This window comes from Plasmodium chabaudi (genome assembly GCF_900002335.3).
Source record: "Plasmodium chabaudi chabaudi strain AS genome assembly, chromosome: 6".
Classification (NCBI taxonomy): domain Eukaryota; phylum Apicomplexa; class Aconoidasida; order Haemosporida; family Plasmodiidae; genus Plasmodium; species Plasmodium chabaudi.
In genome coordinates, this window is record NC_030106.2 from 15,863 (window position 1) to 304,220 (window position 288,358).

At 23.9% G+C, this 288,358-nt stretch overlaps 75 protein-coding genes and 1 pseudogene across 75 annotated transcripts in view, besides 1 other annotated feature; 33 read left to right on the plus strand and 43 right to left on the minus strand.

Annotated features, from left to right (window-relative positions):
• Nucleotides 1-1,101, minus strand: part of PCHAS_0600600 (CIR protein) — a gene marked incomplete at both ends in the record, with an annotated part of 1,186 nt that extends 85 nt beyond the window's left edge. The window contains 2 exons of the mRNA XM_016797407.1: nt 105-950; nt 1,087-1,101. Coding sequence (XP_016653366.1) covers nt 105-950; nt 1,087-1,101 — 861 coding nt within the window. The remainder of the gene's footprint in view (nt 1-104; nt 951-1,086) is intronic.
• Nucleotides 1,102-3,700: 2,599 nt separating this feature from the next.
• Nucleotides 3,701-6,868, minus strand: PCHAS_0600700 (CIR protein; the record flags this gene model as incomplete). The annotated part of the gene is made up of 3 exons (XM_016797409.1): nt 3,701-4,009; nt 4,112-6,715; nt 6,854-6,868. The coding sequence occupies 3 exons, from the start codon at nt 6,866-6,868 to the stop codon at nt 3,701-3,703; spliced, it is 2,928 nt and encodes a 975-aa protein (XP_016653367.1).
• Nucleotides 6,869-9,236: 2,368 nt separating this feature from the next.
• PCHAS_0600800 (CIR protein) lies at nt 9,237-13,918 on the minus strand (the record flags this gene model as incomplete). The annotated part of the gene is made up of 3 exons (XM_016797410.1): nt 9,237-9,854; nt 9,959-13,765; nt 13,901-13,918. 3 exons carry the CDS (start codon nt 13,916-13,918, stop codon nt 9,237-9,239), a joined length of 4,443 nt encoding a protein of 1,480 aa, XP_016653368.1.
• A 2,641-nt stretch (nt 13,919-16,559) lies between these two features.
• PCHAS_0600900 (CIR protein) lies at nt 16,560-19,081 on the plus strand (the record flags this gene model as incomplete). Its single annotated transcript, XM_016797411.1, has 3 exons — nt 16,560-16,574; nt 16,711-18,471; nt 18,581-19,081. The coding sequence occupies 3 exons, from the start codon at nt 16,560-16,562 to the stop codon at nt 19,079-19,081; spliced, it is 2,277 nt and encodes a 758-aa protein (XP_016653369.1).
• A 763-nt stretch (nt 19,082-19,844) lies between these two features.
• PCHAS_0601000 (CIR protein) lies at nt 19,845-23,973 on the minus strand (the record flags this gene model as incomplete). Its single annotated transcript, XM_016797412.1, has 3 exons — nt 19,845-20,618; nt 20,833-23,823; nt 23,959-23,973. 3 exons carry the CDS (start codon nt 23,971-23,973, stop codon nt 19,845-19,847), a joined length of 3,780 nt encoding a protein of 1,259 aa, XP_016653370.1.
• A 2,621-nt stretch (nt 23,974-26,594) lies between these two features.
• Nucleotides 26,595-30,176, plus strand: PCHAS_0601100 (CIR protein; the record flags this gene model as incomplete). Its single annotated transcript, XM_016797413.1, has 3 exons — nt 26,595-26,609; nt 26,748-29,537; nt 29,640-30,176. The coding sequence occupies 3 exons, from the start codon at nt 26,595-26,597 to the stop codon at nt 30,174-30,176; spliced, it is 3,342 nt and encodes a 1,113-aa protein (XP_016653371.1).
• Nucleotides 30,177-30,869: 693 nt separating this feature from the next.
• PCHAS_0601200 (CIR protein) lies at nt 30,870-32,963 on the minus strand (the record flags this gene model as incomplete). Its single annotated transcript, XM_016797414.1, has 3 exons — nt 30,870-31,262; nt 31,367-32,836; nt 32,949-32,963. The coding sequence occupies 3 exons, from the start codon at nt 32,961-32,963 to the stop codon at nt 30,870-30,872; spliced, it is 1,878 nt and encodes a 625-aa protein (XP_016653372.1).
• Nucleotides 32,964-35,580: 2,617 nt separating this feature from the next.
• Nucleotides 35,581-37,881, plus strand: PCHAS_0601300 (CIR protein; the record flags this gene model as incomplete). Its single annotated transcript, XM_016797415.1, has 3 exons — nt 35,581-35,595; nt 35,728-37,503; nt 37,591-37,881. The coding sequence occupies 3 exons, from the start codon at nt 35,581-35,583 to the stop codon at nt 37,879-37,881; spliced, it is 2,082 nt and encodes a 693-aa protein (XP_016653373.1).
• Nucleotides 37,882-39,590: 1,709 nt separating this feature from the next.
• PCHAS_0601400 (CIR protein) lies at nt 39,591-40,781 on the minus strand (the record flags this gene model as incomplete). Its single annotated transcript, XM_016797416.1, has 3 exons — nt 39,591-39,674; nt 39,780-40,631; nt 40,767-40,781. 3 exons carry the CDS (start codon nt 40,779-40,781, stop codon nt 39,591-39,593), a joined length of 951 nt encoding a protein of 316 aa, XP_016653374.1.
• A 3,573-nt stretch (nt 40,782-44,354) lies between these two features.
• On the plus strand, nt 44,355-45,788 carry PCHAS_0601500 (fam-a protein; the record flags this gene model as incomplete). The annotated part of the gene is made up of 6 exons (XM_016797417.1): nt 44,355-44,485; nt 44,626-44,866; nt 44,961-45,030; nt 45,200-45,303; nt 45,397-45,627; nt 45,765-45,788. The coding sequence occupies 6 exons, from the start codon at nt 44,355-44,357 to the stop codon at nt 45,786-45,788; spliced, it is 801 nt and encodes a 266-aa protein (XP_016653375.1).
• A 1,115-nt stretch (nt 45,789-46,903) lies between these two features.
• Nucleotides 46,904-50,698, minus strand: PCHAS_0601600 (CIR protein; the record flags this gene model as incomplete). Its single annotated transcript, XM_016797418.1, has 3 exons — nt 46,904-47,323; nt 47,427-50,543; nt 50,684-50,698. 3 exons carry the CDS (start codon nt 50,696-50,698, stop codon nt 46,904-46,906), a joined length of 3,552 nt encoding a protein of 1,183 aa, XP_016653376.1.
• A 4,214-nt stretch (nt 50,699-54,912) lies between these two features.
• On the plus strand, nt 54,913-56,208 carry PCHAS_0601700 (lysophospholipase, putative; the record flags this gene model as incomplete). Its single annotated transcript, XM_740811.2, has 1 exon — nt 54,913-56,208. The coding sequence occupies one exon, from the start codon at nt 54,913-54,915 to the stop codon at nt 56,206-56,208; it is 1,296 nt and encodes a 431-aa protein (XP_745904.2).
• A 2,042-nt stretch (nt 56,209-58,250) lies between these two features.
• On the plus strand, nt 58,251-60,473 carry PCHAS_0601800 (fam-a protein; the record flags this gene model as incomplete). Its single annotated transcript, XM_016797420.1, has 6 exons — nt 58,251-58,343; nt 58,478-59,482; nt 59,578-59,647; nt 59,818-59,927; nt 60,020-60,250; nt 60,399-60,473. 6 exons carry the CDS (start codon nt 58,251-58,253, stop codon nt 60,471-60,473), a joined length of 1,584 nt encoding a protein of 527 aa, XP_016653377.1.
• An 836-nt stretch (nt 60,474-61,309) lies between these two features.
• On the minus strand, nt 61,310-62,222 carry PCHAS_0601900 (fam-b protein; the record flags this gene model as incomplete). The annotated part of the gene is made up of 2 exons (XM_016797421.1): nt 61,310-62,005; nt 62,154-62,222. 2 exons carry the CDS (start codon nt 62,220-62,222, stop codon nt 61,310-61,312), a joined length of 765 nt encoding a protein of 254 aa, XP_016653378.1.
• A 1,562-nt stretch (nt 62,223-63,784) lies between these two features.
• PCHAS_0602000 lies at nt 63,785-64,775 on the minus strand (annotated as a pseudogene).
• Nucleotides 63,785-64,775: a sequence feature (hypothetical protein, pseudogene).
• A 2,945-nt stretch (nt 64,776-67,720) lies between these two features.
• Nucleotides 67,721-69,268, plus strand: PCHAS_0602100 (fam-a protein; the record flags this gene model as incomplete). The annotated part of the gene is made up of 6 exons (XM_016797422.1): nt 67,721-67,821; nt 68,033-68,255; nt 68,355-68,424; nt 68,579-68,682; nt 68,778-69,011; nt 69,161-69,268. The coding sequence occupies 6 exons, from the start codon at nt 67,721-67,723 to the stop codon at nt 69,266-69,268; spliced, it is 840 nt and encodes a 279-aa protein (XP_016653379.1).
• A 1,796-nt stretch (nt 69,269-71,064) lies between these two features.
• Nucleotides 71,065-72,521, minus strand: PCHAS_0602200 (fam-a protein; the record flags this gene model as incomplete). The annotated part of the gene is made up of 6 exons (XM_016797423.1): nt 71,065-71,088; nt 71,229-71,459; nt 71,551-71,654; nt 71,826-71,895; nt 71,991-72,237; nt 72,391-72,521. 6 exons carry the CDS (start codon nt 72,519-72,521, stop codon nt 71,065-71,067), a joined length of 807 nt encoding a protein of 268 aa, XP_016653380.1.
• Nucleotides 72,522-75,913: 3,392 nt separating this feature from the next.
• On the plus strand, nt 75,914-77,515 carry PCHAS_0602300 (fam-a protein; the record flags this gene model as incomplete). Its single annotated transcript, XM_016797424.1, has 6 exons — nt 75,914-76,029; nt 76,224-76,476; nt 76,572-76,641; nt 76,797-76,906; nt 77,017-77,250; nt 77,408-77,515. The coding sequence occupies 6 exons, from the start codon at nt 75,914-75,916 to the stop codon at nt 77,513-77,515; spliced, it is 891 nt and encodes a 296-aa protein (XP_016653381.1).
• Nucleotides 77,516-78,525: 1,010 nt separating this feature from the next.
• PCHAS_0602400 (GPN-loop GTPase, putative) lies at nt 78,526-79,944 on the plus strand (the record flags this gene model as incomplete). Its single annotated transcript, XM_732942.2, has 1 exon — nt 78,526-79,944. One exon carries the CDS (start codon nt 78,526-78,528, stop codon nt 79,942-79,944), a length of 1,419 nt encoding a protein of 472 aa, XP_738035.2.
• A 1,621-nt stretch (nt 79,945-81,565) lies between these two features.
• On the minus strand, nt 81,566-82,570 carry PCHAS_0602500 (NIMA related kinase 3, putative; the record flags this gene model as incomplete). Its single annotated transcript, XM_016797425.1, has 1 exon — nt 81,566-82,570. One exon carries the CDS (start codon nt 82,568-82,570, stop codon nt 81,566-81,568), a length of 1,005 nt encoding a protein of 334 aa, XP_016653382.1.
• Nucleotides 82,571-83,721: 1,151 nt separating this feature from the next.
• Nucleotides 83,722-84,333, minus strand: PCHAS_0602600 (conserved Plasmodium protein, unknown function; the record flags this gene model as incomplete). The annotated part of the gene is made up of 1 exon (XM_016797426.1): nt 83,722-84,333. One exon carries the CDS (start codon nt 84,331-84,333, stop codon nt 83,722-83,724), a length of 612 nt encoding a protein of 203 aa, XP_016653383.1.
• Nucleotides 84,334-85,705: 1,372 nt separating this feature from the next.
• PCHAS_0602700 (cytochrome c oxidase assembly protein COX19, putative) lies at nt 85,706-86,341 on the minus strand (the record flags this gene model as incomplete). The annotated part of the gene is made up of 1 exon (XM_731782.2): nt 85,706-86,341. One exon carries the CDS (start codon nt 86,339-86,341, stop codon nt 85,706-85,708), a length of 636 nt encoding a protein of 211 aa, XP_736875.2.
• A 1,128-nt stretch (nt 86,342-87,469) lies between these two features.
• Nucleotides 87,470-88,358, minus strand: PCHAS_0602800 (conserved protein, unknown function; the record flags this gene model as incomplete). The annotated part of the gene is made up of 2 exons (XM_016797428.1): nt 87,470-88,057; nt 88,323-88,358. 2 exons carry the CDS (start codon nt 88,356-88,358, stop codon nt 87,470-87,472), a joined length of 624 nt encoding a protein of 207 aa, XP_016653384.1.
• Nucleotides 88,359-89,266: 908 nt separating this feature from the next.
• PCHAS_0602900 (ATP-dependent DNA/RNA helicase PSH2, putative) lies at nt 89,267-92,774 on the minus strand (the record flags this gene model as incomplete). The annotated part of the gene is made up of 7 exons (XM_016797429.1): nt 89,267-89,369; nt 89,520-89,728; nt 89,823-89,891; nt 90,026-90,225; nt 90,399-90,568; nt 90,673-90,893; nt 91,080-92,774. The coding sequence occupies 7 exons, from the start codon at nt 92,772-92,774 to the stop codon at nt 89,267-89,269; spliced, it is 2,667 nt and encodes an 888-aa protein (XP_016653385.1).
• Nucleotides 92,775-94,145: 1,371 nt separating this feature from the next.
• Nucleotides 94,146-95,117, minus strand: PCHAS_0603000 (mitochondrial phosphate carrier protein, putative; the record flags this gene model as incomplete). The annotated part of the gene is made up of 1 exon (XM_738390.2): nt 94,146-95,117. The coding sequence occupies one exon, from the start codon at nt 95,115-95,117 to the stop codon at nt 94,146-94,148; it is 972 nt and encodes a 323-aa protein (XP_743483.2).
• A 1,987-nt stretch (nt 95,118-97,104) lies between these two features.
• Nucleotides 97,105-118,053, plus strand: PCHAS_0603100 (dynein heavy chain, putative; the record flags this gene model as incomplete). Its single annotated transcript, XM_016797430.1, has 34 exons — nt 97,105-97,194; nt 97,314-97,401; nt 97,517-101,423; nt 101,587-101,872; nt 101,974-102,061; nt 102,217-102,446; nt 102,547-102,627; nt 102,777-103,052; nt 103,226-103,483; nt 103,576-103,882; nt 103,984-104,066; nt 104,179-104,336; nt 104,560-104,701; nt 104,801-105,021; nt 105,160-105,320; nt 105,443-105,514; nt 105,611-105,697; nt 105,805-105,898; nt 106,024-106,426; nt 106,569-106,773; nt 106,975-107,177; nt 107,336-108,307; nt 108,436-108,562; nt 108,763-108,959; nt 109,051-109,302; nt 109,425-109,612; nt 109,700-109,776; nt 109,960-110,033; nt 110,132-110,611; nt 110,769-114,084; nt 114,171-115,998; nt 116,079-116,271; nt 116,419-117,648; nt 117,796-118,053. The coding sequence occupies 34 exons, from the start codon at nt 97,105-97,107 to the stop codon at nt 118,051-118,053; spliced, it is 16,632 nt and encodes a 5,543-aa protein (XP_016653386.1).
• A 32-nt stretch (nt 118,054-118,085) lies between these two features.
• PCHAS_0603200 (peptidyl-prolyl cis-trans isomerase, putative) lies at nt 118,086-119,565 on the minus strand (the record flags this gene model as incomplete). The annotated part of the gene is made up of 8 exons (XM_016797431.1): nt 118,086-118,184; nt 118,309-118,378; nt 118,472-118,575; nt 118,658-118,752; nt 118,888-118,993; nt 119,175-119,251; nt 119,338-119,392; nt 119,491-119,565. 8 exons carry the CDS (start codon nt 119,563-119,565, stop codon nt 118,086-118,088), a joined length of 681 nt encoding a protein of 226 aa, XP_016653387.1.
• Nucleotides 119,566-120,468: 903 nt separating this feature from the next.
• PCHAS_0603300 (trimethylguanosine synthase, putative) lies at nt 120,469-123,288 on the minus strand (the record flags this gene model as incomplete). The annotated part of the gene is made up of 1 exon (XM_735427.2): nt 120,469-123,288. The coding sequence occupies one exon, from the start codon at nt 123,286-123,288 to the stop codon at nt 120,469-120,471; it is 2,820 nt and encodes a 939-aa protein (XP_740520.2).
• A 1,083-nt stretch (nt 123,289-124,371) lies between these two features.
• Nucleotides 124,372-130,345, minus strand: PCHAS_0603400 (conserved protein, unknown function; the record flags this gene model as incomplete). Its single annotated transcript, XM_016797432.1, has 6 exons — nt 124,372-124,440; nt 124,542-124,670; nt 124,767-124,865; nt 124,999-125,130; nt 125,231-125,353; nt 125,678-130,345. 6 exons carry the CDS (start codon nt 130,343-130,345, stop codon nt 124,372-124,374), a joined length of 5,220 nt encoding a protein of 1,739 aa, XP_016653388.1.
• Nucleotides 130,346-133,306: 2,961 nt separating this feature from the next.
• On the plus strand, nt 133,307-135,132 carry PCHAS_0603500 (conserved Plasmodium protein, unknown function; the record flags this gene model as incomplete). Its single annotated transcript, XM_016797433.1, has 5 exons — nt 133,307-134,281; nt 134,473-134,525; nt 134,635-134,690; nt 134,805-134,875; nt 135,034-135,132. The coding sequence occupies 5 exons, from the start codon at nt 133,307-133,309 to the stop codon at nt 135,130-135,132; spliced, it is 1,254 nt and encodes a 417-aa protein (XP_016653389.1).
• A 657-nt stretch (nt 135,133-135,789) lies between these two features.
• PCHAS_0603600 (DNA/RNA-binding protein, putative) lies at nt 135,790-136,271 on the plus strand (the record flags this gene model as incomplete). Its single annotated transcript, XM_016797434.1, has 3 exons — nt 135,790-135,882; nt 135,992-136,108; nt 136,209-136,271. The coding sequence occupies 3 exons, from the start codon at nt 135,790-135,792 to the stop codon at nt 136,269-136,271; spliced, it is 273 nt and encodes a 90-aa protein (XP_016653390.1).
• Nucleotides 136,272-137,528: 1,257 nt separating this feature from the next.
• Nucleotides 137,529-137,846, minus strand: PCHAS_0603700 (high mobility group protein B1, putative; the record flags this gene model as incomplete). Its single annotated transcript, XM_737791.2, has 1 exon — nt 137,529-137,846. The coding sequence occupies one exon, from the start codon at nt 137,844-137,846 to the stop codon at nt 137,529-137,531; it is 318 nt and encodes a 105-aa protein (XP_742884.2).
• Nucleotides 137,847-141,350: 3,504 nt separating this feature from the next.
• Nucleotides 141,351-144,434, plus strand: PCHAS_0603800 (origin recognition complex subunit 1, putative; the record flags this gene model as incomplete). Its single annotated transcript, XM_016797436.1, has 1 exon — nt 141,351-144,434. One exon carries the CDS (start codon nt 141,351-141,353, stop codon nt 144,432-144,434), a length of 3,084 nt encoding a protein of 1,027 aa, XP_016653391.1.
• A 276-nt stretch (nt 144,435-144,710) lies between these two features.
• Nucleotides 144,711-145,287, minus strand: PCHAS_0603900 (conserved Plasmodium protein, unknown function; the record flags this gene model as incomplete). The annotated part of the gene is made up of 2 exons (XM_016797437.1): nt 144,711-144,824; nt 144,973-145,287. The coding sequence occupies 2 exons, from the start codon at nt 145,285-145,287 to the stop codon at nt 144,711-144,713; spliced, it is 429 nt and encodes a 142-aa protein (XP_016653392.1).
• A 601-nt stretch (nt 145,288-145,888) lies between these two features.
• On the plus strand, nt 145,889-146,313 carry PCHAS_0604000 (signal recognition particle subunit SRP14, putative; the record flags this gene model as incomplete). Its single annotated transcript, XM_016797438.1, has 2 exons — nt 145,889-145,991; nt 146,105-146,313. 2 exons carry the CDS (start codon nt 145,889-145,891, stop codon nt 146,311-146,313), a joined length of 312 nt encoding a protein of 103 aa, XP_016653393.1.
• Nucleotides 146,314-146,737: 424 nt separating this feature from the next.
• PCHAS_0604100 (TBCC domain-containing protein, putative) lies at nt 146,738-149,206 on the minus strand (the record flags this gene model as incomplete). Its single annotated transcript, XM_016797439.1, has 1 exon — nt 146,738-149,206. The coding sequence occupies one exon, from the start codon at nt 149,204-149,206 to the stop codon at nt 146,738-146,740; it is 2,469 nt and encodes an 822-aa protein (XP_016653394.1).
• A 1,220-nt stretch (nt 149,207-150,426) lies between these two features.
• On the plus strand, nt 150,427-153,492 carry PCHAS_0604200 (major facilitator superfamily domain-containing protein, putative; the record flags this gene model as incomplete). Its single annotated transcript, XM_731156.2, has 1 exon — nt 150,427-153,492. One exon carries the CDS (start codon nt 150,427-150,429, stop codon nt 153,490-153,492), a length of 3,066 nt encoding a protein of 1,021 aa, XP_736249.2.
• Nucleotides 153,493-153,973: 481 nt separating this feature from the next.
• PCHAS_0604300 (threonylcarbamoyl-AMP synthase, putative) lies at nt 153,974-155,605 on the minus strand (the record flags this gene model as incomplete). The annotated part of the gene is made up of 1 exon (XM_737371.1): nt 153,974-155,605. The coding sequence occupies one exon, from the start codon at nt 155,603-155,605 to the stop codon at nt 153,974-153,976; it is 1,632 nt and encodes a 543-aa protein (XP_742464.1).
• Nucleotides 155,606-156,580: 975 nt separating this feature from the next.
• Nucleotides 156,581-157,311, plus strand: PCHAS_0604400 (cytochrome c1 heme lyase, putative; the record flags this gene model as incomplete). Its single annotated transcript, XM_740247.1, has 3 exons — nt 156,581-156,701; nt 156,800-157,049; nt 157,158-157,311. 3 exons carry the CDS (start codon nt 156,581-156,583, stop codon nt 157,309-157,311), a joined length of 525 nt encoding a protein of 174 aa, XP_745340.1.
• A 1,098-nt stretch (nt 157,312-158,409) lies between these two features.
• PCHAS_0604500 (nucleosome assembly protein, putative) lies at nt 158,410-160,105 on the minus strand (the record flags this gene model as incomplete). Its single annotated transcript, XM_016797440.1, has 3 exons — nt 158,410-159,365; nt 159,520-159,577; nt 160,082-160,105. The coding sequence occupies 3 exons, from the start codon at nt 160,103-160,105 to the stop codon at nt 158,410-158,412; spliced, it is 1,038 nt and encodes a 345-aa protein (XP_016653395.1).
• A 2,936-nt stretch (nt 160,106-163,041) lies between these two features.
• Nucleotides 163,042-164,290, plus strand: PCHAS_0604600 (ubiquitin-conjugating enzyme E2, putative; the record flags this gene model as incomplete). Its single annotated transcript, XM_740079.1, has 5 exons — nt 163,042-163,065; nt 163,473-163,576; nt 163,753-163,822; nt 163,919-164,066; nt 164,193-164,290. 5 exons carry the CDS (start codon nt 163,042-163,044, stop codon nt 164,288-164,290), a joined length of 444 nt encoding a protein of 147 aa, XP_745172.1.
• Nucleotides 164,291-165,475: 1,185 nt separating this feature from the next.
• Nucleotides 165,476-166,727, plus strand: PCHAS_0604700 (conserved Plasmodium protein, unknown function; the record flags this gene model as incomplete). Its single annotated transcript, XM_016797441.1, has 7 exons — nt 165,476-165,584; nt 165,774-165,870; nt 165,976-166,033; nt 166,169-166,233; nt 166,392-166,464; nt 166,568-166,631; nt 166,711-166,727. 7 exons carry the CDS (start codon nt 165,476-165,478, stop codon nt 166,725-166,727), a joined length of 483 nt encoding a protein of 160 aa, XP_016653396.1.
• Nucleotides 166,728-166,881: 154 nt separating this feature from the next.
• PCHAS_0604800 (conserved Plasmodium protein, unknown function) lies at nt 166,882-169,602 on the minus strand (the record flags this gene model as incomplete). The annotated part of the gene is made up of 1 exon (XM_740078.2): nt 166,882-169,602. The coding sequence occupies one exon, from the start codon at nt 169,600-169,602 to the stop codon at nt 166,882-166,884; it is 2,721 nt and encodes a 906-aa protein (XP_745171.2).
• A 930-nt stretch (nt 169,603-170,532) lies between these two features.
• PCHAS_0604900 (conserved Plasmodium protein, unknown function) lies at nt 170,533-172,092 on the plus strand (the record flags this gene model as incomplete). Its single annotated transcript, XM_016797443.1, has 1 exon — nt 170,533-172,092. One exon carries the CDS (start codon nt 170,533-170,535, stop codon nt 172,090-172,092), a length of 1,560 nt encoding a protein of 519 aa, XP_016653397.1.
• A 351-nt stretch (nt 172,093-172,443) lies between these two features.
• On the minus strand, nt 172,444-172,929 carry PCHAS_0605000 (eukaryotic translation initiation factor 5A, putative; the record flags this gene model as incomplete). Its single annotated transcript, XM_734873.1, has 1 exon — nt 172,444-172,929. One exon carries the CDS (start codon nt 172,927-172,929, stop codon nt 172,444-172,446), a length of 486 nt encoding a protein of 161 aa, XP_739966.1.
• A 1,385-nt stretch (nt 172,930-174,314) lies between these two features.
• On the minus strand, nt 174,315-176,694 carry PCHAS_0605100 (sexual stage-specific protein G37, putative; the record flags this gene model as incomplete). Its single annotated transcript, XM_016797444.1, has 13 exons — nt 174,315-174,367; nt 174,472-174,525; nt 174,602-174,673; nt 174,765-174,865; nt 174,968-175,097; nt 175,180-175,276; nt 175,427-175,503; nt 175,590-175,676; nt 175,770-175,814; nt 175,923-176,004; nt 176,165-176,208; nt 176,398-176,478; nt 176,565-176,694. The coding sequence occupies 13 exons, from the start codon at nt 176,692-176,694 to the stop codon at nt 174,315-174,317; spliced, it is 1,053 nt and encodes a 350-aa protein (XP_016653398.1).
• Nucleotides 176,695-177,254: 560 nt separating this feature from the next.
• Nucleotides 177,255-178,130, minus strand: PCHAS_0605200 (conserved protein, unknown function; the record flags this gene model as incomplete). Its single annotated transcript, XM_739593.2, has 1 exon — nt 177,255-178,130. The coding sequence occupies one exon, from the start codon at nt 178,128-178,130 to the stop codon at nt 177,255-177,257; it is 876 nt and encodes a 291-aa protein (XP_744686.2).
• A 1,304-nt stretch (nt 178,131-179,434) lies between these two features.
• On the plus strand, nt 179,435-180,505 carry PCHAS_0605300 (cytidine deaminase, putative; the record flags this gene model as incomplete). Its single annotated transcript, XM_734626.2, has 1 exon — nt 179,435-180,505. The coding sequence occupies one exon, from the start codon at nt 179,435-179,437 to the stop codon at nt 180,503-180,505; it is 1,071 nt and encodes a 356-aa protein (XP_739719.2).
• Nucleotides 180,506-181,175: 670 nt separating this feature from the next.
• PCHAS_0605400 (conserved protein, unknown function) lies at nt 181,176-182,029 on the plus strand (the record flags this gene model as incomplete). The annotated part of the gene is made up of 5 exons (XM_016797445.1): nt 181,176-181,276; nt 181,416-181,493; nt 181,625-181,678; nt 181,809-181,873; nt 181,965-182,029. 5 exons carry the CDS (start codon nt 181,176-181,178, stop codon nt 182,027-182,029), a joined length of 363 nt encoding a protein of 120 aa, XP_016653399.1.
• A 678-nt stretch (nt 182,030-182,707) lies between these two features.
• Nucleotides 182,708-183,456, plus strand: PCHAS_0605450 (conserved Plasmodium protein, unknown function; the record flags this gene model as incomplete). The annotated part of the gene is made up of 5 exons (XM_016797446.1): nt 182,708-182,741; nt 182,822-182,887; nt 183,011-183,042; nt 183,183-183,233; nt 183,319-183,456. 5 exons carry the CDS (start codon nt 182,708-182,710, stop codon nt 183,454-183,456), a joined length of 321 nt encoding a protein of 106 aa, XP_016653400.1.
• A 939-nt stretch (nt 183,457-184,395) lies between these two features.
• On the plus strand, nt 184,396-186,603 carry PCHAS_0605500 (conserved protein, unknown function; the record flags this gene model as incomplete). The annotated part of the gene is made up of 3 exons (XM_741022.1): nt 184,396-185,879; nt 185,992-186,168; nt 186,291-186,603. The coding sequence occupies 3 exons, from the start codon at nt 184,396-184,398 to the stop codon at nt 186,601-186,603; spliced, it is 1,974 nt and encodes a 657-aa protein (XP_746115.1).
• A 471-nt stretch (nt 186,604-187,074) lies between these two features.
• On the minus strand, nt 187,075-189,282 carry PCHAS_0605600 (O-phosphoseryl-tRNA(Sec) selenium transferase, putative; the record flags this gene model as incomplete). The annotated part of the gene is made up of 5 exons (XM_016797447.1): nt 187,075-188,539; nt 188,663-188,764; nt 188,848-188,934; nt 189,036-189,067; nt 189,205-189,282. The coding sequence occupies 5 exons, from the start codon at nt 189,280-189,282 to the stop codon at nt 187,075-187,077; spliced, it is 1,764 nt and encodes a 587-aa protein (XP_016653401.1).
• Nucleotides 189,283-190,176: 894 nt separating this feature from the next.
• Nucleotides 190,177-191,334, minus strand: PCHAS_0605700 (HAD domain ookinete protein, putative; the record flags this gene model as incomplete). The annotated part of the gene is made up of 1 exon (XM_733114.2): nt 190,177-191,334. The coding sequence occupies one exon, from the start codon at nt 191,332-191,334 to the stop codon at nt 190,177-190,179; it is 1,158 nt and encodes a 385-aa protein (XP_738207.2).
• A 2,399-nt stretch (nt 191,335-193,733) lies between these two features.
• Nucleotides 193,734-194,735, plus strand: PCHAS_0605800 (conserved Plasmodium protein, unknown function; the record flags this gene model as incomplete). The annotated part of the gene is made up of 1 exon (XM_016797450.1): nt 193,734-194,735. The coding sequence occupies one exon, from the start codon at nt 193,734-193,736 to the stop codon at nt 194,733-194,735; it is 1,002 nt and encodes a 333-aa protein (XP_016653402.1).
• Nucleotides 194,736-195,771: 1,036 nt separating this feature from the next.
• Nucleotides 195,772-198,510, minus strand: PCHAS_0605900 (kelch domain-containing protein, putative; the record flags this gene model as incomplete). Its single annotated transcript, XM_735185.2, has 1 exon — nt 195,772-198,510. The coding sequence occupies one exon, from the start codon at nt 198,508-198,510 to the stop codon at nt 195,772-195,774; it is 2,739 nt and encodes a 912-aa protein (XP_740278.2).
• Nucleotides 198,511-204,014: 5,504 nt separating this feature from the next.
• Nucleotides 204,015-207,475, plus strand: PCHAS_0606000 (zinc finger protein, putative; the record flags this gene model as incomplete). Its single annotated transcript, XM_016797451.1, has 2 exons — nt 204,015-207,331; nt 207,454-207,475. 2 exons carry the CDS (start codon nt 204,015-204,017, stop codon nt 207,473-207,475), a joined length of 3,339 nt encoding a protein of 1,112 aa, XP_016653403.1.
• Nucleotides 207,476-208,756: 1,281 nt separating this feature from the next.
• On the minus strand, nt 208,757-210,596 carry PCHAS_0606100 (tetratricopeptide repeat protein, putative; the record flags this gene model as incomplete). Its single annotated transcript, XM_016797452.1, has 8 exons — nt 208,757-208,879; nt 209,033-209,365; nt 209,457-209,615; nt 209,723-209,787; nt 209,943-210,067; nt 210,169-210,283; nt 210,402-210,461; nt 210,590-210,596. 8 exons carry the CDS (start codon nt 210,594-210,596, stop codon nt 208,757-208,759), a joined length of 987 nt encoding a protein of 328 aa, XP_016653404.1.
• Nucleotides 210,597-212,476: 1,880 nt separating this feature from the next.
• Nucleotides 212,477-213,466, plus strand: PCHAS_0606200 (targeted glyoxalase II, putative; the record flags this gene model as incomplete). Its single annotated transcript, XM_733816.2, has 1 exon — nt 212,477-213,466. The coding sequence occupies one exon, from the start codon at nt 212,477-212,479 to the stop codon at nt 213,464-213,466; it is 990 nt and encodes a 329-aa protein (XP_738909.2).
• A 1,560-nt stretch (nt 213,467-215,026) lies between these two features.
• Nucleotides 215,027-221,889, plus strand: PCHAS_0606300 (high mobility group protein B3, putative; the record flags this gene model as incomplete). Its single annotated transcript, XM_016797453.1, has 4 exons — nt 215,027-220,426; nt 220,516-220,669; nt 220,824-221,606; nt 221,732-221,889. 4 exons carry the CDS (start codon nt 215,027-215,029, stop codon nt 221,887-221,889), a joined length of 6,495 nt encoding a protein of 2,164 aa, XP_016653405.1.
• A 561-nt stretch (nt 221,890-222,450) lies between these two features.
• PCHAS_0606400 (conserved protein, unknown function) lies at nt 222,451-226,044 on the minus strand (the record flags this gene model as incomplete). The annotated part of the gene is made up of 1 exon (XM_734450.2): nt 222,451-226,044. The coding sequence occupies one exon, from the start codon at nt 226,042-226,044 to the stop codon at nt 222,451-222,453; it is 3,594 nt and encodes a 1,197-aa protein (XP_739543.2).
• A 1,689-nt stretch (nt 226,045-227,733) lies between these two features.
• On the minus strand, nt 227,734-228,642 carry PCHAS_0606500 (shewanella-like protein phosphatase 2, putative; the record flags this gene model as incomplete). Its single annotated transcript, XM_740419.1, has 1 exon — nt 227,734-228,642. One exon carries the CDS (start codon nt 228,640-228,642, stop codon nt 227,734-227,736), a length of 909 nt encoding a protein of 302 aa, XP_745512.1.
• Nucleotides 228,643-229,796: 1,154 nt separating this feature from the next.
• PCHAS_0606600 (eukaryotic translation initiation factor 3 subunit C, putative) lies at nt 229,797-232,897 on the minus strand (the record flags this gene model as incomplete). Its single annotated transcript, XM_740418.1, has 3 exons — nt 229,797-229,965; nt 230,081-232,596; nt 232,817-232,897. The coding sequence occupies 3 exons, from the start codon at nt 232,895-232,897 to the stop codon at nt 229,797-229,799; spliced, it is 2,766 nt and encodes a 921-aa protein (XP_745511.1).
• Nucleotides 232,898-234,368: 1,471 nt separating this feature from the next.
• Nucleotides 234,369-241,667, minus strand: PCHAS_0606700 (conserved Plasmodium protein, unknown function; the record flags this gene model as incomplete). The annotated part of the gene is made up of 1 exon (XM_016797455.1): nt 234,369-241,667. One exon carries the CDS (start codon nt 241,665-241,667, stop codon nt 234,369-234,371), a length of 7,299 nt encoding a protein of 2,432 aa, XP_016653406.1.
• A 1,515-nt stretch (nt 241,668-243,182) lies between these two features.
• Nucleotides 243,183-244,313, plus strand: PCHAS_0606800 (rhodanese like protein, putative; the record flags this gene model as incomplete). The annotated part of the gene is made up of 1 exon (XM_732196.2): nt 243,183-244,313. The coding sequence occupies one exon, from the start codon at nt 243,183-243,185 to the stop codon at nt 244,311-244,313; it is 1,131 nt and encodes a 376-aa protein (XP_737289.2).
• A 445-nt stretch (nt 244,314-244,758) lies between these two features.
• On the plus strand, nt 244,759-246,717 carry PCHAS_0606900 (Tat binding protein 1(TBP-1)-interacting protein, putative; the record flags this gene model as incomplete). The annotated part of the gene is made up of 1 exon (XM_732776.2): nt 244,759-246,717. The coding sequence occupies one exon, from the start codon at nt 244,759-244,761 to the stop codon at nt 246,715-246,717; it is 1,959 nt and encodes a 652-aa protein (XP_737869.2).
• A 421-nt stretch (nt 246,718-247,138) lies between these two features.
• PCHAS_0607000 (DNA-directed RNA polymerase III subunit RPC2, putative) lies at nt 247,139-251,338 on the minus strand (the record flags this gene model as incomplete). The annotated part of the gene is made up of 1 exon (XM_735452.2): nt 247,139-251,338. One exon carries the CDS (start codon nt 251,336-251,338, stop codon nt 247,139-247,141), a length of 4,200 nt encoding a protein of 1,399 aa, XP_740545.2.
• Nucleotides 251,339-252,718: 1,380 nt separating this feature from the next.
• PCHAS_0607100 (eukaryotic translation initiation factor 5, putative) lies at nt 252,719-254,248 on the minus strand (the record flags this gene model as incomplete). Its single annotated transcript, XM_736087.2, has 1 exon — nt 252,719-254,248. One exon carries the CDS (start codon nt 254,246-254,248, stop codon nt 252,719-252,721), a length of 1,530 nt encoding a protein of 509 aa, XP_741180.2.
• A 4,169-nt stretch (nt 254,249-258,417) lies between these two features.
• On the plus strand, nt 258,418-260,433 carry PCHAS_0607200 (conserved Plasmodium protein, unknown function; the record flags this gene model as incomplete). The annotated part of the gene is made up of 1 exon (XM_016797456.1): nt 258,418-260,433. One exon carries the CDS (start codon nt 258,418-258,420, stop codon nt 260,431-260,433), a length of 2,016 nt encoding a protein of 671 aa, XP_016653407.1.
• Nucleotides 260,434-261,302: 869 nt separating this feature from the next.
• Nucleotides 261,303-263,685, plus strand: PCHAS_0607300 (conserved Plasmodium protein, unknown function; the record flags this gene model as incomplete). Its single annotated transcript, XM_016797457.1, has 4 exons — nt 261,303-261,404; nt 261,501-261,563; nt 261,754-261,969; nt 262,111-263,685. 4 exons carry the CDS (start codon nt 261,303-261,305, stop codon nt 263,683-263,685), a joined length of 1,956 nt encoding a protein of 651 aa, XP_016653408.1.
• A 906-nt stretch (nt 263,686-264,591) lies between these two features.
• On the minus strand, nt 264,592-271,940 carry PCHAS_0607400 (conserved Plasmodium protein, unknown function; the record flags this gene model as incomplete). Its single annotated transcript, XM_016797458.1, has 3 exons — nt 264,592-270,825; nt 271,034-271,086; nt 271,307-271,940. 3 exons carry the CDS (start codon nt 271,938-271,940, stop codon nt 264,592-264,594), a joined length of 6,921 nt encoding a protein of 2,306 aa, XP_016653409.1.
• Nucleotides 271,941-274,424: 2,484 nt separating this feature from the next.
• PCHAS_0607500 (small subunit rRNA processing factor, putative) lies at nt 274,425-276,776 on the minus strand (the record flags this gene model as incomplete). The annotated part of the gene is made up of 1 exon (XM_016797459.1): nt 274,425-276,776. The coding sequence occupies one exon, from the start codon at nt 276,774-276,776 to the stop codon at nt 274,425-274,427; it is 2,352 nt and encodes a 783-aa protein (XP_016653410.1).
• A 2,346-nt stretch (nt 276,777-279,122) lies between these two features.
• PCHAS_0607600 (LIMP protein, putative) lies at nt 279,123-280,292 on the minus strand (the record flags this gene model as incomplete). The annotated part of the gene is made up of 6 exons (XM_016797460.1): nt 279,123-279,136; nt 279,458-279,482; nt 279,677-279,721; nt 279,824-279,875; nt 279,982-280,055; nt 280,170-280,292. The coding sequence occupies 6 exons, from the start codon at nt 280,290-280,292 to the stop codon at nt 279,123-279,125; spliced, it is 333 nt and encodes a 110-aa protein (XP_016653411.1).
• Nucleotides 280,293-281,544: 1,252 nt separating this feature from the next.
• Nucleotides 281,545-282,763, plus strand: PCHAS_0607700 (conserved Plasmodium protein, unknown function; the record flags this gene model as incomplete). The annotated part of the gene is made up of 2 exons (XM_016797462.1): nt 281,545-281,752; nt 281,844-282,763. 2 exons carry the CDS (start codon nt 281,545-281,547, stop codon nt 282,761-282,763), a joined length of 1,128 nt encoding a protein of 375 aa, XP_016653412.1.
• Nucleotides 282,764-283,948: 1,185 nt separating this feature from the next.
• Nucleotides 283,949-284,775, plus strand: PCHAS_0607800 (RNA-binding protein, putative; the record flags this gene model as incomplete). The annotated part of the gene is made up of 3 exons (XM_016797463.1): nt 283,949-284,011; nt 284,132-284,432; nt 284,597-284,775. 3 exons carry the CDS (start codon nt 283,949-283,951, stop codon nt 284,773-284,775), a joined length of 543 nt encoding a protein of 180 aa, XP_016653413.1.
• A 386-nt stretch (nt 284,776-285,161) lies between these two features.
• Nucleotides 285,162-286,790, minus strand: PCHAS_0607900 (tRNA delta(2)-isopentenylpyrophosphate transferase, putative; the record flags this gene model as incomplete). Its single annotated transcript, XM_733003.2, has 1 exon — nt 285,162-286,790. The coding sequence occupies one exon, from the start codon at nt 286,788-286,790 to the stop codon at nt 285,162-285,164; it is 1,629 nt and encodes a 542-aa protein (XP_738096.2).
• A 538-nt stretch (nt 286,791-287,328) lies between these two features.
• The window catches only part of PCHAS_0608000 (blood stage antigen 41-3 precursor, putative), a gene marked incomplete at both ends in the record, with an annotated part of 2,030 nt that continues 1,000 nt past the window's right edge, over nt 287,329-288,358 (minus strand). Inside the window, 5 exons of the mRNA XM_016797464.1 lie at nt 287,329-287,545; nt 287,643-287,737; nt 287,834-287,896; nt 287,995-288,102; nt 288,222-288,305. Of these exons, the coding sequence (XP_016653414.1) occupies nt 287,329-287,545; nt 287,643-287,737; nt 287,834-287,896; nt 287,995-288,102; nt 288,222-288,305 (567 nt within the window). The remainder of the gene's footprint in view (nt 287,546-287,642; nt 287,738-287,833; nt 287,897-287,994; nt 288,103-288,221; nt 288,306-288,358) is intronic.

A 288,358-nucleotide genomic window follows, 5' to 3' on the forward strand; every position in this document is an offset into this window, starting at 1 on the left:
TAACATAAAAATAAAAATATATAATTATTTGTCTTTTTATGCACTCAAAAAATATGTTGTAATGTATATTTTTTAAATTTATATTTTTGAATTGTAACACTTACCTTATATGAAATTCCTAAAATAATGGGTATTAAAATTAATGGGACTGCGATGTAGGGTATTTTATTTCCATTATTTATACTTGTGGGAATTACTGATGAACCTGGTAAACTATCTTCGGTGGGCGTAACAATTTCTGAACCACCACTCAAATGCTTCTGTGCAGCAAGCCATTCTTCATACCGTTTCTCTTGTTTAGAACACTCGCCATAACAATCGGATAATCCTTCTGTGAGCTCTAATTCTGGAATATTCTTATTATTTTCTCTAAGTTTGTCATAATCTTTTTTTAAATTTGACAATACACTACAATATGGATTACAAATCTCTCTCCAGGGTAATTGCATAAGACATGCGCGATACAATCCAGAACATTTTTTAGCACTATCTTGACATTTACTGGAGGTTGAAGAGTCTTTACAGTTAGTAATTGTTTCACATATTCCTTTAAGGAATCTATAAAGTCTGTTCAAATATTCAAAATGAATTTCCATCGTATCTTTTCTGTTTTCTATGGAATCACTATGTTCTCCAAACCAACCATTTTGTTTAAGTATGCCATACATAGTACCTCTTATAAGCTCTATATTCTTATTTTGGCTAATTTTATAACTAAACCATAAAATAGCGTATTGAGCAAGTTTATCACCATCTAACTCTTCCTCATCAATACTCTTAACATATTCTAGCAATCCCATAAAGCCAGAGCCAACTTTTAACTCATCACTAGCACATTCTCCCTTTCCACTGAGAGAACAAAAAGCTTTGAATATATCATCTTTAAACGTATAATCTTGAGATTCTGAATTAAAGACAACATTTTCATCAGCAAATTTAATTGCTTCACACTACGAATATATTTACGAATTAAAGAAAAGAATGTATTAATATAAATGTTATTAAAATGAAAATTAATATAACTTATAGGCGATTCAGCATATTAATCACATATGAAGACATATTATATTTAACAAATTTATATACCAATTCCTCAGTCATTATAATGGCATTTAATTATAAATATTAGGATTAATTTCCACTAGACTAATTTTATATAAAACCTATAAATATTACACCTAAACAAATATGTGTTACTTGTAAATATATATGTGATTAAGCATATACTTACTATTTTTAACAATCAAATTAATATAAAATAATAATAAATGTGATTAAAAGGGAACATTAATTTTCTTTATGTCTGTTTAGCTAAATTCCCATAATATGTAATATGTTCAAACATGCTAATCATATAATAGAAAAAATAAACAAATATATAATATTTTTGTCAATATTCATGTTAGTCTATTACACAATTTTTATAACCTTGTAATAGTTTAAATAAAGTATATCTCCTAATTATTATACGTTTTTACATAGAAAATAAAAATGTATTTTTTCGTTTTTTAAATAAAATAATTTAAAAAATTGTATTAGTATAAATATTTAAATAACCAAAAATTAATTGCTACCCGAATTGTTCAAAACATATTTGTGTCTCATCATTAGACACCCTTAATGCACTTATACAAGTTATTATTCCTCGTGGCATATTGATCTTTAATATTATTTCTAATAAATGAAAAGACAATTTTTTGTTTAAATTGTAATATTTAATAAATAAATGAATAAATAATTCAATATGATTTTTTCTAATTAAATGATATATTGGGTGCATTTATATTTAATCAATATATATATTATAAGCCCATTTTAAAATGTATAATGACCTTACTTATTTCCTAGCATTTCCTTATTATAAATATAATTAATCAATATTTTTGGGTGCATATATTATCTAATTTTTAAAATTAAAAAAACATAATATGAAAATTAGGTTAATCGACCTATTACAATTAAAATAGATCATGGAAATTGTTTAGTTCTGGGGTAATTGTTAGTATATGTATAATGCATATTATTATTTTCATTCTTATGATCCATTAATATATAAATGATCAAGAAATATATTTTAAATATTAAATTAAATAAATGTAATTTAAATATATTAATTTTTAATTTTATAATTGTGCTCATACCTTGTTTAGAGTAACGAATTAATTCGAGAAGCAATATGAGTTACCATTTTAAGTATACATTTATACTTATAACTCAAAATATATTTTGTATTGAATATTTTTTAATATTATATTAGTTAGTTTATAATGCAAAAATATTATTTTTAACGAATGTTATGAAATTGTTAATATTATATTGATTAGCAACTTTAAGATCATGACACCATAATAAAGTATACATAGCTAAAAATTGTAACATTTCATACGATCTTTTGCACGTACAATTATAATCTTATCATATATTTAAGAATATATATAATGAATTTATATCCATATAGCGTATCAAATAAGTATAATATATATGTTCGTGTTTAGTAGCATACTAATCCATTATTATTACTGCTGATATACCATTGTATGTTACAATGAGATAATTAATGACTCAAGAGGAATACTTTAAGCCAATTAATAATATTTCTTGTTTCATTGCTTTAAAGTATAACATTTTATATTATATATATTATTTCATAATAACAAAATATTTAAAATATAAATATATAAGCTTGTATATATGTAATAACCTAATATAAATATTGTTAGTTCAAATAAAATTAATTATTATTTGGATTTTCAATAAAATTAAAATTTAATTATATGAATTTTCACAATAAAATAACATTTTAATATTAGTTATTGGTATAATATTTTATTATATTATATCTATAAGCCTATAATAATAATGCTATTCCATCTATAATATTAGTTATAATTATTAAAGAACAATATGTGATATAAATTTTATTAACATACTTATATTTTGTTTTTTAACTATTTTAAATTTAATTTATTTATACCTCAAAACTATAAAACTTAAAAAATATTGTATATATAGTTCAATTTTTATGTATTACAAAAAATGTTAGATGCATAAAACATCTTTTATAGATATCGTTGCATTGTCGAATATCGATCGATATTCCATGCATCTATATTTTATGACTATTTATTATATATTGTAATATGTTTAATTAATCTTAAATCACATATTGACCTGAAGGTATATTATATTGTAGGCAATTATTCCAAATGAATATAATTACAATTATAGCTTCATATATAAGATTACTATATAGTTTGTCTGTAAATTCCAATTTAAATAAAAATAATAGTGACGCAAATAATAAGTTTTACTAAATAAAATGTTTCATAAAGTAAAGAAATATATTGCGTTATTAATGATTCAATATAACTCTGGGTTAGTAAGTTTATATAATAAATAATAAGGGCTCTTACATATAATTAATCAAAAATTAGCAATAAAATATAAAATGTGAAATTATAATATTTCCGCATTTAATATATATGAATGAATTAGATGGAAGTATTATAACTTATGGAAAATATGTTATAAGGCCCCTTACATATTTATCATTCTATAACCTTTCTTTTTCTTTTATAGACAAATAAAATTAACAAAAAAAATAAATTAATAAATGGCATAGGATCAGCTTGAATAAGTTTGTATATATTTAATAATGGTATTTTCTCATTAACTGAATTTAAAGTTATTTTTGTCTTTTTTATGGGCCTGAATTTATAACTGATTTTATATACTTTTTCTTATATTCTGAATTTATAGTTGCATGTGTCTTTCGTTTTTCATTCCATGGATTTATCACCTTTTTTATTGGATTGATATTATCATCTGAGTTTATAATTATTTTCGCTATTTTTTTATTATCGCCTGAATTTGCAATTATCTTCGATTTTTTTCCCCTATCAATTGATTTTATAAATGTTTTTTCCATTTTCCTTCCATCAACCAAATTTATAACTTTTTTCGTGATTTTTTTTTTCTTCGATTTTTTTCTCGATCCAAATGGTAAATACTAAAATAAAAGCATAAAAAATATAATATATTTCTTATATTCGTAATTATGCATTGGAGAACAAATTTAAAAATGATATACTTAATATTGCATATTATTTACCTTAAACATAAATGCTAAAAAAACGAATATTGAAATGCCTATAATACCAATACCTATTATGTTGAATTTTTTATTTGATCCTATACACCATATTGATGATTTTTCGTTAATTTTAACGTCAGCTACAGTTGTGCTTGATGATGCATCTGATGTAACTCCTTGCCCACTGGATGAAATGCTTATTGAACTTTCAGTAGTAGCTGATCTCTTTCTTCGAGATGATCGTTTTGTAATAGCATCTTGACTATTCAATGTGTTTTCTATTGACGAGATATCTGACTTACCCTTTTCACCTTCTGATGCATTTGCAGTTATTGGTTCTATTGAAATTGTTCTAGGTACTGAAGGTGATAATGCTATTGATGGTGATGTATCTGATGTAGATCCTAACCCATTTGTTGAAGTACTTATTGAACTTCCAGGATTGAGTGATCTCCTTGCTCGAGATAATTTTTTTGAAGCATCATTTTGTCCAGACAATGTGCTTTCTATTGATGACATAGCTGTCTCAGCCTTTCCACCTGCTGAAGATGGTAAATTTATTGATGGTTGCCGTTGTGGTTGTAGTTGTGGTTGTGGTACTGGTTTTGGAGATGCTGCTTGCGTGCCTGATGACGTAACTGGTGGAGTTTGCGATGATGGCGATTGTGATAATGGTAATGATGGTGTAATTGGTAATGGGAGTAATGATGGAATTGGTTGCAAATCTTGTGGTGATGGCGATGTATCTATCCCACTTCCTGAAATATTGGATCCAATACCTGAAGATCCTGATCTATCTCTTGAACTTCCTTGTTTATTATCTGTACCTTGATGCTGGTCGATTTTCTTATTGTTGTCTGCCTCATGATTTACTGGGATACCATTCAATTTTCCCTCCTTACTTTTTCCAGTGCCTGCATTATTGTTAGTGTCTCTTGTTCCATTTTTTGTACCTGATGGTGCATCATTCCCATTATTTTTCACGCTTTGTGCAGTGGTCAACCCATTCCTTTGATTTCCCGACCTTTTTTCTTGAATGGGTGCTTTGGATCCTGGTGGGGAATTATTCACATGGTCTGTTTTCTTTGGTGTATTATCTTTTGGTTTTCCCCCTGATTTTCCTGACTCACCACGTGAACCTCCTGTATCGATACTTGGAGTTCCTTTGCCACCATCCGCATTTCCTTTTTCACTTCCTGAACCCTTTTGTTCACTTTTAGAACCGCCTGACCCATTTTGATGACTTAATCCTCCTGTTTGAGGTTTTTGCAATGAAGTATCCTTTTTTTGGGGAGGTTGTGATGGTAGTTGTCGCTGTGGTTTTGGTAGTGCTGGTGGTGCCGATGGTTTCAGTCGTTTTTGTTCAGGTGTTTTCTGTAGTATTACTGGTTGGGCAGGTGTTGGTTTTGTAGATTCTGGCTTTGTAGGTGCTTGTTGTGCAGGCATTTTTATAGGTATGCTTCCAGACGCTTTTATAGGTGTTTGTTGTGCATTTCCTAGTTTTGTAGATGTTGATTGTGCAGGTTCTATTTTTGTAAGTGGTTGCGTTTTTTTAGGTGTTGATGGTGTTGTACTTGATCCAGGTCCTGTCAATGGTAAATTTTTTGATGATTCTGTGGATGGTGTCTGTGGTGCCGCTGGTGGTAGTGCTGTTTTGGGGGGCGGTTCTTGTTTTGGTGATTGTTGTTCTGATTCTGGCCGTTCATTCTGTTTTTGTGTGGCAGGGTTTGAGAATTCTGAAGGTTGTTGATTTCCTTCATTTCCTGATTTATTACTTCCTGAAGGGAATTGCTCTTTTGGGAGATCTTGTGATATATTTTGTTGCTGATGTTCTATATATTTAGAATGTAATTTAGCACATCCTGAAGTCATAAAATCATCTATTTCAAGAGATTCCTCCATAAATTCATCGTTCCAATCTGGTATTTTGAGCTCTGTGAAAGGAAGATTTAAATAAGTCAGCATAATTGTTAATGCCCCCATAAATTTGTTACTGACAATAGTATAAATAATATTATTTCTATAATCATCATATATTTTTTTAAAGTTCTTTAATAATTTAAAATATGGATAACATTCTTTAGTTTCATTATAAATACTTGTAAATGTATCTTGAAACTTGCTGACATTCGATTTAATTTTATCGCTTTCTGTGTATATATTGGGATCCGTAATTATATTACACATATCATTAAATAATATATACAATTCATTAATAAGCTCCAAATTAGCATACAGTAAATGCTTTTTTTTCTCTAATATGTAGTTTAAACCAGAAGGTAAAATCGATTTCGTTAAATGATTATTATAAAAATCAATTAAATTTGGTGAATTATAACTTCCTGTCTGAAATAATTTATAGCCTATCCATATTATAGCATATTCAATATATTGGTAATCATTATTTTCATGCTCCTGTGTTTCTATGGGAATTTTGTGCAATTCAGTAACTACATGGCAGTACAAAGCGTTAATTCCATCAAAATCAGTTTTACATGTATATGTGTCTGATTTATTACCATAAAGACAATCACGGATGTTTTCCCCAATTTCTTTATTTATTTTATCCAAATCAGGATTTCCACCCTTAAAAAAATTATCAGCATCTTTAAATATTTTACACTAAGAAAATTTTTATAAAATTTAACAAAAATATGTATTAATGAAAATTTTATTAAAATAAGGCTTAATAATAATATATAGAAAATATAATGTATGTAGCCGAAAGAAAATATTTATATTTAAAAATAATGTATTTACCACTTCCTTAGACATTGTAATTAAATTTTGTTTTTAATCTGTAGATTAAATGATATCATATCATTTTTATATACAATTTATATACTATACCCAAATAAGTTATACAATTACGTGTCTTTCTATATAAAATTGTCTGTAGTTAATCATATTATTATTAATTTTAAATTAGTATATAATGCAGTGGTGTATTGGGAATAACTTATATTATTTTTATGATAATTTAGATAAACCTTCAAATTTTTGATTTTTTGAAAACCTTTGATTATATACATATTACTATTCTATTAAAACTTGATATAACAACATTACACAAATCTATGTAATCTTGGAATAAAAATAAATGAAATTCATTTTTATATAATAATATATATCTTTTTATTTGTAGGGTTACACATGAGAATAAATATGTATTATATATGAGCTTTAATAAAGCGATTCAAAGCTTATATAACTGTAAATATATAAAAAATAATTTATTACTATAATTAATAAAAATGCATCTATACCTCATTATTCAATTTAATTTATTGTTATTTGTTATTGTTTTATAAGGGATATTACACCTTTTAGTAATAGTTCTAGTAAATATAGAGCATGTTTTTATTTAAATTATAATGTTTAAATGCTGACTTAGCATTATTTATTTTTCTAAATATATTATGCACTATTTGCACATCTTTTTAATTTATCCATATTAATTAAAAGAATTTTTTATAATGTGCAATAACTTTGTTTTTATCCTAATATTTCTTTTACACAAATGTATTTAATGAATAGTATCGAGTGATATTTTATGCATCTTTGATGAATTTTAAAAAATAAATAATCCATAATTAGATTGATAGGGGTAACTATAAACTTAAATAAAACACTGTGTATAAATTAAATTTAGAATAATATTTTGTATATATTATACTTTCCATTCTTGTTAACCATTAACAAATAAGAAAACCTATTATAATATATAAAACCAAGTAAATGAAAATTTTTTTCATACATTTTGCTTTAAACCAGTTACTTTCTTAATTCTATAGTTTATTCATATATTGGTTTAATAATAAATTCATTTGGAAAACAATATAGCATAACTTACCCTTTCTTTGTAAATTTCTGATCATAATCTAAGAAAATATTATAAATTGAATATTTTCTAACAAAATTATATTTATTAGTAATAGGAAAATGTACATTTTAAGTAAAATTATAGAATTATTAATATAACTATTAATAAAATTAATATATGTGGATTGGTAGTGTTATACTACTGTATGCTACAACGTTACAATTAATGTACTCAATATAAATACTTTAAATCAATTAACAAATTTCCTTGTTTCATTGTTTTAAATTATAATATTTTAGAACATATATTTGATTTCATAATAACAATATATTTAAAGTATAAATTTATAAGTTTGTATATGTATAATAACCTAATATAAATATTATTAGTTAAATAAAATTAATTATTATTTGCCATCTCGATCAAATTTATTTAATATTCAATTATATGAAGCTTTCATAATAAAACAACATTTCAATATTAGTTATTAATATAGTATTTTATTATATTATATGCATAGGCATATAATAACTATATTCTATTTATTATATTATTTATGATGATTAAAACAAAATATGATGTAAATTTTATTAATATACTCATATTTTATCTTTTAACTATTTTAAAATATAGTACATTTATACTGCAAACTATACGCTTTTGAAATGAATAGTGATCAATCTATTATTATGTCTTGTAACAAGTAAATTAAGCGTATTAATAAACTTCTATTAATACTAACTAACTTTAATACAAAAAGAGAATAGTAACTACAATTAAAATTAAAAAATATTATATATATAGTGTAATTTGTATTGCATTATTAAAAATGTTAGATGCATAAAACATCTTTTATAGATATCGTTGCATTGTCGAATATCGATCGATATTCCATGCATCTATATTTTATGACTATTTATTATATATTGTAATATGTTTAATTAATCTTAAAAACACATATCGACCTGAAGGTATATTATATTGTAGAAAATTATTCCAAATGAATCTAATTATATGTTATAGCATCATATATAAGATTACTATATAGTTTGGTTGGAACGTCATAATTTAAATCAAAATAATAGTGACAAAAATAATATATTTTACTAAATAAAATGTTTCATAAAGTAAAGAAACATATTGCGTTATTCATAATTCAATATAGCTATGGGCTAGAATGTCTTATATATAGATATCCAAAAATTAGCAATACAATATAAAATGTGAAGTTATAATATTCCGCATTTAATATATATGAATGAATTAGATGGAAGTATTATAACTTATGGAAAATATGTTATAAGGCCCCTTACATATTTATCATTCTATAGTGCTTCTTTTTCTTTTGTAGACAAAAAAAATTAACAAAAAAAACAAATTAATAAATGGCATAGGATCGGCCTTCATAAATTTGTATATATTTAATAATGATATTTTCTCATTAACTGAATTTGCAATTATTTTCGTCTTTTTTCTATCGCTTGAATTTATAACGGATTTTGTATGTTTTTTCGTATGTTCTGAATTTATAGTTATATGTGTCATTCGTTTTTCATCCCATGGATTTATCGCCTTTTTTATTGGCTTGATATTATCATCTGAATTTATAGTTATATGTGTCATTCGTTTTTCATCCCATGGATTTATCGCCTTTTTTATTGGCTTGATATTATCATCTGAATTTATAGTTATATATGTCTTTTGTTTTTCATCCCATGAATTTATCGCCATTTTTATTGGTTTGTTTGTATCATCGGAATTCATAATTATCTTCGCTATTTTTTTATTATCGCCTGAATTTATAATTATATTCGATTTTTTTTCCCTATCAATTGATTTTATAAATGTTTTTTCCATTTTCCTTCCATCAACCAAATTTATAACTTTTTTCGTGATTTTTTTTTTCTTCGATTTTTTTCTCGATCCAAATGGTAAATACTAAAATAAAAACGGGGAAAAATGTAATATATTTCTTATAGTCGTAATTATGCATTGGGGAAAATTTTTTTAAATGATATATTTAATAGTTGCATATTATTTACCTTAAACATAAATGCTAAAAAAACGAATATTGAAATGCCTATAATACCAATACCTATTATGTTGCATTTTTTATTTGATGATATACACCATATTGATGTTTTTTCGTCCACTTTAATGTCAGTTATATTTGTCCTTTGTAATGCATCTTGTGTTGGTGTAGGATTTGTTTGTGAAGTTATTAATTGTGTGCTTGATGGTGATGTATCTGATGTAACTCCTGGTTCAGCTGTTGGAGTAGTCGTTAAACTTACAGGAGCAGCTGATCTCTTTCCTCGAGATAATTTTTGTGAAGCATCATTTCGTTCAGGTAATGTGGTTTCTATTGATGACATATCTGATTCAGAATTTTCAGCTGTTGGCACAGTTGTAGTTATTGACGATGATGTATTTGTTTCAGGTGCTGAAAATGATAAAGTTATCGATGGTGTGCTTGATGATGTAACTGGTGATGGAAGTGATGATGGTGATTGTGATTGTGGTTGTGATAATGGTGATGATGATGTATCTATCCCACTTCCTGAACTATTGGATCCAATACCTGAACTTCCTTTATTGGTACGGCTACCTCCTGTTCCACCATTTGTATCTACTGATCCACTGCTTGAGCTTCCATGCTTATTAACTGCACCTTGATGTTGAACGAGTTTCTTATTTTCGTTTGCCTCATTATTTACTGTGACACCATTTGAAATTCCCCACCCACTTTTTTCAGTCCCTGCATTATATTTAATACCCCCTGCTCCATTATATATATCATTTGGTACACCATTCCCACTGTTTTGGATGCCTGGCGCAGTGATTGCCTCATTCCCTTGGCCTCTCGACTCCATTGTTTGACTTGATGCTTTGGATCCTGGTAGAGATTTATCCACATTGTCTGTTTTCTTTAGTGTATTATTTGTTGATTTTCCCCCTAAACTTCCTAGCCCACCACCAATATCCCCGTGCTTAGGAATTGGACTTTGAAGTTGATTGGGTATATCGCTTGAGGAATTTGTTTTACTTACAGTTTCTGCATTACCTTGGGTACTTCCTACTCCATTCTGTGGGCCTGATGATTTATCAGATTCATTTTTTGATTGAATTTCTTGATCTTTCGATTTCGATGTTTGATTTTTTATTTTTCCATTTGTCCCTTGTGATTGATGACTTAATGATGAACTACTCCCTGAATTTTCTTGTGTAATATCTTGCCTTGATAATTGACCTCCTGTATCTCTTGATCCAGTTGATAGAATAATTGTTAAATCTCTAGAATCTGTTGATCTCTTTCCTCGATATTTTTGTTTTGAATCATCATCTTGTATAGGCAATGTGCTTTTTATCGATGACATAGCTGCCACAGTTGTTGCACCTGTTGATACAGTTTCAGTTATTGATGATGTTGTAGTCGATGTTTTTATACTTGGCGATTCTTTTTTACCTGCTAATGATATTGCATTTGTTCCAGCTGACGTCGGTGATAAATCTTTTGATGTTTTTTTTGATGATTGCACTTGCTGTGGTGATGGTTCTGCTTGTTTTAAAGTTTCTAATAATGATGATTCTGTAAATTCTGATTGCTCAGATGGTGATTTTGTACGTGTCAAAAACGTTGTAGATATCGATGGTGTTTTGACTATATGCGATGTTGTATGTGTCGATGCTGTTGTAGATGCTGCCGATGATAAAATTTTTGATTTCGGTTGTACAGGTGTTTGATTTGTAGTTGTTGATGTTGGTGTATTCAATGATACTTTTATACCTTCTGATATTGTTTTACTTGATCCAGATACTGCCGATGGTACATCTTTTTGTGATTTTGCAGGCGCTGGTTTTACATTTGCTGTTTGTACAGGTACTGGTTTTGAATCTGTTGGCTGTGCAGGTGCAGGTTTTGCAGGTGGTGCTTTTTGTGTTGTTTTTGTTTCTTTTTCTGGATGTGGTGATGATCGTGCTGGTTTTTCAGATACTGATATTTTAGGTTCTGGTTTTGCATGTTGCTGCGTTGTTGTATTTGTTTTTGGTGTTTTACTTGCTTCATATTCTGTAGAAGATAAAGTTCCTGATGACTGTTGTGTCTGTTGTGCTTTCAATGACCCTGCTAACTCTGTAGATTTTAAATTTGTAGATCCTTGTTGTGGTTGTGGTTTTGCAGCTGCTGGTTTTGCAGCTGCTGTTTGTGGAGGTACCGGTTTTGCAGCTGCTGTTTGTGGAGGCACCGGCTTTGCAGCTGCTGTTTGTGGAGGCACCGGCTTTGCAGTTGCTGTTTGTGTAGATGCTGGTTTTGCGAGAGCTGGTTTTGCAGCTGCTGTTTGTGCAGGTACTGGTTGTGCAGGTGCTGGTTGTGCAGGTGCTGGTTTTACAGGTGGTGTTTGTGGAGATGCCACATTTGCAGCTATTTTCTGTTGTGCTTCTGGTTGTGTAGTTGGTGTTTTTGTTTCTTTTTGTGGATTTGATGATTCTGCTGATCGTGATAGTTTTAAAGATTCTGATTTTGTACCTGATGATGCTGTTGTGCTTGATGATGTTTGTGTATCTGTTGGCGATGTTGTAATTGTAGATGATGTTGTAGATGGTGATCGTCCAGTTGTTGGCTGTTGCTGTGTTTTCTGCCGTGTTTCTGGCTTTAGTTGTGATTTCGGTGGTGCTGCAGGTTTTGTAGCTTCTGGTTTTGTAGTTGCTGGCTTCCCAGGTGGTGGTTTTCCAGGTGGTGGTTTTCCAGGTGTTGCGGGTGTTGATTTTTTTCCTGGTTGAGCATTTGTATTATGTGTTATATTCTTGGAAGATTTTCCTTGAGTTACTGTGGCGGATTTGTTAGATTTTTCAGGGATTTGTAGTTCACTTCGTGAATCTTTTGATTCATCTCTTTTTTCAAGTTTCCTATCTTGTGATTTCACATTTCCAGGCTCTTTATTATTATCATCACCAGAGGTTAATAATTTCAAAAGACTACTTAATGCGTCATCATCCTGCTCTTCGTCGTCCTCTTCGTCTTCCTCTTCTTCTTCATAACCATTTCTTTTTTCTTTTTTTGGTGTTTTTCCTTTTCCTTCTTCTTTTTCTTTTTCTTCTTTAATAAGCTTTTGAGCATTTTTTATTAACTGTTCATGCACTTTCTTGCATTCTGGACTTTTGAGATTAAATTTCTTGGTTGTATTATCTATCTCTGGGAATCTTCTAAGAAGTTCAGGTGTATATCTACCGTGAATTTTATTTTGAATAGCATCTTCTCTATAGTCATCATATAATGTTTTTAAATGATCCAATAATTCAAGATATGGACTACAAGGATTAACAAATTTAGAAAGTTCTGTATATATAAGAAAGCATTGAGTGATTTGGGTTGTATGCTCATATATTTTTGTGTTTTTTCCTTGATCCATCCAAACTGTTTTACAAATTTCCTTAAATAAAAGATATAAAATATTCATAATCGTAATATTAGCATCCTTCAATTCCTTTGTATCATCTCTACTATTCAAAAAATCAAAATTCCCTATAGATTTATCTAAATTATTTTCATATGGCTGATTTAGATATTTATAATTATTTGTTGCTATTTCATGTAATTTATTACTGATCCACATAACAAAATATTGAATATAATAGTTATTATCATTATTTATATCTATATTATTGTCTGCTATAAAATTCATAAATAAATATCCTGCAACAGCGCTTATTCTTTCATAATCGGTATCACATCTTTTAGATTCACCCCTTTCAGGGCAATAATCATTAAACAGAATAGATAAACTGTCAAGTTCTTTCACATCACCAAATCCTTCTTCAAAAAGTTCATCAAGTCCATGAAATAGATTACACTAAGAAAACATTTTTAAAAAATTAATAAAATATTTATTAACGAAAAGGTTATTAAAATGAAATTAATGATAGTTAATAGCTCATATAGAACCTGGAATATAATAAAGTATTTTTATTTAAAAAAGTGTAGTTACCGCTTGGTTGTAGCTCATAATGGAGTTATGTTTTAATTTGTATATCAATTAACATCATATTATATTTTATGTAAAATATATGCACATGTCAAATATGTTATACAATTACTTAATTTATATGCATATTTAGCGTCGTAAATTAATAATGTTCTTATTATTTTTGTTATTTAAATAAATATAGAATAATAATGCAACATTATTACCAAATTAATATTACATTTTATTTTATCACAAGTATATAATTATCTTAAATTTTTATTTGTTTATAACAATTTTTGTCTTAGATGTAAAATACAATTTACACACAATCATTATTTTTATTAGTAACAGATATAAACCAGTTATATAATTTTTTATAACCTTGTAATAGTTTTAATCAAATACATCTCCTTATAATTATAAGTCTATCTATTTTTTAATAAAGAAATTCCAAAAAATATATATTGGAAATATATTGTCACTATAATTTTTAAAATATATGTGTATCCTATTATTGTATGTCGCTAACACATTATGTAATTTATTATTAGATAATATATTTTAATATTATATATAATAAATATAAAACAAAATGTTTATTGTTACTATGTTTAAAAACATATTATTATATCTTCTAAATAAATTATATATTTTTTATATTTAGATTTTAATTAACAATTTAAATTAGAAACACAATTTAGATGTGCAATAACTTTACTTATATGGATATATTCTCTACACCCGAACTCATTTTAATGAATAACTCGAGGTGCATAATTTGTGTATTTTATAATCTTAAAACAATATATGACATTTAATATAAATTAATAAAACCAATTATAAAAATAAATAATACATGTGTATAAATTGTTTTTATAGTAATGGTTGTATATATGAAATATATATTATCCTTTTCATTCATATTAACATTTATTATACAAATATAAAGAAAATATGGATTTAAATTATAAATTCGCCTTAAACTTAATTATTTTTTTAATTTTAACAATTGCTCTTGGTTTATTGGTAACGATTACTTCTTAGAATCAATATAACGTTATTTTATCATATCTTGCGCATATTCCTACTTATAACCTAAACATATGCTATATATTGCACAGTTTGTAATAATATTATATTTATTTCTATAATAAAATAAATGTATTATTAATTAAAACTATAGAATCATTAATAAAATTGGTATAATCTTGCTTGATAATGTTAATTCTAATAATACCATATTAAATTTACTTAAGTAAATGTTATAATAATCCATATGACCTTTTATACATACAATTATAATTTTTCACATGTTTAAGAATATAAATAATGGATTTATATCTATATATCGTATCAAATAAACATAATATATTTTTCATATTTAGCAACATACCAATGCATTATAGTTACTATTATTATTCTTGCTGATATACCATTGCATTCTACAATGAGATAATTAATGCCCTCAAGAGGAATACTTTAAAACAATTAGTAATTTTCCTTGATTCGTTGTTTTAATGTATAGCATTTTAGAACATATATATTATTTCGTAATAATTATATATTTAAAATGTAAATTTATAAGTTTGTATATAATAATAACCTAATATAAATATTATTAGTTCAAAGAAAATTAATGTTAATTTTAATTATATGATGTTTTCACAATAAAGCAATATTTTAATATTAGTTATTAGTAGAATATTTTACTTATATATATATATATATAGGTATAGGCATATGATAATAACCCTAATCCTATATACCTAATTTTTTTAATTATTATAAAAATTATTAGAACAAAATATGATATGAAATTTTATTAATATACTTATATTTTTTCTTTTAACTATTTTAAAATATAATTTATTTATACCTCAAAACTATAAAATTTAAAAATAAATAGTGATCAACCTAATATTATAGATGCATAGTAAATAAATTAATATATTTAGAACTAATTATATCTATAAAATATTAATAAATAATATTTATGTGTAGAGAAATGTTTGGATGTAAATAAAGTTATTGCACACTTTAAAATTGTTTTTTTAATATTGTAGATAAATAAAACGGTTTATCTATTATATATGACCTATCTAGAAAATGGAATAATCCAACGTATTTTATATGTATTCTAATTTAAATAAATAATTTCTTTTATATCTATTAAAAATTGTGTTAAAGGTTTCAATATGTAATATTGAATAGTAACTAAAATATATATATTAATGACATGTAAATGATGGGATAAAATGCCTTTTAATAATCCTACTAATATTATATTTATTAGTTCTCTGTATATTTACAGCATCTAATAATTAGAGTATCTTTATTAAAAAATACAATAAACTTCATATATGTGTGAAAAAATATAAATATAAGATATATACTTATTTAAATTGATAATATAATATTATTATTTCGTTTATTATTAACAATTATGGCATTTTGCATATATATTTATATATATAACTCAAAATACTTTAAACACATTTTAATTTAGTAATATTATTGCATTATTATTCTATATTAGTTTATATTTTAAAAATATAATATAAGTTTAATTGTATATAATAATTATATAGAGAAGACAAGCATATCACATATTATGGTGTATTATATATATAAACTAATATGATGTTCCTTAGTCTGCCGATTAAAACAATATACTCTTATAATGGACAAAAATGTGGTAAATATAATTTTTTTAATAAAAATGTTTCCCTTTATATTTCTGAATGTTATAATGCCTATAAATTATCATTATTTTCATTTTAATAATAATTTCTTTAATACATATTTTTGTTAAATTTTTAAAATTTTATTAGTGCAAATTATTTGTTGATGTTGATAAGCTTTTTACCAAGGGAAGTGTCGATGAAACACTATTTAATGACCCATATAAAAATTTTTGTCCTAAAGGAGGATGTAATACTAATTATGATAGACTTGGCGCCTTATGCGGTTATTTACTTGCAGAATTGCCAAAATTGAATAACAACCCCAAGGGGAGTGAAGATAATGCTAATCAGAATTACGAATTCATTTTTATGTGGCTAGCTGACAAATTTCTCAAGATAAGTCCTGACCGTTCCTTTAGTTTAAATGATTATTATGAGAAGGTTATAGTTAAACAAGGAGAAAATTTTAATTGTTGGGAAAAATTGGATAATAAAAAAGATTTTAAGGATAGTAATCTTTCTATTATGTCTTTATTTTATCAGCTATTTATGAATATATGTAGTGCACTTATGAAAAATGAAATATCCAACTTCGAACTAAAAAAATTTAAGGATATTGATTATGATTATTATCAAATATTTGATTTAATTAATACACAGGTTTCTAATTGTGATCCATATGTTCAATTATTGATTAATTTTAAAAAAACATATGATGAATATAAAGGCTTAGTTATTAATAAAATTCCAAAAAATGAACACGATAATATATATTCTTTAGCGTGTTCGCCAATAAATAATAATGATGACCAGCCAGAATTACTATTTGAAAGTAATGGGTGTAAACAATTGCACGAATTTTTTCAGCAAATTTTCCAAAAACATAAACCCAAAAAGCAACTGAGGCGATCAAAATATTCATCAAATGGTGAAGGAAAACATAAAGGATCTAAAAAAGACGCTCAGCAATCTACTAAAAAGGAAAACCAACCACTAGAATCTAAAGCATCTTATAGTTCACAAAAAAGTGATACACAAGCTCAAACAATCCCCAAATCATCACAAAAACTTCAAGAAGCGTCACCAAATAATAACCATGTTTCATCAAATGTGACAGGAGCACCAAAAGATATGGAAAATGTATCAGTAAATCATGTAAATAACCAAGAAATCGCAAAAACGAGATCAAGAAGGGGTCTATCATTACAACAAAATCACCAAACATCGAACCATAATGAATCATTATCTCAATTGTCCGAGAAAACTGTTGAAAACACCCCAGTAGAATCAAGTGATAAATTAGAAGATACTAGAAGTGAGCCAGCAAAAAGAATTAAACGGAATGTACCACAAGATAAACCACCGAATCAAGAAGGAAATCCTGAAAAAAAAACACCAAATTCCTCATCAGAACAATCACAAGATATACAAAAATCTTCAGACTCCAATAAAGAATTAAATATTAAGAAAGTTATAGATTGTTCTGTCGATTTTTTTCAAGCATGTAGTTCACTATTTAATGATACCGTTAATAAGATTGAAGGTCATATACACGATATGGTAATATCTAAGGTTGATGATATTATTGATAAAATTCCCAAATATCAACAAATTATACAAAAAGTATGTTCTTCAATTGGGCAAATTCAAATAGTAAATGACCACCAAAATGGATCTGAAAAATCACAAAACGAAAAAGTAGAACAACCAACAACACAAACCAATGAAGGAGCTGCAGGATGTTTGAATGATATGCCACCAATGCTAGTGGCTGAAACAGGGAATTATATAATGGGATTAAATGGAAATATAAACAAATTGCTGTCATTTAATTTTGAAGGATATAAAGTATCTATTATGGCGCTCATGGCTGTTTCAATACCTATTGCTTTAGTAATTATGTATAAGGTAAATAGTAAGACAATTACTAAATAAAATATTTAAAATATACATAAATGTTACATAATTTGTGATATATAAAAAGAATTAATTATATTTTTTACTATTTTTACATTAGTATTTATATTATGGATGGGGAAAAACCTCGAAGAAGAAAAAAATGGTAAAAAAAATTATAAATTCACATAATGGAAAAAGAAAGATAAAGAAAATTATAAATCCAATTGATGGGAAAAGGACATTGAAGACAGTTATAAATCCAATTGATGGAAAAAATATTTCAAATACAATTATAAGCCTAATTAATGTGAAAAGGACTTTAAAGACAGTTATAAGTTCAATTGATGAAAAAAATACTGAAAATGCAACTATAAGTCCAAACAGTGAAGAAACAAACGTAAAAACAACAATAGATTCAGATTGTGAAGAAAAAACAACGATATTGATTATAAATTCATACGATGAAAAAGATGTAACGATACAAAGTGTAAAATCGTCTTCTCCCAAAACAACATCATTAAAAGGATACAAACATATATTTGCAAATCCTGCTCCATTTATTAATTTATTTTTTTTGTTGATTTTTTTTGTTTATAAAAGAAAATACAATTTTTTATAGTAATAAATCCAATAATAAATATTAACTCATATTTTATATGGTCAAAATATATATTAATTTTTTATAATTTGATAATATATTTTTTTCTATATATAATAGTTAAATACTATTATGATATAAACATTCATATAAAAGTGATAAACACGCGTTACATGTTTTTATAATTTATTACTATCAACAAACAATGTTATTATTAAAATTTCAAATTATATATATACGTAAATAAGTGATAATATATCGATTTAGATAGTTTCTATAACTTAAAATGAGGCATAATCTTATTATGAATTAAATAGTTAATATATATAAAGGGAAGCATGCATTAAATATTATTTTAAAATATATTTATATATCATGGTTTGTTTAAGATTTAATTATATTGAATATATTATATTCTGTCTTTTATATTTTTTCAAACCTATATAAAAATATATAATTTAAATCGATATACATACGAACTTTACTAAATGCTATTTTTATCAAATAAAGAAACATATTGTGTTATTCATAATTCAATATAGCTATGGGCTAACAAGTCTTATATAGTATATAATAAGGGTTCTTATGTATAGCTAGCCCAAAATTAGCATTAAAATATAAAATGTGAGGTTATAATATTTCTACATTTAATATATATGAACGAATTAGATAGAAGTATTATAATATATGGAAAAATGTTATGCAACCCATTTCATATTTTATATTGTCTTTTAAATACGAATTCATATATTTTTAACACTAAAATTAAAGTTAATTAAATTTATCATTCTATAGTGTTTCTTTTTCTTTTATAGACAAAAAAAATCACCAAAAAAAACAAATTAATAAATGGCATAGGATCGGCTTTCATAAATTTGTATATATTTAATAATGATATTTTCTCATTAACTGAATTTACAATTATTTTTGTTTTTTTTCTATCGCCTGAATTTATAACGGATTTTGTATATTTTTTTGTATGTTCTGAATTTATAGTTATATCTGTCTTTTGTTTTTCATCCCATGGATTTATCGCCTCTTTTATTGGCTTGATATTATCATCTGAATTTATAGTTATATCTGTCTTTTGTTTTTCATCCCATGGATTTATCGCCTTTTTTATTGGCTTGATATTATCATCTGAATTTATAGTCATATGTGTCATTCGTTTTTCATCCCATGGATTTATCGCCTCTTTTATTGGCTTGATATTATCATCTGAATTTATAGTTATATCTGTCTTTTGTTTTTCATCCCATGGATTTATCGCCTCTTTTATTGGCTTGATATTATCATCTGAATTTATAGTTATATGTGTCTTTCGTTTTTCATCCCATGGATCTATCGACATTTTTATTGGTTTGTTTGTATCATCGGAATTTATAATTATCTTCGCTATTTTTTTATTATCGCCTGAATTTATAATTATATTCGATTTTTTTTCCCTATCAATTGATTTTATAAATGTTTTTTCCATTTTCCTTCCATCAACCAAATTTATAACTTTTTTCGTGATTTTTTTTTTCTTCGATTTTTTTCTCGATCCAAATGGTAAATACTAAAATAAAAGCATAAAAAATATAATATATTTCTTATGTTCATAATTATGCATTAGCGAAAAAATTATAAAATGATACATTTAATAGTTGCATATTATTTACCTTAAACATAAATGCTAAAAAAACGAATATTGAAATGCCTATAATACCAATACCTATTATGTTAGATTTTTTATTTGATCCTATACACCATATTGATGTTTTTTCTTTCACTTTAACGTCAGTTACAGTTGTGCTTGATGATGCATCTGATGTAACTCCTGGTTCAGATGTTGAATTAGTCATTAAACTTACAGGAGAAGTTGATCTCTTTCGTCGAGATAAACCTTTTGAATCATAATTTTGTCCAGGCAATGGACTTTCTATTGATGACACAGCCGTTTCAGCCTTTTTATCTGTTGATACATTTATAGTTATTGGTGATGCTTTAGTTGTTTCAGATGATGAAGATGATAAAGTTATTGATGGTAGTTGTTCTGGTTGTAGTAGTGGTTTTGGAGATGGTGTTTGTGTGCCTAATGATGTAACTGGTGGAGTTTGTGGTAACATAATTGGCTGCGAAGTTTGTGATGATGGTGATTGAGATGGCATAATTGCTGATGTAGTTTCTGGTGAAACTTTTTGTGATTGTTTAGATATATTTGTACCCACCCCTGAGCTATTTAATCCAACACCTGAACTTCCTGATATAATACCCTGATCTGCTAAAACACCATTTTGGGCTTCTCGTTTAGTTCGTAGGTTTTTCTGTTGACTGCCTGTGTCAACTGTTGGGTTTTTTAGATTATATACTTCAGCATTTGTATTATCTTGAGTGGTTTTTGCTTTATTATGTGCATCTGGTGATTCATGAGATCTAATGCTTTGCTCATTTGGTACATTTTTTGATTTATTTCTTTGATCATTCGATTCCAATGCTTGATTTATTGTTTTTTCTTTTGCGTCATGTGGTGGATGATTTAATGATGAACTATTCATTTGGTCTCCTGTATTTTTTTTTGAAAAATGCCCTGAATTTTCTGTCGTAGAGTGTTGGTTTGATAATTGATCTCTTATAGCTCCTGATCCATTTATTGGAATATTTATTAAGCCTTCAGAAACGCCTGATGTTGGTACTCGAGATATTTGATTTGAAGTATCATTTTGTTTAGGCAATATTCTTTTTATTGATGGAATAGTTGTCGTACTTGCTGATGGTGTTGTACTTGCTCCAGATACTGTTGATGGTGTTGTACTTGTTCCCGATACTGTTGATGGTGTTGTACTTGTTCCCGATACTGTTGATGGGGTTGTACTTGTTCCAGATACTGTTGATGGTAAATATTTTGGTGATTTTCTTGATGGTGGTGAAGGCAATGATTGTTCAGGTGGCGATTTTATATTTGGTGTGTATGCAGGTGCTTGATGTGCTTGGCGCGCTGGTACTAGTTTTACAGCTGCTGTTTGTGCAGATACTGGTTTTTCGGATGTTGCTTTTGATGACTGTGGTATTTTGGGTTCTTTTTGTGGCTGCGGTGGTGCTTCTGGTAATGCTAGTTTTATATTTTCTGGTTTTTTAGGTGCTGATGGCGTTATACTTGCTCCCGTTGTAGTAGTTGATAAAGCGTTTGGTGGTTGTTTTGTTGATCGTGGAGGTTCTGGTTTTGCAGATTTTGGTTGTGGCTGATGTTGGATTTGTTCTGCTTTCTGTTGTGTTGCGGGTTTTACAACTTCTTTTTGTGCAGGTAGTGGCTGTTTTGCAGGTGTTGATTGTCCAGACGGTGATTTTACATTTGTTGGTTGTAGTAGTGTTGGCTTTACAGATTCTGTTTGTGCAGGTAGTGGTGGTTTTTCAGGTGCTGATTGTTTAGATGGTGATTTTAAATTTGTTCGTTGTGTTGGTGTTGATTGTGATGGTATTGGCTGTGGTGACGTTGGCTGTGGTGGCGTTGGTTTTACAGCTCCTGTTTGTGCAGGTACTGGCTTTAGATCTACTTGTTTTGGTGGTACTGATGATTCTGGTTTTCCAGGTGGATTTCTAGGTGTTGATGGTATTGAAGCTTTTCCTGATTGAGTAGCTGTATCACGTGATGCACTTCCAGACGATTGTGTTTGAGTTACTGTGGTGGGTATATTATATTTTGCAGAATCTTGAGATATACTCTGTGGACCTATTGGTGCATTTTTTTTTTCAAGTTGCTCATCCTGTAATTTCACATTTCCAGATTCTTCATTATCATCATCATCACTATCATCATCAATATCCTCATCAACAGCGTCATCATCGTCATCTTCATCATCCTCACCACTATAATCATCATCTTCATCATCCTCACCACTATAATCATCATCTTCATCATCCTCACCACTATAATCATCATCTTCATCTTCCATATCTTGCGAATCTATTAATTTAAATTCTTTATGGGGATTTTTTTTTATAGCAGCCTTTAATTTTTTTATTTCATTTCTTATAATTCTGGGAGGTTTTTTTATGAAATTTTTATGCGTATGTTTGCATCCTCTACTTTTGAATTCAGGTGAAGAATTTAGTTTATCTATCGAGGGAAATTTCATAAGCTTATTAGCCATTTGTTTATCGTTTCGGTTTTCATTAATAACAGTTTCTGTAAAACCGTCATATATTGTTTTTAAATGTTCCAATAATTCATGATACGGGCCACACTGATTAACAAATTTAGAAAGTTCTTCATATATAATATAACTTTGAGCGGCCTTGTTTATGTATTCGTGTGATTGTGTATGTTTTGTTTGGTATGTCTTAACTGTTTCACAAATTTGTTTAAATAAAACATAAAACAGATTCATAATTGCAACATTAGCATCCTTCAATTCCTTTTTTTTATCTACAAGATTCCAAAAATTAAAATTCCCTATAGATTTACCTAAATGCTCCTTGTATGACTGATTTAAAGTTACAATATGATTTGTTGCTATTTTATATAACTTATTACTGATCCACATAATAAAATATTCAATATATTTATCATCACGGTTCCTTCCATTTATTTGGTAATCCTTATTATCTAACTCCATAAATAAATATCCCCCAATAGCGCTTATTCTTTCATAGTCAGTATCACAACTTTTATATCCACCTTTTACAGGGCAATAATCGTAGAATAAACTAGAGGTAGCGTTAAATTTTCCCTCATCAACAAATTTATCAGTAAAAAGTTCATCAACCTTATGAAATAATTTGCACTAAGAAAACATTTTTAAAAAATTAATAAAATATCTATTAACGAAAAAGTTATTATAATGAAGTTGATGATAATCAGTAGCTCATATAGAACCTGGAATATAATAAATTATTTTTATTTAAAAAAGTGCATTTACCGCTTCTATTTCCATTATAATTGAGATATTCTTTAACTTGTAAATCAATTAATATCATATTATGGTTTTTGTAAAACATGTATACGTGCCAAATAAGTTATACAATTACTTAAGTTACATGCACAATTAATATCGTAAATTAAGCATCTTCTTATTGTTTTTAATATTTAAGTAAATATAGAATAATAATGCAACATTATTACGAAATAAATGTTACATTTTATTTTATCACAAGTATCTTAATTAGCTTAAATTTTGATTCGTTTAAAACATTTTTTGTCTTAGATGTAAAATACAATTTACACACCAAATCACTTTTTTTAATAGTAACAGGTATAACCAATATAGAATTTTATAACCTTGTAATAGTTTAAATCAAATATATCTCCTTATAATAATAAGTCTATCGATTTTTTTTATAAAGAAATTCCAAAATATATATATTGGAAATATATTGTCATTATAATTTTTAAAATATATGTGTATCTCATTATTGTATGTCGCTAACACATTATGTAAGTATTATTATATAACATATTTTAATATTATATATAATAAATATAAAACAAAGTGTTTATTGCTATTATGTTTAAAAATGTGTCATTATTATATCTCCTAAATAAATTATATATTTTTTATATTTAGATTTTAATTTACAGTGTGAAATAGAAACACAATTTAGATGCACAATAAATTTACTTATATGCATATATTCTCTATACCCGAATCCATTTTAATGAATAGTTCGAGGTGCATAATTTGTGAATTTTATAATTTTAAAAAAACATGTGGCATCTAATATAAATTAATAAAACCAATTATAAAAACAAATAATGCATGCACCTAAATTGATTTTAGAGTAATAGCTGTATATATGAAATATATATTCTTTTCATTCATATTAACATTTAATATACACACATATAGAAAATGTGGATTTAAATTATAAATTCGCATTAAACTTAATTATTTTTTAAATTTTAACAATTTCTCTTGGTTTGTTGGTAATTATCACTTCTTAGAATCAATATAACGTTATTTTGTCATATCTTACACATGTTCCTACTTATAACTTAAACATATATTATATATTGCATAGTTTGTAATAATATTATATTTATTTCTATAATAAAATAAATGTATTATTAATTAAAACTATAGAATCATTAATAAAATTGATATAATCTTGCTTGATAATTTTAATTCTAATATTACCATATTAAATTTACTTAAGTAAATGTTATAATATGTCATATGATTTTTTATACATACGATTATAATCTTATCACATGTTTAAGAATATAGATAATGAATTTATACCCATATAGCGTATCAATAAACATAATACGTTTTTCGAATTTAGTAAATACTAATTCATTATGGTTACTATTATTATTCTTGCTGATATACCAGTGTATGCTACAATGAAGCAATTAATGCACTCAAGAAAAATACTTTAAAGCATTAGTAATTTTCCTTGATTCGTTGTTTTAATGTATAGCATTTTAGAACATATATATTATTTCGTAATAATTATATATTTAAAATGTAAATTTATAAGTTTGTATATAATAATAACCTAATATAAATATTATTAGTTCAAAGAAAATTAATGTTAATTTTAATTATATGAAGTTTTCACAATAAAGCATTATTTTAATATTAGTTACTGGTAAAATGCTTTACATTCTATATGTATAGGTATAGTCATATAATAATAACTATAGTTCTATCTATCATATTATTTATAATAATTAAAACAAAATATGATATGAAATTTTATTAATATACTCACAATTTATCTTTTAATTATTTTAAAATATAATTTATTTATACCTCAAAACTATAAAATTTAAAAATGAATAGTGATCAACCTAATATTATGCATGTATAGTAAATAAATTAATATATTTAGAACCAATTACTTCCATATAATATTAATAAATAAAATTTATGTGTAGAGAGATGTGTTGGATGTAAATAAAGTTATTGCACACTTTAAAATTGTTTTTTAATAATGTAGATAAACAAAACGGTGTATCCATTATATATGGTCTATCTATAAAATGGAATAATCTAACGTATTTTATATGTATTATAATTTAAATAAATAATTTCTTTTATATCTATTAAAAATAGTGTTAAAGGTTTCAATATTTAATATTGAATAGTAACTAAAATATATACATTAATGACATGTAAATGATGCGATAAAATACCTCTTAATAATACTATCAATATTAAATTTATTAGTTCTATATATATTTCAGTATGTAATAATTGGGACATCTATGTTAAAACACACAGTAAACCTGCTTCACATATCTGTGAAAAAATATAAATATAAGATATATACTTATTTAAATTGATAATATAATGTGACTATTCCATTTATTATTAATAATCTTGATATTTTCATATATGTATTATATATAACCCAAAATTCTTTAAATATATTTTAATTTAGTAATTTTATTGCATTATTATTCTATATTAGTTTATATTTTAAAAATATAAGTTTAAATGTATATAATAATTATATAGAGAAGACAAGTATATCACATATTATAGCGTATTATATATATAAACTAATATGATATTCCTTAGTCTGCTGATTAAAACAATACACTGCTAAAATGGACACAAAATTGGTAAATACAATTTTTTTAAATAAAAATGTTTCTCTTTATACTCCTGAATGTTATAATTCCTATAAATGATCATTAACTTCATTTTAATAATAATTTCTTTAATACACATTTTTATTAAATTTAAAAAAATTTTGTTAGTGCAATTTATTTATTAATGTTGATAAGCTTTTTACCAAGGGAAATGTCAACGAAACACTATTTAATACCTCTAACTTGTACAAAAAATATTGTCCTAATGGAAAATGTAATACTAATTATGATAGAATTGGCGCTTTATGCGAATATTTACTTGCTGAATTGCCAAAATTGAATAACAAACCAAATGGGAGTAAAGATAATGTTAATCAATATTATGAGTACGTTTTTATGTGGTTAGCTGACAAATTCCGTAAGGCAAATAATGAAGGTTTCTTCACTTTAGATGAGTATTATGAGGAGTTTTTAGTTAATCATAATGATAATTTTAATTATTGGTACGAATTGGATAATAAAATGCATTTGAAGGATAGCAATATTATTTTGATGGTTGAATTTTATTATTTATTCACTAATATATGTAACATGCTGTTGGAAAGTGAAAAATCCGAATTAGACCTAAACAAAATTAAGGTGTTTGATAATAATTGTTTTAGAAAGTATTATTTTATTAACTCGAAGGCTTTTAAATGTAATCCATATATTGAATTATTGACTAATTTAAAAAAAAAATATGATGAATATAAAAGCTTAATTATTAAGAAATTTCCCAAAAATGGAAATGCTAACAATTTTTTTTCAGATTTTCCTCCAATAAATAATAGTAATAATAATCATCCAGAACAACAATTTGAAAGTAAAGGGTGTGAACTATTACATGTAATATATCAGAGACCTGGGAGAAAGTATAAACCAAAAAAGAGACAGAAAATGCTAAAACCCCCACCAGATGATCTAAAAATTAAAAAGGATAAAGTAGAAAGTAATAAGGATAAATCAAATAAACCCACAAATAGTGCAGAAAAACATACAGAGCCTCAAAAGGATACGAAGCAATCTGCTAAAGAGAAAGACCAACCACCTGTTAAAAAGGAAATCCAACAACCTACAATAAAGGAAAACCAAACATCTACTAAAAAGGAAACCCAGGCATCTACTAAAGAGGTAACCCAAACACCTACTAAAGAGGTAACCCAAGCATCTACTAAAGAGGTAACCCAGGCATCAGAATCTAAAATATTAAGTATTCCACAAAAAGCTAAGGAACTAGTTCAAAAAGTATTAAAACCTTCACAAAATAGTCAAGAAGCGTCACCAAATAATACCCATGTTTCATTAGATGATAAAGGCACATCAAAAGACATGGGAATTGTATCAGAAAATATTGTAAATAAACAAGAAATCGAAAAAATAAGATCAAAAAGGGATTTACAATTATCAGATATTCCCTCAGCATCGCAACAGAATGAACCGTTACCTCCACCGCCAGAGTCAACTAATGAAAAAATACCAGTAAAATCTGAGAATATTGCAGTGGAATTTACGAATAAAACAATAGAACCTACGAATATAACAGCAGATTTAAGTGATAACTTACCAGATACTGAGAGTGGGTCAGCAAAAAGAACGAAACGGAGTGCATCACAAGACAATTCAGAGAATCAAAAAGAAACCACTAAATCAGAAAACACAGGTTCCTCATCAACACAATCAAAAGATACACAAGAATCGTCGGATTCCAATAAAGAATTAAATATTAAGAAAGTTATAGATTATTCTGTAGATTTTTTCCGAACATATAGTTCACTATTTAATGATACCGTTAATAAAATTGAAGAACATATACAAGAAATAGTGGTGTCTAAGATTAATGATATTATTGAAAAAATTCACAAATATCAACAAATTATACAAAAATTAGGTTCTACAATTGGCCAAATTCAAATATTAAATGATCACCAAAATGGATCTGAAAAATCACCAGATACCCAGAATGAAGTAGAAAATACCAAAGGTAATGAAAACACTGGAATAAATAATCTAAAAAAATCAACAGTTGGCACAAGTAATCAACAAAAAAGCCTAGGAACTAGACAAGGAACCCCAAATGGTGTTTCAGCAGACCAGCGTATTGAATCAGGAAGTCCAGACATTGGATTCAATAATCCAGGGGAGGTGGTAAATCCATCTAAGCAACCAGAAGCAGAATCACCAGCAACTAAATCATCAAACACATCAGTAACTTCGCCATCTCAATTACCATCACAATCAGTTACACCATCAAAAACACAAGCAACATCTCCAAAATCAGTACCACAACCACAACGGGAGCCATCAATAACTTTATCATCTACAGCATCTGGAGCTATTACAACAACATCAACGACTACAACTATGCCAACAGGTGAACCATCTGTGATAACTATTTCATCAATAGAAACCACATTGTCTGGACAAAATGGTGCTTCAAAAAAATTATCTCGAGCAAGGAGATCACTCAATCCTGGAAGTTCAATAAGTACTCCAGCAAATGGGTTAGGAGCTACATCAGATACATCACCATCAGCTACACCATCAATAACAATATCATCTTCAGTACCTGGAACAATTCCAATAGCACCAATAACTACAAATGTATCAACAGGTGAACAGGCTGAGACATCTATGTCATCAATAGAAAACATATTGCATAGTCAAGATGATATTACCAAACGATCATCTCGAAGAAAGAGATCAGCCGCTTCTGGAAGTTCAATAAGCATTTCATCCAGTGGGCAAGGAGTTACATCAGATGCATCATCCAGCATGGAGAAAGGAAGCATAACTGGAACCGAAGTTAAAATTAACGAAAAATCATCAATATGGTGTATAGGATCAAATAAAAAATGTAACATAATAGGTATTGGTATTATAGGCATTTCAATATTCGTTTTTTTAGCATTTATGTTTAAGGTAAATAATATGCAACTATTAAATATATCATTTTTTAATTTTTTCGCAAATGTGTAATTACGCTATAAAAAATATATTATATATTTTTTGCTTTTATTTTAGTATTTATCATTTGGATCGAGAAAAAAATCGAAGAAAAAAAAAATCACGAAAAAAGTTATAAATTTGGTTGATGGAAGGAAAATGGAAAAAACATTTATAAATTCAATTGATAGGGAAAAAAAGTCGAAGATAATTATAAATTCAGGTGATAATAAAAAAATAGCGAAGATAATTATGAATTCCGATGATACAAACAAACCAATAAAAATGGCGATAGATCCATGGGATGAAAAACGAAAGACCCATATAACTATAAATTCAGATGATAATATCAAGCCAATAAAAAAGGCGATAGATCCATGGGATGAAAAACAAATGACACATATAACTATAAATTCAGAACATACAAAAAAATATACAAAATCAGTTATAAATTCAAGCGATAGAAAAAAGACGAACATAATTGCAAATTCAGTTAATGAGAAAATATCATTATTAAATATATACAAATTTATGAAAGCCGATCCTATACCATTTATTAATTTGTTTTTTTTGTTAATTTTTTTTGTTTATAAAAGAAAATACAATTTTTTATAGTAATAAATCCAATAATAAATATTAACTCATATTTTATAAGACCAAAGTTTATATTAAATTTTTATAATACTTTTCGTCTGTAAATATTGATTCGATATATATACCATCTCTGTATGCTTAATCTGGAGATGATGTCTAAATATGCAACAACAAAGGGATATCGCCATTAATATGAAAAGGTTCGTATAACACAATAAGTTTCTTTATTTGATGAAAATAGTATTTAGTAAAGCTCATAATTTATATTGATATAAATCATCTATCTTTATATAAGTTTGAAAAAATATAAAAGACAGAATATAATATATTCAATATAATTAAATCTTAAATAAACCATGATATATAAATATATTTTAAAACACCATTTAATGTATGCTACCCTTTTTTATATATATATTGACTATTTAATACATAATAAAATGATGCCTCATTTAAGTTATAGAAGCTATCTAAATTGATATATTATCATTTATTTACGTAAATATATAATTTTGAATTTTAATAATAATATTGTTTGTTGATAGTGATAAATTATAAAACCGTGTAACATGTGTTTATAACTTTTATATGGATGTTTGTATCATAATAATATTTAACAACCATATATAGAAAAAATATACTATCAAACTATAAAAAATTATATTTAAACACCAAAAAATCTTAAACATATGCTAATATTTTTAATTATATTTACTATTCTATAGAATTTTTTTTTCTTTTAAAAATAAAAAGAATCAATAACATAAATAAATGAATAAAAGGCATAGGGCTTAGCCGCATTTGTTTGTATATATTGAATAATAGTGTTGTTTTTTCTTTATCGTTATAATTTATAATTCTTTTTCTTGTTTTTCCTTTATCGTTGGAATTTATAATTCTTTTTCTTGTTTTTTCTTTATCGTTGGAATTTATAATTCTTTTTGGTGTTTTTTTTTTATCATTGGAATTTATAATTGTTTGTATAGTTTTTTTATCATCAATGGAATGTATGTCTATCTTTTTTGTTTTTTTTCTATCAAGTAAATTTATAACTTTTTTCATTTTTTTTGTTTTCTTTGGTTTTTTTGTCCTCTTCCATGGAAAATACTAATATAAAAGTGATAAATATATATAATTTTTTGTTGCATTTGTATATGTGTAGTGGCGAACATATTTAAAAGGATATATATAATAATTGTTTTATTATTTACCTTATATATAAATACCAAAACAATAGGTATTGAAAGAGCTATAACTCCAATTTTTATCCTATTACATATAATCCTATTACAATATACTGATTTGGGTCCATGTAGTTTGCACATAATGCTGTCTGAGAAGTTCTCTGGGTGCTTGAATGGATCGTCAAATTTTAATGTATTAATTTGATGTGGCTGTGGTTGATTATCAGAATCATTTTGCTCAATATTTAAATCTGGCCATTCAAAATCTATAATTTTTGGTTTCACCATTGGATATGATAAATCATCTTCTGGAACATATAATTCATCGACGATGTTTGGGATGGAATTTTCTGAAACAAATAAGGCATCGACGATATTTTGGGGGTCATTTTCTAAATATGCATATTTGTCCTCAAAAAATGATAAATCAGCATCTATGTAAAAAAAATCGTCCTGCGCATCTGGGTATTCAGCCTCTGTATCTGGAAGTTCTATCCCATCAAAAACAATTTCGGCGTCAATCTCTATGTCTGGGACTTCTACTCCATCAAGAAAATCATGAGGTTTATAATTTGTGATTGTGAATTCATAATCTGGAACAGTGATTTCATAATCTGGAGTAGTAATTTCATAATATGGAACAGCGAATCCATCTAAAAGTATATTGTTTGTTGGGTCTTCTGTAGTTTCTTCGTTTTGTTGTGGTTCTAGGTCGTTTGTTGAATTTATATGCTCACTATTTGGCACATCATCCTGCGAATCTGATTCATCCAATTTGGATTCGATAATTTCTTTTATTTCTTCTATCTTTGGAATTTCGGGAAGCTCATTAGTTTGAGGTCCCATTACCTCAACATAATCCTTTTTAAAATCATTATAAACATGTTCCAACATATCATATAAAGCACGACAATGGCTATCTCTGGTATCATTACCGCCATAGTTACTATTTTTTTTTAATATATTTTCACCACAACTTTTAACAGATTCATAATAACCCGTGAAATCTAAGTCATCAATATCGTCAGCATCATTAGAAAATATTTTACACATTTGTTTAAATATTTTATAAATATCACTCATATGTTCAATATTAATATCGTTATTAAGCAAAAACATTTTGGGTTCAACATATTCTTCAATGTCATCGTACCATTCACCATTTATTATATAATTACTAAAAAAATCATTTAAACCAATGGATTGGCTATTTTTTTCATTTAATTGCTGCAATTTATAACTTATCCACATCAAACCATAATGTACATAGTTGCCTTTCTGATTTTCATGCTCCTCCTCAGATTCAACATTATTAAATAATTGCGTTAATAAATATCCAAACCCAGCGCCAATTTTATCATAGTCAGTATTACAAGTCCCATGTTGTCCATTATTTGTAGGGCAATAAGATTCGTATAATAAGCTTGCGCCATTCCCTAGATTTACTTCGTCATCACCATCTGGTAATTGCATATATAAATTACCAAATATTTCACACTAAAAATTAATTTTTAAAAATTTATAAAAAAAATATGTGTTAATGATAACTTTATCAAAATATAATTTATTAGTAATTTATAAGAAATTAAAAATAATAAAAAATATATACCACATGAGCGGACATAATGAAATTTTATTTGGTATCTGTAATATGTTATATTATTTTTAGTGTAAGACAAATATAATAAACCAGAGTAAGCGATACAAGCACTTTATCTCTATATGCAACTACTGTATTTAGTTAAATTAATATTTTTAATATTTAAATTAATACGTATAATAATACAATGTGACAAATGGAATTTTCTGTATATGGCTATTTAGCCAAATGATCTTAAACTGGAATTCGTTTGAAACATTTTTATTTTAATCTATGCAATTCAATTTATACATAAATTAGAAATTTTTAATAGTATCCGTTATAATTATATATTTATATACGAGAGATGTATGTATTTCCTATATTTTATTAATAAATAGCTTCGAAAATTTACACAATGCAGATATGTATTATTTAGGAATTATTATATCAGGTTTGTTAAACATAATTGTTTTATTATTTATATAATCTATTATTTTGTATAGAATATTACATCTTTTGATTGTATTTATAATAAATATAAAGCAAATTGTTAATTTAAATTATAATATTTACAAAATACGTTAAATTATTCCCTTTTATAAATGGGTTATATATAATTGATACTCCTTTTATTTATCTACATTGTTAAAAAACAATTTTAAAGTGTGCAATAACATTATTTACGTCCAAACATTTCTCTACACATAAATTTTATTTATTAATATTATATGGAAGCAATTGGTTCTAAATATATTAATTTATTTACTATGCATCTATAATATTAGGTTGATCACTATTCATTTTTAAATTTTATAGTTTTGAGGCATAAATAAATTATATTTTAAAATAATTAAAAGAAAGAATATGAGTATATTAATAAAATTTCATATCATATTTGTTATAATAATTTTTATAATAATTAAAAAAATTAGGTATATAGGATTAGGGTTATTATATGCCTACACCTATATATATATATATATAAGTAAAATATTCTACCAATAACTAATATTAAAATATTGCTTTATTGTGAAAACATCATATAATTAAAATTAACATTAATTTTCTTTGAGCTAATAATATTTATATTAGGTTATTATTATATACAAACTTATAAATTTACATTTTAAATATATAATTATTACGAAATAACATATATGTTCTAAAATGTTATACTTTAAAACAATGAAGCAAGGAAAGTTATTAATTGGTTTAAAGTATTCCTCTTGAGTCATTAGTTATCGCATTGCATCATACTGTGGTATATCAGTAACAATAATAACAGTAATCATAATGAATTATGTTATTAAATATGAACAAGTATATAATGTTTATTTGATACGCTATATGGATATAAATTCATTATATATATTCTTAAATATATGATAAGATTATAATTGTACGTACAAAAGATCGTATGAAATATTATAATTTTTAGTTAGGATTTTTTTAATGTACTAATATTAGAATGAACACTACCAAGAAATATAATATTAATAATTCCATAATCTTTGTTAAAAATAATGTTTTTACATTATAAACCAACTAGATGGTATTACAAAATATTCAATACATAATATATTTTAGTTTATAAGTATAAAAGTATATTTAAAATGGTAACTCATGTTGCTTCTCGAATTAATTCATTACTCTAAACAAAGTATGAACACAATTCTAAAATTTTAAATTAATATATTTAAATTATATTTATTTGATTTAATATTTAAAATATATTTCTTGATCATTTATATATTAAATGTATCATAAGGGTGAAAATATAATATACATTTTATATATACTAGCTATTATCCCAAAACTCATTTTATTTTCATGACCTATTTTAATTGGAATAGCTCGATTAACATAATTTGCATATTATGTTTTTTAATTTTAAAATTAGATAATATATGCACCCAAAACTATTGATTAATTCTATTTATATATAAGGAAATATTAGGAAATAAGCAAGGTCATTATACGTTTTAGAATGAGCTTATAATATATATATTGATTAAATATAAATGCACCCATTATATCATTTAATTAGAAAAAATAATATTGAATTATTTATTTATTAAATATTATAATTTAAACAAAAATATGTCTTTTCATTTATTCGAAATAATATTAAATACCAATATATCATGAGGAATAATAGCTTATATAAGCGCATTAAGGGTGTCTAATGATGATACACAAATTTTTTTTAAATTATAGTAACAATAGATTTCCAATATTTATATTTTGGAATTCCGTTATAAAAAATCGATAGACTTATAATTATAAGGAGATATATTTGATTTAAACGATTACAAGGTTATATAATTCTATAATTGGTTTATACCTGTTACTATTAAAAATATTGATTTTGTCTGCAAATTGTATTTTACATCTAAGACAAAAAATATTTTAAACAAATCAAAATTTAAGATAATTAAGACAATTTTGATAAATAATGTAATATTAATTTGGTAATAATGTTTCATTATTATTCTATATTTATTTAAATAACAAAAATAATAAGGATATGCTTAATTTACGATATTAATTATGCATATAAATTAAGTAATTGTATGACTTGTTTGGCACGTATATACATTTTACATAAAATATATAATGATGTTAATTAATATACAAATTAAAACATAACTCAATTGTAATGGGCATGAAATCGGTAAATATATTTTTTTAAATAAAAATAATTTATTATATTCCATGTTTTACATGACCTATTTATTATAATTAACTTCATTTTAGTAAATTGCTCGTTAATAAGCATTTTATTATTTTTAAAAAATGTTTTTAGTGTGAGACATTTCTTGACGTTGATAAACTTTTTATCAACTATAAAGCAAATGAGGAACAATTTAACACAAGTTCTGGATTATACTATCAGTATTGCCCTGTAAAAAATGGGCTTAGAACATGTGGCACTGATTATGAAAAACTGAGCGCTATTTTTGGATATGCACTTATGGAATTAGCAAAAAATCCTAAGATGGATCTATATAGTGAATATGACCCAAGTATTGCGTTTTTAGTTATGGGATGGTGTCATAGATTATATAAAATATCAAAAGGTCATAATTTACCCCTAAAACATTCACTTGAGAAATATTTAGGTAAATCTACAGGAAATATCAATTATCGGGGCATATTAAATAATAAAACGTATTTAATGAATTCTAGCATTGAGATTATGAATATGTTTTATCTTTTATTTCAGCAACTTTGTGAAATAATTAATACATATGAAACAAATAAATTACAACCATATCAATACATAAACAGTGCTGCTCAATTTTATATTATATATAATAAATTTTCTAATCTTGTTAATCAGTGCGGTCCGTATCTTCGGTTGTTGAATCATTTAAAAACAATATATGATGAGTTTATAAATGCTGTTATTAAATACAATAATCACGACCAATCCTTACGTAGTCGTCTTATAGGAATTTCATCGATAGATAAAACCAAGTTTGTTTCGGAATTCAATAGTACGGGATGCAAGCAAGTGAATCAAATGCTAGAAAAAAAAATATCCAGGCTTAAAAACGAGGCGCAAGAAGAACAAGATGAATTAAATGCTTTAATGGAATTATTAGTTTCTGATGATGCTGATAATGGTGGTGATGACGAAGATGCCGACGGGGTTGATGCTGTTGATGGTGGTGAAAAGGAAGGTGATACTATGAAATCTATAGATAATACAACACAAAATCATGGAACTGATCTAGGAAATTCATTGGATCAATCAAATGAATCACATGATGACCAAAATCAATCACAATGCGACACAAAAGATAATACAGATGATTTGAATGGCAAAAAAAAATCAGAACACAAACCAGAACAAACTTTAGAAAACAGCCAAAGTTCAGATAAATCACCAGAAAATCCATCAGATGAACAACTACCCAAAGAGACGACACAAGAAAACCAAGATACTACAAAAGAGAGCAAAGATTCTACACAAGAAATCTCATTGACGAAAAAAGAAAGTATAGTAGAGACTCTAAAATTCATTAAATCTCCAATTAGTTTGTTTAAACCGAATTTCTTATCTTTTTATAGCACTCTTGCTGATATTGGCAATAATTCCCATGAAAAAACATTACAAACTTTACAAAATACTTCTTCGAAACATTCTGAGCTTGCTAATAAATTTAATAATCCAATTAGTCAGCCAGATAAAGAAACCGTTACACCTCCATCAGGTGATAATAAATCTATGCCAAAAGATTCAGGAAGTGATCCACCTTCCTCTGATGATCCATCAGTAAATCACCCACCCCTGCTACCAAATTCACAGCCAGAACCAGAATACCATTCCAATGAAGATAAAGAAGAACCATCTAATGACGAAAAAACGGATGAACCATCAACAACTCCTCAAGAGCCACCAATCGATTTTATCAATACATCTTATCAAGTAACTAAACTAGATAATTCTGGAAACAATATAAATGGAATTATATCGGAAAATGTAAATTCAATGGATATACTTAAAAAACACAAATTAATTGCATTCTCAGTTATAGGTATTGCAATACCCATCACTTTAGCTATTATGTACAAGGTAAATAAAAAGACAGTTATGAGGTATGCATTTTTAAAATATTTCCTCACTATAAAATATTATATACTTTTACTATTTTTATATTAGTATTTATCACCTTGGCGGACAAAAAAATCGAAGAGAAAAACAAAAATGAAAAAGATTATAAATTTGGTTGAGATAAATAAAACGAAAAAGACAGTTATAAATTCAATTAATGGTAAACGACCAATGCAAATAATTATAAACTCATCTACTAAAAAAAAGCAGACTAAAAAGTTTATAACTTCCGTTTATGGGAAAAATTTTCCATTATTAAATATATATAACCTTATGCAGGCCGATCCTGTACCATTTATTAATTTATTTTTTTTGTTGATTTTTTTTGTTTATAAATGAACTCGGTATTCTATAGAGTTATAAATTTAATTAACTTATATTTGAAGTCAAATTTAAAATATATATAAATTTAAAGAATGCTAAATAGTAAATTTGTCATTGATATAATTAATTTTTATAAATGGGAACCAAGTTAAGGCTCTATTTCATGTTTTATAATAAAACATAAAATAAATTTTCTATATGATGGAATTCTCTATTATAACTGAATTATAACATTTTTTCCCTTTAATTATTATTTATAAGAGCCAAAATGTTCTATTGTTTAAGTACAAATGGTGTATTAACATTTGTTAAATGAATATGACAAAACAAACTGGTTCTTATTAAGTGCATTTCATTTGTTGGTTTTATATAATAATAAATTCGTAATTTATTACAAATTTTTGGTTTTATGTGTATTGTTCGTTGTGATTATACGGTGTATACTTAAAAAACTGAATGTGTTATATGGTTTTAATAGAAATAATATATTTCATGTTGTATATTTTGAGATATATTATATAAATAAAATGATTACATACCAATCTATGAAAAAAAAAAATTTACAAAAAAGTGGTAAATAAAATGTAGAATGTTATTAAATAATATTAATCATTTGAGAATAATAAAAACAAAAATGTATTTAGATGAAAATAATAATTTTTGTTAATTGTTTTTCATATGTTTGCATATATTGATTTACAATATATATGTACATAGTGTTTTATTGCTATAATTGATATAATTAATTTTCTTGTATCCCAAAATTATAAAAATGTAAGTTCATAAAGTATCAAACATGTTATTAAATGGGCTTTTAAATTATATTAAAGACCTACTTATATAAAAATATGCAAAAAATATATTTGAGTTAGATCTGTTGCATAAAGTTGTTTGATTATAATTAAAATAATGTATTATGTACGAAAATTGGATGCTACTTGAAAAAAATATAAATATAAAATTTTATAAATTGTATATATACATCTTCGGTCACAATGTTATTATATATTTATATGAAGATATATGCATATAAATTAGTGGAATATTTTATTTATATTTTAAATACTAAAAATAGTTTTGATATATTAAATATAATTGTTCAAATAAACAAAAAACAATCATGAACACATACACACAATTTTATTTGTTTCGAATAAATTGTTATTATTTATATTAAAATTTAAATAAATTCTTATATATACACTATAATGCGTTTTTGATATAAATATATACATTAAATGTAACCACAAATAAACATCGTTTAATAAAAAATTTCACATTTGTAATATCATTCGCATAAAATATTCATGTTGTATTTTAATCATATTTAAATTGAAAATATAAATCAAATATAGGTATTATATTTTACAAAATATTCTTCCTTTATGAGAATCGATAATATTAATATTCATTTTCTATTTATGTTATAATAGTCTTCATCTAGGAGTTTGAAATCGTGGAGTATGATATATATATTTTTTTATTTTTTATAATGTATTATTATATATATTTAAATTATTTTTTCTATTATAACCACATTTATTAAACTTTCATAGGAAAATAAATATTATTAAATTATAAAAAATTAAATAAAAATATAGCTTAAAGCCCTGCCATATAATCTTCTATATGTTTCTATATACTTAATGCTGTCATTTTTTCATCGACGCAATTTATAATTATTCCGATTGGTTCTTTTCGATGAATACATTTGGAACGCCATTTTAGGCTTTCTTTTGATCACTCAAATTTATAATTTTTTTCATGGCTTTTCTTTTCGTCTTTTTTCGCCATACGGGTGTTAAATACTAACATAAAAATAAACATATATAATTATTTGTCTTTTTATGCACTCAAAAAATATGTTGTAATGTATATTTTTTAAATTTATATTTTTGAATTGTAACACTTACCTTATATGAAATTCCTAAAATAATGGGTATTAAAATTAATGGGACTGCGATGTAGGGTAGTTTATTTCCATTATTTATACTTGTGGGGGCTATTGGTTGACCTGGTAAATTAGCTTTGGTGAGTATACCTATTTCTGAACCATCACTCGAATGATTCTGTGCACCAACCCTGGCTTGATACTGTTCCTCTTGTTTAAAACACTCGTGATTACAATCAGATAATCCTTGTGGCAGCTTCAATTCTGGAAGGTTATATTTTTCTTTAATTTTATCATAATCGTTTTTTAAATTTGTCAATACACTACAATATGGATTACAAATCTCTCTCCAGGGTAAATGCAGAATACATGCGCGATACAAGCCAGAACATTTTTCAGCACTCTCTTGACAGTCACTGGAGTGTGAAGAGTCTTTACATTTATTAATTGTTTCACATATTCCTTTAAGGAAATCATAAAGATGCTTCAAATATAAATAATGAATTCCCATAATTTCTTTTTTTGTTTCTATGGGTTCACTATGTTCTCCAAACCAATTATTTTGTTTAAGTATGTTATACATAGTATATTTTTCAATTTCTATAGTCGAATTTTGCGTAATTTTAGAATTAAACCATAAAATAGCGTATTGAGCAAGTTTATCACCCTCTGGATTTTCACCATCAATCTTCTTAAAATATTCTAGCAATGCCGTAAAAGCAGAGCCAACTTTTAACCCATCACTATCACATTGTCCTTTTCCTCCATTTTCACTGGCAGGACAATAAGCATCGAATATCTTATCCTTAAACGTATACTTTTGAGATTCTGAATCAAAGACAACATTTTCATCAGCAAATTTAATTCCATCACACTACGAATATATTTACGAATTAAAAAAAAGAATGTATTAATATAAATGCATTAAAATGAAAATTAATATAATTTATAGGCGATTCAGCATATTAATCACATGTGAAGGCATATTATATTTAACAAATTTATATACCAATTCCTCAGACATTATAATGGCATTTAATTATAAATATTGGGATTAATTGTCACTAGACTAATTTTATATAAAACGTATAAATATTACACCTAAACAAATATGTGTTACTTGTAAATATATATGTGATAAAAAGGGAATATTAAATTTCATTTATGTCTATTTAGCTAAATTTCATTATATGTAATATGTTCAAGCATGCTTAGTCATATAATATAATAAATAAACAAATATATAATATTTTTGTCAATATTCAGAATATTCCTATTACATAACTTTATAACCTTGTAATAGTTTAAATAAAGTATATCTCCTAATTATTATACGTTTTCACATAGAAAATAAAAATGTATTTTTTTGTTTTTATAATAAATTAATTTAAAAAAATTGTATTAGTATAAATATTTAAAGAACCAAAAATAAATTGCTACCCGAATTGTTCAAAAAATGTTTGTGTCTCATCATTAGACACCCATAATGCACTTATACAAGTTATTATTCCTCGTGACATATTGATCTTTAATATTATTTCCAATAAATGAAAAGACATTTTTTTGTTTAAATTATAATATTTAATAAACAGATCAATATTATGTTTTCTAATTAAATGATATAATGGGTGCATTTATATTTAATCAATATATATATTATAAGCTCATTTTAGAACGTACAATAACCTTACTTATTCCCTAGCATTTCCTTATATATAAATAGAATTAATCAATAGTTTTTGGTGCATATATTATTTAATTTTTAAAATTTAAAAAACATAATATGCAAATTAGGTTAATCGACCTATTACAATTAAAATAAATCATGGAAATTGATTAGTTTTGGGGTAATTGTTAGTATATATATAATGCATATTATTATTTTCATTCTTATGATCCATTAATATATAAATGATCAAGAAATATATTTTAAGCATTAAAAGAATAAATATAATTGTTTTCGTATAATTTAATTAAATATATTAATTTTTAAATTATATTCATATATTGTTTGGAATAATGAACTAATTCGAGAAGAAATATAATATGAGTTACTATTTTAAATATACATTTATACTTATAACCTAAAATATATTACATATTGAATATTTTATAATATCATATCGTTAGTTTATAATGTAAAAATATTATTTTTAACGAATATTATGAAATTGTTAATATTATATTGATTGATAACTTTAATATTATGGAACCATAATAAAGTATACTTAGCTAATAATTGTAATATTTCATTTGATCTTACATGAATACAATTTTAATCTTATCATACCTTAGGAATATATATAATGAATTTATACCCATACAGTGTATCAAATGAGCAGAGAAATATGTTCGTATTTAGTAGCATACTAATCCATTATTATTGCTATTATTATTATTCTTGCTGATATACCATTGTATGCTACAATGAGATAATTAATGCACTCAAGAGGAATACATCAAAACAATATATAAAGTTTCTGTATTCCATTGTTTTAAAGCATAATATTTAAAAATATATATTATATTCTGAAAATAATATATTTAAAATATAAATTTATAAGTTTGTATATATAATACCCTAACATAAATATTATTATTTCAAATTAATATTAAATTATATGAAGTTTCCACAATAAAACAATATTTGAGCATTTGTTATTAGTAAAGTATTTTATTGATTATATGGATAAGCAATATAATAATAACTCGAGTTCCATCAATCATATTATTTATAATAATTAAAACAAAATATTATATGAAATTTTATTAATATACCTATATTTTATCTTTAACTATTTTAAAATATAATTTATTTATGCCTCAAAATTATAAAACTTAAAATATTGTATATATATTTCAATTTTTATTGTATTATTAAAAATTGTAGATGCATAAAATCCCTTTTATAGATAACGTTGTATTGTCGAATCTCGATCGATATTTTGTGAATATATATTTTATGATTACCCATTATATATTGTAATATGCTTAATTAATATTAAAAATATGCCCATTAACCTGAAGGTTTATTATAATGTAGATATATATTCCAAATGAATCGAGTTATATATTATAACTTCATATATAAGATTATTATATTTTCGGTTACAAAATACAATTTAAATTAAAATAATAATGATACAAATAATAAGTTTTACTAAGTAATATGTTTCATGAATAAAGAAACATATTGTGGTATTCATGATTCGATATAGTTATGGGCTAGCAAGTCTTATATAATAAATAATAAGGGCTCTTATATACAGATAGCCAAATATTACCAATAAAATATGAAGTTATAATATTGCCACATTAAATATATACGAATGTATTTGGTGAAAATATTATACTTTACGGAAATATATGATATGCGACCTTTTTCATATTAATGGTTGTATCCCTTTTTTTGTTGCATATTTAGACATCATAGCTAGACAACCCACACGAGTGCGTCACATATATTTAATCAACATTTACAGACAAAATATTATCAATTATAAACAAATTACAATATACCCCGAACCCTAACTCAAAATGCAGATTCAGTGAGCGAAGCAATAACCCATAAGACATAACCCTGACCTATGATACATAACCTTGACCCACAATACATGAACACCTCGGTACCAAGAATATTATAATTAAAAACTAAATTAAATTTATGTATGCATATATATTTCTTGATTTTACAACAGTATGCTTCATTAATTTTATATTTTATTTATTTGTATTTTTTTAATTTTATATATACTATGTTTTACTATCAAAAAGAAATTTATAATTTGTATTAATTTATAAAAAAGCATGGGCATCAATATTATTACCAATAAATAATTTTTATAAAATTAACAATTTTGCTACAAAAATCTTAGTAAAATTTGTATTAAAAATGGCAAAAAATCACAGAATGTGCGATTCTCATAATATAAATTTAATCACACAATTGTTATGATGACGTAAAAAGTACTGTTATTATAGTAATATTAGTAGTATAAAATTAACTGGATTCTTAGATTAAATTAATTATTTTAATATTAAAAAATATAATAGACATGCTTTATATCAAAAACCATGCATTATCAAAGAAATTTTGTAAAACACATGGAAAAAAATAGAAAACATTTATTTTAATATAATTATTAATGTAAGTATATATGTATTCATACGCAATGGAATTTTTTATAAATTTTAAATTGATCTTAATCAATTATAAAAATATAAACCTAGCGTATTCATAATGTCGTATATTAAAAATATAATTTATATAATATAATTAAAGTTATTTATTTTTATGTATTGTAATATTAATGAAATTATGGAACCATAATATTTTCGATATCCGTTATTCATGAAAGCTTATGCTATTGACATCGTTTTGTGATTGAATTATTTAAATCAAAAATATATTAAACTTATAAACCTGACAAAAGCATACATTTTTTCGTTTAAATAATAATTTATATTTTTTTATGCTTTATTGGAGAAAATTATTTGTTTCAATTTTAATTATACTTGGGATATTTTTTGAGTTGTTAATTTTTAATTAAAAAAAATACTAATATCGTTTTTAATATTTTGCTTGTAATGTTCAAAAATGAATAAATTTTATATTCAAAATGCTTTTTTTCTTTTAAACATCTTCGTATATTTTAATAGTGAAATCCTTGCAACTGAGCCAGTTCCAGGAAATTATACACCACATGAATCAACATATCAGCATCCTACGTAAGAAAAAACAACAATATATATAATATACTATATATTTCATTATGAAAACATTAAATATAAGCCTGTGCAACAATATTATAATACAAATACAATACCTTTGTTTTTGTACGCATTAAAAATTTGTCCATTTTTATCAGTGATCATTCAGAAAAATTATTTGAAGAAAACAAGCACCTATTATGTACTGATCCCGAAGAAATAACAAATGCGGTCAATCTTATGAATGAAGCTCTAGTATATTTAGTATACTATGCTAAAAATGATAACGATTATGAATTATGTCAAACAACATATAGTTCTACGATTTCATATAAAAAAAAACATGAAGGCAATACAGATGTTTTAAAGGCTAATTTAAATTTTTATGATTCCAATAGGGTATCAATTAACGAACAATATTAATGTTATAAACCAAATAAAATCCAAAAATTATTATAATTTATATACATATATTTCTCTTTGTTTCCATTAGTATGGTGAAATGATAATCAAATTATGGGATCCAGATATCCCCAATTTGTTCAATAATGGTTCTGTTAAAAGTATACAAAACAAAAATAATTAGTCAAATTAACATATTATTGTTTCTTTTAGTCGAAATTTCGTTATTTATTATTACCATTGTTATATGATACTATTTATCGTTTTCCATGCCTTCAAATTCATAACATGTTATTTTACATAATGCAAAATTATTATTTTTTTTAAAAGTTTCCCGTGTGTACAATCCAAATTTAGTAATAGTGCAACAACGTTACGCAGAAGATTCTAGAGGCCATCAGAAGTATTTTTATGCTTTAGCCAAAAAAGCTCAAGTACGAAAAAATTTCCTATTCTGTTTTGTTATAAATAATATTTCTATATTATTATACGAAATTTATTCAAGTACACTTTTATTAATTTTGTAGATATCAGAAGACAAAGCAATAATTGTCATGACTTCAGCAGATATAAATGATCACAACCCTTCCAGGAAAAAATATAAAAACAAGATCATAAAAAATGCCAATTTATTTAAAACTGACATTGATTCTGAAGAGGATATTAGAAAAGGAAAATTAAAAAAAATATTTGTTAACATAGCTGGATACCTCATTGAAAAAAAAGCCGATAATCTTGATATCACCTATATCGAATCTGTAAGCGATATACAAATTTTAATAACATGATAATTCTTAACAATTGTTTAAATAAATGTACATATTTATAATATATACTATAATTTACAAAAATTTTAAACATTTTATATATTCATCCATTTATTTTTTTTTCTTAGATCGATGGGCATTCTTCCATTTAAGAAAAATGCATTGTTGGAAAAGCTTTAGATTATTTTTTCCTTCACGTATAAACATATATTTCATATATATTTTTCAGTACCATAATATTAGAGATTTATGTTAATAAACCATTCGTAATGTATGTTTTAAATTACCATCATAATTTGTTTTTTTGTTTTGAGAATTTTTTCTTTGTATTATTTGTTTATGTCTTTTAATATTCGGATGCATTTATATGCATTAATTTTGTGAATACTACAAACGTAAGTATTATAATTAATGAAAAATATTTCTTTATGGCAATATTTTCATATTATTGTGATAATTCATTTTTTATACTCAAAATTGATAAGTTGTTTTTTATTTTACTATTTCTGTGGCTTTAACGGTTCTTATAAACCAATAATTTTCATTAAAAATTCTATGATAAAACAATACTATTTTAAATTAAAGATGATTCACTAAACAATGATAATATAATACTCGTTAATATGGAATAATAAAAAGACATTTAATATAATTTTGTCTTTATCCTTTTCGTCGTTGATCCATTTTATTATAATATAAAACCGTATATCCCCAATTGTATCTTTACAAAAATATATAATACTGGTACCTTTATAATACACTATTTTATGCCATTGATTTATTATTCATTCAATAAACATATATTTATATATCTCTGTTAGAAAATACCATTATATCTTTATATAATTTTTTATTGAATATTTATAGAAAACAATTATATATAGCATATAATAGGGATATATAGGGTTATTTCTTATATTTTTTCAATAACAAATAATTCATTTTATAATAAAATTATTTTTTTAAAAAGGTTATATATATTATTAACTACTGTTATTAATAGAGTTTTTGAAAAAAAATAATAATCAGACATTAATAATCCTTGAAAACGACATCTTTATATAGATTACGAAAATAACAAATGATAATGTTATATTCAACTATTACATAAAAATACATATTTTATTTCATTGAACATAATCATTTATAATAATAAATGAATTTACTATTTATTGTTGTTTTATATTTATATGCACTTTTAAATATAGAGCAATGAATATCTGACTTTGGTTATTTTATAAAAAATATAAGACATTAATTAAATTTATCATTCTATAGTGTCTCGCTTTCTTTTATAGATAAAAAAAATCAACAAAAAAAATAAATTAATAAATGGCATAGGATCGGCCTGCATAAGTTTGTATATATTCAATAATGGTATTTTCACATTAACTGAATTTATAACTATTTCTGTCTTTTTTCCATCACCAAAATTTATAACTGATTTTGTATATTTTTTTTTATATTCTGAATTTATAGTTATATATGTTTTTCGTTTTCCATCACGTGAATTTATCACTGTTTTTATTGATTTTTTTTCATTAACCGAATTTATAATTATTTCTGTCTTTTTCCCATCACCTGAATTTATAAATCTCTTTTCCCTTTTCTTTCCACTAACCAAATTTATAACACTTTTCATGCTTTTTTCTTTCTTCAAATTTTTTGCCGATCCAAATGATAAATACTAAAGTAAAAACGGTAAAAAACATAACATATTTTTTATATTTGTAATTATTAAGTGACAAAAATTTTTAAAATGATATATTTAATAGTTGCGCATTCTTTACCTTATACGTAAATGCTAAAAAAATGAATATTGCAGCTCCTATAATACCAATACCTAGTATGTCACATTTTTTATTTGTTCCTATACACCATATTGATGGCTTTTCGTTAATTTTAACATCTGTTCCTGAAGGGTTATTTCCACTCCCTGTATTTGAAGGACTCATACCAGAATTTGGTAATGTACCTGTATTAATTGTTAGTGTTTGAATTCCCCCTTTTCCGGCGTTTGGATCAAGTTTCTGCAATGTGTTAGATCCGACGTTCTGAACAGTATCTTTGGAAACTTGCGTAGAGCTAGGTTGCTGTTGGGGAGGCGGCGTTTGTGGTGGATCTTGTATTGTATTAGACTGTGGTTGTGATGGTTGTGAAGTTACTGGTGGAGATGGTGGAGTTGTGGGCGGTGATGGAGATAGTGAAGGTGGTGGTGGATTTTGCTGTGATTGCTTAGATGTATCTGTTCCCCCCCTTGGACCATTGGATCCAGGTTGGTTATCATTTGATTGGGAAGAATTGCTGAATGGATTCAATTGATTAATTGTTTTATTAACAACACCACCAATATAATTAGTAGATGCAGTGTAAGTATCTGTAATATTGGTTATAGCGCTATCATAAGTATTTCTTGCCATTTTCATAGTGCTATCATAAGCATCTTTTATATTGTTCACAGTGCTATCATAAGCATGTTTTATATTTCCAACAGTGGTACTATATGCATCGTTGATTTGATTGGTGGCACTTATTAGCATATTCCTTGGAGTTTGATATATATCGGAAACACTAGGTAAATAACTTGTGGGAATTAAACTCATTCCCCAATTTCCTAGCCAACCTCTATTGGATTTTCCTGATACCTTTGTCCCACTACCTGGACTTCCTGTACCTCCTTGATTGCCTGTATTTCCTTGACCACTTAAACCTCCTTGACTGCCTGTACTTCCTTGACCACTTGAACCTCCTTGACTACCTGCACTTCCTTGACTGCTTGAACCTCCTTGACTGCTTGAACCTCCTTGACTGCTTGAACCTCCTTGATTACTTGGACTTCCTTGACCATCTGATCCAGTATTTATACCTCCTTTTCCACTATCTGGAGATCCTGATCCACCAGGTGATCCTCCTTGATCACTTTGTGCACCACCTGCTCCACCACCAGTACCTCCCTGCTTAGAGTTTGGATCTTGAAGTTGATTTACTGTGCTTCTTGAGGGATCTGATTTACTTCCAGTGGCTGCATTTCCTACTCCATTAAGTAGACCTTTTTGTGTACCAATTCCATCAGATGATGCGCCTGGTGTAGTTCCTTGATTTCCCGTCCCGGTTACTTGGGGAGTCGGTGAGGAGTCACCCACTTTGCTTGTTTTCGTTTGTGGGGTATCTTTTGATTTCCCACCTGAACCCCCTGGCACACTATTTGGATTTACTGAATCACCATTTTGATTCATTTGTTTGGCGCCGTGATTTGTCTGTTGACTAATGTCACCTTTTGGATTTTGGGGGTTGCTTACTATTCCATTTTGCATACCTGTTGATGCACCTGATGATACTTGTGTGTCTGGTGATAATGTTGCACCTGGTGATGACGTGACTGATGTTGTTGTGCCAGATGTTGTTGTGTCTGATGGTGATGTACCTGCTGGCGGTGTTGCATCTGATGATGATGGTTTACCTGGTGATAGTAGTGCTGCACCTGATGGTAGCGTACCCGATGGGAGGGTACCTAATTTTGGTGTATCTGTTGATGCTGGTGTACTTGCTCCAGATGATCCCGATGGTAATTTTTTTGGTGGGTGTACATGTGGTGGTTGTGCAGGTGGTGGTTGTGCAGGTGGTGGTTGTGCAGGTGGTGGTTGTACAGGTGGTGGTTGTTGTGGTTGTTGTGGTTGTTGTGGTTGTTGTGGTTGTTGTGGTTGTTGTGGTTGGTGTCCTTGTTTTGCTTGATGCGATTGTTGTACTTTTTTTTGTGATGCTCCTGATGGTGTAGGTACTGGTTGTGAATGTGGTGATGTTGGTTTTCCAGCTCCTGTTTGTGCAGGCCCTGGTTTTGCAGGTGGCAATCCAGGTTTTGGCGCTGGTGCTGCTGGTTTTGCAGGTGCTGGTTTTGCAGTTCCTGGTTTTGTAGCTACAGGTTTTGTAGCTGCTGGATTTGTACCTCCTGATTGCGGTGGTGATGGCACTCCCGCTTTTCCAGGCGTTGGAACTTTTCCTGATTGATCATTTGTTCCACGTGATGAATCTCCAGAAGGTTGCGTTTGAGTTCCTGTGATGGGTTTTTTAGAGTTCCCAGAGCCTTGCTGTTTACTCGGTGATCCTTTTGATGCAATTTGTTTTCCAAGTTCCTCATCCTGTGTTTTCACTTTTCCACATTCTTCATTATCAAAGCTAAGCACTTCACTATCCAATACAAAATATTTATCTTCATTTCCAAACGTTTTAAAAGGTTCAACACGCTTAGATAATAAACTTTTTGCTACTTTGTCAAGACTTTTATTATTAATAATTCTAGTCGATCTAAAATTTTCATACACTTTTTTTAAACTATCCAATAAATGTAGATATGGTTTACATCCGTTAACAGAATTATGAATGGTTTTATAATAGTTAACAGATTGGGATGAAGACTTTACAAGAGTATCTCTATCAGGATTTTTGACATTTTTATTGTATTCAGTAATTAGTTTACATATATAAGTAAGTAAGGTGTACATTGCGCTCATTTTCCAAATAGTAGCATCCTTATAAACTTTTTTATTATTTAAAACTCTCCAATAATTAAAATTCCCCATATAATTCTTTAAATGATTATTATAAGATTCTTCCAGAGTTGCTTTATAGTCGTTTTCTATCTTAAATAATTTATCGCTTAGCCACATCATAAAAAACTCAATATGCCGGTCTCCATTATGTCCTGTTCCACTTATATTCTTACCAGTTTTAGACAAATTTTGGTATAAATATGCTCCCACAGCGTTAATTCTTTCATAATTATTTTTACAAGGGCGAGGGCTTCTATTTTCATAAGGGCATCTATCTTGCAATGAACTGTTTTTATTAAATTTGTTCTCATCGACAACTCCATTGTTAAAATATTCATCAGCCTCGATAAGGTAACTACACTAAGAAAATATTTTTAAATTTTAAATAAAATAAATACTAATAAAAATATTGTTTAAATGGATTTTAATAGTGATTTGTAGATAGTGCGTCATTCAAATCATGTAAAGACATGTGTTTTGTTTAAAAAATATATACTTACTGCTTTATTAGCCATTGTAATGATATTTTATCTTTGATCTGTCGATATTCGGCATCATATTATTTTTATTTAAAATGTATTTACTGAACTAAACAAAATCTGCAATTAAGCACATTCTTGTTCTTTTGAATATTTAAATTAATATGTAATAATAATATAATATCATTACTAAAGGAATATTATGTTTACTTTTTATGGCAATTTATCTAAATCGCCTTATGTTTTAATTTATTTAAACATGCTTGATAATATATACATCTAATACCATTATTTTTATAAAATTTCGAATTATCCAATTATATATTTTTTGTAACCTTGCAATGGGTTTAAATAATCACATTTCCTTATAATTATAAGTTTAAACATAGAGAAAAACGATGTGTTCTCTCTCTTTTTTTAATAAAGCGATTTCGGAAAATATATTACTATAAATATATAAAGAATTAGAAATATATTGTCACTATAATTGTTAAAAATATATTTATATCTCATTATTGATATCATATATTGATATGAGTTATTATTCTTCATCTCATGCTGCATATTTTAATGTTATTTCTATTAAACATAAAACAAATTATCTATTAAAATTATAACATTTAAAAATAATTCAGCATTATTACTTTTTCTAAATAGATGATATATATTTTGTATTTATATTTTAATTAATAATATAAATGAGTACCTCATTTTAAATTTGCAATAACTTTGTATGCAAATATTTCTAATATACAAATAATTTTTATTAAATAATATTACACTGCATATATGTATATTTCTAAAATTAAAACCCAAAATGTGCAATCAAAGTTAATATAATTACAAATTAAAATAATATGATACCTAAATTCGTTTTAGAATAAGTTAATATATATGAAATGTATATTATCCTTTTCATTATTATTAACTATTTAATATATAAATATGACCTCCAATCTTAAGCTATAAAAACAAATTCAATAAAATTATTTGCCTATGATTTACTTAAATTTTATAGATTTACAATTTCAATATTAGCTCTTTACTTGTGGTAATAATAATTTTTTAGAAACAATATAAGTGGATTTACCATTCTAGTGCATATTTCTACTTAGAACCTAAACATATTATATATTACATATTTTATAATAAAAAATTTAGCTCAATATAGAAAACGATATTTTTATTCAAGTTATTAATATAATTAATACCATATGGGTTTGTAGTGTTCATACTACTGCATTAAAATTGCACTTAAGTATAAATTATAATAATTACTTTTTATCTTCTGCATCTGTTAATTTTTAATAGTATATATAATTAATATATATCAACGTATTCGAATCAAATTAATTTAATGATTTTGTCGTATTTAATACTTTATCTATTGTTATCATTGTCGATTTTTTATGCCATTGTATAGTACAACAGAATAATTAATACGCTTAATAAAAATACTTTAAACCAAATAGTAATTTTCCTTGTTTCATTGTTTTAAAGTATAACATTTTAGAACATATATATTATTTCTTAATGCCAATATATTTAAATTTTTTTAAAGCTTGTACATATATAATAACCTAATATAAATATTATTAGTTCAAATAAAATTTATTATTATTTGCTTTCTCGATCAAATTAATATTTAATTATATGAAGTTTCCAATATAAAAAAATATTTCAATATTAATTGTGGGAGAATATTTTACTATTTTATATTTATAGGTATATAACAATTCGAGCTCTATCTATCATATTTTTTATAATTAATAGAACCAAATATGATACAAAATTTTAATAATACTCTCTTATGAAATTATATTGACTTTTTAAAATATAATTTATTTGTACCTCAAAGCTATAAAGTTTAAAAATTAATAATGATTGATCTAATGATAGCCTTTATGGAAAATAAGTAAAAGCTTACAAAACTATTTCTACTGATATTAATTAATTTTAATACAAATGTAAAGGAAATACAAAAGGAAGTAGTAAATACAATTAAAACTTAAAAAATATTGTATATATAGTTCCATTTTTTATATATTATTAAAAATGTTAGAAGCATAATAATATTTTATAAACATTGCTATGTTGTCGATTCTTGATCTATATTCCTGGCATATATATTTTATGACTATCTATTATATATTGGTAATATGCTTAATTAACATTAGAAATGTATCCATTAACTTGAAGATGCATTATAATGTAGGGAACAGTTCCAATGAATCATCTTATAATTAATACCAAACCTCATATATAATGATATTATTACAGTTCTGTTGGCGTAATATAATTTAAATTAAAATAACGACACAAATAAAATTTTTCATCAAATAAAGAAATGTATTGTGTTATGGATAATTCAACATAGTCCATGATTAACACGTTTTATATAATAGACAATTATGGCATAAAATAATACGACTTCATATATAGCCAATATCTATATTAATATATGCAATATAGTCATTTTATTTTAATCATATCAAATCAATATTGACACCTAATTATACTTATTATAACATATGAAAAAATGTTATGCATCCTCTTTCGTATTAATGGCTATGCTCCATCAGGGTGGCGATATTTGGGCATAATATCGAGATTGATCATACAGGGGTGGCATATATATATAATAACCATTTATAGACCAATAAATGTGATTAAATTATAAACAGATTATAAAAATATGCCTCTAACCCAAAACATAGATTCCATAGAACAAAACTATAAGTCATAGTACAGAACCCTGACAAAAAATCCGAATTTCCCAAAATGCAGCGCTAAAGTGGAGCCCTAACTCAAAACAAAGCAAACCCCAAAATGTAAAGCATAGAAAAAAAATACACATTATGCGTTTTATTTATTATTTTGTGTCTAATTATCTTCATTCTTAATTAACACCATTCCTCAAACTTAATTTAATTTATTTTATATAATAATGCAAATATATTTTTAAGAAGTTTATTTTTTGGATATTCTATATAACGTACATTTTATGAACAAATATAACATAATGTTTTTTAGAGTTTATAATATATCTACAAATATTAAATAATAAAATGTATTAAGCACATTTTTTTTTTCGTGTCTTGATAATTTTAAATATTACGAACAATAACCTATGAAAATACTATCTCATATCCATTTTGAAAATACTTAAAAATATAGATTTAGTTTTTTTTGTTCTGCTATTTGTGACCATTTTTATTTTGTTAATGTATGCTAAATATAATAGCATATGTATTCACTCAATTATGATAGTAATCTAAATTATAAATACAAAATGAAAAAATTAACTTTTTAGATATCCTTGTAAAGTTTACGGTTAAAGTTATATCATAAATTTTAGCAATATGCTACTAATTGTAGACAATAGTTTTGAGGTAAATAAAATGCTTATTACTTTAAATAAAAAAATATGTAAACATTTTTATAGATTTTCATATCATGCATAATTAATGCCATATATCATTAGCAGTTTTAAAAGTATTACATCTATTAATAATATTTCTTTCTAGAGAATAATTATATTTTATACTTGCTATAATTAAAAAATTATATTAATAATATATATTTTTTTTTTATTGACACCAATTTAAATATACTTGTTATTATATCGAAGTAAAAATAAAAAAACATTTTTTGGTTGTCGTTTTTTTTCGGTGCTTTTATATATAAATATGCTATATACATTACATTTAATCATTAATATTTTTTAAGTAAAACCATTATGTAAATCATTATTTATTAATAAAAAAATAATATGTAGCAATTATATATTTTTTCTTATGCCATATTTTAATTCCCAAAATTAAGAAAATTAAATAAAACAAAAAATAAATTACCGAAAACAAACAATATATAATAATTTGGATTTATTTTATTATATCAATTGTAATTTCATCTGATTACATGAAATACTGGAAAAACTCCGAAAATAAAATAAAGAACTATAATTATACATTTTCCATTTCTTATAATTTATTTACGATTTGTTATATTATTATGACATACATGCATTTATATTAATATTATTTCACACTGATGCAATACGTATGTAGAGTTTGCATATATAAATTTGTATACAGCCACAATACGATTACTATGATATATTTTTTTGTGTTAATAATTTATATACATACATTTGGAAAATAAAATTTTAATTATATATATGCATATATTTTGTCTATAAAAAAAATATATATTTTTAATTGTATCATGGATTATTATATTCCATAATAATGGTGATGGAAGACGGTGAATTGAATAATGACAAATTAAGAAATACAAAATGCAATTTAGATGGTGATCCTAAGATTGGTTGGTTACGTAATAAAAATGGTTTACTTTTAAAAACATACGCGTGGATAGTTCAAAACCCTATAGGAAATGTATTGTTAATACATGGATTCAAAGTTCATACTCGATTAATTTTTATGAGAAAAAATTTAAAAATGTCAAATAACAATGAAGGATTAGTAATAGACAATAATAATCGCTATATTTATAAGGATAGTTGGATTGAAAAATTTAATCAAAATGGTTATTCAGTATACGCGTTAGATTTACAAGGGCATGGCGAATCACAATCATTTGGAAAAATAAGAGGCGATTTTAGTTGTTTTGATGATTTAGTTGATGATGTATTCCAATATATGAATCAAATTCAAGGTGAAACCCCAAGTGATAATAAAAAGGGTGATGAACCCCATAATATAGTAACAACTAAAAAAAAGAAGCTTCCTATGTATATTGTTGGGTATTCGATTGGAGGAAATATTGCTTTAAGAATATTAATGTTATTAGAGAAAGAAAAAGAAGACAGAACTAAGGCGCGAAATTCAAATAACTATAAAAATAGTAACACCAGGCTAAGCAATTCTACTAATATTAATGATATTGACAATGGTATGTATGATATGAATAATTCAAATAATTATGGTTTCGATAAATCATGTTCTAGTATCTCTGCTGCGACAAATGCTATTGCTAGTGATAATCATGAAGAATGTTATGATAGTTTCGATAAATTCAATATTAAAGGCTGCGTATCTTTGTCTGGTATGATAAGAATAAAATCAGTATTGGATCCTGGAAATATATCATTTAAGTATTTTTATTTGCCTTTAGCAGACTTCCTGGCTTATGTCTTACCTAATCCACGAATTTTGTCAGAATCACGTTATAAAAAGCCCGGACATTTTGCTAATATGTGTAAACATTATATATTTCGAAATATTAATGGAAAAAAATATAAAACTATGTCTGAATTTATAAAAGCAACGGTAAAAATGGATCGTAATATTAATTATATACCAAAAGATATTCCTTTATTATTTGTGCATTCAAAAGATGATAGTATTTGTTCTTATGAATGGACAGTTTCGTTTTATAATAAATTAAATGTTAATGATAAGGAATTACATGTTGTTGATGGTATGAATCATGATACAACGATAAAACCAGGAAATGAAGAAATTTTAAAAAAAATTATTGATTGGATTTGTAATTTAAGAACGAATGATGAAAACAAATAAGACGATGAAATATAAAATCCGCTTTAATAATGCTTATATTAATTATTGTTTTGTATTTTTATAAACACAAATGTAACTTTTTCGATTAATTTTTTAAGTCAAAACAAAAAAAGATAATAATAAATATATTATGTCCTTTTACGTTATATATATGTTCTTTTTTGTTTCAAATTGTTTTTTTAAATTAAATTTGTATATAGTGTTTTTTGTTGCAATTTGAAGGTATGTATATAATGTTAATTTGTGAATTAATATGAATTAAAATTAATTATGTAATAGCTTTTAATTAACTTTTATGCTCTTATAATTAATAAAATGGCAATTAAAATAATTTACATTTATTATTTTCTGTTTCTTTATATGTAAGACAATTTTAAAGGCAAAAACGAAGAATCAAATTTAGTATTAGAATATCGTTTTTAAAATAAAATACTGTTGAAGCAATTTAAATTGAACAAGTATTATTACGTAAATTTCTGGAAAGACATTCTCTAGATGTGTATACATGTTTTTTATATAGTAGCATTGGTTAGTGGATATACGTGTTTCATAAGGAAAATAGACAACCGATTTCTTATATTAATAATATTACTATTTTGCATATGTAATATAGGTTAATTTATAGCGTATTTATATTAACTTGCTCGTGTAAAAGCTATACCATTTACTGTGCTTGATATAAATATATTTTGTAAAATTATCAATAATAGAACAAAAATAAAAATAAGTTATAAGACAGAATCTACATTAAAATGCCAAACGATATATTTTATAAATATACATGTAAAATATAAACAATCAGTGCTATTTATAATAAATAAATTCATGAAATTGCATATTAATATTACAGAGTTCAGGGTTATATTAAATTACATTTATTATAATATTTTCATTTTATGACTATTTTTATTTAACAAAACCTCTTATTTGTACGCCACATTTTTTAGCTTAAATTATAGCTTCCTCGATAAAACTGTAATAAATATTTTATATATAGAGTTATCAAATTATAATCGGATTCATTTTGCGTAATTTGCATACTCTATAATATGGGCGAATTAATATCCATATTTTATAATATTATGAAATAAATTATATATATTTTAATATACAATTATAAAATGCAAATACCCCAATATAAATCAAGATTCGACAAATCGACGTTATTTGTAACACAATAACGATTTATGAAAGCATTTTTTATAATGTCTAAAAAAATATATATTAATAAAAAAGTATATTATAAGAAATTATTTCATTTCCATAAAAAATTCACTTTTTTTTTATTTCATTATTTTATGATGTTGTTAAAATTTTAATTTATATTAATAGAAATATTTTTGCATACTTTTATTTATTTGTCATAAAAATATAATATTAAATTATCATTCATCAATTAATAATATTTATGGTTGATATATATTATATTTTAAAACAGTTAAAATGACCAATTATGATATATATAATTTAATATAACCCTAAGCCTTCCATGTAAAAAAAGGCATAAAAAATTTATATAGCGATATTTTTTTTCTTAAAATATAATAAAAACCGTTTTTTATATTTTCATCTACTTTTTAAGTAATTAAATTAATTTATATAAAGTAATAAAAATATAACAATTTTTTTAATTATAAAAAACATTTATAACACTATAATTAAGATTTAACAGAATTAATCTTGTTCAAATATTAAACATAAAATTAAATATTATTTTTATGTAATATAATATATTTGTTCTTTACTTTTTTTTGTGTTTTGTAATATAAATTTGTAATCTTTTTTTATCGTTTTTTAATTCCCTCAAAATGTTTGTTTAAATCTATATATATGCTATATTGTAATATCAATATTAACTTCAAGTTACTAAAATATATATTGTTTTTGTATTTTCTTGCTAATATATATATATATATATATATATAAGCCATTGCGTTTGAAGTGAATATCTATATAATAGAATCTTGTAATCTTATATTTCAGTTGGAAATAATGCAAAATAAGCTTTACCTATATATAACTGCAAATAACCACTACTGACGATGAAGGCAATACCATTAGGGCTAATTTCCTCAATAATATTTAGTATAGTTTTAGCAAAAAACAGTTCGGAATCAGAGTCCACCACGGGTTGCGTAATATAATAAATAAGCACAATAATGCATCATATTATATATGTCCATATTAATTGTTTTAATTTTGTATATAAATATAATAATAAATTAACATAAAAATATTTGATATATTTTTAATTTTGTTATTTTTTTAGTTTCCATTATATAGAAAAAAAACAAAGAAAAACGATAAAATAGATGAACCAGTTGAAGATACGGGTTATGACCCTGATATTCCAGATCTCCAATTTATAGATGAATACTATCCAACGGTAATGGAAATTTGCAAAATACCCAAACCTATAGTAGGTGAACTCTTTACTTCAGAAGACGATGATATTACCGTTGATGAAGTGACCGGATTTTCAAGAAGAAAATATGATCCTCTGAGGATAGGACGCTATTTTAGACCATATGAAGAAGCGTTTGAATATAGAAATAGTTATATTGTGATACCTTTTAGGGACATTCATCATTACAATGAAATGGCCGCATGTGGTAGAGCTTTATTCCACCCGGCACCACCTAAGATACCTGAAAAACTGGAATTACCTGAAAAACAGGAATTACCTGAAAAACAGGAATTACCTGAAAAACTGGAATTACCTGAAAAACAGGAATTACCTGAAAAACTGGAATTACCTGAAAAACAGGAATTACCTGAAAAACAGGAATTACCTGAAAAACTGGAATTACCTGAAAAACAGGAATTACCTGAAAAACAGGAATTACCTGAAAAACAGGAATTACCTGAAAAACAGGAATTACCTGAAAAACAGGAAATACCAGAATTACCTAAGATACCTGAAAAACAAAAATTGCCAGTAGAACAAAAGTTAAGTGCAATATATGGAGAAGCCTCAAATACGCTATATAAAGATACAAAAGAATTAGATGAAGTTGCATCACATAGCGAAGATGGAGAAAATGAAGAAATATCTGAACAGAACAATCACCTATTGTGTACCAATCCAGGAGAAGCAATAGAAGCGGAAAAACTTATGAACGAAGCTATAATACATTTAGAGCATCATGCTGCAGATAAAGATGGTTATGAATTCTGTAAAGAATATGATTTTTACAGTATGGTTTTATATCAAAAAAAACATGAGGGTCATATAGTTCAAAAACTGAGATTAAAATATTATAATTTCAATAAGGTATCAATTAACGAATAATTTTAAATTTATAAGACAAATTAAAATTAAAAAATAATTATAATTTATATGTATATATCTTTCTTTGTTTCCATTAGTATAATGATACAATAAACGACGTGTGGTATCCTGGTCGTGGCAATTCTTGCAATGATCGCTTTGTTAAAAGTATACAAAACATAAATAATTAGTCAAATTAACATATTATCGTTACTATTTATTCGACATATCGTGATTTATTATTGCCATTGTTATATAATACTATTTATTGTTTCCCATATCTTCAAATTCATGATATTCTAATTTCATCTATGCCATTTTATAATATTGATTTTTAGGAAAAATTGCCCGTATGTACAATCCAAATTTAGTAGTAATACACCAACGTTACAAAGATTCGGCTTTTGGTAGCTGGAAATATTTTTATGCTTTAGCTGCAAAGATCGAAGTAAGGAATTATTTTTTTTTTCGTCCCCCCCCAAATCATATTTTTCATGTATTTACAATAATTTATACAATATATTTTTATTAATTTTGCAGATATCAGAAAAAAAAACTATAATTGTCATGACTTCAGCAAATATAAATGATCATAACCCTTCTGGTAAAGAATATAAAAACGCAATAATAGAAAGCGCAAATTCATTCAAAATTGACATTGATTCTGAAGATGATATTCGACGTGGAAAATTAAAAAAAACGTTTGTTAACATAGCTGGATACATAATTGAAAAAAAATTAGGATATGTTGATGTCACCTATGTCGAATCTGTAAGCAATATACAAATTTTAATAACTTATTTCAACAACTTTAAAAAAATATTGTTTTAAATAAATGCACATGTTTATAATATATACTATAATGTGCAAAAATTTTAAACATTTTATATATTTATCCATTTATGTTTTTTTTTCTTAGATTGATGGACATTCTCCCACTCACCTAAAACGTGTTATTATGAAGGGTTTATCTTGTTTTTTCCCTATTAATTAAAAATATATTTATATATATTTTTCAGTGCCATAATATTGGAAGATTCATGTTAATAAAATGTTTTATTTTCATGAATGTCATTTATTTAAATTGCCATCATAGTGTGTTTTTTTGTTTTAAGAATGTTTTCTTTGTATATAAATTGTTTGTCTTTTAATATTAGGGTGTATCTATATGCATTATTTTTGTGAATACTATAAACATAAATGTTATTATTTATGAGAATATGTTATATAATCCATTTCATATTAGCTTATGCCTTTTTTTAGTTGCACATTTGATTTTTTGAATTTCATCACGTGATTAAACATATGAGGACGCTCATATAATTAATCAACATTTATATACAAATAAATATGATCAAATTATAAACAAATTAATAAAAATATGCCTCTATCCCAAAACATATATTTCATAGAACAAAACTATAACTTATAGTACACAATCCTGACACAAAATATGGATTCCCCAAAATGCAACTCTAAATCTGAGCCCCAACCCTCAATATAGCTTATAATTATATTAATAAATGTGTTTAAATTAAGTTTATTTAAAATCATTATAAATATTAACTAAAAATTAGTAGATTAAAAATTCATTAATATATAACATGTATGCATGGAAATAAGAACAAATTAGTTTTCGGCAAATACTAAACATAGAAAGTTCATTATATATTAAATTAAAAAATATATAATAATAAAACAAACAATAAATCAAATTTAATTATTCTATAAAATGTAAAAATTGTAACTTTTGTGCTACAAAATATTAAATATATTATTTTTAATTATTTAAACAAATATAATAACAAAGAGCGATTATCTTGATATTTTTTATATTTTTCGTCTCAAATTAATGGTATCCCAATATTTCTTAGCTTTGTAAAGCCCATGCGGCATACATACTGCTATTAAGCACACTCCTCCTGATATGCATAGCCCCAAAAAAACTGCGGTCAATGACATTACCTTCTTAAATGTGTGTGCTTTTCCTTTTTTTAAATTTATATCATTTATAAATTCCTTATAATTAGCTCTTGATGTAATTTGATTATAATAATTGTCAAATTCATCATCGTTAATCTCCAAAATATTTTCATAATTTTCCAATTGTTTAAAATTTTCATGCTCTAATACAGAATTATTTTCATCTTTTTTTATTATTCTTATATCATGTATCGGTTGTATTGCTAATTCACTATTCCTTTTATTATCAATCTCTTTTTCGAATTTTTCGAATTTTTTTTGCATTTCATAAATTATTTTTATCGTTCTCTTATCTACAGGATTTAAATTGGATAATTTTTTTTCTTCTTTATGCTTCCTTATAAGTGAACTTATAGCATTTCGAAGATTTGCTATTTCATCATCATCATTGCAGTCATTAAATTGATTTGAAAAATTCGAATTTGATTCATAAAAATTATTTAAATCAAACTGGTTGTCTGCATCTTCTAATATTCTATTATTTCTATAATTTATTACATTCCTTTCACGGTCTATGCTTCTCTCATTTACATAGTATAATTCCTACAAAGAAATGAAATATTTATTAATATATATAATTAATTTTAATTGGTTCTTTAACTTAAATGTATTAACAATACATGAAACAATAATTAAGGTTAATGTAAAACAAATATATACGAAAACTATAATAAAATAATGTGCAACTTACATTTTTGGTATATTCAAATGAACAAACAATAATTGAAAAAAGAACAAATTTTAAAATGCTAGCTTTCATTTCTAACTTTATTTATTAAATAAATGAAATAATGATGATAGCTTCATATTTATTAGTTTTTTGTTCTAAAATTTATAATAAATAAATACATCATAAAATATGTGGAATTTATTTCATTTATTAATTTTTTGCATTTTTAACAAAATTAATTATGTAACTGTTGTAAATAAATTTCGTTATTTCCATTAAAAGTATTTATGATATAAATATTACATCTTTTTCAAATCAATATTAATTTTTCTCTAAAAGATACAAATTTTTAATATTTTAATTATAAAAATATACATGTATATAATAATTTTTCCATAAAAAATATTTTTTGAAAATTGGTATACAAATAATCTTTTAATATAATTTATAATATATTGGTATATTTAATGATACGGTTCTAATATTTTATAAACTTATATTTTATATTATTTTTTACATACGAAAAAATTAATAAATACTAATTAAAATGATAAAATATTAAATACATATATTTTTTATATGAATAAATTAACAAATCATCGTTGTTATTTATATCTGAATACATTCATATTTTTACATTTATCAAATGTTTAATATTATTTAATAACATTTTATATTTTATTCTTCTTCGTTTTTTAAAATATATGACCTCCGTAGGTAGACATGTAATAATTTTGCTTATAAATATATTTCAAAATATACAACATCAAATATATGATTTCTATTAAAATAGTATAAAATATACATTTTTTCAAATGCAATTCAAACGAATAATCAAATTACATATTCAATCACAAAAATAATACATATAGATCCAATATATTGAAAGAGATACTAATTTTATTATATGAAACAAAAAAATGAAGTACACTTAATAAGTAAAGCTTTATTTTGTCGTATTCATTTAATAGGCGCTAAGATACCTTTTATATTTAAACAATACAATATTTTGACTTTTATAAATAATAATTAATGATAAAGAAATGTTATATTTAGTTATAATAGAGAATTCCATCATATAGAAAATTTGTTTTATGTTTTACTATAAAATATGAAAAGAACCTTAGTCTGGTTCCCACATATAAATATTAAATATTATAATAGGCAAATTTACTATTTAGTATTCTTTAAATGTATACATATTTTAAATTGATTTCAAATATAAGTTAATTGAATTTAGAATTCTAAACAATTTAGTTTTCTTTTATAAACAAAAAAAAATAAATGAATAAATGATGCAGGATCAGTCTACATAAGCTTGTATATATTTAATAATGGATATTTTCCCACATAAACGGGATTTATAGACTTTTTAGTCTGTTTTTTTTGATTATACGATTTTATAATTATTTGCATCGGTATTTTTCTTCCAATTGAATTTATAACTTTTTTCATGTTTTTTTTTCTCTTCAACTCCTTTCTCCATCCATATGACAAATAATAACATAAAATTATGAAAAATATATAATATTTTATAGTGGGAATTATTTTAAAAGTGTTATATTTACTAATTACGCATTATTTACGTTATACATAATTAATAAAATAATAGGCATTAAAACAATTGTAATAACAATTTCAGTTCGGTTATATCATTCAGATATATCTTTGGTTTTTACTAATTGTGGTATATTTTCTTTTGAAATTGTTCCAAGGTCTTTTGATTTAATTTCCATATTAGGTGCTTTACTGATAGGATCGACTGATGATTGGGGTTGCTTCTCATGGGTTGAATCAGAAGGATTTACTTGTTTACTATTTGATGAGTCAAGATTTTGTGTAGGAACTAACCCTTGTGAATTATAATTATTTTGACCAGTTTGCCAGGGTGGATTTTGTGGTTCTGGATGTTTTTCATCTGGCAAAGAAGGGGTCGATTGAGGCCCATTTATATTACTTGATGGGTCATTCTCTAATGCTTTATTAAGTTGCTCATTCACATAACTAATCGTGTTACTAGCAAAATTTCTAGATTTATCGTAAACATTTTCTAAGGTTGACGACGCCTTTTTATATAAGCTATTACCAATATCGTATATGTATTATAAAAAGAGGAACTATACGTTTCAAATGTATTTTTGAATATATTAAAAATATTTTGTAACTGCATATTTCCTGAATCTTCTTGTTGTTTCAGTGAATTACCTTGTGTAATATTTTGATCGTTCTGGTGAATCGGTGGATTTGTGGTTTAATATTTAAACCTCCTTTTCCAACATCTTGACTTCCTAAATTATTATTTGCATTTTCTGGCGCGTCACTTGAATTTTCTTGTTTAGGGGTTGAAATTTGATGTTTACCATCTTATGATTGTTCTGGTTTATCTATTATATCATTCCCTTGCTTTCCTATTTCATTTGCTGTATTATGTTGGCCACTATCTAAACCTTTTGATGTATCCCCTTGGTTTGATAATTGCCCCACTGCAGCATTTGATACACCTTGAGAATCGAATGCCCCTTTTTGAATCGTTGTGGTTGTTGTTGGTGGTTCTGATGGTAGTATTTGCTGTGGTGATTCAAATGATATAGGCTCTACAGATTGTGGGACTTTTGACACTGTCTTGTTTTTTTTTCTCAGCATTTGAATTTATTTGTTTGCTTTGTATGAGGGCGATTTTTTAAATTAACACTAGTACACTTTTAAGACTACGATTTCGTTTGCTCCTAATAAGAGATGCTTTTAAATTATTTAACAAATTAAAATATGAATCACATTCTTTAATATCACTATAAAGACTTGTATACTTATTATGAAATATTATAGAATCATTAATAAAATTAATAATATATGGCTTAGTAGTGTTAATACGAATATTATCACATTAAAAACATGCTTAACTAAAAATTATATTAATTAATTTTTCAGGTTATATACGTTTTCAGTCTTTTCATAGGCTAAATAATATATATCCATGTATATAAATCAAATAAAATAATAGATTTATTCGTATTCAATATGTTTATCTATTGTTACCATGATTAATGGTGCTATATCATTGTATGTTACAACACTACAATTAATGCACTCAATATAAATACTTTAAGTCAATTAGTAATTTCCATGGTTCATTGTTTTAAAGTATAATATTTTAGAACATGTATATTATTTCATAATAACAATGTATTTAAAATATAAATTTATAAGTTTGTGTATATATAATAGCCTAATATAAATATTATTAGTTCAAAGAAAATTTATTACTATGCGTCTTTTCGATAAAATTAACATTTAATTATATGAAGTTTTTACAATAAACAATATTTTAATATTCGTTTTGGCATAATATTTTATTAGAGTATATATAGGCATATAATAATAGCATTATTATTTCTATCATATTATTTATAATTATTAAAACAAAATATGATATGAAATTTTATTAGCATACATATATTTTATTTTTTAACGATTTTAAAATTTAATTTATTTATACCGCACAATTATGATGTTTAAAAATTAATAGTAATTAATCTAATATTATGCCTTTATAGTAAATAAATTAAAGTATATAGAACTATTTCTATCAATATAAATTATAACATTAGCATGAAATGATACTATATGTAATCGAAAATTAAAAGGATAGTATAAATATATTTATAATGTATTTTTATGTATTATTAAAAATGTTAGATGCATAAAATGCCTTTTTAGATAACGTTGTGTTATCAATTCTCGATCGATAGTTCATGAATCTATATTTTATGGCTATTTATTATATATTGATAATATGCTTAATTACCATTAAAAATATGCATATTAACCTGAAGGTATATTATAATGTAGGCAATTGTTCCAAATGAATCATCTTATAACCCATATTCAGCCTCATATATAATGCTATTATTACTGTTCGGTTGGGATAATACAATTTAAAGCAATTGTGACACAAATAATAAATTTTACTAAATAATATTTTCATCAAATAAAGAAAATATAGTGTTATTCATGATTCAATATAGCTATTTGTTAGCAAGTTATATACATATGCAATATAGATATTTTAACCATATTATACATCCCCTTTCATATCAATGGCTATGCCCCTTTTTTGGTTGCATATTTAGACATGATCTCGAGATTAAACTACAGGGATGAAGCACACATTTAATCAACAATTTCAGATCAATAAATATGATAAAATTATAAAAAATTTAATTATAATATACCCCAAACCCTAACTCAAAAGGCAGATTCAGTGAACGAAACAATAACCCATAAACATAACTTTGACCCATAATGCATGAACCTCTCGGCATCAAGAATATTAATATAAAAAAATAAATTTATTTTATATATGTATATATATATATATATATATATATATATATATATTTTTTTTTATTTTACAACAGTATGCTTCATTATTTTGTTTTTATATTTTATTTATGTATTTTTTTTAATTTTATATATACTTTGTTTTATTATTAAAAGGGAATTTATAATTTGTATTAATTTATAAAAAAACATGGGCGTCAATATTACTACCAATAAATAATTTTTATCAAGTTATTGTTATGAAACATTAGAAATAATCGGCATAATATTGGGGAATGTGTATAAATATAATGCAATACCCATCTTAAATAAACTCCTTTAATATTTAAAATTACAAAAATATGCTTTATACTCAAAACAAATGGAAAGGAACAACAAAACAACTATTTTTATATAATAATTGTTACGCGTATTTTTAGCATGATTGCATATTCATTAATATAATTGTTTGCGTATATTAGATTAAATATAGTCAAGTATTACATTAAAACAGTATATATTTTTTATACTATCATCCTACCTATATATTATCAACTTTCTATTGCTAAATAAATGGTGGTGTCATATAATATACCTTTTATCTATCCAACCATAAATTGGATATATAATATACAATTAAATTTCAGTTTTATTTTTAAGTTATCTGTAAAAATAAAAAGTTTGGCTACATATAATTTAACATATTAATAATGTTATATTAACTAAAACTATTTTTTGAGATATATAATATTTTTAATATTTAATATTTATTAAAGCTGTAATAATTATTGTTCACTTAAATACAACAGTTGAAAAAAAAAAATTAATTTATATGTTCTTTTAAAAAATCCTTTTATTTAATTTTTATATATTATAATATGTTGTATATTACATATATAACTATAAATATAATTGTAATATTATTATATGCATTTCAATAATAATAATTAAATAGTTAACACCTAAAGAGACGAAACTTAATAACATATAGAACACATGACATGCAACTAAATTCTATATGCATTTATTTATTAATATATAATAATATTTAAAAAGATAATTATATTTAAAAATTTGATAAATGCATGAAATAAATAAATCAATTTTAAAAAATATTTATATTTATTTAAATAAATATTAAATTTTATAATTTGTTCGAAAATCGTTTGCTTCGATATAGTATATTTGCATAACCTTTATACTTGTTAATTTTCTATTTCTAAAAAATATATTAATATTTTTTAATATTTTACTTATCAATCCCCAAAATGAATAAGGGACATATTAAGATTGCTTTGGCACTTTTAAGTGTCGCGGGATATATGCAAAATATAGTATTTGCAAACAAATTCGATGCAGCCACCATTTCGTAAGAAAATAATTGCAACATATATATCTATGTCAAATATAAATATGTGTATGCTGTTTATTATGAGAATATATATATATACATATATATATTTGTATTAATGCCGATATTTATAACAATTGTAAATCAAAATAACTTCTTATGAATATATATTTTTTTTAAATTCAAAATGCACATAAATTTAAAAATATATTCCCTTCTCCATTTGTAGCTCAAATGAAGAAAGTGAACATCAAATATCTATCAGCCCTGAAGAAGCTACACAAGCAGCAGCTGTTATGGTCGAAGCTTTAGATGTTGCAAAAAAACATGCTGAACATACAGATGATTACGGGCTATACTATAAGAAAGATGACGAAGAATTTCTACATTTTAAGAGAGCAAACAGTACTGAGATAGGAAAGCTTGAATTTACAATCCACAACCCGGATAGTGTATGAATTAACAATCAATAATTTTTAATTCATGAAATTATTTTAAAATAAGAAAATATAGTTGTTAATATATAAATATATATTTTTTGTTATTATTAGTATTCTGATATAGTAAACATGCTATGGGATCCAAGTGGCGGCAAGGACTACGATAATTTATTCATTCAAGGTACATAACTAATTTGTTTAATGTGGTTACCAATCTTTATTACGCATTTCTTGTTTTTTTATTATCAATGCCCAATCTGCTATTTAATATTTTTCATTTTTTTAAATTTAATCATGTTTTAATTTACGTGTATACAAAATTATAATTTTTTTAGGAGCCCTTCATAGAATATACAATGAAAATTTAGTAATTAGACAACAACGTTACAAAAGCTTTATGTGGGATAAATATTATTATGCATTAGCCAACAAAGTTGAAGTAAGAAAATTTTTTTTCCTTCATCCTTCTATATATATTTTTTTTCATATGATTATATCCTAATTTATGAAAATATACTTTTTATTAATTTATAGTTATCAGAAGACGAAACTGCAATAGTCTTGACTTCATCACAAATGAATGATCATGATCCTGGATACTATGCAGAATATGTAAATCCTCTCGTAGAAAGCGCAAACTCATTCAAGCCAGAAGTTGATTCTGAAGAAGATATTAGACGTGGAAAATTATACAAAACGTATGTTAACTTAATGACGCTTTTCATTAAAAAGGAAGTTGATTGCGTTAAAATTACCGTTATCGCCTCTGTAAGCAATATTAAAATTTTAGTAACATAATTTTATTTCGCCATTATAAAAAATATATAATTTCTATATATAATTTCATATTTTAATATATATTCATTCACAATAAAAATGAGCATTTTATATATTTATTAATTTTTTGTTTTTCTTAGATTGATCATAGTGTTCTTCCTGATACCACACAAACCATCATTAGAAAAATGACATCCAAGATAATGCTAAATATTATCAATTTAAGGGATATTTTTGAAAAGAAATAAACATATTTCCAAATGATATCTTAAAAAGTTTTGATACTTATATTAATAAAATAAATTTATTTTCACGGATGGAACCTATTTTAAATTATCATTCTAAAACGTCTTTTTTTCGTTTTTCGAATGCTTATTTTGTATATTATTTGTTCATATATTCTTTATATAAAATGCACATACAGGAATTTAATTTTGTCAACACTACAAATATAAGTGTTATAATTTATCCAAATATTTTATTTACACCCCTTCTTTTATTTAATATTCATCACACTTTTTTCTAATATAATATAACGCAGATTTTGGTAAAATCATAATGCTTGAAATTAAATTGCATTGCCACATTTTAAAACATAACTTAGCTTATAATCCATATTTATTGAACGAATTATATAGTTAAATAAGTCTTTGAATATAAGAATAGGCTTTAAAATAATACTTGTAGATATTAAATGCATACCATACTTTTCTTTTAACATTAATTTATTACCATATAAATAAATACGAAGCATAAATTTAATGTGTATAGCAAATTATTTGTAGTTATGTTGTAATATTTACTTTTAAAGGGGAAATATAAGAGAGATTTGTTATTTTGTGACATAAAACTGGGTGTATATATTATATTTATTCTCTATATATTGTTTTATATTATTTTTTCTACCGTTACAGTTTCAGCGTGCATAAATTAAAGTAGCTCATAGTGAATACCGTTCTTAATAAAAAGGATCAAATTTTACAATTATGCTGTTTTTTATTATAAATAAACATTAAACCATATAATATATATTAACTTGGGATAATAGTAGACGCCTATTATAATTCCGTTTATACCTTTTCTTTATCAATTAATTTTATTATACAAAATTTATATGCATCAATTTGTATCATGAAAAAGTACATAATATTGAAAATTATAATTTCTTGTTAATATAACTTTATTTATGTAGACAATTAAAAAATACATTTTTGTGTAATATTATAATATAAATATATGCATCTTAACAATATATATACATATAATAATGTTGCATAGCCGATTCATTTGATTTCGAATTATAATTTCCTTTTCTATAATTCTAAAAGTATATTAGTTTATAAAATTATTTAGTAGCGAAAAAATCATTTGTTTCTTGACATTTTATATTAGTATTCATTATTTGGAATTCGAAAACACTTCCAAAGACAAAATTTAAGAGAAAAAAAAATAAAAAAGAGGAAATGAATCATTAATAAATTATTCTTAATATGATTATTGGTGTATTTTAAGACATTCATATATTTGGAAATAGATAATTTCAATATAGACTTCGAGTTTTATAAGAAAAATGAAAACAGTAGAAACAATAAATAAATGCAAATGTATAGATATTTAATCGAAAAAGAGTGATAAACATTAAATTAAAGGAATATCACAAATAAAAGAAATATCATAAACAATAACATTTATATTTTAATACTCACAAAATGAATACATATAGATGCACCCTAATGTTAAAAGACATAAACAATTAATATACAAAAAAAATATTCTTGAAACAAAAAAATATTCTTGAAACAAAAAAAATATTCTTGAAACAAAAAAATATTCTTGAAACAAAAAAAATATTATTAAAACAAAAAAGACATCCTTAAAACAAAAAAATTTTATGATCGTAATTTAACGCAAACATTGTGTATGGAAATAAACCATTTTATTGGCGTAAATCTTCTAATAATATGATGCTGAAAAATATATATGAAATATGTGTTTATATATGAAGGAAAAAATAATATAAATCTTTCCAAATACTGCATTTTTGTTAAGTCGAGGAATGCTCATCAATCTACGAACAAAAAACATAAGTGGATGAATATATAAAATGTTTAAATTTTTTGCAAATGATAGTATTATTATAAATATGTATGCATTTATTTAAACAATTGCTGAAAACTATCATGTTATTAAAATTGTTTTATCGCTTACAGCTTCGATATAGGTGAGATTAACACTCCCGGGGTGTCTTTCAATGAGGTACCCATTTAAGTGAACAACCGTTTTTTTTAATTTTCCTTTTTTAATATCGTCTTCAGAATCAACTTCTATTTCGAATAAATTTGCGTTATCTATGATTTTGTTTTCATATTTTTCCTTGGAAGGGTTGTGATCATTTACATTTGGTGAAACAATGGCAATTATAGTTACATATTTTGATATCTACAAAATTAATAAAAACATATTGCATAAATTATTGTGAATAATATGAAAAATATGATTTTTGGGTGGATGAAAAAAGAAATTTCCTTACTTTAGCCTTTGCAGCTAGAGCATAAAAATATTTCTGAGGGGATCCATGTTCTTTTTCATAACGTTTTTCTATTAATACTAAATTTGGATTGTACACACGGACAACTTTTCAAAAAAAATAATAATTTTGCATTATGTAAAATAAAATATTATAAATTTGAAGATATGGGAAGCAATAAATAGTATCATATAACGATGGTAATAATACATCACGAAATGTCGAATAAATTGTAACAATAATGCACTAATTTGATTATTTATTTATGTTTTGTATACTTTTAACATCGCCACCATTGGGCAAATTGATACGATCGGGATTCCATAACATGTTTAATACTTCATTATACTAATGGAAACAAAGAGAAATATATGCATATAAATTATAATCATTTTTTAATTTTAATTTGGTTTATAACTTTAATATTGCTCGTTAATTTATACCTTATTGCGACCATGAACTTTATAATAAATTTTTTCAATATTTATACGTTTTTTACGGTTTTTATGATTTTTTTTATAAAAAACCATATTATAATGAGGATTTTCCCCCTTATATTTAAAACCATCTACACTTATAGCATAATGCTTTAAATGTTCTATAGCTTCTTTCATAAGCTTTTCTGCATTTTTTATTTCTTCGGGATTGGTACATAATAGGTCCTTGCTTTTTTCATATACTTCTTCTGAACTATCATTGATAAAAATGGACATATTTTTTATGGGTACAAAAATAAAGTTATTGTATTTATATTATAACGTTGTTACAAAGGCGTACATATAATATTTTCATAATGAAATATATAATATATTGTATATTATATATATTGGTGTATTTTCTTACGTAATATTCAGAGGTTCTATTTGGGGTGGTGAAAATTCCTCTGGAGCAGACTCAGTTGCAATGGCTTTATTATTTACATATACGAATATGCTTAAAAGAAATAAAACAATTTGAATATAAAATTTATTCATTTTTGAAGATTATAAACAAAGTATTAAAATATATATTAGTATTTTTTTAATAAAAATTAACAACTCGAAAGTCTGAACAATCAAAATTAAAATTGAAGCAAATAATTTTATTCAATAAAGTATAAAAAACAAATTATTTTAAAAAAATAGAAATTATTTAAACGAAAAAATGTGTGTTCTTGCCAGATTTATAAGTTTAACATATTTTTTATTTAAATAATTCAATCACAAGGCGATGCCAATAACAGAAGTTTTCATAAATAATGAATATCAAAAATATTATTCATAATTTCATTAATATTATAATATTTAAAAATAAATATTTTTAATTATATCATATAAATTATATTTTTAATATTGGCATTATGAATACACAAGCCTTATATTTTTATAATTGGTTAAGCTTAATCTAAAATGTATATAAATCCCATTGTGTGTGGGGTCTAATATTACTTATATTTAATATAATAGGAAAAAATACGTATGGAATACATATATTTACATTATTATATTAAATATGTTTTGCTATTTTTTCCCATTTGTTTTACAAAATTCCTTTGATAGTGCATAGTTTTTTGAGAAATGCAGTTAATTTTATATATTACGAATACTATATAATAACAGTATTTTTTACGTCATCATAATAATTGTGTGATAAAATTTATATATGAGAACCGCATATTCTGTGATTTTTTTGTCACTTTTAATACACATTTTACTAAATAAAAAATTTCTAGCATAATTCTTAATTTTATAAAAATTATTTATTGGTAGTAATATTGACGCCCATGTTTTTTTATAAATTAATACAAATTATAAATTCCCTTTTAATAGTAAAACAAAGTATATATAAAATTAAAAAAAATACATAAATAAAATATAAAAACAAAATAATGAAGCATACAGTTGTAAAATCAAGAATGTATATATATATGTGCATACATAAAATGAATTAATTTTTTTATTTTAATATTCTTGATGCCAAGATGTTCATTCTTTATGAATCATCTATTTGCATTACGGGTTATTGCTTCGTTACTAAGTCGTCGTTTTGAGTTGGGGTTCTGGGTATATTGTAATTTAATTTTTTGTAATTTGATAATATTCGGGGTCTGTAAATGGTGATTAAATATATGTATCATCCCCTATGTTTAATCTAGAGATTATGTCTAAATATGTAGCAAAAAAGGAATATCTCCATTAATATGAAAAGGGCCGCATAATACTTCTATCTAACTATCTCATATATGTTAAATGTGGCAATATTATAGCTTCACATTTTATATTTTATTGCTAATTTTTGGCTGACTTTATATAAGAACCTTTATTATCTATTATATAAGACTTGCTAGCCCATAGCTATATTGAATCATGAATAACACAATATGTTTCTTTATTTGATGAATCAGTTTATTTAGTAAAACTTCTAATTTGTGCCACAATTATTTTAATTTAAATTGAATTTTGATAGCCGAACAGTATAATATTATATATATAGAGTATTTTTTATGTATTACTAAACATGTTAGAAGCATAATCATATTTTATGATTATCTATTGTATATTGTAATATGTTTAATTACCATTAAAAATATGCCTATTAATTTGAAGGTATATTATAATGTAGCCAATTGTTCCAAATGAGTCATCTTATAATCCCTACCCAGTCTCATATATAATGCTATTATTACTGTTCGGTTGGCATAATACAATTTAAAGCAATTGTGACACAATTATAAATTTTACTAAATAATATTTTATCAAATAAAGAAACATATTGTGTTATGCACAATTTAGTTTAGCCCCCGATTAACAAGTCCTATATAATAGACAATTATAATATAGCATAATACGACTTCATATATAGCCAATATCTATATTAATATATGCAATATAGACATTTTATTTAACCATATTAGATCTATATTAGCACTCAATTATATATATTATAACCTATGAGAAAATGTTATGCGATCCCTTTCGTATTAATGGCTATGCCCCTTTTTGGCTGCATATTTGGACTTCATTTCGAGATTAAACATACGAAGATGGCACATATATTTAATCACCATTTATAGACCAATAAATATTATCAAATTATAAAAAATTAAATAAGGCATAACCCAAAACCCCAGCTCAAAGCATATATCCCAGAAAACACAATATAATGTATAATGCCAAAGATATGCAAAGATGCAATAAATACCCACATATAACAAGAGTATACAGATATATGAGATTATACACTTAATACAAAAGTATATACATAATACAGAACTCTGACTTATAAATCATTAATACCTCGATATCAAGAAAATTATAATTAAAAACTAAAAAAATATTTTTTGTATAGAAATTCCATGATTTATTTTATAAACTTTATGTTTCATTATTTTTTTATTTTACATTATATATATTATTTATTTTGTTACATACAAAAGTAATTTTATAATTCCCATCCGTTTGCAAAAAATATGTATCAATACTACTAGCAACGCACAATTTTTATCGACTTAGGAGTTATATAAAAAAATATAATCTAGTAAAATTTCGATTAATAGCGATAAAAAATAGTATAAAACGGGAGTTGCAATAATGCAAATTTTATTGAACTATTTGATCACGAATTTACAATATTATGACTGTGGTATTGCACTATAAATAATAAGGATGCACAAGCGTGTTGTAATTTTTGGATTAAGTCAAATTCTTTTGATATTTAAAAATATAAAAATTGTATATTAAATTCAAAATAAGCAACATACTTATTTTTTAATGTAACTATTATATAGTATATCCTTCCCTATCACATCGCTCATTCACTAATGTATGCATCAATAAATAATTATTTTCAAATAATTTTATCAAGTGTTGCATTAAAATTTATATATTTTTTAAATTATTTTCTTGTAATTTTTAATCTATATTTTAATATTAATTTTCTAATAATAGGTAAAAGCAATATAGGAAAGGCTAATATAAAATTTTTGCGACGTGCACAAATATAATAATCCCGGGCATAGGCCGCATATATATAATATTTCAATTTTTAATTTAGTGATCTATAAATAAAAAAGAGTATACTATAATTTAATTAAAATTAGTTATTTCTAGACATTATAATATCTGTAGATTAAAAATCATAATATTTATGAAATTATATATATTGGCATTGTTTTGGAATAAGGCTATTTAAATAAAAAAATATTCGCGCATTTATAAGCCGTACAAATTAGATAATTATACAATTTATCTTTGAGTAATAATTTTTTTAAAATAAATATGAATTTTTATAGTTTTCTCGAAAATCCTTTTCTTCGATTTTAATTATATTTATATAATTTTTAAAAAATACTAATATATTTTTTACTATTTATATATCAAATTCAAAAATGAATAAAATATATATGAAAACCGTTTTTGCTCTGTTGAGTTTGTTTGTATATGCAAGCAATAAAGCCATTGCAAGTGATCTTCATCTAAGGGGACCATCTTCAGATAACCTTATGTAAGAAAATATGATAAGTATATTATATATATCACCATTTAATCTAACTATAAACACGTACAAATGAGAGTATTTAGAATATATTAATGTGTTGTGCATTTTTATAACAATTGTATAATGTGCATACCATTTTATAAGTAAATATATTTACATTTTTTTTTCGAATTAAAAATCTAAATAAAATTTAAAAATAGATCCATTTTGGCCAATGACGCTTCGGAAGATATATATGAAAACAATACACACTTAATATGCACAGATCCTGAAGAAGCTAGAAATGCAGAAAAACTTATGAAAGAAGCTGTAGCTCTTTTACAATACCATACTCAAAATGAAGAAGGTTACGATTTATATAATATATATGATGAGGACGCAGCTATATATTTTAAGAACCATGATGGTATAGACATTGGGAAACTCGAGCTTAAAATCCCCGGTCCAGATAATGTATAAATTAACGAACTTATTTTTTTATGTTATAAAATTAATTTCAAATAAAAAAAATTATTATATATGTATCCACACTTTTTTCTTTTCATTAGTATGATGATATTGTCAAAATATTATGGGATCCCAATGGGGCTCAACTTTTCGATGGAAACTTTATTAATGGTAATTAGTTAATAATATAAATACATGATTATGATTATTTATTGATATTTTTAATTTTATTATTACCACCATCATGTTATTGTTTTTTTTATTTGTCTTTTTGTTAATTTCTATAATATTTTAATTTACGTTTTGCAAAATTATTATTTTTTTAGGAAAATTTATGCGTATATACGATCCAAATTTAGTAATAGTTCAACTTCGCTCCAGAAGTCTTGTGGGATTAGCCCAAGAATATTTATGTGCTTTAGCCCACAAAGTTGAAGTAAGGAAATATTTTTTTTCCTTCGTCCATTTAGAAGCAATGTTTTTTTCACATGATTACATCATAATTTATACAAATACATATATATGCAATTTTTGTTAATTGTGTAGGTATCAGAAAATGAAACTATAATTGTTCATGCATCAGCAAATATAAATGATCACAACGATACTTATGAATATGGATATAGAAACTCAGTTTTAGAAAATGCAAATTCATTCCACGCTGAAATCGAATCTGACGAGGATATTAGAAATGGCGAAATAATAAAAACATATATTAACTTATCTGGATGTATCATTAAAAAAGAAGATGATTGTGTTAATCTTACGTGTGTCAACTCTGTAAGCAATATAAACATATTAATAACATAATACTCACATTTCAGCATTCATTAAAAATATATACTTTATTTATAAATGCCATATTTATAATATGTATTATTCATTCACAAAAAAATATAATTATTATATTTTATATATTTATCCATTTTTTATGTAGATTGATGTTGAATCTCCCATTATGGAAGACCTTATTCTTAAAGTAGTTAAAGCAACCAAAATAGCAGCGCTTACCAACTTAAAAATTACACTTGAAAATAGTTCATAAACGTATATATCATATAACAATTTGATATGCTTTAATATTATGATGCATATATTAATAAAATAAATTGCATTTCATGGATTATATTTATTTTAAATTATTATCATGAAATGTCTTTTTTCTTTTCAATCATTTTTCATTTGCATATAATTTATTCTTGTATTTTTATGTGATATATATACATTTAATTTGTTTAACATTAGAAATGTTAATATTATAATTTATGAAAAATATTTCTTTATGGGCTATCATTTGACATTAATATTGATAGTTCTTTTTTGTTATAAATTTAAATGTTTGTACTTTTTTATTTATTTATATAAAACTCTATATTTTAACTAAAACCCTTTACCTACACCTCAAGTTATTTAATTTTCACCTTATTGATTTAAATAAAAATTGACTTATATTAATCAAAAGGGCAAATAAAAAAATATCATAAAAATAGAGTTTCCTTTTAATAAGTTTTCCAATTAAACAAATATATTCCAATTTTTTTACAAGTTAGTAGTAATAAGAAAAAATCTAAATAAACAAATTTCGTGGAATAATGACATCACTCGTGTTATATCTATATGCATAATACGTAACATATATTAAATACATTTCAAAAGTTTATTTTTTTACCATTTTCCATCCATAAAAAAGAATAATAAATAAAATTAAAATAAATTATTTCTTAGCATAAGCTTTATATTTTTTTAATTTACAATATATATAATTTTTAATCACAATTTCATTTTTTCCCACCAAAAAAAGCTGCACTTTAAGAAAAATAAAATCAGATAAATAAATATTTATTCCTTCACCTATTCGTTCAATTATTTATGTATTTATTTTCCTTGAATTAAAATAAAAAATGATCCTTTATGCCATGTATTTTTAGTATACTCCTTTAATGGAAAATAAATGTTTTTTTGAATTCAGAGTTTGTTAAAATTATATATACCAATTTTTAAATAAATTTGTTTGGTTTTATATTTTTTGCTTTGCACAACATTTCTATTATCATAATGGAAGATAAAAAGGGGAATGCTAAAGAAAATAATCAAGAACAAAATGTTAATAAAATCGACAATTATAAATTAAGTGATAATGCATTAAATAGTGACACGCTAAAAGATAAACAAGGCAATGATATATCACGTAAAAATCTTTTAATAAAAGAAAATTATGATCGCACTGATCCCGTTGATAGTAAAACGGATAAAAATAAAGAAAACTTTGAAAAACGAGAATGCAGCGATACAATTAGTGATAATTATGATAAAATTAATCAGCCCAAGGAAACTGAAAATATAAGTAATCCACCAGAAAAAAAAATTAACAGTGATATGCAGACCAATCAAATCGATGTAAATTCTATAAATGAGACGGAAAATAGAGCAAACGAATTAAAAGAAAGCAATCCAGATGGGTTAACAAACAGTAAAACACCCGAATCTATTAAAAAAGAAGAAAACAGCAAAAAGCTAAAAGAGTCACCAAATAGCGAACACCCTTTAAATAATAATGGAAACATGAGAGACTATTACAAAAAACTACCAATCGTTATAATTGCTATTGGTATGGCAGGAAGTGGAAAAACAACATATATTGGAGCATTATATAATTACTTAAAAATACAAAGAAAAAAAAAAGTATATACAATTAATCTCGATCCAGCCGTTAAACATTTACAGTATCCAACAAATATAGATATAAGAGATAGTATAAAATATCATGAGGTTATGAAAGAATATAAACTAGGACCTAACGGTGCCATAATGACATGTTTAAATTTATTTGCTACTCGATTTGATAAGGTTATTGAAATATTAGAAAAAAGAAAACATAAATTAAACTATATAATTGTCGATACACCCGGGCAAATTGAAGTGTTTAACTGGTCAGCTAGTGGAAATATAATTTTAGAAACATTATCAGTTAGCTTTCCAGTTGTTATTAATTATATTATAGACACTGTTCGATGTGAAAGGCCTATTACCTTTATGTCTAATATGCTTTATGCATGTAGTATTTTATATAAAACCAGGTTACCATTCTTAGCTTGCTTTAATAAAATTGATATCATTAGGCATGATAAATGCATTGAGTGGATGAAAAATTATGATACTTTCAACGAAGATGTTTTGAATGATGAAACATACATGGCTAGTTTTAGTAGATCTTGTGCATTAATGATTAATGAGTTTTATGAAGGAATAAAAACTGTAGGCATTTCGTCAAAAACAATTGAAGGATTTAATGATATTATAAAACATCTAGAATCCTTAAAGGAAGAATTTATTGATGAATATGTAGCTATAATCGAAAAACAAGTAAAAAGAATTAAAAAAAGAAAGGAAAAGGATATCAAACTAAAGATGGAATCTTTGTTAATTGAAAAACAAAAACAAATGCCCATTTCTACAAATAATAATAAAAATTAAATATATAAATTGAGAAAAATATACAATAGTTACATAAAAGTTAATTATATACTTTTAACATTATATGATGAATAAAGGGGCACACATATATGTTTGTATCCCTTTAAGCCTATAACTATTCAAATGTGTTGTTATTCATTATAATGCCACATAATCTGAAAGTAAAAAACCTTAAATTCATTTTTTTTATAGCATACACATACTAATTAAAATTATAATTAATCATATATTAAATTTCAATTTTTTGTATTAAAAAGGTATACCCATTTATATAATCATTTTTATTGATTTTTAATTTACAAAGACCTTTTATTTTATATAATTTATTTGTTTGTTATTTTTTTATTTTGTTTAAACTTTATAACTTTTTCAAATTTAATTATTTTCACCTTTTCGAAAAATGCAATGTACCTTTATAAGCATTACCCATTGTAAATAAATGTGTAAAAAATATATACCTACATACACATTACTTTCAAAACAATTTAATATAGTTTCGTTTTTCCTTTTATAATTATTTTTTAATAAAGATTTAATATAATCTTTTATATTGTTTATTCGTTTGTTGGCCAATGATAATAAAAAACAATTATTACATTTCCACAAAACTGTTATTATAAACAATGTATCAATGTGAATACACATTTAAATGCATTTTAATAATGTAATACAAAAAAATTAAAAAATATATAAATTTAAATTATGTAGGTTTTAGAAGAAAGTTACATATTCATTAATATATGCCATTTAAAATATATAATAATATAACCATTCTCTTGTCCTACTCTCTATATATTATTTTTATTTTCGAATTTTTAGTTTTTTTTTCTTTTTTTTTCGTTATTTTTTGTTCGGTTTTTTATCTCCTCGTGTTTATTTGCCTTTTCTTGTACAATCTCTTCTTTTCCATTTTCCAAATTTCTATTGATAATATGATATATTAACTCTATTAAATACCTATATTTAAATTAATTTTTAGATTTTCATCATTTTTATATGTATTTCTATACTTCAATGTCCAATTTGTATCTTTAATTTTGTTCATCATCATATATTAATTTCTTTTAATTTCGTAACATTTCTTATTCTTCATTACGGTTGCATCTTTATAAAATTTACATTGTTTGGTTACACACCACTTAAACATTTTATCCTTTGCAATTGCACTTTACTTTTATTTATCACTCTTAAGGAAAAATCTTACTTAAAGAAAGTTGTAAATGATCAACATATTCCTTAGACCCTTGTCTCCATCCATAATTAAGCCCATTTAAAATTGTAGAAAAAGACATTTTGCTAAATTAGCAACTTTTGAATGGCTATTCCCTTTACGCTCTTAATTGCTTTTATGAATAACTGCCCCCCCAAAAGTTATTTATAAAACTTATGGAAATTCGAACAATTTCGAAAATATGATATTTCACTTTCTTGTATTGTCTAAAAGGATATGGACAAATATTTCCCCAAAAATATATGCATTCCATTTTTTATAGACACTTATATATTTTATAATACAAATTTTGCATTTATAATAAAATACATATACGTAATTTTATATTTTTTTGCGATACTTATTGTTATTTTTTTTTCGCTTTTTTAATTTTATATGTTGTCGTTTAATCTAAACATAAGCCAATTTGTTTGGACAATTTATTCTGGCATCGTCATTCCTTGAAATATTATAATTGGAAATTACTTCTAACCTGTCTGACGCATTTAATGATAATAATTTTGAAATAATATTAACTAATTGTATAGAATAAAACGATGAAATGTTTTTAATAATATAATTTTTATAATTTTTATCTTCAAACAATCGAATCATATCATTTATATTATTAGCAGAAAAGGGAGAAGACAACGTTACTAATTCATACAATATACAACCCACTTGAAATAAATCACTTAATTTATTTGTTTTGTTTAATTTTATAGATTCATAACTTAAAAAATTTAATGTCCCTAAGTTTTTATTTGATCCTTTTTGTGATATACCAAAATCACCAATCTTTATTTTATCATCTTTAATAAATATATTTGTACTTTTTAAATCACCATGGATTATACCATTTTTATGTATAAAACTTAACCCATTTAATATCTGGTTTAATATATTAAATATTTCATTTTCGGAGTAATACTCATTATTTGTTTTTCTTCTTAAAATATCAGAATATAAATCTCCTTGATTACAAAATTCAATTATAAAAGATAATGAATCATTTTTCTTAATAAAATCAACAATCTTAACTATATTTTCACAATTCTCCAACTTTTTCATTATATGTAATTCATTCATATAACTATTTAAATCATTCTCGTTTATTCCATACAGATCATAAACCTTTGAAATAAATATTTCATTTGTATTCAACGATTTTACTAAATGAATTTCACTGTTTGATGTCATTATCTCTAAAACTGTTTCAAATTTATATCCGTAATTCATATATACATTTTGCTTTTCACATGTGTTTCTAATAGTTGGTAATAATAAATCCAACATTATATAAGAGAAAAACGATATGTACAATTTTGAGAAAAAAGCCAAATAAAATAACAACAGGAGACAATGGGATACACAAAAAACAAAAAAAAAGAAAGTAACAAACAATAAAAGAAACATAAAAAAACAAAAAACAATCAAATTAAATAAAAAAAAAAATTAAAAAAAATTAAAAAAATTTAAAAAAAAAAAAAAAAAAAAAAAAATGGTTCTATAAATTTGTAGGAAGTAGTATTTTATACCTTTGAGATATACACTTCCAATTAAATTGTAAACAAATTTTTAAGAACTAAAGAATTATCAATTAATATATTTAACACAATATATTGATAAAAATCTTTTATATATAATTGCTAATAACTCTTTAATACTATTAAACTTTAAACAACAACAAATTTTATAGTAAATTAAATATTTTTTTAATTTTTGGCATCAAAAAATATATTAATATTTTTTCTTTATAATAAGGTTCAAAAAAAAGCACAAAAATGAAATGTACAAAAAATATAGAAAAATTTGAAACAAAAGGTAATGGTATCAAAAAATGCAACAAATATGTGTGCAAATGTGTATGCACATATATGTATATTAATTCAGAGAAAATGCTTAAAAGCCTGTCTTATCTCTCCTTATTTCATGTATCATCCATTTTTCATTACACAATAATTTTTAAAAATAAAAACGCGGGCTGTGTACTCACTTTGCTAATTGGTAAGGAATATAATACCTTTTAAGTATCGACCCTTTCTTTGTGTATGCATAATTAACTGCATTAATGATTAATTATATTTTAGTGCTATATTCCTTTCCTTTTTAAAAGAATGCTTCATGTGTGCTATAAATATGTAAATCTACTTTTGCTAAACATAATAAGTTGAGTATACAAAATGAAAAAATGAAACTTTTCATTTAGATATTTGAAAATATTCAAATAGGAAAAAGTTTATACCATTAAAATATAAACTATAATGCATAAGGAGGAAAGAGCTTATGAAAATATTTACTTTCCCTCGAGATTATTGAATAATAATTCATTATCTGCTAATACAATCATTATTAATTTGTTTTATATAACTTCGGCTTATCACTTTTTTATTATGCATGGGCTAACTGTGGCAATATGCTATATAAAAAATGTGTCTACATTTAAATAAATACTTAAAATATAATATATTTGTTTTTCTCTACAATTTACAAATTATATTTGCCGCTCCTTATTCGTATTATAATCTTTGCCATACTTATGAAAAGCTTATAAATTCCATTATACTTTAAACCACTTCATGCCCTTCATGTTCATTCCCTAATTTTGGAATCTCCTTAAATTTTTTTATTTTCTTTTTCCCTTGATTATCTATAGCCCCATTATTTTGAGAATAATTATTTTCTTTATGCATTAGAACTGGCTTTATTAATTTTTTAGAATAATAAATTGATAAACTGTTTAACAATGTAGACACAAGGGAATATATAATTAATACTATTGAAATAATATAAATAAACCCATCGTCGCTTTGAGCGCCTGGTGCTTTTTTTATGTATATTTCGTATATTGTAAATATATTGTAAAAGGAAATAAAGGCGATTAAAAAATTTAACATTATGTCAACGTAAACTATTATTATGTATATTTGTGTATGCGTATAAGAAAGACTATTTGAAAGTATTCCAAAATATCCAAAAAACATAAACAATAAACATAATGCAATTGAAAGAAAAGTTGCCAATCCATCAAATAACAGCAAAATTATTTTTATAAAATTACAAAATAAAGACAGAGTGAAAAAAATTATTGCCCTTTTTTGGGTCCTATTATATATTTCTTCATTTTTAATTTGTTGCATTTTTATTTTTTTTTCTGAAAAATTTGTATTATTGAACATAAATTAAATAAAAAGGAATGGGTAAAAATTATAAATTGGACATACAAAATATATTCTTTGTTGTCTTAAAAAATAAACAGCATAAAAGAAATATATATATTTTATGGTGTTATTTTATGCTTTATGAGCATATCAAGGTTATATTTTATTTAAAAAATGATAATATAAATGAATATGTAAATATATAATGTCAACTAAAAAAATAAAAATATATTAACAAAAATTATTGTAAATATGGATACAAATAAAACAAATGTATAAACATATATTTCTATATAAGCAGGTTGTATAAAAGTATAAAACACCAAAATTATACAAAAATATATGCAAAAAATATAATTTATTTTATTATTTATCAAATATTTTTCAACGTTTTACTTAAAAAAAAATATATACTCATCCATGATACGATTTTTCAGCTAATATGCATAATTAATAATGTCTACAAAGGATGTTACATTCAGGAATTTTTTTTTAAAATATGACATAAAATTTAGCTTACGAAACATGAATATATGTTTTGCTACTTTTCTCCTGTATATTTTTTCGATATAATCATTTAAACAAAATTTAGACACAACATTTATAATATTGATACATATAAATCGGAAAAACAAACATGTCCCAAAACAATTCCTATAGACGAATTAAATATACTAAATACATTTTTCTTTAATTTGAAAAATACTATTCTGAAGTTGCTCACTATTAAGCAATTTCGTTTTGTTTGTTTTTTTTTTGTAGCTAGCTAAATTCATCTTTTTATATTTCATACAATATGCAACTTTTTATTTTTTTATTCTGTAATTATGCTAATTATTATACACTAATCAGTGGAATTAATTTTACAGCTTATGCCCCTTTCTCTTATAAAAATTGCCTTTATTTTTAATATCAATGTTTTATTTCATACGGAAAAAAGGAATTTTTATATTTTTTATGCTTCCCATACTGAATATAGCTAAAGCTTATATATATTTTTTAATATTTATTATAAATGCCATTGTGCTCTATATATTTAACTGTGCTCAATGTGAATTATTAACTCTATTAAATTATGTGCATATATATGCTCAGACTTTTGCTATAAAGTAATATAATGAAAATAAAACAACCTTCTTCAAACGTATTGAACATATGGGAAAATATACGTAAGCATATTTATACTTACACATAATATCTTATATGCATTCCATATTTCAGTGAAATAAGCTGTATTCCCCCCACATGTTTTATGCCATAATGGTGATCATTTTCTTATTATATACCCTATTTCAAGCACATATTATATATATGCTTGTGTTATAATCCCTTTGTACAAAATTTATATTCATCAGTGAAACTCATTTTTGTTTTACTATTTCTATCATTATCATGTATTGCTATTTTTAAATAGGCTACTTAAAAATGATTTTTTGTTTTTTTTTTTTTCTAATAATACTTGTAAATATTCTTTTCCCGCTAAATATCCACTTTCCTCTTTTCGTTTTATTGCAATTTGTCCGTTCGTTTCCATTGGCATATTTTCTTTCATGTTATTGCTATCACCTATATCGTTTTTTATAGTTTGTAAATTTAAAAGACCATCTCTATCTTTTCGAGCTATTTTGTCTTTGTTTTCTATTTCTTTAGCAGGATAAATAGTGTTTTTTTTATTATCAAGTTTGGTATCATTATATTCTTTCATTTTATTTTTTTCTTTTGAGGCTTCCATTCTTTCTTTGTATGCATTGTAACTATATACATTCTTAAAATTTTTTAACCGACTTTCATGATCTGATTCATTTTCATAAAAACCTAAGTTACTTAAATCTTGCTTCTCTAGTAAATTGTTATCAATTCTACATATAAAATATTCTTTCGAATATTTTTTACAACTAATATGATCATTTTTATGTTCCTTCAAACATTTTAAATAATTGTTTTTTATTGATGTGCACTCGTTGCTATGGTCTAAGGGGAAACTTCCTCTATCTGGCTTCTTAACTATGCTTCTTTTTGTATCCATTTTTTATATTTTTTTATAAAAAATATGTATTTTATAATTTAGCTATTTCACCCTTTCCATTTTCATAATCATTTTATAAGCCCTATATACACATGCATGTGTGCATTCCCAACTAATTAAATCTTATAAAGGGTCGTGCATATAAATCTTTATTATAGCTAAAATGAAGTGTTTACAATGAAAAGCAATTCTTCACCTCTTATCATTTCTATTGATATATATGTTGTCGCAAAACATACTTAAAATTGAGATATAAAATTATTCATAATAATGGCATAAATAAAACAAATATTTTTCATTTATTGTACAACTACTGTCCTGCAAATTTTATTTTAATTTGTGATATCCCTATATTTTTGCCTAGGGAAAATTGTTGTTGATAATTGTTAAAATTCTTAAAAATTCACGTAATAAATTAAATATAAAAATAAATAAAATAATATTTAAAGATCTGTATCTACAAAAAACAAATTATGGCAATCCTTTCAAATTTTTAAAAATAAATTTTTATAAGGTATGCAAAAAATACATTGTATACATAATACTGCATATGCATAATGTGTAAAGCTAAAATAAACCTTACTTCATTATACTTCCAAAAAAAATAAAATAATTAAAAAAAAAACATATTCCCCTTCATTTGCGCATAAATACTTTTATTATTAATATTTACATTGTAATTATTTTTAAATAACCATTTTATATGCGTTATTAATAATAAAAGAAATAGATCAACATGTACAATGTAGGGTAAGAAAAATAAAAATATAAACGAATTTTCATAAAAATTCACAAAATATAACTAAACATCATTAAAATATGAAAGATATAAAAAAACTCTTAAAATTTAAGAATCTATTTTTTATTTTTTTAAATACGGAATAATTAAAACATTTTGATAAAAATTGTATCAATATGATAAAACAAAAAAAATTAAAGATAGAACAAATGAATATGTCAAACTCATCATTTCTTCAAAGCAACACCTTTAAATACATATCTTAAATTATGCATTCCCACACAAGTACTATATAGAGAGAGACCATACAGACATATGCACTTGTGCACGGTTTCTTTCATACATTTTTATTTTTTGGTTCCCCATAGTAATTAAAATTTGTCTTTTCATTAATTCTTCATAGAAAGAAGTTTATCATTTTTAATGTTTTCTAACATTTCAACAAATTCACATTTTATGCCTCCAAAATTATTTCTAAATGCATTATTTTTCTTTAGCATATAATATTTATTTAAAGTTTCGTGATGTTTTGTACCACTAAGAACTCCATGCTCTATACAATATTTAATTGCGATTATTGAATTTGGATTTTCATCTAACAAACTTTCATAGAAGGCTCTTGTGCCATCTCCATTGGGCGGAGTTATAACCTTTTGTCCTTCTTTAAAATATTTTGTTATATCATTTATTTTCATGTCTTCCTCATTTTTACTATCCTCTTCTCCATATTCTTCACCTTCCATCATTTCTTCTTGGTCTAATTCACACTCCTCTTTTATGAATTCTTTACTTGAACTTTTAATTTTTTTAACTTTTGTTTTTTTATTACTGTTCTTTTCAGATGATATGCTATTACTTTTAATTATTTCTTCATGCATTTTAGAGCCTTCACTATTATTACATTCATCCTTTTCACTCTTGCTCATATTAATACTAGTTTTCTTTTTTATTTTTGTTTTAGAGCTTTCTTCTTTTTTCTAAATAAAAAAATGATATGAATAAATGTTAAATTCGTATAGCAGTGTCTTAAAAAGTATGATAAAATAATTCAAAAAATTTTATGTATTTTTATTGTCTATTTAAGAATCCGGTGTGAATGAAATGAAATTTTATAGTCAAAAAGAAAAAAAAATAATATCCATCATGCAGTTTCATTTCTAATGCGACTCCTATGCGCATATTATACATATATCAATATATTTTATAAGGTGTAAATCAAAAGTACGCAATATATGTGCTTACCTTAATGGATATATTATTGGGCGTTTCCGCTTTCATTTTTGAGAAATGCTGTAAGAACTTTTTAATATAGCTTCCCTTATTTTATATCGAATATTTTACAATTCTTGATTTATGATTTTTATAAATGCTTTATTTTCTTATAGAGCGCTACATATATATTAAAAGACTCAATGCATCTATAATTTTTTTAGCATTCTTTATTCATAACTATTTTTTATATAACTAATATATAAGCAAATTCCTTTTATTATTTAATTTTACTTAAAATTTCACACGATAAATAAATATTCATATATATAATATTGATATGATAATATATGGCTTTAAAGCTGGTAACACATTTTTTTATTACACATTCTATAGTTTTTTTATTTTTTAAACTAAAAAATTTATGTAACAATTTTATTTGCAAATTCATGGAAATAAATACCATTTAATCCACAAATATTAAATTACATGCATTTATATTCAATCATTTAAAAATATTATAAAGAAAACAATAAATTTGTAAATAAATGATAAATATATAATTAAGCATAGGAAATCATAAAGTGGCGAAATGCCGAAACGAAAAGTAACAAATTGTAAAGAAAAAAATAATAAAATTAAAGAATAACAAAATAATAATCATTATGTGTATTTTAAAAATAGCAACAAGTAGCAATATAACAAATTATGTATCTGTAAAATGCGTCATAATAAAAAAAAATTCTTATAAAAACAAATAAGCACTTACACATTTTATTAAAAGCTAAATTATCTTAACATTCTTCAAAAATTATATTTTTTTAACTCTTGAAATTGACCATTATTATGTATATATTTTTTCTTTTTACACAAAAAATAATATAACAAATAGAATAAAATATTTCTGAATTATTAATTAAAATAAAATTAGACGAAAAAATGAAAAAGAAAAAGAAAGCATAGTAAAACAAATGTTGCTAAATGGGTCTGTTTATGTCTTTTATGAATTCGGCAGTTTCTTTTTTCATATGCTTATCCTCCTTTCTTCCTAAAATTATAACCTTCTTTCTTTGTAATTTACTAAGGAAAAAAATTAATGCATACATAAACATGTATAGTATAATATATACACAAATATAGCTTCAATTCCAATAAAGCATAAGAATTACACAAAACATGATGCGAAAAGCATGTATGCATACAAATAAAAAAGGTATATATATTTCTTACTATTTTATCCAGGGCGTTTTTTTGTTCTTCTTTATGGTAGTTTTTTTCTCTCGAACAATTTGAGGTAACTCTATGATTGTATTAATTTCTACCCCTTTATTTCTGTAGTGTGAATTTGAATTGTTAAATAAATTTATAATTTTATTAACCGAGCCACTACAAATATCTGCAATATAACCTTCATCACATTTTGCTACATCCCCGACAATCTATAAGCACATTCATATACAAAAAGAAAAAAATATTTTAAGAGTTTTTTGTGTGTATATATATATTTTATTTTATATAGTAATATAATCTTACGCTTGAAAAGTTTCCACTCCCTATGGTAGCTTTCAGCATATTAATAATATCATCTTTATTCTTAATGAGCTATAAAAAAAGAGTTATATATATAAAATATATTCCACCATTTTATTGTATACTTATGGTTATATATGTGTATTATCTTTGTTTTGTAAAATGACGAAAAAACAAATTGGGTATTTCATGAAGGCATATGTTACCTCAAAAAATGGATCTTTTATTAAAACAGAGGTGTAATTTTTCTTTCCTGATAATAAAGAAATATCTTGGCCTTTTTTATCGAATTTTAATAAAATAGACAATATTTGAGCTATTATTTTTGTATTATATGCTTCAAATAATTCTTTTGATTTATTATGAAGAAATTCATATTTTTCGGGAGGTATTTTCATTATTGTGTCTGTGTAAAAGATAAATATTTATAATATCAATAATATCATACTATTCATAGTTTATACATTATGCATATATAATCACATGCACCCAATCCTTATACCCTTCTACTATTACGCATAAAAATTTTATTCGACGCTTTTTAAAGTGATAATTTTGATAATATATATTGATTCAAACCTGTTAATGTATCCACGGAAAATTTGTATACTTCATCTGCATGTGGGCATAGAATAACCTGAAAATTATTTTTTGTATATTTTATAACTTTTTCTAAATTTCGATATTCATATTTATGGTAAATTGTTAGGCAAACTCCCTTTTCCTTTCCTCTTCCAGTTCGCCCAGACCTAATAACACAATTGTAATTAATTATTTATCAGTTAAAAAAAGTTATAATCATATTTTGCATTTATCTTAATGCATAATTTTGCTATATATGCATTTAGTTAACCTGTGTACATAATCATTTGGGGACACTGGTGGGGAATAATTTAAGATGAAAACCACATTTTCTATATCCAATCCTCTACTCACTATATCTGTTGTAATAAGTATTTTTTTTTTTCCTAATTTAAATAAATTTATATTTTCATTTTTTTGTGCTGTCAATAAATCTGAATGTATCATAACAGCATGGGGTTTCAAAAATGCATTTTCGTACAACTTTTCCACCTTTAAAAAAAAGAAAAATAATCAATTTCAAATAATTTATCATAAAATGCACAAACTTATAACTCAAGTATCAACAAATCATAAGCAAAATCTGACAGAAATAAAAATAATGTATGCAAAATAAAAGAAACAGACACAAAATATAACGTCGCATATATCGATAAGACACATATAAACATATTTTACCTCGTCTTTTGAGTTCGAAAAAATTATACATTTGTTCACTTTGCAACCATCCTCAATAATTGTCGATGTATTTTGATTCATATAATCAGAAATTAGCTTATTACTATCATATTCATCTTTATCTATATCATTAAATTGCTTTGGTTGCTCAAGCATACTTTGATTTTTATTTGATGAACCTTTTTGGTTAAAAAAAAATATATTTAAAAAATAGGGGACATATTTATATTTTGATGGCGTATTTATTTTGCATATAAAATGTGAAATGTTTAAATTACATAAGCTATACTTTTTATTTTCTTTACTTAATAATTGAAATGAATTATCATTCTTATTTTTATTAGAACTACACGAAGCTATATTTCCATTCTCATTATTTTTAATCATTTCTTTAATACCATTAACAAAATCGAAAAAAATAAAATCAGACAAATGCTCATTTATTTTTTTCATCATTAATTCATTTATATTAGCTGTAAATAAATACATATTAAAATCTTTATAATTTAAATTATCATAATTGCTATCATTATCTATGGAATTTAATCCATTTTTTGAAGAATAATGAAATAAAAAATTAAATATCAATCTTCTATTTTCTATAATATAGTCAAATTCATCAACAACAATTGTATTAACACAATTCAAAACATTGTTCATAATGTTTTTATCATTTTTTTTTTTGTTTTTATAATTTTTTATATAACTCTCAAACTTATTAGGTGTACATAAATAAAAATGTATTCCACTGTTTCCTATTTGCACATCTGTATTAAACTCTTCCTTATTTATAATATTATTTTTAACAACAACACTTGATCTCATCTTTTTCATATTGCTAAAAGAATCATTCTCATCACTTAATATACACACATTTAAATTAGGGTATATAGACAAGATATAAATATATAACTGCTTACATAAGTATATATTTTGTGTAAGTATTAATACATTTCTATTGCAATCAAATTTATCATTTATTATCTTTTGTATTAATGGTAATAAATAACACAAAGTTTTTCCTGTTCCTGTTTTATTATATATAAGTAAATGCTTACAATTTTTTACAACGATTTCATTAAATATGATATATTGGTACATATATAATTTATTTATTTTTAAGATAAATTTTAGGTTGTTAATAATTTCTTCTTCGACATTTAATATACTTACGTCGACATGCTCGTGTCTATTTAATATTTTGTTATCTTCATTATTAAATATATTTTTATCATTTACATTATTTACTCGTGTAAATTTCCGATCTTCATATTTATCACTATTCAATTGGCTCTCTTCAAAATCTGTGTTTTTATTCTTATCATTCCCTTTATTATTATTTGCTTCAGTAACATATCCTATAGATAATATTTTTACAATTTTATTATTATGACAAATTCTATATTTATTTCTAATCATATGATTTTTCCACCCATAACCATAATTATTAATATACTCCTTCCCACCAAGTATTGAATCTTTACCTACTATAGCATTTTTTCTTTCATTTAAATTTGAATAATTTTTTGGAAAATTATTGAAAATTGTTCCGTTTAAATTTATATTTCGGCTTATTTTCTTCTTGCTTTTTAAACTTTTATTTAACGCATTCATATCAATAATTGATAAACGAGGTGAATGGTTAATGTTTTGTATATCAATAAGTGTGTTCATGCCATTTTTCATCCGTATCATTTTAGACGCATAAGCAATACACTAGTATACGTTTCTCATACTATTCTTTATATTATTATTTTATATTTTTTCAACTTCCTTTTCTACCCTTTTCATACACCCGGTCTTCATATTTCATCATATATATTTACTTAGTAACCCTTATCACTTAAATATGGAGTATTCCCCTTTATTTTTTTTATAAAAAATATGCAAACAAAATAAAATATTATAAAAAATCGAAAAAAAGGGGAACAATAGCTCATTTATATTTATAATATAATAAATATACATGTAAAAAAACGACAAATCAAAATTGTCACATTTTCCCCCTTCATTTATATAAAAAAAAACAACTATTTTTTATTATCATTATCGAATTTAAAATACAACAAATTTCCAAAGAATAATATAGAGTTAATTTCGGTATTATTCTTTATTATTATTTCCTTTCCATACTTTTATTCACATCCATACATATATATGTAGTATACTTAGGTTTACATTTTTAAAGGAACAAATTATGCTAACACCATTTTTTTTTTATTCAAATATTAAAAAAAAATACAATTTCCATATGCTCATGATGTTATTATAAAAAAAGTTATTATAAATATATTGCAAACACCCTACTCAATTATTAATAATTATAATTTATTTCTCTTTTTTAGCATTTCTCCATATAATAATTTATCATCCATAAAAAAAAACGAAAACAACTCTCCCTACATAATAATGCAAAAAAATATACATTATTATATACCGTACCATATTTTGTGTGTAAAATGGGTAAAAAAATTCTCAGCAATATAAACTAATTGCTAACTAGTGTTTATTCATTATATCAACAAATTGATGATATCACTACAGTAATGCAATAATTGGAACCCCAAATGAAAATATTAGTTAAAGGGTATCTCAACCATTTTCCAATATTCCTATTTCATTACATATATGCCTTTATTTGATTTATGCGAAATCATACTCTTAAATATAGGGGCTATTTCTATGTTTTAATACAATTTTGTTTGAGCAAGTTTTATTTTTATTTTTACAATATAAAAAACTATTTAATGTAAAAAAATGTAATAAAAAAATAATAATAAATAATGAAAATTATTTTTTTAAACAAGCTATGCATATATAAGTGTGTGCATATAGACACTTTTAAAGAGAAGGGCATCTATAAAATTCAAATTCGCAATTGTAATATGCTTAAAGCAAAACAAAATAGTCTTCGATTATTTGCATATAAAAATATATATTTTACTATGCTTCTAATAAAATTATAATGTTTAATATATATACTATTAAATCATCTTTCTATATCCGTTAATTTATTAAAATTTCTTTTTTCTCATTACAAAATTTAGAAAAAATCCATTTGATAAATCATTTTTTAGCACCAGATCCTGATCCGGATGTACCTAATCCCATAACTGATTTAAATGTGTCATATATCCACCATTGTAAACCTGTTAATGTTCCTATCATTAAAACCCTTGTACATATACCTTTCGTAAATAAATTATACATTCCCATCTCTTTTGTTATAATAGACAAACTTTTACCCTTGTTTTCTATCTTTCCTAATTGAGATATCATATTATCGGCAGGATGTGAAACTAGTGCACATATAATACCAGATAAATATCCTGATGCGAAAGTTATACCTAATTGTGTTGACTTAGAATAGGTATCTTTTGGTTGGGTAAATACATGATCATACATTGATTGAACAATTTTTTCAAAAAAATAAAATTTAGCCATAGTATATGGGATTTGACGACACCATAAAGGTGAAACACTACCAAATGGAAATTTTGTTTCGCTTCTGTTTTTTAACATAAACGAAACAGATTCTGATAATTTATTTGGAAATGTACCAGGCTTACTTGTTTGCATTTTAACTTTAATCATTTCAAATGGACATAAAAATATGTCTGCTGCAAATTCTGCTGATGCTGATGCAAGTAACCATGTTGCCCCTTTATATTTATATGCATATTCTTCTCCTAAATAATTTGAATACACATCTTTAAATACTTCATAAAAACCAAATTTACATAAACCTTGAAGAGAATATCCTATAAATGTAGGAGTCCATCCTAATGATAAACTTTTAACTTTTTCTTCTTTTATTATTTTTCCTATACTTTGAAATAAATTTTTATATACATTTGGATATGTTTGAATTCTACATTTTGTAACATCTAATGGGGTTATTAATGTGTGCGTCAATCCACAAGACAATATACCTCCAAACATACATTTACTATAATACGATAAATTGTGATCGTGTGGATGCTTTATTCTAGTAACAGGGGTACTATATCTCGAATCCCATGTATCTGATCCTTGCATTTTCACAAATATTCAAAATCTGATATTAAAAATTGTTTCAAATATAAATAAGCATGATAAATAAATAGTAAAATAAGGCAATTCTATCAATCCTTTGCCATGCATATATAGAAATATTATTTTAAATATTTTATATATCCCCCCAATTGTGTAAAATTTAATATAATTTAATTAAGCAATATAACTTATAATTATAAAGACTTTATGTTGCAATACATATTTTAAAGTTTTTCACAAAACAAACTATGCTTAAATACGTATTATATTAATACTTTTCATTTATTTCACCTTCAAAATAATGCAAATAAATATATGTTCATGTATTAATTTAAGGCGTATATTTTTTTTACATTCCCTTTGCCAAACATGTGTTTACGTATTTTCAATTTTAATTATTCTTTACCTTTATTATCTCTGTTATTAGTACTGTATTGATTATTATATATTATGAAGGACCATTTATTGTTTAAACATATTTATATATATATTTTTTTATTTTAATTTTTTTTTTTACAAATATATTTCACACAAATTCATACAATTTTCAATTGGCTTTACCACTTCCTTTATTATGCTTATTTATTTTCCACGTATTTTTATATAAAATGTATATATATTTTTAAGTATTCACTGTATTTTTTGTTTTATTATTTTTTTTTTAAATCACGCTAATACAGGATGTGCACATATTTTAAATATATTCCTGACCATAGTATATTTCCTTATATCCATACAATTATATAAATTCCTTTTGTTTAATACATAATATAAACAAAATTTAATTATGTAAAAAAAAATGCGAAGAAAAACTATTCTAAGCGTTGCACGTTAATTGAAAGTATGTGCAAGGCCTCATTTTTATTGTAACATTCAGGCATATTTAAAGAATATTTTCAACATTGTTCTAAAACTTAAAGCCTTTTTCACACTTTTGGTATATTACATTTTTTAACAATTCTTAAATAATTCACAATATTTTAATCTATTCATTTTTATTCCATGGTTTTAGTGAATACTTGTGTACCATATTTTTTGCTATTACATTCAAAATAAAAAAATAAAAAACATTTCTCTAAATAATTTCCATCCTTAATAACATACCAACGAGGGAAATAAACAAAGCCTACTATAAAGTAGCCAAATTATATTATTTTTTTCATTATATACTGGCCTTTATATTTTCTACCGAATTAATAAACCTTTTTTTACATGTCCTCAAACCCAAATATATAAAATGTGTATAATTTGTGTGTACATTTTTACAATAAGTTCGATACCTTAAATGTGTTATTTAAAAAGATATATAGAGACTTTTTATAAAACTAAAATATGTCTATATTTAACAAATTAATTCATAGAATCTTAAATAAATAAATATGTTATTACGTATTTAAAATAATTTCAAATTTTATTAATAAAAATTCTTTAATGTTTTATTAAAAATTATTCATATTTTTACTATTATTTGAGGCGTTAAAAAAAAAGCTAGACACGGTATATTGCACACGGCTTAAACGGTACTATTATTTATTCTCACTTTTATGCCTTATCAAAGAAAAATATTATAATATAAAACTGCACGGATATTTGTAAAATTGAGACTATAAGATACTACTTTTATATATGAATTAATAATAATAGTTAAAAAAATTAATATAATCATAATTTCAGTGATATTGATAATAATAACGCTGGCAATAATAATTACAAGCCTCTCTATTTTCTTAATCACAATGCAGAGTATCTAGATGGAAAAAATTAAGTTTCATGTTCTGCCTTTATCAAAAAAATATCATCCTGCATAAAATTGACATCATTATAAATATAATGTACATATTTTAGCGTATATTTCAAATATATATAATCATATACCTATAATATTTTCTCCTTAACTCTCTTTTATCTCTCTATATATGTATTGTCTTATATGATTCAATATATACGCTAACACTATAACGAGGCACCTCTATTACCCACTACCAAAAATATGAATGATGATTTTGAATGCTTTATAAAGAAAAAAATCATATCACTCTTGAGGATTCGAGAGAATATTTTTACCGCCTGCATGCAACATGTTCGTATACATATACATTTATCCATCTTTTTGCTTATTTCATATTTCTTTTCTTTCTCACTCACCTTTTCATATTATAAAACTAGTAACACTCTATTTTTAATGCATTCAATTCTTAGGGGACAAATAAAGACGAATTAAATAATTTTTTTTTGACATCCCCTGTTAATACTGTCCTATTTTTCGTTCTTTACAAGTACACATATGGTATGAATCTAAAAAATATAATTTTAATAAAATATAAAAATGGCATATATTAATGAAATTCATGTTCCTTAATGAACATCTCATTATGTAACTATTTTTTTTTCCATTTTCAAAGATGATGAAACAGGTGGTCAAACAGTTTTGGAAAATAGTATTGCCCAGTCAGCGGAAAAAACAGACGACAATATAGAAAAGGAAGAAATAAATAAGTCTCCAGAAAATAAAAAAGATATAGATAGCCAAACCCTTTCCCATAATAGCATTGATGAAACAATAAACAGCCAAAATGACGAAAGTAAAAAAACTGAAAAAACAAATGAGAAGGAAAATATTTCTAATGAAGAACTACAAAATGATAATAAAGAAGAAATTACATCCGAGTTGGCTAATAATAATTGTGAAGGAGATGAAAATATTGAAGAGACAAAAGAAACAAAATGCAACCGCTATATACTAAAAATGAGTATAAATAATATAAACATTGATGACCATGAAGAAGAAAATTTACAATCCCAGAGTATTCAAGCAATGGCTAACAAAAAAAATATAACTACCCCTAAGCATATTATTTACTTTTTAAAAATAAAAAATGATAACATTCAAGACAACTTAGATGAATATTTTAATAATAATTACACCTTTGGAAATTTACATCATAATTATATTAACAATTTTAAAACATATTTCAAAATATTCTTTATACCATTCTTTTTGTCTTTAGTAAAAAAAAATGATGCATTTGAATATCTTGGTAAAGAAATCGAACAGAATGAAAAAATGGATAATATATTAATTAAAATACAAAATTTTAAAAAAAATGAAATGTTTTACAACAAATTATATAGTCTAAATGAATTAAACGAAAATAAATATTTGAATATCATAGAAAAGGAAAAACAAGAAAATTCACACTACGAGCTTGAATGGCAATCTACTTATTCAGACATGATCCCAAACACACCAACTTTAGACACAAATAATTTTATGCATCAACAAAAAGATTTCTCTAATATAGACGACAAAACTATCATAGCCAACAAAGATTGTGAAAATAAAAACATTGAAGAAATAAACAGCAAAAATGAATTAATCCCTGATACTTATGATATTATAAACAATTTACCTGAACACATTGATGAGTTAAACTATAGGGAGAGTGAAAATGATATAACAGTAGAAAAAAAAGAAAAATTTATACGAAACAAAAATATTTTAAGCGCATTATACTACTTAATAAGCTACTATAAGCAAATACTAAAAGTAGAACAAATGTCATATAATGAAATAAATACAGACATTATAAAACTTAAAGATGATGGTATAAATATAGACAACTATTTAAGAACAATTTATAATTTAATAAAAAGTTTTATGTTAAAAGAGCAAAAAAATTATTACAAAAAAACAAATGACAAAACTCATCCTACATATTGGAAAGAAAGATATCATAGAATTTATAATTTTCTTGAAAAAATTAATAGTAAAAAATTCGAAAAAATTATTGAAAATATCAAAGGGAAAGTATATAATAATGAATTGTCTAATGAAATTAAATCCTTACTAAAGGAAATAGAAAGTATTCATATAGAATCATTTGAAATGATTAAATTTAGTAAACTCTTAGAAAATTCTTTTGAAACATTAAGGCATAGTAATATAAGTAAAATGAAAAATGGTATTAAGTTAGTTATACGTAAAATAAAAAATATATGGTTAAGTTCAAATTATTTTAGAAAAGAAGAAATAATAATCGCATTTTTTCTCAAATTATCAGAAATCATATTTGAATTTATACATTTTCTAGCTATTAAGGTAAAAAAAATTAATAATCCTAAAAGTATCAAAAAAAATATGTCTAAATGCATAGACATTTTGAAGTTTTATGAAAAGGAATTCATTTATGCTAAACTAGACATAGAAATAATCGATATTAGAAAAAACTGGTATTTTGATAAAAATCTTATATTCAAAAATATAAGACATCTTCAACATGTTTTGGCAACACTACATACAGTCTATTCAGAAATAATATATTTCACCGACTTATGCTTGTTAAAATTAAAAAAATTAGTAAATAATAAAAAAATTATGAACAGTATTATGGTAGAAGTTAACAAACTATATGAACCATTCAATGGTGTGCTAAAAAATATTTATCAATATGACGACGAATCTATAATGCAGCTAATGAAAAATCTAAATGAGCAATGCTTAAATATAGAAAAGAAATGTATCAAAATTATTAGTATGCAATTTTCAAATTTAAGAAATACTAAATCTACTTATTTATTAGTTGAAAAATTCCAAAATTTAAAAAAAAATTATAAAATCGATAGACTTTTAATAAAAAAGCTATATGACATATTATTCTTATATAAAAGAGAGCTATATTTATATATAAACTTATTTAACAATATGTGTAATAATAAAGATCTAGACATTTATAAAAGGTTTCTTTTTTGCTTAAACATATATAAAAAAATTAAAAAGCCAATCCTAATATTTAAGACAAATAATTATATAACAACATCAAATGAATATAAAATTATTGTCAAGCTATATATTAACTTTTGTAAAAAAATGTTTTCATATATTGTAGAAAAATATGTTCAATGGAAAAATAATTCTTTATCACAAATGAATAAATTCTTATCATCAAATATTATTACTATCAATAAACAACTTAATTTTTTTTATGTCATAAATTTTGATAATAATTTCTTTAAGACATTATATGAGTATGCATATATTGAATCAATATACGATTTTAATGCCTCTATTGAAATATTAAATATGTATAAGTTAAAAACAAATTTGTATAAATATCTTTACGAGCTAGATGAAATTATACTTTTTTATAAAAAATTTACAGAAAACACATCAATTATTCAGCAAAAGGTATTAATAAAATATTTCCAAGAATTTGAACAAAAATTGATTTATATTTCTAATAATATCAATTGGTTAAATCTAAATATATACCATTATATAAGCGATCTAAATAATTGCAAAAATACAATTCAAAATGTCCATTTATCTTTATCCTATTCACTAAATAGTATAGACAAAATTATTTTTAATATGCAAAATATTAATGTAGTCAAATATATAGAATGGGAAAATATGAACCCACTAAATATACAACCATTTTTTAACTACTTTGAACAGTACCGAATAAATGAAATAAAAAAAGCTGTTGAAAAATATAAAGAAATTTCACAAATATTAATAAAAATCGAACAAATCATAGAAAAAACAAAAAATGGAAGAAGTGAAATTATGGATGAATTATATTATCTTTATCAATGTAAAATTTATAAATGTCTAAGCTTAATTATTATAAAAGGTTTATGCACATATGAAACATTAATAGAAAATGATTTTCCAAAAAAAGTATTGCACAATTATAAACCATGTTTATATATAAAAGAAGACATACATTCTGATGTTTTTTTAAATAATTCGATACAAAATATATTTAAACTCATATCAAAATTATTAACAAATCTATTGTTGTCCTCTTCAGAATTTATCAGATGGCTAGATTATTCATGTATTGAAGTACCTATATCTTTAAAAGAAGACTTTGAATTTTTTAAAGCAAAATTTTCATTTTATCAAAGTGTTAGTAAAAATAAAATTATTATTGACAGAATAATACATATACATCAACTTATTCAAAATGTTTTTCAAAAAGCCAATAAATATATTTATAGTTTTCTAAAATACGATAACATCATAAATTCAATTGTTAAAACTCAAAATAATTTCAGCATGCATCAAAATATTACATATCCACTAATATACTATGATAACATACTAAAATATATAACTAATATTCAAAATAAAATTGACAAAGAAAATGACAAAAAAACTATTCAGTTTATTTCTTTAAATATTTCATTTGTTCTTAATGCTATCAAAAATAAACTTTTAGATTCAAAAAAATTCTTTTTCAACAATTTGCACTACATATTTACCACTCTCAAATGCTCTACCTTAAGTGAAATCACGAAGTATAGGTAAGATAAATTATTATAATACATAAAAATAATCAAAGACACTATTTTGTTTCTAAATAATTAACCAATGCATATTTATATATTAAAATAATGCATTGTTTAAATAGTGTGTTACTATATAACCCATTTTTATTTATACATTTATTTGTTACTCCAATTTCAGTGGTATATTAAAAACTTCATCGAACTCTATGGATAAATACGAAAATATTATAAAAACAATCAACAAAATAAAAGCAGAAAATATAAATATAGAAATAAATATCCAAAAGACAGAAGAAATTTATAATATGCTAGCAATATACGAAGATAGTAACATAAAGGATGAAGAAAAAAACAAACTATCATTACTTTATCCCTTATACTTAAATATGCTAAACTTAGCATTTTTCAATGATAATTTAATGTTTACAGTAAAGAAAGAATTCTACGAAAAGACAAAGAAAAAGGTAATTTTTTTATCATACAATCATTATCCTTATGTGTCCACTACTGCAAATATATACATACATTACGGTTTTATTTATAAATTTTTTTTTTCAAAAAATAGATTATTTTATTTGAAGAAAAAATAAAAAGTATTTTAGAAAATTTTCATTCTGTTGGCCCATCATCTGAAAATATCGATTTAAATGAAGGTATCAATAACGAAAAATATTTTGAATCATAAATTTAGTATAATACATGTTTAACAAAACGAATAAATACTATGCACATATAAAACACCAAAAAATTCATGTTTTAATATAATAACAACAACCTCTTATATCCATTTATTTTTGTATATCTACAGGAATGGAAAGCTTAAAAAAATACATAAATGAGTTTAAAAGTCTAGAAATTGAAAAGGAGGAAATAATCAAAGATCAAATATTATGCAATATGAAAATATTATTATTTGAAAAATTCTATTTATTGAAAAACACAATAAAAATTTATAATTCTATTTATTCTATATACAATTATTATGTTACTAGAATAAATGACTTTCTAGACATTATATATTACAAGCTAAATGTTAAGGTGGGCATTCCAAAAAATGAAACAATTTTAATAGAATTACGTACAATTAAGAGAATCATTTACAACATATATGTAACTTATATTTTTTAATAAATTACAGGATGTATATAAATCATTAAAGGAAGTCAAATCTGAGTTGTTAAAATTGCAGAAGGAGCAACCTGGAGCCGAAAATATCGAAGTAAGCCGTTTCACCATATAAATAATTATATATGCACACTAAGAGAAGCGAAGGACATTGTATTATCATTTTAATACGTTTGAAAACTCAAATTTTTATTATACTTCACACATCCTCAATATATATTATGCGCTTACTTAACTTTTTAGGCTTTTAAAAAAATTAACGAAGAATTACGAAAAATGAACGTAACATTAATCATTGTATATTTATTGCAAAATACGAATATGAAACTAGCAAATTGGAATGAAATTTTAAATCTACATTTGAAAAAAAATAATACAAAGGATCCGACTGCATATGAAAGAAGTATTATTATCAACTATAAAAATGATAACATCAAATCAATAACACTTTATGATCTACATGAATTAAAAATATACCTATATTTTAACGACATAAAATATATTATATATAAAATAAAGGTAATTCATAATCGATAAACTATATTTATTCCTGTAAATAAGTTAATATATATGCATATGCCAAACAACGTGCATCGAATAGCATCGTCGATAAAATAAGGAAACATAATATACACCTGCGTTAAAATCATTATTATTTTACATTCTATTTTCTTCAAATTTATATTTTATAGGAAGTAGAAAAATTAGAAAAATGCTTGAACCAAATTGAAAACAGATGGAAACACGAATCACTAAAACTTATAAAATTTAATGAGTATTTAATATTGGACAATAACAATAACAAAAATATTTTTAAAAATATTAAAAAGACATTTGAAGAATTACATTTAATGAGAGGTTTAAACTTCGCTTCAGATCTAATACCCAAAATCAATAATTTAGAAAATAAACTCCTTTTTATATATGAACTCTTGGTTTTATGGATGCTAGTATGAAATAAGCACATATATTAATACATAAAATTTTGGTACCCCCTAAAACAATAACACATATATACATTCATTTTTATCACCTTTTATAGATACAAGAAACGTGGATAAAATTGGAAAGATTCTACAATAAGGAAAATTTCAATAATTTAAATAGCTTTAATGACGAATTTAAAAATTTTGATCAAATAAATAAAACATATTATGAAATAATGAAAAATACTAAAAAAAATCTAGATTTATATCGAAATTGCAATACTAAATTTTTTTATTTTCTTAAAAATTATTATGATCGTTTATTATTTCTGTCTAGTAAAGCAATAGCCATTTTACAAGAAAAAAAATTTAACTTCCCAGATTTCTTTTTTCTAACAGAAGACCAACTATTTGATCTTTTATGTAATAAAAAAATAAAAAAACATACACCTATACCCCTAAATATATAAAAATTTAAACTCATACATATTCTATTCTTTCTTTTTAAAAACATATAAATATAGCTAATACCCAAACCCAGAATTTAAAAAAATATTGCTTTATAATTTATGAAGAAATGTCCTCCTTCAATGATATTGATAAAACCGTATGTTCAACATAAGCCCATACAATATTCATTTTATTACATATTTTGAATTTTTTCATATGTATGAAAATACACATATATTTTTACCCCCTTTTCAATACTCTATTTCCAGATAATTGAAATTGTTACTACAAAAGGAACTGTTCTTGTTTTAAAAAATGGAGTGAAAATAACAGGAATAGACACATATGCTATATTGAAAGATAAAATAAAAATTACCTTGAAGGAAAATATTATTACAAACTTGAATAATTACTATACTACTAACAAGTAAAATATATATATCACTCTATAAATATGTAAACATGTTCATAATAAAAATGTATCCTTTTCATACTATACTTTATTTGTCTATTTATTCAATTCTTATTTAAATTAATTACTATACTATTTTTAAAACATATTCATAACTTTTGTAGTGGCTACATATCTCAGTGTTTTTTAAATATATTTTTTTCTCTTTATTGTAATTTTATTCATATATATTATTTAGGATAATCCCAATAATCAAAAATACAGTGTCAGTTGTTTCGAATATTATAATAAAGATCCTATTAAGCGAAGAAATAAAAAATATAATACAGAAAAAGTCAATCGAATATGCAAATCAAGTCTTGAATAAATTCATCGAACTGGTACTTTTATAATTTATTCACATGCCTTATGCAAGTATAAATTTGCATATGAAAAATAGGCTATCGAAATGTTGTTACAAACTTTCCAATTTTTTGTAGTGCAACGATATTATAAAAGAATTAAAATGTGAAAAAGACGCATATATTATGAAAATAGAACAATCCTTAAGTATTTATTTAGAATTTGTACATATATTAAAAAAAATTATTCAAGAAAATATATTTGATGAAAATTGCTTTTTTCTATATTATCAATTTCTATATTCTCTCAACAAAAACAATGATCATATTACAGTCAAATACGGGAACTATGCATTCAAGTATGTTGAAAATAAATATTCACAAAAATTTTATGTATGCATGGCCACACGCATACAGTGAAATTAACCAAATTGCCAAATTAAATTATGGTAATAACTCTTTCAAATTTTTCATAATTAATTTTTTTATTTATTCAGATATAATTATGACATATTGGAGAGCAACAACTTATATGTAAATTTCCTTCCAAATAATAAATACATTTATTCAATATGCTCAAACATATACAATTCCAACTATAACATTGTATCTGGGACTAACAAGACATCAACCATTAAGTATATAACATCGACATTAGGTAAAACAAACGGAAAGATATTAAAAAAAACTAAAAGTGTTCTAACCATCTGTCTGAATTCATAACATACAACCCCTCGTATATATATTTCCCTTACAAAATTTGGATATTTCTTTTCAAAGGTTTACGAACATATATAATTCAAAGAAATATATATAACATAAAAGATTACATATTAGGATCTATTCACCTAGGTATATGACATATTCATATAAGTGTGGAAAGGAATATTATTATAATTTTTAATTATATAAAAAAATTTGAATAATTATTTTTTCTGATTATCTTAGGATACGCCTTAATTTTGCAAAATGTCGATGAAATAAAAGTGGAGATATTATCTGTATTGACAAACACTTTTCGATCTATACAAACATGTAAACAAATTTTTGTAATTCATTTGTATATAGTATGAAAATATATTACAAAGTACAATAACATTTTTCATTATATATCACTATATTATTTTGTTTAAATTTCATAGGTTTAAAAAATAAAGAAAAAAACATATATATATTTAATAGAGATGTTATTTTTAATAACAACTTCGTTTTATTTTTTGTCACTAAATCTCCAAGGTTAGCCAAAATATTAAAAAAAAATTGTCTCAAATAATTTATAATACATATTTATTTGTATATAACGTTTTATACAAACTTATAAACAACATATATACATACGTACATACTTTTTAATAAAACAGACACAATACCATCCCAACGAACTTAAGAAATTTGTGTAAAGAGACAATCATATATAACTACCAAATAGTAGAACTTGTTGAAATATTATTATACGTAAATAATTTCCCAAATACTAAAACCCTTTCTATACAAATTTGTAATTTTGTTGACTATATGAATTTTGTTTATTTCAATCAAGAAAATGATACATTAAATGAAATAATTAATATTATCAATTTATGTAAAAAATCAAATGGCGGTTGTAAAAAAGAAGAGTTGTTAGGACAAAATGCCTTTATATATTACTATGATAAATTAAAAAATGTTAAACAAAATATAATTCAAGATTTGATAAAAAAAATTCTTAACATTGACTTAACTATTACGTTTGACATGGAGGACAAAAAAAACCAATTAAAAGAAGTAGGGAATATAAAAAATTATAAACTGTTTCATGAAATGTGTAACTATAAAATTATTATTTTTTCATATTAAATATATATGCTAGTATTTTTCTTAACAAATTTGTGTAATACATACAACATTAACACCTTACACATTTTAGCTACTACAACAAGAAAGGATTTATTTAAAAGATCAATTTCTAAATGAATATGAAAAAAATTTATATATAATGAAAGAAAAACTTGATGATCAATTTTTATCGTTGGTATTTGGAAGACCCTATAGTGGAAAATCGACGCTACTTAAAATTTACAACAATCTGTACAATTCGAACTTTTCCTTTGTTTATTTAGATTCTTTATATGGTATGAAATATAATGGACTCCTTAATTATGAAATAAATATAGACAATTCAAATGCAAAAATAGGCAAATATAAAATAATAAAAAAACATCTATCAATCCTAATATGCACCCCCATTTTAGCCATATATGCAAGTGTCTAAAAATGTTGAAAGTTTCTTAATTAATCATACGCACAAATATCTGCATATTTTCGTTTCATAGATTCACAGCAAAATTTAAATGAAAAATTCATATACGATTTAATAAAAAAGAAACAAAAGAAACATAATGAATATACATTTATAATGAAGATCAATTATATGACCCCTATTATTTATGATTTTTTATCCACCAAAAATTTGTTGTACTCAAATAATATGAACAACCAAATTAACTCTGAAAAAAAAATTAAAATAATCATAGAGGTAAACAAATTTTCATCATTCAATAAGCATGCTCCTCAAATATGCAACTATAATATGCATAATATGTAACAACTATAATATACTTAATATATAACAACTATAATATACTTAATATATAACAACTATAATATTTATATAACCCTTTTCTCCTTTCTCAGTGTAACAATATTTCCTTCCTAGATCCATATTTGTTAAAAAAAATTAACAAAATATATATAAATAATGATTTTAATATATATAATTATTTTAAAAATCAATGTTCCAAATTAATAGACAGTATTCTCGATTTTAATATATTTTTTGAAATGGAATCAGATGATAAAAAGATGTCTATAAATTACAAAAATAATTATGACGAGAAAAAAAAAATTCTTTTAGAACTGCATGATAAATTAAAACAATTTTATAAGGATTTTTTTCTACCTATTTTTAGCTATATAGAAAAAAAAAAGGGAAATCATTTTAATATAGATTATTTTTATTATAATAAAGATAATGATATAAAAAATATCAACATGGGAGACATTTATTTTACACAAACATCTTTGTTTCATATAAATATGGATGAAAAAATGATCATAAATAATTTTATGGATATATTTAAAAGCCAAATTTTATTTTATTTAAAAGAAAGAGAACCATACAACGATTTTACACCAGACCAACCTGATACACTTTCTAGCTTAATCTCTCATTCTAATAAATCGAATATTTTAGATAATACTAAAGTTAGCTTAGAAAAAATAAATACTATCATAAAAAAAGAAAATTCAATTTTATCCCCTATAGATGAAACTAATGAAGAATATGACTTAGATATTTTAGACAAAAGTTATATTGAAAATGTATGTATATCACAAGCTGAAAGAGAAAATAATAAACAAATCGAAATATCCAGCAAAAAAGAAATTTCTAAAATATTGAACATTCAAAATAAGTCTATCTTTATATTAATAAGTTCTATTTCCATTCTATTTAATAATCTATTAATTGATGACGAAAAAAATTTATTCTTTTCATTTTTTAAAAAATTAATTATATCTAATGGAATAAATATAGATACAAATTTAGAAAATTTTATATATCATATACAGAGTAACAAATGGCTTCCCCTTAATTCCCTTTTTAATGTAATACCTCTTCCAATTTATCCATATGCCATTCAATTATATTATTTGCATGTACAACTAATAATTTTATGTTCTCCACCTTTTGTGTTTGCTTTCTTTAAATGTACATATCAATTACTTATATGCAGCTACAAAAGGATTCCACCATTGACGACAAAAATATAACATTTTATGATGACGAAATGAAGAAACAAATAAATTCTATTAGTCTATTATATAAAGGGGAATCAAATATATGTCTCATAGGAAATAGAAGTAAGTTTGTATTACCACATACGCCCTAAAAAATGCATCAAACCTATATAGTTAGTCATGTCTTAATTTCTCTATAAAAATAATTATAAATTAATACTACACATAATTTATATAAGTAATAAAAAATTGTTTAACTCTTCATGGATTTTTTTTACAAAATTAAAATTACCATTTATATTTCTTTATTTTATTAAATTCAGAAAATTTCAAGACAGCCATCTTAAACGAAATTGTGAATGGCCACAAAAAAATTGACCACCTAAAAATAGACGTCCTCAAATATTCAAACGTTCTCAGTTTCACAATGTTACATGAAAAATTAATAAAAAAAAATATCAAGAAATATTTCCATTCTTCCGTTTTTTACATATGCATAGACGATATTCACATTAACTATGTAAGCATATACATAAAAATGAAAAAAAAATAATTTCATAACACATCGACAATATTGCATCAGCCATCACTTATTTCTCAAATTTTTTTAGGACAAATTTAATAACCCTTCGATAGAATTTCTTCAAAATTTACAAAGAAAATTATGTTACTTTGAAAACAAAACTATTAACATCGAAAATATAAAAAGTATTATTTCGCTAGATTTTGATCACATTAAGAACAATAATTATTATGAATATATTTCATATTACCATTCCTATTTCTTTTTAAATACTAACAAAAAATCCTTAATTAATTATTTTAATGCCTTGACAAGCCATTCGCTAAATACCAATTTTAAGGTAAGTTCCAACCACACAATAAATATGCATCTGTTTCATTACCCTATTGTAGAAAAAAGCAGATAAAACGAATACGCTTTTTTAACTTTTGATAAATATGAAATGTTTTTACAACTTTACAGAGCATACATACAAAATTAGTAAATTATAGTATAGACTTATTCTGGAAAATTCACGAAGACATTAATTTTAAGACTCAAAATGAAAATAATATACTTTTTACAAAAGAAAGTATATTTTTGTTATATCAAGATTTTTTTCATAGTAAATATAATTTTCAAAACGACCACGACATAATTCAAACATTTTGGTATGCCCAAAACAAGCACAATAAACTAAAAACATATTTTCGATTTACTTCTTAACACATATATGCATATCTTTATTTTATGTTTAGCGAAAATGCCGAAAATATGATTTTAAATAGAATATTGAAAAAGGAACATAAAAAAGACATAATGAATATAATAAAAAGTAAGCAAACAAAATGTTAATTAATATATATTATGTATATTAAAATGTTTCAATTTTCCACTCCCTCAATTATGTATTCTCTTCCATTAGTTCTGTTTTGCATATTCCATTTATGACGTCCAAAAATTTACCATAAATATAAATATATATATACTGCCCTTTTTCTTCTCTTTTTACTCTTAGATATTGAAAATAAACATTTCCCAAGCATAACCAGAGAAAAGAAATATACTTACATAAATTATTGTTCAAAAAATGTAAAAAAATTATCTACATTCACAATCATGTTTTTTTCACGCATTGCAAATTTTAAATATTATAGTTATATATATACTTTTCCATATTCTATTTTTAGGTCTATGAAAAATTTGATACTTGCTTCCTAAAAGACGAATTTATTAAAAATTTAAGCAGCTACAACAATTTATATATTAATGCAAAAGTGTTTGTAGAATTTTATTTTAATAAAATTGTTGAAGCTTACAAAAATATAAGTAAAAATATAAACTCCTCTATGATTATTTGCAGAAACAAAAAGAGGGCTATTATATTATTAAATGCTATTGGATTTATTTTAAATATAAATTCAGTTATTATTAACAGATCATATAATTTAGAAAATATTCATGATAAAATTAATTATTACAACACATTACGATTTAAAAAAAATATTTTTATTTTAATTAATAATTCTAATAAATATGATGATTACTTTTATTCTCTTATTTATAAAAAATTTCCACCTGTCTTATTTGACAAAAAGGAGTTATTCAAAATGTATACAAAAACAAATCTCATTGGTAGCGATATCATGTGGGAAAATATCAAACAAATGGTACGCCCAAAAAAGTGTTGAATCACCCATATACATACATATATACCCCTGTTTATAGTGCTCTTCGTAGTTAATTTATATAGGCATAACATATGCATTATGTAATACCAAATCCGGATCTTATATATATATTTTTTCACTTCTTTTCTTTTGCTAGATGAAAAATAATACGTATGTTTGCATAGTTCACGAAAGAAGATTTGATATGAGGATCTCAAATTTCCAAAATTATAAAAAAATATATAATGATATAAATATTATGCATTTAGATTGTTGGTATAAAGAACAGTATATTCAATATTGTCACCTTTTTTTGAAAAATTCAAATGATAATCATTTTATTGATAATATATTAAATAATTTCAAAAAAAAAGTTATTTTAAACACTTTAGAAGATGATATAGATAAACAAACGAAACAAGTAGTACTTGATAAAAAAGAAAAAACAAATGTGCAAGAAGCATTTACAAATTCAGTAGATCATATTAAAAAAAAACAAAATAAAGAAAACAAACAAGTTATTAAAAGTAGCAAAAAAGAAAATGATACACAAATTGATGAGAACAATTCGTTCCCTAATCTAATTGAAAAAGAATCAGAAAATCTTGAAGAAAAAACAAACATCACTGAAACAAATCTAATAGTGGAAAATGCACAAAACATAGGTATTAGCCCATATAAAGAAAATGGTGAAATAAAAGTTGATACAATAGTAAAACTTCAAAACGATGAGATTAAATCAGGAATTATTAAACCAAAGAAAAATATTAAGGGACACAATAAAACAAAATCAATACCGACGACAAAACAAAAAACACATAAAATGAAAGATGATATAAAAAATAAAATTGTCACTGAAAATGTAACTAAAAATAAAAATGAGGATACCAATCTAAAAGATAAACTTAAAATTAAATTACGCAGTAAAATCAAAAAAACTGTAGAAAATATTTCAAATATAAAAAAAAATATATTATTAGAAAAGGGAATAAATAAAAAAAATAATGCCCCCATATCTATAGACAGCAAAAGAATGCCCTCAAAAGGAAAAGGCAAAGAATATGATAACATAGAAAGTTTGAAAAATTCTAAAAAAGTAAAAACAAAATCAGATGCAACTGAAAGTAAAAATATCAATTTGATTACGCGCCTAAAATCAAAGCTAAAAATAAGTACAAAAACAGACGAAACAAAACTGAGAAAAAATAAAATTATTACAGAACCAAAAAATGATACCATAAAAGAAAGCCGAACACATAATCAAATCAAAAGCATTATGAATAATAACACTAAAAAAAAAAAGATGATAAAAAAAAACAAACAAAATGATATTAATAAAGAAAATACAAAAAGCGATAATGATAAGACAAATAACACTGAGGAGACTTCACAAAATGAAACAAAAGAATATGAAAATAAAACAGAAATTAGAAAAAATGCCAACTCAGAAAATGAAAATAATAAAATACATAAAATGAGAACCAAGCCAAATCAAGAAATAAAAGAAAAGGAAAGCAAAATAGGGGAAGAAATATTACCAGACCATAAAATGAATAACATGGATCTACACAACGATAATGAACAAAATAACGATTTGCATAAAAATGAAAAAGACTTAGAAATGAATACAAATTATTATAACGATCTAAAAAATATTAATAAAAAAGCAATAAACGAATTAAATGAAAATAATATAGAAATACATAAATATAATTTTTATAATATTATTGAAAAACAACTCGAAAACATTGTTGACGTATTTATACAAGTATATTATGATCTAAAAGAGTTTTTAAAAAATGAAAAAAATCTAGATTATATACGAATTAACAAATATAACTTTGTAGATTCAATAATAATGTTTTACATATTAATTAAAAATAAATTAAACTATAAAAATAAACAATTGTATATGTTTAAAATGGGTCTAAAAAAACTTCGAAGTATATTTAAAAATTATCAAGAAATGAATATAGAAATACAAACAATAAATAGCCAAATAACTCAAATGGAATTAGATGTTGAAAAAATCAATGAAGACATAAAAAATAATTCTAAATTCATAATAGACAGTGAACAAAAATTTAACACAAACAAACAACTTCTAAATATTATCACAAATGATATAGACGAACTTATTGAAAATAAAAATGAATCAGACAAACAAATAGAAGAAGAATATATTAATATAATATTCAAAATACAAAATGTACAAGATAATGAAATAAAAAATATATTAAAAATAAATACACCAACTGTTAGTGATATATATATATCTATTATGATTAACACATTAATAAGAAATTCATATTTAAACGATAATAATGATAATTGGAATTATTTTAAAGCATTTATATCTAAAGATAAATTCGCAGAATTCTTTTTTAATTTTAAAAAAGAAAATGTAACAGATAAACAAATTAAAAGAATAAAAGAATATATGGCTAAAGAGGAAATTGTCTATAGTGTTACAAAAATTAATGATCAAAATAATTTACTTACTCACCTTTTCCATTATCTAAATTTTATACTTAAATATAAAGAATACTATAAAAATGTATGTATCATTAATAAAAATTTAGATGATAAAAAAATTAAGAAAGAACAATATGAAACAGAAAATCAAAAACTGTTAGAACAAATGCATGATATGAAAATGACTATAGTTATTGATAAAAATAAAATTAATGAAAAAAATGAAATGATCGAAGATTTAAAAAAAAAAATATACATAATTAATAAATCATATCAACCTATTTTAGAAATTAAAACATTTTTAGAAAAAATTGAAAAAAAATATTGTTACACCATTAAACAGATTGAAAATAATTATAAATATCTTGTATCTGAAATTTTGATCTTTTCTTTTTTTTTAAATTATTCATCTTCATTTAATTATAAATATAGATCTTTCTTATTAAATAAATGGAAACAAATAATTAAACAAAACAATATACTAATTAAAGATAACATCAAAATAGAAACTATATATTCTTGTGATACAATAGTCCCATTATTTCTTTCTGAAAATTTTCCAAGACATATATTTTATATTCAAAATGCATTAATATCTATGAATCATTTTAGATGGCCGTTATTGTTAGATCCTCAAAATGTTGGAATTGATTGGATACAGAAAAGTTATAGAAGCAATCTAGTAGTTCATAATTTTGATGAAAATTTAAACAAACATCTAGACATGTGTATAATATATGGAAAAACATTAATTATCAGTTTTTTTAATTTTCAAAATCTTTATATTTATGATAAAAGAAATGATGAAACTTCAAATTGTGATTTATGTGAGTCTGAAAATTTTAAACAAATATCTTCCAATATTCTTTATAAACAAAATTTTCTTAAATCCAAATTGAAGAATAAACAAATTTTAATCAACTCAAATTATAGTATCATCGAGCCTGTTATAGAAAGAAATGTTTACCTTATGAATGGGAAGTACTACATAAATATAGGTACACAAAAAAAAAGAAAAATATCATCATTTTTTCATCTTCTTTATATATGGTTACAAAATTTGCATAATTTATTTCACTTGTAGGAAAAAAAAGACTCGAGTACAACAACCAGTTTCGCCTATTCCTCGTGAGCGATACTAAAGACAGATTCTTTGAAGACATCGAAGATTACGCAAACATCATAGACTTTGAAATAGAAAAGAATCTAATAGTAAACAAAATAATCAATGTGATATTGAAACATGAAGATGAAAAAAAACTAATAAATTTTGATACAAAAATTAGAAACTATTATGAAACAAAACAAACATTAAAATTTTTAGATGATGGTATGGTTATTGAAATGTGCACATTCAATAGAAAAATAAATAGTAATAATAATAGTAATAAAAATTTAATCAATATAATAAATAATAATATCTTAAAAAAAATAGAAATAAAAAAAATGATGAAAGAATATAAAAATGAAATAAATAAAATAAAAGCATCATCAGAAAATGTCAAATTCTTAGGATATAGATTTTATACAATATATAAAATTTTACAAAAACATTCAAAAATCAAATCTATATATAATTTCAATTTTAATTATCTACTTAATATATTAAATAATTTAATAAAAAATATTAATAAAAAAATGTTAATTTGTAATTTTAATCAATTAATTAAAAAATTTACACATGTCTCTTTCCTATTCTTATTAAACACTATTGACATTAAAGATAAATTATATTTCTGTTTTATTTTTTACACATCTCTTATTTTTGAAGAAATCAAATTAGAAAACCCTAACAAATCTATAGAAATAGAAATTAAAAAATATTATTCATTATTTTCAGAAATAAAATATATTCAAAATCAAGCAATAGAATCTAATTGCTTAGATGAAATAGAATGGTTAAGCATACGAAAAAAACAACAACTACTTTATTTACAAACAAAACTCAAATTCTTTAGCTCAATTATACAAGATATGAAAAATAATCCAATTAAATATTTCAATTGGTATAAAGAAAAAAAACCTGAAGAAAATATTTTTTTCTTAAAATCCGAAAAATTAGATAAAGTAGAAAATTCTGAACATTCAGATCAAACTGAACAACTCAAAAAATTAGAAATCATAATGTTTATACATGTAATGAGAAACGATAGACTATATTATTACATATACTCATTAATAGCTGATTATTTAGATATACAAGAAAATTTCACATCAAATTTTAATTTCTATAAAGACTTAAATTATATTGATACAAAAACATTTTTATATATTAATCAACCAAATGAAATACATAATATTACCTTATCAAAATATAATAACATAAAAACTATAAGTGTAGGCAACAATTTCAATAATTATATACAAATACTAATCGAAACTTCAATGCAAAATGGAAAAAAATTATTACTAGAAAATATTAACTTAATAAATTTTAATATTGAAAAATTATATGAAATATATAATACTCAAAAAATTCATTCGAATTTTCAATTACATCTAACTACAGACAAATCAGCACCAATATCTGTCATAAATAAATCCATAAAAATTTATTCATATCATATCGAAAATTTAAAAAGTTTATTAAACAAAATTTTTAATTATGTTCATAGTATTTACAAAGATAAATTAAAAAATAATTTTATAAATTCTTTTCTATTCTCTTTATCATTTTTTCATACTATATTAATGTGTCGATCTAATTATCAAGAATATAGTTTTGATCATTTCTATAAATTTGATACTAAAGATTTTCAAACAACATTTGATTCGATTCTATATTATTTTGATTCCATCCAATTAAATAATCATTATGAAGATCCACAAAATGATACATACAATAATTTTCACACAAATATGAAAGTCGACCCACTACCAGGAGTTAATCAAATAAATTGGGATTTCATCAAGTAAGCAAAAGTTAATCTATAATTATGTATGCAAACTATTTATTTTTATGACTCATAACAAGTATTAATATTTTTTTTAGGAAAATTATTTTAAATGTATATGGTAACAAGGCTTCTTATGTAGACAGGAAAATAATAAAGAGTTACATTTTAGAATATTTTAACGAATATTCATTTAATGAACGAAATGAATTTATTTATTCTACGGATGATAATTATCATTATAAATTTGCACTAAACAAATCAATCAAAGAATATATAACAATGATTAAGGTAACAAATAATATGCACACTCCATTTATGCTTCGAAAGTTTGTTATTTCCTAGTTAGACACCCTCTATTCGCTAACATGCATTTTTGTATCAATTTTATTATGTTATACTTATTTTACAACATTCTACATGCTACTACCTTTTTAGAACTACCCCCACTTCAATACTTGTGAAGCATATGGAATGAAAATCGAGGCAGACAAAAAAAAACACGAAAAATTTAATCACCAAATGGTTAAAAATATAGAAAAAATTAACAGCGATGAAGTTTTAGTATGTAAACCACAAAATAGTAACTGCATAGACATTTTCAAAAAAAGCGAAACAACCAATGCAGAACAGTTTGACAACAATTGTGAAGAAAATTGTGACGAAAATTATGACAATAGTAATGCCAACCAAAATGATACCTTTTTTAATTTGGAAAGTGATTACTACTCAAGTTCTTTAATAAATACAGATATCGAAGAAGATGAAAAGGGTGGAAGTGAACAAATAGGAAGGCATGATACTTTTATAGACGAGCAAAATAATTATATAAATAAAGAATCCATAATTAAGGACATGTCTAATAATGAATATATATTCCAAATTAGTAATAAAAATGATATAGTATCAAATTATGAACAAACTATTAAAAATAAAAATACATTAAGCGATAATAATAGTATGGATACAAAGTTAAATTTCTTAAACAATATAAAAAAAATTAATAAATTTTATGAATTAATAAAAAAATTAAAATTAATATTTAAACATAATATAGCTATTAATACAGAATGGCGTACAAAATGTATAACACCCATACAAGCTTGTTGTATAAATGAAACAACAAATTTTATAAACATAACAAATGATATGTTTTCTGACATACTTAAAACTGAAAAACAATTAAATAAAAACAACACCAAAAAAAAAGAAATAAATATTGAGATCAAATTAATTATGGACGCACTATCTTCAAATAAAATGCCTATCAAATGGAATAACTTTTTTAATAAAAAATTTAAAATAATTGATAATTTTATTATATATTTTGAAAATGTAAAAGAACAATTATATTTCTGGAATATCACAGGAGAGTTATCATTTTATAATATACAATGCTTATTTTATCCTTCCAATTTTTTTAATGCCTTATTAATTAAGTATAGTATTATTCACAAAAAAAAATTAGAAGACTGTGTATTTATTACAAAAATAGATAGTAATTATGAAATAAACAAAAAAAATGAAAATGTTAATTCTCAAAAACAACTATATTATAGTAGTGATGAAGAAGATACATTGTTTTCAACACAAATAAATTATGCAAATTATATTAACTATAATATAGATAACTATATTCCCATAGACATACTTGGCTTGTCCACATTGGTAAGTCTATATATGTATGCTTGAAACGGTTATGTTAAAATGTGTATTGCCTATTGTGTATAAAAATAGGCATGAATATTTTTTCCAATACTTATTTATACAAAACCATATGCATACTTTTTTTGCCACACTTTTGAACTTTTGTAGAACGACAATTTTGAGTGCTTAGGAATTAAGTCGAAGAACAACAAGAAATATGATGAAGTTCCAATATTAAGTTTAAATATAATTGAAAAAAAAGAAAAAAATATTTTAATGGATAAAAAAATACCCCTTTATCAATATAAATATAATGGAAAACGAAAAAAAAATATCAATAAATTTATAACAAATTTATATTTCAAATCTGAAAAACATAAATCATTTATTTATATTAATAAAATTTATTTATTCATATATAATTAAAAAAATATGATATACAAATTTATATGCATCCTCTAAAACCGTTTACTATTTTTGTATATTTTCTTCAACTCATTAATGTCTGAACTTTCATTAAATTCAATTTCCCTTTCCAACAATGGCATTTCTATTTCCTAAAAAAGTGCAACCAACAAAATAGTAAACTCAATTTAGTACCTCCAAATTAAAAAAAAAACACATACTCAATATGACACAAAAATTTACTATGAATTTATTATATTGTTATATTGTTTTTACTGGTATAATATAATCGTCGTGCATATTGGTCCGAGACTTATATTTAATCTTGTCCAATGGAATGGCTCCGCTTTAAAATGAAATAATAATATGTAGATATGAATAAACCCTGCTTTTTTTAAATATACTTTTTCAAATAAATTGATTAAACATGCAACCTTACCAGTTGTATATGTAAACTTGCTTTTTGGGCTTCCCAATTAATGTGGCTTGCTCTTCAATATACGATAGTGTATCAAACCCATATTCAAGGTGACCAAAAACGACCTACATAAAATATAGAAAAACATATTTTCATAACGATAATATAAAAAATGCTTATTTACGTTTCATTTTTTATTCCACTCACATGCTTCTTGTCTAGCCAAGGACAACTTTTAAATGTCACAAAAAATTGAGAATTATTTGTATGCTTTATGCTAGTTTGACACATTGATAAAATACCTAGTATAGATGAATAGAAAAATAAAGATAAATATATAAGCCACATAAAATTTGTACACCCATGTATTAAAAATGTTATAATATATGTACAGCAATTTAAACCAAGTTCCTCATCATTTTATTTTTTTATGTAACCTCTTTTTGAGTGTTTATAAATAAACTTTTCATTTCGAAAGTATTGCCCATATATTGATTCCCCACCATATCCATTCCCAAAATTAAAATCCCCTCCTTGAAACATCTAAAAATTATAATAAAATGAATAACTATATGGATGCACAACCAACGAAAGTTATATCGATATTCTGTGGCATAGGATAGTGCATATTTACATGAGAAACGAAAAAAAATAAATATAGCTACATATTTTACACTGCAACATATTTGTAGTACACACATTTTTAGTCAATTTTATTTCTTACAAAATCAGTAACTATTCTATGGATTAACGAATTCTTATACCACCTTGGTTTTAAGTAATAGCCTAACCCTGTTTCCCCTTTAAAAAAATATTTATATTTACATGTGCATATGCATATATGTTAATTTTTTTTTATTTTCATTTTTCTGGCCTTAATAATTTACCTGTACAGAGACATCGAAAATTTTCACTGGTTATCGGCAATTTATCCATGAACAGCTAAAAAAAGGTGTAACAAATTTAACATACAAATATGAAATTTTCAATAATACACACAAAAATAAAAAGTATGTATTATATATATTTTTTCATATCACTTCAAATATCAATCTTCCTGCATTTCTTCCCCCAATAGCAACATCCAAATAAACTCGAGGGTTGGGTATTTTCATTTTTATTTAAAAGAAAAAAAATCATACAATTTTGTAGAGTTACATTTCATCTTCTTATATTTATAGATTTCATAAATTATTGAGCTTTCCCTTTTTTATAGTTACATAATTAAATAATTCATTTTTTCCATACAATAAAAAAAAATCATATATATTTCAGTATTTTTCAAAAAATATTCGAATATATATTAAGCTTTGCATCCTATATTTTAATTACCAATTTAGGCGTTTCGTAATAATAACATAAAAGCGTTTTTTTTTACATTTTAAAATGCTTTTATTTTAATTTTAATTTTTATACGTAAACAGTTTTAGTGAAATTTTTGTATATTGCGCTTAATATACAGTAATCCATATTTTCCTCGCTGAAATATTCAAATGCATACACATGTAGTTAATATGGTGAAATATATTTTTTTTCTCTATCATATAACAAGCCAGTTTACAACCTAAACCCTATATTATTATTTTATTATTATTTTATTATTATTTTATTATTATATATTTTTACGTTTTTTTGCATATACATATATGTAGTAACACAAGCATAGTGTTTGCTTATTTTTCAAAACTATGCTTCATCATTTTTTTATTTTCCATTTTGAAATTTATAAAACCATTCTACATATTTTAAATGTGCATTCGCATGAATAACCATTTGCTTATATCCCCAAAAAACGGGATATATACATTAAATAAAGTTATAACGCCTTAAGGAGTTGTATTCATTTTGATGGCTTATTGAATATAAAAATAAATTAAAAAATAACAATTTTAAACAATGAAATAAAACAACTTTATAATGATAAAATATTTAATTTATATAACATCATCATGTAAAAAAAACGATCATAAATGTGTAGTATGTATGGTTTGCCAAAAATAATGGGCTTTCGTTGAATGCTATAAAATTTGCACACAAAAATGTTTTTCCATAAAGTTCCTAAAATTGAAAATAAACAAATTTTCGTAACCTTTACAATGACGTGATAAAATACGCATTCTATTGAAATAAAAATAATTTAAAGAATTAAAATAATCCAAATAGGATGTTACATTTATATTATAAAAAAATTGTTTTGTAAAAAAATTAATCATAATTAAAAATAGACATAATCGATGCCAATTCTTATTTATATCTTCCTCTTCATTATTATTACGAATATAATTTAATAAATAATCTATATCATATTTTTTAAAAATAAAATGAAAAAAAATATTAATAATTTTATCCATAGTTAAAGATTTTCCAAAAACTTCAATTTGAATAGAGAGTAAAATAATTCGTTTTATAAATTTTTGAAAACTAAACAAAAAATTATTCTTATTTATATTAAAAATTGTTTCAAAATCTTTTATTGGTATTTTTAATAAATCTGAAAAATCATCAGATCCATTATTTATTATATTTTTATTAATAAATTCTTGTAATCGTATATTATTATTTAAAATATTTAAAAAAATACAAATATACATAAGAAAGTTAAAAAGCAGTCTGACAATTATATAGTGGATATTTTCCAATTTTTTTTTACACACATTATTAATTAATATATTTATTTTATGATATTTAAAATAGTACTTTAAAAAATTAATATCATATAAATATATCCCAAATAAAAGTATAAGTTCTTTTTTAATTTTCATTATAATTACATTAAAATGATTTATCATAATATTTAATCCTGAATTGTTATCAATATAATGTGAATATATATATGTTACATACTTTTTTATGTTTGTATTTCTATATACTTTTCTTGTTAAAAATTTGTGCTGAATTTTTTCTAAATTAATATATATTTTATTAAAAAAACTAAAATTATCAAAGCCAATTAAATTCCTTATATTGTTGTAAAACATTTGTAATATATAGCTAACCACTTTATACAACATTTTATTTGCTCTATGCTTTAAAATAATAATATTTTTTGGAATAACCCTAATTCCTTGTAGCTTAGTTTTCTTTAACTCTTCATTATTGTTTATTTTTTGCCGCTTAACAGACTGAAAAGGCTTCCTTTCCAGACTCTCCACAACATCAAACACATGTTTGATCTTCTCATTGTACAGTGATCTATATATAGACATATTTCTGTTACCATATTTATATTCATTAGTCTTGCAGCTATTTTTGTAAAATTTGTAATTTATAAATTTTGTAACTGCTTTTCCCAATTTATTATGAATATAATAAACATAATTGTAGTTAATCGTTTTTGTATTTTTAAGTTCTTTTGATATATCACCCAAATAAATAACCATGCAAGTGTTATGCCATTTCCACAAGGTATTCCTCCTTTTTCGGAATACATTACAAACCTTGTTATTTGCAACCGATTCAGTTATTTGAAAAGGTACTTCATCATTTTGACATTGCTTATCATTAATGCATTCACTTTCTATTTCGCTAGTTTCTTTCAAATAATTATTACATTGATCAATGTTAATTTTAAAAAGATTTTTAACTTTATCATATTTTATTTTGTTATTATATATATTCTTTTTCTTATTAAAATAATAATAATAGTAATTCATTAAATTGTTTTCACATCGGTCCTTGTATGTACACCTATTCCTATTTACATACAACTCTATAAGCATATCACATTTTTTGGAAAAACCAAAATTTTTTATTTCCCCTCTCTCATTCTCTATACAATTTATTTTGTTATCTTCATTTTTCAAAGTACATAACTTTTTATATGTTTTAAAAAGAAAATATAAATCATTAATACACACATTTCTAGGTAAATATATAATTATATTTTTTGTTAATTTCATTGATTCTTTTAAACATGTATGCACACACAAATTCTTTTCTTTATTTTTTAAATTAAATTTATTTTTTTTTTTATATGATGGACCACCCCAAGGGATACTTAAAAAAACAACATCAATCACATTTTCTCTAAAATGATTTACTATATTAAAAAAGTCACACAAAATATAATCTATATTTTTGTTGTAAAATTCACAATTATGCTGACATTGTTTTAAACGATTTAAATTTATATCGGATGCTATTGTAAATACATTTTTCATGTTGTTACAATTTCCTCCTGCACCAGCAAATGGATCCAAATGAATTGTTACCCCTTTATACAATTTGTTAATTCCATTTTTGCTGACCACACCTTCAGTATATCTTTTATCCTTTCCCCCATTCATCATGTTTTCCTTCATTTGGCTATACTCCATTTTGTTGCTCACTAATATATTATTAGCAATTTTATTGGATATATATTCTGGTGTCATAGAATATAGCATTTCACTATCAAGGATAAAACAATTTTTTTTTTCCACTTTTTTCATTTGCTTTCTTACTATACAATTATGTCCTAATTTATAACTTACAGACAAATAATCAATTATATCATTTTTGTGTAAATCAAAATTTTTTAAGTTTTGAAATATGATAGGCATTTTTAATTTATAACTCTTTTTAATTAATTCACAACTTTTTGTAAAACTTAATTCTCTTGCAATATTATCATTTTTTTTAAATAATCCTAATACTTCCTCTTTATCATAAATATTTAAATTTTCCGCGTAGTATAAAAAGTTTAAGCGAATTTCTTCATTTAATAAATCCTCTTTTCCTAGATCAAAAATTGTATAGTAACATGGATGAACTAAAAAGTTCAACCAATCCATTTGACCTTTTCCATTTTTTTTACCTTTATTCACTCCATTGAAATCTTTGTACTTAATTTTTATCATCTTTATTATTTATATTTTTTCCCTCTTTTCATTCTTCTACCTTATATGATCAAATAACAAAAGAAACCCTCTTAGTTGAAATTTGTAACTTCCCTCCAAAATATTTCCATTCAATCTGCCTTCAAATTGATATACTTTACCAACGTCCAAAGTAAATAAATATGTACATACAATTTTTGCTCTATCCTTTTTTACTACTTCACTTTTATTACATTTTTAACAACGCCCTTACCATAAAATGCCAATCTCATTGTGATAATACATTTTTTTTTACTAACCAATAATATATGCACAGCTAGCTATTTTAGGAAATTTATTAAAAAAAAAAATCACCAAAAAAAAAAATTTTTTTTTTTTCAATTATAGCTCATTCACAAACATTATTTAATATTCATGAAATATATCTACATACAATTTTTAAAATAAATTACAAAAATAGCATATATCTATATATGCATATACTTATTTTTATTAAATAATAAAAAGATTTGTAACGAAATTGGTAAAATTCCACAAAACATGCCATTTGCATATCCCCCTCAAATAAAACGGTGCTCCCTATCAATGAACAAACTTTTCTTTTTATTTCTTTTATTCCATTTTACAAAATAGTCTTATATGCTGATCGTATAAATTACGCAACTTAACTTATTATAGTATGAGCATACTAAAACGGTTAAGGGGAATAAAATACATACACATATGTGTGTGTAGTTTGCTTCCTATATATATATGTAAGATATATAAAAATTCAATTTATAAGTTTAATGAATATATAAGTACCTGACTTGTTCATATTCATATGCTCACATGCATATTTAGTTTTATATACAAAAAATACATACATTGGTAAATGAAAACCATATTTTAAAATAAATTAATTAATAATAGCACAATTGGAATAATAATCATAATACATACATTATAATTAAAATAGCATTCAAATAGGAAAAGACAAAGGTCGTATATATAAGCAATTAATAGGTTGAAATAAAAATAATAATTTAGTCCCGGTATGAAAAATTTAATTTAATTCCCTATTATCATCCTTTTTGATTTTTCCACTGTTTCATACAAACGGATTTAACGAAACTTTGAACTCAATAGGTCGGTTGTTGAATTTGTTATTATGCAGTTTCCCAAATCGTCCATCTGTTCAAGTAAAAGAAGGTCAAAAAAAATATATACGTAAACATATATAAATACAAAGTCCAAGCATAAACACATTTGTTTTGAAATAAAAATAATCTTACTGATATCCCATTAATGAACTTTTTCTCTATCTCACTAGTTGAACATTTTAAGAAATGCGAAATGCATGATTTGGCAATTGTTCCCTTTTTTGCATTTCCTGGGACCAATTTTACTTTATACTTATGGTTCTATAAATAAGCATGCATATTTATGATATAAAGATATCTCAAATAATTCGTTATCATCGTATAAAAACATAAAAATAAAATTAAATATGGACTAACCTGTATAGCAGAATAAGGTGCACACATCGGAATTGCGCATGTTATAACATCCCCTTCTTTTGGTGTAAATGTCAATTTATTTAATTCGCTTAACTTCATCTAAAAATTATAAGAGAATCGTGTTACATATATACACAAACATATGCATACTTGATTATTTAATAAAATTTGTGCTCTTTATATATCACATATTTTTATCACTTTAAACAAATATATTATATCATTTCCTTACATTCATTTCATCTTCATTTATTTCCTCATAATTCGCTTTAAGTTCGTTTGGGCGCTTATTGTATTTATTTTCTTCCTTCTCTACTTTGTTTTCTTCCTTTTCTTTTTTTTGCTTTTCAGTTTCATGCTTCATCTGAAATAGTAAAGGTAAACCGTATATATATACGACAAATATGCATATACTTAATACATGCATGCACATCACCATTCGTTGCTAATCTTCTTTGACTTACCTTTCGAGATCCAATTATTTTCATATATAATTGCCTTTCCTCATCATCATCATCTTGCTCTCGATACTTTTTTTTCATTCGCTTTTTTTTTGTTCGAGCCCCTCTTAGTAAATGAACCGTACTCTATCAAAAATGAACAAAATAAAAAAACAACAATGAAATAAAATATATGCTTTATTTTTTCAGATAAATCAAAATTAAATACACAGTTGTAATACAAGTTAAAATAATGATACGATAAAATTTTATATAATTATTTATACACCCCATATAATGAAATCTTATTTTGAATAAGAACTTTCAGTAAATGTTATATTTATACGAGATGTTTAATAATGGGATCCTAATAAATATTTTATAAAACTTGATGATATTTATTGGCCCCTCCATATGATACATGCACATGTACATATACATATATAAATATATATTTTTTTAAAATATTACTTTATTTTCATTTTTAACTAATTTATCATTAAATCTTCCTTCTTTGTTTGTTTCATTTGGGCTTTTTTTATTTGAATCACTTTCATTAACTCTCTCCATATTTCCTTTATAATCAGTTTTTCCATATCCACTATTTTGTCCACTTCCTTCATCCTCTGAATTTTCGCTTTCCTCCTCATCCTCCGAGTTTTCACTTTCTTCCTCCTCTTCCGAATTTTCACTTTCATCCTCCTCTTCTGAATTTTCACTTTCTTCTTCTTCTTCTTCTTCTTCTTCTGAATTTTCGCTATTTTCTTCCTCTTCTGAATTACCGCTATTTTCAACATAAGCCCCCTTTCCTGTGCTACTATTTTCATCATCCTCCTCCTCTTCATTATCAATTTCTTCAAGAAGTTTTTTTACATCCATTTTTACAAAACCAGTTGGTTTTCTAGTCCTAACTGGCCTTGAAAAGTTCTTTATATTTTCATCATTCGTATTTTTTTCGACACCTTCACTGAATTTTACCTTTTTTGTGTCATCACTTTTTTCATCCTCATCCTTCTCATTCTCACCATTTTCCTCTTCGTTATCTATTTCTTCAAGCAACTTACTAATATCCATTTTTATAAAACCAGTTGGCTTTCTAGTCCTAACGGGTCTTGGGGGAATACCTGATGTTATTGGCCTCTCAATATAAATACGATCATCTTCTGAACTAAATGAAACACTCTTTTTTCTAACATTTGTTGTAGAACTATTCGAATTTAATGTTCCTTTTTGGCTACTACCATCAGCTTCGCTTTTTTCTTCACCTTCCTCTTCATTATCTATCTCTTCAAGCAATTTTGAGAGATCTGCTTTTACAAAACCAGTTGGTTTTCGAGTTCTTGTAGGCCTTGGAATATTCAGTGTAGAACTTTTATTATCAACACTGTTATTCTCAAGATTAAACGCTACACCTTTTTTTTCGACAGGCACTTTTTTTTGTTCGTCAAAGGTAACCTTCATATCTTCTCGTTTCAATTCATTATGAGTATCACCTTCTTCCTCCTCTTCTTCATTGTCAATTTCTTCAAGAAGTTTTTTTATATCCATTTTTACAAAGCCAGTTGGTTTCCTAGTTCTTGTGGGTCGCTCTATTTTTATCGAATTTTCGACATTTGCAAATGAAATATGTTTCTTTTGTCCATCCTCCTTATCATTATCCCCAGAATTGAATGCTACTTTATTTGATGATCCACCTTTTTTTGAATTCTTTGATTCATCATCATTTATATCATCGTCCTTAAAAGCTACAGGAGGTAAGCCATATACTTCACAAGGCGTAAAACATAATTTCATTGTTTTATTATCAAATACATAATCTTTTTCATTCATCATATCGAGTTTTATTTCCTCATCAATCTGATTTTTCATGGCACATACTAATGTATCCACATTATTATTATAAAATAAATATTTTTCATTTTTTATAAAATTATTATTTTTATTTATGTCAAAAAATGTATTAAACTCATCCTTGCCCCATTCTCTTATTTTTTTATCACAACTTTTTAATAAAACCATTTTATGAACAAAATAAAAAGAAATACTATCTTTCATTAATTTTTTAATTGCTCTATCAAAACTCTTTAAACATTTATTAAAAAAAATACCCCCTATACATGTACCGCTAAATTTATTTGAGCTATCGAAATATAAAAATAAATGCCTAAACAATTTGAATATTCCTGATAAAGCTATCTTATAATTCTTCTTAAATGTTTGACATATATAACATTGTATATTGTCATGATTTTTAATTTTATATAAAAATTCAAAAAATGATTTTATCTCATCATTTTTCATATTTATACATAGGTTGGAAAAACAAAGTTTGCATAACATAGAAATAATTTCCTTTCTGTACTTATCACTTATTACTAATTTACTAATCATATTTTTTTTATAAACATTTAACAAATCTATCCTATTTAAGCATTTTAAAATTAACCTAATATATTTATTTTTCGCATATTTTTTATTTTGCTTTCTGCCCAAGTAATACTTACATGTCCCTCGCAAATCAATACCTTTTCCCACTACACAATTGTTTTTATTTACTATTCTAGTCTCCTTACAATTGCTTGAATCGTTCATATGATTTACGCAATCAGCAGTGTTGCTAGTAGCTGTCATTTTATCTGCATTGCCAGTAGCTGCTACTTTACCTGCACTGCCGCCATTTTCCTTGTCAAGGCAATCATTGTCACTTCCTGTATGAACAGTTTCGTCATTCTCTTTATCATCATTTAATGCATCTTCTTTATTATTATCATCCACATTTTTATTAACTTGAAATATGATGGATAGACCCATCTCTAGCTTAGCATATGGTAAATAATTCTTCTTCCCTCTGATCACAAAAGAACCTGTTTTTATATATTCACCAGTAGGTGCTGTTTTACTAACTTGATGATAGTACACCCACCAAGCAGATGTTATTACTTTATTATTCCATGCCGAACTTCGACACATAGCTAATTGGCCAGCTTCAGCTAGCGTTTTTTCAGGAATTGGTATATCTTTATACGGATTTTTTATTATACAAGATGCTGCACCATGAATATCAGCATGTACATATATATCATTATTTTGAAAGTATCGTCTAAATAATATCTCATTTTGTAATGAATCTCTTCCAGATATTACTAAATAATTTTCGGATGATAAAAACCAATTAAATTTTTCAAACCAAAATATTTTTCTTAATTTTTGAATCTGAAAAACGGATTTATGTTTACCTTTTTGTTTTGTATCTTTATCTTTTTTTTTCTTCTCAACCTTTTTTATAGCTACATTTGTTGACATTTTTATTTTACGAATTTTTTCCTCAGCTTTTTTTCTTAACTTTTCATAATCTTCAATATTACCATATACAGAATTGTTTAAGTTTATTGTCACTGTACATGCTTTATTCTTTTCTTCCATTCCCTTTTCTTTTGAAGAATCCTCACTACTACTCTCTTCCGTATCACCTTCATTCAATAATAATTCAATTTCACAATTGTTAAAATTCACAGACATTATTTTTAAGGCTACTGGATGGTTACGCTTTTTAAATAACTTGACATGGTCCCATATTTTTTCCCAATTAGCACTTGTAGAAATTGCAGCACGCATCAATTTTATTGCCTCTCCAACAAATTCATCATTTGCCTGAATTAATAATATTTTCTTTTTTAATATATTTACCTCCTTTTCTAATGCTTCAATTCTTCTTTCATGATCCAATTTTATTTTATCAATTTTTGTAAGTGCATTTTTCCGTTTATTCATTTCTTGATGCTTATCATATTTTGTTAATTCCATTTTACTAAAATATGTATCTACACACATATTAAAATCATTAAATTTTATTAACTCTATTTTTTTTTCATCTATTTTATTTATATGATTTTTAAGAAGAATTGGACTAAATTCAACAAACAATCGATCATTTTCTAACTTATTTTCACCCCCTAAATTATTGTCTTTATTTATTTCGGTCCCCAAAATAGAATTTTCATTTTTTCCAACATTTTCCATATTTTTATTTTTATTTAAAATCGATAACTTTTCATCAATGGGAGCAAAACCATATCCATAAATTACACTTTCTTCATTACTCATCATATTAAATATTTTCATACATTCATTTATTACTTTAAAAAATATTTCTGTCAGTGTGTCAATATCATACTTCTCCACTGGATCATGTGGATTATAATTCCATTCGATCAATGAATGTATTATTAAATCGTTATGTGCAAATAATATTAATTTACTACCTAATTCATTCAATGTTTTTATTTTTTTTGTTTTTTTATTTTTTTTATTATCATTTTGTGTATCATCATTTTTATTTTTATCATTCAAAATGTTGTTTGAATCACCAAAGGTTGTTCCACCACGACCTTTTCGCGAATTTGAAGAATTTTTTATATTTTGTGATCCAGATTTTTTTTTTAGTTTTACATTATCATTCTTTTCGCTATTTAATAAGCTCAAATTTCCTGACTTAGTCATATTTTTTTCAACCATTTTGCCATTTATCGTGGTCGTCTCGTTAGTAGTACTAACCTTGTTTGAATCACCAATTTCAGGTTGATTATGAATCATTAATATTTCATTAATGCTTTTTTTTATATTCTCATTATTAATTATATCCAAATATTTATATAACATCACAGCATTATGCTCTTCAACATTATATATTTCATTTATCTTTAGTTTTTTTTTATTATCATCATTACTTTTTAAAATAAATATTATTTTATATTCATTATTTGTAAGTACAATATTCCCAGCAATATATAATTCAACAATTAAATGATATACATTATCATCATATCCAAATTGAATATCAACTACTCTATCTCCACCTAATTGAGATATATTTGTTATTTTACGGGATCGTAAATGTTTTCTTAATTTCATAGTAAACCCTGATGGCATCACATCCTTTTCTCTCATCCATTCAGTTATGTGCATTCTTTTTTCTGCTTCCAAAAGCAGAAAATATTTCTGTTCCTTTTTAGAACATTTTAACACATATATTTTATTTGATATATTATAAATATTTGTTACAACAGATCCAATAATGGTTTTCTTACATGATGTTATTATTGCTCGGATGTCTAGAGCGGTTAACCTTTGCTTACCCATTTTTTATAAACACACTCTATATTATTTTTTTTAAGTTTATGAAATTTGTAAAGTAATATTTATTACTATTTTAAACAAATTTCACAAAAATTATAATAATTGTATAATTAATTATGTATAACTAAAGGTATCATTAACACACAAAATATTGCATTTTATAAATATTTATAAAATAAATCTATTCTTCTTGTCATATATATTTTTTAAGACTAACTTAAATCCATTCAATTTTAAAGCTAAAATATGCAGCTATTTATTAAATGACGCTCTCATTATATTACTATATATTCTATAGTGTTATACTATCTAATAGTAGGCTACTTTGTTTATATATAGGATGTGATATAAGCTTCTTTGATTATATTCGCCTTCAAATTGTTTAAATTATTTTTTTATTTTTTTCCTACCTAAAATTTGATTTGACTTTATTACCTTAAAAACACATTAGCTATAAATTGTGATAATAAAGATTTCTCTTATCCTAACTTATTACTTTTTTCACTACTTAATCTATTGTTTTATTTTTGTATTATATAAAAATAATTATTTCCCTTGATTATATTAATTAAATCGAAATTCTTCCACCTTAAACACACTTATATTTTTACTTAAATAAGAATGCAGTTCAAATGCATATAATATACATACTCATGTATTATTTTGTTCTATCTCTAGTTCACTATCTGAAAACACATAAATTTAAACATATACAAAATAAAGTACCAATAAAATTGGAATGTTTTAATTATTATTTCGAACTGTATTAAGCTTAAAATATTCAATTAAAATTTAAATTGAAAATGCACGTACATACACATAACGCTCCCACATATAATATGCATAATAATTATGGTAAAATTATGTTAAAAATATAAAACATAATAATTTGTAAAAATTAAATTAAAAATAAACATTGTTTTAATTATGTGCAATCTTCACACAATGTATATTTATTTCACATGCAAAACGACTACATATAAAATAATATATGGTGAAATCTATGCTAATATACAAAATACACAAATCAAACATAAGCTATATAACATATATATAAATATACATTATATATAATAAATTAACTTTTATTGAAGTACCAATACATGTATTAATGCTTGACTTATATTTTAAACTACATATAAATGTGTAAATATAATAATTCTTTCGATTTAACAGTTTTGTTCCTATATTTTATTTTCCCAAAATATTTTACTAACTATATATTTTCTCATAACATTCAGATATTCACAATGATAGTTCCATAACACCAATGAATTTAAAATGAAACTCAACTTTTACTATGAAAAATATGTTTTATCTTATATAATAACAATTTTATTCGCAAAATGTTGTCTCCATATGCTTATATGGCAATCTAATTGTAATAAAATTTTTATAATGTATACATATAAAAAATATAAAATAAATAAATTGCACAATAACCACACCTTATATTTATAAGTTCTCAAATCTATAAAAATTGGGTTTCTTTTATTAATGCTGTGCTACAAAAACCATTTAAGGGTTGCACAAACAATATATGTAACGAATTTTTAAATATTAATTCCAGACATGCATATATATTAATCCTATATCATAAAAAATAAATAATATGTATATTATTTTGGCAATTTTGTTAAAAATGGCGGTTGTCTATTTACTTAATAAATGATTGTTGAACAAAATAATACATGTATATCCCTATTTTGAAATTTCAACAAATTTATTTATATTTTGGCTATTATATATATTTAATTATTTTAGCTCAAAAATATATTAACTGTTCATAAATTTTATACTCCCTTAACTCATAATATATGAACGGTTCATTCAAATAAACTATATGAGGAATATAAAACTTATATTTCAACAAAATTATATGATTGCCTTTATTTGAAAAAGACCATCATTTCTGTTGCAACATAATTATAGACACAACATATCCTATACTGATTTATGCATTATAAAATGCCAATTTTTAAAAATTCATCAACTATCATCTTATATTTTTTTTAATTTAAAGGGAAAAAATAATAAAAAAAAATTTAAACAGTATTAAAAGGCATATATTTAAGACCAGTATAATATTTTTTAAAATTTCCAAATTGGTTTATGTATATAATGAAAGGCGCCCTTAATTTATTATATTAAACTATGGAGAAAAATCTCATAAAAATTGTTGGAATTTTTTTATTTATAATTTTCCTATTTTTGCAAAAACAGTTGCCAAAAATACATTATACAATTTTCGTCATATTTGATATGCGATTTTGTGGGGTATCAAAGAAGAAACAACTAAAAGGGTGGCCATAAATTGGTACCAAAAACATATGTCATATAATAAGTCTGATGATTGTCTTTATATCCTTGGTATTTCAGTTTTATAAGAATAAAAAACACTATGAATTTGCATATGCATTTGTGAGGGGATATATATCATCCTTGTTTTATATAAATATATAAAAAGGCATATTTCAGGTGTTTTCTTAATAAAACAGAAAATTATATGTATTAATATAGAGAAATATTATATAAAAAAATTAAAAAAATATTTATTCGTATTTGTTCTAGTAATTTATCCCGTAAAATAATTATGTAAAGGCATAAAAAAAAATTGCAGTATATTTTTGTTCGCACCAATTCTCTACAGCATCATAAATTTTTTTTTCATATGCAAATAAAAAATAAAATAATACTGATTATTATAAAAAAAACATTTATATAAACAAAAATATTTAATAAAAAACAAAATAAAATTAATCTTTGCATCCTAAAAACGTTGTATAAATAAAAAATACAATAATCAAAAGGCAAAGAAATCAATATAAATATTTTTTTTTCATGTAACCCAAAAAACGAAAAAGGAAATGATTGGTAATTTTTAGTAGAATAAATGTGTTGAAAATATTCTGTTTTGGCAACATATAAAAGCATATTTATGCTTTAATAAATGATAAGGGAAAAATGGCTTCACAAGAAAATCCTTCTTCCCTCAAACAATTCCAACTTATAAAGAAGACTAAAAAAAAGGCAAATAGCAAAATACAAGGGAAAAAAAAGAAAAAAAAATCATTTTCAACCAAAGGGAATGATGAAAAAAATAAATTAAATGAACTATATAAATTAGAACTAAAAAATAATAAAAAACATAAAAATAATAAATATGATAGCGATGATAATTCATCAGATAGTTTAGGATTTTTAAATGAATATGATGATATAAATGAAATATCAAAACAAGTAGCAGAGCAAGTTAGTCTATATAAACTTTTACTAAGAACACGAATATTAACACAAAAGGTCTTATCCTTATCCAATAAACTTCCTTTACTTCCATTTGTTTCCTGTAGTGAACTTATTTTAAATCAAGACAGTAACGAACATGATGAAAATGTTGAAAATAGCAATTCTAGTGAAAACTATAAAAATACATTAAAAGAAATTCAATCAAGTGAACAACAAATAAAAGATGATATCGGTGAATTATTATCTACATTACATTTTTTTTTAAAAAAATATTTTATAAAAAAAAATATAGCAATTGATGAAAATGCAGATAATCAATTAAATATTATATGTGATGAAGAAGATGAAGAATATTATGAAAAACGAAAACAATTGTATGATCAAAATACAACAGAAAATGAAAAAAAACTTTTTCTTACTATTGACACATGGTTTAAATATTCTAAAAAATCATGTTTAAATTTTTTTGATATTATGCATAAGATAACAAAAATAAGCTCGATTGCAAGTCTAAAAACATATGAACAACCAATTTCATCTCAAATTAATCAAGTCATGTTTGATTTACCATCCATAATAGAAAGTGCATATCCACAAGTATTGAGTTACAATGTTATAGGCGAAAAAATATATGAAAAGTTATACTCAGACAATGCAGATTTTAATTTAAATAAATACATTTATGACGATGAGGTTCGATTATTATATAAAAATATGCACACATACATGTTCATTCTTCCATATATCCTTTATACATTTAATAATATGCTATAATATAATATGCTTCCACCTTATAAAGCCATGAATAGTCGATGTATACCTAATTCTTCTCAAGCGCATTTATTCAACGAATACATTATTATATAATTCTATTTCATTTTTAGATTTACTACAAAAAATTTCTCCTTAATGCGATCGAAAATTTGAAGGACAACCAGTAATTATATATATGACTATCCATGAAAATAACACAATGATACATACTCTTTTTTGAGTACCATACGAAAAGCATGATCCACATATGTACACTCTTTTACTTTCTGTAGGAACGATAACGAATTATTAAAGTCACAAAAATCGATTTATAAAATAAAAAAAAAATGTAAGTTATATTTTTTATAATGACATATTGATATCATTTTTATTGCATTTCTTTTTGTAACTTAATGCATATCTATACATATATATGTGTGTATAATTTGGTTTCCCTTTTCAGATAATAATGATAAAGCAGATAAAGGAAAAATTAAATCTTTTGATGTCATACCGAAACTAGCCAATTTTATGGTAAAAATATAAACCAGTGTTAATAATAAAATATGCATTTTCAAAGATTTAAACAAATGTATTTTTCTTAAACTAACTTATGTCTCATTTCATATTTCATAATTTAATATTTACATGTCCAAACCCCTGAATTTATATTCATATTTGACCCTTTGCAGTTACCCGAATCTCGAGATATAAATGTAGAAAGCCATTATGATTATATGGACAATCCTGAACTAGTTAATGTTTTATTGTCATCCCTATTTCAAGATTGATTTTTTTTTTTTTTAATTATTATGAATATTTATTTTTGTTAAAATTTTCTATTATAATTCAAAATTATTTATTTGTTTATTTAGTCATTTTTTTAACTATATATTTTTGTTTTATTTCACTTTTATTGTATAATTGTACAATGTTGAAAAATAAAGCGCTGGAAAGCATATCATATGATTAAATAAAATTATGAACGTACATAAAAAAATAACACTTTTTTTATTTTTTTTGGCTTGTTAAAAAAATTTTTTTTTTTCAATATTAAAATGTAAATTATAAATATGCAATTATATTTATAAAAAAAAATATATAACCCCATAATTAGCACTTTGCATAGTTATATATGTATATATCAGCATGTGCTTGTGGTAGTATACCTTTGTTTTGGGTTTCAAATTTTTAGTTTTTTATAAAATTGAAATATTTTTCTTACAATATTATATATATCACCCTATTTGAAACATTTCAAAGTTTTGGGTATCCTTGCAAGAATGATGTTGTAATGCCATTCATATATATTTTTTGCAACGATGCTAATCCACAATATTGTCATTGTACATAATAAGTAGCATATTATATAAAAATAGGATTAGCTGGAAATATCGAAATGAAAAAAACTACAATATTATTATAAGACTAAAAAAGTAAAAGGAAAAATGAATCAGAAAGCATCATACAAATTATTATTGGATACCAAGCCCTCAAAAATACAAAAACATGTAAATGATTGTTTAGAAAAAATGAAAACGGTAATATAATTATCTTCAATTATGATTAAGTACCTATAAATATACCATCACATACATACACATGATTCGCTTTTTTCATTACACTTTCATCTTTTAATATATTTTGTAGGGGGAAGTAGAAATAATTGCAAGAAATTATGCAATACCTAAAGCTTTTAGTGTGCTAGAAGTTTTAAAGACTAACGTTCCAAATTTGAATCATTCCATAAAATATAATAACTTAGAGGTATTTATATTCAAAAATAATTTATAAATATATCAAAATGCTGATCTTTGCACAGTTTCAAGCATGTATTCAAATTCATATTTATTTTATTTTTTTGTAGGCTACTGGTCCAGATAGGAGACAGCTGCTCGAAATCAATATATCCGTTTCGTTCAAAAACTAGCACTCTTATTTATTAACATTTTTTTTGTCCACCCTTTATTTAAAAATATATTTATTCGCTATTTTTTATTTATGTGAATACAATTATGCCTCGTAACATGCACCCTGCTTTGTTACGAAGCAAAAAATGCAAAAATAGGATATGCCTACCCACTTTTACACCAATACTTATAATAATATTTGTTTTACGTATAAAAATGACAAACACTTTTTTTAACAATTTTTAATATTATCAACATAATTAATATGCATATTTACGAAACGAAATATGCCGATTTCAAATACTTTATTCTCGAACCTCCCCATGACAAGCAAATAAAATGTTTATGTAGCTCATCTCTTGAGCCTAACCAATATATGCAATTTTATATATTGCATAATGAAATAAAATAATATGATCTTATATTTATAATCAAACTGTATTAATAAAACTTTAAAAATCGTCTTTTTTTGTATGTTTAAAAATTTATATATATCTATAAAGTTTCATAGTTATATAACTTCCTAATGTCTGATACATTTTAAGAAAATATAAAAAAAATTTTCATAATGGAATTAATAATTGTAAAAAAAATTGGTACGTGCTAAAATAACACCATAAAAAATAAACATGTAAATTGTTTACGCAGCAAATACATACATAATCATATATCATGTTTAATCTTATATTTAATTTAATAAAATGAAGTATGCTAAAACATAATATAAGATTACATACACACCTATTGCAGCATTATTAAAATAAAAAAAAAAAACAGTATGCATACATATATAATAAATTTAAAATAATAAAAAAAATAAAATAAAACACACCTTTGATAAAATTTAAATATTCATATATCACTTTAAAAAAAAATTAAATAAAAAAAAATAGTCTTCTTAATATTTAATACAGACTTTATGAAAAATTATTATCATTTCAACAAAATAATTTTACTAATATATATATACATATACTTCATATAAATTTATAGTATATTAATAACTTTGCATATATATATACATGCATATTTTTATAAAATTAATATATATCTAATAATGAATAGTAATATATGCCTTCTTCTATATTCTTCATTTAAATTGTTCTTGTGATTAATATTATTATCACATTATTTATTAAATATCAGCACTTGTATATTTTTCATATGCGTGCCATTGTATAGATAATGCATACAGTTCAATATATACATAAAAATACATACACATTTATATATAAATATAATATTTTATTATATATTTTGAATAAACTTCATTTTATTTATTTCATTTTGTTTTTTGCATATTCCATTTTTTCTTTTTCATATCTTAGTTTGTCTTCTTGTGCTTTTTTTTCATATGGAGCTTTTTCTCTTTCATCTAATTTATTCCATGCTTCTCCAATCATTTTTCCAACTGTTGCAACATCTTTGCTTAAGCTTGGATCGCGAGTAATAATTTCTGCTCTCTTCTCTTTTGCAAAAAACATATAAGCTGATAAAGACCTTTTAGGTGCATGTGGGTCTTTTTTATTTTTTCTTCGTTTTTTTACTTCTTTTCCACCCATTTTTATATCTTTAAATTTTTTCATGCCATCCATTTTGATAATTTTTTTTTTTTTTTAAAATATCAAGGACAGGTGATTACTATTTTATATTACTTTGTATATATTTTTAATATATACACTAATTTGATTTATTAATATGATTATTGTAATCTTTATGAAAGATTATTTGGTTTTATTTTGTTAAGTTATGAATATTTTCCTAATATAAGAAAAATCAATTGAATAAAATAAAATAGTTTAATATTTATCATACACACACACAGACATATAAATACATTTCCATAATTTTGTGTATTTCTCACTTTGATTTTATATTACACGAATAAGATTTAAAATTTACACAAATACATTAAAATAAAACATAAGGATTTAAACGAATATGCAAATGATACATGATAAATTTTGTTTTGTATTTTTTATTATTTTTATTTTTTTATAATTCATTTATTCAAATTTTAATTATTTTTTTTTTTACTTATTTTTTTTTTGATAAAATATGCCCAATTTTACAATTTGGATGTGTTAAATTTTTATTAACGTTTATTTTCACATAATTTAACTTTATATAATGGAAAAACGATATTTTTATGTGTATTACTAAGTGTGCAATTGCCTAATTTAATAACGCGATAAAATCCATATACATTGATCACATTATGTGTATAATTTTGTATATTTATATACGTATGTATATATGCATAATTAAAAAATAATACTTCATACATGCATACAAATAATATTAAAATAATCCAAGTGAATAATACCCTTTTAATTTTGCCAAAATAAACCGTAATATATATTTTTAAATGAACGTGGATATTTGCATATATTAAATACTATTCCGTATCCTTTTTAATATACATTCTTAAAAAAATTTAAGTATATAATATAAAGCGCTTTAAAAATTCACAGGGGAAAATGTGCATTATTATGAAAAAAAAGCAATATATAAAAAAACTTAAATAAAATATTTGCCTCTATAATATTTGTGTAATACGCATAAAATAATACAATTATTACGTACACATATTAAATACGGTTTTTCTTATATATTATAATATTGCGTATATAAAAAAAAAAATTATTAATACCGTTAATCATACAGTTTTAATGAATCATTTTTCAAATTATTTCCATAATTATTAAATTATTTTAAAGGGCGATAAAAGAAAGCATATTTCCTTATGTGTTTATATATAAATATTACTATTATGAAACATAATCTTTACTATTCTCTTACATATAATTTGTGCATTATACCGTTTACTAATTAATATATTATTGTGCAATTTTATATATACTATTTTGTTAGTATAATATTATTATACCCATTTTTATTACTTTATATTATATGCACGTTTACGCGCAATATTACTACATTCTTCTTCCTGGCGCATTGTATATTATAAATTTCGCATAGTAAAAAATTACATATATTTTATTAATAATATAATTATTTTGCAAATACATATATTTAAAAAAATCAAATGTATATGCAATATAGTAATGTCCAACGGAATAAAATATACACGTAATTTAACACTATGCTTGAAAAAACCTCCCCCCAATATATGTCAAATTACTTCACCATTAAAAATGCCAATGAAATGGTCCGCATAGTATGTGTTTAATATATATCATGCGTATAATGCCACTTCATATTATCATCATTTTTATTATCTTATAATAATTTTAAAGGCTACATTGTACTTGATAAATAATACTCGTATGCATACACTTTATGAAAAACATCCATTTGATTTTATCATAAATCTGGAAATATTTATGTAGCCATATATTCCTTTCAAGTAAATTACTAAAAGGCTTTCTTTATTGATTTTATAAATGCAACATTATGTATTAATAAAACGTCATTTTTTTAAATAATCACTAAAATGTATTCAATATTCCAAATAGTAAAACAATTTTAACACTAAACAATTCAATGATAATCCTAACAAAATTACTCAATGATTATTTTAATATTATAGCTAGCTTTTTATTAAATAAAATAATAGCTATTTAAAAAAAAAAAAAAAAAAAAAACAGCCATTTATCATTTTTTTTTTTTTCAATGTGTAATGAAATTTTGGCTAATCGGAGATACCAAGGGAGGGAGTATTTTTTGTGTGTGTGCAATTTTGTCAAACTTTTCATCGGGCTTTTTATTATTACCTTATCATTATAATTTTTCCAAATATATACATCCATATTTCTATCCTTAAACAAATTCGTTTTAAAAATTCAAATAACACCACATTTCCATATATTACTTCAAAAGATTAAATGAGAGAGAAAAAATATAGGAATAGTTTTTACCTTAATTTTGTTTAAATTTAATGCTACTACGAAATGAGCCCATCTTATCGGCATAATACGAAGACCTTCGTAATGCTCTTCCATTTTTATTTCATTTTCATTTATCTCATCACGCATAAATATAAATGCATACACATTCCCCCTTTGTAATGCTCAACATAAAGGAATGCTCATATTTGAAAAGCATTAACAAGCAAAATATAAAATACTTATTTCATGTATGTGGATATAGGGAATTATTTCACCTTGACTTATAAATAAACATTACAATAATTTATATAAAACAAATTTCGAACATAAAGGGAAGGCTTAAAACAATTAAGTGCCACATATAAAATATATATGTAGCTACAAAATTAATCAATAATTTGCATTCATTTTTTTATATTATAAAAATAGTATAACACTATTTTATGCGCATAATTTTCATGGTATTTATATTCTTACTATAAGCTCTTTATTCATTCCTTTTCACTGTTTCTTCACCATAAAATGAATGAGCTCATCTTATTATAAATCCTGTCTATGGTATAAGAAATATTAATTTCTCTCATCAATTTTGATAAACATATGTATGGGTATTCGCATATGTATAGACATGGTAAAATGGTGTGATAGTAGTGAGATATAATAAATTAACGGAATAAAAAATAACGGATATATAATGCAAAACATTCAATATCTCGACTATATAATTCTTAAATAATTTCATTGTTCTAAATTATATTCATATAAATGTTTGCTTTTAATTTTATTTTTCAACACATTTCATTATCACTTTTTTTCCGTAAGTTGGCATACTCATTAATTTAAGATAATATACGCAAAGGCAAATATAGAAAGAACATGTAATAATTTACACACACAATTTTCACACACCCTTATTTTTATTTTCCCTTATATTTTTTTTACTTCCAATATTAGGCTCATACTAAATAAAAAAATATATATATGTGTATATATATATAATATTATGCTTATATTTTATAAAATGGTTTTATTAATTTAATTAAAATTGTATATATCTTTAAACTTTATTTTTTATAAATTAAGAACTTATTAAAAAGGCATACCGAGATATCATTTCATGATACACACTCTCTGTATTTAATTCGTTTATTTTGGTTTTATCTTGCCTTATTTTCCTTTATTTTTTTTTCGTTTCCACTTTTTTAAGCGGCACTAAGTGCATACCCCACTTTTGTATTTTGAAAGAAAATGGGGCCAAATAATAATATGCAAAATTTTTATATTAATGAAAATGAAATATTAAGTCCAACGAAAAGGGGTATAAAGCTTGATGTTAGCAAATTAAATATTTTTAATTTTTCAAATTTAACAAAAAAACAAGAAGATACAAAAGAAAATTCTTCACAACCTTATCAAAAAAATAATAGTTACACACAAAATGCTTACGAAGAATTTAATGATGAAAAAAATAAAATTTTTGAAAGTAATCATAATAATTTAAATAATGTAACAATAAATTCGAGCTTTGCAATAAATAAAAAAAAAAAAAAAAAAAAAAATAATAAATATAATTTGGATAACTCATCTTCATCTACACATTCATCAGATTCCTCATCATCTTTCCCTATCCACACTGTCACAAAAAACCAAATAAAAAAACAAATTTCAAGTGATACGGATACAGACAGTGATTGTGTACTTGTTTTTAAATCAACCAGTTTAAAAGAAACAGAAAGTGATACCACTGAAGAGGACGAAATGGGTATGTCCCTAAGAAATAGAGCAATACACAATAAAAATAATGAAAAAAAGAGAAAAGAAAAAATACAAAATGGGAAAGATAGCAAAACAGATAGGCGAACCTTAAGGAGTGACATATTAAATGATACACGAAGAAGTACAAGATTGGTTAAAGAAAAAATCGAAGATAAAACAAGTCTTAATTTATTAAAATCAAAAAATCCAACGAAAAGAAATTATTCTCATCTTTCAAAAGATAATGATACATATAAAAATGATTCTAAAAAAAAAAAAAAAAAAAATAAAAACCTAAGTAGTGACACAGAAAGTTATAGTAATTCTTCTTCCCAATCATACACAAGCAATAAATACAATAATGGAAGTAACAAAATAAATACAAAAAGCATAAAAAGAAAATTATATACAAATACCGAAGTAGAAAAAATCTCAAAATCAACCTACACCAAATTAGTAAAAGAAAATTCGTGTGAATATCAAAATGGAATAATATATGAAAGTCTAATCATAAATGGTGAAAAATATTCAATGGGTGATGATGTTATTATTTTTTGTGACACAGATTGTATAGACACAAATTATAAACAAAGTAGCAATACTCAAATGTATGAACTAAAAAAAGGAAGAATATCTGGATTTTATAAAAATAATGAAAATAATAAAATTCAAGCAGAAATATGTATATACTGCGATCAACACGATCAAATATTTATAGACCATATTAATAAAGTATCAAAATTAAGAAGAGCTCGCGATAATTTTGAAGATATAATTGACATTAAATCAAAAGAATTTTATTTGTTAGGAAATATACAATTTATAATGTTAGATTCAAAATTAATTTATAAAAAAATTAAAATTTTTAATGAAAAAAATACATTTTATAATGATAAAAAACTAAAAAGTGGGGTCGATAAATTTTTATGTGCATATTATATAAAAGAAAAGGAAGAAAAAATTTTTGAAATCCAAGATGAACAACATTGGGAAGATCTAGTTATGGGTTCTAGTAATTTATACTACTACTTTTCAAATAGAAATAATAATAATAAAAAAAAGTTTATAATACCAGCTTTAGACCAATTAAAAATTCATGATAATCCATCAACAAATTCGAAAACTAGAAACACAACAAGACATGCCCCAACTTCTTCTGAAACCAAATTAGTAAGCACATCTAAAACTACAACAAATAAAATGAAGGCAGGAAAAGAAGGAAGTTTTGATAAAGACTTTAAAGAATTTATAAAACAAGATCAAGAAATTTATTATACAAATTTATTAAATTCAATAAGTCATCCAACGGATAGAGCAATAAGAATGATGCAATTAGATGTAGTTCCTAAATATTTACCATGCAGAGAAAAAGAAATAAAAGAGGTTCATAGCTTTTTAGAATCTGGTATTAAACAATCAGGAAGTAACCAAATACTTTATATTAGTGGAATGCCAGGAACAGGAAAAACTGCAACCGTATATAGTGTTATACAATTATTAAAAAATAAAAGCAATAAAAAATTACTACCCCCTTTTAATGTATACGAAATAAATGGTATGAATGTAGTTCATCCAAATGCTGCTTATCAAGTTTTCTATAAACAGTTATTTAATTCAAAACCTCCTAATGCTTTAAACTCATTTAAAATAATAGATCGATTATTTAATAAAAATAAAAAGGATAACAGAAATGTATCAATATTAATTATTGATGAAATTGATTATTTAATAACTAAAACACAAAAAGTACTTTTTACATTATTTGATTGGCCAACCAAAGTAAATAGTAAATTAATATTAATAGCTATATCGAATACTATGGATTTACCTGAAAGATTAATACCTAGATGTCGATCACGTTTAGCATTTGGTCGACTAGTTTTCAGTCCTTATAAAGGTGATGAAATCGAAAAAATTATTAAAGAACGTTTAGATAATTGTAAAGATATTATAGATCATACTGCTATACAATTATGTGCAAGAAAGGTAGCAAACGTTTCTGGAGATATCCGAAAGGCATTACAAATATGTAGAAAAGCATTTGAAAATAAGAGAGGACAAAAAATTGTACCTAGAGATATTATTGAAGCTACTAACCAATTATTTGATTCACCCCTAACTACTGCTATTAATTATTTGCCTTGGGCTTTTAAAATATTTCTTACTTGTGTAATTATTGAATTAAAAATTATTAACGAATTTATTATACCATATAAAAAAGTTGGAAACAGATATAAAGTGATGATACAAACAAGTGGAAAATGCATAGGTATGTATAACGATGTTGAATTGTTTAAAATTATGATTGATAAGCTAGTGAAAATGGGTATACTATTAGTTAGACCATATATACCTCTAGATTCAATTGCAAAAAATAAGAATAAAGAAACACTCTTAGGATTTAATAATGATGCTGATAAAAAAAATTCTGAAAATAAATCATATAGAACACAAGTTAGTCCTGAAATTGATCATGAATCTGGTGATATGGGCTTAGAACTTAATGTCGAACCACAACTTGTTATCACTGCACTTATGAAAGATCCTGAATGCGCTCAAAAATTAAACTTTTATTAAATGAAATGCAAGCCAAAGAAAAATGCATATATATATATATCATTGCATTTATGCATGCATATTCACATATTCATTTGATTCTCTTTTTTTTAGTTTATTTTTATTTGTCTCCCTATTTTTATTCCTTTACATGTTTTAATATTAACACATATACTAACTATCGAATCCAATAACTATTTTACATATGGCATTATCAACAAAAAAATGAAAAACACTCTTAGTGTTGGGTTTATACAGTTTGAAGCGTCAAGCCAATACAACACCATAGTACTGCTCCTACTTTTTTCCTGTTTTTTTTTTCTTCAAATTGCTCGATATTCTTTTTATTGATTGTAACCTATCGTTATCACTGGATTCATCACTGCTTTCTTTTATTCGTTTCTTCTTCACCTTCAAAAAATAAAAACAATTCATGTTTAAACACGTAGAAAACAAGCATTACGTTGCATATGCACACAACATATGATGAAACATAGAGACATATTAATATGCCAAATCTTTATACGCATATCATTATTTCTTTTATTTTTGGTACTACATTTATGTTGGTAAACAAGTTTTTGTTGTGATAAGTCTTTGGTTTTAAGTTTTGAGCATTTTTAGTAGCCTGTTTATTTTCAGATTTCTTTTGAAAAATGACATTTTTAATATTGTCTATAGGGTTTTTAGTCTCCTCTTTTTTTGCAGTATCCTTTTCCGAGGCTTTGTTACTTACTACATTATCTTCATCTTCTAATTCGCTTTCCAATTCTTCTTCTATATATTCATCATATTTATTACATTCCTTGTAGTTTACACTAATATTATCAATAAGCTCATTAATGCCATCCTCCTCACGATATTCTACATCCATTTTATATTCCCATCAAATGGTCTACAAAAATATAATTGTTTTTATTTATTCCACACATTTATCAACGTATTTTATATCATAGCATAATTAAATAAATATGCAATTCATATTTTATAATTCCTTGAAAATTTTTTTTTGCTAACCAACTTTATTTTGCGTAACATAATTAATACATTAGTTTTTTCTAAATTTTTTTATGATCTATTACCTATTTTTTCATTTCTTGCGTTGCTTTAAAAATTAAATTTTATGTTTTAAAAGTTTTATATTCACTGATTTTCATTTTTTTACAAATCTATAAAATTAATTATATTATTATTAGTTCACTCCTATGCAACATACCTAGTAAGCATCCTCGTATGGCTGAAAATTTTTTTTTTCAAATTTTTTTTCAAATTAAAAAAAATTTTTTTTTTTTTTTTCAAGTTTGTATATCCACACCATTGATTATGTATTTTAAAAACTTGTTTATGTTTTATCGTCAAATTAATATATTTATTATCAACAAGTTAACCTGCACAATTGCATAAGTTCAAACAATTGAATTTCCATTTTTATTATTGCTATAGTACATTTAAGTTTGACGAAAAAGAGCGTAATAATGGTATTACTAAATAATTCTAGATTTATTGAAGAATTAACAAAACTATGTAACACAAATGAAGAACAAAATAGGGCTTCCATTTGGATTACCATAAAGCGAGGTACATCACTTTTACATACAAACGTAGGAAAACTACGACATATTCCTTATATTTATTTCAATATATTACTAGCTATATAAGATTTACTTTTTTGTTTTCCTTTTAATTTGCAGTAAAAAGAACTGATATAAAAATATGTGTCCCCAAAAATGAGGCCGGCGATAAAAGAAATAAAAAAAGCCACAAAGATGACAACAAAAATAATAAAAACTATTTCTGTTTAATCAGAGCAACAGATGGTAAAAAAATTAAATTATCTACCCACGTTTCCGATGATATAATTAGTTTTTCTCAAGAAATAAATAATATAATTAAAAAATAAGACCTTGTATGATCAGAACGTTTAGTCTCCTTTCATAGAAACTGCACAACATATTCAGTTGCAAACGTATACACATTTTTAGTAATTGCTACTTTTTTCAAACTAACAATATGAGTTTACACATGCATTCATTCGATACGCATTAATATTTAATTGCGTTATCTTTGAATTAACAAAAAAAATAATCAAGATAAATCACACAAAACTAACATAAATGGGTTAGCAAAAAATGAAAATTAATTAGAAAATTTTTAAAAAAATCAAGACGCAAATTTTGCATATATCCCAAAATGCTTTGGGAATATAACATTAGTCACTTCAATTCGTTAAGTAATGTTTTTTCAGCTTTTTTTTCAACTTTTTTTTTCAACTTTTTTTCAACCTTTTTTCACCATTTCCAACATTTACAACCTTTCCAACCCTCTTAACTGTCTTCAGCAAGGCAGTCCCCTTTGGCATCACTGTCCCGAACAAGTATGTCGTTCACAGTTTTTGAAATTCGTTTTGATTTTCGAATATATTCATATAATTTATATGTCAATATTTTCGTCACTTTATCTTTCTGTGACTTTGTTAAATTAATATCATCTATAAAACTCAAAAAATTTAGAGTTAATTGATCTTTATTTTCAATTGCATTTTTATAAACCTCAGGAAGATACAAACAAGCATAATTATCATTGCTCTCACTATTTTTATTTGTTTCATTTTCTAAATTAGGAACTTCAATTATATAAAATTTAGATGGACTTAATATATAATATACATAATCTGTAAAAGTATCAGACAAATTTGAATTTATAAAATTTTTATCATAACTACTAAGTCGATTTATTTCATCACCTAATCCTATTTTATTATATTCTTGATTTGTGTAACTACTACTATTGTAGCTATTATTCATTCCTCGTGTTCTTAAATAATTATCAATATCAATTTGTTTATTCCCATCTATTGAATTCGAAAGTGGATTATTGTTATTGTTCGACCCTTTCATAAAGGGACTTGATAAATTTGTTTTGCATTTTAAAGGGAATGCAAAAAGTTCAAAGGTTTTTTCATTAAAAAATATTTTAGATTTGTCTAAAAATATTTTTTGCTTATTATTTAAAACATTATAAGGTGCTAGCTGTATATTTCGTGTATCACCATAAATTATTATATTTGTTTCTGTATATACATATACATCAGTATCCATTACATTTTCTATTTTCAAACTTCTTGTAACTAAATGTATTTCTAAATTACGAGAATTGAATAATGTAGTTATCATTTCAGTAGATAAACAAATAATATACACATCCACACAAAAATTTATTTTTAAATATTCTACTGTTGTTAATATATATATATTACATTCTTTACAATTTAATATATTTATTATACTCTTATTATTTTTTATATATATTGTTTTGCCTTGCATATTTTTTATTTCATATATATCATTATTAACCATTTCAAATCCATTGTTTGATGAGTTACTATGTCTAAAATTGGTGTCGACCTTCATTGATGATGCAGAAAAATAGCTATATGATTTTGTTAAAGCATTTGAAATGTTTTCTACAGCACTCTCTTTTGATATATCATTACTACTAACACTGCTATCTATACTTTCATTTAATTCTTCATATATATGTAAATTTTTTAATAACCAATCTAAAATTATTTTTGTTTTATATAATATTTTGTGATCATTTTTTAACATATATTTTTCATATACATTTTGTTCATCATTTGTATCTATAATAAAATCTAATAAAAAAAAATTGTAGTTTCTAAAATATAATGGAATTTCAGTTAATGTCGTACTATTTTGAATATCTGTGCATGATAAAAATGCGATTAAATATGTTTCTAAAAGTTTCTTATAATTTTTACCACTACTAATAAAAAAATCAGATAAATTAGACTTATAAACTATTGTTTTTAAATTACAAAATGAATTACTATTTCCTGATGTAGATAAACCACACACATTCTGTGTTCCATTACTGTTTATATTGCTACTATTATTTTTTCTACTATTACTATCTCTTGATGTTCCCATAAAATGAGGCCAGCAATCTTCATTCAAATTTTTATCATACTTCTTTTTTACATTATCTATCTTGAGAAATTGTAAAATTATAAAAAATATCACAAATTCTATGCATATGCATTCGTCTAGCCAATTTTCATCCCACACCTTGAGAGTTTCCTTTTCAAACTCCGCCAAGCATTTTCCATCATCCGTCTCTCTGTTTCCTTGATCAGTTAAACCCTTTTCTTTCCCACCGCCGTTGCCACCGTCTTTGCATTTTTCGGGCAATTTTTCCGACAATTTTTCGGACAATTTTTCGGACAATTTTTCGGACAATTTTTGTGTGGGACCTTCGTGGGATGTGCGCTTGGAGCCTCCAACAGTTGTGTCTGTCTTCCCTCTACTCCCATTTAACTCTCGTATGTTTAACTTTTCATAGGTGCAATTAAAAATAGTTCTTTGTCTTTTTAAATTATTTTTTTTTCTTATACTTTGTAAAGTTATACTTAATAATATCCATAAGGATTTACAAATATTACAACTAAAAAGTAAATATACAACATTATCTTGATTTTTTATTAATTCATTATATTCTAACCAATCTTCAAGACTTATATAAATTTCATCGTTTTTATTTCTTTCACAATTATTATTTTCATGTTTTTTTTTAAAATATGCATATAAATTTTTTAAATAATTCATTAAAGAATTCTCATCGATTTTATTACTAGTATAAATAATTGCATGATCAAATATTTCTTTTCTTATAAATAAACATTTTTCATCATCCTTAAATTCTTCTTTATTTGTCTTTTCAAGTTTTACTAACTCTTTAAACTTATCTAAACAAATTTCACTTTTCTTTTCCATAATTTATTTTTTTTTATTCCACTATTTTCACATATATATCCTCTCTAAATACACAACTTATTATATGTTATTCTATTTCTCGTTGTTATTTATGTAAACATGTGTTTTTATTATGTTCCCTCTTTGTTACACCATCATAATCGCATTTTAATCTGCATTTTATTTAAGCATAGTTTATTATATCTCTAACGATATTTTTTTTATCACACGATTAATAAGACTCAAGATATGCTATAAATTTTTTTTTTATAAAGACTTTTCCACATTTCTTTTATTTCGTATTTTTTTCTTCCTTACAATTTTATTATTTTTTAACAAATAAAAAAAAAAAAAAAAAAAAAAAAAAACTATAGCTAGCACATATTATGCTACAATTTTTTTTTAATTATTTATAAAACATTTCTTAAAATCTATTGTTCTTCATATTTTATAATAAACCTTTTTATACATAATTTTTCTCTCGTTTCATTTTTTCCATAAGTATACAGTAAATGTGCGCATATATTTAGTATGTGTAATATTTTTTTTTTCTTTTCAATGTTCTCAAACTTATTTACACGCATAAATAATATACATTGCTTATTTTATTATATCCAATCCAATACTATTATTCATTAATCTTATGGTAGAGCATTTTTTTTAATTATATTAAAAAATAATTAACACATAAATAGTATAAAATATGCGTAAGTAATATCCATATTATTTATATAATTTTTTTTTAATTCATTCCAGTATACATATTTAAACAAATGAAAAAAATCAATTACTCTTAAAGTAGCCTATTCATATACCCAAGCTTATTTATATATTTGCTTCCTCTCCTTAGCTAGGGAAAAAATGTAACATACTGGCCTTTAATAAATTTGAAAAAAAAAATTATCGATTTCATGTATTATACTTCATATATTTATTTTATTATGCTTTTTTGATTTATATTTTTCTTGCAATTTTTACACGCAAGCCTTATGTCTGGCTTTTATATTTACAATTATTCAGTTTAATTTTTTTTGTCTCCCTTATCAAGCCATTATTTTATTATAAGCCCAAGCAATATACACTTTGTTACACTATACAAGCAACTATATGCACATACATATGCCATTTGCTATGCCCCAATCATATGCGGGCAATCAAATAATTTTATTTCCTTAAATACGCATTCATATATTTGTATACATACCTATATGTGTAAAGAAGCCTAGGCGAAGCTTCGTATAATGAATAATAGCTGTATACACACAGACGACGAATCATATACATGTTATATAAAATTAAAAGATGAAAATTTGAAGGAAATGACAAAAGTTAGCGCTGTAATTTTTTGGTATTTTTGTTTTTTTGTATATGTTTGGTACATAAACATTGTTTGTGTATACCCATTAAAGTTTAATGATGGCTATTTTATTATATACTACTTTATACAAGGATGTGGAAGTTTACTCCTTGGACTATTTTCGGATATATATGGAAAAAGAAAGTGTTTGAACATTTCTTTTTTATTTTTAATTGCTTCATTTTCAACAATATTGCTTACAATAAGTTCCTCTGATTTCTTATTTATTGATAACATCAAAAATTTTAATAATCCAAAATATGATATTCATTCAAATCAAAATGTATTTGCTCAAGATGATTCAGCAAATAATTTAACGCCTTTTTTTAGTCTAAAAGAAGGAAATGATTTTTTCGATCAAAATGACAACTTTGGTGAAAATAAATATAAAATACTGAACAGTCATAATAATAACATACAAGACGACAATAATTACATGAACAAATCAGAAAATGAAAATGTTTCTCATATGGCTGATACTTATTCAAATGACAACCATGATCAAAATGTTTTAAATAAAAAAGCTAGAAGGCCCAATAATGATAATAATAGTAATATCGAACCAGTAAATATTAGAGGAGACAATACTGATGATGCAGAAAATTTGACTGCTAAACATGGTAATCAACATACTAATTCGAATAATAAATATATTGAAATAAAATTAAAATTAAATAATAATTTCCAAAAATTACATGAACAGTTAATAAAAAAAGTAACAGATGATATAAAAAAAAAAAATAATGAAATTTTAAATAAAAAACATATAAATAACATAATTCAATTATGTGTGAAAACAAATCTGAAAAAACATTTTATGGACATAAAAAATTACAATATTGGGATGGCTAAAAATATCCGACGAAAAAAAGGTGTCATTACCAACAATGATAATGATAATAATTATTATTTTCGTAACAATGCAGACAGCGAAAACAGCGATATATATATGGAAAATAATTATGACCATATAGTAAATAAGTGTGTGGATGGAATTATATCAATGTATAATGATGGAGAAGATGATAATTATGTTATTGGACAAAGTGATGATCTACAATTGTTGCATAATGAAAATGGCAAAAACAATAAGTCAATTATTAAATTCCTTGAAACATTATTTGAAAAGACTGATCACAGTGAAAGCAAATATTCATATATTTATAAAATATTATTTTATTTAATAACATTTGCAACCGGGTTTTTTGCAAAAGGGATAAGTAATATATTATGTATTATAATTACAGAACATATAAAATCGAATTATAGAACAAAAAGCGTGTGTTTAATATATATTATTGAAAACATATCATTAATTTTAATCCGATCTTTATTTGTTTTTAATACATATATTAATTTATTTATATTATATAAAATAAATATTTTGGTTTGTATCTTTTTAAATTTAATAATTATTATTTTACTAAATATATATTTTAGTGACATAAATACTAATGTACTAAAAATGCAAAAAGATAATATCAACAAGTTACAAAATCATGAAAATGGAATAGAAAATAATCAGATACCTAATGATGACGATAATGGCTCGAACAGTGATATAAACAATGAAAAAAAAAAAAGAAAAAAAAGTATTTTTTCGGCTTTTAAAAAAAAAAATATCGATTCAAATAAATCTGAAAGTGCAAATTATGACACAATTCAAGTTTTCAAATTTGACAAAAATTATAATGATATAAAAAGAGAGTTGTCTAATGATATCTTAAAATTAAAAGCTGCTGCAAACATAATCGACAATGAAGAAAGTATACATCTTGAGCTTATGAATAAAGATATGGAAGATAACGTATTAGATAATGCAAGCAGTCTAAGCGATGATATAAGTAATATACCAAACGAGTTAAGTAATAAACGAAACACAACAGATGAAGTAATAAATATATTAAGTGATAATTCAGGTATATTAAGTGATATACCCAATATAGACAACTCACCAAATGAAATTAATGAAACAGATAATTCAAAATCGTCACCCCAAAAAAATATCAAAAAAATAAATTCATTAACAAAAACAAATAATAAAAAAAAGGGATTAAAAAGATCGAAAACTATTGGGGTAAGTTATAAGCATATACTAAATGGTAGAATGCTTGATACAATTGATAAAAACGAATTATTAGAAAAGTTAAATAATAATAGCGAATTTTTACAATATATTGAAGAATTAAAAAATAATAATATATTAAATATATATAAAATGTGGGTAAGATATACATTTAAAGCACATAAATATGTTGTTTGGGCTTTATGCTTATTATATTTTATGTTTAATTTTCTATATATTAGTTTCTTTGTAATATATAATATATTTATATATGATATTAAAAGTCAATTTCATTTTTATACATATAATAATTCCTTTCTAATATTAAACTTTGTTCTTTTACTTTTTTATTTATTTTTGTATTGTAATATAAAAAATAAAATAATCAAAGTATTAAATTTATTTGGGTGCATAATTACAACATTCATATCATTTTCTTTTATATTATTTATTTATTCGACATCCTATTTTACAATCTCACTTCATGATCATACATATATATTATATACAATTATATTTTATATGTTTTTGTCTATACCTAATGTTTCATTGTTTTTATTTTATACATTCTTTTCACACACATTATGTAAAGGATTATTACTTGGGATGTTTGTTTTTTTTGGACACCTTGGTTTTATTACATATGCTATTATTCGATTTTTTATAGTCCCAAAACATTTGGCGGCAGTTAATTTAATATTTTCATGTATTATTTGTATTATTTCATTTATTGTAATTATTTTGTATATCCCACAAGCTAGTTCATCAATCAATTATAAACGTATCGACGAAGCTTATTTTTATCACTTTTTGTTATATCTTTCTAACAAAAAAATTGTTTCCCCACATTACACAAATATGGCTGTACCATCCGAAGAAAAATAATTATACTATTCAGTTTTTATTTAAAAACTTTTCTTTTCAATCAAAAACGCTGACACGTATATATATATGCATATACAAGCAAAGCATTGATCCCTTGTTTCATTCTTTAATTTTATGAAATTGTTTATATTATAGCATTTTCATACATGCATATTACTATTTCTATATTTTATTCTTTTTTAATAAAAAATTGGCACTTTTTTTTTATTAATTTTTTTTTTTTTTATAACATCATAAATAGCTAGTTAAAATTTTGGCTAGCTAAAAAAATACAAATAATATTAAGACAGTTAAAAATAAGTTATTAATACAAATTTTGTAAAATATTATATAACACAAACATCAAATAAAGGGAATTAATTTCCCTCATTTTTTTACAATGGTGTAAAAACATACAAATGAATAAGCATACATATATATCTGTCTAAATTACAAATAGTGTAATTAAATAATAAACAAAATAAATATGAACAAATATAATTTAATTATTAAAAAATTCTAATTGCTTATGCTGATTAATAAAGACTTTAAAAAGCTTTCCTGAAGCTGATCTAAAAATTCTATCAAAAATTGACAAAGTAAGTTCATCTAATGATTTTAAATTAACAATTGAAATAAATATATATTCGGCTTGATGATTTATAGCCAAATTTTCTGCTTTACGTAAAAATAAAAAAAAGTTTTTTGTTACATATTTTATTTGTTCATTTACTTCCAAATTATCATAAGATATATTCAAATATTTTAAAAAATTATTTTCATACTCAAAAAATGAATTGCCTATATCTAAAAATACACATTTATTCAAATCTATATTTAATAATTTACTATTATAACTATTACTTATTTCATCTTTATTTTTAATTATGTCAATTAAATATGTTGAAACAACTGGACTGTAGTGTGTAAGAAGAGTTCCAGGGCTAACTTCGTTTTTCATTGATTCCTCATTGCTGACTATATTATTGGATAAGCTGCTATTATCATTTTCATTATTATTAGGGTAATTATCTCTAACAATATTCATCTCCTTACTGTCAAGTGCATTGTTTCCAATTTCATGGTTGCCCTCATCGGGTTTATTGTTTAGAATATTCATCTTTTCAAACTCTATTTTTTTATACATACTCACTCTTATGTCATTTAAAAGTGGAGTATTATTCAATACGTCTTTTATGTCATTTTTTGTATACTTCCCACGTCGATATATTTTTATCTCATAATTATATAAATTTTTATATTTCAAAATTTGTTCAGTTATTTTACTTTTCATTATTTTTATATTTTCATCGGTTTCTTTTAATATATCCCCTGTTTTAATCATTTCAAATACTTCTTTTAATTTTTCAAAAACTTCAAAATTTGAAACATCATTATTACAATTCAATGTACATTTTAAATCGCTTATTTCGGTGTTACATTCCCTTTCATATTCTTCATCTATCATTATTTCGTCGTCATTATTATATTCATCAAAATTGTGATTTTCATTATGACTATAATTACTTATATCTTTTTCTTTCTGCTTCTTATACTTTATTATTTTGATTACAGTAGACTCAATTCCTATATCACATTGCCCATCGTCAAAAATTAAAATATTTTCATCTTTAAATTCTTCATAAACATGTAAAGAGTTCGTTGGACTAATGTGTTGAAATTTGTTAGCCGATGGTGCAGCTATGGGTATATTACATATTTTTATAATTTCTCTCGCTATTTTATTATTTGGTATCCTTACAGCACAAAATTGAGTATGTGCTGTTAAAATTAATGGGAGATATTCCTTTGCTTTTGCTATAACTGATAATGGACCAGGAGAAAAATTACTATTTAATATATATATAATATATTTTTCATACATATTTATATGATATAATTGATCAAATGCTTGTGCTATATCATATACATGTGATATTATAGGATCACTAACTGGTCTATTTTTCATTTTAAATATATTTTTTAAAGAAATTTCACTTAATGAATTCCCTCCTAATCCATATACTGTTTCTGTTGGAAACCCAATTAAATTATTTTTTTTTATATGTTCCTTCAACATTTTCTTAACGTCATCATTTTTTATTAACTCTTCTCCTTCAATTATTCGTGCCATGTTTATTATTTGCTTTTGATAAAATAGTATTAAATAGACCTACTTATTAATATGCTTATTTTTTATTTTATTTGTTGTATGAATATATGAAAGGGATGCACCACAGGCAGACAAACCTAACAAATTGTGATTTTGTATTTCCTACAAAATGAGGAAAATATAATCAAAATTTACCTGACTGTTCATATATTTTTATCGTAAAAAAAAAAAATAGTAATAATAATTTTATTTATTTTTAGCTTTATTTTGTATTTTCAGTTATTCATCTTGTATTTTAGTGGCCTCTTTTGGTATTATCTCTATTTCCCCTTAAAAATGGAGGATTCCTATTTATATATTTTTTAGCTTTATTTCATATTCTTAAAAAATAAATAATCTTACAAGTTTTATCATTCAAAATTAAAAAATATATATATTAATATTTTTTTTTGATAAATAATTAGGCATATATATTTATTGCAACTTTTTTTTTTTTTTTTTTTTTTTTTTTTTTTGGCTACCTCACCTTTTTGCTCCTTTACATTCTCATAAGGAATATTATTTTGTTCTATAACATGTAAAAATGTAAAATAAAAAATACTTCAAAAAAGTTGATTAAAACCAAAACATTTAATTCATATTGATTATATTCACACCAACTCTACATAAATATATTACTAGCGACATATATGCAATATTTTTTCATACCTCCAAAAAATGGCGAATAAGAATATTCATAAATAAAAAGAGAAAAATAGCAAAATACCCAAAAATATAATGAAACATGCGTAAGTATAAATAATTAACAAAATAAATAACAGTAATGATAATGCTATTATAATAAAAATTTGCATATCCAAATATTTATACACAAGAAATACATTGCCTGAAGTCCCATACTACATGCAATGCTTTTAAACACTGATGGAAGCTTCTTTGTGATATACAAAAAAAAGAAATACGAAGGAAAAATATTACCAACAAGTGGTATACATAATGAATGCAGAGAAAAATATCGATATAAAAAATTCTAAAGAAAAATCTTCAATTCCGTCTGTTGCTGGAAGTTGGTACTATCCTTCACAAAATCAATTTTATAAAACAACCCGAAAAAAAGGTTAACCAATTGTGTGCAAACAAAATATAGTTATTCCTATCAAAATGTAATACATTCCTTTATATACTAATATACATAAACATGTTTGCTTCATTCAGGTTATTCCTATACTGATGAAGAATTGGCTGTTGCTCTAAAAATACATAATGCTGTCAATGAAGAAACATGGAAAAAAATTATGAAAAAGGAAGCATTCTTTTTTCATATATGCAAAGATCAAAAATTGGTCAGATTTATTGGTCGTCCTACTAAACTATCTTTAAAAGCTTTTATGCTAACGTTAATTGGGTACAACAAACCGTTTGATAGGCATGACTGGTACATAGACCGATGCGGAAACACAATCAAGTACGAAAAATAATAAATAAAAAAATATACTTTATTTTAGCTTGCCAGCTATAGTAATGCAAAATACTCACCCCATTTATTTTTATCACTATTCCCCACTTTTTTAAGGTACATTATTGACTATTATGATGGAAAAAATGAAAATAATGCCCCCGTCTCGATATATATCGACGCACGACCAGAATTGAGTTACAACAACACGGTAGACTATTTTAAAGTTTTGTACCTAAAGTTTTGGAATTTTTTTAAACTCCCAACATGATGTAACCATATTCCACCAATAGGCTTTCAAAAAATAAAAAAAAAATAATAAAAACCGCATAAATAATGTATAAATAATGCACAAATAGATACACATATGCATGTGCCACATTTATATACCCCTAGTGGGTAGACAACTTGGGAATACCCAACTGTTTATATCGTAAATTTTTTATTTTTTAAATTATATATTTTGTTTTATTATTCATTTTAATTTTTTAGTAAATGTTTTTTTATTTTTATACCCCCATTTTAATCACCAAATGTTTTACAAATTATATTTAAAATAAATAAAACTTATTAATTAATAATAACATTCATTCATATTGTCAACTTAAAAAAGTGCAACATTCCCTCTAATAGGTCATAAGCAGCCAGCCTAAGCATTAACTATGCTTGATCACAGACAAGCAAAAGATTTATGCGATCATTTTATACTTATTTATTTTGCATGTGTAATAATAATACACGAATAAAACATGCTTCCTTATATGAATTATAAGATATCAACTTTTTATATATGGATATAAAGTAATTTGCCAAGTATATATTATAAGCTTAATTGCAATATGTGTTTTTTATTGTATTTAATTCTTTAAAAAATAAAGAAAAAATATGGAAAAAAATATGTATGCACATATATAATAACTATTCGTTTATTAACGCAAAATAATAAAATATATGCAAAAAAAAATATGTATATAGAGGGAAAACACACATGTATATACATATATATATATACACATTTTAACAATTTTAATTTAAACTTATTTTTACTACTTATTTTTTCACAATAAATTTATAAATACAAAAAATTCGCTAAGGCAGGTAAAAATTAGCAAAGCATTTTTTAAATTACAAAAGACGAACATATATATCATTTCTAAAGTCTATATATGGCAACAATATATATCTTATCAAATATATACAATCTTGCATATTGTCTATTCATTGGGTATTATATTCTCCATACATTTAATCATACCCATTATTTTATCAAAAACAAAAATTTTTTTTTTTTTTTTTCAATACACCTACATATAGTAAGTGTACGTACAGCATTGACTGTATATATCTCAAGCTATTTTACACACAAATTTTAAGAGGTAAGTGGTTCTTCGTTACTCTTTCCACCTTCATCATCATTGTCATCATACTCATTGGTATCGACGTTACTATTTTCGTCATTATATGCACTATTATTGCTTTCATAACTATTATAATTACTGTTATTTTCACTACTGCTATAACTACTATCAACATCACTAACTATACTGTTACTTTCACTCTCTATAATAATTCCTAAGTAATAATCTACAGCATATGGTATAATTCGTTCCTTAATTGTTAATGCAACTTCGTAATCACCTTCAATAATCATTTCGAGTTGAGCTACTTCATGCTTACTTAATTGTTTTATAACATTTGAATTTGGAACCTTATGACTTGTAAAAAAATGGAAAAAACTATCTCTATTAACAGTTTGTTGTACCGTCTTAACTTCCCGTGAATTTTTGTTATGCTGCTTTTTAACAACATTTTTTTTTAATATATTCTTGTTGTCATACCAATCAATTACTGTTGCTTCTGTATGTAACAAAACTGGCTCATTATCACAATCGACACATTTCATATGATATGTTTTTGTTAATACAGAATTGGAAAAAAATGGATTTTTAACAAAATGAAATGATAAAATAAAACCTTCTTTCTTTTCTTTATTCTTTTTAATATAATCACATCTTATATCATTTAAATAAACTAATATTTCTTCATCGTGATCCTCTATAACATGACTAACCGTATTATTATTACGTAATGCTCTTAACCAAAACTCAGGTAAATTTGGAGTTCCGATTTTTGCTTCGCCACTTCCTACTAATGCTTCTCTTCTTTTATCATATATGGGCCCATATAAGTCATGGTATTTCTGTCTTAACAAAAATAATTCATATTCAAATTTCGATTCGTAATCATAATATTCCTTTTGATACAACTTCAACTTTTTCAATGTCTCTTTTTGCTCTTCAGTCAAGTCGGTCATCTTTTCGTCATCTAAAAAGTGGAAAGTTGAAAAAGTGGAAAAAGTGGAAAATTAAAAATTGCGCAATTTTGCAATGCCATAAATGGCTTCGTCTCAGCTAGCCATTCATATATCTACATTTTTTTTCACATTTTTTTTTCGCATTTTTTTTTCAAAATTTCCTACCTATTTTTATGCTCTCTAGTAGGGAAGATATTTCCTTCTCTTCCTCGGGAGGGATTGGCTATAAAGAAAGTAAAGAAATAAATAAAGAAATAAATAAATATCGCATTCAATTATTTCGAGCCGCCCAAAGGACACATGTCTGTGACTCTACTATGTACGTCCCCAGCATACATCGACATAAATATAAATTTCCATACTTTTAAATACTGTTACATATTATTAATATATACAAACTCATGTACATATATATATATATATATGCACATAGTATAAATATAATCTTAACACGTATTGTATGCCATATTAAAACAATATAGAATACTTAAAAAAATAAACATATTATAGTATTAATGAACAAAATAATGATAATTATTATTCTACATATTTATGCCTACATAAATACATAGCCATTCACTATTCTATAATCAATGCAAAGCCATAAATATCTACATCCACATATATATAAATATAATATTTTGTATGACTCAATTATTTATTTCAGTACTATTTATGTAATACTATATTATGCTATATATTTATGTATTTTTATTTCAAGCCTTACTTGGTTATTTTCGTTAGTTGCCATATTGTACGAATTTTAACTTATATATTATTTTTAATTGCGCTTTGTACCTTTTTTTTCTTAGTATTCTTAAAATATATAAAATGAAAAAAATAAATTAAATAATAATATTCTTATAATTTTAATTATTTTTTATAAACATAAAAAAGGAAATAAACCTTTAAAAATTATAAAATAATTAATTTTCTGCAAAAAAAAAAATTTTATTAATTAAATATACACAAATCCGTATAATAATTTTACAAAATGGGATATACATATCACATAAGTATGTATATATATATACAATATTTACGTTTATATATAATTATTATGCGTAGGCTGTGTATATAGAGATATGAAGGCAAAAATATCCGTTATCCACAAAATATAATATATATGTTATATTTAACTATATACTTAATTTTGTTAGCCTTTTTATACTTACATATTATTCCTTATTTTTCTTTATATATAATAATAAAGCATATACCTATATTATAAATATTTTATATATACTTATATTAAGTACACAATGAAGTTGCACTAATTTATTTTTTAATTATAAATATTTATTACAGCAAATTATATTTATTTTTAATATATTATATATATATCCTGAGTATGCATATAAACGAATATATACATATAGTGTGACTAAAATTGACGCTATCATATAACTAAATAGTTATAGTAAACAAAATAATTTCATTGGATTTTATAAATACGGAAGAATTAATATTTATTTGTGTGAAAAAAAGTATTATATAAATTGGTTTTAAAGTTTTTATATTTGGCTTACTATATTTAATATATGTGCTGTTGGAATAATTTTGCATATAATTATAATAGTGCTTAAAATATACCAGTATCCAAAATAAAATTATTCTCATTCATTTTATGAAAATTATATTTATTTACATATAAATATTGTTCTTATATTTTTCCGATTTTTTACCAAAGAATATGTTATATTATTACAAATAGGCAGCACTATAACATAGTCTGCCTGAATATTCAATATATACAATATACAATGCCAAGTAGGCGGCGTTATAAAACCTTATAATAAAAATGCTTACATTTTAGTTGTATATTAGTTAGGTTAAACATATTCTATGCATATCTCTTTCGTATTGTGCATATGCACACGCACCTTTTTCTCGAAATTTACTCCTACCATAGAATAACAATACCATTTACATTCTCTATAATAAGTAACACTCGAATAAAATAAGCCAAGTGACAAATTCTTTTACTATACTAATAGAGAGGACTCAAATATATGCACGCCATAAATGTAAACAAAAAATTAATAATATACTCATATTGTGTGCATATAGCAACTTTGCAATTTTTAGGGTATTACATATTCTGTTAATAATATAATGTCATTCTATTTACTATTTTTTCTTAACTGGTCATAATGTTGTATATTATACATACATATAAAGCCATGCTGAATGTTCATATTATTATAGAATAGTTATTAGTTTAATAGTAATCACTTCAAAGAATTAAATGACAACATTGTTTTAAGAAAATTAGTAGAAAGGTTAGCAAAAATGACATACCACATTTACCTACATTCTATTAAGATTATGGATAAAAATAAGACACTTTAAGATATATAGCTTTTTTCGAGCTATGCTTATTTTATTTTTGTTCAGAATAAAACTTTATAAATATTATTAACAAAAAAAAAACATTTTATTTTATGCTTAATAATTATTCCATGTTCATGTAAGTATATAAATATATGACTTGTTAATATTAGTTTTTACACTTAAAGCATAATATTGTAGCATAAAAAAGAAGGTAGCGTTATCACAAATAGCTAGTTAGCATATTATGCATCATTGTGGTATGACCTTATATTTTTATATAATTCAATATAACTATTATATCCCATTTTTTAACATTAAATTTGCCTTTCTTTTCCTTTCTTGTGATTTTTATTATACCTAAGCCATGTATATAGGACTTGCGAAATAACACAATTATAATATACCTTTAATTTTGATAATATATAAATATATTACATTTTTTTCTTTCATTATATACACATATTACGTTAATAATTTATGTTTGAGAATATATCCCTGCCTATTTTAGTGTTTTAAGAAATAAAGAGTTAAAAAACTTTTAGTAAAGCGATAGCGAATTTTATTGTCATGAAATTAAAATATTATTATATTTCTTACGAATAATTTTATTCTTATTATAATATATTTATTTTATTTTTATACTATTTTTAATATACTTATAATATTTTTTTAACTTAATAAAAATGTGTATAATGATTAAGCTATATTTCAATATATAATATGCTGGATTATATATTTTTATATATACAAAAATATGCATACAGTACTTATTTGAAAATCATATAATTACCTTCATCGCACTTATTATATAATATATATGCATTTTATTTACGCACCCATATATAAATCTAATATTTGAATATTCTAATATTATTGATAATATAAATAATTACATATAATATAAAAAATGATAAATATATTTAAGTACTTTTCATTATGTACTAAAAAAAAAAAATCATGTTAAATTTCTGAATTTTTTTTTTCTATATAATGTGTGTTTTAAAAAAATTGGAATATAATTTCATGGTATAATTTTTATTTAATATAAATACATATATACAAATATTTTTTTTAAGCTATGACAAACGCATCATTTTTCGTAGTACATGTGATAATAATTTGAAGTATATATACATACATTTTTTTTTCTGCATTTAAAGGAAAAAAAAAATAATAATAATAATAATAATTTATAATTAAAAATAAAGTTATCAAAAAAAGAAATAGCATTTTTTAATTGCTTTTTAAGAAATAGCTTTATTTACGCTTTATATAATTTTATTTTTATTTATAAATATAATTAAAGAACATAATTAAACAAAGAAATTAATAATAAAATAATATAGAAGCAATATGGCTTTAAAAAGAATAACAAAGGTAATAAAATAATTAAATATTATATTATAAATACTTAAACACTATAAATTTTGTATTTTTTATTCATTAACTATATATTACTAATCGCCTTAATGTTGTTTCATTTTATTTATTTTACATATTCATAAATCTCATATTAATATGCTATTGTCACTAGTATTTATTATTACTGCATTAGCAAACTATATTAGTATACTAGCTTATGTATGTATATATATTTTTCTATACCCCCATTTATTGCTTATACAAAAATATAGTATATCTTTGTGCGTATTTTATACTATCTATATGCATGTAGTAATAAGCCCAATGGGGCTTATAAAAAAGAAATATAATATATATACCTTTTTCCCAATATTTATACCCTTCTATATTTACATTATTTATACTATTTTTATGATCATTAGGAATTACAAGACTTAAATAAAGACCCTCCTACAAATTGCTCAGCCGGTCCAATTGGGGATGATCTATTTTTTTGGCAAGCAACAATAATGGGCCCAGGGGACAGGTTAGAAAACAAAATATATCCCTAATTGTGCGTGCCTATTATTTTGTTTATACAAGCATAAAAATGTTACCTCTTATGCTTCCGGCACAATTTATTACGTTGTCATTAATTATTATCCTATGCATTTATTATCTTATACGCTTATTACATGACTTGTATTGCTTCACTTTTTGTAGCCCATATGAAAACGGGGTTTACTTTCTTAACATTAAGTTCCCACCCGATTATCCTTTCAAACCACCCAAGGTAAGCTTGCGCAAAATTTTCAACATTCACCAACCCGCGTGTGTGCATATATACTTTATGTACATTACATTATCATTTTTCTTTCTTCCTTTTCAGATAATTTTTACGACAAAAATATACCACCCTAATATAAATACTGCAGGAGCTATTTGCCTTGATATACTAAAAGATCAATGGAGCCCTGCGCTAACTATATCTAAAGTCTTACTTTCCATATCATCCCTTTTAACAGATCCCAATGCTGGTACTTAAAAAGGAAATAAATTATTTCATGCATTATGTACATATGCATAGACAAATGCTTACACCTTCCCAATAATAAAAACACACACATATATATTTCATTTATTTTTTACGTTTGTATTTACAGATGACCCATTAGTTCCCGAAATAGCACATGTCTACAAAACAGATAGAACGAAATATCACCAAACAGCCAAAGCGTGGACGCAAAAATATGCACAATAAATAATTAAATATATGAATTAATTTTTTTTTTTTTTTTTTTTTAATTATTGATCTTTTAAAAATGCATAAAAAAAAAAAAAAAAAAAAAAAATAAAACAAGAGACCAAAATAATAGAATACGTTTTTAATGCATATATATAAATATAGATAAATATATATATGTGTCAGAAAAGGATATATATATACAAAAAAAAAAAAAAATTTATATTAAAATAGTGAAGTAATTTTTTTTTCCTACTTTTTTTTTAGATCACTGTGCTATTACTAATATGTATATATATATAAAAGGTATATATATACATATATGTTTCATTGTAAATAACCTAATTATTATTACACATATATGTTTTTTATATAGAGAAATATGCTTATATATCATCGTTTTTTTTTCTATTTATCCTATTTCCACATATATATGTATATAGTATATATTATGTATATACAAATAATCGTTTCGCTTGCTTTTTTCTACGTTTTTTTTTTTAATATAAATTTGTTAAAGTATTTTGTTCACATATATGTATGTATAATTTTTTTTTTTTTTTTCAATATATATGCATATGTTTACAAAATAACAGTTATAAAAAATTGGTTATTAATATAAAATTATGTAAGTAATTATAAGCTTTTCTATATCCCGAAATTAACAAAAAGCAAAATGAGTTACTGTCTTTGTTCGTTAAGATATGGCTATATATTACACATACGGATAGGCTATAAAATAAAATTTCACCATCCTCCTTACAATAAAAAGGTCAGGCTAAGTCGCATTCACTGTGCTTGCTTGCTTGCTTTAACTTTCGATAAGCCTATATAAGACACACAAAAGGTCCCACTATTAGGCCCACAAAATAAGGCTATATAAAAATACAAAAAATAATATTTAATATGTCATAATATAATAACAAACATCATTTATATGACACAATTAACCTCTTTATGTTCTTTATTTATTTTGTGATTTTACTTTTTTAATTTGATATAAATGTCCTGTCTTTTATAGCCCCTAAATATTTATCACTATTTACTATGAAATTAAAATAGGGTATTATTTATAAAAAAAAAAAAAAAAAAAAAAAAAAATTGGACACTCTCTTTTGCATTTCCTTTCCTCCCAGTTTAAGAAAAATAAAATAAGCGAACATTTTAATACACTTTTTTATTTTCAACTTTATAAGAATTAATATGAATTTAGATAAACTCGAAAAACAGAGATTAATGCAAAGACGTGAAAAGCATGTCAGGCATGTCGCTCCTGATAACATCATTAAAGACGTCAAATATAAAGACGATGGTATAAAAAATGGAAAGAAAAATAAAAATTGTAAACTATCTGAATATATATGCCCCCTTTTTAGGGTCAGGCAGTAGTAGGCAAGTTAGGCCGTACAATTTCGAACCTGATTATGCACACAGGTAGTTATCTTTATGGGTGTGCTAACCCTTTTTGTAAAAATTGATATGTACTTCCAAAAATTGGCAGACAAATTTTATCAACGAAAAAGGGATGCCGAACACGATGACTATCTAAGCAGACAACATGAAAAGTTAAAGTCGTGCATTCAAATTGAAAACAGAAGGTAACAAAAATGTGGAAAAAAAAATATATGATTTGACAAACTATCAATTCGCTATTTCAAAAACGCACAAATTAAACATCTCTATCTATATTTAACCTGATTTAGGAAGGAAAATCTTGAACGAAATGAAAAACGATGGGAAATAGATGAAATAAATGCACGAGTAAAATAAAAAAAATTCCATTTTTCAAAACCTATACCATAATAAATATATACAATGTTCTATCACACACTTTACAATCATAATAAGGGACTAAAATTAATTTTTTTTTTTTTTTTGTTATTTATATTCACAAAGAATGAGCGTGAAAAAACGAATATGCTTCAAAAGATGCCATTTAAAAGTGAAAAAAATAAATCAAAGTAAAAAATATAAAATAAAAAAAACAACGAAAAAAATTAGTTCAACCATTTAGTTAATTATTTCCTAATTATGAACATCAAAAATGGTATATGCTTATTTTTGGAAAAATAAATATATCTACCTATGCATGTATAAATTTTAAAAAAATATATTTTAGGTGTGGCCATGATATAATAAACCACGACTTTGTAAATAACGAAGAAAAACAAAAACACGAGATCAAAAAGAATGTAAATTATTAAACAATAAAACATTGAAAATTGAAATTTTTTTTCAAAGATTCATAAAATATGATAAAAAAAATTTAATTATGTAACCTCTTTATTTTGATAGGCTATGGTTAGAAGACAAAACTATTTGTCGGAAAAAACGAATTCCTCATACAACCCAATTACAGGTGTGTCTGTTTTTTCTTTTCTTCCATTTTATGTAACCCCATCCCAGTACATACTTAAACAATTTCCCATACTTTTCAGGAGAAAAACGAGCTTAAGAAAGTCGGGAAACATTCGAATTGCTTCAAAAGCAAAAGCATACACTTGTAGAAGTAGTCTCTCATATGGTTCCCCTACCCCTGATCATTTTGTCGTTCTACATTGATCATTAATCATGTCAGACTTGTAACATTAATTCGGTTTACTTGGTTACTAAAATAGTACTACAAAATGAGAAGGGTAAAGATAGGATTCATTATGTGATGACACATTCAACGGGTCTACTAAAATAAATTGTAAATCTGAATTTTCCAAATGTGTATTTAAATTTTCTTCAATTTCATTTACTTTTAATTCATTGTAAGTATTACTATAGTGTGTATTATTTTTAATTTTATTTGGATTGGCATGAAACTTTTTTTTAAAAAAATTCCCCTTCTCAAAGTTGGATACCCCTACATCATAATTTATATCATCATTATTATTCATATCTAAATTTATATTTTTTATAGAGCAATATTTGTCAATTAAATTAATAAAAAATGAAAATTTTTTATAAATTATTAAATTTGTATATTTCTCTTTATTATTTAATTTTAAAATTTCGTAATAACTTTTTCTGATTTTTTTCCATTTTAAAAAATTTATTACAACTATTAATTTTTCATTTTCATTTAAAAAATTTATAGCATATATATGTATAGCTATATTTGTAAGTATTATTTTTTTAGGTATAACATGCAAAATTTTCTTAATATTAAACCTGTTTGTTATTAACGTACTCCATTTATAATACCTCGAATATTTCTTTTCATTCTTCCTGTCTTTACAAACAACTATAATATACTTATTGTGTATTGAATGGTTTATAAACAATCTAAATATGTAGCTATTCATAAAAAATAATTTAATCATTGTATTTTTATTTTTATTGTCTTTTATAATTTTAAATATTATTAAATTGAGTTCTTCCTTTTTTAGTACCTCGTTTTTTTCTCTACAGAATAGGCAAATGCATTCCTCATTCTTTAAGTCGCCACTACCACCATTATCCGCATTATCAATGCTGCCAGTGTTATCAGCGTTGTTAACAGTGTTGATGTTATATAAGTCCTCGTCCCCCCTTTTGTCATTTTCATTCTGCTCAAAACTAACGAACATTTCTTCAACTTCGCTTGTTTCATTATAATCCTCTTCATACTCTATCTTGCTTGTTTTTTTTCCACTATATCTATCACCTTCGGTAATTTCTTTTTTCTCATTTTCTAACATATTTTCATTTATCAACCTTATAAAAGATGATATTATTTCTTTTAATATAAGCCCCTTTTTATTATTTTGTCTTGATATTTCGTTATTTAAATTTCTAAAATTTCTGTATAAAATAAAATTTTTTTCCAACGATTTTTTTATTTCCTCTTTCTTTCCATTATTATTTTGACTTTCTTTGCATCTATTCTCATTATAAGCATGTATAGATTCATTTCTATCCTTATTGTCATTGCTTGGATTTGTATCTACATTTTTGACTGATTCAGAATGATCGAACCCAAACAACATATTATATAGATCATCATACCTTGCTTCGGTTGATGGTGGTATTACTTTTTCAAGATCCATTTTTTTATTTACATCTGTTTCTTCATTGTCTATGTAATAATAGTTATATATATCCATCGTATCGATGTTTTCACTTCGTTCACTATTATTCTCATTTTCATACTTTTCTGAATGTTCATAATTATCTGAAAAAAAGGAATCTTCTAAAGTTTTACTACTGTTGTCTGATTCATTTAAAATAGAATCATTTGTTGTTTCATCCGTTTCTGAATAATCATTTTCAGATTCACTTCCATCCTTTGTCATATCAACAATACTTAAAAATTTTAATTTTCTTTGAGCTTTTTTTTTTAGTTGTTCAAATTTTACTAATCTATACAAACTTTCTGATCTACTCTTTTTACTATCATAAGTTTCATTTCCAAATCCGCTACTTCTATTTTTATCTTCATCATCATTTTTTATTACTACCCTCATATCATTTTCTATATACTTATCTAAAGTTTCGTTATTTTCTCTATCATTCTTTTCTACAATTTTTGTTAGCCTTTTTGTTTTTTTATTTTTTTTATTGTCACTCCTCTCTTCTTCTTCTTCCCCTTCATGAGACACATAACTTTCTAAAGTATCATCCTCAAAAAGATTATGTTCATATTTTTTTTTTTTTTTATTTCTATTTTCATTTGAGCTATTACTACTTTTACTTATTTTTGAAATGTTATTTAATTTGGTGCGCCTGTTCAATCTTTTATTTTTTTTGCTATTTTGACTAGCTATTTTATTTTTTTCGTTATTTCGACTAGCTATTTTATTTTTTTCACTTTTTAAAGATTCATTATGCCCTATTTTTATTTTTTTTTTATTTACACACTGACTCACTACACTTTCTGAATTGTCATCACTAAAAAGGGAATAATTAAATGGTATTCCATTTCTGCTTTTTTCGCTTTTTGTGTCACTTGAATTGCTGTTAAACAAACTTTTTTCAGTTGTTTTATTTTTTCCTTTCTCAGGTGACTGAACCTTATTATTTATGTTATTATTAATCAGATTCGTTTCTTTTTTTTCAAACTCTGTCACATTATGATCGTGGTTATCATCCAATTTGTTGCTCAAGATATTGTTTCCCTTTTTAAGTTTTTTTTTTTTTTTTTTTATTTTATTTTTTTTGTCTATATCATTACTACCACCTGAATTACTACTAAACAAACAATTTTTTTTAAGACCATTTTTTCGTTTCTTTATTTTATTATTTTCATTATTACTAAGCAAAATTGTATCATTATTATAAGTTTTATTTATATTTTTTTTTTTTTCATTTTTATTTTCATTATACACACTGCTATTCTCAGAATTGCTGCTAAACAAACTCATTTTTATTTTATTTTATCGCCTTTATAAAATTGTTAACTCTGAATAGGTCTTTACCCAACTCTATATTTTTTTATAACATTTGCATATTATTCCATTTGTGTGTACTTATATCTTTACCTTTGTAAATATTTATATTTTACAGTTTTCATATTTCTTTTTAAAAAAAACTCTTTTTGACTGGTAATATAATCTACAAATTTAATCGCCTTTAAAAAATTGCTTATATATTTATACATACAAAATACACACAAATTAGATTTACATGATCTTATAATTCCTACAATATAGCATTTCGAAAGCATCGAAAAGCAACAAACTTTAAAGCGAAAACAGAAAAAAAAATGTAAAAAAAAAAAAAAAAATTGGCATAATTACATTGCCTCTAAGGTTAAAAAAACGAAGAGCACTTGGCTGACTTCCTTGCTATATTAAACATCTTCGTCACTAATTATTAAAATTTAAAGTAATTTCCTCCTTATGCATATATTCATTTTTAAATATATATAAATACACTTATTTATGTGCATAAGCACGCATATGTATATATTAGCCTATCGTGATTATTTCTTTCAGGAAACTCAAATAATCAGCTAGCTATAAATTATAACTTTTTTATACGGTCATGTGAAATATGCATATAACAATACACAGGTAGCTATTTTTTTTTTTTCGATTTAAATTTTCCTGACCAGGCAAGGTGAAAAAAACATAAGAAGAAAAAAGTGTAGTAAAAAATGGAATACAAATAAGGAAGATAATGCAGAAAACTTTGTTTTCATAGGAAAAAAATTCAACCCAACTACACATATTTTTTTATTCATATTTCACAAATATGTATTAGCCAAACAGCTGCACAGAAATTCGCTGATTGCAAACAAAGAATATATAAATATATGCACACATATTAAATGCTAAGCCCCTGTTCTCAATATGATAACAAAATCTGCAAATCCTGAAAAGATTGTTACACCTATAATTAACAAACAGAGCATAGAACCAATAAAAATAAAAACTTTGCATGAACTAGAATATGAGTTAAATAATAAAATATACACAAATATATATTCTTATAATCAGCTATGTAACGGTATATATGTTTGCAGAGGAATAAATAGTATTACAGGAAAAAAAAATAGTGGGAAAACTAGCTTATGTTCACATATATGTGTAAATATATATTTTAATGATTTACTACAATTTTTTCATCTCTTTTATTCAACATATTTTGATTTTGAAATATTTTTACAAAATAAAAATATAGAAAATAAAATATCCTCCAAAACATTGCAAGATTTAAATAAAATACGAAATGGATTTAAAAATCAAAATACGTCTTTTGAAGAACTGATCGAACTAATTAAATATTTTTATAGTTTGTTTATTGAATTATTTGAAAAAGAATATGATGGTGCCAATAATAATCATAGCAAAGTGTTAAAAGGTATTTACAACCTTTCTAAGGATACTAGCAAGAAATATAACAACAGTTTTTCAAAAAAACGAGTTATATACCTAGATTTGGATAACAGTTTTTACATTGAAAGATACAAAAATATGATTTATTCTTCCATTGATAAGCTTAAAAAATTATTAAACACTTATATAGATTTTTGTTCTGAAAAAAAGACATATTTATTTTTATTATTATTTCAAAATTTTAATAACCTTACTAACGAAAGAAAATCATTTAATTTATTTTTTTCAAATACATATGAAGAATGTAATATTTTTATAAATACATTTAATAAATATTTAAAAAAATATATAAATAATATTACATTTTCTGAAGTTTTGTTAAATTTACAGATATTAAAAATATTTAATTTTCAAGAGCTTATTAATGTTATACAATATATTTATAAGCACACACAAAAATATGAACAAAATTTATTTAAATATTTTAATAAATATGTTCCTTCAAATTTAGGGGCATTAGTAATAGACAATTTGAATTATTTATATAAAAGTAGTTCCTATTATGATAATTTAAATAGTCTTACTAATTCAAATAATAAAAAGAATTCCATAAATAATGAATTTATAAATTTATTAAAAATATTATCCAAACTTTCTACAGAACATAAAATAGCTGTTTTAGTAACAAAAAATAAAAATAATTTTTTTAATAAATATGAAGAATATTTTAACACACATTATTCAAAATATTTGTATAATAATATAAATATAAAATTTATTACACACAAATTATTTTGGGAATATAATTCTCAAGTAAATGGTAACATACCTAGTCAGTTTGAAAATAAGAATAAAAAATATGATAAACATAATCGTGATAAAAAACTGAACATAGATAGTTTTAATAATTCATCGTCTAGTGATGAAAGTTTTCAACAATTAGAAGAAAACTCAGATCTATCATTTTGTGAAAAAAGATATAATCAACGATATATTAAAATTAAAAAAAAAGGAAAAATTACTATGTGCTTTTTTGAAATAACCGAATATGGTATCCAAACATTACTTAATTAATTATTTTTTAAAAATGTATGTACATGTATTTTTCTACCCATTTTAAAATTTATAATTTGCAACTTAAAAAAGTGTGCAAATGGGTAATTATGTTTGTTATGTTTGTTTTTTTGCTTTTTGCTTTTTCCTTAATTTTCACTTTAGTGTAAGTTTAAATAAAATTCTTAAGTCATTCATGAAACAACGTACGCACACATATATGTAAGCAGGCATATAAAAATGTATATAAAATTTCACATATTTTTTATTAACTGTACATGTAAAAATGTATACAAAAATATGTAGAAAATATACGCATAAATATATGCAAGATATATGCAATACCCACATATTTTATGATAAAAAAATATTTTATGATGACATTTCTTTAGCAGCAATAATTTTTTCTTGTCCACAAGCTGAAAGAACACTAACTAATACTGATTTTCCACTATCAAATAAGTTACGAATTTGCTTAGCGACATCATCAAAATTACCTTCTGAATCTTTGGGTAAACTTAAATCATCTTTTGTATCACCATTATCAAAAAGTAATGACACAAATCCATCTTCAGTAATATCAATTAATTGCAATTCAGTTCTTTTTACAACTGGTACATCCATATTATGTGAAGTTGGGCATATATCTTCATATTTTTTTCCAGTGAAAATATCTATACCTACAATATGTGCTTTTGCATGACCATGCTTACCAGTTTTGGAAGTTGAATAATCAACAACTTTACATGGATGTTCTTTCAACATAACATGCCCATTTTTTTTAATAGCACCTGCTTGTACAGGATAAGTTTGTGATGCTCCTGCATCAATATTATCATAAGTTTCGTGATCTGACATTTTTAAATAATTTTTTTTTTTAAATACAAAATGTTTGGTAATAAATATGTACCTATAAATACTTAAATATTTATTTGTTTATATTTTTTAACTATTTTTTTAAAATTATAATAAATTATTAATATAATAAATTATATAGAAAATTTATCTCTATTTGTGTTTTCCTATAAAACCTTAAAATTTTTTATATTATTAAAAAGCGTAATTCAAAATCTGTTTAAATAAATTATATTATTAAAATGTATAAAATTTTTATATAATATGGTATTTCTTTATTCATATATTTTCTTCCCTTATATATTTTGTTTTTTTGCAATTCCCCGTTTTTTTCTCACCTTATTTTATATTTTTAAAGCAATTCTTATGCATATATAGCTACAAAATATTTGCAAAATATAACACTACTTATGTTGCTACTGGTCATATAATTTGTTTCTTCATATATATATGCATACAATTCATCATATTTTAAAATAATAATAATCTTTAACCCTTTATAAAAGGGAATGCATAATGCATATCCAGCCAATTATTATTTTACTCATATGGCTGTTTGCATATGTACTATTATACCCCCTCCTCTTTAATTAATTTTGATGAGCAAATTCAAACGCGCCACTTTTACAAAATAAGGGCTATATGCCATAATTGTACGTGTCAATATTATATATATATATATATTATATTATATTATTTTAAAAATAAATAAAATCAATAGTAGCTAATAATTGCAAATGGTCACTTTCGGGTACCCAACGAATAATAAGTCAGTCATATCATATAGCCATAAAAAATGCATAAGTCAATAGTAACATAAAATTTGGGTATTATTATTTTTTTTTTTTTTTTCAATTTTTTACTTTTACACTATCCCACTTTATACCAAAATAATGAAAGTGGAGAAAAAGGTTCGTTTTTTTTAAATATCCATTTTATTTTAATAATGGAAAATAGTGAGAAAAAAAAATTATATATATTATTATATATGTTAACATGGCTATTTGAATATTTCACTAGGGCATACTTTACATATTTCAATCATAATATATGCAATTCATTCACACATTTTAAAATGGTATACCTCTCTTTTATTTATTTTCCGTTTATTTTACAATGTAGTACTCTAAGAAATGATGGCCCAAATAAAAATGCCACCACAAGTGTAGATATAGATATAATAATATTGTTTTCAAAGCATAAATGGTCTACCCTTTTAATACGAAATTTTTAATATAAATAATTAAAGTTCTTAAAATTTTAAGTACATATATAGTCGTTTTGTCTTACGAAAAAGGTCAATATGCCATTATTAACAACTTATGCGAATAAATCAAAAAACAATTTCTAAAAATTGTAACACTACATTTCTACAATCATTCTTCAACTTATATAAAGTCCGGTAAGCTATTTGGGATCTTATTTAGAATATTATTAAAATCTAAAAGTTGTACAGAAATAGTAAGCCGATCAATGCAGGTTATCATTCGAAAAGTTTATTTATTTTATTTTTTTTTCTCATCAATGTTCGTCCCTTTTTAATACCTCCTTCAACTTGACTCCTCAAAAATGCCATGAGATAAGACACTAATATCCAAACTAAAAAAAAAAAAAAAAAAAAAATGTGGAAATGGCTCGAAAAATGGTACTTCCCTAATATTTTGTAAAAACCTACTTGATAATGAAAAAATTGTGCTTATAGATGAAAAATTTATTGAGCTTGGGATCATAAAAAAAATACTAGGGTCTTTAAAAGTGTGAAAAAAAAAATTTGATAAAAATGTGATATGCTTTATGATTGTGTAATTATTTATATTTATCAATTTATGGGTGCTAACCTATTGGATTTATTGTTTTGCTGACCAAATAAAAGACTTGACTAATTGCAGTAGCAATAGGTAATGAGCACAAAAATGAAACGATATATTTATCAAATGTTCTACAAAATAGTAACCATATATTTATACACATTTAATAATGTTGTATAATCTTGAAATGTATGGAAGTTATATACATTATCTTTTTTTTTATATGACATTACATTGATATCGGGCTTTTCAAATGAGTGTTAGAAAATATTTTTGGAAACATTTTAATAATCATTAGTGATATCAAACTTAGAACAATTAAATGGATAAGCTTTAAAATGATGTAATACTTTCCTCTCAGTACTTCAAAATAAAAAAAAATACAAATTCTTTTATAATATTTATCATATGTATAGTCTTTTTTTATTATTTTTACGAGACTAACAATTCATATATATGTATCCACTAAATCCATAATCGAAAATGTTTGCTCCATCCCCACTGATATATGTTACAACATCGTATAACAATTTAGAGATAATCTGAAAAATAAGAACCATATATTTAGTTCAGTTCTGTATGTATCACTATACACACTTATTTTAACTAAGTCGTTTATTTCGTATGAGTTATCCATTTTTATATATCCAATCTATTTTCTACTCTGATTTTTTTTTCTTTTTAGTACGTACAAAACAAAATATGTAACGGGTATATTTGTGCAAGAAATTAATCTCGCAGTCGGAACTCCCCCACAAAAAAACCAGCACTGAAAAGTAAGAAAATAAAAAATGGAAAATAAAAACGAGAAAAACAAAATAATGACAAAATAAAGAATAACTTCATTTTTTCCACCTGCTACTACCAGGGGCAAGGACGTAACAAACCCAATGTTTAAAATCCCGTTAAACAGGAAGAATGAGACCAACAGTGCAAAATAAGCTATAAATTTAAGGAAATGCACACACAATATGTTCTAATTCACATATATATATGTAACACCCATTGTAAGTGCACAACAAACAATAAGCATACCCCATAATGATGATAAAGTTAAATTAGCTTTATTTCTTGCATAACCTAAAAATAATAAATTTAATGATATATAACTTTTTTATTTTATTCAATATTATATTATTTTTAATAATTATGTCTAATTTAGTATATAAAATATGTTCTTTTACTCACCAAAAATTCCTATGTATGCAAAATATGGGAATAAAAATAATGACAATAAAGATATATATACTCTCATAATACTATTGGAAACCTTCAATTTTCAATTACATATAATTAAAAAAAAAAAATTTTTTTTTATGCTTAAATTAGCTAGCTATTAAAATGGGCAATATTTTTTTGGTGAGTACCCATATATATAACCAAAATACAATTCTATATGTTTTAATAAATTATATTTGTAAATATATAACCTGATTAATTGAGTATGCTTTGTCTATTGTTCTGTTCCATATGTCTGTACCGTAATTCGTTCAAAAAAATATAATAAAAATCAAAATGAGAAATATGACTAGGAATTTTCATTTACTACATATATATCGACGGCATACACCTACTGTCTATACATACTGGTACATACACTATTTATTAAACTATTCAATATTTTATTAGTAGTAAAAAAATTAATAAAACAAAATTATTGAACCTGTTTTGTTTTTTATTTGGGCAAATCTTGCCTCATCGCTATGGACAATCCGGGACAAAAAGCTAGCCGATGGGGATGAAGCTAAAAAAAAAATAATTGAAAATAAAAATCTATAAAAAAAAAATAATACAATATAGCTAGTACATATTTTTTGAAAATATTATAACCAAAAAAAAATGTGAAACTTTTGAATTCATCGTCCAAATAAACATCCTGTTTTTTATCCACACAATCAACAAGAGTTTTATTTTTATATATGACAAAAAATAAAAATATTAATATTAAATATAATTTCATGTTTTATATTAAAGATTTTTACAAATTTATAAAATTAAAATGTTTTAATATATATACATGTATACAACTTTTATACAACATGTGTATGGTATGCCCATAAAGACCCTTGCATAATGCATATAATTTGGGTGCGCTTTTTATAAAAGTGTAGTACAAGGTTTAAATATTTTATATATTCAATAATGCACATATATTTTTTTTTTAAAAAACATTTGAATAAGCATACATCTTTTATGAAACTAATATCTTTATTATAACAAAAATCAACATTTGTTCTATATATAAATATGCCCAAATGCACACAATAAAGCCAAAAAAAATTACGAAAAAAATTATTCTATATACCCCTATTTTTATGAACAAGACAGAAAATATAATGTATGTACATACATTTTTTATTCTATTTAGTATACAAAATTTTTATATTTTTAAAAATATATAAAAGGAAAAAGTAAAAAAATAAAACGGAATATCCTGTTAAAATACAAAAAAATTGTTTTATCATTAATAGTAAAAAAGCAGGTCGAGCATGTCTACATGGGTTTCCCCATTTTTCAAACTCACAAATCGTCTTCATTCAATTCCTTTTCTATAAGTTTCATTTTTGCAAGTAAACTATAAGTTGAAGTATTGCTGAACGTATTTTTTTTTTTTCTTTCTTCACAAAATTTACATATATCTTTTATATCATTATGAACATGGTCATAAAATTTTGATAAATCGACATCATTAATTTCGATAGCATTTTCAACCCCCAATTTGGTTTTTTCAATATGTAATGGGGCACCATATCTATCTTGATATATTTCATTTAAATTATCATCACTACTTAAAATTATAGAATTTGTATCAATCATAAAATTTAAAATATATCTTAATTCGGTATATATATTTAATTTTTCACATTCATCGCATATATCAAGACACAAATTAAATATTTTGGTTGATAAATATATTGGATATGGGTACTGGTTTTCTTCTACATGTTGACAAAAATATAATAAAAATAAAAGATAAATACAACCAGCTTGAAAATCTATGATATTTGTTTTAAATTTTTCATAATATTTGTTTTCATTATTACTAATATTATCTTTATGGTCTTCTTTTTTTGGAAAGCTTTTTTCAAATACATTTTTCCATGCACACCATAATATTCCCCACACACAAAAATTATTTTCATATCTCGATTTTGACAATATTAAAGAAAATTTTGTTTCTCTAAATATCGAGCTAAATAACGATAAATACTTTTTTTTTTTTTTTTCTTTTTCTATTTTACTAATTTTATCCATCCATAAATTTAATATAAATTCTATATCTTCAATATTATATTTGTATCTCCCCGGTAATGCAACAGGTACATAATATTCCCCACATATGTCACCAATTCTTTGAACATATTTTTCGTCATTTACAAAGTTTACTGTATACATTGTTCTTTTCTTCTTTTATTAGGCTTATAAAATAGGGACATAGTATATAGTTGGCTAGCTGTATTTTTTTCTCCTTGCTTTCTATAAAAATGTTTTCAATATTTTGAAGCTAAAAAATGATTTTAACACATTTTATTATCGAATTTGGGAAATTCTCAACCTTTCCAAACTCAATAAGTATTTTTTTAAAATTCAAAATTATATAACTTCACATGATTTCAATAGAATATATTCGTAATCCTTTCAAGGAAAGTTAACCCCGCTTTTTCCCCTCGTTTAAAATGTTCTCTTTATAAAAGTACATATTTATATTAAACTTTACTTTTTCTTCCCTTTTTTTCTTTTAAATTTAATTCCTCTTCGAATATACAAATTTTCCGTATTTTTTAATACAAAAAAGTGTCACACAACTGGTTAGCGAAAATTGGCAATATTCCTTAGCTTATAATAAAAAAAAATAGCTAGTTGTTAAAAAATGTTAATAAAAATTTAACTTTTTATTAATATTTTTCTGAACAATTCATATTTTATGCTATATTTTTATGTTATATTTTTTTTTATGATTTTTTAATATGTGTATGTATTAATTTTTTGGTTCGTCGTTAGTCTATTACCTCTTAAATTTTGTGCTACGTTTCGGAAAAAAAAAAATACCACACCATAAAAATTCGATCCGTATTTGGGAATTATATATATGATGAATTTTTTTGATGAGATTAAAAAAACTTTATGAAGGAATAATGGCATCACAAGAAATAATAATCCAACATATAAATAAAATAAATAAAAAATAGGGAATACCAGGAAGCCAAAGGAACAAAAGAAAGAGAAAAACATATTAAATAATAGTATAATAGAAAATCAGTATTCTATATTACATATGTAGATAAAATAATTAGATTTATCATGAATATGAATATATATACATAGCATTTGATGATAAGTAGGATATTAATTAACCATTTTATGGTTAATAACGAAGCTGTAAGTATCCTAACAGTCCCTGATCATTTTTAATAATATAACTTTGGTCTTTTAATTTTTAAACCTTTATATTGTTTTATATTTGCTAAATAACAAATATTGCTCATGCCGATAATGATTAATTATTTTTTTTTAATAACTGTAATATATTTCATTTGTGGGTAGAGCTATATTATGGCTTTCTAATAATTTGATAATATTTATATTTTTTTGTACCAATTTTGTAAAATATTCGATTTTTTTTGAAAAAAATAAATATCTATTTATAATTAAATGTATACATATATTTATCAAATGGTTGAAGCAAAATTTTCTGAACAATGGACACAAAAATAATCGGTTTGGAACAGGTGTATCCTGATGAATACACGCGAGATGTCGTTTTAATATCTATGTATTGTTTTGAAATAAAAAAAGATATAGCAAAGGATTGTTTAAATATTATGAAGAATTATATCAATAGTCAGCTATATAATAATTATAACCATTTAAAACGATGTAAAAAAACACAAGATCATGTAGAAATACTTATTGGTCTTTCTAAAGACCTTCCTGAAAATTTATTAAATGAATTAAAAAAAGTAAATAACGGAGAAGATATTAAAATAAAAAAAATAAATGTATCAAAATATGAACCATTAAATAAAAAACAATATTCCGAATGGTCATCTTATTGGCCTACTTATTATAGAAGACCAACAGATGAATCATCAAATATTTTAACGAAACAACAAATAGAAAATCATATAAAATTTTTAAATATTTCAATAAATATAGGTAATAAATTTGGAACATGCCAAAGTGGTTGTGTGCTAACTTTTAATGATAAAATTATTGCTTGTTCAGGTGATAATATAAAAAATCATCCACTACACCATTCGGTTATGCTAGCTATTGAAGAAGTAGCATTTAATTTACGGAACATATGGAGATTTAAAAAGAACAAAAAAATGAAAAATTGCGAAAATGCCACATCCAATTTAAATGACAATCAATTCTCTTCCCATAAAAATGATAGCCATCTCGACAATTCATTTGACAAAAAAAATGATCACCAAAATGCTGATAATAGCGAACTGTGTGCAATAAATATAGATAGAGATGAAAAAGAGGAGGAAAGGAATAGCAAGAATGATGATACTTTGGAAAATTGTATTAGCAATAGTGTAATAAGCTCAGACCAATATCTTTGTACAAATTATTATGCATATTTAACCCATGAGCCTTGTTTTATGTGTGCAATGGCTATGGTACATTCACGAGTTAAGTGTGTTATATTTGACAAAGTTAATAAACAAAATGGTGCTCTATTTAGTAAGGGGAAATTACATTGTTTGAAAAGTCTTAATCACCATTTTAAAGTATATAAAACGGTTAGGGAAAAATGCTAATGCATTCCTTTAAAAATGATTTCAAACAAGTTTAACAATTTAAAGTAGTCATACATAGGTGCCCACTATATATAGAAAGAGAGAGAGAGCAAACTGAGTCTATACCGACATTTTTTTAATTTTTTTAACCTTTTTAATTTTTTTAACTTTTTTAATTTGCCCCAATAATTACATTCCCATTATATTACAATAAAATTGTAATCACAATCATTAATGTCTCTTTTTTTGCTTTATGAATATGCACAATTTTTTTTTAATTTTTTTTTTTAATATATATAAACAGTGAATGCACAATATTTGTTTTGATAATTTTTTTATCACACCATAGTTGATTTATTAAACATATTTTTTTAAAATAGTATAATAACATAAATTATAATTTTGTTTACTAAAAATTAGTTAAAAAATTATTTTATTTATTATGTTTTTTCCAACTAATATATAGTTTTTCTAAAATAGCTAGATTAGCATTTAAATTTTTATAAAAAAATAGCTACACAACAGATAGTGGTGAAAAAGTTTGAACTTATGAATATGCATATACTTATTTATATATGTAAGTACGATTTAACCATTTTGTAAAACCTCCACACGAATACAATATATCTAATATGAATTTCAAAAAATAATATTTTGATATTCCCAACCATATTAATGATTTAAGCCCAAAATGAGGTATAGGCTTTTTCCCCCTTTAACATTCTTAAGTTATTTGAAAAAGCTGCACGTATACTATTCTCCAGCACGAATTGACAAAGCGGATGTCGCCAGGTAATTTCTATATTCCTCTAAAATTATAAAAATGCAACAAACACTCCTAATAATAGCCAAAATAGAATGAATTATATTTTAGTAATACCCACACATATCTCATCATAAAAAATGTACATATAAATTTTATACTTTTTAGGAGACTAATTATATTTGCTTCATCTCAAAAAATTAAACAGAGATATCCTATGCTAACTGTTACATGGGAGTTGCTAGCGTACGTATTATATGTGTACATGCTATTCTCGATTTGCACACACATGTATGTATATATATATACATATGTAATACCCTTAAATTATTTTAATATATTTTTTTACACCTTTTTCATTATGCTATTCAATAAAGTTATGAAAACCCGCCTATGATTGAAGTCGAATATTTGAATGGGGAGAAAGAAAAGTTTGCACAAAAAAAAAAAATAATTTTATAAACATAAATAAATTTACATTATTACAGTATATTTAATATTATTTTGTCTTTTAATTTTTTTCATATAATTTATTTGTTCCTATTTTCCTTAACCCCATAGAATAAATATAGAATATTTCAGTGATCGCCAAAAAAAGGAAATCGTTGACAAATGGAAATATACAGGTAAAGAATTTTTCAACTTTTTTCTCAACCGTTTTCTCAACCTTTTTTCCAACCCTTTTTCCAACTTATTTCACTTTCTTATTTTTCAAAGCATCATTGGAGCCCTTCCCTGAAGTCCTAGCACCAACCATTGAAAAACCCCAAAATTCTTTTTAGTTTTTTTTTATTTCAACTTTTTACAACCTTTTATATGTATACCCATAATTTGATAACTCATGTGTTAGCAAACTTTTTTTAATTGTTCACCCTAATTTTTAAATAAGCAATATATTTTTTATGTAAATTGTTTAAAATTATAAAATCGAAAAAAACACCATGTATAACACCATTTATAATTCCTGTTTATTCTTGTTACACATATATAGCAATATTTAAATTTGCTGAAACATAAAAAATTATATAAATTATGCAGTTTTCTCTTTTTTATTATTAAAATAAATTATTTTACTGATGTTGTAAATGGAAACTAATTTATTAAATTTATTGTAAATATTTTTTTTTGTTGGAAAATTACAACGTAACAATTATTTGTGTGTAAAAAAAAATTATCCGAAAACTCTCATTTTTCTCTATATAGGTCAAAAAAAAAAAAAAAAAAAAAAAACTATAAAAAGAAAAAATGAATATAGTTCTTATATTTATAATTTTTATAAAATAAAAAAATAGATTATGCTTGTAATAACAAAATGTATAACGAAATCATCTTTATTGTCTATGAGGAACTAACAAAAAATAAACTCTAAAATGTTGTAACATTAGTAATGGAAAAAAGTTTATAATTTGTCAAGAATTTATTTTATTTTAATTTTTTTTAAAAACTTTTTGAGAAATAAAATGGGTGTAAAATATTGCTTGTTCATAATAATTGGTAATTAAATAATTCAATAAAAATAAAAACATAATATACAGAATCGTTATATATACATATATAATTATTTTATTGTACAGCTTTTTTTGTATTACTATTCAATGGCTGCACTGGTGTAAACATTAACCGAGGGAACCCTATTTATAGTAACATAAAATTTGCACACTTAGGTGTATGTATATACTTACAGCCGTGTGACAACTTTCTCACATACACACATACATACATGTATTTACTTTCTTAATTTTTAAACACAACATGCATGAGAGGAGCCAACACAGGGAGAGGAATATTGTCTATGGTAAGGGAATGCATAAATTAAGTTTTTCTTTGTCTTATTAATATCGATTATTACATTTGTTCACAGCATTGTATATGTCTATAATTGTAAAACACACACATAATAGTTTGCTATACCATTTTCATCATTTCTTATATCAGATTTCGATAAATTTGGATACAGGACTTCAATCATGTCCCTGTCGTATATATGTAAGTATTTAAAAAAATAAAAATAAAAAGTAGTTAAGATATACCATACTATTTTTATCTTTCCCTTTTAAACATACCTTCTTAGAATTATTGCTTTAGTATGTTTGCTTATAAGTCATTTGTTTTTATTCTATCAATATGTGCTGTTGTACTAGCTATAATAACAATGGTTTTTATTCAACGAGCTACAAAAATTCCAATAAAATATCCAACAAAAAAATAAAATCAAAATAAGGAAGTATATCAAATTTTGTGTTATACTACATTAGTAAAATATATTTTTATAATTATTTTATAGTTTGTTATGTATTTATTTTTATATTTTTTTAAATAATATTATTTCTTTATACATTGTCTTGCATAAATATCAACAATTAACTTAGTATTATACACGTATATCCGCATATTATATTTATTATTATATTTGTTTGTATGTATAGTTTGCTATTATTTTTTTTAAAGTAAAATTATAAATAACTTTTATTAAAATAAAAAAAGTCTCAAAATATAAGGACATATTTTTATAATAAATTTTAAACATATAATTATTACATAAGTATGTTAAAAAAAATAAAAAAACAAAATCAAGCCATCCTTAAATATCCGTAGCAATTAATTTATTATATACGCACAATTATTTTCACAATTATTTATGAAGGCGTAATTCTTTTTTATAACAAATAGGGATATACATTGCACTTTTCTTTTTTTTTTTTTTTTGTCAACTAATGAAATACCATTTTCTGTTGTGTAGTTTGTTTTTCCCAAAGATAACACCCTACTTTATATTTATTTTGTTTTTTATTTGTTTATCAACCTATTTTACATAATTTCTCAACCTATTTTACATAATTTCTCAAACTTTGTACATAATTTTATTGTTATTTTTTTTTTGTTTGATCAGCTAATAATTTCATAACCTTTCATATAACTAATTTGTTTGTTACGATTTGAATTACTGTTAAAAAGAGGTACGTAAATAAGCACGTCGATATATATGCATGTCTCAAGCTACTTCCCTACCCAGTAATAAACATAAGTAGTCCCAATTTCATTTTACATTCCAATGTAGAATAGTGAAACGCTTGAATTATTTTCCATTTAGTAGTGCTATTATTTTTATAAATTTTTTATATTTACATAATTTATCATTCAAGTACCAATGCCAACAGTATACACGTCTGACGAAGAAAATGCTGATGATTTGGAAAATGAGAGGAATAAAAAAAAAAAAAAAAAAAAAAAAAAAAATTTATATTCAGTAATAAATGAATTGAACTACTCCAATGAAGAGGGCAATTCCGACAATTTAGAGACTAATCTAAAAAGGGAAGAAAAAAAAAAAAAAAAAAATATTATTCACATTAATCAAGATGAAGTAAGCAACAAAACTGGTATAGTCATATCGGAAAATGTACAGGCCGAGATTGAAAATAGAAATGATGTGCCTAACAATGCAGTAGTAAGAAATGGCATTGACCCTGACATCTCAAGCCAGGAATCACAAAATGATGTAACTTTGCAAAGTGGTACGACAACTAACACAAATGGATCATCAAATATATTTTTAAAAGTCTTTGATAAAATAAAAAAAAAAATTATTGAAGAAAAGGGAGAACCTATACCTAGCTACATTATGAATGAACAAGATATGTGTGAATTAAACACAGTGAGAAATTCGGTTTCACAAACTGATGACATTAATAATGGAAATAATATAAATATGTATGCTAACCCACACATTCATAATAATACGAATACTGCATTCGTTTTACCGACCCAATCAGGTGAAAGAGCTCAAATTTCGAGCTTTGCCACTTCCCAACCATCTCAGGAAATTGAAATGACCTGCTTACGGGGACTTAATCCCAATGATGTCATGAATGATAATATTTTTTCCAACAATCAAAATAATCAAATGAATGTTATATTAGAAAGTGCAAACAATTTAGGTAATCTCGACCCATCAAACAGCCAAAATGAACGAGGCCAAAGTGGGCAAGACGAAAATAGTGAAGATAACATTCTTCCAATCAAAATTTACAACAAATTTTTAAACAAATCTAAAGCATATATTAACACAATGAAAGATAAAATTATAATTTATTGGCAAAAAAAAGTTGAAGAAGCAAACCAACAATTAACAACACAAAATCAAGTATCTGCACAAGTAGAAAATGAAAATATTGTAGAAGATGAATATGATGATCCAAGTGCAATACAAGTATTATTATTATTAGGTTTAATTTGTAAATTTCCAATTTTATGGTTTATTGGATCCTTAATTTTATGTGTTACACCACCAAATCATACTAAAACAAAAAAATGGTGCTTAGTTAGTTTCTTTTTTTGTATAGCAACAATTATTTATTATATTGCTACTACAAACTTTAATTTATATCAACCAGGATTTTTTACAATTATTGAACAAAATAAAGAACATCAAAATATATATCAACCTGGGATTATCAAAATTGCTACTAATCCACTTCATGATATAACAATCTCAAATTTTATACTTTTAAATAAGCATTCTAAATATGATTGGATAGATAGTAATAGCAATACGTTATTACCTTCCATGGATAATCATTTTTTAGACTGGTCCTTCATCTTAGAGACAAAGCCAACCTCGAACATCATTCTGTAAGTTTGCAATTTTGTCCGTTTACTTCTCCCTGCACATGTTTATTCCAAATTTTTATGACCCATACATGCATAACACTCTTTTTCATTCCTTAATGTCGCTAATTTACAGGAGCAGCAGTTTATACACCTTTTTAAATCGTGTCCAAGTAACAATTCTATTTGGAAAGGGAAATATTTATTCTAGTAAAAATATTGAACTAATAAAAGCGAATATGAACACGTTGCCAGATACTCAGAGTGGTATAAACTTTATAAAATTCGACAGCATCACACTTACGGATCAAAGGTATGTACACACAGGCACGTCATTCCAAAATGGATTATCTAATTTTATTCTAATTAATCACGTGCCTAATCATAATTCATTACTTATGCACATTTTTTCCGATTTCCTTACCTTTTTTGTAGCATACCGGAGGACTTTTATGGGGCCGGTCTCCGATGTGAGGTGGATGACAAAACAAGCCAAGAAAAAACAACTGACAATCGTCATAAAGAAAAATGGTATCTATTTTGGAAACAACATGATGATGATATACATAATAAAAAATTAAATAATTCAATATATAACTTATCTGTTCCCGTTGGTGAAATATTTTTTTTTAAAACCGAACACAAATGCAGACTTGCTTTTATTTTTCCAAAAAATGTTAACCTTAATAATCCAGATATGCCCAATAATTTTGTTGAAGTCGAAAAGGTTATAATAAAAGCCAATTGAAAGGGAAGAGCTATAAAAGCAAGTTGAAAAGGAAGAGTTATATATTATTTGTATTAGATACACGGTTTGTTTTGCCCCTATACACACTTATTTGTTTTTTTTATATAAAAAGTGAACAAAAACAGAATGTTTTTATTTTTTTAATGCATTTGTTTTTATCCAAAAAATAAACCCTTCATGATCATTCACTTTGCTGGTCACTTTGCTGGTTACTTTGCTGACCATTTCGTTATTCGATTTTATTTATTTTTTTGTATCATATATCTTTTACTTTTTTAAACTATAACTTTTCATGATAATTACAATTTTAAATTTACCCAAATGGGAAGCAAACTAAATCCACTTATGTTGTGAACTAAGAGGGTGCCGGGTTAGGTACCCCAAAAAAGTTAAACAAATTATGAAAAAAAAACAAGCATAAGCATAAGCAAAAGCAAAATAAACACGATATACACTTTCATGATGCATATCTCAGTTTCCTATTTCTAAATGTTGCACTGCTGAGGTAGTTGGGTTGGCTAGTTCCTCTTTTAATGCGTTACTATTTTTTCTTTTAAAGGTATCAATAAAATGTGCAATAGACTCATCAAGCTTTGTAACAAATTTTTGAAGTTCATCTTTTTCAATTCCAATTACACATGAAAATGCAATATACGAATATGGATAATTACTACAGCTTGATCCAAAATCATGAAATATTTTATTTCCTATAACTATTTTATTTTTTGCATTCAATTTATAATACATTCTTTTTAAATTCTCAAAGCCAATCAGCTTGTTTACTCTAACTACTTCTTCATCCAATTTTAAATCATCATCACCAGGGACGTCTCCATCAATCATTTCTTCATCCCATTTTGTAGTATCACCCATATTGGCACTTCCTGACGTTTGAGCATTTTCGTTTACTTCTTGACATTCTGTATTTTGTCTTTTTTCCATTTCTTGCTTCTCAATTTGTTTCAAAATGTTTTGTCTGATAAGGGTGGGAGAACAAATGACACGATGCCCTGTTACATTTCGGTAAAATAGAAAAGAGCCAAGCATATTTATAATTTTTGGATTTGTATATCCACAATAATTATATAAATGATTAAGATTAATAGCAATAGATATTTTATTTTTATTTGTTTTTATTAATTTTAAATTATATTTTAAACATATTTTTTGAACTTGTTCATTTATCCAATTAAAATGTTCAACTCTTTTTTCTCTTAATGACATTATTTTATTTTTTCCTAACTCAAGTAAAGTAACAAATAAATCTAGATATACATTAACTGGTGTTCTTCCTGGATATGTTTTTTTTAATTCTTTCATCATTTTTGCATTAGAACTAAATACTATACCTCCATTAATTGGTAATAGAAAATTTTTATCACAACTTTGAACAACAAAATCTATTCTTCCTTTTGATTCATAACATTTCTGAATCTCTTTACAAATGTAGGTACATTGTAAACCAAATCCATTATTAATAACATGGGGTATATCATATTTATTACATAATTGTGAAATTTTTAAAATATTATCTGAATTTCTAGGTGCATAACTAGATGTTACAGTAATAATACAACATATTTTTTCATTTAATTTTTTCATCAAATTTTCTATTTTTTTTTCATCTGTTTGTAATTCATCATTAATAAATATCATATCGACTACTATATATTTTAAATTACAAAAATCTAAGCATTTATAACAAGTCTTATGATCAATCCTAGATATTATAACCCATTCACTATCTTTTCTAATCCCTTTTAAATACAATAAACAAGTAGATATACACATACCAGTTGCATATGGTAATATATATACATCTTCACATTTTTTTATTCCAAAACTCTTTATTAAATATTTAACCATATTCGTTGTCATTTTACACAATAGGCTGTTCCCTGCGCTTTTCGGCTGCACGTCTTCCAAGTTCCCCGACCTGACCCAAAAACGGATGGAAAAACGGATAAGCAAAATGAAAAGTAAACAAACAGAGGCAGAATCGTTCGACACAATTTATACAAACTTTCAAACAAAACAATTTTGATGGTCCATTCCTTACCTCCCTATGCCATGCCCAAAACCAAAGTACTTATTCCGAACAATAGAACTGTATATGCGACTTTCCCTTTCACCGATTTTTACATTCTTCTCACTATTGCATCTGTTGAAAATAAGTTAGTTATGCACATGTAAGGTGTTTTTCCACTTTTTTTTAGTTTAACGCTTTTCAGCTGTTTTTCTTACAAATTTTGCAAAGATATTTGATACAGAATACTCATAATCGTTACTTCATTGAGTCCTTCATTTGGTATTCGTCCATGATTTAGTAAACTTCAAAAAAAGGTTGTGTAATATGTTTATTTTGGTTTAACTATTATAATATATAATCCTTTGCAATCTTGTTTTTCATTTACTTTGTTAAATGCTCTTACTTTTTTATCAAGCCATCCTTTTGGTTCATTATCTGCGCCAAAAAGGTGAAAGAAAGATGAAGGAAAGGCGGAAAGACAAAAGGGTATTTCATTAGAAACATATTCAATTGGTATTGCTTACAAAACAAGCTTAAGATTAATCAAATTATTTAAACTCATAATTTTTTACCTGACTCGTTAATAAAGAATACTTATTTTTGTTCCCACCATCACCAGAGGGCTCCTCTCCTCTGTAACTTTGCAACATTATCGTTTAGGAAGTTCGAAAAAAAAACATAAATACAAAAAAGTTGATAAATAAATGGATGCAATTTTATTCCTGCTTTATCTTCCACAGTGTGGAAAATTGCCATAAATCTACTATGCATATATTATTATCTATCTATTTTTTTTCAAAATTTTTGCTGACTTTTTTGTGGCCTATCACGCTATGGTTAGGCACACAAAATCCTGAACCTTATCATAACAAATTTTTAATAAAAAAATTCAAAAATTTTAAATGGAAAATTTAAGCAACTCTGTTATTTAACATGCATGCAAATTGCTAGCGATAAACTTTGCAATTTTCAAAAAAAAAAATATATATAGATGTAGATATAAATTAAAATTACAACATGAATTAAATCCGATTAAAATTGAAAAAAAATGTAAATCAATAAATAGATAATTGTATTAATCTAAAGGTTGTACATACTATATGAATCATTTTGTATATTCATATATAAAGCCAAATAATATATCATGAGAAATTAAAAATAAAACATATGCAAACTAATATGTAGATAATCATATGAGTATATACCTCATCGAATTATCCCTATGTAATTATATCATAGTGAAAGTAGAAAACATATTTAAATTAAAAACAATCTTAAAGATAAATACATATACTTGTATGTCCATGCATACAGGAATCACGCAAAAAGTAACGGATCATTCAAATTAAAAAAATTTTAAAAGTTAAAAAAATTTGTAAAAAATTTGTACAAAACCTTATAATAGCTATACCCTTGAAATTGAAAAAATAACCTTTGCTAAATATACCACTACTGCAGTCATTCTACCTTACAAAGTAGATGTGTGTACATGTTCCTACTCCATTATCCATATAATTCCCTACCTGTTTCACCTCATATTGCCATTAATTTTTTATTGCATTTCGATCCTTGAAGTTAATTGGAAATACTGGACGTTCAGATGCATTACAATTCCACACATTAGATGAATTATTTGGGCCATTAATAAAATACGAAAAAAGTTCATGTTCTGCTATTAATTTTTGACATGTCGGTTCAGGTAAAAATTTTAATGACTTAAATATACAAGAAGAATATTGATTTAGTTGGGATATAAAAAAACAAGCATTTCTTTCATCATTCCCATCTCCTACTGAATATATAAAACATATAAACGAGGTATTGCATAAATATGGTGATAGCAATTCATTAATTATTTGATGAAATATAACTTTCTTCCAATCTTTTGGATCTACAAATGTGTTAAATAATGTATCTCGAGCAGATACTATCCTAATATTATTATGTACAATAAACGACCAAACTAACGGAATATAATGTTTAGCTGAACTTATTAACCATTCTAAACTAGCATTTGTTACTATAACTAATTTTCCTTGTGTTAAACATAATCTCAATGTATTTATAACAACAATACTTAATTTATTAAATAATTGACGAATCGATTTTGGAATCATATCATATAAACTTAATCTCATCTTTACTGTTATCCAACTTGTTGGTAATATCGTATCATCATAATCAAATACAATTAATTTTTTATAAATATATTGTTTACCTTTTATTAATTTATGTTCTTTCACCGTTTTATTTTCAATATATTTATTTTCATTTTTTAATTTAAAATTTGTCATATCATTATTCGTATTATATACTTCATTTTTATTATTTAAGAAACTCCAATTATTTATGTTAACCCGATTGTCTGAACTATTTTTATCTACCTTCCTACCCAAACGGGTTCTATCCATTTTGCTATTCAAACCGATTCTATTATTTTCAACCTTTTCATTATCATCAATGCGTCTTTTGTAAAATTCGAGTATTTGATTATGATTGTTCATGTTATTTATCCCTACAAGGTTAGTGGAATTGTTCATATTTCGATAAAGTAATAAAGTATTTTCATTTTTGTTTTTATTAGATATATTTTTTTCTTTTTCATTTTCCATTTTTTTTAGTTCATCTACATCCGTTTCTGTTGTCTTCATATTATAATTGCTCTTTTTGCCAAAAGGATAAAAACTCTTTATTTTTTTCATTTTTTTTCACCTGACTTGTTCTATATAGCTATCTAGCTATTTATGTTATATGCACACACATGAATATTTTTTGGAATTCGTCTATTTGGATTTTCGACTTTTCTTGTTATATTGCATTTGAATTATGCTGAATTATTTCTACACAATAAAATATATATACCCATAAATTGGTTATAAAACAGCAAATAGTATACAAAATGGTAAATTTACACTTTTTATTTTCAAAGTTTCATGTTCGAATTTATAAAAAATTTAATATATGTTTTATTTTTATTATATATATTTTTTTAATTTGGAAAAAACGTATGCCAACCAAACGCATTTATGCACGTATTTTCATTGACTTATGCAAAAAATATATAAAGATTGAACAATGAAAAATATAATATTAAAATAGTTAGGAGATAAAATGGGACAAACAAAAGACAGCAACCAAAACAAATATTTTCATATAATTAACCAAATTGGAAAAAGAGGAAAAAAATTTAAATTATTAAAGAAAAAATAATATAAAAAACACAAAATTAATAATATGAAATAAAAAATATATATTGGTAAAATTATCAAATGATAAAATAATGAAAAAGTTTAAATAAATTCATTTGGATATTTTAAAAGATATTAAATTGGACAAATTGTGTAGATAATATAATTTGTTTTATAAAAGATAAAATCTGTTCAGTAATCTGTGAACAGGTATGCAATGGCTAATATTAAAAAAAAAATACGATAACACAATGTATACAATTTTAAATTTCAATACAAAATATATATGCAACATATATACAACGAATACATCTAATAATTTACTAGCTATTTACAACTTTTTGAATATTATATATTTTTTACATTTACATATAAATTTTTATTATTAAAAGTGGCAACAAAAGTTTTATGAATGTCCTCTTTTTTAATTTCGTAATTTCCCAAAATAAATTAAGAAAAAAAAAAATGAAAAATTAACACATTAATAAATAATTATTATAAAAAATGGTACTGTTATCGCAATTTTAACCATTTATTATTGTTTTACTATTTTTGTAATTTTTACAATTTTTATTTTTTAAAGTTTGACAAGTTGTGTCTTTTAATATTTTATTAATCACCAAATATATGAACAAGTCAGAACAATGCTACAAAAGCAATGGAAAAAAAAAAATACAAGCCATTTACTGCCATATTAAATTTTTTTTTTTATTAATTTTATAGCTAACTGTCCAAATAAACATGCACATATGCATAAAATTACAACAGTATATTAAAAAAAATTTTTATAATTAATTTTAAAAAAACATGCTTAACACACATATATGTTGCATATACGAAAAAGACAAAAAAAAAATATAGAGAAATGTTTAAGATTTTGCCAATAGTTTAAAAAGAGGTTTAAAGAAATATTATATATATTTATGTGTTTAGATTATATGTACATTTATCAGTGTTCATGTTGTATATGCTTTATTCTAAATTTTGGTGTATATTTTACCTGTACACCACATTTGTAAAAATAATAATAAAAGTGTAAACACAACATTCCAAACCGATTAAAAGATATACATTTAAAAAAAATATTCCTATATTCGTACATTTAAATTAACATTGAACTTATTTAAACATGCCAATTTATTTGTATTACTACAAATGGCAAATGAAATAATTCCCCGGTTTTAGACCTATCGTATGATAATACTATTTTTATTCGTTCTTCAAAATAACCTGTACACTAGCTATTTTGTACATGCTTTTTTTTAATATTCATTTTTTCAAAAATTTTATGAATGTGTTAATAAAAAATAAGTAAAAAAAAAATAAAAAAAATGCCAATAATAAATGGATGTGACTTAAATTCGTGGCTATTACAAATAGTTTGATACTTTACTGGCATACGTTTACGGAATCCAATTTTTTTCAAAGTTATATCAAACATTTTAGAAAAACAAATATATAAAATTAAGAATATAAATATAATTTAGCAAATACAAGAATGTAATAAAATTTTTTTTTCAATTTTTTTTTACATGCATATACTTTGGCTAACCATTTCCCATTGCGTATTTTTTTCTCTTAATATAATTATATAATATTGGGATGTATCGCTATTTTTTTTATAAGCTAAAAAAATAAGATAAACAAATTTATGGCAAACTAGTAAATACAAAAAAAGAGTGACGATTTTGTTTATAATTCATAATGCAATAATATAACAAAAGTTATGAAATATGTGCATATTTATGAATACGGAAAAGAACAAAGGAAATGTATTTTAAAAACAGTATATCTGTTAAATGATCATAAATACAGACTTTCGCATGTCCATAAAATTGATAAAAGTAATGCCAAATGCTGAAATAAAAAAAATTTTGAAGTTATATAATTCAATATTACCCATATAAAACGTTATGAGCATGTTACTGAAATATTTTCTACAAATTTGTTTGATAACTATCATAACAAAAGTGATACGAATATCTCATTGTGTTAATTATAACAATATGCATATGAATTCACAAGGTAACATCTTGAGAAGTTCTAATAAGTTTTTTCCACATGCTAATAATATAAATACTAAAAAAATTAATCAATCAAATTTGTACTTATTTATAAAGCATCCACATTTATATGCACAACAAAAAAATATTCATTTACTTAAAAACAATAATCGTATATATTCACAATATTATAAAAATGAACCATTTTATAATACATCAAACCCTATATTTAACTACGAAATTTTGGACTTAATTAAAATTTATGGGCGATTAGCTGATCATTCCGACCATATATCTCACAACATAAGTATAGACATAAATAAAAATAAAACGAATGAACTAGCCAAAGATAATAAAGACTCCAACTATGCAAATACTAATTCAATCCAAGCTAACGAAAATGGTGAAACTAATCAGAGTACCATAAATTATATCATGAAAAGAGTTTCTTATTTTTTTCAAGGAAGAAATATAAATAATATAAAAACAAAAGGATGCTGGTTTGAACATTTTTTAAAATATGGAGAAATGAATTATACCGATTTTAAAAAAGCTATTCAAGTTTTAAAATTCAAATGGCCTAAAGATGCCCTATTCCCATCATATAATATTTTCTTATTTGAAAAGGGATTAAGTAAAAATTCTGATTCACCACAAATTCGAACAAAGGTAGAAAATTATTTACAATGCCAAGATATAAACGAACATCTTTTGAAAACCTGTTTTTATTGTTTTGGTAATGGAAAGGAACATATCACTGCTTATGATGTTCTTGATACTTTTCGAAAATGGCATAACAATGAAAAAAATAAAAATTTTAAAAATAGCGAACAAGAAGGTGATTATATAGACTGGTTTATTTTCAAAAACAAAATCGATTTATGTGCAATCAAAATGCAAGAATCAGCATAGTCACCATAAATTGTGTTTGTATATTCTGTGGATAATACTAACTATCTAATGTGTGTAAATATTACCAAATTAAAAAAATGATATAACACTATTTCATTTCGTATGATGACCTAGTTATACAACTGCAAACTTTTAGTTACCTCCTCTTTTTTCATGTTTGTTTTGTTCCACACCGGTTTAAGACAATGCTCGTGCTTTAACTGATTTTTATGTATTTTACCTTTTCTATTTTTTATGTGCTTTATTTTTCACGTTTTTTCGTGACTAAGTGATGGCCTTGCTTCTCACTTTTCAAACATTCCAAATTGTTAAAAAATAAATACATAATTTAAAAAATTAGTAATAGTTATCTACATTGGTAAACAATAAAAGGGTGCATAATATTTTGCTATCAAAAATGGGGAACATCAATAAGAGTAGGAAATAAAAATAGTTAAAGAAAAACAAAATGTAGAAAAAAATACATATTAACAATTTTTATAAATAATGTATAAGAGAAAATATAAATAATTCAAATTACATAAAACATTATAAATGATATATATGTTTCAACTTGGGCATGAACGTATTATACTAAAAATTGTAAGGCAATAGTACACACACACAATGTTATTCCCTACGTATGTGTATAACCATGCCTACAGCATTCATATGTATATATTCACATATTTACACACAATTTCATATGAACAAGTGTATGTATTACCACATACCCTTTCATGTGTGTGCAAATTCATCAGTACTCATGCTTCGTGATACATATAATATATAAATTGGTAAATAAAAATAAAAAAAATTTAATTACAATTTTTAACAAAAATTTCACAACTAAAAAATCATATAAATGTGAAAATAAAAACATAAAACATAAAAATAGTATTTAAAGAATAGCAAAGAATTAAAATAGGAAAAAAGCTAGTAAATTTTTATTTTTAATCAATGTATTCTCGACATGTTTTATCCCTTAAAGGTAAAGCATATTTTATGTCAATTCCAATTTTGGGATTATTGTATTGGTATGATATGAGTGGGGTTATCATTTTTTTCTTTTCACAATTTTATCTTTGCTGTTTTTAATTTTATCAGTATTGCTTTTGTATGAAGGTGTGTACTGAAAATTCTTTTTTGTTAGTCTTAAAATTGATGAGCCAAACATATAAATAGATCCAAAGTTTTCTAACCATATAGATTTATATAATGCATGGGACCCAAGTGTTGAATTAATAATAATTTCAGACCATACTGAATTTTCAAAGTTATAAAAAAATATATCATTTTTTGGTAGCGTAGAATTTTTACATTCCCCTCCTAATATAAACATATAATCATTTATGATAATACTACTATGTCTATATCTTTTTTCTGGGATATTTCCTTTACCAATAATTTCAAAACATCTATTTGTTTCAATATTATATAAATATAAATTATTACAAAAATTTAAATTTATTTTATTTTTATTAAAACTATAATAATTTATACCTCCAAATATATATAAATTATTTTTATAATAATTACATGTATGACCAGCTCTTCTACCTAGCCATTTCAACTTTTTTATTTTTATATTTTTTTTTATCATTTCACATATATATTTGCACTCTTCATTCTTTCGGCAATTAATGCAGTTCCCTTTTATCTGCTCGTGATGTTTTGCCATGTCATCTTTCACGTCGTTTTTCTCGTCGTTTTTCTCGCCGTTTTTCTCACCGTTTTTCACCTTGTCATTTTTCTCTTCCTCCTTCGGGGCTTCATTCACATTTGAACTGCCAAAGAGAGAGCCCATATCTGCATTGCTACCAGCTCCTAAGCAACAAATGTTTTTTTCATCATTTAGCATACTTATAGAATCAAAAATGAGACTATACAAATTATCCTTATTGCTACCTTGATCACTGTTATTTTTGCTACACTCTTCAACTGTATTTTCTATATTTTTTTTTTTTTTTGAAACATTGTTACTTATTTCTAATCCAGTAAATAGCTGTTCATCGATTTGATGTCCATTTTTATTTACCCCCAATTTTTTAGTAGGGGACTCTTCTTTTATAGTTGTAATAATTGGTGAGCTAATATTATTACTATTTTTGTCACACACGCTAGGCTTTTCTATTTTGTTCATATTTTCACAATTTTCATCGAAGGGGAAAAAAATATTGAATTTATCAGTTTCATTATTTATCTCACCTTCTCCTATATTTTTTTTTTCGTTAGGTATAAACGATTCGTAACATTCTGCGTTAAAATCGTATAATTTAGGCTCTTCCTTTGAATTAATAAAATTTTCACAATTATTATTAACATGGTCATGCGAATTGCTATTTTCCACATGAACATGTTCATAATATTCTTCGTTTATTTCAGATTGATCATCAATATTGTCATTTTTGCATTCGTACAATTCTGTCCATTTGTTCATATAAAAATCATATACATATAAATCATTATATATAATATCAATATATTCATTTTTTTCTTTAATTGTATTTCCTTTACCACCAAATAAATAAATTAATGAACACGATTTTTCGCTCACACTACAAAGTGAAAAATAATCTCGTGCTTTTATTATTTGTTTTTTTGAATTTTCATTTTTTTCATCGCCAAAAAATTCATCAAATTTAGATATACCACTTACATATATATATTCATCTGATCTTTCTTCCTTTTCCTTTTCTTCATCACTATAAACCTTTTCATAATAATCAATATTTTCATTTTTATTATCTTCCATATTATGACCATACTTATTTAATTCTGGTTTATAGTTACCATCCACATCAGTTTTATTAACTAATAAATTCGAATGTTTATTATTTTTGGCAAGCTCCCTAATCTTTTCATCCCTCTGCTTTTCATTATTATTCATATCTGAAAATTTTGAATTTTTTTTTTCATAGCTAGATATAACTATTGCCCTGAAAAGGGTGTTCATATTATTAATATTCACTTTGCATATATTCATAAATTGTGAATTGCTACTTATAATAAATAAATAATCATTTAAATATACCATATCCGCATAATTTAAAAAAGAAATATTATTTACATATTTATGCTGTATATATTGTTTTTCATTTTCCATATCATACATATTTGGAATATCAATATTATTTTTTTTTATTGATATTTCTTCATATATATCTAAAAATATGTACCAGACATTATTATATGGTGTGTATAAATAAATACATTTTTTTATTTTATCAAAAATATATATATTATCATTTAGCACACAAACACCGTCACACCGATTTTTATACACCTTTTTATCAAATCCTATATTGTATATATTAAATTCGTAACATAGTTTGCTATTGTCTATATTTGAGTTTATCATCCCACTTCCACTATTTTGTTGTAAAATTTTATTACTATTGCTGCCATTACTAGTATTACTATTACTATTACGGATATAGAAATTGCTATTACTATTAATCATATTTTTTTTTTCCAAATCTTTAATATTTCCTGACTTGTTCAGGTAGCTAGCCATTGTTTCTCTCTTTTCATTATATTCTTCCTGACCATCCTCCGCATGTTCATAATTTTTTTCGATATTTTTATTTTTGGCATATCTATCAAAATTCCTATTACTTACTGCTAAAGTATGTGATGATGACTTGGATGAATAACTATTGTTACTATAATTATTATTAGTGTCACTAAAATGGCTAATCAAATTTTCATTTTCAATATTATTATAATTATATGCATTAATATTTCGATTATATATATTCTTGCTTTTGCTATACAAATAATTTATTATATTCATAATTACATTGCTTAGTATTTCAAAAGAAAGCGATAAATTAAAATAGGTCAAATTGAATATGGCGATAATACAAAAAAAAGCGAAAAATTCTGCATGGGTAATATTTATTTGTCTTTGAACTGTTTATGTATTTTAAATATAATAACTCCTTGATATGCTTGCATAAATCATAATATATATAACTTTATATTTTCATTTTTAAAATAAAAAAATTTGTTGTATTTCTCATTTAGTCACAGCACTTTTTTGTGTGCCACACACGTGTACATATATATTAAGAAGGGAATTTATAACTCCTTCTTTTTGAAATAATTTTAAGAAATTATTTCTATTAAAATTGTTTTTAAAATGTTGTGAGAATTTTAGTAAATATATATGTACATATAATGGAAGTAGTGCAAATTAGCAAAACCACGGATACTACAACTTTTATTAATTTTGTAAATAACGTATTGATGTCCCGTTGTTTTACATTCCGTACATACTAGTTATATATGTATGGTCTCACTGGTGGATATCCAACTGTTCTATACACTTATATAATTATTTACAATGTCATTAAAAAAATGGTAAGTAGAATTATAAATAGGTATTAAACGATAAAGTGAATATATACTTAATTAGCGTTACAGCATGTTTATTTTAGTATTTAATAAAAAAGCTGTTTATATAACGAATTGGATATAAGTAATTTTTTTTCATTTCTTCTGTAATAGTTATATATCTATCAATTAAGGATGTAAATATTATGTATACAGGTATTTACATTCATTATCCATATATTTTGGGAAATATTTCCAAGTTATTGTAAAATTTTCATATGAAAAATTAGTATTAACTTTGTCATATACTTACGTATATAATCTCGTACTTATATTCGAACAAACTTATTTTATATCATTATTAATTAATTATAATACATCAATTTTTTTTTTTATCAAATTTTTATACTGACTTTTAATAGGCATAGTAGGTATACATCAATACTATCATATATTAATGCTATTATTGTAAAATATATTTATTATATTATAAACAAATTTTGTATTTTTGTCATTAAAACGCACTAATTTTATTTCTCACGAATATCCATAAATCTTTAAAAATATATGAATGTAAAATTGTATATTAATTTTTTTATTCTACCTATGTGTATAATTATTGTTTACAATTCAGCTGCATTAAAATATATTTATATGCTTATTAATTTTTTGAAAATTTTCACGTTTTATTAAATTAAAATTTTGGAAAAAATTACATACCTATTTAGAAAATTTGTTTATTCATTTTATACTTAATCAACGTTATAAATTATTTACATTAGCATCCCTAAAATTAGCTAACTCAAGTACAAAAAATTATTCGTAATATGAACTATATAAGGACATACATATAGTGGTTAACTATTAAAGTGATTGCAAAAGTCGTTTTCATACATTGTAGACCCAAATTAAGAACGATAACTTACTTTATGAAAAAATAATATATACCATCGTTCTATTCATCCCTATTTATAATTAAATTATTATAAAAAACGTACTAGCATCATAATTCCAGCACATCCATTTTCACATAAAAAAATAGACCAGCCATAAAATAAAAGTCTTTTGCTTATATTCAAAAAATTAAAAAATATATCCCTTAATAGTTCAAACTATTTTTAAACCCGTCTTTTAGGCATAATATTTATACTTTTTAAATTCCATTACCTAATATTACGTAATAAAAATTGCATAAAAATGCATTACATATGCAACCAAAGAATGGTATATATACCTCTTAAGAAAACCAAAATCGCGAACATGCAATTAATTGATATGACGAATTATATATTATTATTGTAGAGTATTTATAAATTTGAAAAAAAATTGATAAATTAAAATATGACATAGTAATAAAATGCTTAGCATATTTCATTTTTGGGGGAATGCTTTTGGTTATATTTTTTCTTAGCCACATATTGATGAAAAATAAAAACGTAGAAAAATAAAACGTAGAAAAATAAAAAATTGAAAATAATAAAAGAATAGAGTAGAATAATAAATAGTAATCAATAATTATCATAGAATAATCCATTTCATAAAATAAGAACTAATCTACTAGCTATGCTAACTAATACTATACTGAAAAATAACAAAAAAAAAATAATAATTTTTGCCATAAAAATTTGATATAAATTTGAAAAAAATTATTTTTTTGATTTAAATTTTAATTAAAAAAAATATTATAAATTAATATACTTATAAGTACATATTTTTTAATGCAATCAATTATAGATTTATATTTTGTGCCAATACAACAATAATAACCGGCTATATAAATATGCATATTTTATTATATATACTTAAATGCATGTTATTTTTTTTCTTAAACCTTTTTTTAGCACCCCCCTTTTTGAATAAACTATGAAAGAAAAAAAAATAAAAATAGCTATACAAAAAATATTATGAAAAATCAAATAAATTATATGATGACAACACACGATTTATATAATAACAACAATAAAATAGGTTTTTGTAAGCTTTTATAGGTTTTTTTTCAAAGATAAATATTTTTTTATGTATAATTTTTAGGTTAAATAATATATATATATATAACTTATATTTATATTGAATAGTATATTATTCAAAAAAAAATATATATATGATTTATTATGATTTTTTTTATGCATTATATATGATATTTTTTTTTGTCAATTTTTATGTAAGCTATATTCTTATATTCTCTAAATATATGCTTGTTTATTTATATGTTGTATAAGTTGATTTTTTTGGGTACTAATTTAAATACACAAATAAGCAGACATATATAAATGCAATACATATATTGCTACTCTATACTAGTACTCCTGTTTTTTTTCACCCGCTAATAACGCAACGTTACATTTTTATATTTTTACATTTTTACATTTGCAGTATACATAATAAACTAATATTTGTATATGTATAAATTTTTCTTTTCAAATTTTGCATTATTATAATTTTTTTAGATTTATAGAGTATATTATTCCGTGATTAAATTATACTTTTTCAACTTATTAATATATAGCTTATTTAATAATGCGTCATACACATATATAATTGCATATTCAAGTATTTAAAACGATTTTTATTGCCTTAAAGTCAAAAGAAATCGTGTTTTATTCTTTCTATTTAGTTGTACACACACTATACATACATGCCACTATGCGTTTTATAATTTGCAACGAATAAATATTTTATATAAAACGCAATAGTAAAATATATTAATTTTTTTTTTCATTATTTTGCATTTTTAGAAACATACTATTGATATTATATTTTATAGAGACAAAAAAATATATATATAATTCAGCATTTCTTTTATAGCATTCCTATTGTGTTTGAACATATGCTATGCTTACCTATTTATTTAATATTTCTGACTTATGAAATATTTATAGCATTTGTTTGCAATATATGAATAGCACCATATTCGATATGCTTATTAACAGTTTGCATATTTGAGAAATCGCAACAAGTGTAGTACATCCTTTCTTTTTACGAGCATATGCATGCAGTACTATTTATTTGTACTTGTACTAGCTATCGCTCGTCTTTTTATTAATTTAGTTATACATATTGTTTTCGTAGTATTTAGTAGGCTTTAGTGTACATAATTATTTAGCATTTGCGAATTACATTACTTTGTTCGCTTACAACGTCAGAGAAAATTTATTAATTTTGCTGAACTGAAGTCCTATATGCATTAAATCGAAGGAACATCGTCTTACAAAATTTTTCGCTTTTAAGGGGAACAAGGTAAAAAAAAAACAAATACATAGCAATGTTATATATGCATATGCATACTGCATAGTACATACATGATTGCATTCCTTACTGCATTTATGCATGCATGAAATAAAGTCATTCATAAACTTAAAATTGTAGTGTGAAAATGCAACGTCATTTCTAATAAGTAAAAATAAAAATAAGCATACTCCATACTATATTTATATTTATATACATTAACTTTCCACACCCAATATTCCTATGTTGTGAAAATATAATTAATCATATATATACATGTATTTTTATAATACCTATAAAAATAAAATATTCATAAAATATATGCACAAACATGTATGCAAGTATTTTATATAATATGTACATGAAATGTGAATATATATTAATTTAAGTACAATTTTCCTTTAAATTTTTTAATGCATTTTTTCATATTTTTTTAAATAATAATACATCACACTTGCTATACACATATAAATAAGTATAAAGTTTTTAATTTGTAATGTACTCTTAATTTGTACATGCATATTTTATGCTTTTAAATATATCGTAAATTTATAATAATCAATGCAAAAAAAATATTTAATTACGTACATACATAATAAATACTATGCTTGTGTTTATGAAAATTAATTTTGTATTTAATTTTATTTATTAGGTTTTATTTATATGTAAATTATAGAGATTATTTTATATGTATCCATAATTAAAGGGCTATAAACTTTTATAGTTACTAAAAATTTGTAATGAAAAAAAAAAATATTTTGCATACAAGAGTAAGAATATCTTTAAATTATTATACAATACATAATAATGTGCATTTGAATGTTTATGTATATATTTGATTATCCAATAGTTATATATATCAATAAAATAATGATAACCATCTAATTCAAAATTTACATAATATATTATGTTTATATATGTACATATGATACCCTTACTAGCTCATTTTGGAGTTTTCATTTTTTTAAATTAAATATATAATTTTTTTTTATCAAGTATATATAATATAAAACATTTCGATGCATCGTTTTACTTTTAACGAGTGAAAATCAAAATGCATATTATTATGTATATTAAGAATATTTGTATATTACATTTTTATGTATATTAAGAATATATTCGTATAATACATTTTTATGTATATATAAGAATATATTATATTCCCCATTGCATTTAATTAACTGTATATACCTAATTTTCATTTTTTTATATATTATTTTTTTTTTTTATATTTATATGTGTGTTATCATTTCATATTAGGACAACTTTTATATGTATAATATTAAAAAAAAATAATTTTTGTAAAAATTAATACGATTTTAGATTGTATATACTTGTATTTATTTATATATATATGTGTGTGTATCGTCTATTCCTATATATTTAACCCTTCTTTATTTTTCATGTTTATATTTTATTTAAACGCTTATATGAATAAGTTTATTATTAAATTATTTTACACAAAATTAAATATATTTTTAATATTTTATATATTTTTATTTTTACAAACATATTTTATTCTTATTTATATGCCTATGAAAATTGAAACACTAATGTGTACTACCCCATAAGTACATATATGTGCATCAATCGTCAGTTCATCAAACTTCTTATTTATTATTCGCCTCGTATTACATAACCAATTTGTAACTTTCATAACACTCGTTACGTCTTTTTCATTTTGTATACATTATATATTTTATTTTTCACCTAATTGCACATGTATATATAGGTAAAATGAATATATCCAATATGTCGGAGCAATCTGAACAAGGCAGTCTAAATAATAGTAACATAAGCGTTTCAGATAATCGAAATAATTTATTTATAATAAATGATGATGGAAGTTTTATCGATGATAATAATATAATAGAAGATGAATGTATTACTCCGAAAGATGATGATGAAAATGTTCATTCAAAAAAAAAAAAAAATGATATCTTAAATATAAATGAAAATAAAAATGGAAGAAATAGTAGACATGGTCCACGCTATGATCCAAATGCTACTACCAGAAATGGAATAACAAATAATATTTCCAATAGACCGAATTTTAATGATGCCATAAATAATAATTTACATGATTCGGGTAGCAACAATAGTAACACGAACGATAGTTCTAACTACAATAATTCAGAAAATAATATATGCGCTTCAAACAATATGAATATTATATCGGGGCAAATAAATGGTTCCGCAATATGTAATATGAATTTAGCGCACACTCCAATTCAAGGTCATAATGAATATAATATAGCTAGAGAAAACAATCCCTCCGAATTTAACAACCCAGATAATATGCCACAACCTATTCCTACAAATAATTTTGATTTTAATAAATTTAGTCAAGCACAAAATCATTACGTAGAAAATACAACTCAAGGAGGACACCAAAATAATAACACTAATAGGAACAACCCAAATAATAATACAAATGGAAATGGAAATAATAACAGGAATAGAGACACCAACAATAATAATAACCGAAGCAATCGTGATAGTAATGGTAGTAGTAATAGTGGTGAAAATAACAATGATGAAAATAATAATCATGATGAAAATAATAATGAAAATAATTATAGTGATGATATAGAAAATGAAGTAGATGCAGAAGCAGATGCATCTAATGCATTAGTTAATAATAATACATCTGGTATTCATATTGTAGATAATTTAACTCAACATTTACAAAAAGAATTAACATGTCCTATATGCTTAGATTATTTTTATTTACCAGTAACAATGAATTGCGGTCATACTTTTTGTAGATATTGTATAGGTCATAATAAATTAAACGGAAAGAATTGCCCACTATGTAGACAACCATTAGGTCATTCATCTTGTATAAATACTATATTATCGAACCTAGTTCGTATATATAATTTAAGAAGGAAATCATTAAAAATATATAAATCTGTTGAAGTAGTAAATACAGTAGATGAAATATGGTGGAATGAAAATTTTATAAAATCACAAGTTAGTGTTTCGTTATTTTTAAGAATATTTTTACATGATATGATATCACCTCCAATATTCTTTGACGATTTATCATCATGTATAATAGATTTTTTTACTGTTAATAATTTATGGTCTAAAGCAAAATATGTATTTAATATTAACGATTGTAAAGCTTTTAGTGAACTAGTTGGTTATGATAAAGATAATAAAGAATTAACTAATGAAAGGCTTCATGCTTGGGTCGAAAGATATATAACACAAAATCCATCTATGTGTATGAGAAAAGATGAAAAAATTATTTTAAAATTATATCAAGATAGAACCCATAGAATCGATAGTCATATATTTGATTCTTCTGTTTTACCAAATAGATTACCATGGGATGGTGGTAGACATGCTAAGAGCTTAATACATATGCCACATTCATCTGTTTCTTTATCACATCTACTATTTGTTAAAGCAGATAATAATAATATTGGAGTAGTAGATTGTGGATCAACAATTGGTACCATGGTCAAAGTAAATAATTATCATGTACTCAGAGAAGGTGATATAATACATATAGGCGATAGATTAGAAGTCACTGTTTCTATAGATAAAAATACTGCCGGTATGCCATATAAAGGATATGTTTGGAATAAAAATTCAAATAAAGTTCTAGACAGACATGAACTTAATGAATTAATTAAATCTGAATCATCTACACAGGGAGATGCAGGAGTTACCGGTTCTGCTACTGGAAATGCTGTGGATACATCTAACAATAATAACCAAACAAATTTAAATAACAATTCTGATATTAACATTTCAGATGATAATAGTGCATTACTTAACTTTTGTGAAAATATAGAATCAAACTTATTAATCAAATTTGATTTTGGTACAGTGAAAGAAGAAATTACTTTAAAAACGGAATATATAGATCCTAAAGGTGTCGTATTAGGTCGTGGACCATATGCACAATCTAGTTATAAAAAAATATCAGTTACAAATTCCAATGGATATGTATCTAGAGAACACTGCTTAATTTATTATGATGGATCTAAACCACCTGGTGAAAGATGGCTTTTAAGAGATACTAGCACATTAGGTACTTTCTTAAAAATCAAACCCTTTTCAGAACCCGTACCATTACCAATAGGTTCTATATTTAAAGCAGGTCAATGCAAAATAGAAGTATGTTCCCATGATACTGTACAATTTGCACAATATCCTGAACGATCTATATCATTACATAATACAAATAATCCATCTAATGCAGATAATTTTAGTAATAATCAACCTGGAGATAATCGAAATGTTGATAACGATGCTAATCATGCAAGAAACAATAGCTCAGGAAATAGTGGCAATAATAGTAATGGAACCAATTCACGTAATTATAGAAATAATCAATATTATAGTCAAATAGATTCAGGTGCAAACACATCTGGAAATAATAATTCAGAAAATTCAGAACATTTAGAAAATTCTGAAACCAGTGCAAACAGTGAAACAAGTACACATAGTAACAACGAAAACAATCCTAATAATCAAAGAGGATGTTATAACTTCAATTTTCATATCGGCACAAATAATAATGAAATATCTAGACCTTTACATGATAATGCATATTATAGTAGTGCTAATCATTACAATATAAATAGTGACGTTATTCAAAGCTTCGTTCAAAATAATGCCCAACTAGCCAATCATGAAAATAATTTTATTTCACGAAATGTTATGAATCCTAGCACTGAATCGCAACATGCTAATAGAGATACTTATTTTTATAATTATTTAAGACACCATGACAGAAATATTGCAAACGTTTCCAATACTAATGATGTAAACGCTATGAACAGTATCAACAGTGTGCGTAATGCTAATCCATATTGGACACGCTACAACCGTGGAGATATACGAAATTGTGCTCCCTACACTATTAATCAATGCGAATATCGAGAAAACAATAACAATTATTACGGACATGTTAATGAAATAAAAGATGAAAATGCTGGAGATGAATTATATTATGAATCAGAGATGAGTAGACAAAACCTAAGCGTTGCGAACTTTTCGCGAAGTCAAAGCGGTGGCGAAAACTGGGACTTTAGGTACTAAGCTCTCATGTGCATTTACATGCATAAAGTATTTGTGCATAATTTATTATTATCACCTGCTTTCCAAATAACGCTATCTCATCTATACATTTGCATGAACAATTTTTAATTCGTAGGTACCAATACATGCATTTTTAAGAAGCCAAGGGAAAGCTAGCCATATTCACCGCCCTTACGAAAAAAAAGTATAGCTATATTTAGCGGAAAATTAATAATAAATTTTGTACTTATTAAGTAGGCAAAATAATTTTCAAAATGCTTATAAAAATTTAATTGAAGTTAAACATTTTCTTGCTATACAAGCATTGTTTCAAAAATGATTATGCCAAATTAGTTGTGTTAAGTTGTTTTGAATATCAAACTATTATATATTGCGATCCTGCATTCTTATTTCCTATAATGAAGGAAGATGGAAAGTGCATTTAAATTTGTTTTAATTTTATTATCATTAAATTATGTAGTAAGTTATAAAAAACATATGCATATATTATTCGACCCTTTGAGCCTTAAAAGCCATTATTAGGCACACATTAATTTTATTAGCAAGCAAGCTTACAAAAATGATAAAACTTTCAATTGATGAAGTAAAAGCAATAATGTTTTTCTGATTAGAAAGTTCGATTTACAGTAAGTACGCATTATGCTATTTTTTGTGTATATTTACGAAGTTATTAAAGTTTAAAAAAAAAAAAAAAAAAAAATATTCGCAAAAAGTTTATTTGTGCAATATGTATAAATAAACTTGACGGCATATATGCCATTTTTTTCATAAATAATTGTTCCTTGCTTAGATAAGCGTGCATGTGCATGTTTGCGAACCGAGGTATGCATAATATATATATTCATGTATATATATATTATACATATATATGCATGTATTATGCCACCGTTGTCCTTTTTTTTCAACTTCACATGGTTGAAAAAAAAAAAACTACAAGAACTGTTGATTATTTTTGTATATTAGTATAATTTTTTATATATATATGTATGTTTATTATTATATGTGTTATTCTATGTTAGTCTCAGTGTTGATGCGCTCAGCCCATATAAATTAATTTTTCTTATTTTTTTTTTTTTTTTATAAATTTTTTATTATAATGCATAAATATAGTAGAACTTTTTAATGTCCTTTGCTTAGATGGTTTTATCTAAGCCAATTTTATCAATTCTATAAAAATTATTATATTAAGTTAATACTTAAAAGTGTACGATAGAAAAAAAAATAACACGAGACAATGAAAAATATGCATAACTTGTACATATCTATCTGTATGTGCATGCTAAAAAATATAAATACTTATTTCAGACAAAAATAACGAGATGCCATGGTTAAAGCAAATAAAAGCTACCATATTTTTATTAGTCTATAACATATATTTATTATTTGTATTCTTTTAGAAAAATATATGCGAATCACTTTTAATTTTTATAGTTAGATAAGTTAATTCTTCGTTTTTTGGCCGCATGTTCATCGCCTTCAATATTAGAAACTGAGATTTTCTTGACTTCGCTATTACCAAGTACGGCTTTATCGAACTCGGACTAAAAAAATTTAAAACAAAAATATGTGCAGCAACCATCAATTTGGTGGCAAAACAAACGTAATATGTAAACTTGTGTAGACTTTTTGCAATTTCTAGCTAGCTAAATAAACACAAAATATAAATATCTTTGCACGCATTTATGGTGACTTACCTTTGTAGTAATTACTAATTCCTTGGCAATTGTTTGACTTCCTTGTTCCTTTCCTTCTGCTCCCTCTTCTTCTATTTGTCGTTTCAAATCATTAATTTGAATTTGAACATCATCATAAGTGTCTCTGATAATTTTTTCATTAGTATTTTTGGGTAAGGGAGTTGTTTTTTGTCTAACGTCTAATAAAATTTTCTTCACCTTTTCAAAATAATCGACTGCCTCTTTTCTTTTTCCACAAAACATGTAACTTTGTGAAAGGGATATTAATGGGGCTATAAGATTTTCATCGCCCAATTTGTGTTCCTCTCTTATGTTTACACATTTTTCATATTCCTAAGGTAGGTAATTTTTTATCATGTATTATTTTTTATTATGTATTTATTACGTTATTTTTTATTTTGTTTTTATTTTTTCCTTATTGTACCTTTAAGGCATCTTCGAAAAAGTGGTTCAACAAACTTATATCACCCAACCTAATAAACACGTACGAGTAGTTTAGTAAATCCTTTTGTGATAATTCCTTTTTCTGCTCTAATAGCATTTCATAGCATTTTCTTGAAAACTCAAACATTTCAAAGGCCAACTGATTTGAAGTGAAAAAAAAAAATTAGTGTAATGTATATTACACACCTTTTAAGTTAAAACAAATAATGTAAATAAAAAAGATTCACAACGTATCGAAATAAATACCTGTTCGTCTGTGACTTCCTCTTTGCTGGTACCATCTTCTTCTTCGGTGACTTCAACACTTTTTTCTGAACAAAAAAAAAAAAAAAAAAAAAAATAGTTAGCTAGCTAGCTAAAATATATAAAAAATATTTCAAAGTAATAAAATGAATGATTTTTGTATCACAAAATATTGTCTTCAATAAACTGGGCATATATTTACTCTCTATTTAATAAAACATACTTTTTTTTAAAAATTCGAATAAATCGTTTTTTTCTTCTTCTTTAGTTAGCAATGCATCAGCAAAGCATAAATAATATTCCCTTAAATCAGGATGAAGACTGTCTTCTACATTTAATTCTTTTACCCTAAAACAAACATAGATCATGGATTTTGTTTAATATTCATATATTACAATTCAACTGTATATATAAATAAGTAAATATAATTTTCGTTGAAAATAATTTACTTTTTTTCAACAGCCATAGAAAATCGTTCGGAAGCTACATCATAATTTTTGTTTTCCTTAAATTCGAGATTTCCCATATCAAATAATTCTTGAGCTGTTTTTTTCTCAAGAAGTTCTGTCATTCAAAAAGCGGAGAAAAAAAACGAAGAAAAAAAAGTGTATGCATATTTCACTTATACGTATGTATACATTTGCACACATTCGTATTCCACATATTTTGTTAAATGTATTACCTGCTTGTTCATCATATTCAGATTCAGTATTGGAACCTGCTTCGGCTATTATTTCTTCTTCTATATTTTAAAAAATATATAAATACACATTTTGATGATAAAATAATGTAGCCTAATTTATTACACACACATTTATATCATATATAGCATTCTACCTGACTGTTCATATTTTTTATATGCATAATTACCTGTCATTTTTTTTAAAGATATAAAGATTAAAATAAAATTTACAAAATGAGTTTTCTACAGGGGTTAGAGTCTTAAGCTGTATTCAAAAAAGGGCAACACATATATATGTTTTATTTGCATGTGTACATGCAAAACATACGTAGTAAATAAATCTGTACACAATTTATGTGCATATACATATTTTTTTATATTAAGCATTATTTTAGAAAGCATATATATACATAATATATATCAAGCATGTATAAAGGTAATTATGTAAATACATGACACACATATATAATATCTTTTCACTGCTTTTGACATTTTACATAGTATTTTCCTACTTATTAATTAAGTAATGAACACATAAAACAATATGATAAGCTTATTACGATTTTGGATATTACACTTTTTTACTAAGATATATAGTTCCAAAAATGTATGCATAAAAATTTTCATGGAAAGTATATACATATAAATATTTATTTAGTTAGCTAATAAATTATGTAGATATGAAAAATAAGCACATATATATACATTGATTTAAGATATGCATAGCGAGAATACATGTAAGTACTATACTAGTGGATGCCTTTTTCACATAATGGAATAACACAATAAATATATAATAATATTTCTTATTTATTTTTTTTTGGTATTACTTTATAAGGCTAAGGTTTTTTGATTTATGTTTCATATAATTGAATAGATCCTAGGTTCGTCAAAAATTAAGTCCATAAAAAATTTATATATTTTTGTGAGGCTTTAAGCTTATATATTTTTAGAATCGCATAAAAAGTTATATATGATTAATGTGTGTGTTTTTTATTTTTTGCAATTTCATATAATTACTATATAGCTTATTATATGTACATTTCCCAACATCGAAAGAAAATATAATACACTGCTTATTATGCATTTATATTGGAGAGGAGAAAAAACGTGCACAAATCAATGAAGTGTACTTAGTTAAACCTTCTCAAAAATATATGCATATATATATGTTGTTTAATATTTTTTTATATATAAAAATTCAATGTTTATATTACGAATATAAATTCCTATTTAAATAGGATATGTGTGTATTATTGAAAAATTAAATATTACGTACACGCACACGTATTTATAATATCTATGGCGCGAAAAAGAGATTACTTAGTATATAAATTAAATAAAATTATAGAGCCTTAGCTAAAAACATATGGGCACACACTGCGTATTTATAATTACACCAATGATATATATTTATATTAAATATATAGATAATATATAAGCGCACATAAGTAATATATTTTATTTTTAAAGGGTCTCTGTTTTTTTAATACCATAATAATATATTTCGCATTTTTATTTTTTATTTAAAAAAAAAATATATATATTAATTTTTAAATGTCGTAGTATTATTTTTCCATAACATAGGAAATTCCATATTTCTAGCAAGCCAAAATTTATTAAAAAAAAAAATTTAAGGGCTTATAAAAATTTCCTAACTTTGGCTGTTTTAAGGGGATTGCGCATTTAAGACATGGAAAAAAGCTACTAATAACTCAATGCACACAAATAATTCAAAATATTAATAAAAATAATTAAGTTGTGAGGGCTTTGTATATTTTAAAAAAAAATAACATTTTCAAATGTCACAATTATATGTACTATATTGTGTAAATGCATATACCATATTAGCATGATAGGATATGTATACTAGGAATACCTACAAACTCTCGCCATTTATCATTATTATAATTTCATAAATTAACACGTTTAATTGGATATTTTAAATTCTATGTATTGAGAACAGGGGCACTTATGAAGAATGCCATATTTTATTTAATTATTGTTTGATTAATTTGAATGTGCTTGCACACATATACTACTAATATAACAATTTCTAGGGATGAACTTGTAGAATGAGAATCGAAAAAAAGCTACTAAGTCTAGGCTACTTTGCCTATGCACATATAGGCAAGCCATCTTTAACCCCAAAACTATTCTTTGAGAATACTTTTATAAATAGGAGAAATATATATAATATGAAAATGGCAAACGACTATAAATATTATATTGTTGATAAAAAGGATTTGTGTGCAAATGTAATTATTATACCTATGTATAATGATAATTATTCTTATATTTTTTATGATGATAAAGATGAAGGTATTGTTGTCGATCCAAGTGATTATAACAACGTTATTAACATTTCCGAAAAAGAAAATATAAAAATAAAAAATGTATTATGCACACATAAACATTCTGATCATAATAGTGGAAATTTTTATTTTTACAATAAAAATATAAATGTTTATGGTATTAAAGAACGTGATAATAAATATATAAATAAAAATATTGAGGGTATTCAAGAATTCGAAATAAATAATTTTAAAATAAAAACATATTTGTCAAATTTTCATTGTAAAAATCATGTATCATATATAGTTGAAAATTCTGAACATGCATCAAAAAAAGACGAAAAAAAAAACTTATTTTTTACGGGCGATTTTTTATTTATAGCTGGAATGGGTAAAAATTTTGAAGCCAATAATATAGATATGTATAATTCTATTCATAATATTAAAAAAAAAATCGATATAAATAACACTTATATATTTTGTGGGCATGAATATACATTAAGTAATATTAAATTCGCTTTAACTGTTGATCCAAATAATGATAAATTAAATGAATTTTATCAACAAGTTTTAAAAAATGAAAATTGTCTACCAACAGTACCAACTTTATTAAGTCATGAATATTCATATAATCCCTTTTTGAGATATGATAATGAAAATGTTAAAAAGGTTATTGATTTATATGCAAAAAAAAATAACTATGTAATTGAACGGAACTCAGATTATTTAGTTCTTTTGAGAATAATGAAGGATAACTTTAAAACAGCATAGATTTTTTCACTAATTAAATGGATACACCAAGCATATCCAAATTATAAAGCAACCGAACGATTATGCATTCGCAACTTTATATATATGCGCATTGTAGAATATAAAATGTGTGCCTTTTATTAACAGAGTTAAAAATGATAGCACACTGGATTTAAAGGGGTATTTAAAAAAAAACGGTTGTGTCTTATTTTAACCCTAAGATATTTCTAGCGAAATATGATCACCCTATCTTTTATTATTTTTGAATTAACAGTGTAAATGTGAAACGAGTTTGAAAATTAAAAATTAAGCAATTGTTTTTATTTAAATTTAATGTATATTGGCAGAAAGGCAATTGCGAAATGCAGTTTAAAAGTATTTTTTCGCAACGTATTTTTTGTTAATTTTTGTTAATTTTTTGCTAATTTTTGTTAATTTTTTGCTAATTTTGTTAATTTTTTTCTAATTTTTGTGATAGCACTATTCATTTTAAAAGTGTATTATATGTTGTTGCCTCGTTTGGCACATTGTTTGACAATTTTACAACGGTTTTTTATTTCCGCTAGTTTTAGCATACAATAGAAATATAAATACTATTAAAAAAGTATATTACTAAAAAAAATGACAAAAAAGCTACCTCAAAAAGTTAAAAAAAAAATGAAAATATTAATTTTAACAAAAAAAATGTGTTTTTATTTAAATATACAAGTGTAATATTTAAATAGTTTTCTCTCCTATTTTTTAAATTTGTTTTTTTACATATTTTCACAATTTAACAAGTTAAAAATTCAATTTATTAATTATTTGACTTATTAACTTTAATTATTCAATTTATTTTTGTAAATAACCAAATAAACAATTTTATAAAATAGTTATGACTGTTCATAATTTTTGTGGTAATTTTTTTTTCCTACATTTTTATTTATATATTATTTTTCATTATAAAATGCAATATAATAATATACTTGTATTTTTGCCAATACTATATTATATATATATATTGTTTATTATATTAATGCATAAAATATATTTATAAAAATATACGTATAATTAATTATGCGTACTCCACATGCATATATAATATTATATATAATTTTTATTTATATATAATTTAAATACAAATAAAATATTATATATACAATTTTTAATATAACATACCCATATAAAATATAAAGAAATATTACATATTATTTATAAAATTATATTCATTGATTATAGTAAATATATGCATACATATTGCAAAGTTTTGGTAAGGATTAAGGAAACTTTTTCAATATTTAATAAAGGTAAAAATAATATATGCATATATGCGTGTAATATTGTGTTATATATATATATATACATTTTTTTTAATGTACAATATTATAATTAATTTTTTTTTATTTCCGCCTTTTTATTTAAAAGCATATTATAGTAGGCATACATATATGTAGAACTAAAAATACGAAATTCCATTTTTTTAGGCATAATTTAATATGCATTTTGTTTTATATAAGGATGATCATTTTTTTTCGTAATTTTAATTTAAATAACGAAAAAAAAAAATAAAAGAAAAGAGGGGAAAAAAATAAAAAAAATAACATGGAAGTAGCAACAGAAGGGGGATCCTTTGAAAAGCTACAATTTAACAAATGTGAAGATAAGTATATTTTAGATCAACATTTAAGGACTTGTTTTAGTTATTTATTGTTACATATTATAAAGGAATGTAATTATTTATACAAAATAAAATATAATATTATACAAAACAGTTTGAAAACATGCGCCAGTCAATACAAATCTTCTAACTTATATAATCATAAGACATTGCCATATTCTCAGAAATGGGATGATAATATAATTTATGATATTATAAGTAATTCCAATTATTTTTGTAATTATTTCGAATTATTTAATGAACCAGATTGTTTCACTGAAAATATCCATAGCACAAATTATACCAAAATAAAGTGCCTATCAAATTCGCACGAATGTGTTAAAAGTTCAACAAATTTAAAAGAACAAAATAAATATGAAGAAATATCATCACATATACCATTTGATGACACAATAATCGGGGGTGTAACAGTAAACCATAATTTAAAAAATGAATTTCCCCAATCTTGGGATGGAATAAAGCCACTCTTATCACCAAATGAATATTACAGTAATAAAAAAAAGGACACATCAATAGTAAATCTCAATATAATCAAAGAAAACCAATTCCCTAGCATAAAGAGTTTCGAAAATCTTCAAAACTTGGAAAACGTTTTCGTTAATAATAACAAACAAGTGAATAAAATGGCCACTATTATGCACAATAGCAGCCACAGCTATATTTGCAAAGCTGATCTTGGCACATTTGATAAAGCCATGTATGAACAACCCTCGAACAGTTTACAATGCAATCATAACGAAATATTAAACGATAGCATTGTGAAAGATGGGGACTTAGTCTCTGAATATAAAACTTTTAACAATATCGACAATATCAATCGATTTAGTAAAAGTTGTGAATATCGAGACAATAGTAATCGAAGTAATGATGGCGCCCAAGATAGCAGTGAGAAAAATGAAAGCGAGGGAGATAAAGAAAAGGAAATAAATAATAATGAGAACTCAAACAATTCTGAAAAAGATAATAGTAATAACAATCAAGATCAAAATAATAATCAAAATCACGGAGGAGGAGGAGGAGGAAAACAAAATGGTGACAAAGGTGATGATGAAGAAAATAATAATAATAATGGAGAAGATGGTAAAGATAAAAATGAAGAGGATGAAGAAGGAGAAAATGTTAAGAAAGAAATGAGTGAAAAGGAAAAATATAAATTTTTTTATAAAAAAATAAAAGAAATAAAATCGAATATTTTTGTAAAAAGATGTAAAAATGTTGAAAAATACTTTAAAAAAAAAATATTTAATTATATAAATAAGAATAATATAATATGCAACATGAATATAGATACAATATTCATTTATTTAAAAAATGTATATTATTTAATTCTTAATAATAAACAATTAGTATTTTTTTTTATATATAACACTAATGATGTTATGAATGCTATTATTAATGCAGAAAAGTCTAACGAAATAAATTATAATGAAAAAGATTTTTTTTTGTATTTCTTAACAAATGAAAAGGAAATATATAAAAAAATATTTGATGAAATTAATTTAAAATATGATAAAAATGAACTTATATTAAAATTAAAAAAGTTAAAAAAAAGATTAAATGATTTAAAACATACAGAAGAAACTAATTTATTTGAAGAAAGTATGAAACAACTTGGATTGTTTAAAGATATTTCAAAATGTGTTAATAGTAGTCCTAATTGTCAAAATAATGTTTCCAATGAAGATATATATAAACTTTTTAATTATACAAATAGAAGGTTTTTAAAAAATTATAAAGCAGTATCTCATAAACTGTCCTTAAAAAATTTGTTACCCAAATTATATAATTTTAAAGATTTAAAAGAAACGAATAATTTAATATGTAACGTTGGCAAAAACGTTAAAAATGCTACAAAAAATGGTGTTGGATTTGATGGAAAAAAGAAAAAGAAAAATAAAAAAAATAAAGAAGCAAATATGAAAAAAAATATGAATAATTCTATGATGAATATGAATCCTTATTATAATAATTTTGCTAAAGGTGCAAATATGAATCCCTTTATGAACAATAATATAGGTAATCCACAATTAAATAATTCATTTAATTATTTTGGAAACTTTCAAAATGCTCAAAACAACGGGTTTCCAAATGATAATGTTAATAACTACTCTCGATTTTATAACAATATGCAATATGGACAACATATGCAAAATAATCCTAATTTTAAAGACAACAATTTAAATGATAAAAATGGTAACAAAAATAATGAAACAGATGAAAAAGGTGATGAAAATGAAGTTAAAAAAAAAACAATAAGAGGTATAACTTCTTTTACATTATTTGCTAGAGAAAAAAGAAAAGAATTGTTAAATCAAAAAGTATTTTTGGGTAGCTCTTTAACTGAACAAACATCTGCTGTTGCTAAAATATGGAATAATTTAAGTGATGAGAAAAAGAAAGAATGGGCTGTTAAAGCTTCAAAAATAAATGAAGAAAATTTCTTATTACAAAAAAAAAAGAAGAAAAGAAAATTTACTGCCTTTAGTATATTTGCTCGTGAAAAAAGAAAAGAATATAAAGAAAAAAATATTGATATGGGTTTAACATTAGCTCAACAAAATTCTTATGTATCAAAATTATGGAAACAATTATCTACTGAAGAAAAAAATAGATATAAATATTTGTCAAATACTGTTAATGCAGCTGTAGCAAAAAATAATAAAAATCAAGTAAATTATATTAATGGTCAAAAGGTTAGTGGATTTAAAGGAAGAATTAAAGCTTTAGACAACATGATGAGTCAACATTTTTCAAACAACAACAATCTTATGTATAACGATATGAATAATATGTCGAACATTAACAATAATAACAAAATGATGTATAATCAAAACCAAGTAATGATGGGAAATGAAGCTAATCCATATAATATGAATTATATGGCTAATATGCAAAACATTCCTCACGGTGATAATAATATGAATTATTTTAATTATATGGAAAATATGAATAAAAATATGCCAATGGGTTACATAAACAATGATATGAATATGGTTCCTGATAATGGGGATGATAAAGCTAAAAAAAATGCTTTAAAAAAAAATAAGAAAAAAAAAAATGAAAATTTTAATGATCCAAATCAATTAATGAATAATCCTAATTATATGTTAAAAAATGCTAATTCATTTAATCAGCAAAATTACAATTCTTTACAATATCCTAATGATGGGTTAAATAATACTAACAGTTATTACCCCTTACCTTTTCCTAATGATACTAATAATGAAATTAATAATAATTCTGAACTGTACAGAAATATTGTTATTAATAACAATACTCAGAATATGATGACAGAAAATAATCAAAATGCTATGCTAAATAATATGTATGATCAAAATCAAATATCTATGAATCCTAATAATATAGTAAATGCAACTGCCCAAATGAGTGGTATGAAAAATAATATGGCTATCAATCCTGATGTGCCTATAATAAATAATGCAAAGGGAGAACACAACATGCCGATAAACCAAATAGATAACAACGAATTGATGCAAGCACATGCTAATGCTTATATAAACAACGGACTTAATAATGCTAATGTAAATGATAATTCGGGAATGCCAAATAAAATAAATTTTCCAGGACATGAACATGGCGAATTTGCATTTAATAAATTTCCAAACGAAACGAATGAAATGTATGAACGTGATAATGCAAATATTGGTGGACCACCAGGTAGCCAAAATAATATGCTTATGCATAATTATCAAGTAATGAATGGTAATCCTCAAAATGGAGCCCAAATGGATGATATTTTAAAAAAAAAAATGATGAAAGATGAAAAAAAAAAATTAAAGGAAGAAAAAATGATGTTAAAAGAATATGACAAAAGAAGGAAACAAATGTTAAAAGCAGAAAAATTAATGGAAAAAAATAAAAATAAAAATATGCTTAATGGTGATAATAATGGAATGCCTATTGATTCCAATTCAGGATATTATGATCCTGCAAATATAATGAATAATAATAATGGAAATATGGGCATGTATATGAATATGAACAATTATGATATTTCAAACCCATTAATAAATAATCCAATGATTAATAATTATAATTTTTATGCTAACGCTGATAAGCAAAATATAAATGCTTTAAATAATACAGCAACTACTATAAGCCCTAGAAATAATACGAACAATACAAATAATAATGGAGTTATTTCTGCCCCTACTGATGAAGTAAATAATGATGAATTTTCAAATTATACTTATGCTAATAAATTTATGACTGATTCAGGTGGAGTAATCAGAAATAATAATTCTATACCTAATGATAGTAATATACAAATTTCGGATGATATTAAAAAATATGACCATGTAATAAATAATACTATTCATGATAATACAAAACTAGGGAATCATATTCCTGATCATCAGCATATGTCAAATGAGCAAATTCAAAAAGCAGGAATGAATTCGTCTGTAATTAATCCTAACATGCCTGACAGTTTAAATCATCCAACTTATTTAAATTCAAATAAAGATTATTTTAACAATACGAACTATTTTAATAATGTAATTCCAAATGATCAAGTAATGTATCAACATACAAATGGCTCAACAAATGTTGTAAACAATGGAGTACCAATTAAATATTTAATGGAAAATGGAGCAAATCCAAATAAAATATATGGATATAATAACAACAATTATCTTAATAATATGAATCAAAATGAAAGAACACCAAATGGAATATCTGGTGGATCAACTAATGCTGGTGTTATTATCAAAAATGATGAATATTTTAATACTATTTCAAGAGAAAAAGATAATACTAATGATATAAAAGTTGATCAAAATTTTAATAGCACTAACTATTATCAACCCAATTCTACAAATACATATATAAATCCAAATACTAACAGAAATGGCACTAATGTAATAGTAGGTTCTGTTAATATGAATAATAATAATAATAACATGGCTCATGGTTCATCTTCTTTTTCAAATGATCATGTCAATAGTCATAATAAAATAAATAATTCTATTTCATATGAAGTCGATGATCCAAATCAGGGTTACGCCAATATGAATAATCCACCTGTACATTTACATGCATCTAAACAGCATAACCAATCACAATATATAAATTTAAATGAAACGATAAACAATGATATTAATATGGGAATAAATATGGAATATAACAATGGAATGAATTATATGAACATAAATAATGACAATAATAATAATAAAAATAATCCAGCCTATTTTTATCCCCATAATAGAAATAATAATATGCCGAATGGGGAGAATATGATGTATTTCCCTGATCATGTTGTTCCAGAAAATAAAATATCAGGAAACCTTGTCTATTTTGACACGGTAAAATGATTGTTACCTTTGTATCCCTTTCCCCTTCCTAACCCTTACCGCATTTTATTTCATCCTATTTGCCACTTCCTTTCTTTTAGGATATGAATAGAGTACCTGGAGCAATGGAGGATATTGAAATTAGTGGACATAAAGGGAAACAATTTTTTAATAACGCATCTCATTTTTTAGAGTTAGTTGATAAAAAACGAATAAAACGGAAAAAAAAAAAATCATCTGTGAATAGTGTGAATGGTATAAATAAAGTTTTAAACAGTTTCCCTTTGCATATGCATATCAAAAGGTTTTTTTTTCTTTTTCGATTTCTCATTTCTGGATATTAATAATTTACATTTATTTATAAAATGCACATTTTTATTACAAAATAATTGCCATTTTTTGTTTCTAGGAGACAATGATACAATATGGGATTTAGTTTTGAAAAATAAATCAAAAAGAGAACGACGAAAAAATAAAAAAACAAATGAAATAGCAATAGATAATACATTAGAAGATATAATGAATTCTGATCAAAACCCCAATGATGATTTAAATTTACTCTGTTTAAATAATAATGGATATTATTTAAACACTGATCAGGATAAACAAGTCGAAGAAAACAATGACTTAAATGAATTAACTAATAAAGAAAGAGATGAAGAAGCTGATAAAGCAGACAATGAAAATGAAGATGATATCCTTAGTTTATTAAACATATGTATGCCAAATTATTCAACAAAATTAAATATAAATGAACGAGGTGAAGTTACTTATGATGATAAACGAACATATAATTCAAATACAATAATGAATGATAATGATAATGATTTTAATTTTTTGATGAAAACGAAAAATAAAGTTAATGAAAATTTAAATAAATGCCAAATTGAAAAATATAATAATGCATATAAAAAAGCTAAATTATGCAAATGGTCAGAACAACAAACTAATAAATTTTATGAAGTCATTGAAATGTTTGGTGTTGATTTAATGATGGTTAGGGCATTATTACCATCTTTTACAGATAAACAAATTCGCGATAAATATAAAAAAGAAAAAAAAAATAATCCCTATAGAATAGACCAAGCATTAAAAAAAAATAAAGAAATTGATTTGGAAGCATATGAAAATGAACATGGAAAAATCGACCACTCAACACATCATAATTATTATGACTCAGCTAGCGATTTAGGTAATTTTATGAAAAAAAAAAAAAAAAAAAAAAAATAATAAAAAAAACATGTACGTTCATAATATATTCCCAATTTTACCACCCATTTTTAATTCACTCTTAAATTAAAATTTTCCTTTTTATAGATAACTCTTCTCCGAAAAAAAATAATAAAGACGTGGATGATTCAGAAATCAACATCTTAAGCATTTTTGATAACAAAGATGATGATTACAATAATAATGCCAAAGATCAAGGAGAAGATAAGGGTATTACAGATTTGAATATTCTGACTTTATTTTAAAATCCACACATATATGCCTTTATCATCTATATTCAAACTGAAACAATGATTATCCGCCCACATTTATTTATGTATTATGCTTATGTATGTATACATGCATATTCTCATCTATACACCCCCCCCTTTTATTTTGTATATATGCTTTAATTAATCAAATATTTAGCCCCTTTTTTTTCATTTTTTATATTTTTTTTTTTTAAATTATATAACTTGTTATAAAAAATAATAAATGATTTATAAAAATATCAAAAATAGTTTTCTACAACCACAATAAAGTGGTAATTATAAAAATAATAAAAAAGTTATTATACATTTTTCGATGTATAACGATAATAAGTCTTAGCATAATAATACTGGCTTATAAAATAATATCGGATTTTTTATTCAAAAAAAATAATGTATAAAAAAGAAAACATAAAATATAAAATTATTTTATTGTCTTAAATTTTGTGATCAAATATTCCAAAAAATTTAAAACACATACAGAAAAATTATAGTATATATTTACTAACGCCACTCGAGTTAGTTAGGCATTTCAATTGTAGACCAATAACTCAAGTTTTACATATCAAAATTAATCAATCTGAAAATGTCTTTCAATTTTCTTTTATAATCTAAATGACTATGTATAATCCCGCTTGCATCGTAATTTTCAATGCCAGGATCATTGATAGGCATTAAACCCGCGACACTCAATTTCCATTCCATATATCTATATAAAAATCCTAATAACCAATCATTTTTTGAATATACATTAATTACTCGATTTGTTACAGTCATACGAATTTGGTTCCATACTCTTGTACTAGTCGTTGCAGGTAGCCCTATAAAAATAGCATTACTTACAATGTTATATAATTTTTTAGCATATAAATATTTTAAACAATAAAATATAACTCGAGCTCCAACTGAATATCCAATTAATACAACTGGTCGTTGTCCAACCGTATTTCTATCACTAAGTGCCTCTGCTAATATTCGTCCAGCTTGTTGTGCTCTTTCTCTTATTACTAAATAAACATTATCTAAATTAGATGCATATTTTATTAAAGCTAATGGCCATGCTAAAGCAGCAGTTAAAGCACTAGCTATTGTATACTGTAACCATATTTTACTAGCTGTTATTGCAAACTCTTGTGATAACATTGTTTCAATTAATGATCCTAAAGTTTTTAACAAATGGTTTTCCCATTTCAATGCATATAAATCACAATAGGAATTTGGAAATGCATTTATCCAAGGTAATGTAATGTCATCATCTGTTTGTATTTCACCACTGACACATACAGCTACACTTAAAGATTTGGATATACTTCCATTTAACATAAGAAATTCAAATACTTTTATATTTGCTATCCTTCTACTATATTTATATCCAGTTAAACCTGCACCACCTGCACCAAATAGTGAAACGATAAAAGCTATTCCACCTGCAGTCGATAAAAATGTCGTAACTCCACTTCCTCCTGCACCGAGTGCAATTAAACCCGCTACGATACCCGGAGCAGCTAAACCGGCTGTCAAGGCCACTAATGCACCACCTCCTAATGCAGCTGCTGCTATTTTTATCCTTCGAATATTTTTATTTTTTGTAGATTCATCTGTAGATGGTTGTAATGCATTTATTAAATCAGAAGCTAAATTTTCTTCAATTCTTAAAATTAATAATTCATTAATCTTTAAACATTTTGCAAATCGATGAAAATATAATTGTATTCTTGCATTATGATTTCCAGTCATAATATATGTTGTAATTAAATCTCGTAAAATAACAGATTTAGCTTCTGGTCCTTTTGTTGGAACCCCATAATTAAATTGGTGACTTGCATCATTTTCATATATATCTCCTACTGTTTCTATACTACTATTAGATTTTTTTGTATGTAATTTTGCAGTGTTTACCATATCAATATCTTCTCTTTCTTTTATTCTTATAATATCATCATTATATATTATATTATTATTATATATTTTATGTTTTATATTACTACTTATATTGTCCTTATCTATTATATTTCCATTCGCATTTGTTATCTCGTCATTTTGATTATCCTCTGCATCTCCAACTTTATCCCATAAAAATTCATCTCTTTCTTGATCACCAAAACAAATATCATTATCACTTTTACTCATATTGTTTTCATCGGTTATGTTTTTATATTCAGAACTCTTACTATCTGCTCGCTTATATTCGGAACTCTTACTATCTATTCGATTATATTCCGAGCCTTTACTTGCTGCCCGATTATAGTCCTCCGCAATGTCGCTTCGCTTCACAGAATCGGGTATGCTTGCCGAGTTGCACCTGCTTGTGGGCGGTTTTATTTCTTCGGAATGAATAGATCCTCTGCTTGAAGAGTAAAGCCCTGGTATTACAACTTGGCTAGTCGTGTTTTTTTTGTGGCTTTCCACTATATACTTATTAAATGAATTATCTGATTTTTCGTTATCGTCATCATAAGTGTTCTTACCAGTCATATCAAAACTAAGCTCATCTGTATCTTCATTAGTCTTATTTATTTTACCATAATAATTATTTTTTTGGTGTTTAATATTATTCATGGGGTCAGTATAATTATTATTAAAATTATATTCTTTTACAATATAATCGTCAAAATTTTTATGGCTATTTATGTTATCATTTTTTTCATTAGTCATTGTTGGTAATGAAAAATAGTCATTAATTTCTTCGGCACTATAAGATTCATCAATTTCTCTTTTTATAAAACTTCCACCGAAATCATCTGAATCGTTATTATGATATCTACAAAATATATTATCTGCATCACTATTATTACTACAATAATCACTATTACAATCACTATGCGTTCTATTTTCAAACATATGACTTCCATAAAAACTATGAGCATCGTCATTTCCACCAATTATATTATTATCATATCGTTTTGAAGGAATAGACGAATCTACTACTGCATCATCATTTTGCCAAAACTCCATTTCATTATTTAATTCATCGACTACATTTTTAAATCTACGATTTATATCAGGTTGTAATTCTTTTATTTCTTTTAATAAATTATCAACAAATGGTTTTTCATATAGTTGATATATTCTTTTATTGCCTGTAACCTCTCTTATAATTTCTCGTTGTTCAAAAGGCTTTATAATACATTGATAAGCTAATGGATCCACTTGAAGTAAGTTCGACATCTGTTTTAAAAATTTTATAGATAATTGCTCTATATCATTTTGCAGATCTTGATCTTCAAATGAATCAACATGTTTTATTATTATACATGCAAATAATGCTAGTATATTTTCTCGTATACTAATAGGTATATTTGCAAATTTGTCATTATTTATTGGTATATATTGTAATCTTAATGCTTCTAAATTTGCATGTGCCCTCTTTTTTCGTAACTTACGTTTCCTTTCTTTTATATATTTAATTGTTTCTCTTTCAAACATATCTGAATATGAATTAATATCAAATATATTATTTGCTAATTTCTTGTTAAAAAGTGTATTTACAAATTTATTTTTAGGTACAGGATAAGATTCTGAAGGTGTTTCTGAATCGTACACCTCTACCAGCTCACTATTTCTCATATTTTCAACACGCTTAGTACTTCGTACATTTTCAACACGCTCAGTGCTTCGTACATTTTCCACACGCTCAGTGCTTCGTACGTTTTCTGCATGTTCAGTGCTTTGTACATTTTCCACACGCTCAGTGCTTCGTACGTTTTCTGCATGTTCAGTGCTTTGTACATTTTCTATATGCTCTGTGCTTTTTGCATTTTCTTCGCTTTTTGGTTCCGCCTTTTCAGCGAGATCATTTTTTATAGTCTGGCTTTTATGCGCTCCATTGTGCTCATTTATTTTTTTATTTTTTAACTTGTCTTTATTTAAACCTTTATTTTTTTTTTCATTATTTTTATTACTAGCATTTTTAGAGGTATTATATAAGCTTTTTAAAAATGCCTCTTCAATTTCTGCATTTTTTATAGGACTTATATTATTCATAAATATTTTTCCTTCTTCTATTTTTTTTTTAATATCATTATCAATTCCTTTAACAATATTTGTCGATTCATAGCGGACATGAGTTGTTCTTGAATTTAACAAAATTTCCCGCTCCCTTACATAATCGTCATCACTGATATCATCAGTGTTATATTTATCTTTCAACATTAGTTCGAACGTAAAGTTTTAAATATACTTGTTATGAGCTCATGTATGATTAAAAATATGTATTGGAGTTCCCAATTATGCTTAACAAAATATATGTACGTTCATGTAAATATATATATTATTTACTTTATAATACAAATTTATTATTTATTATTCGTATGTATTTTTTTTGACAAATGTTTGATATTATATATTATCATAATATTATTTTTTTTAATTAATGTATCCCTATCTAGCATATAATTAAAAAAAATATGATTATGTTTAAATTGTAAAATATTTTTTTAATTATAAACTTTAATAGCAATCATATATCTTTCAAATAGTACGTGATCTACACATTATTTTTATTTATTATTTTCATATCAAAATGATAAAATATATTTTAAAATAAATAAAATACAAATGGAAATAATTAAACAAATAAGCTAAGAAAAATAGCTATTATTTTATTACATATATTTTTATACTTTTTTTTTTTTCATATTCTCATAAATATTTTTTTTTCGAAAAAAAAAAAAAAAATAAAATAAATTTTTTTATTCAAGCTACCAATCAAAAAATTAAAAATAAATCGGCATATTGACATATATCTTTTTATAAATTATTCATTTTATATAATTTTATGATTATATGTCCCTAAGAAATAAATATACTAAGATAAGGAGAAAATGCAACTTGTAAAATATTCCATAATTGGTTGTAATAATTAAAATATATATTATAAAAAAAATTAATTAATTTTGCCATTAATTAAAGTCTTTATATATAAGGCATTTGTTGATAAATATATATTATCGAATTAATATGATTATATGAAAAAAATCAACTTGATAAGTTGAAAAATCATTTTTTCATATACATATAATTAATATTAATTCTCAGATTATTATATATGAAATAAAAATAAACCTAATTTTTTTTATGCATTTACAATTTTTAATAACAAAACTTATTTATATTTGTCTTTACACATAATTTATGTTTTAATTCGTACAATGTATAGTGGTCACTCTTAACGGTTGTATATGATTTATGAATACATTGTAAAAAATAACATTACTTATGTAACAGATTTTAATTATGAATATGTATGAAATGCAGTTCTCATAGCATACACAATTTTGACAACAAAAAATATCGAAAAAAAAATATTTTTTCGAAATAAATAAAAAAATAATTAAATAAAGTTTAAACTAAATCACTTTAAAAAAGCAAAGTGATATATTCTTAAAAAAGGGTACCACAAATATTGTTTTTATAAACGAATATATATTGAAAAAAAAATAAATATTTGGAAGTTTTTTGAAACATAGGAATAAAAAAATGTAAATATGTTCTTCACATAATGTAGCGTATCCTTCAAATAGCGAATAATATTGCCAAAAAAATAAGCTAGCAATTTATCGATCTGTTCCCACAATAATCATTTTTGCAACTATTCTTATGAAAAGCATTGCATAGAAAAAATCTTTCTATATATATTTATTTTTGTCTCTCTATGGGCATATACAAATGGGAAATTACCATTAAATAAAACTATGTGCGATATATTTCTAAAGTTATAAATTACTGTAACTTTGTAATTATATCAAAGAAAGATTAATAGAATCATTGCCTTATTTCTCATAAATATTTATAGGTTAACAATGGTATGATATGATATTTATTTATATAGGCTTATGTGTCTTATCTTTTTATATATTTTACTTTATATGACCCATCGTTAAAATGCTGAATATAAGATATAACACCATTCTTCCATTTACTAATGCCTGTGTCTGCTAATAATAATTTATCTTGACAATAACTATTAACCTGTTTATTTTTCTGAACAGTGTGACCAATAACCATTCTATTAGATTTTAATAATCCCAAAGATTTATATAACGAGGAACATACCCTTGAATCTGAAAATGCATTTTTAGTAACATAAGAATAATACCTATTTAATGTAGGACCATATTCACAAGCAATACATAATTCTTGACGTTTTTCGATTTTTTGATTTAACAATTCACAATTATTTATGAGTTCTTTTTTCCCTTCTTCATTTATAAAATCAATACCATATGTAGAGTAAAAAGGTAATACTCCTGCATGTGAAAATGTAATATTATTCACATTTACAACAAAAGGACTATCAATTAAATAGTTATATATTTCTTGCCCCTTCCTAAACATATCATTTCTATATTTATAATCTTCTATATTTCCTTGAGGATTTTTGAATTTTAAACATAAATTACTTACTTCATGATTGCCTAAAAGTAATATTATTTTACTATTTAAACTTTTTCCACTTTCATTGTAATGTTTAATAAATAATATAATATCTATATCATCATATGTTGGATCCAACACATCACCAGTTATAACAGTTAACACATTATTTCGGATTACATTATTTTCTAAATCAATTATACTTTCATTTAATAATATTCTTATAAATGCGTCCTTATCACCATGCAAATCTCCAATGCTATAAAAATCATATTCCCATTTTAAATTGGAAAAACTTGTGCTATGTACATAATTTATTTTCCATAAAATAGCTAGATAGCCAAAAAATAAATATTTTAAGTATGACATGTTCATATTTTTGTCATGTGTGTACAATTTTTTTTTTTGTAGCTAGCGAAAATTATTCATCAAAATGAACAAAACAAAAGTGATATATAGAGATAGAGCATGTGAAAAAAGGCGAAATAGGTATAACAAAATAAGCTATGATAGTAATAAGAACATTCTCAAATATTTGTATATATATGTATCTATGATTAGGTTTTCATATATTCATAATTATTATGTAGTTTATAGTATAGTGGAGCTTTATAGAGGGAAAAGTATTTCATCATAATGTTACATTTTTTATTTCAAGCATGTACATAAAATTTATAAAAATATCAAATAATGTAAAAAATAAATATAAGTACGAAAATGTAGTGATAGCTTAAACTATTATAAAGCAAAATGATGATAATTACATTTGCATGGATACACAATATCGAATTTATGAAAAAGCATTAATGATGAATATTATATATAGTGTACGCATGTATGTATGTTTGCGGCGTGTTTCGTCCCTCGTTTTATTTGTAAGCATAAATAATGCAAATAATTGTTCTTAAATAAAATAAATAATTTCTAAACGAACCATTTTAAGAGTTCCTTTCAAAAAATACTAAGAAATTACCCTTAAATAAATATTTAAAAATGTATATATTAAATATATGCTTAATAAAATAATTCCTTAGCAGTAACGGCATTGTTTGAAATAAAGAAGCTATCTATAATTATTCCTCTTTTATGACAATTCATATTTGATGAAAATAAATAAAAAAAATATTGATATATATTATGTTGAAAAATTGCCATACATTTTTTTATTTTCCTCTACATTAAATATGTATGTGTGTATATAAATGTTGAAAAACATGTGTGGTTATATTTTTTTTTATAAATATATTAATGTTTATAAAGGTACTATAAGTAGTTTTTTCGAAAGTTTTTTTTCAAAATATATATATGAAAGAATTAATTATATGGATAATATTCATATAGGTATTTGCATATCATATGATAAACTATGCAAATGAGAAAAAAGCATAAAAACGAAGAAAAAAATCACTTATATAAACAATATATAAATTTTGTATAAATAAATATATAAAAATTTCATACACATGTATGGTTGTCTTTTAAACTGATATTAGGTTAACCATTTATGTGTTTTACATATTTTTCCAGATTTAATGTTGCACAAAATTTTTGTTCATATTTTTATCCTTATAATTTTTTTTGTAGTTTTGATTTTTGTTACGATTGTAATTTTTTCCATATTTTCCATCTCCCTTTTTGTGGTTCCAATTTGACTTGTCATCCTTCATTTGGGTCTTTCTTTCTTGCATGAGCATGAACCTGAAGAGAGTAAAAAAAAAAATAAATTTTAATTAGAAAAAAAAAAAAAAAGCGAACATACAAAAAATGCATTCACAATATGTATTCATATCTATCATAGAATGACAAAACTTACTTTGGATTTTTCATGTTCAATGCGAGCTCATTTTGTTCCATAACTTCGTTAATATTTTCGGCCAATTTAAGGGCCATGGTTTGCAATGGTGTGGGGTTTACTTTGTTTATGAGTATGTATTTACTGCTTTCATTCCAACATGCTGGTATTTCATGATTAACCATCATTTTACTTAAAATAGAGTGAACAGTATTTTGTGGTAGATCAAACATAACACATAATTGATCAATTGAAAAAGAGTCATAAACTGAAATATAACGGAATATATATGTACGCATAGCTTCTTGTTTAATTTTTTCTGTAAGTATAGCTTGTACTTTTTCTTTATCTGTAAATTTTGGCCATATAGATAAACTGAAAATTTTTTCACAACACATTTTCCAATTTCCTTTTTGTAAATATTTTGTAGCTAATATAATAATTTCTCTATTGTTTTCTGGAGGACTATTAAATATTTGTTTATCATAAATATCTAAGAATCGACGAAATTGTCTTGAGATAATATCTTTTTTAGATTCATAAGAGTGTTTAGCTAAATTTGGAACCTCTAATAACATAGCACAAATGTTATTAACACATTCAATTAATTCTATTGATATATGCATGTGAAAAGAAAGTAATCTTCTTTTTTCGGTTCTTTCTTGTTCTATTGTTTTTTCTTGATTTTTTAAAGTGGATATACCTTGTGCAATTAATTCTCTGTGTTTATTTTGTGAACATATTTCAACAAGACAACAATGAGCTTCATATATTCTTCCATGCCTAAATGCACATAATCCTAATTGTATTAAATTTCTATTATATAATATTTGTGTTTGAACATCTGAACTTATTGCTAATTCATGTACATTACCAACATTTAATATTTCTCTTGCTTCTAAAAATTCATCATATAAACTTTTATTATAAGATAATTGTAATAATGCTCTTAATTTTTGTTGTTTAGTTCCATGTTCAAATACTTCGCATACAAATTTTTCAATAACATCTTTAGGAGACTCATCAGCATCTGTTGATTCGTTCGTTTCTTCTTTTTTTTGGTTATCGCCTTCCTTTTCAACATATTCCTTTCCATGTTTTACAAATCCCCATATTTGTTTAAAAGGTAACTCAGGTTTGTAATATAAATGGTCTAATATTCTAGTCGAAATATATATTGCCAAGTCAGGTAAATTTTTTGTATGCTTTACATATTTATATCCTTTATATAGTAAAGATATCATATGAACAGTTTTTCCAAGTCTTTTTCGATATTCTTCTGTTTGTACATCTATATATAATAATGCTTTTAATAATTCATCATCTAATTTTGCTAAAAAGGAAATTAATGTTTTACAAGATTTTGTTATTTTTTCCTTTTCATTAGTTTCATCTGTTGGTTCTGCAATTTCTTCAGTTATATTTATTGAAACTAAATAAAAATGATCATTTTGTATTAATAAATCTAAAATAAGTTCTATATACTTAAATGTTTTATTCCATACATTAAATGACATATATGTATAAACACTTGAAACAACATCAAACTCTAAATTTATTAAATGCTCTAATACTTCTATATAGGATTGTGTACTTATTGTTTTAGCTAATTCACATAATTTTGATAATATATTTATATGTTCATGTTTATCTAAACCCTTTCTTCCTCTTTTTTCAATAACAGATTTTACTCGATTTCTTATAACATCTTCTGATAAATTTTTTGTATTTAATAATTCTGCATATGTTTTTTTTTTAGATGATTGATTATCATCTGCATGGGTACCTTTTTCATCTTTTTTCTTTGTACCTTCTTTTTTCGTTTTTTTCACTTTAGCTACTTTTTTTTTACTTTCTACTTTTTCACTTGTTTTTAATCCCCATTTGCTCATAGCTTTCTTAGTTTTATCATCTTCTTCATCGGATGCATATTCTGCATCATCACTGTATGACCAATCATCATCATCATCTTCTTCATCTTCATCCTCATCATCTTTATTTGTTTTTTTTTTTTTTCCATCGTCTTCCTCTTCATCATCTTCTTCGTCCTCTTCATCGTCATCTTCGTCATCCTCATCATCGTCTTCATCTTTCTTACGTCTCTCTAAATTTTCTTTAAATTTATCTGGATTTTCATGATATTGGTTTAATTTATTTTGGTATAATTCACTACATTTTCTAATTTTAGCTCGTAACTTATTTAAAGTTTGTGCTTTATTTTTACTTAACTCTTTTTTTTCAACATTATTTTGAAATGTAGTATCAACATATTTTGTTAGTTTATCTAAATATATTATTACAAAATTAGGAATACGATCAGCACCTTCTTTAGCCATAAATTTATATAAATTTTCATATTCTTTCAATAGTTGATTGAAGTCATCATTTTCCATACTATCATTTAAATTATCTTCAATCGTTTCATAAAAATGTAATCTTTTTCCTTCCGAACTTTTTATTACCCTTTCTTCTTCTTCGGAGCTACTGCTATCCATGACTGCCCACCTTTCTGCTTGTGCAGAAACTAATGGCTTCTCCTAAAAATGGAAAACATAGTAATGGAAAATGTTTTTTACAAGTTCATACACAAATGCATGTACTATATGAAACATATTAATGTGAAAACACTGTGTGCCTTACGCATGTAAATATGCAATTCATTTTTAGAAAATAAAAAACAGTTATAGATATTATCCACATTCCGTATTTCCACATAATGTATAAATTTTATTATTTTAAAATTTTATAATTTCTTACATCAACTTCATTTTCTGAAGAATCTGATACATTGTCACCACTGTCATTATCTGCTCCCCGGGCCCAAAATTTAGATTGCATTTTAATAAATATATATTTAGGCTTGTAAAAATATAGAAATTTTGTTATATAAACTATTAAAAATGTATAATATATGTAAATAATTTATAATGTAATTTTAAATAAGATTATAAAAAATATTAGATAATATATATCTATAGATATAAAATATAATTAGCAAAACATTATTCTTGTAACTATATTTTTTTCTTTACATTTAATTGAGGAAATAAAAAAAAAAAAAAAAATTATATATAAACCAATGAATATATAAATTTTGGAAAAAATATAAAATATCCACGATAAATAATAAACATGTGGAAAAGAAAAAAAAATGTCATATATGCATTCTTATGGATTTTAACAAAGTAGGTATTACCAAACCAGTAATAGCAATTCGCACGTAATATAATAATATGTAAACATGTTATCTATATATTTTTTAAAATTATAGCGTCATTACGCATATATGTAATATTGTCGGTATGTTTAAATATGTGCTGTAAAAATATTAAAATAATATATGAACCTTACGAGAATAAATTAAGGCTATAAGTAATAACAACAATATTATTTATTTCTATTCGTAGCAATATTTGTCAATTTATAAATATATTATACATATGCATACACAATATATATTATTTATTATCCACAATTTGGCGAGCACAAAAAATACGCATTTTCCAACTCGATCAACATTATTTTATTTTTTCCAAATGTGTTGAAAATTATATTTTTTATTAATATTTATAAATATAAAATAATATTATATTTTTTTTATTTTTATTTTTTTATAAATAAATACATTTTTTAGTATAAAAAAAATTAATTAAATGTAGGTGGTTTATTTTTCTTGTTTAGTCCGTCGTTCTACATTTTACAATACACCATGTGATTTACTTATGTGATCATATTTTTTTGCAAATAAATGGAATTATTTAGGTATATATAAATCAGTAAATTATATAAATGTTCTTATTCTATTTTTTATGTTTTCAAAGTGTTTATTATGTATGCAATTTACATTGTGTATATTATTATCCACAATTTGGTGAGCATAAAAAATATAAAAAAAAAAATACAAAAAAAAAATATAAACAAATGTAACATAGTAAACTACCAAAGAATAACATAACTATTTTATATAGTCTTATTTCGATAAATATAAATTATCATTTTCCATTTTTTAATGAATAAACTTTTCCTTCATAAGTAGGTTTACTTTTCTCTGTAATATTATTATACCCCCGTTCCTCCTCCCTTCCATTTTCAAAACCCAATTGAATCCTACCGTTCTCATTTTTGTCCATACATACATACATACATACATTAGGTTTAACCATGCCATAAAATATAACCAAATATGGTGCTACACCTCTCTTTCAATAAAATAAAACCCCTTTTAAATTATGTGTCTCCGTCGGTTATACATTGTTATGATGATTGCTACTAGTTTAGTCACATGGCTAGCTTCCTTTCAAAAGGCCCATTAACTGTAGTAACGAGAATAATGATTTGCATAATACTTCCCTCTCGTTTTATTAAATACTTTCCTTGGAGATAGATAAGAATAAGAAGATAGATCATCATCTTGTTTTAAATCATCTGTAAAGATATTAGACATATTTTGTTCATCCATTTCAGTATTATAATAATTGCCTGTTTCAGCAGTTTTTATTGTTTTCTTTAGTTTGTTTAATTGATTTATAGTATTCTTAAGAATATCATTTCTTTCACTACTCATGTTTTGACTTTGATAGTCTCTCGAATTTATTCCATAATTATCACTTTCAGCATTTTGGCTTAGCAATTTTTCAAAGGAATAATTAATATATGGATCATCTTCTTCACTTTTCTTATTAAAATTAAATGCATAACTTCCAGATGAACCATATGTATTTAGTTGTCTAAATTTTATTGAATTATCACTAGACAGTTCACTATTATTTTCATCTAATTTGCTTAAACTCATATCATTATATTGTTTATTACTATGATTGTTTTTATTTTTTTTTTTATTTTCCATATTTTCTCTTTCAAAATTAAAATAAAAGTCTTCACTATTTTTTGAAACATAATCCTCTTTATTATCGATATCTTCGTAACTCTTGTTACTAACTATTTCTTTTTCATATTCTTTTAATTTAAAACTATTTAAAACATTTTTTAAATCTATATCAACGCTTATACTTTTTCCATATGTATCATTATTATTACTATAGTTATCCATAATTACATTTTTTATTTCATCAGATCCCATTATAATGTTTTCATTATATATATTATCACTCTTAAAACTTGGTGCTTCATAATTATTTTTAAAATATTCTCTAACATCTTTCTTATCATTTAGTAGACCTTTACGATAAGATTCTTTATAAACATGTGTTTTAAATTCATCTAAGTCAATATTATCATTATCTTCAATCTTTAAAAATGATTCTTCAGTTCCAGATATAAATATATCATCTTTATCATCATATTCATCACTTTTTATTTCAAATAAATCATCGATTTTATCTTCCATAGATATACTATGGGTTAGTCCCATTTCAACTAAATCACGAATATTTTCTTCCTTTAAACTATTATATTTTAAATTATTATTTCTTATTTTTAATAGCATTCGTTTTTTGTCCTCTCCTAATGTGTTCATACTTGCATCTTCTACTGTTTTTTTTGGCAAGCTATACAATTCTTTGTTCGGCATAGCATCTGCATCTGCCTCTGCTGCATTCTTATCTTCTTTACTTTTATTTATTATATTATTTATTATCAAAGAATTATTTACATATGCATTATTTAGCAATGTACGATTACTCGTTTTATTCGAAGTGATTCTACTGCTTCCTTTTTTTTCTCTAAGCATCCGTTTTCGGTCTTTTTCCATTTTATCAAATATTTCATAATTTTTAGTACACGATATATTTGGCATTTTTTTCTCTTTACCACTTTGCTGATCATTTTCATTTTCTACTTCATTTAATTCTACTTCCCCATCATCCTTTCTTTCTACTTTTGTTTCCACTATGTATAATAAACTTGCTTTACCTTTTTCGCTCTCTTCAGTCTTGTTACCCTTTATATGATTTAATAAAGGAGTAGCAGTATTTTTATATATTTTTTCTAGCACATTACTAAATATATTTTCTTTTACACCACTTTCTTCTTCTATTTTATTGATTTCTTTGTCATTTTGCACACTTTCTTTTTCGATTGCAATTTTATTTTCTAAATTTTTTGTACCTTGAAGTATATTTAGTTCCATCAATTCTTTTGCAGATTGTATCATTTTCCGTTCTTTTAATTTTCTTGCTTCTTCATATCTTTTTAATTGCTCTATTTTATTTTGCTGGTCTTTCCACTCATCCATTCTATATTTTTCCTCCTCCTCTATTCTCTTTACTTCTTCTAGCCTCTTTTCCTCCGCTATTTTTCTCACTTCTTCTAGCCTTTTTTCTTCCTTTAGTCTTTTCATTTCTTCTAGTATCTTTTCTTCCTCTAGTCTTTTCATTTCTTCTATCATCTTTTCTTCCTCCAGCCTTTTCTCCTCCTCTATTCTCTTCGTGTGTTCTAGTCTTTTCATTTCTTCTATCATCTTTTCTTCCTCCATCCTTTTCTCCTCCTCTATTCTCTTCATGCTTTCTAGTCTTTTCTCTTCTATTCTCTTCATTTCTTCAACCATTTTTTCTTCCTCTTCCAGCATCATTAGCCTCTCTCTTTCGTCACTGTTCGCCTTCTCTGCAATGTCTTCCTTATGCTCCCCTAGTTTTGTTGTCTGTTCTTTTCCTTTATTCAAATATTTTAGATAGTATTCCTTTTCATTATTTAATTTTTGATGCTTTTCCAAATTTACATCAGCATCTGTTTTTTCTAAATCCTCATATATTAGTTTTCTTTTATATTTCAAATCGAAATTTTCCTTCATCTTATTATCAACTAAATAGGTATTAATATTGACTCCTTTTATTAATTCATTTATAATATTTATTTTCTTTATATTATCAACATTTTTGCTAATTAAATTGTTAAAAATCGAACTATTCTCTATTTCCTTTTCCTTCATTTTTTCCTTTAACTTCATTTTAGTCTTTTCTACAATTTCGATATTAGGCTGGCAACATTTGGAAATCTTATTTTTAGACTTAGACCTTTTCAAAAGTACATTTTTTCCTTTTTTATTTTTTATACTGTTTTTTTTTAATATAGTATTATGAGTAATTGATTTAGATCTATGATAAATATTATATTTTGTATATTTTGGCCTTCCTAATTTATAAAATGCATCATTTTTATAAACATTTTCTTTCATTCTTATTCTAATATTAAACATTTTTTTTTTTCTTTCTTCAATTCTTTCATTTTCATTATTTATATCATCATTTTCTTTAATATCATCATATTCTATGTCTTGATCGCTAGTATATCCTGTAACAATTTCGAAAAATCTCTCAGCCATATTTGCATAATCATTAAATCCACCATCGCTTTTTGATGAAGACAATCGTCTCAATATTCTATTTCGTTCTTTATTTACTTTAGGTCTACCATATAATGCCCAATTATTTTTTTTCCTTTCTTTCTTTTTTTGAGTTTTTACATAATCATTCAGAATATCGTTTGTAATGTTTACATCACTAGACTTGCGATTGTTTTCTGTTTCCACCTGTTTACTTTCTTTCACGACTTGTTCATTCGGTGCTTCTTCAGCAATTTTATTCAAAACGGCAGTTTCATTCGGCACATCTTCATCAGTCTTATCCAAAACAATAATTTCATTTGGTACTTCGTCAGCAGCTTTATTCAAAACAACAGCTTCATTTGGCACTTCTTCAGGAGCTTTATCCAAAATAATAGTTTCATTTGCTTTTTCATATGACTGTTTATCGATTTGTATATCTTCACCACTATTTTTTTCTTCCTTTTCGTTTTTATTCAACTTAACTTCGCTTTCTATTTCATTAATATTTTTACTTGCCAACAAGCTTTTCCTTTTATTTTCCATTAATTGGAGTTCTAACTCTTCTAGCTCTTTTTTCTTTTTTTTGTTTTCTATTTCTAGATCTAACAATTCCCTTTCTCTTTTTTTTTCTTCAATTTCTTTCATAAGTTTACTATTAATTTTAGCTTCTACTTCTTTAAATATATCATCAACATCTTTTTCTTTATTTTCCACTTTTTCGTTTTCATTAGTTTCACCTGGTTCTACTTTCTCTTTTCCTTTAACATCACTAGGTGGTGCATTAAAAATGCCAAATATTGATCTATCCGGAACATAGTTATTTATAGTATCAAGCAAATCGTTTACCATATCATTTCCCTCTGGGTTTACTTCTGCAACCTGAGGCAAATTCTCTTCCTTTTTTGCTACTTCCCTATTTGCATCTTCTAATGCATATTTATTTAAGTTATTCATTGAATTTTTGTTTAAAATATTATTTTCACTCTTTCCTCGTAATGTTAAACTATTTTTCATTTTCATTAAATTAATCTTATTTTTTTTTATTTTTTTTTTCTTCTCACTTATAAAAGTTTCATACGAAAACTCACTATCTCTAATATCAGAATTCAACACACTTTTATTTTCATCCTCATTTCCATTAAAATTGTTCATATCATTTGAATTAAATAAAAATTCTAATCTTTCATAGGATGCAGAAGATGAATTTCTTATTTTTTGTGTTTTTTTTTTTTCGAGAACATAATTTTCATATGCTGGATTTAAAAACCATAGACTTGACGTCCTTTTATTTTTAAAGTCCGATTTTGGTAAATTTACATTATAACATATTTTTCTTCCTTTTGTTTCATGTTTTTTTGCTAAATTTTCTAAAATATCATAATCTTTTTGATCATATGATTCATATATATAATAGTAAACATTATTCATTATTTCGTTTTTTAAATTATTTAAATTATCAGTGTCTATTATATCATCTATATTAAAATTATTGATCTCTTCATTTTCGCCTTTTTCTTGTTCTTTGATTTCTTCATTATTTTTATCCTCATTTATGTCTTTTTGTTCTTTATTCTCTTCTGTTTGTTTCTTCTTTTCTTTCTCTTTTTTTTTTTTATGTTTTTTTTTTCGTCGTTTTTTCTTAATATTTTCGATTTCCTTTTTTAATTCATTTATTATTTTATTATTCTGTGACTCATCACCCTGTTTTTTATCATTTGATTCGTTTAAATTGTTTTCACCTTCGGTTTTTTTATTTTTTAATTCTTCTAATTTTTCTTCTAAATTCATTATTTTTAGTTTCATTTGAGAAATTATTTCTTTACTTTCTTTCTCTTCATCATTTCCATCAACCACATCTATATTTAAAGAAGTATCAATAATATTGTAAGTATTACTAGATGGCATCTCATCTTTGTCACAAATTTTTAATTCTTCATGATAGTTATCATAAAAATACATTTGCTCTACTAATTTATTCATTCCTTCTGTGTATTTTTGTAATTCTTTTTTTTTGTCATCTATATTTTCTTCATAATTGTTATTATTATTGCTTGAAAAAAAATGATCATCATCCTCGCATTTCTGAAGAATATAATTTAACGTAAAATCTTCGTCATATTTTATATTATCATTATTATATAATACTAAATTTCTATTATTCATATTTACACTTGTGCCATCATTTTGATTATGTGGAACCATTTGATTATTCCCTTGTCTAACTTGATTCACATTATTCATGTTGTTCATATTAGAGAAGTTACCTTGAATGCCATTGTGCATTGGATACTCACCTCCATTCCATAATGGATTCATCATGGGAACATTAAAGTTGCCATTATTCATATTTCCCGTATAATTATTAATAAGATCCATTTGATTACTCATGTTATATTCCATTGGATTATTCATGTTATACCCCATTGGATTATTCATGTTATACCCCATTGGATTATTCATGTCATATCCCATCGGGTTATTCATGCTGTATTCCATTGGACTGCTCATGCTATTTCCCATTGGGTTATTCATGTCATATCCCATCGGGTTATTCATGTTGTATTCCATTGGGCTGCTCATGTTATTTCCCATTGGGTTATTCATGTTGTATTCCATTGAGCTGCTCATGTTATTTACCATTGGTTTATTCATATTATACTCTATTTTACTGCTCGTATCATGACTCATTTTTTTATTCATATCATAATTTATTTTGCAAATTTTGTTATTATTTATCTTATTATTCGCAATGCGATCACCTGATTTTTCTCTGTCATCATTTGTTTTAATTCCTTCCTTAACGATGTTATTATTTACACCTTTTTTAGGAGGGTGCATTTTATTATTTTTCTTCAAATGTGCCATTTTACTATTAATGCTTGTATTATTTGTAATTATCACGTTATTTTTTACTACGTTTTTATCACCTGTATAATTATCTTCTTTCAAATTATTAGTATACTCATTTTCGTTTATATTAATATCTGCTTCATCATCATTTATATTAACAGTTGGGCGATCATTAGTTACCATATTAGTATTTAGACTTAATTTTTTTGCTACTTTAGAATTCTTATCACTAGATAAATTTATATCATTTAATTCTTCATTATTAACAACATTTTTTTTATCATCCAAATTTATATTTAATTGATCCAATATTGAAACTCTTTTTCCATTTCTATCCAGCATGCATCGATCTGTGTAATATGTTTTTTCCTTGAACTTTTCATTAATATCAAAATCATCAAATTCATCTAAAAATCGTTCCGCATTCATTTCAGTATTTTCCTCATTATTGTTATTTTCATGTTCTTGCTTATCAGGAGTTTCCATAGAAGCATTGTTATTAAAATTATTAGGGTCGTGTTTCATTCCTTCATTCTCTAAAGAATATTGCCCATTATGATTAGCATAAACATTATTATGACCATTATTTATATTCCCATTAATATGGTTAATATTATTATAGTTATTTTCAATATTTTGATTATCCTTGTTATAATATTTATAAGATGGAGGGGCTTTGGTTGGTTTGCATTTTATATCATTGTAAATTTGTTCCTGATTTTTAGGAATATATTGTTTACTAAGTTCATGATTGTATTCTTTATTTAATTTATTCATATATAAAGCACTTTTTTTATGCATCATATGTTTATTTTTATAATAATCTTTGTCTTTACGCTTTAGCTTTGTATAAAAAAAAGTAAATAGCGAACGAGCTTCAACTATTCTACTACAATGTATTTGGTTCAAGAAATTGATATTTATATTATTGGCGTTTGGAAAAGACGTCTTCGGTTTTTTCATAATATTTCTATTATTATTGTCACTGTCATTGTTTTTTTTGCTACTACTTTTGTATGCGTATTCATCATAACATAGTGATGATGCGCATGTGGAATTTGTAGAGGATATTCTATCATCGTAATATTTATTTTTTATATAATTACCATTTGATTGCTTTGAAAACAATAACATAATATTTTTGTTTTCAATTGAATTTTTTAATGAATTCACATTTTCATCTTCAGAAGTCATTTTGTTATCAGTGTAAAGAGTATTATTATCACAATCATTCACACTAATTTTTTTTATTCTTGAATTATATATATTATCCCTTATAGTTTTTATACTCCTCTTTAAATCTACATTTTTTTTTAATCGTAATTTTAAGGAACATAATTCCCCCGAGTAAATTTGTCTACATATATATTTCCATTTTCGAAGTTTGTTTTTCCTTTGTTTATTTTTTTTGTATTTTTGTTTACTAATGTAACACCATTTTTTAAAAATAAAAATATCCTTTTTTCTCTCTGGCATTTTTTTGATATATATATAATATTAATCATTTATCACATTTACATTACTGTCCAGGATAACATATTTTTTTTTTCATAACTTCATATGAGCTATAACATTTGCATTATGGTGTATTTTTCATTTGAACTTACATACATAAGTACACATATATAAACAATAAAATCAATTATATAAATGCATACATACATATGTGTATGTATAATTACCAAATAATATTTTATAAACTTGTCTTTTTTCCTTTATGAAAGAAAACAGCGAAGAACTGGTGTAACTCAAAACAGGTAGCTAAAATGAAAAAAAAATATAAAAAAAAAATTCATAATATTGAAATTATTCATATTAAAATTGTTTTAAAAATATTCATAAATTTAATTTACTTATTTTATGTCCAATTTTATTTTTTTTTTTCCTATGTTTTTACAACGTTGCACACAGATTAAATTTTACAACCATATTTTTTATGAACAGTCAGAATTATTATTATTTTTTTTTATATATATGAGATACAAAAAAAATATATATTAAATTTTAATATGCCAAAATGTATTTAGTAATTAATTAAAAAAAAACTACAATAATAGTAATATAGAAATAAATATTTCACGCATTTTTAAATGTAATACAAATGTGCACTCTTTTTTCGTTAAAAAAAAGGAACCATAAATGTGTTATAAAAATATATATATTTCTCCTTATATTAATATGTATTCATATTATAAAAATTGTATTCAAGATTCATAAAAATTATAACCATTTCGTATTTGAAGATATTATGAAACCATTTATATTTTTCTTTAACCCAAGGAAAATGCAACAAAAAACATGCACATACAGACATGTGAAAAATAAATTTATTAATATTTGACAGCATTGTCATATTCTAATATTCAATACATTTTTTCCTATACTAATTATGTATTAACATTCATATAGACAGAATCTACAACATTGAGAAGTATATCTTCCATTTTAAGTGCAAAATGGGAGTATCCAAAATTGTTCCTCCTCGTTAATTTTTTTCTCTTTATTTCAACCAAATTATTAACATGTTCAAAGGGAAAATTATAAAATTTTCCAAATGTCACCACCAATGAATAAAAATATTCGGACAAAAAATTAATTATATAAAATTAAAATACTTTTTTTAATTCATATTAAATTGGGGGTAATAATAAATAGCACAAATTTATGTGCCAATTTTTTCAAATTTTTTATATATAAAATATTTTATAATTTGTGTTAATTTCAAAGCATTCTATATGTGTGAGAAAAAAGAAAAATTATGTATATCATAAAATATTGACTGTATACATATTTATGGAAATCCTAGCATGCATACAATATCACGTATCCAGTTCCATAAATAAAGGAAATTAATTTATTATTTAAATGGAAATATATTTTTCTAAATTAAATATATCCTTTTAATATATGCATATATGTGATATATTTTATGGGGAAATCAAACTAATTTATAATTCTAAAACAATATATATTGCCTACTAATAATGCAGTATGAACAAATGTTTCTCCAGAATATTTTATTACTCACAATACACATTGCTTGAGAGGCCAAAATATGTGCCACCACTTTTACGAAATAAATGGCAATACTTGAGAACATGTAGCTCAATGAAAGAACCAAAAAATAGTTGTTTAATTGAAACTCATGAACTATACGATCTTATAAAAAGCAAAAAAAAATATTTACTGTTTGACGTTAGTTGGTATAATATAAAAAATAATAAAAAAAATAATGAGTATACTAATGATGATGATAATCTCGAAAAAATAGAATCAAGTATCAATTTTAATTCAAACATTCGTTTAAATCAAGATTTGAATATTCCTTCCTTTTCATTTCCAACTCAATCTGAATTTTTTAGTTACCTTAGAGAATTACTGATAAGACATGAAACACTAACAAATGTTAATTCATTAGAAAATATTCCTTTCATATTTTATGAAAAAGATGACATTTTTTATTCTCCAAGAATTTGGTTCATTTTTAAAATATTTGGTTTTAATAATGTGAAAATTTTAAATGGTGGTTTAAATAAATGGTTAAGCGAAGGGAAATATGTAATAAGCCAAAACGAGACAGAACATAATCATAATAATAGCACACTAGATAAAGAGCGAATTAAGCACATTGATCAAATGATAGAAGAACATTTAATAAAAAATAAAGAAAACATAAAGACTAATTTAAAAAAAAATATATATAATTATTCTGATATAGAAAATTATATAGCCCAAAAAGAAAACAACAAATTAAAGACGACTATACTAATTGATACTCGGCCTAATGCTTCTTTTAGTTCATTACTATTATTAAATGATAAAAAAACAAAAATAAATAATCATATACCGTTTTCAATAAATATACCATATCATTATTTTATAAACAGTAACCAGGAATTATATAAATATCTTACATTTAAAAGTAAATTAGAGTTAAAGAACATTTGCAATGCACATGGGATATTAAATGAACAAAATGTTATAATAGCAACATGTAATAAAGGTATAACTGCTTGTATTTTAATATATATTTTATATCATCTAAATGCCCCTTTTTCTAATTTAATACTATACAATGGAAGTTTTTCCGAATATAAATATTATAAGCATAATATTTCGTAGAAACATATTCCCCTTTAACTCATTACATAAACAAGACAATGCATTCGTGCCTTTAAATATATTTTTTTCAAATTTATTTGTTGTTATTTATTTTTTTTAATATAATTACTGTAGAAATAAAATATATGTATGTACACTTGTTTTTGTCATTTTGTATAAACACATAAACATTTTAAATCATAATACTTATATTTATTTAATTAACTCCTAAGACTTTTTCCTTTACACATTTATTGTTTAAAAATATTATAGCTTTTTCACAATTCCTATAAGTTCGAAATAAACAAAAAAAGGAACGGTTAAACTTTGCTAGCCAAATAAATGTACATGCAATGTGCATATGCACATACTTCAATCCTTTCTTTAGTCAACCTTTTAAGACAATTCATAATTTGTATTTTCATTAAATTCACATTTACAACTTATTCTTACATAATCATGAAAAATGCTGAAAAATGAGAAAAAAAGCAAAAACAAAAATACAAATCAAATAGAGAAAAGCAATAAAAAATCTCAAAAGATAAATGTAGAAGACACAAATAAAACGAGCATTAACGAAAGTAATAGTGCGATAAAAAGTCTCGAAATCAATGATAATGACCAAACAAAAACGAATGAGTTGCCTGCCCTCAATAGCAAACTTGACACTCCTAACAAGAATGACAATAAAACAAATTTAAAAAAGCGAAAAAATAATAAAAAGGAGAAATTAAAACCTAATGAAGATACAATAATGTATGATCAACTAACTGATGACAAAAATGAACAAAATATAAAAGACGAAAAAAAAAAAAATAAAAAAAAAAAATTAAATGATAAAACGGAAATAAACCAGTGTGAAAAAAATGAACAAAATAATAATGATCATAATTTACAACCTGATATCACACAAATTATAAATAAAGAAAAGGATACAATTTTTATGGATATCAAAGAAAGAGAAGAAGCAAAAGAAAATTGTGTTGATAATAGTTGTGCTACTGTGAAAAAAACTAAAACAAACAACCGAAATAATAACAAGAGTAAAAACACGAAAGAGAAAAATGTGAAATTAGTTACACAAAATGTAGAAATAACTAATTTGATAAAACAGGATCAAACAAAAGATACATCTTTTATCAACAATGATGATAATAATAAAGGTAGCGAACCAGTGCCACTACTGGAAAATGAAAAAGATGCAAAGCCTAAAAAAAATATCAACTCTGCAAAATTAAAAAATACTAATGAAAAAAGGGGTGCTAAGGAAAAAAATGACATTGATCATTCAAAAAAAAAAAAAAAAAAAGAAACTCATAAAATAAATGATAAAACTGAGCAAGATAAAGTTAAAACCATGGCCTTAGACAGTATAAGCAAACAAAATAGTCCTACTAAAAATGAGGCATCCAAAGAAATCGTTGAAGATGATAATTTGAAAATGGCAACGACTGGTTGTTCGAATTCTTCATTAAATGCTCAAACTAAGTTATCACAAAATGTTACAGAAAATAAACTCGTAGAACCAGAAAAAGGGAAATCGAAAAAAAAAGAAAAAACAAAGCAGAACGAAAACGATAAAATTAAACAGAATGAAACCAAAGAAGATTCAAAAATAGAAATACAAGATAATCAAACAAGTGCAGAGGAAACAAAAAATAATGAAGAAATGGAAATATATTCAAATGATCAGGAAAAAGTTAACGAAAAAGAAAAAAAAAAGGATAAAGATGTAACTGAAATTAAAAAAATAAATAAAAAAGAGGAATTAAACAAAGGTAAACCAATCAAAATCGTTTTAAGTGATACAGATGCAAAAGAAAAGATTTATAAATACATGAGACAAACAAATAGACCATATTCTGTTATTAATGTATATGATAATCTTCATGGAATGATTAGTAAAAATTCTGTTCAAAAACTAATGGATGAATTAAGTATTGAAAAAAAATTACAATGTAAAGAATATGGAAAAGCAAAAATATATTTAATAAATCAAAAAGAATTTGAAAGTTTAAATGTAGAAGAAATTAACAAATTAAAAAACAGTATTGAAGTAGTAAAAGAAGAGGTAGAGCTAGCTAAAAATTGTTATAATGATTTATTAAAAAAAAAAAAAAAATTAATTGAAGATTTGGATCTCATTAAAAATGTAAATGAATATAAAAAGACTTTACTACAAATTGAAGAGGAAATACACATCTATGAAGAAGCAAATAAAAATTGTAAAATATCTGTCGATGAAATTGATACCATAAAAAATAATCATGGATATTTGCATTCCGTCTGGTTTAAAAGAAAACAATTATGCATTGAAATTATTAAATGTATAGCTAGCTTAACAGAAAAAGATACACAAGGGGTCATTTATCATTTGGGAATTGACACCGATGAAGATGTTATTCCCCTCAATTTGTACTTTTAAATCGGCATATTTATAATTGTAGTAAAATGGGCACATTCATAACGTAATTCATATATAGTATTATACCCATTTATCTCTTCATAATTTTGTAACTTATAAAAAATAAATTATATACTATTTTACCCTCAGTCTTATATACATATCAAGCATTAAGTTTTGCATATGAAGGTATATAGAGAGGGAATACGTTTGTTAAATAAAATGATACAACTTTTGTAAATTAAAAATGTTTTTAAGCTAAATTATTTTTAAAGTTTAAATGGTGGAAAGGTAATATAAAAAATGTATATAATGAAAACAAATTTAAAACACAATAATAAAATTGAATTAAGGATTAAAAATTATTAAAAAAATTGTATATATATAACATACAAAAATGGCTATATCAAAAAAAGGAGAAAAGATTATATACTAAAAATTATTATGTTTCCTTTACAATAATTTTCGGGAATACATTCATAGTCTGTAACTCTTGGAAAAGAAGTTTACAGGCATATGGCATTTTGACAACAACATTTTTGTCATATTTTTTACAAAATGTGCAACACAAATCATAACCCATCATTCCACAATCTTCACAAATATAAGCATCACAAACATCACTACTTAACATAAGCCTTTCAAGTAATAAGTTACTAACACCATATGCAATTAAGCAATCTCTTTCCATTTCACCAAGTCTTAATCCTCCTTCTTTTGATCGACCTTCAGTTGGTTGTCGTGTTAATAATTGCCTAGGACCTCGAGATCTAGCATGAATTTTATCTTGAACCATATGTTTTAATTTCTGATAATATATTGGACCCATAAAAATATATGTTTCTAATGGTTCTCCTGTTAATCCTGAATATAATAATTCTTTGCATGACCAATTAAAACCATATCTAAATAAAACCTCAGCTGCTTCTTCAAATGGTGTCCCACTAAAAATTGACCCATATTTATATTCCCCATCTAAAACAGCAGATTTAGATGAAACAAGTTCAAGAAGTTTACCTACTGTCATACGTGATGGAAATCCATGAGGGTTCATAATTAAATCAGGGCATATTCCTGATTCAGTAAATGGCATATCTTCTTGATTTACCAACAATCCAACAACCCCTTTTTGTCCATGTCTTGAACTAAATTTATCACCTAATTCTGGTAACCTAGATTGTCTCATAATAATTTTATATATTTTTAAGCCTTCTCCATTTTCTGTAAATATTATTTTATCAACATAGGAAGGATAAACACTTTTGTATTTTACTTCACTTAATTTAAAATCATTTAAATCTAATTTGCTCATATCTTTTACATGATCTTTTACATTTATTGGTGAATATTTATTAACATATACTTGACCCTCTTTTAATAAATAACCTATAGATACAACTCCATCTGCATCTAATGAATGATATTTCTTTAGCTCACTATTTATAGATTTTCTAGAATCTTCTTTTGTATTTGCTAAGTTATCATTTGATTCTTTACTAGATTTTTTTTGCATTTGTTGTTGTTTGCTTATTGAAAGAGGAGAAGGGAGAACTATATCATTGGAACCATTGAAATATTTTTTTAATTCTATAAAATGTTTTCTTAAAGACATACATCTACCAAATCCTCGATCTATTGATGATTTGTTCATAACTATTGCATCTTCAATATCATATCCACAAAAACTCATAACAGATACAATTGCATTTTGTCCAGCTGGGAGTTTTTCAAAATTAATAAATTCAATAGTTTTCGATTTTACTAATGGCTTTTGAGGATATATTAACAAATACAAAAGTGTATCACATCTAATAAATTGATTATATCCAATAGAGCCTATAGCTTGTTTTCCCATAGCACATTGATATGTGTTTCTAGGACTTTGGTTATGATTTGGGTAGGGTATTAATCCTGCTACTACTCCTAAAATTGTTAGCGGATCAATTTCTAAATGTGTTGTATTTAAATTAATATCTTTTTCATTTAAGGCTATTAGTAAATTATTTTGTTCATTTACATCTATCCATTCTATCACAGAACTTTTTAATAAATCAAAAAAATTTATTTCTCCAGATTCTAATGCTTTAATATGTGAATTTAATAATTTAGATTTTCCATTTTCTACAATTATTAATGGTCTACATAATCTGCCTCCATCTGTTGATATATAAATTGCATTATGTAAAAAATTATCATATATCGACACAAATTCTCCTATTTTTCCATACCTTCTTAAGCATCTAATTCTTTTCATAAATTTAAGAGGTTTTCTATGAACCCCTAATAATATACCATTCAATACAACAAAAAAAACACCCTCTTTATACATTTCTTCACCAGTTAAACTATCACTATCTTCTACTCCTAATGTATAAAGAATTTCTATTAAGTTCTCATTATTTTCATTATCATTTGTTACATGTGTCATTAATGCTAAATTTTTTACTAAACCACAGGATTCTCCTTCAGGTGTATCACATGGGCATAGTACTCCCCATTGAGATGGCTGTAAAGCTCTAGGACCACTAACCTTTCGCCCTTTTTCAAATTGCGAATTTAATCTTGTCATCATACCTATACATGCAATAAATGATAAACGAGAAAGGACTTGAGATACACCACTTTTTTCCATTTTAAATCTTTTTATGTTCCAATTTCCAGTAGATATAGCTGTTTGCATTCCTCTTGTTATTATATCTTTTGGTAAATTTCTAAATACATCTGGATAAGAATTATCAGAAAAATTATTATTTCCACCAACACTACTATTATTTTTCATTTTTGAGTTATAACTACTTTGCATATATTTACTCAGTGTTTGATCAATTTGTTTTTTTAAAGTAAAATAAAACCTTTTATATAAATCTTCAAAAAGTAATGATATTAATTGACCAGCTAATTCTAATCTTTTATTACCATAATAATCTTTGTCATCTAATTCATTTTTATTATTTGCACTATCTAACACTCTTCTAATCATGAGACAGATACATCTAGCTTTGTTTCGAAAATCATATTTACTTTTTTGTTGTATATGTGATAATAAAACACGACTTAAAAAATCTAATCCCTCTTCAATTATATCTTTTTCATTTTTTACCTGTTTCTCTTTCATTGAACTAAAAAACCCTTTAGCTAATAATCTTGGTCGAATCTTTTTACCTATATATAATAATGCATCTAAATTGGTTTTTATATTTTCTGTATATAAATCGTATAAAGAAAGTAGTATACCATTTAAGTACATTTTATGCGATCCAATCATTTGAAATATTTCTTGATCACTTTCATAACCCATAGCTCGAAGGATAATACAAACCCCTATATCTTCTGTAAACGAATTATGTTTTAAATATAATTTATTATTTTTATAAACAATAGCACATCTACTTTTAGATTCTGCTGTAGTAGATGTAATAGTGGCACATATATTATGTTTTATATCCATTTCAACAATAATTCGATTTTTTGATAATTGTTCTTGCATTAATAATACCCTCTCAGTACCTTTTACAATAAAATATCCTCCAGGATCATATGGACATTCACCTAATTGCATTAATTCATTTTCATCTTTATTATTTAATACACATATATCACTTCTTAACATAACTGGTAATCTTCCAATTTCAACATTATTTTTTGTAACAATACTATTACCTTTAATATATTCTACATCTACATATATCGGAGCAGAATAAGTTAAATCTCTTTGTCTACATATCTGAGGTGTTAAATTTGATTCTATCATATTTTCTTCTATAGATGGTCTTCCAACAGATATATCCAAAAATTCCAAATAAAAATGTTCATCAATATCTGATTTTATAATTTTATTTGTTGTTGCATTCATTATTGTTTTTATTTCTCTTTTTATAAAATAATTATATGACTCAATATGCTGCTTTACTAAACCCTTTACTTTTAAATATGCTGGTAATAATTTCCATTTTTCATTTAATGTATTTATACTTTTAGAATTTTCATAAATGCTTTGATTGTGTTTAGAATTTTTTACAACAAGATCTGCTAAATCTTTTTCTTCTACCAATAAATCTGGATTATAGTTATAATTTTGATTTTTTGAAAATTCTTCAAAACTTGTGTTATCCCCAAATGCAGCACTAATTTTTATTTTTTTTTTGTTTTTTTCGCTAGTTAAATTATTATAATTTTGATTATACATATTAGTATAATTATCACTAGTTTCTAATAATACATCAATTTTATCATTTATTTCTTTTTCATCTTTAGCAAATTGGTTTTGGATATTTATATTACCATTTTTTCCATATGGATTCATTTCCCCCCTTAAATTTATGACTTGATCATAATTATTATTATTTAATTCATCTATCAATTCATTCATTGTACTTTCTCCCTTTTTATAACCAGATTGTAATGTAAAATTTTTTATACATTTACTATCATTATCGGTATGATCAAAATTTTGCCTTATTTCATCCTTAAAATATTCATCTTCCTTTTTTTCTTCTTTATGTTCATCCTTAATTTTAATTATGTTCCCATTTGAGTTTTCCTCTTTTGAATTGGGAAAATTATTTTCATTATTTTTTATTTCATTCTTTTCGTCCCCATTTGATGTATTTTTCTTCCCTCTTATCCTAAATAGTTCCCTCATGTTCCTTCAAAATGTTATAGATAGTATATAAACATGTAAGAGGAACAAAAAGGCATCTAACTATGTATATATATTATATGCGCTTATTTATTTCGTTTAATTTCGCCATTTAAATTGTTTCGATATTTCGTAAATATTATAATTTTTTTGTTATACTAGCTATTATGTAATAACATTGCCTTGGTGGTATTATCTGCTATGTTTTGTTTTTTTTTAACAAAAAGCAAATATTTTAAAGGTAAACAAATAAATATTAATCAAATGAAAACATATAACATATAAAACGTATATAAAGAAAATATACAAGCATGTAACGTCAAAATTAAATCAAAGAATTATTTTTTCCATTTTCTATATCTACATGTTTGGATTTATAACGTGGTATCTTCAAACTAATCTGTTTATAAATTTTTTCAAAAACTTTATTTTTTAAATTGTAAAAAACTCCCAATTAGGAGAATATATAACAATCTAAAATTTGTTGTTACCAAAAAATTAACAAATAAATATGCATATAAATAAATATATATATAATACATATTTAATAAAATATTGACCAAATTTTTTTTTAATTTTTGCCATAATACTAATACACATAATGCATGTGACGCACAAAATATGGTGACACCCATTTTATTATTTTTTTTTTATTTTTTTATTTTATTATGAAATATTTCATTTTTTTTAACCAATTTTAAACATAATAAAATATAGAAATAATAACAAAATTCAAAGCAAATTTATTCTTTTAAATTGTTCTATACTAATGTTACAAAGGTGGGTATCTTATTGAGTCAACCAAAGTAGTAGCATATATAAAGGGGTATAAAAACTTTTATGTATTTATTGACATATTACCAATTAAAAATGAAAAGCGAATAAAACAGTATCAATTTTATTATGCTATCATGTAGTACCATTTTTTATAGTATTCCTTTACTTATTTTACTTTTTGTTAAAATAAATTCATTTTTTGAATTGAGAAAATTGCAAATTATATAATAACTATTTTAGTTTATTTTTTATACAAATGTGTCAAAATAATAATGTCCAGATGAAAAAACAATTTTAAGTTTTACATGCATATTCACTAACAAAAAAAAAATGTATATTTCTTATACACCATATATTCACGAAACATATATTTTTACTCTATCATCAACTTTTTTAGAGTATATCCACATATAAGCATATGTATATAATAGGTATACATCCTCATCATATATATATGCCAATACATATATATGCTAAATATTCGTTAAAAAAAAAAATAAATTAATTTAATACATTCCCAAAATGTGAATTATGCAACATGAAAGAACAATTGATGAAAAAAAAATTCACAAACGATAAAATAAATTGTTAAAGTTCGAAACTGTTTTAAATAGCGTCAATATCAATTTCTTCTTCTTCATCTGCTGTATTGTTAAGTCCATCTTTTGCATCTAAAAATTCTTCATCATCATTTTTTTCACTCTTTGAATCTTCAAATGGTTTATCATTTCCATTTAAGTTACTTTTTTCTTTACTTTTATTATTGTCATTATTTCGTAAAGATTTCACTTTATAACTTGTGGCAATATTGTTGCTACTTGGTTCGTCGTCATCATCTGATTCTTCTTCATCCGAATCATTTTGTTTTAACCAGTTAACAAAATGCTTTGCCATACATTTACATTTTTCATAGCATTCGTTATATTCTTTTTGTTTTTCATCAACATTGTTAATATTATTACTATTGCTTCCTTTTTTATTATTTGATACCGATGCAACACTTGCATCATCCTCCTCGTCATATCGTTTAATTATGTCTTTGCTTTCGAGCATATCATTATTATATAAGACTTGTAAAATATATGGATAAATGGTTATAGCGGTTGTTGCTATTTTGTTTACATAATATTCTAAAGCTAAAAATATATCCATAGTAGTTACTGATGTATCATTAATTTTTTTTAAATATTTTATATTTTTTTCTAATAACTCTTTTGATATTTTATCATCAAATAATGCACACAAACAAATAAACATTCTGCATTTCGAATCAAAACATTGAGATACTTGTAAAACACGTAATTCTTCACAAAAATCATTATCACTTATATTTGGAAAGGTTACAACTAATGTTCTTAATCTATCTATTACTTCTTTAATTTCAAAACTTTCATAATGTAATAATTCTTTTTCTAATACAAAATTATCTTCTAATTTCTTTTTTCCTTTATCTTTTTTGGATTTACTTTTTTTATCCTTCTTATTATTGTTGGTGCTACTATTATTTGGATTACTTTTGTCTGTACATGCATCATCTGAACTATTATTATCGTGATAACCTCCTGGTTGTAATATTCCATTTTTTGAATCATCATTATTATCACCTGCTCCTTTGTCTGCTTTATCATTTTTACTTTTCCCATTTTTGTCACCTTTTTTCTCTTTAACTTTTTTCTTTTTACTACCTACTGTACTAATTTGAGGTGGATTCTTTATCATATATGTAGCGATTTTATGAGAATTATTAAGCTGTCCTATATTTCCACAGGCATTACATTTGCATATTAGAAACCCTTTTTTTACAATAATATCCGTTTCAGGTAACAAACAATGTGGGCATAAAACATACATCTCTATAAATTTATCAAGGATATTTACTAAATCATTTTCTTTATGTGCACCATTAACTATAGCCTTTTCTTCATTTTCTTCAAACTTAACCATTGTTCCTAATTCACAACCAAAAAATTTTGTTGGATACATAGGTGGTCTTTTTAACGCTCTAGCTATGTCACCCATGTTTGTTATATTTGTTCTTATTCCATTTCCTCTACCTTCTATTTTTGAGATTAACTTAGGCATCTTATATCTATAATTTGGATCATTACGATCCCTTGGTATATTTATGTATGACATCTTAGCAAGTATACAATAAATACAAAATTAAAAAGAGTTCTCTACCTTTTTCACTATACCACTACGTTCAAGTTATTTTTTTGCTTCTTCTATTTTTATACTTTTTTAGCTCCGCCTTGATTATTTCGTAAGCTACTATTGTAATTATTATGGATATCCGAATTAACTCTATTTATATAACCCTTTTTAATGTGCATATATATATTTCATTAATGGTACAACTCCTATTCTTTATCCAAATATAAAATATGTACTCCTGCTTGTTATAATAAGATAAAATTAATATAATATACTTTTAATATAATTTTTCTTACTATTTTCACCCTCAAAAATAATAATAAACTGAATAAGTTTGTGTATTATATGAAATAACTATATATATAATTTTAAACTCTTCCTATATATGCATATATTTTTGAATATTTATTTGCTCGTATAATAATAAGTATATATAAATAAAACTTATTTGGTTGATAATAATAAGGATTTGAATTTTTTGAAATAATTAAAGAAAGTATTATTGTGTGAATGAATACATACGCGGTGATAAATATGAATACAACACTTCTGCAATAATTTATTTTAGTTAAGATGGGATGGAAAAATATGCTTGCTTACAAATAGTATAAATATAGTCACAAATTAAAAAAAATATGATAAAAATATGTATATACAAATATTAATAATTTAATCTTTATATTCTATTTTCAAATTCGGTTCTTGGTCCTTACAACATTGTATTAATAACTCACGCGCATACATATATGGATATATATAGAGAGAGAAAGAATGGGGAATGCTATGATTCATTTATACAATTTTTAAGCATAATTTGGTTTATTATATATATATTTTTTGTCTCTATACTAGTATTCTATAATTAATATATCATTATTGTTTCTATTTCTATTGTTATTATTATTAGTTCTTGTATACATTTTAATTTCTATAAAAAGATAGAACTCTAATACATTTGATCTTCTATAAATTATGACTGTTCATATATTTTTATTAATTAAAAGAGGCATCCAAATATCCCAAAGCAAATGCATACATTTAAATAGAATTGAAAACTGTATAGCAACTGTCACAAATCAAAAATATTTATCACACATAAGGTAATATATTATCAATTAAATAAAAATATTTTGCTCATGCTGCATTTCTGATTCAATATGTATATATATTTATACATGAAAAGGGGAATAACAATATTTTTACGTTTACAAAACTGTTATTATGTTAATTTTTTCAAATTTCTTCAACTCTTTTTTTTCATTTTCTATTTTTCAAACAAAATCATATATATATTACAAAAATATATAGACCCACACAAATGTATATATATAAATATATACTAAATAATATAGGTAGTGGGTATGTAAATATAGAGTGAAACAAAAAAAAAATGTGTTATTTATATATTTTTTTTACAGTATATGCAAATTTAGCAACTTCTCTATAACATCGGTATTCCGAATGATTTAATATGTTTGTTCACATGTTTTTATACATTCTCCTAATATAACTATACATGCATTTTTTCATAATATATTTTATATGTCATCTGTATTGTGGGTATATGAAAGATTATGCCTTATCTGCATTATATTATTATTGTTTGCATACTTAATATAATTTTTACACTTAAATTTGTTTTCACTTTTGAAAATCCTCATTGAATTTCGTTTGTAATTATTCATATATATTGTATTATTTATTTTAAACATTCCTCAATTGCATAAATTTAAATATGGTACTCAAATATATAATTTGAAAAATTTTCTTTTTATGTATTATCAATTTTTTTTTACATATATATAGCCAATATATAAATATTGTGGGGGTATATAATATTAATTTTTTAGTATAACATCAAAATATAAGATAAATGTAATGAATATATATATAAATGTATATATATCTACTAACAATAATCTACAAATAATGTAAAGTAAAATATAACAATTTTTTAATTTCAAATGTTTTCCTTATTTTGGATATTATATATATTTAAATATTCAAATAAATATATTATTTTCTGGGTATATATTATAATGAAGCTTAATATAATTATTACATATAAGCATAATATATTTTTTATGCTAATTATATATAATGTGATTATTTTGTATATATAATGATACACAGCTTAATTTAAAAAAAATTTTTTTTTGGTTTGATATATAAAATAAGTAGGGGCGTTTATTGGCAATATATTCATATTTTTTACAATAAGAATAGTAATATGCATATGTATATAAATTTTATGAACCATATTTTTAATTTAAGCAAGATATATATTTGCATTAAGGATTTTTTTATTATGTATAAATAAATATAATATAAATAAATGGAAATATATGCAATATAATAAGTTATGCCCTATCCAGTTTTTTATTATACCCCATAAATATATCATAGCATAATAAAGCCTTTTCTTTTATCCATTTTGAATATGGGAATATAAATTAAAAAAAAACAAATAGCAAATTTTTATGCAATAATTTTAGTATGGCTTAATATAAAAATTATTCGATATGGCTTACTAATACATTAAATAAAATTATCCAAACATTTACAAAATACGTTTATACTGATGAAAAATATAACACTATATTTTTACATAGAAAGCTTTTATTTATTTTATTTTTTTTTTATTTTAAATGTTATATTAGAAAGAAAACCTTTTCAATAAGCTATCAAATGTGTTTTATGGTTTGTAAATATACTGACTTTAATAAGGCGAATATAAAATTATTTTAAATAATTACACTTAAAGTAACATAAATTTTATCTTATAAATATCACACAAATGTATGCATATTTAATTTCTTAAAACACTAAGACCTTTTAGCTACCTCTTACATTTTAATATTCAAAGCAGTTTAATAAATAATTTGCTTTTAATTAACCATGGTATTATTAATTATTTTTGTTTTTATTTTACACAATAATGGTAATAATAAAATTGTAAATATAATTATATCCATAAAATGTCGTTATAGAACAAATTTATTAACAGGTTAATGTAAATTACTCGATCTTGTCTTTATCATTTATTTACATTCACTTGAAAATGCACATAATTCTAAAGGATAATGGTGGTGAACTAAATTATATATACACACATACGAATAATTAAAATTGTGGGGTATCTATATAACTTAAACAATATATATATAGTTATTTCTTAGCCTAGTTATTTTAAATATTGGATAATTTCCTCACTAGTATTCTTATTTTCCTTACATGGTTAATATAATTTATTATCATAAAAATATATGCGGCACCACTATTTATTGTGTATATATTTTGGGGAAGGGAATATGTTAAATAGTTACTTTAAATATTGACAAAGAAATAATATTATCAAACTCAAATATTCTTAATATAGATTATATATATGAATATGTTTACACTTTGCTATTATAAGAAAAGAACAAATCAATTTGGCATTTTTTAAAATTACTCCTTCCCCCCTTCCCTTCAATTATTTTAATGCTTATTATATTTATACTATACTAACAACTATTATTTTTTTTTATTATAATTGTTTAAATATTTAAAAAAATATTTATATTCCGTTTCCCTTTTTTATATGCTCATGCTTTATACTCTATAAATAACATATAAGAAAAAAAAATATTCATTTTTGATGTTATGCCTATATCTATAACCGAACTAACTGTGTAGCTATCCTTTTTTTATATAACAAAAAATTTTTATAATAAAAGAAAAATATATGAAAAAAAAGAAATAATATATTTTCTTAATTATCAATATGTAATGTACGAAAAGAAAACATTAAATTTAGCAAACAGTTATATATATTCCAATATTTATAGAATATACTTATTATATCGCTATTTGGGACTATAGATATTATGTATAAATGTGCATATAATTTTGTATTTTTTTTATGTACTAGCTCAGCTAAGTAATATAATATGTATACATAACAATACACATATGTGAAATAAAAATCCTTTTCCAAATCGTTTCAATATATATACAAATAATATTTTATTTGAAAAAGGGTCATACCTGATTATTTATAAAGTAGATTACTATTTTAATAAATATTTCCATACTTCTATACAGCTCTACAATAAAATATATCATTACATATTTTTAACAACATATTTTTTCTTGCCATACTAAACAAAATGCCCAAAGGTCAGCATGCTACTATCTTAGATCTGAATGCAGTAAAGGGCTATTATAACAAAGTTTTTACAAACGAACTAGTTTTAAAATTACAAAAGGATATAAAGATCGAAGATCTCATATTTTCATATAGCTATTATTCAAACTTAGGTTCCGAAAATAGTAACTTTGATAATTATGAAATAAGCAGTGACTATTTAAAAAGCGATAATGAAATAGATCAATCGAATTCAAATTCATTTTACAATGATAAAAAATTTAGAATAGAAAATGAAGAAGAAGAAGAAGAGCCAATTAATTATTTCGATCCAAATGTAAGTGAACAAATGTTTGATGACAAAATAAAAAAGACATTTGAATATTTAAACAATTTTTTGAAATCATTTTATACTAACAATTTTAGTAACGAAACAAATGATACCGAAATAATAAATTATATAGTTGATACACTTAAAGTTGAAAAAGAAAATGATGAAAGTTACAAAATATATGATATGAATTTTGATAAATCTCAAATTTCCCAAATAACATTAATTATAATTGCTTATATTATAAAAAACTTATTTGATTTAAGTTTAGGAAGGAAATTAATTTTCTCAAATGAAAATATTAATAAGTTATTATTAAAAGCAATATATATGCAAAATATTTATATTCAAATATTTACATTAAAAAATTTAAAAAAATATTTAATAGAGGATGGTGAATATTATGACACAGCACATTTGAAAATGATAAAAATGTGTATCTTTAGCAAATCCTTATGCTCATTTAATCGAGCAAATGATATTATTATACGATTAATAAAAGAAAATAAACAAGTAAATGAAATATTTGATTATTATTTTTTAAAAAAATTAAAAAAAAATCTTGAACAATCCGATATTATACAACGCCTAAGACTTCTCGACTTAATAATTGATTGTATAAATTTAAACAATTCCTATGTTTATGAAGCTTTTAAATTGGAATCCAAACCAGAAAATGATTCAATAAATTATGAAAAAAAAATAAAAGACATTGAAAATGTAGTACAAAACCTATATAATAATAATACCCAAGCTTTTGAAACATGTTACACCTCTGATGATGTCTCTTTTATTGATAAAGAAATATTAAAATATAACATGGATAAAAATAATTTAAATATAAATGATGTTTGTAAGCTGATTAAAATTAATATATATAAATATTTAATTATAATATATTTAAAAAATGATTTATTGTTAAAAATCAATGTATTAGAAATATTTTCAAAATTGGCACAAAATAAATATTTTTGTAATGCTTTTGAAAATACCTATTTTCTCCACATCATTTTAAATGATTTAAATAATTTGGATGAAGAAATTTTACATATTAATATTTTAAATTCATTAATTTCATATTCAAATATGAGTCCACAACTTTTAAATGTTGTAATAAATGCACATTCCAATTGTTTAATTAAAAAAATAAATGACTATATCTCGGATACAAGTTGTATAAATAATGAAAATCTAATTATAGGATTAAAAGCTTTTGGTTATTTCTTTTCCATAAATGAAGCCAGTAAAATATTTTTATCAATAAATCCAAATATATATATAACTGCAATAAATACAATAAATACACATGCACACACAAATGTTTTAAGACATGCCATAAATATTTGGATCAAAATTTTACCATATGAATGTAATAATTCTGATTTTTTTAAAAAGATTGTTCATGATTTTCTCTTTAAAAAAATTATTACAGTCTTAAAAGAAATTAGTGATACAATTATCCAAATAAATATTTATGAGCTTTTACAAAAAATTATTAATTATGATATAACAGAATTAATTATAAACGAACAATGGTTAATAAAAAGTCTACAAAATAATTTTGAAAGTAATACTTATGATCTCAAAATGTCTAGGTATAACTTCTTTAAATCACTTTATAAAGTTCATCAAAATATTATCATAAATAATTCATATGCTAACAATATAATTAATAACTTTTTAGAAAAAGTGCCAAGCAGATATTAAGCAAAGCAAAAACGACATCAGCTTGAGCTAACCATTTTAAGAACTTAATTATTATTACTGTTCATACTGCTGTTATTATTTTTTTTTTTTGGCACTTCAAGACATTTTCAGCATCCTCATTGATCATAGATTTAATAAATATAATAAAAATGAATAAATAAAAATAGTGAAATTTTTATATATCATTAAATTAGTAAATACAAAAATAAAAATATAATGAAGAGAGAATATTAACAATTTTGAAGCTTTGCAAAATATCCAAATTTATTATACCTACATGTCTATTTCCATTTTTTTTTTCTCTTTTTTTCTTAAGTTGCATATTTTGAATATTATATTTTGTGTTAAAAACATACAAATTATGTTGCATTAAAATATATCCTTTAAATTGAATATTTAAAAAAAATAAAAATTCAAATAATTTTTTCATAAAAGTTTAAAATTAACACATATACTCTACACACGCATAAATGCATTACATATTTTATGGATAAGAGAAATTGAAATATGATAAATAAATTTAGAATAAAAATAATCCAAATATAAAAATAAATCTTAAATGAATGCTAAAATATATTATAAAAAACAGTTGAAAATTTATAGAAAATTTTTCTTATATATACATATATTTTTTACCCATCTTTCGCACTTAATTATTGTATTATTATTAGCTCACATATTTTTTCATAAAAAAAAGAGACTACTATATTTATATACCTATTAAGCTTTGCCTTTTTATCAAAAAAATAAAATATGAGTATGACCATATTATCAAGTTATTGTGCATTCATTCTATATTGACAATTAAAAAATATATAAATTGTCCAAACCCAATTAAACAATTTGAGATCATTTTTTGTAAAACCAAAATGTCTTTAGAACTCAATTCTGATCAGCAAATTCAAATAAAATGTTCCTACATTATAGAAAAATATAAAAAAAAGTTAAAGAAATTAAAAGAATATAAAAATGTAAGAATTAAAATGGAAAAACTAACATAAAAAAACATTAAAAATATTAGTACCAACACAATGAATGAAACATTTATTGTTTGTAAACGACTCTAGGATTTGAAGGCGTCCTATGAAAAAAAAAATAAAGCATATTACATTGATAGATATTTATTTAATGTAAGAAATAAATAGTTTTGCTTCTTCTCAAAATGTGTGGTGTCTTATTCTAGTGTAAAACTGAAATATAAAAATGTGCATGTCCACAAACTATGCCCATTTTTAGGTTAATACATTTTTCAATTGCATTTTCTATTTCCTACTATTTCTTCCATTTTGATTTCCTTAATTTTTAACACATTATATGTAGAAAGAAAAGGAACAGCTGTATAATGAAATTAAAAAGAAAAGAGAAGAACTCGAATTAGAGGATTTGAAAAAAACAAAGGAGTTATACAATAGTTATTTTATAGATATTTTTTTATATGAACAAGAATATTACCAATGCATTTATAAGGTCTTCAAAAACTTGTTACTGAAAAAGGATGAGATCGATAAAAAGGAAAGACACTCCATTAAATTAAATGTATATTGAAATAAAAAATATGCACACCTACACATGCATAAGTATTTATTTGTTTGGCACATTATCACTTTATATTATTCCTGTTCATGCTATTCTGCTCATATACATCGAATATATACAATTTCTTTGACTTCCCTAAAGGAGTATGCCTATATGATGTTTTCAGATAAAAATGTTAACACACCAAAGGTAAAAAGCGAAAAAGATGAAACAAATGAAAATTTAAATATAGAAGATATTTACCAATGTAAAGTTCTTGATAAAGCTGATAAAACTATATATACTAATAATAGCCCGAACAATGACTTGCGAAAAATCGAAAAAGAAATATTCGCAATGGGCTATTTAAGTATTCCTTATATAGATTGTGAAGATAAATTAAATGAAAATTCTATATATTTAAGCTCAAACAATTCTCAAATTATAAAATCAAATGAGACACACCCCGATTTAAACATTAGTGATCTTCATTTTAATAAAAATGATGAAAGTTGTAAAGTAAACAAAATTGAAAACGATATACATAGTAATAGGTATAACAATAACAATCTTAATAATCCAGAATCTGAAAATAAAAATTCTTTTTATGAACAAATACAAATAAATATTGGAGCACTTGATGAAAATAAAGAAAAAGACCTATACCCCCTAAATACAAAAATCGAAGAAGAAAACCAAAATTTATGTGATAAACAAAAAATAAATAGAAAAAATGCATTTTCAGAGGATAAACAAGTTAAAGACATGAAGGAAGAAGAAATTTTAAATGAAAAAAAATTCCTAGAAGACGGAAATTCATTAAGTCATTACATTTTAAGTAGCTTTAATGAAGAAGGTAACACACCCAATAGTGAATATACGGATAAGAAAAACGATATATTTCATGTGAATAATTTAAATTCGAAAACAGATAAAGCCATAGATGATATCTATATTTGTGAAAAAGCGAAAAACGGAAATAAAGAATTAGATGAAGTAATAGAGAACAATATAAATTTTAATATATCTAGCTATTTTAGTGGAAGTTATGATGAAATAATTAATAATGAAACGGAAAGTAAAGATCATATTTCTAATAGTGATAGTTTTTGTGAAGATTTTAAAAGGTTTGAACAAGATATTCTTGAAGAACATTATATAAATGAAAACGAAAAAAATGAAACTCCAAAATATCATGGAACTATGGAATTTAATGAAATGTTTGGGGGTGAAAATAGGCAAGAAAATAGGCAAGAAAATAAACAAAATGAACAAAACAATGCAATGCCAAATGAAAATCAAGAGAATTACGAAATTAACCAAATGGAATATTCCACAAATAAATTAACATACTCAACGGATCATAACAAATATGGATCATCGAATAATGATGATAAGAAAAATATAAAAAATGATGATCATGCTGAGGAATATGAATATATGAAAAGATTTAATGAACAAAATTATATGGATAATCCTAAGGTACTTCAAATGTCTGATAAATATAATAATGAACGTGCCATACCCATAGAGCGAATGAATACATTTGAAAATTATGCTGAAGAACTTAATTTTTTAGAAAATTATGAAGAAAATATGAATTTTATTAATAACCCTAATAATATAAAGCCAAACAATATTATACCCAATTATAAAAATGGATCAGAATTAGAAAATATCGAAAACTTTATAAATTATGTAAGTGAAAATATAAAAAAAAGAGGAGTATTAGATTAATCACATAAAAATATGATTGCCCAAAACATATTCAACTATAAACAACAAATATATACATAAATCCATGTCTTGCTTTATTAACATGCGTGTTCATACAAATATAACTATTTATGAACCCCCTAAATTATATAGAACATAAAAAAGGTTACTAAAAATAGCCATACCAAAGATAATTCATTTTGTAATCATATAGTTACATTTATTTTTATATCTTACATCATACCCCTTAAATATCAATGTGCATTATTTTTATCAAATAAATATAAAATTGCTCCAATTGAAAATGAGCTTTTTGCATATAAGACATAAACATTTTATATGCTATTGTTAAAAAAAAAAAAATTAATAAAAACAAGTTTTAAAACAATACAATTCAATAATAATATTTTAAAAGCATCGCAAATTATAACTTTTATTAAAAATTATTACGAACATTTTTCAATAAATAAAGAAAAAAATGATAAAATACTATTGGATTGAATGCTATTATAATAGATAACATCTTCAAAAATGCATATAAATGTTTATATGCATATCAAACTCTATATAGTTTTGTATGCTCATATAAATATATATGCATACATACGAAATAAACACACTAATAAACGCTAATAATGACGAAACGAATAATAATGAAATACTACTACTACCTTTATTATTAGTAGTTGCAGTAATAATAACGAGGATTACAGTTCCGTATTTGGATTGTTAAAAGAAAACATTAATTATCCAAAACTTAGGACACTGTATTTTCCAATCTTTTCATTGGTTTGAGAGTATTTTTTTCTTTGGCATAAAGTCACGCCATTTAGTAGTCTCAAAAATATTTATATAATCACATGTGTTCATACTCTAATACTTATCATCATCACTATTTATTATTTTATTCTTCAATGCCATATGTTTTTAAAATTTCTTTTTATTCTTATTCATCACAATGGATTTGTTCATTAATGTCTTGTCTAACTGTTCGATTATTTTATTACTATTTGCTTGTGCACCTGAATCAGAAGGATTTGCAGAATTTATATACTTGGTATTATAATTTTTATGATTTTGTGCTATATTCCTGTTATTACTTTCTGTGGTATTTGCTCCATTGTTATATGAATCTTTTTCATTTTGTAACTCTCTCATAAAACCTTTTATTCCCACCATATTTGTATTTTTGTTTCCATTTTGATTCCATGCATTCAGTTTATTACTATCATTGCTATTGTTATGTTTATGGATATTAGCATTATTATTTTCATTATCATGGTTCCTTACAATTTGGGCTCTATTAAAATTGTTACTTAATAGTTCATCCTTTTTATTTTCCATTCCATATTTTCTATAATTGGTATAATCATTATCATTATTATTTTTGTACCCCTTCTGCTTATTGTAGTTGTCTTGTTCAATGGCATGTGAATTCATTCGCCTTGAGTTATAATTTTCATTTATTAAATAGTTTTGATTCCTCGTTAAATTGCTATCACTGTTATATCCATTATTATCCATACCCATTTTAATATTATTATTGTTACTACCAGGCATTGCCGATACATTGGCGTTATCTTTTCGTTCGCTATTATTTCTATTAGCATGGACATTATGCTTTGTATTATTATCATTATTATGGTTAGAACCAATGTTGGCAGCAACTAAATTTGTGTTATTACTATTATTTTTTAATGTATGCACTTTTCGATCCATATTTTTATTTGTTGTATTATAATTATTTCGATTCTTATGATCATAAGTTTCGTTCATACTTTTATCATTCAAAGATTTTTCCATATTGTAATAAAAATCATCATCTCCTTTTTCAATAAAATTAGAATTATAAGATTTTCCATCATTTAATTCATCTAAAAATTCATTAAAATTGTCTTCTTTTTTTGGTGATTCATTATTATCATCATAGTAGTTATCATTATTGGTTCTTTTTGTATCTTTTAATGAATTATAATTTTTCATTTTTGAATTTAATTTATTCATTGTATTGCTATTCGTTTTTTTGCCACTTTGCATTAAGCTTGATATTTGATTAACAGATTGCATATTCTGATTTACTAAATTATCAAGACGATTTAAAGATGGTTTTTCGTTCTGATTTTTATTAGATGTCCCATTTCCATTGTTGTTCTGGCTACTGTGCTTATTACGATTTTTGTTGTTATGCTCACCCGCAAAAGAATCATTTTCTTCATAGGCATTACTATTCATTTTATACAAATTGCTATTTATATTGATTATGTTATTATTTATATTATTCACATCATTATCTATAAAATTAATATTCTTGTTAATACACATAATATTTCTATTAGACTCATTTTCTGCATACTTGTCATTATGATTATCTGGATAATAACCATAATTACTCTTTGTGTCGATAATATCTGATTCAATTAAATTATTTACATTTAATGAGGCTAACATATTATTTTCTTGATCTTTGGTGTCTTGAAAATTTGAGCGTAAGCCATTTTTAGATTTTACTGTTTCATTGAAATCACTTTTTCCCATTTTTATATTTGTGTTCATATTATTTATATTATAGCTGTTGTTATATCCAACATTGTTATTATTTTCATAAGCATTTCCATTCTTTGTATTATTATCGTTATTATTATAATTCATACGATCACCGTAATTATTATCATTATCATATTTATCTTTTTTCTTATAATTTGCTGTATTATCATTATATAGCTCGTTAAAATTATCGTTTCGTTCAGGCTTGGTGCCATTATTCATATTATATGAATCCTTTTCAAAATTTGCTCTTGGTTTGGGGGGATATTTTTTCTTATTTCTTTGATTAGCATTATTCTTATTTTCATTAGCATGGTTAATATTATCGTTTCCATTGTTGTAATTATTTTCATAATAATCATTTTCATTTGATATTTTTTGATTACGGTTTTCTCTTTCTTGTTCACCAATATTTTCCACATTATTTCCATAATCCGTAGTGTTTTTTATGGGGTTGTTAGAAACATTTCTATTATTTTTATCAGACATACTATTATCATAGGTATCATTTCCATATTTGTAATTCATATTATTATTCCCTTGCTCTTGCATAAAAGTTTCATTTGATAATTCTAAGTTATTTTTTTGTTTTAAGAAAGGTTTATTTTTAAAATTTTCATTTATCACACTATCTATATATTGTATACTATTATTAATTTCGAGATTGTTGTAATTATAATTTATACTTTTTCTTCTTGTTCTTCTAATAATATCAAATTTGTTTTTTCCAATTGCTTTAGCTTTGACTCTATTTTTTGATACACTCATTCTGGATAAATTAACATTCAATTTTCTATTATCATAATTTTTTAATGATATAATAGCACCCTTTCCATTTTTACTTCTACAATCTTGTAATTTATTTAATAAATTAATTTCATTTTCTTTTTCTTTAAGAGACTTGTCTTTATTTTTTAATTGCTCATGTAACAATTTTAATTGTTCTTGTATATATTCAGTATCTTTTTCATGTTTCTCTTTTATTAATAAAAATTGTTTTTTTTCTGCTTCTAAACTATTTCGATCTATTTGAATAACTGTCTGTTCATCTAGCAATTCCTTTTCTCTTTTCTCAATCATTTGGAACTGCATTTCCTTTTCTTTTAAACTGTTTTTATAATCAACTAATTGGTCTTTAACTTTTTGTAATTCACTTTTCTTGTCTTTAAGTTTTTTTTCTCGATCTTGTAATTTTGAACTATAATTTTTTAATTCATTATCTAATGAGTCTAATTTCTCTTTTTTTTTATTTAATTCATTTTCTTTATTTTTTATTTCTGTACCTTTTTCAATTAAATCCATTTCCTTCGTTTTTAATTCTCTATCATAATTCAATAGCTCTTCTTTATTTTTTTTAATTTTTTCTAATTGTTCATCAAATAATTTTCGAGATTTTTCCATTTGAATTTTATCATTATTTAAACCTTCCTCTCTTGCGTCTAAATCATATTTTATTTTTTCTAATTTATCTTTTTCTTTTTCGATATTTTCCTTTTCTTTATTTAAGTCTTCTTTTTGTTGAGATAAATTTATGATACGAATTTTAATATCATTTTCTTCCTTTTCTTTGAAATTTTTAAAATTTTTTAATTCAATATCAATTTGTTCCTTTTCTACTAATAAATTTTCTTTCTCTAAATTGATCTTTTCTTGTTGAACATATAATTTGTCTTTTTCTTCCTCTATATCTAGGTACACACCCTTTTTGTAGTTTTCCAATTCTTCTTGTTCTTTCATGATACGATATTTCATATTATTTTCTTCTTCTTCTAGCATATTGTATTTTTTTCTTATATCTTCTTCATATTTTTCACATTTATTACGAAATTCATCTTCATATACTTTTTTCTGTTTTTCTAAATTCTCTCTCTCTTTATTAATTTTTTTTTTCTCATTATTAATTTCTGTCTGTAATCTGTTATTTTCATCATCATATTTTTTTTGTAATGCTGTTTTTTCCTTTTCTAAATTTTCATTAAATTGTTCTTCTAAATATTTTTTATATTTTTCCTTTTCATCTTCGATATTTTTCATCATCATTCTTTTATCACTTTCTATTTCTTCTTTTAATTTTGCATTTTCTTTTTCCATATCCTCTAACATCATATTTTTTGTATTTTCAATGTCTTCTAGCATTAACCTTTTCATTTTTTCGACATCATTAATCATTGAAATCCTTTCCTTTTTAATTTCCTCTTTCATATAATTAATTTCCTTTTCATGCTCTTTTTTTATGTTATTTGTTTCATTCATAATTTTTATTCTTTCATCTTGAATATCATTTAGCATTTTCATTTTATCATTTTCTATTTCTTTTTTATTTTTATTTAATTCATCAATTAACTCATTATATTTATCTATTCTATTTTTTAATTCATTTTCTTTTATTAAATTATTTCTTTCGTTTCGTCTTAATTCTTCTTCTTTATTTTGTAAATTATTATATTCGCAATCAATTATTTTCTTCTTTTCTTTTTCTAACGATTCTAATTCCTTTTTTAACATTTCAAGTTCATTTTTTTCTTTCATATTCATTATTTTTTCTTCATCGATTTCTCGTCTATTTTCATTTAACATGTTTTCTTTTTTTTCTATATTTTTTCTTTCTTGTTCAATCTCTTTTTCTCGCTCTTCAATTTCTTTAATTTTTTTATTAAATTCACCAAATTTTTCATCATATTCATATAATTTATTCTTGCATTTATTTTCAATAAGAATGCATTCATTCATTTTGTCTAGCAACTCTTTTTGTGCATTATCATATTTACTTTTTATGGAATTCACATATTTCTCTTTTTCATCTATTTCATTATGCTTCTTATTAATAGATAATTCTTTTTCTTTAATTTGTGAATGGATCTTATCTATTTCTTTTTCTTTATCTGCCAGCATTCCCACTTTCTTTTCAAAATTTTCTTTTTTCTTTTTTAATAACATTTTTTCTGTTTCGAGCATTTGTCTGCTTTCTTCAATATGCAATTGTAATCTAGCCATCTGCTTACTTGCTTGACATACACATACAATACTTTTAATGTCCGTCTTTTTTCGAAAATTTTTATCAAAGTTTAATGCATCATCATCATTGTTTGTTAAATTTTTAGTTATATTTTTTTCATTAATAAAACTATAATTGTAATTTTCATTTTTATCATTCATAATATTATCCATTTTATTTGTATAAGCTGATTCGTTTTCCATTTTATTATTAAATAAATTTAAATGTTTTTTTCGTATATCATTTAAATCGAAATTTCTTAATTTTCCTAAATCATGATCAACTTTTGAGTTGCTTTCATTTCGATTATGATACGTATTTTCATTGTAATTATTATTCAGATTATTTAAATTATTATCGTTTGTCTTGTTATTATTGCCATTTTGGGCTTCATTATTATTTCCCATTTCTATATTACCATTTGTGTTTCCATTTAAATCATTCATGGTAAGATTATGTGTGTTATTGTTCATAAGAATATTATTATTTTCATTTTTCATTTTAATATATTTTTCATATGCTCTCATATTTCCACTCTTTCCCTCGTTATAATAGTTTATTTTAGCTTGCATATCATCAGCATAATTTAAATAGTTATTAATTTTTCCGATATCATGTTTTCTTGTATGAACATTACTGGAGTTCGAGCGTCTAGGTTTATATGTCTTATATTCATTATTTTCATTGTTTTTATTTTTATAAAAATTATCAAAATAATTATTTTTAATATCATTCAAATTAAAATTGTGTTTCCTTTTCTCATCATCATTGTTTTTATTAATATTCATCAAGCTTTCTAATTTTTTATATTTTTTATTTATTAGATCGTTTTGATTAGAGGCTTTATTTCTATTATCATTATTGAAATTAAAATTACTATAACTATCTAGCTCTTTTTCTGTCATATCATCTTTTTCGTTTGTATAATTATTTTGGTTCAACTTATTATTTACTAAATTATTTTTAGAATTAAGCTCATTACCATCATTATTATTCATATTAGTATTATAATTATTGTATTCTGCTTTCATATTATTATTGTCATTATTATTAGCATTATTATTATATAGCATTGCATTGTTAAAATATAAGTTATTGTCTTTTATTTGATTATTATCTGATTTTCCTCTAGTGTCATTTGTATGATTAGGAAGATCCTTTTCATAACGATATTTATTTTTATACTTTTCTTGTAATTCAATTAATTTGTTTGTATCATTATAAGCTGATAAATTACTATTTAATTTGTCCATATTGTTATTATATAACATATTTAGGTCAATTTTATTTGTATTATTATGTTTAGGCATATCCGAATTTGTAGAGTTATATCTGATATTATTTTTCATTACATTCTCTTGATTGTTATCATCATTTCGTTTATAATTTCTATTATTATATTGAAAATTATAATTTGCTTCCTTGTTTTCTTCATCCTTTTTTTTATTATTATCATCTCTATTCCTATTGAATAAATTCTTTAAATTTAATCCTTTCATCTTTCTCAAATAATCACCAGTATTTAAGTTGTTTTTATATAATTCATAGTTATTCATTTTGCTGTCTTCTTTATTTATATTATCATTTGAAGTTTCATTTCCATTATTGTTTAGCTTAGCATCCTAATAAAATAAGACAAGAACCATAATGTATTAAGTTTAAGAAGCATTATAAATATGCAAAATGAAATTATATTAGACCATATGAATATAATAATTATTAAGTAATCCTTATATGCAGCAACAATAATAAACGCAGTATTGATTATTATATGAAAGAAAAATAACAAAAAAAATTAAAAACAAGTCAACAAATATGATATATTTATACCTTTTTTAAAAAAATTTCTGGATTTTCAGAACGGTGTCTACTATGCGTATGTTCTGCAACAAAATAAAAGTATAAAAAATATAAATGTTATATTACAACATGCAATTAAAATAAAATAAGTCTAATGTATGAAACAAAAGATATTGCACAAGTAAGGAATAATACAACTAAATATATATTTGCAATGATGTATATGCCTATTACAGTAAGATACAATGCATAATAAATTTTAATAGTAAAGTAAATATAATACAAATTGTTTTTATTGCCTACTTTTATTAGAAATATGTAATGAATCATGCGTTTCTAAATCTTCACGTTCATTTTTTTTTGAATCACCAAATGCATAAAATTTTCTCTTAGAATTAACATTACCAATAGCATCTTTTTTTTGTGTGATACTATTATATTTTACTTTATTATAATTATTATCACTTTTTAAAGTGGAATATTTACTACTATTTTCATTAGTCATTAAATTATCACCTTTAGACTTTGTATTACTACTAATTTTATTAGAAGCTACAAGCTTCGAAATATTATTATTACTATTAGTTTTTATAGTATTTGTAATCTCTTCATTCGAAGCTTTATCCTTTGCATATAAAGCATTGTGTTGGCTTATCAAATTGTTTTCACTTTTAATATTTTCTATAGTATTATTTTTACTTACAAATGAACTATAGCTACGCACTTGATCTGTTCCAACTGCCGTATCTGCTTCGTCGTCTTTTTCTTTCTTTGGTTCTTTAAAATTGTTATCTATATCAGCATAATTAAAATTTTTGACATTTTTGTACTTTCTTTTTATATTTTCAATAATATTTTTACTTTTACTTAGTAATTTTTTGCCATTTTCAGATATATTATATGTATATACATTACTATTATTATCAATACTTTTCATTTTTTTTATTGTCTTACTTTTGAATTTATACTCATGCAATCAATTAATTTATCTTAATAATGCATATGAGTATAAATAAAAAAGAAAAGAAAAACAAATATGCTTTCATATTATGCTATCTTTTAGCTTTTTTATTTCATTTATACTATTTGGTAATTAAATGATCTGCAATTTAATTTGTATAAAATATCAAGTGAATACGAAAAAATGCATAAATATATTATGTATCCTTTCACACACATATAATCTTTATTAACTCCTATTTAATAATATAACATTATATATTTAAAACGATCAAACACACACAAATATGTGCTTAATATCATAAAAATATTAAACTGGAACAAATTATACAATAATTTATTTTAAAAAATGGCAATACACATAAAAAAAAAATAAAATATGATAATAAGTGGGAATTAAGCATATTCTCATAAAAAGTATTTAAAAAAACGAAAGGCATATTTGTGATTACACCACTATAAATGAATTTTAATCCATTTCAAAAATAACAAATACGAAAACATATATGGAAAATATAATTTGCGTTTATTGTATGCATTATGCTCTCCCCTTTTTATTTTTATTATTTTTTATGATAATGGTTCTTAATAAATAATAAATGGAAAATTAAGTCTATATAAATATAAAATTAATAAAAATATATGTATCAATCACTATTTAATAACTTTATTTTATCAAACGAGTATTCATGCATAATTCATTATTTCATATATCTATATAAATAAAGCACAATTATATAATATGCATACACACACATATAAATATGCATTTGTATTAATTTTTGTTGTGTATGCAAGTACATACAAATGCATATAAAGTAAATCCATTCATACTAATTTATTATACAATTATATGAATGTGTAAGTTATTGCTAATCAGTTGAATGTAAGCTTAAAAGAGTATAAAATGAACTGAAAAAATAAATTATTAGGAGAAAAAAAAATACAAAACATTAAATATTTTTAAAGAAAGTATTCAATAAAGATAATTTTATATATGTTATTGTTAATATATTTTTCTTATGTTTATTTATATTTTTTTTTTGTCTAAAAAAAAGATAATATTTTAAATAAAATATTAAATCTTTATAAAAATGCAGGAAATTAATTAATTAAAATGTAAAACATTACGCAAAATGGTTAGTAAAAAAAAAAAAAAAAAATTAATTAAATCACGAGTAATAAAATATTATAGGAATACTACGGGAAATAATATTTATTAATTTTTTTAATAAATCTATGAAAGGGGAAAAAAGGAATGCAAAAAGTAATAATATGCTTCTTTTTAAATCATAATTTTTTTTTCATGGTTTTTCGTGTATTTTATTTTTATAGTAACCTTGTCTTATATATTTGTATGTGAAGCTTGTACACACATTTCCTATATTTGTTGTATCATTGAAAAATACTATTTTAATTAAAAGATAATTAATTATAAATGATCATTACATTTATTTTTATCCATAAATATATTCTTAATTTTTATTTGAAAAAATGTGTAATAAAGGAAAGCATAGTAACATTTATAGACCTATATATACACCAAAAAATGTCTTTATAAATGCATCCTATCATCTCTTATTTTTTATGCATATATATAAAGTAACAAAAAGAATGCTCTTGAGTAACGTAAAAAAAGGAAATGAAACCAATTAGTGATCCCTTTCAACTAAATGCATATCTATTTAAGCCATAAATTAAAGACCATATAGCGATACACCTATTAATTGATCTTTTAACCGCTTTAATAAAGTTTTAACCTATAGTATTTATAGCGCAAATTGCAATATTATTTTGAAAGGGGAATAATATAACTCCCTATTGTTTATGAGTAAATATATAAGGTTATAATAATAAATTAAATGTTTTAAATAACAAATTAAAAATAATTAAATTGAAACATTAAAAGATTAGGAATAATAATGAAAAAAATAGAATATGCAATTTATATGCATTAACTTAATTAAATGAACAATTTAAACGTAAAAATTCGAATATATCTATCTATGTATATAGACAGATAGATATAGTTATATATGAAATAAATATTTAAATTTTCATAAATATTTGATAAATAAATAATTACTTAATATATAAAATTGATATAAAAAATATTGCTTCAATATACATTAAAATACTTCTGTGAAAAATCATGAAACTTAAACATAATATAGGTGTATAAGTAATTGGTTAAGGAATAAAACAAAATACCATAAACGATATAATACGATTATGATAAAAACAATAATAAAAAAATTAAAAAAAATTCCCAATTGTACATTTGTCTTATTTTAATTAAACACATTTTTGGTATTTTTATAAATAGACATGTACAATGTATGCATATTACGTATATTTCTAAATTCCACATATTAATAAGCTAATAATACATATACTATAGAATTTAATTTTTGTTAATTTATGCGATTTACATATGCACACAAAAGTTATAGATCTGTGTTTATAATTTTTTTTTTTTAAGGATTTCCTCATTAAATTTCGTTTTTTTATAATTCGGGTTTGTAATATCCAAATTAAAGTCCTTATTTTTAATTAAATCTGCAAATCTTCCATCAAGTGCATGGTGGCTCTTAATTTTTTCAATAACATTATCATTGTTATTTCTAATTGTGCCATCTTTTTTTCTCTTAACTGTTTTCTTAGTGATAATTTTTTTTATTTCTTCATCTTTTTGTTTCAATGATTCTAAGTATGCTTTTTTCTTTAATTTCTTTTTCTCTTTGACTTTATCTAAATATTTTTCCCATGGTGTTTTGTTGTCTTCTTTCTTTTCTTTAGTCTTTAATATGTTTTTAAATACTTGAATAACTTCATCTTCTTTATCACTGTCATTATCAGGTAGTGCAAACTCTCCTTTTGCCTTACCCTTTTTATTAAATTTATTTGAATCGTTATACTTATTATTTTTATTAACTAAAGAATCTTTAACATCTTCATCGCTTATCGAATCTTTATCTGAATTCATATAAGCCCATGCATTATTAACATTGTCATCAGAGTCCATATTATTATCATTGTCGTCATCATAATCTCCAATTTCATCGCTTTCTTTTACAAAAGAATCATTATTATTATATATGGATGCGCCCTTTTTACTATTCTTTGTGCTATCATCAGCTAATATATCTCCTAATAAGAGTTTTCTATAATCTTCCCTACTATTTAGAGAATTTTTATTAGCAGATACTGAATTATTTTCATATGTAGATTCACTATCACTAGAATTAGCTAAATATTCCTTTAAATCTAATTCTCTTAGTTTTTCTTCAGTAAATCGTGTTGATAATAACTTTTTTCTTTTTGGATTTTCATCCCATGATGATTTTGCATGTGTGTGTTTTAAAACTGTACTAACAGAATAATGGAATTGATAATTTTCTGGAATTTTATCACATGATTCTTTAATTTTATAATCATCAAGTGAACAATTATCATCTATTATTCTAAGATCCAAATAATTTATACAAAAATCTGCATCCATATCATTTAATTCTTCATATAAAAATTCGACGATTTCTTTATTGTGACATTCCACTAATGCAAAATAATATCTTGACCTTTGAATTTGATATAATCTAATTTGTTCATTTTCTTCTTCAGTAATTCCTGTACTTATTATTTCATCATTGTTTTTTCCTTTTTTAGACATGTATCGAAATTTATTTTTCATTGATGATGCATCGCCACTATCGGCATCATTACTGTTATTTTCTTCGTCGTCATCGTCACTGTTTTCTTTGTAATTCTCCCCCTCTTCAGAACCTTCTTCTTCTTCGTCATCTTTGATACAATCAATAAAATTTCGAGTTCTATATACAGCTTCTCCGTTTTTTCCTTTTTGATTTAAGCCATTGCATTTGATAAGGGGTCCATGCTCTTGCTCGTATTTCAATTTTTTCTCTCCATATTTGGATGTGTAAATGGTAACCTTTTTAACTGCTCTACTTTTACTATAATCAATCGTTTTCTTCTTACCCTTTTCAAAGTTATAGTATGACTCAAATAAATAAAAAATATCAGCACTCGTAATATTGTCCCAATCACAACCCAAAACTGTAAAGCGATTAGTAACATCAAATGTCATTTTAATATTTTCGACATTTTTATTATGTTTTTTGGCTTTATTATTTTTCATATTTAAGCCATTAATTGATTTATTAATATTTTTTTTTTTCTTTTTCTTCTTCATAACATTATTTATATCTATTTCTCGCATTCCCTCGCCTTTAGAATCTCGAATAATGTTACCATTTTTATCCTCTTTTATTGATCGTTTTTTTTTTAAAACTTTCTCTTCTCTTTTACATATACCTCGTTTTTTCGAGTTTTTAATTTTATTATTATTACAGTTTTTTATATCATTTATGTTCCCTTTATCTTTTTTGCTAATATTAAATAGTTCTTTCTTTTTATCAGATTCGTTATTATCATTTTTTGTGTCTGAATCAAAATTTTGCATTTCATTACTTGATTCATCCACATTATTATCTTCTTTTTTCATATTTTTTATTTTTTTTCTAGGGGGTATTAAACTTTTATAATCACTTTGTGAGTCCGTATTTATGTCTTTTTCATCATCACTGTTATCTATATTTTTATTTTTTTTTGGTAATTCTTTATTTACCTTTATATTATTATTAGTATTATCTAATTCTTCACTTAATTCATCTTCTGAATTATTTAATTCATTACTATTTTTACTTTCGTCGTCATTTTCACTTTCTGTGTTAATTTGGTTGTTTTTTTTTAAATTATCTGTTTCATTATATGTATCATCGAATTGATCATCCATTTTTTTTAATTAATATTTTAACCTACTATGAAATTTATGTTATTTATAAGATAAATATTTCCAGATTTAAAGCATTAATACATATATATATATATAAATAGCAATATATTTGGTAAATATATCTTTTGATTTAATAAAATAAATACTTCATAGCATTTCTAGAATGCATATAAATATGACGTATAAAAATATATAAACTTAAATTGTGAATTCTGTATATATATTCATGCATATGTAATATATAATTTTTATTTAAATGATAATTATCACATTTCTATCTAGAACACCAAATACAATATACATTTATAGCTATACATGTACATGTATAGTAAATGCATAAACTTTCAATAAGGCCGGTAATATATATATGTATATATTTAATGCATCATCTTGATATAATAGCATAAGCTTCGAATGTGATCCCCAAAAGAAAAATGTCTTAATATGCGTTTCTCTTTTTCACAAATAATATTAATGTATGTACGTAAACGAGTACATGTATATTCAAATAAATACTAATGAAATATTAATAGCTTTAACATCAAATAAAATTGCTAAAATTTAAATAAATTAAAAAGCTAAAAATAGTTAAACGAAACCATACAATTAAGATTTATTTATATAATTATCAAAAATGTTTTCAAAATTAAGATGGTACGCAGTACGATATATATATTTACATAAAATACAAATAAGCATAAAGCATGATGAACAGCATATGCATGATGTTGCTGTTAAAAAAAATCCCTTTAATATTAAATTAAAATAAATGTAAAAAATAATAAATAAAAATAAAATAATAACAGTATAAAAAATATGTAAATAAAATTAAATTAATAAACTAAATAAATATATATATGTATATATATATAAATATGATTATAATAAACACCTATGCATATAAATTGAGGGGGACATCATGGCAATAAATTTATAGCATATAATATTATTTGCATACAAAATAACTATATAAAAAAATATATATATTTTTTATAAATATTCTAAAAATAATATAACATATATTTACGCGCAATTAATTCGCATAAATTTTAATATACCATAGATAATCTTCCCACATAATATATTTATGAATAACATATATAATTATCATTTATTTAGCTTTCATGAGACTCCTAACTACTTTGTATATTATCGCATTCATACGTTCATAACTATTTACATATATAAACATAAATAAATGCAACAATGAAATATTAAGATAATAAAACACAATCAAACTTTATGAGAACATTAAAAAATCTATCTTAATAGAAATAATTATATTAATATATATATTATGCATATAGAAAAAAACAGAAGAATGTTTAACACATTTTTTAAAAATTTTAATTTACTCAGAATAGAAAATTCATGTGAGAATATGTGCATAAAAAAAATATTATATTAAAAAAACATGTATTTAATTAAAATATAAAACATCGATATAATAGCAATACCCATGCACAAACACCCTATTAGCATATATTTACTTTTGAATCATTGCAATATAACAAATTGAAAACGAAACAATATAGAATAATTTTTATGAAAAATGTAAACAATACTAACCCTTTTAATGGTTGTCGAACGAATGTACACAATGATAATAATTTTTGAATAGTATTTTACTATTTTTCGAAATGCAACTTATCTTGACACAATTTTCATCTATTTTATAAAATTTCTAAAAGTATAATTGATTTTCTTTTTTTAAAAATATTATATTTATGTTAAATTAAATCTAAGGATATATCCGTTTACTTTTCATAGAATATGCACACAAAAAATATAGTGAGTATAATTTGTTCATAATTATATCCCATTTCAAAAGAAATGAAAATATATGATGTTGTAATTAACTATTAAGACTTGTATAACTAAAGGTGTTTTATTTTTTTAATATCAATATTTTTCACTATGATATGTAAAAAGGAATAATTCTATAAAAAAATTATTTACCACAGATATGTTTCACCATTTTAAACTATAAATCCTACATACCCGTATTAATAGCTATTCTTATCTTATTTATTTTTTAAATTAATCTTTTAATTGTATTTGTATACATTTTCGTTTTGGCAACAAAACAATACCTTATATAGCTAATACATTTTGTATTCTTTTTCGTTATGGTTTAAGACAAAGTATAAAATAAAGCAGGAAAAACGATTTCATTACACATAAAAAAATGTAAAAAAGGAATTATAGTTACATAATTCGAAAGTTATAGAAAATGGTATATGTTTTTTTAATTAACTATTACATATATTAAATCATCGAAGTTTCAAATAATTCTTGAAATAAAACGGGAGGAAAATATATGCTTTTATTTCTTTATAATAAAGGTTATCCATTTAGATCTAATGTGTAAAATGTGTGGAAATGAGGAAAGTATATTACCATTTTACAAATATATATTTATAAAATATAATACTCCCATATATACATTTATGGAAGTTAGACAAGCATGCATGAAGAGAGCGAAATGACGATGAATATGAAGGAGAGATACACATTGCCATATATATCCTTATGTAACTTTTTATATAGAAATATGTTATTTTTCTATTTGTTCGCATGCCGATTAATGCAATTAAAACATAAATATGAAACTAATAATTTACTATTGCATTTTTTTATGTATTATTTTGATTTCTTTATATCTATCTTTTATATTGTACTAATTAGCAATTCCAGTTGGCTTTTCTATAAATAGGAATTAAAATATTATATAAAAAAGGGGATGATAATTTAAAATGCATATTAACATGAATATATATATCTATGCATCATTTTCAAAATAAAAACATAAAAATGGAACTTTCATTATTTACAAAATTAATGTTATAATTTGGTTATTAGAGAAAGCACTATATGTATTGTTCATGCATTTTTTATACTTGGTTTTGTGAGTAATCCATGAAATACTTATTCGACGCCAGACCCTGTATTTTTTTTACATACAAAAGAGAAAAAAGACAAATGAAATATATGTATCCATGTGTATATATACATTTATGAAATAACTATATGAAATAAAAATAAACCTTTCTAAAATAGTTTTGGGTTTCATATTTTTCTATATGTCTATTGTTTTCTCTATACAAAAAAATATGGAATGCTTTTCTTATTTTAGTGCTAACAGTGTAAATATATTATTTTATACTATGGAATAACTAATTTATTTTATATTTTTTAAATTAACATTTGTTTTACTAGGTCCCCACTTAAGGGGGATTCGGTATAATGAACATTAATCACGGGATAAGGTGGTTCGTTCTAAATTTTGAAATTATATTTTAATATTAAATGTGGGACAATAGGATTAATGAAAAGTAGATATATCATATTTTTAAAAAATAAGAAAAGAAAATTATAAATATGTTAATTTACCATGTCCCTATCGATTTGAAGAAATGTGCTATGCTTGTTTTCATTCTCAACTTTTGTTAATGCATGTTTTAAATTAAGACACATTAAAAAAAACACAAATAAAAAAATTAATTTTATCACCATTTTTTCTCTTTTTAAAAAGTAAAATAACACAAAATAAATAAACAATTACAAAGATAATAAATTTAAACAATAATCAAAATAATTATAACCTAAATAAAAACAGCAGCATTATAATACTTACCTAAATAACTACAATAAGAATAATAATATATTCAAAATTTTTACTTTTTTGAAAAATTCAAAATTATTAAATAATAATGGAAAAAATATAGAGAAGACAATTTATATCCTACAAGCCTTAATAAAGTAGGCAAATTAATGATAAGCATTACAAGGTTGTTCTTGTGTGTATATACTCTAATTAAGAGACATTATTTATTTTATTGTTTATATATTTTTACATTTTTTATGAACGAGCTTCTTTATTTTATTGATTACCAATTTGTAACACAATCGTGTATGAATAATATAAGGAAAATTTTAGTTGGAAATTTTTATTTACAAACAGAAATAAAATTACAATAGCATAAACAATATATATTTTTCCGAAAAATCTTTAGCTACGTTTTATCTCCTTATCCCCTTACAAGAAATTAAGATTATACAAAATGGAATAGACAATAATTATAAAAATAAACCACAGGAATATAAATGTATATATGTGTTGTTCACAATGTGGTCCCCTGTGGTTTGTGAAACATTTTAGTGCTTGGTGGAAAATTAATACGAAAAAATTATGACAAAATAAAGTAAGACAATATATTAATTTAAAAAATATAAGGAATTAAAATTTGCAAACAATTTTTTATACTTAAAAAAGCATGTAATATTAACAAAATGGATGTCTGGATTTATATATAAAAACAAATAACACATATAAAAATCGCATGTTTACATGCAATATAGCTGTAAAAATATTTTTTAAAATAAAACCATATGGTTTTTTCGAATAACCAATAGCCACAAAACATCATACTATATTCTTTCAAATCATGCATGTCATAGAGCTATTTAAAGACACATTATTTACTTAATTTTAATTAGGATGGTTATAAAAAAAAATAAATTAATTAAATTCAAACTAAACCCAAACAAAATCTGAAAAAACATCACCCTTTTTAATTTTTTTTTGCTTATTAAAATTTTAAAATAAATACCATTTTTCTTTTTTATAAAATCACATAAACAAATATGCTTACATATAAAATATGTGTTTATAACAAATGCTTATATAAATAATATATAAAATAATTAATAAATTAATCTTTACATTTTGGTGTCTTTTTTATGTTTCTTTATCATTTGAGTAAAAATGAGTTATTCCAATAGTAACACACAACAACAATCCAACACAGTAAGTGTTTATAATACAAGGACTGAAAATCCAAGTAAAACAAAATTGATTCGGTTGGTAAATGGCCACTATAGACGAGTAGTAGATATTTCAAACAGAGACGAAAAAGAGATCTTATTTAGAACATGCACATGTGCATTCCCTACCCCTAGGAACAAAGATATTAGTAAGTTTATATTCATATTAGATAATAGTAAATAATATATCATTATATTTTTTTTATTGTTATTTTTTTTTATATTTTTTACCTTAATCAGGAAATCCATATATACCTCCCCCAAATAATGTAGAAACTATCGCATATAGAAAAAGAATATATTCTTCCTTTATGGATAAAGAATGCAGTGACATTCAAAAAAATGAATCAACTACTGAAAGTGAAGATACCATTGAAGATTATTCCGAAACAGCATCGATACAAGAAAGTACAATAGACGACGAAACAGAGCCTTTAATTAGTAGTAATGAAACTGAGGATGATAAATTTTATGGATTATTCGACGAAGTGGAAGATGAAAAAAGGGAAGACCTAATTGAAGAAAAGGAAGAAGACTTTGTTGAAGAAAATGAAGAAAGCTTAATTGAAGAAAAAGAAGAAAGCTTAATTGAAGAAAAAGAAGAAAGCTTAATTGAAGAAAAGGAAGAAAGCTTAGTTGAAGAAAAGGAAGAAAGCTTAGTTGAAGAAAAAAAAGAAGTTCCACCTGAAAATAAGACATTAATATTGCCTTCCAAAACATTAATGAAAGGAATAAAAACTAATATTTACTTTTTATCGAATAAAGAAAAAATTCAAGTTATATTGTGCTATAATTATAAATGTGATGCTGTTGCATTTGAAAAGGGAACGTATTTAAGATATCTCTATATAAAATCTATTAATAATATTATATTAAATGAACGAATGATTGCAGAGTTATGTAAAAATGAAAACTTAAAATATATATTAGCATGCAATTCCATTGTTGTAGAATCTAGCGATTTTATAAAACCTTTGATTATTGAATTTGAATCTTCAACTTCAAAAAATATATTCGTTAAACATATAAAACATAATTCAAAAAAAGAAATGGATATTAATAAATTCGATGAATATATGCGCGACCTTAAATCAAATGAAAAAATTCGTCTTCAAAAAGTTGAACGATTTCATTCCATAAATTTGGCATACAAACAATGAAGGAATTTACCTTATTCTTACTATTGCTATTTTATTATTTTATTAAAAAAAAAAATTTTTTTTTTATACTTTTTTTGTGGATATTTTTTGGTGAGTACCCATTAATATAAGTAAATTGAAATATATGATAGCTTTGGTAAGACCCATTAAAATAATACTTACATTGTACATAAGATGATTATATATTGTGTGTCCATATTCTTTATATTTCCGACATTTTATATTTTATATCGTATATATATACACCTGTTTACTATTTTCAAATGTGTTACATATTTTTCCCCTGAATTTGATTTTTACACAACTATATTCTACATTAAATAAAAGCTATATACCAAAAAAATGCATATTAAAAATATACCTTTATTAAGCTTTTAAAACACATTAAAATAAATTGTTGTATGTAATATATATATTTATTTGTAACACAAAGATAAAATAAAATTAAATCAAAGATAAAGAAGTAAGAAAAAAGAGATAATGGCCATTATCACTCCAAAACACTTTTTGCCCTCACATATATAAAATATATTAATTTATAAATTTGTTTCTTCTTCCTATTCATCCATTTTGTTTCCTTCTGTAGATCCATTATTTTGTTTTCCTTACCTATTTTAGAAATTTTTATTACATACTATTTTCGGGGGATGTGTTAATAAACAAAAAATGCGTGAGCACAATTTTCCTTATGATATTATGCATATATATATATTATATATCACCTACATTTTTGAAGATTTTATTTCATGATATATTTCTTTTAAATTCATACTCATTTATTTTATTTTTTATAACTTTAAAAATATCATAATTTTTAACTTAAAGTAAAATAATAATAAATAAATAAACTGTTATAAATGAATAGCATTTTCAGTTGCATAAAATAATACTCCATTTAAGTTCAATTATCACTGTAACTTGTGTTCTAAAAGCATATTTTTTTATGAAAAATACACAAATATCCACATATATAGTAAATGAAAAAATGTGTGATAGCATTTATCATGAGTTGAAAATGAGGAAATAGAAATATATGTAATGGCATGTTTTATTTTACCAATTTGATTATTTTAAATATGACAAAAGGAAGCATAATTCACTTAAAAATTATGAGTATACAATACTTGTAATGCTTTACAAAATTTTTTATATCAATAAATAGAATATGCTTTTCTTAAAAAAGCCATGATAATTTTGAAGATCCTTTTTATGTTCATAAGTCTAACTCAGTCATTTATGATAAAAAAGGTAACTAGAAAATGTATTTTTTGGTATACCCATAACAGTGTCATTCATCCTTTGCTTTCCCTAATAGGCATATTTTTCGTATATATATTTTTAATTCATTTATTTTCGCTGATTATGTAGATAAAATGGGGGGACGATAACTTACATGGTAGCCAATTTCGGCTATACAGGGCGAAATATTTTAGAAAATTCAAAACAATGCCATATATTAGAGATTCTGGAGAAAATCATATAAAAGAATTAACAAGAGAACGTGTAAAATTAAATAAGTATACAGCAAATCCAATAACTCGCGGTGCTAACTTTCTCTTTATATGTAATTTGGACAATAGATTATCATCTCAAGATGTTACTCATTTTTTTAACTATTTTATTGGTATTGGAAGTTGTGTAGCTCAAATAAAAAGGAATAGATACACTGGTAATGAAAATAAATAATCATACATAAATACCTATGTAGCAAATATTACGATTTCCACAAATGTTACATATGTTACTATTTTTGTGTACCCTGATATTTTATTTTTTGAACCTTAGCCTTTTATTTCTTCGCCTCATTATTCCAATACAATTTATTTTTTATAGGAAGAAACATGGGACATGGAATTTTGAAATTTAAAAAAGCTGAGGATGCAACAATTGTTTTATTAAATTATCAAGGAATAAAGTTGGGAGAAAAAAATATAATTTTAACAGAAGCTTTTAAAAATGATTATTTAGAACAAAAAAAGCATATATGTAATATATATAAGCCACCCACATAATATCACATTCCCGAGTCGCCATATTTTATAAGTATAATTTATTTGAAAACGACTTTGTGATCAAAAGTTTAACCATTTCTCAAGTCACAGACTTGCATATATATAAATATATAATCATAATTTATCAAAAGTTATTTGAAAGTTTAGCATAAAGAATAAAAAATTAATTCACAAAAAAAATTAATAATCAAATGAATGAATAATATCAAAATACTCAAAGAGGTTAACAAACAATATATGAATCTCAAAGAAACAAAATAAAATACACACTAGTGTGTAGAAATATGGATTTTCGTTCCATCCCGCTCTTTTTTTTGTACATTTTTCATAGCATATATATCGAATGAAACATTTTTAATAGTTTTCTTTCTTATCCTTTTTTTTTGTTAATTTTTCCAAAAATCTAATACAATTTTCACTGCATTGCTTAATTGTTGTTCATAATTTTTTGATACATCTATTTCATTTAATGGGATATTATATCTTTTTACAAATCTATTTAATATCCATCTTCTTTGTCTTTTTGCGTATTGATATGTTTTTCTAAATAAGTTATCTTTACATTTGTTAAATAAATCATTATCATCAATATTATTTATTTTTTTTTCAATATAACTATCAAACTCTTTATATGCAATACTTTGACGTATGCCTTTCCCTTTTAATTTTGTATTTGTATTATTTGGCATTTTTTTTAATTTCATTCCTTCTTCTAGTAATCCTTTTGAAATCATTACATTTATTCTGTTTTCAATTTTGTCTTTTAATATACCATCATCTTTATGATCTAAATAAAAAAAGCAAGGTGCATATCGCGTTTTATCGAGTTTATTATTTTTATGGCACTTCATTTTTATTAAATCACTATGTTTTTTATTAAATGTATAAAAAATATCTAAACTTCTACAAATTCTTTTTCTATCATTTTTATGTAATTCTTCAGCTCTTTCTGGATCAACCATTTTCAGTTCTTCATGTAGCTCGTCATTTGTTTTATTTGTATAATCATCATGCTTTATTTTATCGATTTCAATATCATTGTCTTTCTTTATATCTACAACTGATTCCCACAATAAAGATTCTATATATAATAATGTCCCCCCAGCAACAATTGGCAACATATTTCTATCATTAATAGCTTCAATAATTGGAATAGCATAATTAACAAATTTATGAGCATTAAATTCTTCGGTGTTATCACATACATCTAGCATATGGTGTTTTATATCACCCATCTCTTCATTTTCTACTTTTGCTACTCCGACACTAAAATTTTTATATACCTGCATCGAATCAGCACTTATTATTTCCCCTTTTATATCATGCTTTAATAGTTCGTTGTATAAATCGATGCTAAATTGAGTTTTTCCACTGCATGTTATTCCCATGATTATAACAACTTTTTTTTTCTTTTCTTTTGTATTCATATTAAAACATGATAAATTAATTTCACCATTACATTTTGATGTTGAATCATTTTTCTCATCATCTTTTTGGTTGTCAATCAAAATTTCGTTACCTAAATTTGATTCCTCTCTTTTTTCAATACTAGCTAAAGTGCTATCATCCTGCATTTTGTCCACTTTTGAGGGGTCTTCACTTAAGCCTGTTAATACATCTATCAATTCAATATTTTTTACATCATCTGCTTTGTTTTTTTGGCAATAAACTGCATTTCTTTTTTTAATGGTTGTATCACCCAATAGTTTATTGCATATATATCGAAAAGTATACCTTCTATTATTATGACAAACTTTTCTTTTTATGTAATTTTCCTTTTTATAATTATAATAAAGTTTTGTATTATACTTTTTGAAACACTTTTTAATACTCGGTGAAAATTTTCTACCTATACAATAACTGTTTCCAAATAATCTGCTATTATATGTATAATTATTATTCCTTTTTAAGTATATATATGTTTTGTTTATTTCATGAAAAGCCTTAATTTTCAAAGAAATGCATATTGAGAAAATTATGTATATGATTATATAAACATATATCTTATAAAACATTTGGATTTTAATGCTGCAATGTATATATGCGTATTTTCCTCAGTTCGTTGTACATAAACACAATTATAGTCCTACATATTCTTTGTATAGTCTTATATAAAAAACTGTCTCAAACAAATAAAGCAAACGTATATACTATTATTATTTCAGCATGAGTAAATTTATTTGATTTTTATATTACTAATTTATTATATTATTAAAAAAAACAAGAGAAGCATAGAATGAAGAACATGAAAAATTAAAGACTATAATCTGCTTCGTTCTCTTGAAATAATTACATTCTCAAACTAATTTAGTTAATATAATTTTATTCATATAAAAAAATATATTTTACCTTTTTTATAAAATATAATTAAGCCATGCATGTAATAATATTTACGATGCGAAAAAATAAAATTGTATACAAAACAAAAAAAAATTAAAAAAACAATGCAACATATTTATCACTATTATATGTATATTTTTATTTATTTATATATTTAAATAAATAAATGAACAAAACACATTGACAATATTTTAAACAAGCTTGTCACTACATTTATATCATTTTCAAACTTTCCAATTTCATCGTTTCAACTATTGGTGAGTACTGTGCTATAACTTTAGATATAGAAAATTGTAGAGCGTCTTTTATCATTTCGCTTTGAGCTTTTAATAACTTCATTTGTAATTCTAAGATTTTTTGGCGTTCCAACTGTTCAGAAATATCTCTTCTTTTTTGCATTTGCATCACAAGTTCATCAATCGTTGGGTAACTAAAATTGTGGGGAAAAAACATGACATAAATGGAAATTATAAATAAAAACTACTATTATATTTCACATAATTATGAACTCCATCTTTTAAAATTACCCATAGTCAGTTTGACTTATTTTTACATTCAATATATTTCCAACATTCTCATCGGTTGTATCCTCAATAAATGATGACTGTTTTTGATACTTTTCCTAAAAAGTTATAAAATAAAAAATGTTAATAATTTATGGCCAATTTAAAGTGTTTTAATATTAATTGCCCTCTATACAATTTAGTATTGCTTTAACTTTTTCGGCTTCATCTCTTTTTCCCATTTCTTTCAACTCCTTTTCCAATGCTCTATGGACAATCTATTATAATATAGGGGGAAATACCAGTAAAAAATTATATATATTAAAATATATTGAAATGGAGTGCAAAAAGAAAGGTACTATAAATGGAGCATAACATTTTTATCAACTAAGAATGGGTTTAATTGAAGTTGAATTTGTTTTTCTAGCTCAAGAATTGTTATTTCCGTCAGAATCCCGAATTCAGATATTGCTGTTTCAAACATCTTTGTAAAATGAACAAATAAAAAAATATTTAAATCTTAATATATGAACAATGTTCATATTCATGCATATATATATGGTTGTGTGTGTATATGCTTATAGTTCAACTATCCCTTATTACCGCTACTTCTTCATCTGTTCTATATTGTTCGATCTCCACTATTTTTTCCTTTATTTCAGCACTAGGTTCATTTGCTTCTGATAACTAAAAAATTTATAAATTGCACATTAGTTTAAAGTACCTTTTTAATGATGTTG